This window comes from Myiozetetes cayanensis, unplaced genomic scaffold, assembly GCF_022539395.1.
Source record: "Myiozetetes cayanensis isolate MyiCay16 unplaced genomic scaffold, myiCay2020 scf23, whole genome shotgun sequence".
In the NCBI taxonomy this organism is placed as follows: Eukaryota; Metazoa; Chordata; class Aves; order Passeriformes; family Tyrannidae; genus Myiozetetes; species Myiozetetes cayanensis.
Window position 1 is genome coordinate 5,029,244 of NW_026087445.1, and position 242,200 is coordinate 5,271,443.

Consider the following 242,200-nt stretch of genomic DNA (forward strand, 5'->3'; position numbering starts at 1 on the left):
CAGTTCGTGCTACCCAGTACTCCTGTTCACAGCTCAGAGCGAGCTGGGGGTGGTGGGGGAAAGGAATAACAAAAAACTGCAACAGATTTTGAGCTGTCTGTTTTGCTTCAAACAGCAGCGTTTTAGTTATAATGATTATAAGGAGGATTTCACAGATGTCCATCAAATGGAATCCATGCAAAAATACCTACCTGGACATACCCAGAAACTGGAACCACCACGTTGAGGGGTGAATTTGCCTCACTGTGCCAGTGAAGATGCCCAAGGAAATGCTCTGAACACATCACAAGTGTGCAGGTAAGAACACTGAAGGAAGGGAAATAAACTGCTCCATCTGTGTGGGTAACACCATTGCAGGGCATACGTGGGCTGTCAATGCTATTTTTTTCCTCTCAGCAAATTTCCCAGTAAATCTCGAAAAACAAGCTGAAGAAACTCAGTGTAGACTGTGGACAAAAGTCTTTGAGCATCTGTGCAGCCATTCTGATTATTTATGTTGAAGGAATCTGGAGAAAAAACACTGTAGCTAGCTGCTCCTTGTTAGAGGTCACCACAAAAAGAAGAGTGAAGATTATCAAAGGCTCAAATAATGATGTCACCTTCCTTCCTGGATCACAGCTGATGCTCAGGGAACTTCAGACCATCAGGATCTTTGTAACACTCTTTGAGGAACCATAAGAAGAAAATTGTTCTTTTCTCAGAGGTTGCTGTAACCTGAAGTTCACCAACTGCAATACAGAGAAAGATTGCCCAGTCACATCACTGCAATCACCTCACACAATTTACCAGCTGTACTAATAACCCTCAAAGGCCATGACCAGCCTCACCTGGGGCTTATCCCCATATCTGTGGGCCCAGGAGCTCTAAATTCAGCCCAGGACCATCATTCCTTGCTGAATAAGGGAGAAGTGCTTGCCTCTAACCTGCTTGAGTCCTTCATGCCTGGGGAGTCTTTGGGCCTGATCTTCACTCACAGGTTGACTCCTGAGCTTTGTCACAGTGCACTCTGGGCAGGTATTTTGCTCTGAGCGAGCCAACTCCAGAAGTAATCATTTATATTATGCTGTTCTTCTGGAAAGCTAAAATCAAATGAATAGTTTGCTTTGAAAAGTGTTTGTGAAAGATTACTGAAAATGCAGTATGTCAACAGCTGATATTGAAGACTGAGGGGGAAAAAACAGGGTTTATGTTACCAGTTAAGGAGCTGGTACAGCACTAAGGCTCATGAATGACTTCTTTGCAGGTATTTCTTTCTGTGTTACCTGGTTTTACTTTTCTGTGACATTCATGCTTAGTTCTTGGGAAATGTGGTCCTTGAGGGGATAGAAGGGGGTCCTTGGTCTAACTGACTGTGATCTTAAAGGGCAAAAGTGGACAGGAGGGGTGGGGGGGGGAGGTAACAGGATGCTCTCCAGGTAGACAAAAAAAAAAAAGGAATAATAACGTGCAGAAACATTTGCAAATTTCACATGATCGATATTAGCGTGAAACTGGAAGATGCACAGAACGTGTTCCTGCTTCCCTGCCCTGCGGAGATGTTTGTAAGCAAATGAGATCAGTGTCTGCCTGCAGCGTCACCCCCCCAACAACTCATTAATCCCGTGAAGTCTGAACGCTTCTGCAGCAATTGCAGTAGCTCAGCCCAGACGCTGAACGCGACTGTTGAGACAGCGAGGCTTGGATTTTCTGAAGCTTTAGAAACCTGCACCTCCCGCTGATGAAAAAGCGAACTGCAGGCACTCGGAATCACTCCCAGAGCCTTCCATTTTCTCTCCTGCCACAAACTGAGTTGCAAGGATGTTAGCAGTAAATGTGCCTTTTGATTCTGTAATACCTCCTACCTGTGACTTATGCAGCAGATATAGGAGGAAAAACAACTATGTGATCGTTCCTCATGGGACGTACTGGAAAACTGCAATGTCTGTGGAATTAAAAGGAATTTTATAAACTGGAATGAATAGGAAAAATCTATTTCTTTCTACCTTGGTAGAAAAAACCGATGATATGAGCAAATAAAAACAAGGAGGATGAAAGATTCTTCCCCCACCCAAGGTGCTATAATTATTTCTGAATGTACTTTAAAAATGCATGTGGGCAAGCATATGTGTGCTTCTATGTATGGCTATCAACATAAGGACAGTTGTGTATGCTGATTTTGTCACCTCATGCAAATAGAACTCCCAGTTTAGTTAGCACAATTAGAAATAGACATTTGAGTGCTGGATTCTGTCCTTCATTCCTTGCCCTTGCAAAAATAACACATTTAGTTCTCAGAGAAAAAAAATAGGCAGAAACATGGAATACAATCATCTTATGATTCTTTAACTTACCTGCAAACTGTTCCTGTTGACTCCAGGTAGAGCTGTGAATGTTCAGAACAACGTGAAGGAGTGGACACTTCTGGCCCTTTGGGTTCCTAAAAATGTTTATAAACACAGGTAAGAATTTAAATTGAATGTTTACAAGGAGAGGTTGGAAGCTCCACACAGACTCAGGTTTAAGGCTTGTCATTGTCTGTATTAATATCAAATTGCCAAAACTTAAAAATCTTAAATAAAATTAGCCACTTGAATTTCCATGACTATGTAAAGTTGCCTATAGAGATAGAAACCATTTAAGTATCGATTTTATAATTTCTTAATTGCTCCTATACCAGCAATTGTACCATAGTAACATCATTGATCTCTTGTGGTATATCAGTTGCTCAGAGACGAGATGTTAATTTCTAATGTTTTTATTTATTGCAAAAGCTATTTGAAAGAAAAGCAGCCTGTCATTTTTGATTTTCAAAGCTTTCCTTTGTAGAATAACATAGTGAAATGCCTTCTTCTGTTCTGAAACAGGAAATTTGCTGAACTAGTCTGTAAATTCCCCAAAAAGAGGTAAAAGAAGGTAAATTCAGTGTATGAGACACTGGGACAGTTTTATCATTAGAGTGACTCCACAGGAGCCAGAATATACACAAGGAAAGAAATAAGCTGAATGTTATAGTCCATTAGAAGTGGGATCTGAAAATGGATGTGAGTTGAAATTAATATTTTAAGAGCAGCAAGACTGAGTTCTCTGTGCTTTTCACATCCAGTAAGATGCCACAAAATAGCTCCTGGCAGATATTTTACCTTGTGAAACTGAAAAATCCCTGATAGAAGCTGATTGTCCATGTGGCAAAAATGGATATAAAAAGCTGTATCTTTATCTCCTGTGGCCTGTCCTGCCTATCAAGAAATACCAGGGGTAGGTTTCTAGAACAATACTACAAAGAGTGGGTGCAAACATCCCTTAGTGCAGAGATCATTTTGGTTTGAAATGTTGTGTGTGAATCCAGCCTTCCTCCAGATAAAACAGACAGTAATTCCAGTAACTAATATCAGCTGTTGGGAGCAAGTCTGGTGAAACTTGGCCCACTCTTTCAATAGACAGGCCCCAAAACCTGGAGAAAAAAAAGTACTTTCAAGCTCCATATGCTTTTTCTCCGAGAAGTTTGGGAGGCTTAAATATATTATGGTGAGAACTAGTTATATCCTGGTGAAATGGATGAGTAATAACTCCATCCTTGCAGATTGCAGAGGAAATTGTGGGCACCGCAGTATGTTGGTGCTGTCAGAGGCACTGAGAAACACTTGGATTTTCAAAGGCAATGTGGCTTCACCAAGGGTTGCAAAAGCCAAAATTAAAACACACAACTGCACAGCGCAGTCATGTGCTGGAAATTAGAAGTCTCTGGTTATCTGCATGCCTCATCTGGTCCCTGGGGCAAATTTATATGGCCCAGCAAAAACTTAGCTATATAATACAATCCAGCTCCTGAATTAAAAGCATTCATATGGTCTGTCCTCTTATCTGCCAAGAAATTTCATAACCCTGATCCAATCAGACAGAGGTGCAGTGCAGGTTGCCTTGGAGTTATGATCTACAGCTCCGCTGATGACAGTCTCTGTATTGCAGGACACTTCCTGGATCATTCTCTAACCTGGAACTTCCAATTCTTCTCCTGTTTCATTCATTCCCATAGTCAATAAGGCACGGTGTTTGTGTAGCCACCCCCAAGCCTCGAGGATACCTGGGTTGTTGCTGAGTGATAGTGTCTGGTCTGCATTGTGGCTCTGTGTTTTTAGGGTTCTGTGTATTCTCATGTTATGACCTGTATTTACCACTGCACAGTGAGTTGCTTAATAATTGAAATGGAGATGTTTCATGCAGGAAAAAAAACAAAAGGGAGATGGGAGGTCAAGGTGTGTGTACCAATGCTCAGTGGGCACTGACAGTACCCTTTGGCTGTCAACTTATGACATGCTGGTTTGCTGCCTGTAGTGAAAGAAGGGATCCTAACCCAATTTTCTGCAGTTATCCTACATCTCTGTGACTTTCAAACTGAACAGTGTGATTAGCTGAATCTGGAACCTTCTCTCCTGGATTCTGGTAGGTGTGATGTTCATGTCTGGCACATAAAGGCAACTCTGAAGATCAATCTTTGAGTTGTAGGTTGATGAAACAGGACATCTGTGCTTCCCACAGCCCTAATCCTGACTTGTGTTGTGCAGGCACAGAACTAAATTCATGTCTGGATTTGTGTTCAGTGCAGTAGACCTCTGCATTGTTCATAAATCCAAAAAGGTTGTTTATTTAATGATTTGTATGCAGGAACTCAGAGAGGAAAGCCCAGGCTGTGAGGAGAGCCTCTAGACTATGTCAGAACATAACATCTAATGGTAAAGAAACCACACACTTAATTACCTGCATGTTTCAATTATGTGATGCTTTGTAGATTTCCAAATGTCACACATATATGGAACACAAGAACTTCAGTTATAGACACCGATTGCAGATTAACATTTATCTGTGTGAGAATTCTATCTTTCCCAGGTCTGGCTCATATTATATGGACTGGGATCATAGGATTAACCAGCCAGGCCAGTGGCTGCTCTAACAGCACCATTACAGGGGCAGAGGATCAACTATGCAAAATGATTTGAAGGAGACTCCATGCCTGTTTTCTGCTCCGTGTGTGTGTTCCCTGGGATGACATTTAAGCTTTCATGCTTAACAGGAGAGCATTTTCTTTGTGTGCAGACAGCTGTGACCTGGTAAAGGACTCTGGGCACGAACAGGGCCCGTCATTGATTAATATGGATGGTCATCTCCAAATTGATTATTGTAAAATCAGGATGGTATAAAAAGGCCCAAAGGAAAAATCAACATATGCTGCTGCATTGAAAATTATTAATGCTAACTGTATATCACCAGTAACTGTCTGTGTTCAGCTTACAATGCTTTCAGCTAAAAATCAATTCCAAGGCCTTTCATGAATCAAGTAGTCTTTATTGGCATGAATAATTAGACTATAAAGTAAATTATTTCAGGATGGATTCTCTGGAATAGCAGAGAGCAGAAACACATCTTTACCCTTGTGAGGTTTAGTATAAGAAGAAATGACAGTCACAGTACATTTTCATACAGAGGCTGTGTGTACTGAACATCCTTAAAATTTATTTTCTTATGGAAAACAGGTGCTGCAGGAAAGGTTTTGCTGCAACCACCACACCCCCCCAAAAAGAAAAAAAGGACCTGTTACAAAAGTCATCTCAGCCTCCAGCACAAAACAATATTGCAAAAGTAAGTCCTCGTTTGTTTTCTTCCAGGTTCTCATGGCAGGTTTGCCAAGACGTGACCACAGCGAATGGCCAGAGGTTGCGTTAGGTTTTTTCCATCTCCTTGGCGAGATGGTTCCCAAAGGTTCCCCTGGACTATTTTAAAAAGCACAAAGAGGAGAAAGCCCACGCTGTTGGATGCCATCTGCTCCCCCTCTGCAGCCGTTTATTCCGCTCCCTGCCCAGCCCTGGGCAGATGGTGTCCATCCCCTCCCAGCCCTCCCGAGGGACAGAGGACCTCACTCCCGCCTCTGTGCGGGGAATGAGGAATGGAGGTGCCGCGGGCAGGGGCGACCTGAGCGGGGGCTCCGGGGGCGATCCCCAGCCCCTCGGGGGCGGCCGGGTCCTGCAGCCCTGCCCAAGGCGCTGCCTCCCGCCTGGGCTGGGCCGGGGAGCGGGGCCGGGCAGGTGGCTCTTGTTCCCGGCGGGAAGATGGAGGCGGCGGGCGGGGAGCGCTGATCGCCGCGGGCTGCGCCGTGAGTGCGGGGCGGGGAGGCGAAGGCAACGGGCTGCGGGTCCCGGCACGGCCCCGCCGCGGGGAGCGGGCGCCGCGGGCAGGGGAGGGTGGGAGCAGGTTTTGGGAGGTGGGGTTTGGAAACCTCCTCCACAGGCTGCCGCTTGCGATGACCCCGGGGGGAAGGAGGAGGAGGCGGCAGGGGGGGCTCGGCTCAGTGAATGAATGGGCGGCAGCGGCGGCGGCGGCTCCCCTGCTCAATGGCTGCTGGGCTGATACGCGCCAGCCCCGCAGCCGGTGCCTCCCTCGCCCTCCCGTGTTTTGTCTCAGGCTCGCCCCGCTCGGGGCTCCCCAGACATGTTCAACCAGCAGCAGTTCCAGCAGCAGCTGCTGCAGCTCCAGCACCTCCTCCAGCAGCAGCAGCAGCACCACCACCCCCCGGCGCAGCAGGGAGGCCGGTAAGCGCCGCTACGCGAGGCCGGGGATCCGCGGCCTGTCCCGGGGGACCGCTCTCCTCCGCCTCCCTGCCTCGGCGGGGCGGGTGCGGGGCTGCCCTCCCCCGGCGGGGAAGGCGACAAAGGGAGGCGGGCGGGGTGCGGGCCTGATCGGGGCAGAGGCGGGGGGCTGGCGGCAGCGAGGGGTCGCGGCGTGGGAGCGATGGAGGGAGGGAGGGCGGGAGGCGGCCCGTGTGGGGTCCCGCCGTGTCCCCTCAGCCCTCCGGGGATCCCTGCCCGCTGCGGCCCCGCCGAGGAGTCCCCGAGACCCGCGGGGTGACCCGGGCAGAGCCGGTGGGTGGCTGGGTGGATGCTCCGGGCCGAGCGTCGCCCCTCGGGGCGGGCAGGGCAGGGCAGCCGGGGCTCGGGGAAAACGCCTTCTCCTGCAGAAACCCAGCAGAGCCACCCTCGGTAGACGCGAGCACTTTATTATTTTATTGTTGAACTTAAGCTGTTTATTTGTTTATTTGTTTTCTTTCTGTGCTGGCCTGGGTGAGGCGATGGAACTTATTTCTGCAGTGGCACCGGCGCTGAGGCTGTGGCTGAGCGCGGTGGGGCAGGGAGGGGATGGAGAAAATTGTGTTTTGTTTGTGAAGAGAAATGACATCTGCCAGAAAATAACCACGGTTCTACAAAAAAAAAAAAAAAAAAGGCAAAATGTAAAACAAGTTAGAGAGGAACAGATGTCCCTGATGAGCTGAGATTTGTAGAACCAACACAAATTCTCTGAAATAACGCATTTATTTGCACTTACTGTTACCTTTAATTAAGCCTTATGCTCTGTAAATTTAAAGCAATAGGGTGTGAATTTAATAATATACTTAGTTTGTTATTTAAGAATTTATTATATTACTTTATCCTTATAAGGCATTTGTCTCTGAGGTCAATGTGGGAATTTTCCTGTTTTGCTAGAAATATGAACCTCCAAATCTTTTTACCATTTTCATATGTCTTATACAATAAACAAAGCTGCTCTTAAAATGCCAGTAAGGGGCTGACTGCTAGAGAGCACGGCTGCATCTTGCACCTTTGAAAGTACGATTTTTGTGGTATAAATATCTCAGCTCTGAGACTGGAACAATCTAGAGCAGCAAATGTGAAGATGAGCTGCTGTGAATTCTTTTAAGAGGGTTGGGGTTTTTTTGTCAGGGTGGATATTTCGATCCGTGTTTGTGCCTCTTTTCAGCCCTGACAGATTTAGCTGTGTCAGCAGTCGTGCTTAGAGGTGGGCCTGACCTTGCAATCGCTTAAATAAGTGCCTGCCGGTTTCTTCAGACTTTTCTCTCACGTCTGCTCCACCCTCCTTAGAACCGGAGAGTTCTTCTCTGCTCGCTTCTTCCTCCTCGTGTTTTAAATATGAAGGCCGTGCTTTATTTTTCCATCTGGTTCTCGCAGTTAGGGGGCACCATTGACAGTTCTGACCTGTCTGGCTCCGTGTGGGAGGTGTTGATTTTGGGAAAATGTGCTTTAAGCTACTGAGAAAACTCCCTGTTTTTTAGGGCTTCTTTTTTGTTGTCCTGTTAAATGTAGCTGCTGATCTAGATCACTCATTTCTCCTGACGAGTGCTGCATAATTCTGTAGAACTGCAGTCAGCTCCTGGGCTTTTTTTATGCTGCTTTAGAGGCTTCATGTGGGCTTGGTGCTAAGGAGTTGTCTCTGACCTCAAATTCTTTGATAGACAATCTGTCAGCTTGGAAATTCCAGGAGAGTGGAAGAAAGAGGATACAGTGCCACTGCACAGTGTCTCTTCACGCATGTATATGGGCATTTCAGCTGCTTGCTCCTCTCTTTTAGGGTTGTTAGGTGCCTGGAATCAGAGGGGGGCAGTTTTTATTGGGCTCTCACGATTTATGCCTTCTTTTCCAGGGGTTTGCCGCCGCCGCAACAGCAACAGATGCTGAGCTTACGGGCAACAAATCAGCCCTCGCTGCTCAATGCCAATCCTATGCTTCAGCGGGCCTTACTCATGCAGCAGATGCAAGGTACTGTCGTTATGGGAAACGCTTACTGGAGTTATTTAATCATCCTCGTGGACTCAGACCACAGCATGGCTATTTCCTGCTGAACCAGGGCACTTCTTGCACTTGGCAGTTCCATTTGTTGCCTTTCTCCCCCTCTTTAAATTTGTCCCTAGTCCACATCACGGAGGGTTCTTCTGTGGCCAAACTATTTACAGCTGGGAATAGCATTAGAAGGTATCAGGTTAGATACTAAACACGTACCTTCCCTCTTAAGACTTGATGGAACAAGTATTTTGTCATCAATATATTTAGATAAAATGCTGAAGTTTTTGTTATTTGTCTTTCTTGGTTAGAAGGTTAAAGCAGTTTATTTCATTATCTTTTCCACATGCACTAACCTTGTTTGCAGTAGATGTTTGCAGCAGATGTTTGCAGTCTTGGTCCAAACTTGGTGGAGTACAAACAAATAAAGTATATTGTGGTGAAAAACGGTTCGGGCTTCAATTTTCTTGTGGAATTTTGATTCACTGAAATGACTGTCATTTCTCTGGTGAATAATATCACTGTTCTCCCCTCACTGTGTTTCCACAAGTGGATTTTTCTTTGGTTTTTGCCATATGTGTTTTCAAAACAAATCTATGAAGGTGCCTTTATAATAGCATTGCTAATGTAAAGATAATAGGAATAAAGCTATGTTATTATTTTTTGCTCATGACTTAACCTGACAGCTCTTTTCAGTGCAGCAAATCAGTACCTGGGACAGTTTTCAGGTGCCTGGTCTAGATTAATGCCTGCAATTTCTATCTTGCCTGTGAATCATGCCCAGATGTGAAGACAAAAGATTTATTCTGCATGTCGCTAACTCTCCTTTTGTTCTCTCTTGCCCATTTAAAGAGAGGGCTCTCTAGTGACTCCAGTGGCTCTCCACAGATCTCTCTCAGGTTGTAGGGAAAGTGGCAGTGAGAAAGGACAAGCCAAACGCTGAAGATTGGAGTGTATCTATTGTTGGTAGGGGAAAGTCTGACTCCAGTCAGCCTCACTCCTTGCAGATATGTTTGATGTCAGCATGGGCTGGCCTTTTCCATGAAGCAAAATCTTTTCTTGGGAAATTGTATTTAAATAGTGTGCTGAGAACCTGAGGCCAATTAGATAGAGCAGGATAAGGTATGTTAATGAACACTTCTAAGTGTGCTTTGTCTTAGCATTTTTCCTTTTCTTTTCACCTCTGCATGCCAGAGTTGTGACTTCTCTTTCACTAACCTACACCAGGTAGCCATGGGTAACATACAGTATGATTGCCAATGTCTTAATGTGGCCCTTCTTAGGGATCTGAATATTTTTGGTCATTCAGGTTTTGGTTACATGTAAGAATATCTGATGCTGTAGCATTTCTGTCCCTGGGAAACATCAGCATAAATAATTCAGTGGCTGTGTGTGGCTTCAGCAGTGGGAATAGGAAAAGATAAATACTTCAAGTTGAAATGGATGTGTGGTTCTTTAGAGGTACCAAAGCGAGAGCAGAAGATGATTTCTTGGCTTATAGATTTTTTTTTTTTTAATATAGCTATGTCCTTTTGCAGTAAGGGATTATTTATGGGAAGTAATAATAGATTAGATTACTTTAGAAGACAAACATGGGGACTGCTTCCTATTGTGTTGCAGGCTTTTAAGAAAAAGCTTGGGGTTTTTTTGGGTGCCTGTCTCCAGACTTTGCTGCCCGTTTTCGACAGCTGCTAAAAAGCTGGAGTATTCACTAATTCAAGTGAGAGAGAAAAAACAGCAGCTGAAGTGCAGGTTCCCACAATGATGGACAGCTCCTGAGGGTGCAGCTGAAGCATCTGGGCCCTTCCACTCCCTCACTCCTGAAATGGGGATGGTAAGGACTGTCTTCGTAAGGAATTGTTGAGACTTAGTTAATAGCCTGTGGATGCTGAAAAGAGCTGTTCAGAAAGCAGAGCATTATAATTGGAAATGGCAGAGTCTCGGGTGTCAGAGTCGAGGTTGACACGTTGAGTGTGCATGACAACCAGGTGGCAGGGAGGACTGTGGGATCTTTCATTTGAAAAGTCCAGTGTTGTTTTAAATGAAACACTGTTCCTTGCTTCTGCTAAACAGCATCCCTGCTACAGTGTGAGCTGTCAGCTGCAGAAACGGGGAGTGAATTTTCCTGTTTTTTACAGAGAGTTTTTGCCAAATGAGCCCTTGTTTGTTGCAGGCGTTAGTGTGCTCAGATCAGATAATTGCTGTAATGATCTTAGCCTGCAGTGACAATTATAATTAAATAGCCTGATCCATAGTAATGGTTGCTATCACATCAAATCATTGTGTGTGCTGAAAAGGGTAGAGCACAGAGCACCCATACAGTGCCCAGCAGAGGACAGGGCAGAGGAGCCCTTCCCCTCTCTGCCTGCTGCTTGTACAGGTGGAATATTTTCCCTTTGCCCAGCTCAGGGTGGTGACACGCTCTGTGTTTGCCTCTGTAGGAAACCTGCGTGGATTTAACATGACAGCGCCAGCACTGCAGCAGTTCTTCCCTCAGGCTACCAGACATTCCCTCCTGGGACCACCACCTGTTGGGGTCTCCTTAAAGCCAACTCGCCTGGGCTTCCCCAGCCTTCCCTTCCAGCGGCAGAACCGGACCTTCCGCAAGGTGGGCTTGTGGTTTGCAACCGCTGGAGAGATCCGCGCTCCTTTTGTACTCGCAGCTGTTGACATTGTTGTGGGCGGAGTACAAAGGAGAGGGGAGAGAGCCTTACAAAGAAAGTGATGTTTTGCACCGTGCTGCTGACACAGGAATGCAGAAATGATTCCATCCCGAAGGCTTTCGTGGTCCATATTTACATTCATGATGCAAAGGGTTCGTGTCACCACTTGCCCAAGAGAGAGAATTCCTCGTAGCAGAACTGTTTAAACCTGAGATATAAAAGGAGCCTTTAGAAGTACCAGCTTCAAAGTAATTACAACAGAAGAAATCCTGGCTGAGTGCTTTGCTCTTCTAAAGCAGTTTGTTGTTCCCAAATGACCTGCTCCTACCAGGGGCATTCTGCCTCTTTGGGCTGTTTTCCTTCTTTTTAAAGTCAGGCTCATATTTGTTCTTGTGGATTTTGTAAAATCCGCAATTTTTTTTTGTTTTGTAAAAACCTTTTTCACTTTCCACCATTAAGACCTCTTTTGTATCCTGAAAATCGTTCTTGGGTTAATTGACTGCTACTTTCCTCCTCTTAGATTAGCTTTTGCATATTTCATCCCCTTCTGTCAAAAAGATGTGGTGGATAAGGTGTGCTTCCATTCTTGGACCGTCCTTTCTCCAGGGTCAAAAGACTAGGGATTATTTTGGATTACTCTTTTCCTTTCCCATGCACCTCTTGCCAGAATCCCTCTAACGTGATCCTGCTCTTTACAAGCAGCTGGATCTCCTGCAGCAGCTGCTTAAGGCACTGGGGAGATGTCCTGGGCTGCCTGTGGAGCTGAAGTGCCTCGCTCTGTCTGACCATGTAAACTTGCCTAAAGCAGGGCAGTCTTTGTAAACCATCTATTCCTTTCCATTTCCACGTATTGGAATTCCTGTTCCTGCTCCACAGGAAAACTCTGGTGCTTTGGGCAGGGTGTGTTAAGGACCAAGAGCTGCCAGTGACTCTCTGTCCATTGCAGGACTTCCAGAGGGTCCCTGACAGGAAGCGGGAACTGGATCCTGGTTCTTCGTCTCAGACACAAGGTGATGAGAAAATGGAAATCCCAGAGGGAATGCAAGCAGGGTCAGAGCAGAACAATTCCTCACCATCCACAGGTAAGGAGGAGCCTGTAGGAAAATAAGTGCTTGTAGATGCTATAAACTTCTCTTGACTAGTCCTGCAGCAAAGGCTGGAGATGATTTTAGGCTTGGTCAGCTACATTTCTTTCTAATTGTAAATACTTAAGCTGCCTGTGATAGCCCTCTGCTATGTGCTTCATGTACCACTCTTACCTGGATATTTTTGATTTTTTAATGAGCCTGCCTCATCTCTCTTGCATGGAAGCCTCTCAGAAGTCACTTTGGCAGCAAAGCCCGTTTAAGATGGGGGGGGGGGAAGAAAACTGGTTTGAAATTAGAGCTTTTGCTCATTGCCTTACCCATGTTGAACTCAGCATCTCATGCAGCCAAACACATAAAGCAGAACCAGTTACAACGAGCATGCTGAGGAAAAGATGAGTTGAAAGAGTCCTCGTGCTCCAGTTGTCAGAACAGAAACTGCTGGCACTGAATGTCTCAAATGTCGGATGCAACCCAGATGTGGGAATGTGATTTCTGACTGGAGAGTGCCCAATCTAAAACTGCAGGCATATGATGAGGTGGTGACCAGTGTATATACAGTGGTGAAAAGTACCTGATTAAGTGGTTGCTGTCAGGTAGATGTGCCACCTTGGCTTGTATTAATGTTCCCATAATCAGGGCTCTTGTCACTTATATACAGGACTGAGAGCCACTTAGTGGACATAAACATAAATTTCTTTTGTTTTGACAACACCTCACACTGTGCCATTGCAATTAAAAACATCTGAGGTCGTTATCTAACCTTGTCAGTGCAGTTCTCAAATTCAGAATAAGGGAGTGTTCAGAATTATTTGCTCTAACAGAGCCTTATGGCTTTTGCCATTCAGTTATGGAACGTGCTCAAGGTGGCATGGTCTGCTTTGCTAAGGACATCTCCTTCTGTGTTCCTGCAGAGCCAAGAACTCCAACAGAGTCCGTGTTGAACACTGAGCCTGCAGCGAAAAGACTGAAGAGGTATTTATTGAATGGGGTATTAAGATAGCTCCTGAGCTTAGAATTATTGTCTGATTTTATTTTCTGATAATTAGGACTGGACTGATGTGTAGCATATGAGAGGTATTTCAGATGCTTGTGAACACTTCAGAAAATGTCATGATGCTTGCTGAGTCTTGTCAGGTCTCTGCAAGGGGTGACCCAACTATGGGAATGAAAAATCAGAGATGCAGCTCATCTAAATGTGCAACAAAGCAGAGTTTGCTCGTCTGTTCTCCTGCCAGGATCCTTGTAAGAAGCAGAGATGTTCTTTTCTATTCTGGTATATTTCTTTAATTTTCTTCCCTAAATGTCAAAAATCAAAATGAGCAGAGAGGGAAAGCTTTGGAACATGTTAGGTTACAGTAGGTGTAGGAGAGGGTAGTTTATTTTGAGGAATGATAGAGGGAATCAATACTCCCTAGTATCCAAGCCTGTCTCCATGGGTGCTGAGTTCCGTATCCCTTCTGCAAAGATTGTCTTCCCAGTACCTCTGTCTGCTGGGTAAAAATAGCCCAAGGCAATCCTATTATCCCCAGGGATGTGCCGCAGGCAGGCACGCCGGCCATGCCCGGCACTCCCTGCATCCCGAGGGTGCAGGAGGGACAGGCAGGGCTGCATTGCCATCTAGTGGGATGTGCCATCTGCACCGGGGCTGCTCCTCTCCCAGAGCTGTCACCCTTAGCTGGTGCGGAGGGAGAAGAGGAGGGAGCGAATACAGATTTCTGGAGGCATTGATTTGAGAATTCTCCAACATATGTTAACGACGATGAGTCAGGACTCCTGGGTCCTCTTATCTTCCCTGTTAGCAATTCACCGCCTGCTTTTGGACAAGTTTCTTCACCTCGCTGTTTCCCATCTGTAGATTAGAGATTAATGGATAGCTTTGGGGAGAATATTCCAGGATTACATGAGCAAGGTAATATCCAAACATCAAAGTAAAACATTAGAGAGTGATAAATATTGTGTGTGCAGGGACCACCGTGAATTATGGACTCTGATTAGCAAGAAAGTGAATAAATTCAATTAAAGCTAGGTCGAATACATTTGAGTGTGTGCTTTGTTAATCTGTTTGCCAAAGCTAATTTAATTTTAATTACATTAATATTTAGCAGGGTATTAATCAAAGTCCTGTTACATGCACTGAAAAAAAGAATCAAGTCTGAGGAATGACAGCTCTCAGTGCAGCAAGCCTGCTATTAGGAAAATCCTTTCCTAAGCAGCAGTTAGGGACTGCCAGATTTGATGCATATATTATGGCTGGTATTTACCTAGAATAGATCATTCCTTAGATTTTTTTTTTTTTTAAGTGTTTCTTTTAACTTCCAATGAAAGATGATGGATATCTGAAAAAAATGGTCTACTGTTCTCACACTGCCCTTCACAGGTGACAAGGGCATTCTCCCCATCCATGTCATAAACTTGTTTCACGCTTCATTGTTCCATTTCCTTTAGCCAGGCATACCAGCCTCCTTCTTCATTTCAGGTTTTTCCCACTTCTGCCTTTGCTCCTTTGTACCATCTGCATACCTGGAACAACATCCTCATTCCAGTGCAGACAGCATTCGTCATCTTCCAACCCTCCTTGAACACCCACTTCTAGCATGGCATGACAAGTATCCACAGAACACCATTCCCTCCTTCGATCATGCTCGTGGTGGCTTCTGCTCCCTTAGATTGCTCCTTGCATTTGCAGTTCAGGCTGCAAACCCCTCGCCCCGAGTGCTGGCACCATCTGTGTGTGTGGTACAGTTAGCGTTGAGCCTGCTGGCCTCACTTGACAAATAATGTTAATGCCAGCCCCTCCTGTTGGATTTGTGTTTGCACTGCCCAAACCCTGCTGCGTATTTATAGCCGTGTAACCCAGTTACACTAGCACGGATCAATCTGATAATTTACATGGGGGCGGGGGGCGGTGTTTGGGTAACGGGATGCGGTACCTGCCTCTTGCTTGTGCAGAAGGTGCTGCTCCCTGTTGGCAGAAGGACACCAGCAGGTGGGAATCCGAGCTGCCCTCAGAGCAGATAGTCAAGCCACGGTGAAAAGTGTTAGTCCTCCTGGAAAAATGGGGGAAGGAGAAAGAGGCTGCAAAGTACACTTTGTGCCCTCTGGAAGTCAAACATTCGTTGTCAGCAGTCCCCTCGGGAGCTTTTGCTCTCCTTAGCAGATCACCAGTACCAAATAAAACAAAGCAAGGTCCTTTTGATTTCCATCTTGTACAGTTTTTGCTTCCCCCACAAGCAGAACTGTAGGGGCTCTGGAATGCAACATGAGTGGTATGATTAGAGCAGGCAGTTATGGTGAAATCCCTGTAAGGCACCACAGAAAACTCCTTCAGTTCTGTTCCTTCATGCACAGAGCAGCCAGGAGCACGGTCCAGGTCACCAGTCATGACAGGACTGAGCTCTCAGAGCTCTCATTAAAAATATTTCTTGTATGAACCTCTTTCCCTGCAGTCTTCTTGCAGGAGAGGGCTGTTAACCAAAAAACCAGTCGTAACCTTCTTGTCCAGATTATTTGGCAACTGTTTCTGAATCTGTTCTAGAACACCCACTCTTCATTGTTTTTATTTATTTATTTCTGCCAAGTTCTTGCCTGAAATACCACTTCCAGTAGCTTATTGATTTGGGGGCTTAGGGGAGAGTGTGGTGGCTTAGACCCAGCCCATGCCTTGGTGTATCTTCTGAATCTCTCGTCTGTACCATGGCAAATAAGGTTATTTTCTTGATATCCTTGAAGTGTGACTGAGGACTCTGCGTTAGAGGATGCCACAGACAGCAAGAAAGCAGGAGCCTCGAGTGCCCACATGAAAGCTGATGGTGAGTTGCTGAACCCTGTCCTTTGTACTTGTAGGGCTCTTCTTGCTGGAACTGCCTCTGTAGATCCCATGGGTCTCATCAGAAATGTCCCTCCTCCGGTCATACAGGATGGGGAAAGGAGGATTAAAATCTAGGAACCAAATCCAAATCTTGCCCCTCAAAATATGTTACCTGCCAAATGCAAATGATGGGAAATTTCCCTCTCTAATAAGGGATTTCTTTGGAGAAAGGTTTGTGAGCTGGCTGATGGCCAACAGCACTGTGAGGAAAGCTCCCTGACTTCACTCACCTGCTGCTTTGTTTTTTCTACTGTTGCTGCTCTGACTTAAGGCAGCTAAAAGGACTCTCCTTTCTTAGGTGCAGACAGTGCAAAGGAGTACACGGCTGAAGATCCCTCTAGAGAGAGGAAATTCTCCGAGGAACCGAAGGCTCCTGAGGTGAGCAGACACCGCTCCACGCAGGGGTGGTGCAGAACATACAACCTCCCCCTCCATCCTGGAGAAGCCCGTTGCCACTGGGAACCAGCTGGCACCCACGTCTGGAGCTCTGTCTCCTCCTGTAAGCTGTTGTCCCTGGCAATAAGGCATAATATGTCTGCAATTAGTGCACAGTCTGCTCTGACTTGCTGCTTTTGTACCTCTGCTGGCCTGTTCCTCACCTGCTGCTGGCTGTGGATAGGGGGCTCGTTAAGATTTCAGTATTCATCTGGAAAAACGGCAAGTTGAAAGAGTTACTTAAAAATATATGTGTGGAGGGCCATGGCTAAATCCATCTTTCATGTTGCTGAAGAGCAGGTGTAAAAAAATTCAGGTGATGGTGTTAAAGATGCAACCTGAGAGTCTTCTGCATGAAATACGTGGCCCATGTGCTGGATGTTAAACCAGGACCTTATCCTGTGAGCAGACCAAAGATTTAACCTCAGATGTGAATCAGACTTCCATAATTGGGGGTGTTTGTTGATGTGATCAAATGTATCATCCTGCCCATGCCCGAGTTCCTGACTCCATCAGGTCTTGTCCTGAGTTGCCTTTAGTTTTGCAGTGGAGAAACATGAGCTGATTATGTCCCTTACCAAGAATTGTTTGTAGTTCCAGCCCCCAGAGACTGGGTCATACAGTGACTGCAGAGGCTGCAGAAACATCTATCTGTGCTAATAGTCCTGGTGCTGTGACACAGCGATCACTGATCTAACAGCTTTGGGAGGAGGAGTGTTATGAGAGTCCTTCTGATCAGCCCCATGTGGGTTCAAGCTTAAACGCATTTTCCTAAAGGGTAGAGAGCTATGGTGACATACCAAAAGCAGGTGTAACTTTTAGTGTCTTCTTCTGAGAGATTGGACTTGATCTTGACTCCTTCTTTTGGCAGGTGTTGAGCTCTGGAGGTTCACTGAAGGTGACTATTCAGCAGAGCAGTGAGAGCAGAGCTATCAGTACAACAGCTCTGAAACCAGGGCACTGGGCCTGTGAGGTGGGCACAGCTGATCCCAACCCCGAATCAGTCCTTAAATTCTACTGTTACATCTGCAAGACCAACTGCTGCAGTCAGCAGGTAAAAATGCACAGGTCTGACAGGGATCTGGGTGGTCAGGAGATGGGAATTGGGTGGCTGGCTGCCATGGGGAGGTGCAACAGGAGACTTGTTAGCAAGGGCTCATGCTTCAGGAACAAGGAACATAAAAAATGATGACAAGCATGCAGATAAAATAAACCTCTCCTGAGAGCTGGCAAGCATCCTGCTAGAGAGAGAATGTGGGTGGATCCACAGGCAGCCATGCTCTTAAGCTTTTATACCATTTCATTGTTAAACAGCAGTCAAAAGAAAGGAAAGAATAGCTCATACCCATTATTTTCTGTATACTGAATACATTTAAATGGATTTTTCTCCTCACCTCTCTTTCAGAATTTCCAGTCCCACATGGCTGGAATTCAGCACCAGCAGCGACTTGGGGAGATTCAGCACATGAGTAATGTTTGTTTTGTTTCACTACTGCCCATGGTGAAGCAGCAGAAGGTGCTAGCAGAAAAAGATGGGTAAGTGTTGGTCTGCACTAGCAGAAAAAGATGGGTAAGTGTTGGTCTGCACTAGAAAACTATCTGAACGTGGCCCTGCATGGGTTCTAAAATCCCTCACTGCACGAGGGTGCCCCTGAGTTCTAGGTGAGGTATGAAATCCCTCTGGTTTCGGGGCTAACTCCTTCAGACAACTATCCTGCTGAAGGATACCAGAGGTGACTTTGACCTGTGTAGTTTTTAATACAGTAGATCAGGTTGGAGACTTGTTTTGTCTGGTGTGTTTCTGTCAGCACAAGGGGTGGGAAGGGAAGAAGATAAATCCAAGGCCGTAAAGACAGGAATGGTGGGGAAAACAATGCCAAGGACAGATTGCAAACTGCAGTATTGCATGGAGAATGTGAAAAGGTGTGACTTAGAGCTCTGTCTGTTGTCACTTCAGAGACAGCCAGCAGCGTTGGTGTAACACGTGCCAGGTGCACTTCACGGGGGATCTCATCAAACATCGCAGGACACAGGAACACAAGGTAACAGCCACAGCCCGGGTTTCATCTCTGCACTGACCTTTGTGGGGATGGAGTGGAAGTGTTTAGCAGCTCCTGCTTCCCAAGCAGCAAAGGAAAAGTGATTGGAGCTTAGAGATGCCAGTAACATCCTCCCTAAAGGCACTGCTGTGTTACCTCCTACCTCTGGTCACTGGCATTGCTGGAGCTTCCAGCTGTCATGACATGTCAGTGTGGCCTGAAGCACCTCTAGTGTGTAATTGACTTTTGTCAGTAAATATGGTTTATCATATTCACCTAATCAATTGAATAGTGGGCAGCCTTTTCAAGCTAAAATTTAGGCATGTTGGCATATTTATTGGCTTCTAGGGGAGAAATTGTAGGACACACTTAGTTTTGCTCTGCATGCTTTCCATCTTTTTGGTGGATAAGACTTAGGGAGTCCTTCCTGCTGAAAACACCATTGTCTTTGTGATCTCCCTGGTTTAGATGCAGGGCTGACTTCATTTCACTTAAGATTCACCTGCATTCCTCCAAAGTAGTGCCTCTTGACTCATGGAACTGTGCCTCTTTCCTCAGCTGGCCAAACGCTCGCTTCGTCCTTTCTGCACTGTCTGCAGCCGCCACTTCAAGACCCCTCGCAAGTTCGTGGAGCACATGAAGTCCCCTGAGCACAAACAGAAAGCCAAAGAGGTAACACTGCCTGGGTGGAGAGCTGGGCAGGTCTGGGGGCTGCTACCCTCACTATTGCAGGGCTGAAAGGAATATGTGCAATTCTTCCAGCCCTGATTTAATTTTCACCTTTTGCTGGACTTCAGTTGTTAGAGCTTAAAAGCAACTGAGGGGAAAAGGGACAAGGATTTAGATGTGTCGTGAATCGAGATCACTTTGTGCCCCTCTTGCAGTCCCTTCTGCTCCTCAAATGCCAGTCTGTCCAGGGGTTGGGCTCTTCCATGGCTGAGTCGATCCAATCTTTCTTTTCCATGCCTGACAGGTGAGGCTGGGAGAGAAGGAGTTGGGAGGCCCAGAAGATTCAGAGGAGTTGATCACTGTGGATGCTGTTGGCTGTTTTGAAGATGATGATGAGGAAGAGGAGGAGGAGGAGGGGGGAGCTGGTGAGGAGGAAGACCCTGATGTAGTGCTGATGGAGAATGAGGATTCTGCTGCCAAGCAGGTAAGCCATGCAAAAGGAGAAAGAATGGCCTATCTGGGAATCTGCTGTGGGATCCTGTGACTTAGTTGGTCTTGGCTGGTTGAGCTCAGGCTTTCAAGAGTCTGGTGGACTTTGCACTCTACAGCAGGAAGGTGAGGGCTCTGGGGTTCTTCCAGAGCACAGAATGATGCAAAAGAGAATCAGGCACTATGTGTGGCATGCAGGAGGGGGTTCTGCTGTGCTGTGCAGCTCCTGCTGCTGTCATCAAACATTACCTTGTTGTTGAGGAGCACAAGCAGACATTGGCATAGTCTCTTTGAATGGCCCAGCAGCAGCTGGGGCTCATAGCAAACATATGTGTGGAGGTTTATCTCAATAAATATTTTCCCAGTTACCAAGAAGGAGGGACATGGCTGAGCTACTTCAGGCTTGGAGTGCAAAGGGTAATTTTTAACCCTTGTAGTGAAGTGGCCTGCTGACATTGGGGTTTGCATCTGGCCCTGACCAGATGCTGTGCAACTCTCTCTCTGGTATGTTAATCCTCTTGTTCTGCTCCTGAGCTTACCAGAAAAATGCAAGAGCCCAGGAAGGGAATTGCCATAGATACAGGAGGCACTAATGTTCTTTTGGTTTCCAGACTGGGCTGAAGGAAGTGTCTTTGGAGGATTACGAAGGAAGTGAGAAGTATTGTCCAGACACAGCCTATGGTAAGCAAGCAGAGTTAAGCACAAAGGCCCACAGAGCCTTCTCTGGCCACATGCTATTTCTGCAAGAGAGGATGGTCTCTACTTACTGATATAATGACTTCTTGGGCCGTGGTGCTCCAGCAGCTGCACTGGACTGGTGCAGGTCACTGCTGCCTGGAGAAGAGACCAAACATTGCTTTATTATTGTGTGATAAAACATAAGGATGTGATTGATGTTTGTCAGCTGCCTTTTGCTTTGAAGAAGAAAGGATGAGAGCCAGATACTTTTCTAAGGTAGGACATGGAACAAGTAGGGCAGGAGTACTGAAGAAAGTAGGTAGCAAATGAGGGATGCTCTGGAAAGATGGAGTCGGAAAGCATATTGATTGGAATGCTTTCCAACAGAAATGCAGCTTGCACAGAGATACTGAGCAGCACTGACAGTATCAAACTCTCTGCTAGAGCCCAAACTGTGCATGTCTCCTCTGCTTCAGACACCCCACGCTGCACCCAGCAGTTCCTCAGCTGTGCTGCTGCCCTGGTGGGCAGTGGTGCCTCCAGATGGCTGTGTCTGGTCCCCACCCTGTAAGTGACTGACTTCAAACCTCCAGCCTCACCGGTGTTGTGAGGAGGGCAGCTCTGCAGAGGCTGGTTTGTGCCCAAGGAGAGCTCTGTTTACACCAATCTCCCATATCGCTGTAACCTTCCACTATCGTGTGGCAGATGGAATAATGATTCATGCTGTGAATGTTCTCTGCGTGTTCCTCTTGCGTGCCTGCTGTCTTCTGCTTGGTTTGATCCCATTACATTGGATCACATGTTCTCTGTAGTTTTCCATTGTATTCTTTTCTCCCTTTTTCCCCCCTTAACGCTCTGTGTAGTTTCTTTGCTCTGGCAGCCAGATTTCTCTCTGAATATCAACCCCAGCCATTCCATGGTAAGACGAGATATTCAGCAAGTCATCTTGCAAATCCCCTGATTAACAGAAGCAAAGCTTTCCACTTTTCCTTTTCTCCCCCCACTCCCCTTCCCCCTTTTAACATGCTTTCATTATTTGAGTTCCATTCAATGTGATCTGTGATTTCCCTTCCCCTCCCGTTTCGCAGGCCTGGATTTTCTGGTCCCCGTCGCAGGTTACCTCTGCAGGCTGTGTCACAAATTCTACCATAGCGACTCCGCTGCCCGGCTCGCACACTGCAAGTCCCTGATGCATTTTGAGAACTTTCAGGTCAGACCCTTTGGCGATTGCATGGCCTGGCATTTGTTCCCCCCGTGCGTGTCTCTCCAGCGAATCCGCCCCGTTAGCTGTCCTGTCTCCAGCTCATTCCCATCATCCTCGGTGTCCACTGTGCCATAGTTCTCTCCTGCTGTGCTCTGTGTTTGTCTCCCATCACCCCTGTAGATCTAAACCAGTCCAGTCCTGCTTCCCAGCTACTGCTGCTGTCATCTTGTTGCCCGTTTCTGGCTGGGAATCTTCCTCAGAGTGTCTGCTCTGTTTGCTGAACCTGTGGAGTCTGTTGTTCAGTCTAGGCCTCTTCTGTTAGACCAGAGACAGATGGGTCAAGGTGGGTAAGAACAAGGGACAGAGGCTGTTCTTGTAAAGAAAGCTGGTGCATCTTCTCCTGTGATCCTGCAGGAACAGCTCCTTTAGCCAAAATTGTGGGTGTAATTCATCCATGAAGAGGCCTGGTAAAATGAGATCCTCAGCCTTACAAGTCTGGAAATGTAACATTACAGACCATGAGATGGAATCTACAAGCTGTGGGAGTCCCTTTGTCCCCAGGGTCAGCCTGCAAGAGGAAGTCTGTCTGTCTGTCTGTATGTCTGCTACCCTCTCCTAGAAACTCCTTAGCACAAAGCTCTGCCAACTGATGCTGTTCCTTTGCTTTTCTGGCTCCACCTAAAGAAGCCCTATTGCCCCTTGCTGCTTTTGTATCTAAAGCTTTTCCTACTGGGCTGGCCTGGAATCTGCCTCCATCGTTCTGTCCTTGTTGACTTGCCAGGGGGTGAGGGGCCTGGATTAGTACCTTGTGGAGGGTACACAGGGCTTGCACAGTCTCTGCCCTCTCCTGTGACCACTGCCTGGGCCCTGCCTGTGTGGGAGAGCAGTATTTGCTGACCTTGGCAAAGAAAGAGGCTCCCACACTGCCTTTGTCCTCTGCCTGCACCCACACTGCTCCCAAAAGCTGCTGGTTTTCCCTACAAGCTTTTTTAATAGTGTCTAAGAAAACCCCAAACACACACACCCATCCCTGAACCCCCAAAACTTCATGTTTTTCTTCTAGTCTTCAGACAGAAGAAACTATTCTTAGTCAGCCCTCACTGCCTCCAGCAAGAGGTGGGGTGCTGCAGAAGCCAGCACTTAGAGCAGTGAATTTGGGATGGCAGGAGACCACAGCTGTTCCTTCATGGTTGCTCATCCTCTCCCACTCCTGCAGCTAGTCATTTCAGGAGTGAAGGAATCAGCCTTGAAGTTTTCCTGGCTTGTTTTAGAGCAGCTTTAGAGCAGCAGTCACTTATGTCACTCTTTTGGCCCACTTAGAGCTGAAATCAGATGCTCTTCAAATGGATGCCAGAGTGACCTGGAGGAATTTTTTATGAGAAGAGTTTAACCTTAAATATCTGCAACCAGATAACTATTACTCTTGGCTGCCTGGGTGCCTCAGAGTTGTCGCAGTCTGAGTTAAATCTTTGTCACTGTTGTTGTATATTGGGGTATTCTCAGCAGAGTAGCTTAGCAGAGGGTTTCAAAGCAAAGAATTGTCTGCTGTTGGGGCAGTTCACAGCATCACTGAACATGAATTTGCATGCTTGTACCTGCTTTAGGTTGGGGTACAGCGTTGACTCAACTGATCCAGTTCCAGTGCAATGTGATATTGTGCATTTCCCACCATTTGAGGGCAGAGAAAGAACAAGCCTGCAGTGATAAAGTGGATTACAGTGTAAAGCTGCCTGTCTGATGGGCTGTAATTCCACTTTGCAGACTGGTGAAAGCCACTGGGCTCAAAATTGTTTCTTTAAACTGTCAGGTGTAATGGCCTGTGCCAGTTCAAGGAGCCCTTCAGGAGGCAGCTGGAAGGGAGTTGATTGTGGAGGGAACTGCTGTGGAAAAGAAGGAGCTTTGGTTTGTTCCTTTAGCTCCAGCTCTGGGTGTTAAAGACCAGGTTCCTGCTGTGTGTTAGCCAGAGAGAGTTGCTGTTTTCCTGAAATCTGGTCTAGAAGTGGCTAGTAGCCATTTTAATCTCTTTACAGACCTCTACTGGTTCATCATGATAGCGAGTGCAAATAAGTAATTTTACTGATGATATGTTACCTTTTATTCTGTGGAAAACCTCAGTGCCTTGTAACAAGATATTCTTGATATCTCAGTCTTCCTGTCTACAGTTCCACTGACTGTGCAGATTGCATCAACAGAGTGAAGAAATATTAAGCTTTCAACTTAAGTCTTGCTTTGGCTGATAAACATTAAATCTCACCTGTAGCTGAGGGTGGTGCAGAGCCTCATGTGCCCAGGGTACCTGTCCTGGCAGTAGCTGAAGCAGGAGCTGACACTTGCAGTGTTACATCTACAAAGTCCTGAGTCTGACTGAGGATTAACAGTTGCCAGAACATGATTTTTGTCTCGGGAGCCGCAGGCCTGCCATGCACTCGCTCAGCATTAAGTAATGTGAGAAGGACTTCAGTTTTTAATATCACCACTTTTCCTCACAGGAGCTGACCTTTCTGTGTTGAAAGCCTCAGCAGCCAGGCCAGGAGCTGCCGAGACCGGTCGTGCCCCTGCCACTCACCACTGTTTTTGTACAGGTGTTCCTGGAGCAGCTGCTGCTTTGCTGCAGTGACGGGAGCTGAGCTGGCCTCCCCTCTCACCTTGGTTTGTTTGTGTTTGCAGAGATACAAGGCAGCGAGGCATCGTGCCACAACTGCCTACCCCGAGGCTCCTTTGCCTTCCCAGGGCTCCAGCTCCCAATTGCTGGATGATCCAAAACAGCCTCTTGCTACAACAGCACGTACCGGCGAGAAGATGAATGACGATCGTGGGATTGACAAGGAGGGTGCGGAGCTGTCAGCCCTGCAAGAACAAACTCCAAGGTCTCTGGAGGGTAAGGGTGAGCTGGCCACCTCTGGGGCAGAGGGCTAGAGCCTGGCCAGCGTGACTGACCATGTGTGTGGTGTCGTGGTTGTAGAAGAAAATCTACAGGAAGAGAGCGAGTCCACTGCCACTAGTGCCGCCCGCGCGTTCCCCCAGGAGAGCCGCGCCACGGGGGAGCTGCTGGGACACCAGGAGGAAGCCAACACAGCCAGGCAGAGGGAAGGCACGGATGACCACCAGGATCCAGGGAGTGGAGGAGGGTTGGGACAGAATGAGGCAGCAGATGCAGGCCAGGAGGCAGAGCCTTCCTCCCTCGCCAAAGGTGAGACAGCCGGTCTCGCCTCTGGGTGCAGACGCTCTTCTAGGCGCAAACCCAGATAGAGTGGCCTTAAAGGAGAGCCCTTTACATATGATATTTGCTGGAAATGTTTATTTTCTGAGTCTTTTAATAGAGCGAAACCTTCAACTTTACTGCTGTTTTTATTTTAAGAATAAATAAGCCTGGCTTTAGCGTGTCTAATACAGGATGGTGTTGGTTATTACTTGTACAGTTGGGATACAGCATTTAATTCTGTGGAAGGACTGAGGCTTGGACTGTTGAACCTGAAGGAAGATGGTAATGGGATTTCCATAGGGGGCAAAGTTCATGGAGTAGATGGATTCAGACTTAAGAATTCTTTGTAGTCCCTGTCATTTCCTTTCCAGGCAGAGAAGTTTCTCTCTTGGGAGGCTGTTATGTTCAGCTTTGCTTCTCAGAACACTTTCCTTTCAAAGACACACTCTTGGACAAGCACTGCGTCCTAAGCTAGGCAAGAATGTGCACCTTGGTCCTTTCTTAGTACTACAAGGCCTAACTAGTCTGTTCTCATAGTGGAGACTCTCAGGAACAAATTTTGTTTCAAACTGATTTTAATAAAACAGATTTCTTATAAATAACCTCTTTAACTTTCAAAAAAAAAAACTCCTTTAACATTACAGAAGTAGAACAGTAAGACTTGCTTCAAAGTGCTGGCCCCAGGCCATCCTGACAAGATCACAAGTTAGACCAGACAGCTCATGCCTTGTCAGAATGTCCAGGGAGGGCTCTGCTCACATCCCAGAGCAGGCAGGCCCCTGTCTCTGCTCTCTGGAGCTGCTGCTGTGGTGGGGACTAACCAGGTTGCTCTGCCTCTCTCCACGCTGGAGTCTGGAACAGCTGGAGAAGCGGGGCAGCTCTCAGTTATAACAGCAAAAACATCCCCCTGGTAGGTGGGCTTATCTGCTTGGCAGGGAATGGAAGCATCCACTGGTTTGGGACCATGTGCCAGTATTTGGTCCATCAGAGTTAATGTGACTGAGGGACAAGTTGTGGTTTCAAGGCAGGAGCTGGCCTAGGGCCTCCCTCCCCAAAGCTGTCACCAGAGTTACATTTGGGACAAGCCTGGAGTCAGGACAGCCCCTGCCTACTGTGCTTTCTCTGAGGGAAGAGGCAAAAGCCATAACACTCCTTGCTGGGATTTAACAGTACAAGAGAGCAAAGATCACTTCTCCTCTTTGTGAAGAGGGCCTGCTTGTGAACTACCTGCATGGCAACCAGCTTTAACCAGGTGTGAGTGCCAGGGAGCAGAAAGAACCAGCTCTACAGCCACCCATGTGCTTTGCACCTCTCACAGCTAAAGGAAAACAGAACATGGAGGTGAAGGGCAGGACACAACCACGGGAAGGAACAAGTAACAGGCACGAGGCACCTCTTCTATTCAAGTTTTACATTAAACTGGTGAGCAGTAAAAGTCCCTCAGCAAGCCCAGCTGAGAGCCTGTGGTCAGACACTACTAGGCAGAAGGCTGGGGGCCCTGTCCATCAGCTCCCATGTTCAGCTGCTCGTTCTGCTGCTGGAACTCCAGCCGGGCCTGGCGGTTGGACTCCAGCAGCTCCTTCAGGCAGGTGTGCAGATAATCATTCTTCTCCTCCAGGTGATCCAAGCAGGAGTTGATCTGGTCCAGCATGGAGTTTATTGCTGCATATTCTGAAAGGAAGGGAAATGAGAGGCTGAGCAGTGTAAGTGCTGTCACTGCAGGCAGGGAGAGCTCTGGCACAACACGCCCACAGCGTTTGGGCTGTGCCTTACCTGGCCCTGGGTGGGTGAAGCAAATACAACTGAACCCTGCATGGATTGTGCTCCCTGATCCATCCAACACAGCCAGGGGGAGGCTGCAGCACTGCTAACAAGGTCTAAGGTGAGGTACCTGGGCTGGCCAAAGCCACTGTGGGCACACCTGCCTGCCCTGGATCCCACACACCAACAGCTGACCACGGGCTCATTGCTGACAGCACCACAGAAATGCCAAGGACAAGTCAGCCTTTTTACCTGCCTTTGGCATCGTCTTTCCTGATGCTGCAGGCTTTTTGGGAGCATGTCACAGTGTTTATTGTTTATCTGTGAAAGGCTCCCAGGCTGGGATGTGCTTCACCAAGGGCTGGGCTGGGGTCAGGATGACAGAAACCTGGCTGTGGCAGCAGCAGGGATGACCCAAAGGTGCTGGTAGTGGCACTGAAACTTCCAAAGGGAGGTAAATGTGGGGCACCAAGTTCAACCTCAGGATTTTCACGCACCATTAATGCTCTGGGTACTTCAGATTAAACCCAGATCATTGACAGTTCCTTATTCACAGCATTAGTTTCAAGTGCAGTACAAGGGTTATTTCACAGTGTTAACACTGTTAATCAGCTGAAGAGTGCTGTGCTGCTGCACCAAACACCTGCTTTTGCATCGCTCCAAGCAACATTCACACAATCCTAAAGAATAACAAACTGAAAAACCAGACAAGACAAAACCTCTGCTGGGGTTACTCAGGAACCCCAGGGGGTTCCAGGGACCCCACCTGGAGCCATCCCATGTTCCCTCCTGAAGCCACAGGGGCTGGGTGAGTGGAGGGAGGCTGTTGTGGAGCTGTGACCCGTGGGCACGGAATGTTTCTTTGAAAGGAGTGCTTGTGTTTCAGGAAAATTCTGGATCAGTGCTGGAAATCAGCTGCCAACTCTCATTAGCTGATTATAAATAATAAGCCAGCAGGCACTTGGAACAGTACAACCCAACAGAAATTAAACTGTTGATTTCTGCCCTTCATTTTTCACGTGTCACGTTAGGCTGGTACCTTTCATGTTTGTATTTATTGCATCAGGTATTGATGGGCATTTTCAGAAGTAATTCTGATGGAGTAATTTTTTTTTTGCATTCTATTGGGTACTGAATTCAGCTGACGTTGTAGAGGAAGATTATTACTTCTATTTTTACCTACTGATTAAAAGTTCCCTGGTGCACCAGCACACCGGGCCCAGGCCCTGCCATTCCCAGCAGCTCTGAAAGAACTGTGAATATTTAAACATCACAGTCATTTGCAATATTAATAGCTAAGGAAAAGTTTCATTATAAAAAAGTAATTGTCCTCCTTTTCTTACAACACTTTGAAGCTGTTCACAGAGTGTTACAGCCTTAATTCTTTGGATAACTGTGCGTGTTGCATTTAAGCTTGTTTATAAAAGTTTGGCCTCACATTTCCAAAGCAATCCCACAAACACAGGCTTTCTAAAAAGGTGCCAATTAGCAGTATTTTCCAAACCCTGCTTCAGGTGTGTGAGAATGTCCATGAGTCAGAGCTCTACTTCAGTGGGATGCACCACGTTCATTGAAATGGTGAGCACATCCCAAGCAGACACAGTAGCTACTTGTGACAAGGGATATTCCTCAGCTTGGCTAGAAGTCTGTAATCACAGCAGGAGCCCGATTTTCTCAGTGCCTAAAGCCCAAGCAAAGGCCATATCATTTGTGCAGCTTTGGGAAATGAAAAAATTTAACCATTTAAAAATAAGCTGTAAAAAGACTGTCTTCCATTAGTTTGAAGCTGGGTGGATTTTTGTGGAAACATAACCACATTCCCTAATGAAAACACTGACAAGGGGTGTGGCAATTGCATTAACTCCTCTGTATTCTTACAATGACAGCTGACAAAAATAAGGTTTCTATTTGAGCTCAAGGAAGTGTTCTACAGCTGCAGCCCCCTCTGACCAGCTACTGCACAGAAATCAGCTGATCACAAGCTGAACAACCTAATTAGACTTGATGTAAATCGAATTTAGTGACTTTCTCTGTCACAGCCAATGTGTCTCTGAGCTCTTCAGAAAGTGTGAAACGTTTATCACTCTGATGATGCAAAGCAGTGACGACTCTTGGGGTGTTTCAGGGCAGAAATGATCCTTCTGTCACTGCAGGTATGATCCCAGAGAACTCTGAAATCCACCTGTGTGGGCCAATTTCCACATCTGGAAACTGAACGATGTTTTAGGAAACAGCAGAACCCAACTCTTCACCTCCTTCAACAGAAAGGTAGCAAAGTGCTTACTGTGAAAGAGTTCCAGATTTAAGAGTGACCTCTATGTCTGCATTACAGTTCTGCTCTGGTCTTACTTCCTCCATCAGCTGGTTCTAACTGGATAGGGCAGCATCAGAAACTTCTGATGTAGAAACACTCCAAAGTGGAATTTACCAAGCTATCTGCATTAAATTCCCTTTTTCCACGCATGACTACTTCTCCCACATCTGCCCACACGACCTGCCCAGTGCTCTCCCAGCCTGAACATCCTCTTTCTCCTTGAACACCCGCGCAGCAGCAAAGCCACAGAATCACCTTTGCACAAGAAAAAGAAAACCACCACCACCTCAGGGGCAGCACGGAAGAGCTCGGGGCCCCACGGCTGCACACGAATCCAACCCCGCAGCCCCTCGCTGCTGCGCAGGGGGCACACCCCGGGCATGAGGCACCGCTCCCAACAGGACACCTGGGCACACCTGAGCACACCTGGGCGTACCCGCGCTCTGCCACCCGCAGCCCACGGGGCCGGGCCAGGCCAGACGGTGCCCCGCTGGGGCTCCCCAGCGTGGCGGCGGCCCCGCTCGGCCCCGCTCACGCACCTTCCTCCCCGAAGGAGTCCCCGCCGTCCCCGTCCTCGTCGTCGGGGCCGCTGCCCGCCACGTGCGGGTCCCCGTTGGGCCCGGCCATCCCGCCGCGCCCGCGCCTCGGCGCCGCCCGCACGGCGCGCCCCGGGCGCGCGCAGGGCCCGCGGCCAATGGCAGGGCGCGGCGCCGCGCGCGTGACGCCGGCCGGCGGCGCGGTAAAGCCTGTGGTTAGCGGCGCGCGGCGCGGATAGGGAGCTGCGCGGGCGGGCGCGGGGAGCAGCGCTGGGCAGCGGGGTGGGCAGCGCCGCGCACCACGTTCCTCGGGGATTTTCCCCAAAAATCCCAGTGCTACCTGTCTCTTTGTCCCTCCCCCGATGTCCTCAGCCCCCCGCAGGTTTCCCCACTTAGAGGCCGCGGTCAGCACCCGGCGTTTCTTTCGCAGGACAAGGGATGCTCCATGGATAGACCTGCATCCTGCCCGTGCGGGACCATCCCGCGGGTGCTGGGGCAGTCCCAGCGACGGCTTTGCTGCTTCGCCCGCTGAGCGGCTTGAACCACCCCCAGGTCACCTTCAGGATGCTTTTCCCTGAAGGAACAAGCACAGTTCGCTTTGTCCTTGCCTGCCTTTGGCCCAGAATCAGCAGCACCTCAGTCAGCTTGAGAAGGTCTCATGGCTGCGTGGTGTTTTCATCCCCGGGAGAGATGTCACCGGGATGAAAATAACCCGCAATTAAAGGATTGGTTTGAGCAGCGCTTCTGAGATCAAGGACTCCATTATTAAGTAGGTATTTGGGACAAAGATGAAATAAAAGGTTATGTTCTCATTTAACATCACAGGCACCTCTCCTTTCTGTGGGATAACCCCAGTGCGCTGATGGGTTGGGCCTGTGTTGCACCCTAAGTAGGGGAACTGAATATTAGTGAAGTTAATGGATGTAACCGCTGTTAATAAAACAGATGATGACTTTCCACACGGGTGTGGGCTCACACTGTGCGTGTGTGCCGGTCAGAAGCTGCAGCCCCACGGCTCAGGACATGCTCCCAGAGAATCACAGCCTGGCTCAGGTTGGAAGGGACCACAGGGGGTCACCTGGTCCCACCTCCCTGCCCAAGCAGCATCATCCCAGAGCACACAGCAAAGACACATCCAGACAGGTCTGGAATATCCCAGTGACAGAGACTCCACACCCTCTCTCGTCCCTGTTCCAGTGCTCTGTCACTGCACAGTGAAATTTTTCCTCATATGGAGGTAGAACTTTCTGTGCATGAGTTTCTGCTTCTTGCCTTGTCCTTGAGGTTGGCACCGAGCAGAACCCTGTCCACCTTCTCCGTGCCCCTCTTTAGATATTTATACACATTATTGTGGTCTCTTCTTAAGGCTGAAGAGACACAACTCCCTCAGCCTCTCCGCTAATTATTTTATTTTCACTTCGGGCTTTGGTGCGTTGTCAGATATGATAACTGCGGGAGCACGGGGCCGTGTGGGGTGTCCTGTGAGGGGTGTGCCCCTGTGGGGTGACCTACGTGCGGTGTCCCCGTGTGGTGTGTCCTTGTGTGGGGTGTTCCCTGTGAGGTGCGTGGGGTGTTCCCTGTATGGGGTGTCCTGTGTGAGGCGTTCCCCCTCAGAAGGACACGGTGCCACCGTGCCCGTGTCCGTACCCGCCACACCGCGGGCGGGGCCGCCCTGGCCGGGGCGGGGCGGGCGCTCTCTGCCCGCCCTCAGCCGAAGATGGCGGGTGCGGGCCGTGCCTGGCGGGCCGGAGCGCTGCTGCTGCCGCCGGCCTGGCGGCTGCGGGCCCCGGGACGAGCCTTCGGCGCCGCGGCGGGACGGGCAGGCGGCGGCGGGCGGCTGGTGCTGGGCGCTGCCTTCGCGCTGGGCGGCGGTGCCGGGCTGTGCCTGGCGGCGCGGCAGCGCCTGCGGGAGCACTCGGCCGCTGAGGTAACGCCGGAGCCGGCTCCGCTTAACCCTCCCCGAGCCCTGCGAGATCCTCTGCGGACTGCGGTTCGGAGAGGGCCGTAGCGGTTCATCCCGGTTTGAGTGAGGAAAGAGCTTAAAATTGTGTAAGGGCGGCCCTGGCAGCGCATTCCTTGAGCTGGAGGAGAGGCTGTCAGCGAGGGCCTGCTGGGGATGTGCAGCAGCTTTGTCTCTTGTTGCCTTTTCGCAGCGCTGAGGGTTGTGTAAGCTGATAAACTGTAGGTGAGAAGCACAGTGGGGTGGCCGCAGTTGTTTTATAACGTGTGAGGAATGACTGGCACGGCCTGGCAGGTTGCTGAGGTGTAGCAGCGTTGGGAAACATCCCTTAGGTGATGTCCCGCTGTCCTGGGCTCTCCCACCTTGTCCCAGTTGTTGGTTAATCCTGGGAATCCGATCTTGGGCAGGCACGTGTTTAAAATCAACAGCAAACTCTGCACTCCCCACCCCGTGGCCTCAACAGAGGGTGTTGTGAGGGAAGGATTGGCTTGTAAGGGCTTTCTTTGTATCTGTTTAAATACTGTTACAAATGGTTGGGGTTTTTTCCATAGAATTCTTTTCTACAGATGAGAAACCATAGAGGGATAAAGTGTCTGGATTTAACTTCTGTTTTTTCCGGCTGTGAATAGGAGTTTGCAGCAGGTTAAATGGATGTTTAGAGAAACAGTTATTTGGTCCTAATGGGTAGTGATTATTTGTGATGCCACTTAAAGAAAGCATCTGATAACCAAGATGCTCTGATGATCATATATTGAAACTGAATGTTAGTGGCTGTGACTTCATGACAAAAATAAGGGTGGAAGGAAGGTAATGTATTTTTGGTTGAAAATGGAACCTTCTTGTCCCTTTCTTCCCCAGCTGCCTTCAGGGAGCCTGCAGCTCACTCTCTACCAGTACAAAACATGTCCTTTCTGCAGCAAAGTCCGAGCTTTTCTTGATTATCATGGCCTGCCCTATGAAATTGTGGAAGTGAATCCAATAATGAGGAGAGAGATCAAATTCTCTTCCTACAGAAAGGTGCCCATCCTGCTTGCCAACACTGGGAGCCCTCTGGTAAGTCTTCCTGTCTTGAAAGCTTCATTTTCCCCCAAGCAGTAGTTTGAAGGCTGTTATGTCTGTGTGGTTTATCACATGCAGTGTGATCTTTAGATCATCCTTTATGCTCTCAAGAGCCAAAACGAGATCTCAAGAATACTGAAGAATCAATTTGGAGTTTTTTTTTAGTGTTAGTGTTGCTTTTCTTCCTTCCTGCCAAGAGCCTAAATCCAAACCCCACTAGTACTACATGTGTGCCCGGCCCTGAGGTCCTCTGTGGTCAGAATTAAAGCCAGATTTGAAATGATATTCTGAAACAATCACAGAAGAGATGTCTCAAGATGTGCAGGGATTCCTGTGGAAATGCTTGGGGAGGAAAGGCCCTGCAGGACTAACCTGGAGCCTCAGCATATAAGGGAAAAGATTGTGAAGAATTCCTTTTTCTATTTCGCCAGCTTCTTTTAAAAAGTTGTTTTCATTTTGTTTTTCAGCAACTGAACGACTCCTCGGTTATCATCAGTGCAATAAAGACCTATCTTATTTCCAGGTAGGAAAACAGGGTGATGAGAGATGAGTTCAGCCTGAAGGGCCTTGGTGAACTGGAGGTTTAGAAAACTAAAGCCTTAAATCTCTTACTGACCTTGGGCTCTGAAGCTCTGGGTGTTCGGCCCAGCTGACCTGAGCCTGGCTGTGACAAAGTGGATGGTGCCTGAATATGCTGTGTTGTGTGGACTGGAAAGCAAAGCCTTTCAGAAATACTTTTTCACCTGTGAGATTCTGTTTGCACAAAACCATCTTAAATATGGATTGTGTTAGTTCTGGAACTGAGCTTACAATTAGCCAGTTATTATATCTAAAAGTGAAATGGAATTGCTGTGCCTGTGGCCTGTTCTTTAGGTCCACTTGAGAACTGTAGGAAGCTCTATGCCTGCAAAAATTTCTGTTCTGACTCAAAGGTATATTCACTAATAATAGCTATTTGCAAGTAGCTGTCCCAGTCTCTTTTCAAAACTTTTTTCAGATAGAATCTGGAACCTTATGCACTTATTTTTAGAATAATACATTTTACAGTGTGTATCTTTCAATCTGTCCTTTGCTCTCGCCCCTTTTTTTGTAGCACAGTGCTAACTGTGTTTCTGTCCACAGAAGGAATAGCTTGGAAGAGATTGTGTCCTTTTATCCTCCTGTTAAAACCGTGACTGAGAAAGGCAAGGAGGTGATGGAGTATGAGAATAAATACTGGCTCATGCTGGATGAGAAGGAGACAAAGCGAGTTTATCCCGTCAAAGAAGTGAGAGTGTAAGTGCTCTTAAGTTTCTGGGCTCTCTTAAGTGGAATCACAGCCCCCTCCATACGTCCTCAGGGATGGTGTAGATGTAAAATCAATCCCACTGGGGCTGACAAGATCTGTCACGCCCCCATTAAAGCCTCAGTAGCTGGGGTGGGTTTGTGTGTTTGTTGGATAATTCAAAACAGTGCTGTTAGATGGCCTAGTTACCACCACCATGGTCACACTGGCCTTGAGCTGCTTACAGTTTTCTTCTTGGCCTTCCCTTTATGGCACAGGGGAATGCTACAGAAAGATAGTTTCCCCTTCTGCTTTACTTCTCATATTGGGAGGAGAATCTAGTGCTCTGTCTTAGTCTTAAATTTAGTTTGAGACTGCAGGAGCCTTGCCAACGGTAACGATGCTGAGTGCATTTCAGAGAGGTCACCAGAGCACCAGGCTGGCCAGGAGTGGCTAATGCCACTGTGATCCTGCCTCCTGTAGCCCTGCAATCTGCACCTCACTCGCTCTCTTTTGGCTGCTTACAGGGAAGAGATGAAGTGGAGAAAATGGGCAGATGATTGGCTTGTTCACCTCATCTCCCCCAACGTTTACCGAACGCCCAAAGAAGCCTTGGCGTCTTTTGACTACATTGTCCGGGAGGGGAAGTTTGGCACCTTGGAAGGTCTCTTTGCCAAGTACGTGGGGGCTGTTGCCATGTTCTTCGTGAGCAAGAGGCTGAAGAAAAGGTTGGTATCACTGAGCACCAGTTACACAAAAGAAGAAATAGCTCCTTAACCTCCTTAGCTGTGAACCCTGGCTGTCAAAAGGGCAGAACCTCAGGGTTTTAAGCTGAACCATTTAATCCCGTGTGAGTAACAGCTGTACTTCTTTAACTGGAGGTACTGGACCCCCCTACTCATCTGCTGTTTAGTTACTGACTGTCCCCTTCACTCTCAAGTACCTCCCTAACTACCGAGCAAAGACCAGCCCATAAGGGGAGAGATGATAAAAGCTTAAAGAAAGAAACCAACATGTCTTCAAACTGCTTCTTGTCCTTGTCCAGACACAACCTTCGAGACGATGTCCGAGAAGATTTGTACGAAGCAGTAAACGAGTGGGTAAAAGCTGTTGGCAAAAACCGACTGTTCATGGGTGGGAACCAGCCCAACCTCGCCGACCTGGTAAGGGGCTCATCCCTGCAGTTACTGTCACAAATCATCCTGCTGCCCCGCTGTGGGAAATGGTTAATACAAACACAGGCAGGGAAGTTGAGCTACATGACATACATTGTCCATGTCCTTTGTGCAGTAATACAGTTCCCATATGGAATTTTTGCCTATTGCTTTACACAGGACTGGATTTGTTGTTTTCCTCCGGAGAAATCTTTCTAAATATAGAACCTGCAGTTCCCACGTGCAGGTGGATGTTACTGATCAGGTGGAAACACAACAAAAGCAGGTCACAGCCAGGACACTGCTCTGGCTTGTGGATGCTGGTGATTAAACCTCACAGGTGTTACTTGTATTCTGAGCCATTTCCACTGCTCTTTCAGTGTTGCTCTAACATTTCTGCTCTGTCACAGGCTGTGTACGGGGTCCTCCGGGTCATGGAAGGGCTGGAAGCCTTTGATGACATGATGGCTCACACCAAGATCCAGCCTTGGTACCAGCGCATGGAAGAAGTCATTGAAAAATCTGCAGTTGCAATCTGATGCAGCTGCCTCCCTGAACTACTTGCATGGTGAAAACTTCAGCAGAAATGGCTTTTATTTTTAGAGTTGAAAGGACTGGTCACACCTAAAGACTGACACGAGGGCACAGAGACCACCCCGTTCAGAAAATCAAGTCGTAGTGAGAGAAGGGTCCAGCTGGGTCTCTGTAGAAGGATGGGGGCAGGTGGAAGGAAGGGATCTTGGATGCTGCTGAAAAGGAGAAGGTCTAAATTGAAGAATGCAGCAAATAGGCTTCTTTTAGGCACAAGCCATCCTTGGAGCAGTTTACTGTAAAAGCAAGATGCTCTTGGCTGGTGTTACAGCCATGTCAGATGTGGTAGGTCTGAGCAGCTTGTCTTCCACTACTCATCCATGTCATGTGAAGCGTTTTCCTGACTGACATACTGGATTCTAGTTTTCAAGTGACAATTTTTCCTGCAATAGAATCATGTAAGCCCAGTGCTGAGGGAACTGGAGGAATCCAGGGCACTGGGAAGGCCCCCTTCCCGTGACAGCAGCGATGCTGCACTCACAGGGTGTGTGCTGTCACTCTTCCATGTAAACGGTTCTCTCAGGACTGGACTCTGTACGGTCTGCAAGGATAAAGGTTGGCTTTATTCTGTGCCCTTTGTGAGAGCTGAGTTCTTACCTCACCCCTTACACCTGAAGAGCACACCCTATGCTGAAATCACTAATGAAGAGCAGGTATTGGAAAGACTTGTCTTGCATGAGATCTCTCTGGAGTACCACTGAAAATCAGTTTGTTCTTGTTTTAGGAGAAGAAGGATTAGGAGCCATCTGCATGGCCAAGGGATCTCCAGGTGTTTCTGCCGTGCAAGAGTAATAAAGGATTTGCTGTTGTAGCAATCGAATTAGGAACTGTCCCTGTGCAATATGAAGTCTACTGAGCTGTGCTGGGGAGAGTCAGAGAATGGTTTGGGTTGGAAGGCACCTTAAACACCATCTTGTTCCAATCCCCTGCCATGGGCAGGGACACCTTCCACTAGCCCAGGTTGCTCCAAGCCCCATCCAACCTGGCCTTGGACACTTCCAGGGATGGGGCAGCCACAGCTTCTCTGGACAACCTGGGCCAGGGCCTCCCCACCCTCACAGGGAAGAATTTCTTCCCAATAGCCCATCTAACCCTGCTCTCTGTCAGTGCAAACCCATTCCCCATTGTCCTGTCCCTCCATGCCCTTGTTAAAATTCCTCTGGAGCTGCAGAACCTGATGTTTGTCATAGTAAGAGAAAATGCAGGTTTGAATGTGAGCTGCACATCGCACAGCCCAAGACTTCAGTATCCTTAATTATCACCTTGATCGAGTTCTGTTTCTCCAGAAGAACGGGCAGGTTTCAGGGAATCTGATTTGTTGTGATATTTCAGGTGCAGCTGAAGGTGGTCTGCACAGTATGGGGTTGAGGGGTGCACCTTTATTTGGTATAACAATGGTGGTGAGAGAGGTTTGGGTTTTTTTGCTGAGTGTAGGACTAGTTCCAAATTCAGTTATGATGAGACATAGAGGGGAGAAAGAAAATGTTTACAGTAAAAACAGCTGTGGGACTGCTCCATGACTGTATTTCTCTAAACTATTCTGTATTGAAACTTGTGTTCCACAATATCAACAGACAACGTTGTTTTAAAAAATTATATTGAATGTGCATAGACAGGAGGTTGAGGAAACCTTTTATAATAATTTTGGTGTCTGTCTCTAAACCCAAGAGGGAAGAAGAGATTTTGATTTTGGATGAGGATCTGAAGCACCAGGGGCTCAGCTGCCGCTGCTTCTCGCTGTGCTGTGCTACATGACATCAGTCCTTGAGATGAATATCCATCATGCTAATATACTGATAATATTACATGAAATAAAGAAGGTTGTTGCAGGATTTTGTATCACATTTCATAGAATGCTAAGGGATTGGAAAGGACCCAATCCTGCCATGGGTAGGGACATCTCCCACTAGACCAGGTTACTCAAGGCCTTACCAACCTGGCTTTGAACACTGTCAGGGTTGGGGCATCCACAGCCTCCCTCAGCAATCTGTTCCAGTGTCTCAACACCCTCCCAGTAAAGACTTTCTTTCAATATCTAACATAAATTTTCCCTCTGTCCATTTGTGCCCATTACTCCCTGTCCTAACAGTTCCTGATGAAAAGTCCCTCCCTGACCTCCTTGTAGCCCCTTCAGATACTGGGAAGTTGCTGTGAGGTCTCCACACAACCTTCTCTTCTGCAGGCTGAGCAGCCCCAGCTCCAATCCTCTTAACTCCGTGGTCCCCTCCGGACTTGCTCCAGGAATTCCATGTTGGGGATGCACACACACCACAACCGTACCTTTAAGTCAGTAAAACTCATCTCGAAGGCAACGCGAAGAAAATCCCCTTAATAACCCAGTGTTTCCTCCCGTTTCCAGTCCTCGGCAGGGCCGCGGGGGTGAGCAGCCGTTCGGCACAACGCCGCGGCGGGGCCGGGGGTGTTCCCGGGGCCGCTGGGGCCGCTCGTGCGGCTCCGCGGGCGGTTACCGGGGGGGCGGTTACCGCCGCTCAGGCCCCTTCGAATCGCCCAATGGTGGAGCCGCGGGCGGCGCGGCGGCGGCGGCGGCCCGGGCCCTGCGGCCGCGCCTCCTGCCCCTGGTGCGGGCACCCGCCCCAGACCTCGCTCCATGGCCGCGCCGGCGCCTCCCGCCGCTCCCCCGCCGCCGACGGCGACCTGAGGTGGCTGCGGACCCCGCGCGGGGCCACCTGGTGAGCGCCGGGGGCGGGGGTCCCCTCTCCCCGTGGGTGTCCCCTCTCCCCGCGGGTGTTCCCTCAGGGAGCCCCGGGATTCATCCCTTCCCGCCCGCCTTGCGGGGGTCGCTCCCGCCCGGGAGGGGCTGCGGGAGCCATCGGGCTCCTGTAACGGCGGGCGGGGCGGGCGGGCGTTGGGAGCTGCCCCTGAGGCCTGTCCTGCCCTCAGAGCGCCCGCCCCGCGCCCCTGCCAGCCCGGGGGAGCCGCAGGTCCCTCGGGGAGCCTGCAGGGCCGGCAGGAGGAATTAAACTCCGGAGTGAGCCTGGTTGCCAGGCGGGCGCGGTGACAGCGTCTGGGTTTCGCTCGCGGTGATTCAAAAGCTCTGTCAGCGCTGGGCCTGCCGAGAGCTCAGCCCTTCCCTGGACAAAAAGAAAAGACGATTCAAACACCCGGCGGTGTTTGCAGTTGTTCATAGCTGGAGCCTGGGGAATCCTGTTCCTTCTGAAAGCTGTCGCTTCCTGTTCCTGAGTTAAGGGAAGTGCCGCTGTGTCCCTTACAAATTGCAGTTAGAATTTGGAGGTTTGTAACTGAGTAACGCCATCATGTAATGGTACAAAACATTTTCTTTGTTTAAACCAATTTTCATCATCAGTGCATGAGGCGTTAGAGCCTCAATCCTTCCCTCATCCCGTGTTTGTCAGAGGAAGCCAGGACGCACCAGCTTTTGCTCTTTGGGCTCATACATTTGATGTGTTTAAGCCTCTGTGTTGCCTTAAATCAAAAGGAAGAGGATGTTGAGAAATTGGTATCTTTTCCTCTTAGTCATTTTATTGTTTCTGTATCAGGTGTGTCTCATCCCTCAATGAGGAATCGACTACAACCTCTGGACCAAACACAGTGTCCAAAAAACTCAAAAGCTTGAGAGTGACCGTAAGTAACTTCACCTGGGCTGATAAAATCCTTTCTGCCAGAATCAGATTAGTGCTGCTGGTGGGTTTGTGTAAGATTTGCAATTGCATTATACCATTACATCAACTGAGGCATCAGGCTCCAAGATGATGACTTGAAGTTTGTGTCTCTAGGCTTTTCTGTGTTGTGTCAGGTGTTGGTTAAGGTGTTTTTCTGGAGATTAAAGAAATGCTGTGACCCAAAGGCTTGTAAGGATTTTTTTTTGCTTCAAAAAGACACTTAAGCACGTATGAAGGAGTTTACAGGTCCAGAGTTCTAGGATGGAGTGGTCTGATGGTTTCCTGTTGATTTTTTCCTAATTGTTAAATTTATTCTCCTCCCCCCTTTGAATTTCTCTTTGCAATCAGGTTTTGTTGGTTGTGGGAACCCTTGATTTGCTTGCTTGCTTTAAGACTTTGAATTCCAATGATTCTTATGGAGACCTGCTATTAATCCAGCTGTGTTTGCTCTTCAATAACCAGGTTAAAATGCTTGGAGCAGAGGAACTGTTTGTGTTATTCCTAGCTTTGCAGAAAAGTAGTGTGCAGTTCAAAATGGCAGATGCTACTGAAAGCAAGCTCAAATGTTAACCATTAGGCTGGCTGTTGTTCCTCCCTGGCACAGAGGGAAATGTTGTTATTTCCAGTTTCCTTATTCACAGGTGTCCCTTCATTGTATTTCCCTTTCCCGTTTGTGGGAGAAGAGCCATGAAGAACCGCTCCTCATCTCCCCCTTTGCACGTCCATGTGGATGAAAACACCCCTGTCCATGTCCATATTAAAAAGGGGCAGAAAAGCACACCTGCAAAATGCCAGGTAGGAGTGTGTACCTGGTTGGTTGTGAGGGCTGCAAAGAGGAAGGTGAATGGCCCTAGAAGCACCACAGAGTGTTCCAGGTCTGTTTTGCTGCTGTGTCAGAACTGTAAGACTTGAATTCATATCCAGTGGTGAATTTGCTGTGACACTTTTTCTATATTTGAGATGATTTCAGTGTGATAGAGAAGGTATTGTTACTTTCCATGTTGTTGTGAGGAGTGTTGTTTCCAATGTGATGTAGTTTGGAGGATGTTTGTTTTTCCTTTTATTTCCTGGATCTGTGTCCTGAGAATGTTATTTCTTTGGCTGTGTTCCTATTTTTTGTAGGAGAGGTAATACTTAGGCATTTCAAAAAGCATCTTGATTGTGTTCAAATAACTGTGCTTGGAAAAAGAGTCTGGATTCAAACCATCTTCTAGCATTAAGCACCTTCTCTGTCCACTGAGCTCTGCAGCAAAGGGAATTTTTTCCCATCCTTATCCACAGGAGGCAGAAAGCAGTACTGAAGCTGAGGTTCCATCTATCCCATGTCCTCCTTTGTAGCTGGGTATTTATGGAAAGTTGTTCTAACAAGGTGCTGGAAGTTGCTATCTCATTCTTCCTTATCTGCAGACATCCTGCTGAGTCCTCTATTTATTTTGTGTTTGTAGCTAGTGGCAAATTTCATAATGGGAAGAAGTGACAGTGAAATCTATGACTCCTGTTAATGCCTGTAGGGAATGTTTAGAATGCCTGATTTTTCTCTGAGGTTAGAATTGTGCAAAAACACTTTAATTTTGCTTCAATCAGAGCTACTCGAGTTCAATACAAATAAATGCCGGTCTAGCAGTCCACTGGGGAGTGGGGAAAACACTTCAGGGGCTTTCCATAACCAGTCACGGTGTCAACTGATACAGCTGCTCTTTGTGAGATAAATCTGGGATGGAGAAGGGATCTGCCAGGGATCTCTCATGTCCTACCTGCAGCCATACTCTCAGCTGAGTGACAGTAACCTTTCCTTCCTCCTGTGGCTGCTGCCTCATCTCACCTGATGCACCCCGTGAAACACTATTGATATTTTTATGTGAATGCTCTTTCATTTGGTTTTGCAGCACAAAAGACTGTGAGTTGTCCTTTAAAAGCCTGTAATTTATTTTATTTTCTCCTTCTTTAGCAAAAACAGAAACCGAGAAAAGGGGTGAAAACCAAGGCCCCGTGGATGCCCCCAGGCAAAGCACGTGCCCGTGACACCACCTTGAAATGGGAGGTACAGCTGGTTTGGCTCTTTAAAACAAACTTTCAGGTTCATCTGAGGTTGAGGAGAGCAGTTGTGTAGCGAGAGAGCTGGGCAGATCTGAAAGAAGGCTGTTGTCAGCCACCAGCTCTTTGAAGTGTCTTCTATAAATCTTTTTCACTTTTTAATATAGAAAAACTGGGAATTAATTACCAGCCTGTGGCCATATCACACCAGCCTTTCTGGCTCTAGAAACCAGACACATTTATTTCTTTGTTGTAATTTTCTCAGTGCCCTTCAGGTCTGATGTGGAGTCTCAGTGAGGGTCTGCTGGTCTCAGTCTCCTCAAGAGCACAGAGCATTTGTGGAGCATTGTGTAATATTTTCTTTCTCATGGCTCCATGGTTTTGCCTGTTGTATTCCTGGCACGTCTTAGATGAGGATTGGAGCTTTGATTAGTTTTTCTTCTTTCTTTGTTGTACTCCTTCTACATTCTTGACCTTTCCCACATGGAAATGGAAGAGCTGTTTACAAATGTTTTCTTTCCTTTACTACCCTCGCTGCAGCGATGCCACCTGCTCTTTGGTTTTGGCAAAGTTAGGTGTAGAGTACTATTTAAAATACCATCTTCACTAGTATTTATAATGTTAGACTGAAGAAATGATGCCCTTTATTTTCTGCCAGGAGTCCAGTCAACGCCTGGAGGTTACACCGGATTCTGAGAGGATGCAGTCGGTGCTGCGCCTCAGTGACCTCTCCACGGATGACGACGATGCCGGTTGCTGCAAAATGAACAAGTACGAAAAGAAGATAGACAGCCTGATGAACATGGTGGGAACGCTGAAGAAAGAGGTGAGGAGACAGGGTAAAGACCTGCTGACTTGGCTGTGCAGCTGATCCTTTGACAAGAGGAGGCTGGAGTTGAGTCTTGCTTCAGTGCAAGGCTCCCCAGGCTGTTGGTAGCTTGCTTTGAAACCAGAAATCCATCGGAATCGTTTAGAAGAGCTGAGCTGTCCTAGTGAGAAATGCCCCAAGCTGCACTATGAAACATTTTAAAACATTATTCATTTAATAATAACTGTGCTTTAGTTTCCAAATAATCTCTCTTTTGCCTAAACCCAAAATCTGCAAACTGGTCACTCCAGAAAGTGAAAAATATGATGTGTTGATGTTTTATTGTCGAAGAATCCCCTTATTCAACAAGATTCTTTTTTCTGATCCCTTTTCAAAATGTGCAACCCAGTGACGTGTTTTCCAGATAAACAGGCTCTTATGTACTTGTGCCACTTAAAAAATGGGTAGGAGATGTTCCCAGCTCTCCTAAGATGTGTCAAGGTGGGGGCAAACTGCATTTTTAGCTTTGAGGGTAGCAAATCTTGAGTTATTATTTTACTCAAAACTATGTGAAGTTCAAATCAGTGAACAAGAAATCCTAAGAATAGGATTTGAGTCAAGTAGATTCTTACATCAAGCATTTTCCATTTTATTTATGCTCCAGAGTTTAATGGAATTACATGCATGATTGTAAAACAAAACTCAATAGAACCATTAAGGTTGGAAAAGACCTCCAGGATCACTGAGGTCCAACCTTTTGACTGATCACACCTTGTCAGCCAGACCAGAGCACTCAGTGCCACATCCAGTTGCTCCTTGAACACCTCCAGGGATGGGGACTCCACCACCTCCCTGGGCAGCCCCTTCCAGTGCCTAACAGCTCTTTCAGTGAAGAAATTCCCTCTGATGTCCAACCTGACCCTCCCCTGGCACAGCTTGAGGCCATTTCCTCTTGCCCTGTCACTTGTTACCTGGACAATATACTTTTTTTTATATATACACTTCCCCTAAGTGAATTGAATCTCAGAGGTTCATTATTTGGGCTGTGGATTCTGTGTATCGCTTCAAAAGCACCTGCTTTGAGTTTTATGTCAATACCTTCAGGTCAAGCTGCAGAAAATGGAGGAACAGGAGCAGATGACGAAGCGTCTCCTGGAGGAGCAGAAGGAAGAACTGAACGAGGTCACCCAGGAGCTGGTGGAAACGGAGCACGAGAACACCCGGCTCAGGCGCAACATCGAGCGCATAAAGGAGGAGAAGGACCTGACTCTGTAAGAAAACTCCTTCTCTCACTGTTCCTGCCCTTGTGGCATTCACAGGGCACCTCCCTTTATTGACCCCCATGATCTGAGGCCATAGGTGCTGCTGAAGAACTGATGCACTGGGATTTTTTGAGAAGGGGAACTCCAGCTTGCAGTAGCTGCAGAGAAGGGATCTAGCATGAATTTTGGAATGGAAAAATCCACTCTGAGAGGAACCTGAGAGCAGTTGTCTGGTATGGCCTGTTGGAGGGTCATCCTAGCTCTGCAGTTTGTATTTTGGAGGTTGAGAGATTCTGTTTGAACCACTAGTAGAACAATAAATTTATAAACGTGGACCTGGAAACTAGAGGAGAATTTTTGACCTTTATGAAAATCTTACAGAGACAGGAGTGACAGATCCTGAGAGGACTGAACCATGGGGGTTTTTCTTGGTGACCTTGAAGGTCTGAAATTGTGACATTTTTGGACCTACTTTATATCTAAAGAATTAGGGAAGTTTGTGTCTCCAGAGGGACACTAGTGTTTTAAGAGAGTTAATTTTATTTTTTCCTTAAGAAAGATCACTTGGAAGTTAATACTGTGTGTTCCTTTTTCAGAAAACTCTGAATGCTTCTGAGATTACAAGCCCTGGCTAAAAACTCTGAGCTGTACATCATGGTGTGCTTTTCTGTTTCATGTTCAGCCCTTTGGAGTCTGATTTCTCGTGTGGCCCAGGTGCCCAGGAAAAGCACAGCATTGTGTTCTGGGTTTGGCAGAGTGTGCAGGCTTTGGTGTAAGCCTGATTTGTCCCCTCTAAATTCCTGTTTTGTGGCTGGGATCCTAGGAAGCTCCTGGTGTCTTCTTCCTGCCTTCTTTTAGAGCAGCTTCCACGCTGAAAGGGGGTAAATCTTAAGTAGTTCATGTTTAGAGCTTTTTTTCTCTGGGGGACTTTTATGAGCTTTAACCCAATCAACTGTGTATCAACAGTGGCTGGTACAGCTGCCAAAGCTCCTTGTTCCTCTGATGGCTGAATTCTCCTTGCAGGCTGCAGAAAGAGTGCTTGCAGCAGGAGAAGGAGTGTTTGATGTCCAAGCTGAGCGAAGCAGAAAGGGACGGAGCAGCCGCTGCCAGGCAGATCCACGCCCTGAAAAATACCATTGGGAGACTCAACATTGTAGGTGTCGTCTTTTTCTTGCCTTTACTACATTGTGCTGTTGTACAGTTGTCTTAGAAATGTAATGATGAAGCAAAATATAAAGGAAAGTGGAGGGATTTAACATCCTTGAGGTGTTTGCTAGTTTGGTTTGGAAGTGGGGTGTTTACTTGCAGCACCCTGGCTGTTGCACTGCTCCTACTGGTATTGGCTTAATACATTTATTCCATGTAAACACTTATTTTATTTCCCTTTGTTTTTGTGGGGTTTGTTTGTCTGGGGGGTTTAGGTTTTGGCTGTTTGTTTTGTTTGTTTATTTGTGGCTTTTTGTTGGTTTTTTCTCCAGGAGAAGCACATGAGCAGCACAGACATCAGTGCTCTGACGAGACAAAAGGAGCTGCTGCTCCAGAAATTGAGCACCTTTGAAGAAACCAACCGGACACTGCGAGAGCTGCTGGCAGAGCAGCAGAACCGGGAGGTGAGCACCTGGCTCCTCACAGGAGGCTCTGCTGTCTCTGGCTGAAAGGGAATTTGGAGTTTGAAAGCTTTTTAACTCTTTTTTTTTTTTTTTTTTTTTTCCCAGCCCTACTGTTGACCCTGTCAACCTATAAATGTGGAGTAGGGTTTTTTTTTGTTTGCTTTGTTCTTTATCATACTTGGTCTCCTGTGAGGATGTTAGAGCCTCTGAGTTTTTGTGTTAAAAGGTTCAGGTTCTGCTGTGTTGCCAACTCTGTCTCCTCTGGATCTGGCTCTATCTGCTGATCCTGCTGGTCTCAAAGTGGTTCTCCTACACTTGCATTGCCTGGAGAATGAGGGCTTGATGTGGCCTCAGCTAATGGATATTCAGAACTTTATTTTGGTAGGCTCTGAGAGCAATAACAGAGAAATTGTAAACAGTTCTGTGCTGCTTGTACAGAACTTCTCTATATTGCTTGTAAGAGCAATGCAGAAAGGAAATTGCTGTTCCTTCTGTGGTTTATATTCCATTTCAGCAAAAGCAGGCTGATGGTAACAGTTATCTCAGCCACCAGTGAGGCTGGATAAAAGGTCTGAATTCTTCCACATGACTTTCCCTGAGTAGTGGGAGAGTTCAGAAGAATCTCACATTGCCATCATGCTTTGTATTTTAACCTTTGATGAAGAGGAAAAGCTTTCTGACATGGATAATGACACATGAAATATTTAGCATATCTGATGCTTCTGGATATCTTCTAAGAATTACTGCTGCAACTGGGAGGAAGTGGTTGATTTACCCAATTCCATTTAAAGAATCTGCATAAAATTGTTTCAGTTAACCATTTTCCTCACGTGTTTATTCTGTAGAAAGATCACCAGAAGATCCTGGATCGGCAAGCAGTGCTGCTGAAAAGGCTGGCTGAGTCAGATGCAGAGAACATGGTAAGCAAACCACACTCTGGTTTTTTTTTCCTTTCTAATTATAAAACCATTCTTTTTCTTCTGTCAAATCTTACAGTAGTGCCATTTAGACCAATAAAAAATTATTTTAGCTTTGGTGATCATCAGAGCCACTACATTTCTCCTCTGATTAACAATCTGCATTTCAAATTGGATAGATTTTCACTGCCTTTGAAATATGGAGCTTAGAGTAGGGAAGGCTTTTTGTGTCAGCTTCTGTCACTGAATGAGTGAGTGACCCTGTGCCAGTTTTTGTTCATTTCTTTATCTCTGAACTGAGACAAGAATTTGTTTATCTATTGCCAGAAGTTATGAAACCTGCTGTGAGCCATTTGCAGTCTGTGGAATGTATATCCTGTCAGCTCCTTTCTTCCCTGGGTATCCTCTGCCCTGTTACACACACATTTGTGGATCCCTTTTGCTTCCTGCTTGAGGAGAATGCAGCCAGTTTTTCTGGGGATGAGGATGCTGTTGTTGTGGGTACCAGACAGTGCCATGGATCACAGGGTCGTGGGAAGGAGGCACTTACACCTCTTGCCTTCCACCTGCCATCCTAAATGTGTTTGTTACTGAACATCTGAATGGTGTTTTGTTTTCCCAGCAACTTCAAATGAAGCTTCAGGAGAAAGAGAAAGAAGTGGAAAGCCTCGCCCGTCAGATACAGGCAGAAAAGGTAGTTTCCTTTTTCTGTTTCTCCCTCTCTTCTCCACCTTCCAGTTCTGTAGAACCACAGACAATCCAAAATAGGGGATTGTGTTTGCAGACTTACTTTTTAAGAGATCAGATGACTAGCTTGCTTATAAAACTAGACAGACAGATGCCAACTCCCACACAGTTGTGGGCTCCTTACTCTGCTAAGACGACACCTGTCACAAGGATGGATATGAATTCCCTTTGGGCTTGGGCTGTAAATTGCCATTCTGTTTAAAGTCCTGTTGATTCCCAATGACAAATTCGGGTCTGTTCCTCTGGTTAGGAAGTAAAAGGGGAGTGCAATGGAAGAGATCAAATGTGAAGAATATTTTGCCCTAGAACGTATCTGCCAGGCCAGTCATTCCCATCTGGTGCAGAATAAATGGCTGCTCATTTGCTCCCCATTTGATTGGACTAGGAGAGCTGGGAGGGTCCCTTGAGGAAAGTGCAGGTGGCTGGGGATCATTCAGTGGAGAAATCTGACACTGTTGCAGGTTATGAAGCATTCCTTCTCTTAGCTATGTCTTGTTCCCTCTTCCCTAGGAGCAGGCAAGGAAAGTAGCTGAGCTCTCCAAAACTCTGGAGACTGTAAAAGCCCATTTTCAAGCCCAGCTGAGGAGCAAAGAAGCTGAGAACAACCGTCTGACCACACAGCTCCGGGTACGTCCCCCCTGCTCCCAGGGACTGGCAATTCATTTACTCTCCTGGGCTCAATTCACTCACCAGGGAAGGAGCACCAACATCTCACCGAGTCTGACTGACTGAAGTATTTACTGGCTGGTGATGTTTGTGCCACTAACACACGACATCATTTTCAAATGACATAAGAAAAGAGAAATCTTCTCATCTTCGAGGCATGAGGCAAAATCTTAGCCTTAAGGTCTATGTGCATTAATTAGATTTTCGTTGTCCTGAGTTAATTACTACGTAGGTATTTAAAAGGTGGCTTTGGTTTAGTCAAGTGTCAAGACAAATTGAAAACTATTTAATTTGCTTTCTGGGAAAAATGCTGTGCCATGAGTTTCAGTTTGATCACACTCATGCATGTTTTCTACAGCATTAACGAGGAGGAGAAAGTTCCTCTGGTTTATTTTGTTCAGAGTTTTATATTTAATGTATCTGTTGGCGTTGGGATGATGTTACGAGGAGCATAAATGTGTTAATGGTTTAGAGGGGCTTGAATCTGTTTTTAGTAATAGCTGCATAAAGCAACATTATTATCTGCAAACATTTCAGTTAATAAAAAGAGTGTTCTCAGGTAGATCTAAAGACTGTTAGACCAGTATTTATTTTGGTCAGGAGAGGAAATCAGTATTTTAGGGAGCAGCTTATGAAAGAAGGGCAGAGTCTTGTCATAAAAGGAAGACATCAAACTGCCATCTCTCAGCATTGGGACAGGATTGTGTAGGTGAAACCTGATTGCAGACACCTCCAGGCTGAAGGCTGGGGGTTTGTGCCTGGCTCTCACCACCATTCCTAGGAAATCAGTTGCTGCTTTGGCTTTACCGGTGCAATCTGCAGGCACAATCTGCAGGCACAAATCCACGTGGTGTGTTCTGTTCCCCCTGCAGAACCTGGAGCGCAACGAAGCTCAGCTTAAGGCAGATTTGGAACTTGCCATGGACCAGCTGAAAGAGCTGAGGCAGAAGGGAGATGGTGACAAGGAGGCCCTGAAGAAAGCTGTGCGTGCCCAGAAGGAGAGGGCGGAGCGCAGTGAGGAGTATGTGCAGAAACTCACTGCCCAGCTGACAGAAAAGGTACCTCTAAATCAGGGGCAGAGGCCTCCTTTCAGGTCATGCTTCTAAATTCTTGACTTCTGATAGCAGCCCTGGGGAGATTCTCTGCTTCCAGCTAATGAGATTTATTTCTGTCTTGACGCTTGGCCCATTTATGCCAAGTTTAGAACAAATCCAGCGTGCTCGGCTGTGCCTGCAAGTTAAGGACATCTCTGTGTGTTGCCTGCATATCCCACATCCAGGGAGGGTTTTTGTGCTCTTTTCCTCATGTGTTTCCCGTGTCTGACAGGACAACGCTCTTTCTGAGGCCCGGTCCAACCTGGAGTCCTGGAGGAATCACTGCAACAAAGCAATAAAGGACAAGGGTGACCTCGAAATGGAAATTGTTGGACTGAGAAGGTTAGAATAAAATCAGTGTGGGGAAAGAAGTGTGAGGGGGCATGAGCTCAAAGTTCAGGGGTAATTTCGTTGCATTCAATTGAGTAATAGCATTGAAATGAATAATTTAATGGGATGGCCTGTAAATAACCAAGCAAAACCAGCACTGCCTGAGGGCTAGAGCAGAGTTGGGAGAGGTGGAGAGAGAGATGTGATTTCTGCTGCTGACTTGCTACAGCAAAGGCAGACTCATTAAGGGTTTGCTGACCCTTAAAACTCTGTTCCTTTGCCATTTTGCAATACTTTGAAAGAATTAAGGTTATTTTTCTTCTGAGATCTGTTTGAGAAACTTGAATGGAAGACATTAAAAGAGATCAGCAGTATAGTTGATGCAAATTTTGCTGTGAAGGTAAATAAATGTGTTAGTGTCACTGCAGTACAGTTGTTGCTGCAGGAAAAAGTAGGTAGATGTGAGATGAGAGAGGTACCTCTTTATCCTGTGTATCTTTGAGACAATTCTTTGAGCTCCAGGGGGACAACTCCAGTTAATTTCTAGGAAATATAAAAAGATTGAGGTAGTAGAACAGCGTAATAGGAAATGTGCATACATGACTGGAGGAGGAAGATGATAGGGAAAATCCATGTTTCTGAAGCTAGTTTTCAAGGGTTAAGAGTCTTATTCTTGCCACTTAAGGATTCATTTTCTCTCTGTGTGGCAGCCGTGTTGCAGACTTGATGGAACAACTGGCAAAGATAGAGGAAAAAATGCGGGACGACAGACAAGCTTTGATGGATAAACTGCATCAACAGGCTGGAGAGGCCAATTCTTTGAGGAAGGAGAATGAAAGACTAAAGGTCAGTGACTCTGAGGGTTTGAAGATCTAATGCTGGGAGGAAAAGGAGGAGAAATTGTAACAGCTTGCTTGGCTGCTGAGGACAGAGTTGAATTGCACCCACTGTCCCTATTCGGTTTCCAACCAGTTTCACATAACCTGAGTACAGGGCAGGTGTGCTGGGAGGAGCCAGAGGAAGTGCCCAGTGTGGGAGATGTGGGTTCCTTCCACATTTTGGCCAGGAGAATCTGCAGTCCAAGTACTGTTTCTTCTAGCTGGGATCTTAAATCTTGTCCTTACATCTTTGTGCTGATGAGCAGGGAACAAAGAGAATGGTAATCTCCAGAACAGAGCAAGTGGCTGGCATGTTTCTCCTCTTTGTCCCTCACCACTGGTGATCTTGTGCATCACCTACATAATTTTCTTCTTGTATAGCTTGGAATTTATACAAATAATTTGTCCCTAATCCAAGTTGCACAGGTACTGGAAATGCAAAGGTTGCACATCACATCCATCTCAAACCCCTGTGCTCTGCTGATGTAAATTTGGCAATCCATTGAAGTCTGGAAAGTTTTGGCAATTTGAGTGGACAAAAGTCTTATTTTCTTAGTCTGGACAACATTAGACAGCTCATGTGGCAGGTACTGGAAAATGTTTGCTTTTTTTCAGGCTGCTCTTGCCCCAATGGAGGACAAGATGACCCAAGCAGAGATGGAAGTGGAGCAGCTCCAGAGCTCTATCAGGAATTACGAGGAGATGATTGAATCCTACAAAGCACAGGTGGGCTCGGCCTCAGAACCTGCAGCCCTTGCACAAAGGGGGTTTCTCCCTCCACTGGGGCTTATTTTGTAATGCCTTAACCATCCAAATCCAACAGTTTTAGTTACTCAAGGCATTTATATATAACATATAACTGTATGTATAATTGTATATAACCATATGTGACAGATAAAGTCTGGGGTTTTTTGAATGTGCAGGCACTGAAGGCCCGAGAGGAAGCGAATGAACTGGCAGCAAGACTGGAGAGGGCTGAGAAAGAGAAAAGGGCAATAAGGGACGAAATGAACCAGGAGCTTGAAATGGTAACTATTCCTCTAAAGTCATGTTACAGACATTCATGGATCTTGGGGTTCTGAATGTAGTGAAAACCAGCTGTGAATAGGAAATAAAAGGCTTATTTGCAGTTTGCCTTTTCCATTAGTTTTTCTCAGGATTTCTTCAATAACTTTTGTAGAATGAACATTCAGCAGCTTCTTTTTCACTGTATGGCATTCTTCAGACATGTTTTAATTATTCAGTGTGTCCTTTGCTGCAGAAATAGTGGTTTAAAACAGTGGACTGGGTAGGTTACACCACAGTCTGATGTGACACAGCTGGCTTCAAAGAAAGACCTTGTGTTGCTAGTTGAAGCCCAGGATCTAAAATACTCATTCTCACACCATCCATAGGGAATGCCAAATCCTAAGTGAAAGGAGTAGGAGAAGACCTTAGGCTTTGAACTGCATCACTGGCCAAATATCCACACAGTGTCATCGCTGTTGTGGACTAACAAAGCTTTGCTGATGTTGGGAAATTTTCTAGTCTTGACCTTAGGAACGTTGGAAAGTTCCTCATGTTTTCTTCTGTGCTTACAGACACGGAAGAAGTTCCAGAACCAGCTTGCTGAACTGGAGAAACTGCCTGAGCTCCTGAAGTACACAGAGACGCAGCTGGCCCAATGTCACGAGCAGCTCCAGAGTTACGAGAAGAAGAACACGGACCTGTGTGCCATGATTGCAGATCTCCGGCAGATGGTAAGGGACTGGCAGAAAGTGCCCATACCAGTGCAATCCTCAACTCTGAAACCGAGATGAATTTCTAATCACAGCAAGGTTCAGACTTCGGCTCTGTTCTCGTCTCTCTTTGAAAAGATTAAACGTGCACTGCAAAATAAAGGTGTGTGCCATGTCTCTGTGCAACAAGTTACGTGTCTTTGCTGGGAGCATTCCTTAAGATCTGAAAGGGTTCTCGTGCCCTGGTGCAGCGTCTTACTGGGATGTGAATAGCAGCAAGTGACAGCACTTGCTAATGCCAGCGCTTGCTTCTGTTACTTCCATCATCTTGTGAGCTTCTCCTCCCATAGTTTGCTGCTGATGGTGCTGTCCCAACCTCGTTTTCTCACTCTGGTTTCACGTGGTTTTCCCAGTCCCTGTTTGTTGTCCCCAGGAAGACTGGAGGTATTGCAGGGCAACTTCAGCCAGGGATGATTTCTGCAGCTGTGCCTCAAGACACAGCCCGTGATCTCTATCTGACCGCTTTAGTCTGCTTGATTTGGAATTATAAACCTTCCTGGTGTTTCTGGCTCTGATGCCTTTGTGGGCTGCTGGCATGTTTATGGCTGCTGTTCATCTCTGTGTGCTTAGCTGTGCTTGCAGGAATTTACAGGCCTGGCTTTTCTTTTGGAAGAGTTTTCCTATACCTTTCCAGACTTTAACTGGAAGCACCAGCAAAATGGATGTTTAGTGCTTTTCTGTTCAGTGTTCCTCTTCTGGAGCCCTCTAGAAATAATGAACTGAGCATGTTTCCTTCTGAGGGCTCGTATGTTCTAGGTGATTGGTCATGTGTGTGTAGTGACTACTCTGTGAAGTAATTAATTCCTGTAATTTTTAGATTGAGCTCCAGGGGGACAAAATGGAGATGACAAGAGAGAGATATCAGTCTGCCCAGGAGGAGAAAAAGCAACTCACCTTGAAGGTGGAGGAGCTAGAAAGGTTAGAAATATTAGGCTCTCTTGCATTTTTAACCTTTCATTTCCATTGTTTTTACAGGGGATTGAAACACCTTCAGTCTTGTTCTGGTTCCTCACATGCCTCCAGGATTCTGTGCATTTGCTTATCCCACAAGGATCTCTAATCAGTAGCTGTCCACTGAGAGTTATGTGTTTTTGCAGCAGCATGTGTTGTGAATGTTGTTAGACAGGATGATGGCTTAGAGAAGAGAAAGCAGCTCCTTGCCCAATCTAGCCTGGCAATTTTGAGGTTACTACATAGTACAGTATTTTGACCTGTGTTTATAAATTTCTTTTAGTGACAGTGTCTGAGAAAATGCAGGTATGTGGGTACTCTGCAGGTCCTTCAGTCTTAGAAATTTCCATTTGAGGACCGAAGAAGCGTTTCTTGAGGCTCTCACCTCTGTGTGGGGAATGGAATCTGTTACCAGAGGAGTCGGGACCTGACAAAAAGGCAGACTGAAACACACTCCATTTAAAATGAATAGGTTTCCTTCCCTTATTGTCTTAAACTAGAAAACTAGAGACCACGAGTGCCCAGAACATAGAATTCCTTCAGGTCATAGCAAAGCGGGAGGAGTCGATCCACCAGTGCCAGCTGCGCTTAGAGGAGAAGACCCGGGAGTGCAGCTCCTTGGCACGGCAGCTGGAGATGGCCATTGATGATGCCAAAAAACAAGTGAGTAGCTCCTCCTGTTTGGGAATTCACCAAGCTGCGAAAGGGGAACCAAAACCATTAGAATCCTCGTGTTCAGTGAGATACAAATAATGGGCTGGCGCTGTTTGTCAGCACTTAAAACGTTGAAAGATCGAACTCAGGTTTGCAACAGGAGAGAGAAAAGCACAAAGCTGAGCTGCTGCTTGTGTCAGTTAAACTTTACAGGGCTTTTGTGGGCAACGGGGTAGGAAAAAACACTCTTCCATAGCCAACCCTTTAACAGTTATTGTTGTATGTAGGTGGAACAAACTCGAGAACGAGCGATCTCGAGAGAGAGAGCAGCCCAGTGCAAGCTGTTGGATTTGGAGACCCAGCTGAGCAGGACTAAGACAGAGCTGAACCAGTTGCGTCGGAGCAAAGAGGATGTGAGTGACCTGGGGGGGATACTCTTGGTGTGCTGATGGTGTCCTGGCAGCCACTGGAGCCCATAAACCAATCCTCTGGATGGGCTGCAGAGGTCACGCAGAGCTGTGCCTGAATGTGATGTGCTGGTGTGCATGTCCGTCACAGATGTGTGACTGATTCAGGAGTGTGCAATAAGTGGTGGGCAAATGAGAGTACAATGATCTGAATGAACCTGATGTGAAGTTATGTGTGTGCAAGAGAAGAATCAGACCTCCCTTATGTTCAAAGCAGATTTGCACCAGGTATCGTGAACAGATTTCAACTTCGTTTTGGTTATCTGAGAGAGCATGCAATTTCTCTTTTAGAGGAAGGGATTTCCTCTAGAAGAATGCCTGGGAATCTTTTGTGATTCCTATTTACCCTGCTTGCTTGCTTGAGTTTTACTTGGAATTGTATTGGCTCATGGATCAGGTCATGCTGCTTTTTAATTCCCCATAACTACAGCTAACGAGTTTTAAAAGCCTGATTGATTAGCCACGTTTTCTCCTGGTTTTTATCAGCACGTTGCTGAATGGAGTTGGAAATGAGCAGAAGGAATTATAAATATCACAGCACCATCTATGGCAAGGCCATCTCCTGCTGTGCTGATTCTGGCTCTGCTCAGCACTCTGGGGGAGCGGTTTGAGGTGAGCAGGGTGGACGTGGCTGTGTCTCAGGCTGTGCTCCGTGCTCCCCTGTGCAGGCCCAGCGCCGCTACGAGAGCCGCCTCCAGGACCTGAGGGATCGGCTGGAGCAGTCGGAGAGCACCAACCGGAGCATGCAGAACTACGTGCACTTCCTCAAGTCTTCCTATGACAACGTTTTCAGGGAAGGGGCCGTGCTGAGCTTCCCTGGCCGCTCTCACTCTCCCCTCTGAGGGCAGCGCTCCCCTTGCACCTCTTTGGAGCACAGGAGGAACGTTGTTTCAAAGCCATATTGAGACAGAAATCAGGATGGTATTCCAGGGTCACTGTCAGAGGACTTTTTCCAAGCAGCACGAGACAATAAAATGGTGGTGGCACCTGCTCAAAACGTGGGGTATCAGCAATACTGGTTTGGCGTTGGAGGTTGGTGTTGCACCATAAACTGAGCCCCAAAACCAGGTGGTTTTGCAAAAGATGGAAAAGATCATTTTCATCCTGTAAGGATCTGATGCTTTCAGCTCTTGAAGCCTGTCAGAGATTTGTTGAGGCGTGTTAATTTTTATAAGAGCTCTTTTTGTGCTTCACTTTTTATTGGGTTTCTCTGTTGGGAAGATCATGTGGGGACGATGTGGGGAATTTTGTTTGTGGGGTTTTTTTAATCAGTTTTTTAAACTATTGAACACTGTATTGATACGTTGGATGATGGGCTGGTGGGAGAGGTTCCACCCACCAGAGGTGTGAAGCTGAAAATAACTGATGTGCCTGGGCTCCACACACACAAGACATTATCTCCTGCACAACCACAGTGTTTGTAACAGTTTTATACCAGAAATAATGATTTTGGTTTAGTTTTTTAAACTTGATTCTTATATACTCCCTGATGCTTACCTTTATTTCTGAGTGTGATGCTAATGTTGCTTTGCTCCTCTCACTCTGATTTTCTGATCCTGATTATCACAGAATCCCCCAGGACAGAGCCAAAACAATCTGAATTTGAAGGAGAGATTGTGGTTTTAACCTCAGTGTCTCTTCAGTTGGGGTCTTGGTGGGAATGCCGCTCAAGTTCAGGATGTGAACCCTAACTTGGTTTTAAGCCAGTTAAGGAGCAGCTGCAGATACTCAAATTTCATCAGATTCTCCTGAACCTTCTCCTGGAAAATCAGGTCTTTGGTGTGTCAAATCTCTAAAATCCACGTGCTCTCTAGTGCCCTGTTGTTTCCACTAAACGGTTCTTACGGGGACAAAAATAAACCTTGTGGGTTTTTTTCTCCCTTTCGTATCCTATTTATGTGCGATGTGATGTGGTCATTTGGCACTGTTTTGTCATAAGACTTTTCTAAATGAATCATTTTTTGGCGAGAACTGTAATTGTGTGTTTAACACTTCAAAAAATCCCAAAGGTGCTATGGTAAAACAATAAAGTAGATTTTAACTGGTTTAATAAGATTTTCACGGCGGGGGTTTGCTCTCTGTGCGATGCGTCTGGGTTCTGATTTTGGAAAAGCAAACGCATCCCTGGGTGCAGGCAAGTGAATTCCTAAGTGTTTCTGTGGTTCGCGGGTGGAGCCCTCTCCCTGCTCGTGAGATAAACAAAATAAGTGGGAAATCGGTGAATCTGGGGGTGTTTCCCGGTTCGTTCTCTGGGCTCGTCCCTCACGGGAGGCGCCGGGAGCGGGACTCGAACCCGCGGCTGCTGCACCGGGCGGGGCCCCGCCTGTCCGCCAGGGGGCGCCCGCCGTGCCTTCCCGCCCAGCACAAGGCCCGGAAGAGGCGGGGCGGGCCCGGCCGGGCCGTGAGGGGACCCAGGGCCGTGAGGGACCCCCGGGCCGGGCCACACACGCACCATGGAGTCGTGGCAGCTCCGCTTCGACACTCTGGAGGCTCTGCGCCTCTCCAGCAAGGGCCAGCTGAGCTACTGCCGCCACTGGCAGGAGGATGAGGTGAGGGCTTGAAACATCCCCGGGGCGCGCGGTCAGGGAGCGGGGCTGACCCGAGGGGGTTCAGGCGTCCTGAAGAGTAGGGGAGCTCGGGAAAAGTGTGGGGAGAACACCGTGAGAAAGGGGGTTAGTGGGGTGCTGAGGTGCGGTGATAAAGCGCCTGGTGGCGGTGCAGGTGTGCTCGCGGTGTGTTAAAGTTTTATTGCTGTCTCGGTGTGCTTCGCGCTCACGGGGTTTGTTTTCTCTCCAGGCTGCCTTGGAAGGGTGTGTGGCTCCCGTTGAACTCTCCCCGTACTGCGGCTGGGTCCTGGACAGCATCAGTGGGCAGGCAGCCCCAGAAATCACACCCTCCGGGACTTCCACGCCCAAACAATCCACGCCTCTCTCCAAACGGGCATCCGCGGACGGGGTCCCGCCTGGCAGCCACCGGAGCTCTTCACCACCCTCCTCCGCGGAGCCAAGTGAGACCAAGGTACCTCTCTGAGTGCAATCCATATGCTTATGGAGCAGCTGTGAGAAAAAACGTGCTGACTTGCTGCCGTAAATTGATTAAGGCTGGTTTGTGCTCCGTTTTATAAGGGAAAGATGCTTAGTTTTAACTTCTTTTAGCATTAAGAGAGAGTTTGAAGGCTCCTCCTGAAGAATGATTCAGAGTATAAACCCGTCTCGACTTCTTCCAGTGTAACATTTTTCCTGGGTGTTAGGACAACGTGGAGGGTTTGTCTAGGCTTTCCAGGTGAATGTCCTGATTGGCCTTTGTGAATGTCCTGGAGTCTCTTGGTATCTCTGCTTCCAGTCTCAGTGATTGGAAAAGTAATCATCCCAGCCTCATAAACATGCTGGAGGATACTCAAAATGGTGTGGCTGCACTACTGGGATACATAACTGCTCTAAAAATCATGCATTCCTTGACCCTTTTGTCTGTTTCTCAACAAATAATAGTTGTGGGGACTTGATTTATCTGTTTTCTCTGTGAGTTGTTGATCCTGTGCTTGGTCACTGACTTTGCTTTCACTGTGACCACGCAGGGAAATGATCATCTCAGTCCCCTGGGAGTGGATCAGGAAGTCTCTCCGGCAGTTCTCTCATCCAAAGTTGCAAAAGTCGAAGGCTGCATTCGGATGTATGAGGAGATACACAGGTTGAAAGCAAAGGTAAGTCAAGAAAGGCTGAGGGGGTGTGTGAGAATCCCAGCAGAGCTCCATTGCCAGGTGTATCAGTGCAGTAAGTTATCCTAAATGTTGGCCCACTGAGGGCAATTTAGTTTGGATTTTCCTGTGTTCAAATTCTGCAATTCTGGCCCCTCTGTAATGCAGGAGAGGCTGAGGCACAGGCAGGAGGAGCAGGAGCAGATGGTGAGGGCAGCCTATGCCCAGGCCAGCGAGCAGCTGAAGCGCTTCGATGAACTGCGGGAGCTGAAGCGGCATCAGGAGTTCCAAGAGTTGCAAGAAGTAATGGAGAAGAGGTGAGATTGGCTTGGCATCCTTGAAATAGTCTAGCATTTAATCAAAGTGAGGATTAGTTCTTGTGCCTGACAGTTCTGTGCTGGTCCCCTGTAGATGAAAATTTCACCTGCTGCTTGTCTTGCATTAACTGTCCTGTTACAGGTTGTCAGAGTAGATCTCTGGTTACCACTGAGGTTTCAGTGGTTAGAAAACGACAGTATTTGTGACAGTTAGAGTTCCTTTAGCTTATTTTAAGAGTAAATTGTTGTGTGTTTGTTCATATTTTCTCTGGTGCATATCTTGAATACAGTTTTTCTTTCTTCACTTGTCTCGTAGCTCAAAGGAAGCTCAGGGGCAGCAAGAGAAGCTGAAGGAAGAACACCGACACAGAGCAAAGGTCTGAGGCTTTTAAGCACTCTCTTTCATGCAAGACCATGACCACTGGGGCTGGGAACTGGAAAGACCAATCGATTTATCTGTATTTCCATGGCACCCTGGTGGGAGGATGGATTTCCTGGTGCTGACCTGGGCACCTGCTGCGGTGTGGAAATGCAGTAAAAGCATTTGTGTTGTAGGAGCAGGGAGACCCTGCAAGGCTGGAGTCAGGAAACCAGGAAAGAGCTGTAAAGCTGGGGTTCCTGAAATGTTTTGTGACCCTTGTGTCTCTTTCTCCCCAGATACTGAACCTCAAACTGCGTGAGGCGGAGCAGCAGAGGCAGCGCCAGGAAGAGCTGGAGCGGTTGCGCAAGGAAGAGGGGCAGGAAAGATTGCGCCGCCTTTACTCCATCCAGGAGGAGCTGCTGCAGCTCAACCAGCAGATTGATCCCAACTACAGGCACAAAGACTTGCCCAGAATCGACCTGTCTGCCTACAGCAATCGTGGCAACCAGATCTGTGGGCTGGTGTCAGGGCTCATCCGCTCCACGAGTGAGGTACAGGCTCTGCAGTCGTGCTTGACTTCGGTTGTTCCTTCGTAAACTTTCCTGCAGTTGTCTTCAAAAGCAGCTTGTCAGGAGGCCGTTGAATAAGATGTCACAGCAGTGTTTTTAGATTCACCCTATAAAGCATCTAATTTCAAAGGGGAGTTCTTTTCTGTGGCACTTCAGCTGTTCTCTTGAAAGTGGCTTATAAAAATGCATGAGGACTTCTGCAGGAGAAAGAGTCAATTAAATGACTCTAAAGTCTTGGTGCTGTAACGTTCCTTTTTGAGACAATGAAATGTTCAGTATTTAACAATTCATGAACCATCTTATGATTCTCCTGTACTCAAAAACCTTTTGCAGTAACTGGGTTTCCTTGACGTTTTTTCTCTCTGGGGTGGGATACAAACCTTAACAAATAAAACACTAATAAGGCCAATCCTTTGTTCCAGTTTGTCATAGCTGGCTTTCTGCAGAGGAAACTGTCAAGGCTTTTCACTGGAGTTCACTTGCATTTGTCCAAGTGTGTTAATAATTCTTGTTGTCCAAGACCTTAAGAGATCTCGTCACGGACTGACATTATTTACAAATATTCTGACCAACATTTTGTACCAATAAAGGAGATGGGCATGAAATGTGTAGTTGGCTCCCAGGTTATGTGAAGGCTGATGCTTCAAGGGCTCCTTGCTCTTGCAGTTGTTCCACAGACAGTGGTTAATGCTGTGTTCCCTCCTCTGGTTTTGCCAGAGAGGTTTCCCTACCCAAGCAGACGTGGCCAGCACTGAGCGAGCCCTGCAGGAGATGCGGGGGTTGATCTCCAGCATGCAGCAGGAAATCACTGCAGCCCTGGAAGAAAAAAGGAGGAAAGATGAAGAGGAAGAGAGACAAAAGCAGAAGGAATTAGAGAAGAAAGAGCAGATGAAGAGTCAGACTCCTGCCCCTGCGCAGCAGTCGGGGGGAAAGCAGCAGAAGGAAGGTTGGTGGGGCTTCTTTTTAATCTTTATTTCTTTGCCTCCTTTCCCTCTTTTCAGTCTTTTCCCATTGGGTTAAATAAGTGCTTTGAAATGTTTGTGTTGTGGAAACACACCTTCCCATAGCCTTTACTTTTAGCCCAACTGTCAGAGTGGGTGTAGGACTGCTGGCAGAAAACTCTTGAAACTGAACTGCTGCAGCATAAAATGACTGTGTTAGCTGGAGCAAAACCTCTTCTTTCTGGACAGTGTAGCATGTACTGGAAAATGTCTTCTTGTGAGTGTAGATGGCTCATGCATGATTGACAGAACATACAAGGCCAGGCCAATGAAATGACTCTTCTGGACAGTAAGTGAAGTCCAGGTATCCTAAGCTACTGAGCTGGAGAACTCCTCTATGGTTTGCAAACTTTTAGTTCATTTATGAGCATAACTTTCTAAAATAGGGGAAAAAAAAGCACTCATGCAGCTTTGCTCCTTGCATTATTCTAAAACAAGTTTTCTCACTAGAGGTTTAGGTCTTTCTTAGTCATTGTCTTTTTTGATTTTTTTTTTTTTAATTGCAGGACTTCAAGTTAAAACAGAGGAAAGTATCATGCAGTGGTACCAGCAGCTTCAAGATGCTGCTGAGCAGTGCGTTGCTAATTTCAGTGAAATTGGAAACTGCAAAAGCAACACTGAGGTAGGAACAAATTATTAATACTGTCAAAGAGAGATTATTTTAGTTTCAAGGGGAAAGAGGGTAGGACAGCTTTCATTTTAAAAAGAAAAAGTCTAATGTAGCAGCCTCTGTTACCAGTCTGCTCATCCAAACTATCCTAGTAATGTACTTGTCTGGAAAGGATTTTAAAGTTGTTTGTTCGTTCTGCAGGTGAAGAAGATAAAAACAAACCTGCAGAAAGCTGCTACAATCCCTGTGAGCCAGATCTCCAGCATATCAGGTCAGGAGAACGCCGAGAGCTCAATCCCACTGGAATTCCTTTTACCGTAAAGATTTTAGCAGGACACAGCATAGCCGGTGTTCCTGTAATCATCCCTGCAGCAGAGAGCTGGCCTGTGTGCAGTGCCAGTCTGTGCAGCAGCATTTACCTGTGTTTTGGAGGTCTCTTGCTTCCCTCAGAGTCATCTTGCTCCAGCAGGGTTAAGTTTGGTTAGTCAGGTGGAACAGAGGTGCTGTTGGAGATGCCTTTCAGGATGTGGGTCTGGTGTTTGGGAACTCGACGTGGTCTGAGTAAGACTCATCTGCTGTTTCCTAACCTTCTGTCTCCATCCCTTCCTTCTGGATCTGCAGGCTCTAAGCTGAGAGAGGTGTTTGACAAGATCAATAACCTGCTGTCTGGGAAGGCTGTTCAGACCGAAGGGCAGGCGGTGTCGGTGGCTCAGCATCCACAGGGGCTGGAGTTCGTTTATTACAAACTGGCAGAGAAATTTGTGGTGAGGAGATCTCTTGGTGGGGGTGGCCCAGGCAGGCAGTGCTCTGGGAGATGCTTTTAGACACTGAACTCTGTCAGCTGTGAAGAACAAAATCACTAGGTGTTTAGTTTGTGTGTAGTAAAAAAATGAAAGAACTCAGTTTCTCCCCCATCCCTTATTTTATCTCTTCTAGGAGAAAAAACTTCTCAGTTTCAGGCTTATATATTCTTATTTATTTTCATATTTTCATTAGCTTATATATTCTTATATATAGTCTTATATATTCTGAACTAGGTAGGTGCAGTGTTAGTGGAAAGCAGTTTGATAGTTAATTTATGATCCATCACAAAGCTGTATACAGGCTCAAACCCTTGGGTCTTGACAGAATTTTGGGGACAAAAAAACATTAAGGCTCGAGACAAACTTCAGTCCGTGCTGTGTTCTGCACCTCCCAAGAAATGAAGTGTCATAGTTTAAAGGAAGTTAGCAGTATTTTTCTCTTGTCTTTATTTCCTAAATTTGGGCTGTTTGAAGCTTTTATCCCTGCAGGGAAAATATATGCAAAAATCAGCCCATGGAGTAAAACTGTGGCTGAGTTGTTAACATTTGAGAAATGATTGTTTGGAGGGAGGATATCTGTGCAGGCTGCACTTTGGGCCTGTGTTTGCTAAGCCCTTTTTTCTCTCCTGAGCCAGAGTTTATTGTCATCCCTCTGTGGGAGCTCAGGACGTGGGGCTTCATCAGCTTTTCTATCCTTGGCTTCATAGCCATGGAAACATCGGGATCCTTTAGCAGAGATGAATTACAAAACCGAAAGGAATTTTTTTTTGCCTGAGAAATGACTTGAAAGGGTAGGGACTGACTTTCCCTTTTCCCCCCCTCCAGAAACACGGAGAAGGAGAAGTGTCTTTTCACAGGGATTCAGCCTTCCCGATTGCTGTGGTGCTCTCGGGAATCTGGGAATTGCACCCTCGAGTCGGAGACATCTTTTTAGCTCATCTGCACAAGAAGTGCCCATATGCTGTGCCATTTTACCCTGCCAGGAAAGAGGGGACTTCCATGGAGGAGTATCAGAGGTAAATTTATCCCTGGCCTTTGCAGTAATTCCTGGGTGGTTTTAGAGAATCCCTGCTCTCCGTGCAGTTGACTTGAAGGAAGCTGACAGCTGCAGGCACTCCAGTGAGTGTGTTTTGCTGTACTAATATTGGAATGTCTTCTCATACTTTAGGGTGCTTGGCTATGAAGTTCACGATTCTAAGGTGGAAGAACAAGATCATTTTCTCAAAAGGATGTCAGGAATGATTCGTCTCTACGCTGCCATCATTCAGCTCCGGTGGCCTTATGGAAACAAGCAGGGGGTATGTGGGTGGCATTATAATTAGAAGCCTGTTCCTATCCCAGGAGTCCATGAAAATGTTTTGTAGTGAAGGTGTGCTGAACTTGAACCAGCTCAGGATGTGTTTGAAGGGAGGTGGTCAAAATGAACAAAGCAATGCCAAGTTATTCGTTGACTTTAACTTCCTTTCTTTGTATTTTCACACCGATCAAATTTTACGTCAGGCTATTGTAAAATAACTTTATAAAGAAAAAAGTAAACCAGGAAACTGCCTGTGTTTGATAATAGTGTTTTGCAAGAGGCAGAGCAAGTGTTGAGTAGCTTCTTTGTTGCTTTATAGGCACATCCTCATGGTCTGAGCTATGGGTGGCGTTGGCTTGCACAGATGCTGAATCTGGAGCCTCTGGCAGATGTGACAGCTATGCTGCTCTTGGATTTTCTGGAGGTTAGTGGTGTGGATTACTACTGGTAGTTAAAAAGAGATCTAAATTGGTGGCATTTTAGGGATTGCTGAGGTGAGATTCAATATTTCCATGTTCTTGCAAAAAGAGCTTTGGAGCTGAATGATTTAAAAACTGGTGGTTTTATACACACAACTTTTCTTGTTGTATTTGATTCCATTTAGGGTTGCTGATATTTTAGAAAGAGTTGCATGGTCCTGTAAGAATCAGTTCTGCTAAGCACCTGGCATCAGTTTGCTCGTTGTAATGAGGTCCTGTGGCCCTTCCAGCCAAATTAGTTCATAAAACAGGATGGGTTTTTCAGGCTGAAAAGGTCAGAGCCTGATGGATGTTAATCTTATATCCTTCAATATAGACTGCTAAATAAGAGCCAGAATTAAAGGTAATTGTGGTAGCAGTAACTGCACTTAGAAGATTTGCTTGTTTGATTGTAGGTCTATTTCTTTACATGTCAGGATAAAATATGAAGTGGTTGACATGGAAGAGCTTCCTTGCAGTTCTGAAACCCAATTCTGTGAGCTGCTCTCTGTTCCTCTCTGCCCCCTAGGTTTGTGGCAGCGCTCTGGTGAAGCAGTACGGCATTCAGTTCTGGAAAACCATGTTCTTCATCCAGAAATCCTATATCCCAAGGTATGACAGCTGGGGTTAGGAATGTCAGGGCTTGCTCATTTAAATGACTCACCCATCTTTTCCAATCTCTGCCATCCACGCCCACACCCACCTGTGAATCAAACCCATCTTTCCCAGGGGATTCCAAACGTGCTGTTTGTTGTTTGTGCAGAATTGAAGCCGTGACCAGCGCTGGCCAGATGGGCTGTTTGTCACGTCTGAAGAGCTTTGTGCAGGTAAAGCAGTTTGGGGTTGGGTTCCTTTGTTTGTTTAGTTAGCAGATGTTTTGGTTTGGGGTTTTTATTTCCCTGCACTGGGCATGTGCATCGTTTGGATAGCAGGGCAGGCACTGCTTGCAGCACAGCTGATAGTCCAGCCCTGTCACTGTGATCTGAGCCATCCTTTGTAACCTTTAAATTGCTGAATTACCTTAATGATAGTCGTGATGTCAAACATCTTGCTACTTTCTTACCTCCCATCTGATTTTTCTCAGTGAAAATGTATTTTGGTTGTAAAGCAGGTTCAGTGAGAGGAGATGTACAGGTTGAGGAGGATTGTGCTGAGTCATTTCTGTCACAGCTCTCTTGCTTTTAGCAGTTGTCCTGATTAGATAGACAAGGAAGTGATTCTTTGAACCTCTCTCTGTAGTGTTTGTTCAGCACTGTGTTCTGCATATTTTTTACATAAAGCTTGCAGAACTGTAAAATACTTGATTGTTTAAATTGCTTTGTGAATGTTGGCTTAGATTATGATATTAAAGCATGACAGCTTTGGAGTTGGTACTTCCATCTCAAAATTAATTCTGGTAGATTTTATTAGCAGTGCTTTCAATGTGTGCAGTAAGAACCATCAAAATTCCTGAGAAGAGATGCCAAATTAAGATACACATTTATCCTTTATTATTTGCCTTTCTCCACTAGAAATGTCTACAGGAGAAGGAAATTCCACTCCCAAAGGGCATTCTGACACCTTCCTTTTGGAGAACGTAAATGGGTCTGTCTTTGCTGTCCCCTGGATGTCAGTGCTCTCAGACCTGGCTTCCTGTTCACACCCAAAGGCAAAATGTATTTTGGGCACAGAATCCTGGAATGGTTTGGTTTGGAAGGGACATTAAAGCTCATCTTCTTTCACCCCCCTGCATGAGAGGAAGATATTTTATCAACCTCTTAATTTTTAATTCTTGAGGATTTATGTTGTTGAAGATTGTTTTGCTGTAGACTTTCTATGCATTAGATTTTTATAAGTTCTTGTATAATAAATTATTGGCAATGAAAGACTTCTCCTTCATATGTTTAAACACGTGGAAGATGCTTTAAATACAGTGTCCTGATGGCTCCTGGACTTAAAAATTGCACAGTGCTGTTCTGTTCGTGGAAGTGAAAATACCTCACAGCTCTGTGAACTCTGGCAATATACTGTTTCGAGTTAAAAATGTTATTTTTACCAGATTGGGGGTTGTTTTTCCTAGAGGCACTGCAGTTTGAAGCTGTAGAAAACGGAGTTGAGGCCATAATGAGAAGCTGAATGTGATTTTTGTATAGCTCTTGAAATTTCTGATAGAAGGTTGTAATACGTCCTTTGGAATTCAGGCCTTTAAAACTGTAACCTTGGCTTTAAAATGGACTGATAATAAGTTAAATTTGTATTTGGTTCATGAATTTTGTAAACTTGACTCTTGAATTCTTAAGATGATCGTTACCTGTGATTGTTCTGGGAAACTGGAAATACCCTTCTGGTGTCCTTTTTTCCAGATAACAGAAGCAATGCAACTTTTTTTAATGTACTTGAAAATGTAAAGGGTTTTTTAATACTGAGTGGGGATGTTTTAATTATACATTGCATATCCACGATCATGGTGGGGACTCACTTTGCCAAGACATTAATTGGTCCTGTCTGTCAGAAACAATTGTCTGCCTGTGCCAAACCCAAGGAGGGATTTGATGATTTATATATGAAATACAACACTTTTCTTCTTTTCTGCTGACAGCTACTCGGGGTTTTTATCATTTGTGGCACTAATAAAAGTATATATTTTTCTAAACAAACATGGTATCCTTTTCCTGCCTCTGGATGCTCTTTACTTGTTTCAGGAATACTGACAAGAACTTCTAATTGAATAATGTGTGTGCTCCCAAAGAATCAATATTTATTTTTAGATGTAGCTTAGAGTTGCATCTGCTGCTTGAGCTGAACGTTTGCCTTGTTTTTGTCATTTTAGCAGGTTTGGATGTTGGCCAGCTGCTGTAATGAAGATGCAGTGCAAATGAGGTCATGTGTGTATATTCAGGGTATTTTTTCCATGCATATTTATATCAAATATGACAAAGGGGAGCATCTCAGATGTGGAGATGCTGTGCCTTGGGGCCGAGATGCATCAAAGTTGCTGTGAGTCAGACTCCTGCTTGGAGACAGGAGTTCCCATGGATGCAGTGGGATGTCAGCACGAGTGCCTGTGCTTCTCCAGTGAAGTGCTTCACTCCAAGAAAGTGTTATTAACTCACCCAGCCATCAAACCCACTCACCACTTCCAGCCTCGATAACGTTCTTGCTGCCTCGCCAGCCCTCTCAGCTCGAATTATTTAATTATTTTCGGGCAGAACTTTGACGTGTCTATTTTAAACATCAATTTAATGCTAAAGGCTCATTTTCCATTGAATTTATGCATCAGGTTTTCAGAAATAGCTTTCCCTTGACAAGCCTTTTGCTGCTGTGTCCTTGCCAGGCTGCTGGGTGACACTGCACGCTGCTTCAAGCAGCCACCATTAAAAAGATGGTTTTATCTATAGATCTGTAGATAGATAGAAATATAGAAAAATATATTTTTAAAGCTAACAAGTTACATATAAATAATGTAAAATAAAGAGGCTGCTGCTGTTTTAGTCTGTGCCGGTGGTGCACAGGTGACCTGCCTCCATCACTGGGGTGCAGAGCCTCGAAATCTCTGAGCCCCAAACCGCCCCTGGCTGCGGAGAAGGGGGCGGGGACTGCTCCGCCGCCACCCTGCGGGGGCATTTGAACCGATTCCCGGTGTTATTGTGTATTTTTGCGGTGCCCGAGGCGGGTCCTTGCAGGGGACCGAGAGGGACGCACGCCCTCGGCACCCGGCCCGCCGCTCGGCTCTGTCCGGAGCTGATCGGCCCTTTCCGGCTCTGATCGGCTCTTCCCGGAGCGCTTTCTTCGGCTCTCTGCGAACACCTCGTGTTTTCCCGGAACCCCTCGGCTCCCTCCGCTTTTCCCCGCCAGGGCGCGGCCTCGCCCCGCCCCGTTCCCGACTCTTTCCGAAGTCCTTCGGCTCTTTCCGCCGGCCGGGCAGGGCCGCTCTGCGGCGCTGACGTCACCTCCGGCCGCGCTATAAAAGGGCAGGCGCGGGCGGCGCGCGCGGTCCGTGGCGGAGGGCGCGGAGCTGACGGGAGGTTCCTGCGCACCCCCCGAGCCGGTGAGGGCTGAGGGCAGGGGCGGGCGGGGGCAGCGAGCGCAGCCCGCTCGGGCTCACCGAGCCCCGCACGCACCGCCCGGCACACACAGGTGTACGGGCGCGGCGGGCGAGGCTGAGGCCGCTCTCGGCCGCGGCTGCTGCCGGGCGGTGTTTTATGGCAGAGCCGGGCCGGGGCTCTGCCCGAGGGGGAGCGGAGCGCGGGGAAGGGCGGGGGTGGGCAGGGATTCCTTGGCTTCCAGGGAACCCTTTCCTTTCCAGGGAGCGGCCGCAGCCGCCCTGGGCAGCGCGACCCGCGGCTGGAATCCCATTCAGCGCCCCGGGCAGGGCTAAAGAGGCGGAAAATGCCGTCCCCGGCCGTGGCTCGCAGCCCCCGCCGCGCCCCCCGCGGGCACAGCCCAGCCTGCCCCGGGCAGCGAGCCCCGGGGATGGAGCCCCCGGCCCGGGAACCCTTGCACTGCAATGGCTTCCTGGGCAGCCCAGCCCTGTCCAAGGTCAGGGGATGGGCGAGGAGGAGGGAAGAGCGATGGAAGGGCCGGGGATGGTGCAGAGCCCGTTCCGCGGGGACCGGAGGGGTCTCCGGGCGGGGACAGAGCCGGGGGTGGCTCGGCAGAACCCCCCCAACCTCTGTTCCTTCCATAGATGTGTCACTGTGATATACAGGGCAAGGTCTACGGCTTCCTTCGTGAAAGAATCAGGACTTGTCCCTGCCCTGATAAATTATTTTTTAATATAATTTAAAATAAATCCAAATCAATTCTTTCTCATTTTGTTGCCCGTGTACACCCTGCCTGCTCATAACGATACAAATCTACATTGCTGGGTCATAAATATATGCCAATAGGGCAGTCGTTTGTCCTGCTATTGAAGGAAAAACAAGCATTTATCACTGTATATTTTTTCAGCGGGCTCACAGTGGCTGCTCAGGATTTTTTATATCATAAACCAGCTTCGTGCTCCAGTGGAAAATGTTCGTGACTCTTGAGCAGTCTTTCATACATATTTAAATAGGTTTTGAAGAGCAGTTGTCTGGAGATGGCAAATGAACACATCAGGGAAGGGGAAAAAAAAAAAGAATAAAGAAAAAACCAACCCCAAAAAAGCCAGCTCAGCCTGAAATGGTTCTGTATCTTTCTGGAAAACAAATAATCCATTTTCTTTTGGCATTTTGTCTCCAGTGAAGTGCCAGAAGATTCCGATGACTGTGTTCGCTGAAAGGCCTTGGTCAGGGATTCGGATTTGTTCAAAACAAATATTAAATCCCACTGTGGGATTTTTATGCATTTTAATGTAGCTTGTAATGAGTTCTTCCATGAAATCTTAATTTTTTTTTTATTTATAGATTGTGCAGAGAAAGTAAGGAACAAAAGGTTGGAAATGGGGTGTTTTTGGCTGCACTGTGTGCAGGATCTGCAGCTGTAATAATGGAATTGTTAAGCTGTGCAAAATACTTGAACCAAGATAACAGGTTACATTGTTCACAAGAAGTAATTTATTTCCATTCTTGTTGGGAAAAAAGAACCAAAACGTCCATATTGGCTGGATTGAAATAGAAATTTTATTTTAAAAATCAGGTTTACAGTTAATGCTTCTGTGAGACCTGTGGTTGATGAAGTTAGCGAACCTATTTCTGGTTTATTCTTTTAATAGCAGAGGCATCAACAGTAGCAAAAATGGTGAATATCAAAGACTTTCTTTTACACATTTTAAGCATTCTGTGCCCATTTTTCTCCTGCACAGCAGTGAGGTAGGAGAAGCATTAAACCTCTTGAGACACGGTTGTGCCTCATGGTGAGAAATTCCTATTTCTCAACTCTGACATTGATAACTGACCTCAGTCATTTAATGCAAATAACTCGGTATCTCTGCTGCCTGTTTTTGGTGGTTTTTGTTTTTTTTTTCCTATTTAATGTATTTATGAGGTTGTAATTATTTTATTCATAAATACATTGCTTTTTGGGGGCAACTCATCACTCTGCCTGTATGGGAGGAAATAATAGGAATTCCTCCCTTTTCCCTGCTGCATGTTTGTGCAGTGTGGGGGTTTGTTTTTTCCATTTGTCCCTGGAGTGAGTGCAGGCAGCAGAAAAATGGGGTGGAGCAGACTGCAGATGCCATGGATGGCCGGAGACTGGGCTGTGCTCCCGGGGCTGCCCCTGGATCAGATGGAATGGGAAGCTGCTGGATCCCTGCTGCAGAGCCAGGTGAAGCTGGACACGTGCCCAGCTCCAGCAGCACGAAGGCACACACGTTTGTGTGCTGCAGTTTTCCATGGAGGGATTGCAGCGTGTCCACGGGGATGTCGCAGGGTTAGGGGAGGCGAGGAATTGTCAGCAGAAAATCCCCTGGTTGGACACACGGAACAGCCACAACTCAAAAAACAGCTTTGTCACAACTGCTGCTTGGCCTTTTTCTTTGACTGTGGTAATTGAAAGTAAACACCTTAGTGGGTATTTATATTCCAAACCTCCTGATTGAATTTGTGTCTTTAAATTAAGCCATCACACTTAATTACGCTGTAGCAAGAACCGTCATTTGCCAAGTCCAGAGAACTTGCTTTACTTTCTGTTTTGACCTTCAGGTTGGGGTAGTTTTCTGTTTTGTCTACAGATAATTGGGAAGGTTAATACATAGCAAATTAATTAAGTTTTTCTGTTGCTCCTGTAACCTTTTTCTGCGTGGGGAGGTCTGTTCTTCTCAATGGCTTGGGTGACGTTAACACCAAATTGGTTTATGTGACAAGGAAGCAGAAGGGAAGTAATAAACAGGTACTGTGACAGAAAATGCATCTGGGGGAAAAAAAAATGAGCCATGTCCTTCTGCTGGTCATTGGCTGAACATTATCTCCATTTCCCCCTCCCTTTTAGACTCTGCATTCCTCCATCATGTTGTCATCCTTTCGTAAACTCAAAGTCCAGGTATTTCACATGATGCATGAAGTGCCCTCCACACTTGCCTGCCTTTATTGCAGTGACCTGTTTGTAACAAAACACTGGTTTGAGAGTTTGTTCGACACAGCAGGTGCTTTATCTGCACTTAGTGTGAGTCTGATCTGCCTTTCCTTTAATACTTTGAGTTGCCTAATTTCTGCCTGTGGTGCATGATGTGTGAACATTGCAGAGGTGTTACAGTTCAATGCAATCAGGTCTTCATGTGAGTTCATTTTCTAAAGAGCTTTTTGTTTTAAAAGGTACTTTTGAGCAGAATCTTTTCCTTTATAGCATCTGCCAGTCAACTGTGAGGAGATTTTACAGTGTAGAACATGGTGCATTCGAGGTTGGCTTTGGTTCCTGTCCATCCACTTGCCCAAATTTCTGACTCCTTGAATTGTTGTGGTGTAACTGTTTATACACTGGGATGTTTCCTTTTCAGGGCTGGTAAAATAAATAGGATGCACGGACCAGATTTCAACTGGGGAACACAAGCAACTATGTTTTATTTGGAAATGGTAGTGATGGAAATGTTTATACTGCAATTCAGAGGACAATGAGAAGATAACAAACGGGGGTGGAAAACGCTGGGGTTAATTATATAATCTTGTATTACCTGTAAACTCTGCTCTTCTGCAATGCAGTCAAGGTAATTTGCTTTCTCAGGAGTCTCAGCAGAGTGCAGTCCTTGCCAGCCCTGCATAGTTTTATCAAAGGTCTGTGGTGATACCAAAACAAAACAGAGCCAAAAAAAACCCCACTGTACATAAAGACACCAAATTCAAACGGGCGATTATTTGAATAGTGGGATTAAGATTTGAAGATTAAATGCCTAAAATTGAACAGGTCTTTAATTGTCTTCGTACTTCAAAAGTGCAAAATTGAGGCTGTGCTCAAACCCTCTAATCAGCCAAAATTGCTGTCTTTGATTGAAACAATTTACATTTCTTATTTCTTTTAACGCGCCGGTTTCTCGTGTCCCTGCAATACCTACTTGAGTTTTGGGGCATGTTTGAATTTTACCTGTGCTGTGGTGAGTCTGCAGGAATCTACAACATAAAGCAGCAACTTCAGCACATCTTGATTTTTTTATTTATTTTTGTTTTCTGTACTGCAGCACTTGACTGATTTTTTGTGGCTTGGAATCTGGGGAGATTTGGGGCTGTTCGTGACCTTCCTTTGATTTACCTGCAGTGCAAGGTGGACTTTCCCTAAACCAGGCAGTCGTGGTGGTTTTGTGTTTGAGACACACGTAGTGGCTCCTTCCCTGGTGTTTCCAGGGAGCTGTGAATGGGAGAAGTGAAAGCTGGGAAAAACGTTGGGTTTTTTTTTTTCCCCTCTGTCCTTTTGAAGGTTATTTCCACATCCGTTTCCCATTCATTTTTTTTTGCTGGAAGAAGAAAGATCAGCAATCTGTTCTTGATCTCCAAGAGGGGAGGAGCTGGTAGCAGTTAAATCTTCCTTGGACAGGATTGAGGGGGTGTGATATCGATGAACATGGAAAAAATGCATCGAGCTGCTCATGTGTTCGGACTCGGGAAGGAGGGATTGTTCTGATAGGGAAAATAGTCCTGTTACAGCTACTACTGAGCTCATAGGAACTGAACACAGGTGACAGAGCTCAGCTGAAATAAATACATGTAACATCAGGGCTTGTCTTAAGAGACAGTTACTATTTTACTATTCTTTAAGGCAGTGATTTTTATACATTGATCTCGGAGTGTTTTTCAAGCAAAGGAGTTGAAATTTTTAAGCTTCGTGTTGTTGCTTTTAAAAACACTCTCAAATCTTGTGCCCAGCGCTGAGTGCACTTTCCATTTGTGTTTTTAAATCCCTGAAAACGTGTTTGGGTAAGGGAAATGCTGACAGCTCTGCTGTGTGTCTGCCCTGGTGGCCCTGCTGTAATTCCTGCTGAACCCACCTCGGGATCTGTCCCCAGACGTGAATGGTGTTGCTGACATCAGCACTGTTGCACTGCAGTGCCTGTAAATACCTGCACTTGTGTGTTCCCATGCAAGTTTGATTGTATTGACTGGGGAAGGCAACTCATTGTAGATGAAAAAAAAACCCACCAGAACAGTAGAGTGAGAAGAAGCATTTCTGATTATTTTAGTCAGACATAAGGTGACCTGAAGTCAGTCTTAGAAGTGAGAAATTCAAATGCCGTGAGGACGTGGAGTTCAGAGCCACTCTCTGGGGCTGTGGGGAAGGCCAAGGTGGTTCTGGAAGGTTCTCCCTGCTCGACCTTATCATGAGGCCCAGGCAGCGCTGGGAGGGGCTGCAGTGACGCTCCTTATCTGTCACATCCCGCTGGTTTGAGTTACAAACACAAAGCCCCGTCCCGTGGGTGGGATTCCTGCGAGGGGCCATCGGAGATGCCTCAAACGGTGCCGTTGGGCCGAGGGAACATCTCAGAGGGGTGTTTGGTGTTCCAGGGGTGCTGCAGTCGGAGCCTGCATCGTTCTGCAGCATCCATGGCTTTGGAATTGCCAGCCCCTGGTGACTGCTGCTGGCTCTGGCAGCACAGACTCTGCTGACGTCGCTGGTGCTGCAGGAAGAACAGTCCATTATTGCTACCCCAAAGCACTTCTTGTACAATTGACTCGCTGGACTTACTGTAGTCACAAAAGGAGCCTTTCTTTTAACCAGTTCCAGCAAAAAGAGGAGCCAGATTGCCTGGCTCGCATGGTGAGAGGCAAACCAGCTCCCAGGCCGAATTACAGGTCCCCTGTTTGGTTTTTAATGACGTAAGAGTATTTTAAATGATAATTTAAATAATTCAAATAGTTGCCTAAATTAATAATTTAAAGTGATTTCAAGTCACTTTGTCTGGGGAGGTTATTTCTAATACTGAAATACAAGTTGAATTGCATTGTCCAGGCCATGACTGTGCAGTTGGAGGCTAACTAGGATTTAATTTTCTCCCAGCACTGCCCAAAACCAGGATCAGCAGAGACGGGTTCCAGCCGGGCAGTAAATTGGACCAACTGGCACCGTGTTATCCCTGAACACAGTGCACTTTAAAACAAGGGTTGTTGGGATTTTCAAACACAGCGTGACAGGGCAGGAAAGGAAGGTTTTTAGCAATAACTTCCTTTCCTGGAGGAAAAAGGTTGTTGAAAGAATTCTGGAACAAACAGCTGCTTTCCCAGGGAACCAGATCTGTGCTCGAGCCCGAGTTGTGTTCAGGGGTTTGAGCTTTTAATACTCAGTAATCAGGTGGAGATTTTGGTTCTGCTGCCAGAGGAAACCTGGTCCTCATTTATGTAACACAGCCTGCAGACACTGGGGTGGTTTTTTCTTTTTCCTTGCCCTCCTTTGACAATAACGAGGGGAAGAAAAAGCCAAGCTGAGTTTTCCTCCCTTCCCAGAAGTGCCGCAGTGCAGTCGGGGCTCGGAGTTCAAGAACTGCGGCCACGGCTGTTCCTGCCAGGGTGGGGACCTCGGGAGGGAGCTCAGGAATGTGAGCATTGGCCCCCATGTGTTCCTTTCTAGCAGTTGTTCCCTTTCCAAGTGCTTGGAAACCAAAGGGGAAGCGTGGCCGTGTGGATCGCTTCCCAACCTGGGGAGTTTTCCGGGCAGTTGTGCAAGACACTTGTCTGATTAAAGCATGCACTAACTCAGGAGTAAATAACATTTCATGGTGTGTTTTAACAGATTGCCCAGGTCTTTTAGGTTGCAATTCTAATCTGGGTTTCCTGTCTGTGATAGGATTGATGAGAAATATCCTGAACTTGATGGGTACAGAACTGATGATAAAAGCATCGAGTTATACATGTAAATACTTGTACATTGAGACATTAATTGCAAAGTTGTTCAAGCACAGAATTGTTGCAGCAACCTCTTGATTTGCAGAGTTAGTTGTCAAATAAGTGGGTAAATATCCAATTCCAATGACAGCAATAGTTCTACTTTTTAAATTTGCATTACAGTTCTATTCCAGTGCCCAGATCTCTTCTCTGGAAGTCAAATTACTTTTTTGAAAGTTTAGGAACTGAAAATGAAAGATTATCCCAATTTTAATAGAAAGGAGCTAAAGCAGAGCAGTAGTCAGGTCTTTGCTGCCTGTGGTAAGAATATTAGATTTTAGTATATAAAGCAGCATAGAAGGATTTTCCCTTGGAGGGAGATCAGTAGTTAAACAAATGGCCTTTGACTTGTCTAAAGTCAGATCTATGAACCTCTTACTGGCTTTTGAAAGGTTATGTGGAGAGTGGCAGGATGGGTTTGGAACTTTTTTTGAGAGATTAAAGAGGAGATGCATCAGAGATGTGTGTGTGTAAAATAGATATAGATACATGTGGGCCAGTTGTTCAAAGAACAGTAATATTCTTTCTATATCTTTTATTGAGTATTTTCAATAAAATATTTCCAGATTTTCTGTGTTGGATAAGAAATATTTTTATGTTTGTATCCACACATACATGTGCACAAACCCATGTTTTGAACACTTGTATCACACCACTCTTGCATGTTTGAGCCAACACGACCTTTCTCTGACTACAGCCATATTTATCCAAAATAAGTAGATGTTCAATGCTCTGTAAATATTCTTTTCCCTGTTATTCTAGAAGTGTGGTTTTATGTATTTATATGTATAATAATTATATTTTGTACACATGCCTGCACACACAGGGTAAGCCTGTAAGCGACCCACCTGACTTTAAAAGAGCAGCTTTTCTTGCATGGATCTCTTCCTGCCCTCCCCACGCTTCATGGGGCAAACATAACGTTAATTTTATTCTTTGCCCTTCAGAAAATGGATCCGAGCGGTGTCAAAGTGTTGGAAACGGCCGAGGACATCCAGGAGAGGCGGCAGCAGGTCCTGGACCGGTACCACAGGTTCAAGGAGCTCTCCTCTCTGAGGCGCCAGAAGCTCGAGGATTCCTATCGATTCCAGTTTTTCCAGCGGGATGCAGATGAGCTGGAGAAATGGATCCAGGAGAAACTGCAGATAGCATCTGATGAAAACTACAAAGACCCCAGCAATCTGCAGGCAAGTCCTCCTGCCATTTTCAGTTTCCTGTGCTATTAATTTTGGGGTGTTCCGGGTCAGCTGAGAACAAGCACAGAAATGAAACTTGAGCTGAGAGCAAAGTCAGATGGATGCAAACACCCATGACCTTGCAAATGCTCTTCAAAAGCCTGGTTTCTTTGCTGGTATAATTGGAATATTTTTAATAATGGATTAGATGCTGCATCAGCATAGAAAAAATTACTCCTTGTAGCGTAGCATAAACCCAGCTTTGTTTAATCCTAGAATTCGTTGGACACCTTCACTTTGTGAATTATTGGTTGTTGTTTCCACCAAAAAGAAAAGGATATTTGTAGAAAACAAGCTGGTGTGGGTGGAATTAGCTGAAGGGTTCTCAGGGCTTTGAACACTGGGGTGTAAAAGAGCAAACACAAGAATTAAATTGGGGTGAAACACATGATACAACTGACTTCAGCTGTGATGTGTTATTGTGTGCTGGTCAGCACTGAACATGCCTAAAATACACCAAAGATCCTGGTGCTGGGGAAGGTGGAGGAGGCTGTTCAAGTCTCAGTCACCTTCTTTGATGTTTTCCTTGTAGGGGAAGCTGCAGAAGCACCAGGCCTTCGAAGCTGAGGTGCAGGCCAATTCAGGAGCTATCATTAAACTGGATGAGACTGGAAATCAGATGATTAATGAAAGCCATTTTGCATCCGAAACCATCCGAGTGAGTTTTAAAACGTTTCCTTCCCCCCTCTGACAGGTTTTTCACGAAGCACTTTGTCCAGATGGCACAGAGAACTCCGTATTCCAAAATGCTTTTTAGAATTCTATGGAGAATTTGTATTTGTAAAGCTTAGAGGTGTTTTCCTCTCTCATGAGCACCCAACTCATGGCTTTTCTTAGATCCAGTTCTGAGGTGACTCAAAGATATATTTGAAAGCCATGAGGCAAATGATGAATTATAAATCAAATTTACAAAGCCTGATGTCAGGCATGTTGACCACTCATTTCTTCACTTATATTTAGCATTTTAATTTTCTGCAATAATAAGTAACACAAGCAACCAAACCAGTAGGCTTCAGCCATCCTAAGCTGTGTGCTCTGGCTCAGATCAGGTCTCTAATGGTCTTTGCCTTCTGGTTAAGTTGTACTGGCCACACATTCAAATCTGTTTAATTTGTGTTCTCACTTTAAATCTGCTGTTTCTGGGCCTCATTTCAGTATCAGTCATGACTGTGGGGGTTTTTTTCATGCAGTTGTTTAAAGTTGTTATTGAGAGCTTTTTCCTTCCTATGATCTCGATGAGAGCTGTTACAGCTTTCCCAGATGAGGACTCTTGTGATATTTTTGCAGTGATTATCAAACCTAATTGATAGGTTCATCGTTTCATCGTAACTAAGAAAAGCAGGGGTTTTTAATAGGTTATGTAGTAAAAAAACCCTGAAGTAGCACCTATTTTAGAAACCTCACTGTGACTGTCTAACCCTCACCACCAATAGTTTAAAAAGCCCAAAGCCGTGGTGTTGTCTGTGATGTCTGGGGTGATAACTTGCCTTTAATTCAGTCCTTCACGCCCTACCGGACGGCCCAGCGCCCGATAGTCACGGCCACCCAAGTGGGGTCCCACATGCGAGTAGGTGACACTTGTGACTGTGCTGTGACACCTGTGTGTGCAGTGTCCCCTCCCCCCTTGGCTGGCACTTTGCACTGTCCTTTGGGGCACTCTCCGAGCTCTTTCCTCCCTCTGAACCTCCTTAACTGAACTCGCTGAGTGGCTTCAGTGGAACCTCCGCCCGTCAGGTTCAAAAGCTTCTCTTGAATGACTTTCAAGTTTCAGGTCTGGTAGATGATGGGTGGAGCAGATACTTTCCTGTTTTGCAACTTGTGTGTGCCTGTGTGGGGGTGTGGGTTTAGTTTTTATTGTCTCTGAAATTTATAGCGGCTCCCAACAGTTTTGAAACGCTGAGTTCAGCCAGAGACTCAATATTAAAACTAATAATTATCCTGGGATGTCAGGATTGCAGTACTTAACAATGTTGGCTAAACAAATTAACTGATTGGTGTAAAGAAAAGTGGTTAAAATAGAGGAAAATGGCACAAATTCGACAACAAAATGTGTTGTCTTAGATAAAAATAAAGGAAGGTGAGATTCACTTATTGGGAATTGACTTCCCAAAAAAGAACGTTTGAAGGGGAGAGCAGCAAATTTTTGGTCTTACTTCATATTAGCATAGAATTTAAATCAAATTTTTATCTCATTGTTTACCTCATAGTTATGCTAACATAATTCATTAATTAATAAAAATGTAAATACTTAGTTTAGTAACTTTTAATTTTGTGTTATTGCAACACTTTTACATCATTTGAAAACTAATGACTGGAAGTAAAATTGCTGTGAGGTTTGTCCACCCTTTGCCTAAAGAAAGGTTTAGGTTGTACAACTTCAGAAAAAAAAAAATAAATCTACTGTTAAGGTCAGGAGGGGACTAAATTGAACCTTCTCAGGATTTGAATAACCACATCCTGCTGTTTTAGACTCGACTGCAGGAGCTGCACCGACTGTGGGAATTACTGATGGAAAAGATGAGAGAGAAGGGGGTCAAATTACTGCAGGCCCAGAAGCTGGTGCAGTTCCTCCGGGAATGTGAAGATGTCATGGACTGGATCAATGACAAGGTACATCATTGCCTGCCTTTACTGTGTCCTTGGTGGGCAGTCTGATGTGTTTGTGTGGAAAAATTTCTATCAGCAGAGTCATTGGAGGCCAGGTGATCACAGAGGGCTTGGAAAGGCACCTGTACACTTTTAGTTACTCACATTGCATCAGCAGTAGGTGTGCAAACTAATATTATTTCTCTGTATTAGAGTAAGAGGAAGCCTGTGTGTTGGAGAGCACAGTTAATGGGACCAATTCTTTGTCTTCTTTGAGGAGATTTGAATAAAATTTACTTTTCCTGTAGAGGAAATCTACAGCACGTAAAAGCAAATGTTACTTGAATAAATGTTCTGATTGACCTGTTAGAGAAAGGAGCCCACCCAAACACCCATCAGTCACTTAATGATGGGAATATCTTTGTGTGTACCTTGGAAGGACATGAACTGCAGCAGAACTGTTGGCTCTTGACTCTTTGAACCCTGAGCAAACAGACCACAAACCACACTATCAAGGGGAAAAGAAAGCCACATAATAATCACAGGGGTTTTCTTAATGATGGTTTGCTGGTTTGTGTCGCTGTGGGTTCAAACTGGGAACTCTCCCTAACTGTTTTGGAATATGACAGTGCACTTTTCATTCCAGAAATCTTGCAGCAGGAGCCTGCAGCAAATACCCATCAACAGGATGAAATGTGAATGAGTTCTGATCACTCTGTGTGCTGGGAATTTGTACTTGAAAAATTAATATGACCAAGGAAGATCTAAAAATAATTCCTTTAATGATCTTGCATATTCTCTGCAATGACTTATGAGTGTTGGGGTGGGGAATGGAGCTTTAAATCTGACTTTAATCACTTTGATTGTCTTTGACCTATTGAAAATTAGGACAGTTTGCTTCCTAATTTTCAGTAGTGATTTCCCATAGGATATGCTGAAATTAACATGTTTTTTTTTTTCCCAATGTGCTAGGAAGCAATAGTGACCTCAGAAGAGCTTGGACAGGACTTAGAGCACGTTGAGGTTCTGCAAAAGAAGTTTGAAGAGTTCCAGACAGACCTTGCAGCTCACGAGGAAAGAGTAAACGAAGTGAACCAGTTTGCTGGCAAACTTATCCAGGTAAAATGTGTGTGTGTTGACAATCTCTTGGCAAGTCAGGTATAACAGCAGGCTGGTTTGGCTGCAGCTTCCCCTTTCCCCTTGGGTTGGTGGCTGGGGATACTCCTGAAAATGTGGAGTGATTAGTAAGAGAAACTGTCGTGTTTGGGGTTAAATGTATTTACCTTGGACAGGCAGGTTTGATGTCTCCTCTGATACGACATCTGGGGCTTGATCATGGATGGAGACAGGGCAGGAAGTGTTGCATTCCAGGAAAAAAGAAAGATGCTGTTCACAACCCTCTTCCCACAGACTAATTAGTACATAGGGAAACCACTACAAGGGTATTGAATGTTGGCACAGGGAAATTTCAGGGAAATTATTGAATGGAGTGGTCATCTGGAAGGGACAGGAATTATAAATTGATCTCTTGAAAACCAGCGGCATTCCAAGGCTTTTGTCAATGGCTGTAAAACCACAAAACACGTGAAAACAACAACTGTCTTTGCTTGCCAGGAACAACACCCTGAAGAGGAACTGATTAAGTCCAAACAGGATGAAGTCAATGCAAGCTGGCAGCGTCTTAAGGGGCTTGCCCTCCAGAGGCAAGGGAAGCTCTTCGGGGCAGCTGAAGTTCAGCGCTTCAACAGGTACGGACTGGGATGTGCTGGAATCCTTGTGTGGCTGTTCAGTGGTGGAATCAGCTGCACACAGGATGAGAAGGGCTACTGTCTGTTAAGGTTCTGCTTTACTCTTCTGCATGACTTGTTGAATGAAGGCCTTGTTGTTCTGGAATTACTTTGGGATAATTATTGTGATGCAGCTTCTCAGCACTGGGCAGTTTGTTCATTCCTGCTAATGGCAGCTCTGCTTCCCTTTCCTCTGAGGGCTTTTTCACCCAGTTCTGCCCTAGATGAGCCTGAAAAGGGATGTATTTCTTGTCAGGTGGATGGCAGCCCAGTTGTTCTGGGGTTTTTTGAGCAATGTCTTTCTATCTTCATCTCCATCTACAGCATTTTGAGATTTGCTGTAATTAAGTCAAAGAAGGGTCTGGAGTGGGAAATGAACCTACTCAGTGATGGTGCTGTAATTCCTTGTTTGCATCTGGTGACGCCACTTGAAGAGTGGCCTGTTAATACTCTTCAAAGTTTCTCGAGATGTAAAAGTCCATTTCTTTTTGTTTTCTATAAAGTGTGTTTGTGGTTGGCTGCAGTGTTTATAAACGTGGTTTGTATGCCAGCACGTCTGGCACACGGACAGGAACACATCCTGCTTTCTTCCTTTTTCCATACGAGATAGACTGCTTTCAACTTGTGCTTTGTTTTGAAGGGATGTGGATGAAACAATCAGCTGGATTAAGGAGAAAGGGCAGTTGATGGCCTCAGATGATTTTGGCAGAGATTTGGCCAGTGTGCAGGCTTTGCTGCGCAAGCACGAGGGGCTGGAGAGAGATCTGGCGGCTCTGGAGGACAAGGTACCCTGAGACACATTTTACCTACAACTTAACCAAGTTACCTGCTTGTGGAGGGCTGGGAACTCACACTTTGTGCCTGGCTGCAGGTGAAGGCCCTGTGTACAGAAGCTGACCGTTTGCAGCAGTCTCACCCCATCAACGCTTCCCAAATCCAAGTGAAGCGGGAGGAGCTCATTGCCAACTGGGAGCAGATCCGCACGCTGGCAGCGGAGAGGCACGGCCGCCTCAACGACTCCTACAGGTGGGGCGTCCCAGCAGCACCCTGTTCCCTTCTGCTTGGGCACACCTCACAGAAGGCTTTTGGGAGAGGAAAGGGATGGTGTTTGCAAAATACTGGGGTGATTCTGGTGTTTTCAGAAACAGTTCACCAGATTATATTTTACGCCGACTTCTTGTAGTAAAATAAATATTTATGTGATAAAGAAATACCTGCAGCTCTTGGTCAACCTTTGGATGCGGATTCAGATATAGAAACAGACACTGTGGTGTTTTAAGACGTGGTTTTTTCCCCATCTGTGTTTTGAAGTATCTGACTACATTTTAGTGTTACTGGGGTTTTTTTTAAATACATTTACTACAAAGCTCACTATGGAGTCCTTCTGAGTCTCTCTGAAGTGTGATGTTTGATGGATTGTCCCAGACTAAGTGAAGTCCCTGTTTCTGTGATAGTTGCTTTGCTGGTGTTGGATTTCTCTTCATCCAGTCTTGTTTCTATACCAGCCTGGTTATCTGTGTTGAGAAACCTCATGACAAAGAAACCTCCACACATGGTGATGAGTTTACATCCTTTCTAAGGGTTTTGTTTTTCTGCCCTTGGTTTCCCTCCTGTGATGTGGGATTTATGGCAGTGGAGATCCACACAAATAATCTTTGCCTTTACCTTCCCTGCCGTAATCTCTTCAGATCAATTAACAGCAACTGTAGAAGGGAAACAGAAACTGATGCCTTGTGCTGATAAATGTTAAGCACGTGCCAAAGGCAACAACTGGAAGAATTTGAGAGATTGTTTGCTTGTTTTAAGGCTGAGGCTTGTGCAGTTGAAACTTTCTGCCAGTTCCCTCCTCCACAGGCAGTTATGGTTGTGACAGAAGCAGCCCTGTGGGTTATCTTGAAACACTCAGCTTGAGAACCATGTTTTGATTTCTGTTGTCTTCAGCTTGTAGTTGGGAATATTTGCTTTACCTTCAGTATAAGTTATATGCAAAACATGTCTTTAAGATATGGATTTAGAGCCCAGCACTTTCTTGACTTCAAAAGGCTTTTTTCATTGAAAGCTTATTTAGTTATTTAATATTCTGAGTGCATTTTGGTGGTGTTCTGTTTGCATCTCAGGAACAGCTTTCATGTTTGTAACCCTTCCTTTGGGATAAGGAGGGAGAAGCTAAGCCAGCAGATTATTCCTGACCGTTTTTTCCTTTGCTTTCCGAAGGCTGCAGCGATTCCTTGCGGATTTCCGAGACCTCACCAGCTGGGTGACTGAGATGAAGGCTCTGATAAATGCTGATGAACTCGCCAATGACGTGGCTGGAGCAGAAGCCCTTCTAGACAGACATCAGGAACATAAGGTAGAGTGGTGACACAGCCTGAGCCACAGCTGCTGGGGTTGGAGCTCTGCAGGGCTTGGCTCATGCAGCTCATGCAGCACTGTGTCCTGATTTCATATTTTTACTTTGTTCCTAGGTAGTAAATATGCACTGATTACTAAGTATTGAAGAATTTTATTATAATATTTTATAAAGAATAGACCTGATAGCAGCCAGTTGGTCTAACAGCTGTTTTGGTTCTCCATCAGGAGGAATTGCTGTAAGTGAGCAGAAAGAGTGCAGCTCAAATCAACCTTGAGTTTCATTTTAATTTAGGAATTTATGCCCACCTTATCTGCATTGTAAGATAATACATTTCTCTCTAGTTTTCAGGTTAAGGGTGATGTATTTAAAGCTAGTCAAATGTTCAGCATTCAGGAGACCAGACTGTTGTCTCTGTGTTATTTTCAATAGCAGTTTTTTCATATTCTGACACTCCATTTCAAGATAAATTTTGGTAACAGCCTATTCCCATCTCCTTTCATAGGGAGAAATTGATGCCCACGAAGACAGCTTCAAATCTGCTGATGAGTCTGGCCAGGCTCTGCTTGCTGCTGGCCACTACGCTTCTGATGAGGTGAAAGAAAAGGTGAGCTGAGAGCGAGGGCTCCTGGAAGAATTCTACCTTAATTTAAGAGAGATCTGTGTATTTACACAACATGTTGTTTTCATTGCAGTGTTAAGCACTTCTTTGAGTCACAGCTGTTCAGTTAAACAGCCTGTTAATGAAATTGTTGTGTGTTCCTCTCCCCTGTCCATCAGCTGACCATCCTGTCGGACGAAAGGGCTGCCCTGCTGGAGCTGTGGGAGCTGCGCAGGCAGCAGTACGAGCAGTGCATGGACCTGCAGCTCTTCTACAGGGACACTGAGCAGGTTGACAACTGGATGAGCAAGCAAGAAGTGAGTGCAAATCTTTGAACTCTCCAGATGTGGTCGATTTTAGTTTCTGGTTAATCTTCTGCACTCAAACAAAGCATCTCAAACAATTAACGAGTGGCAGCCTGAGATGCTGCAGTGACTGTTTCCATCTAATGCTGAAACTGTGAGATGGCTTTTTTGGGTGTTAACTCTTGTAAAATGCTGGTTGAATAAGAAAGTAAAGAGAATCACTCAGAACCTTTGGCTGTTAGAAACTTAAAGTGTACTCAGTCCCAGCATATCCATCCTTTACTTTTTGATAATAACAAATGGCAGGAAGCATCACTGGCTGTGCTTGAGTTCACTTAGAGCAGTTGAGCATGGAGACATAAAAATGTTTTTTGTTTCCTTATTTCAGGCCTTTCTGCTGAATGAAGACCTTGGTGATTCTCTGGACAGTGTGGAGGCTCTTCTAAAGAAGCACGAAGACTTTGAGAAATCCCTAAGTGCCCAAGAGGAGAAAATCACAGTAAGTCATTTACATTAGGTCATCACTCAATGGGCAAGAAGTAAAACAAGAGAATTTATTGCCTGGGGAGGAGACATTGCTGGAGGATGACGAGGATGGGGTTTGCTTTGCAGAACGACCCATTGTTATGTGGGATGTATTAGCTCTAAATAACATGTATTGTCTCTAAAATGGAAAACAGTAGAGAAGTTTGGAGAGGGCTCTATTGCTACCTCAGAGCTGGGTAACCTGGTGCTTGCTTAGCATACCAGCACGTGTGAGGGTGAAGATTTGTCAAAAACCTGCAACGTGGAAGATGATGGTACAGATAGAAAAGGGAGTGACAACAGCTCTCTTAACGGATTTCTGCCACTTTTACTGGGATACACTTTTGGGAATTGATGTACCAAGCAAACTTGCACCATTTCTGTTACACCAAATAAATGGAAACCTGTTTTCTCTTCAGGCATTAGATGAGTTTGCTACTAAGCTGATTCAGAACAACCACTATGCCATGGATGATGTCGCCACACGCAGAGATGCCGTGAGTACCCGAAACAGATTTGGGCTGTGGACTTTAATCACGTTCTGCTTTATTATTTCACATGGTGTGACTTCAATATAGGATAAGTCTGTGTAGCTCTCCCAAGAGGGTGGATACAGTGGTGGTTCTTACAAGCCTGAGGAATTTAAAACCCTTTTTCCTTTCTCTTTTTTTCAGCTGCTGAGCCGCCGGAACGCCCTCCACGAACGAGCCATGTACCGGCGCGCCCAGCTGGCCGACTCCTTCCACCTGCAGCAGTTCTTCCGAGACTCTGACGAGCTGAAGAGCTGGGTTAATGAAAAGATGAAAACTGCCACTGATGAGGCCTACAAGGTAAACACAGGGATGGAGGGTAGAATGTTTTTAAGGCTTAATGTAATCAGTCTAATTGAGGCAAATTGGTGTCAGCCAAAATGTTGCTGATAGTCCGTGATATTAACGGCAACAGGAGGAATGGTAATTTCCCCCTGACCCCAGGGGGGATTTTTCCATCCTACTGTAATCACGCTTATCTAGTAACTTAAGTGTTCTGATTTAAGGTATATTTCTTGCACCAAATTCTCTGGTGACACGTATATGAACGTAGTCTTAATTTTAACAATTCTTCAGCGACCTTCAGGTGCTGATTTTTGCATCGAAACATCCTATTTCTTTCTTCATCTCTAGGATCCATCCAACCTGCAAGGTAAAGTTCAGAAGCATCAGGCTTTTGAGGCAGAGCTGTCTGCTAACCAGAGCCGGATCGATGCCCTGGAGAAGGCGGGGCAGAAGCTGATCGATGTCAAACACTACGCGTCGGACGAAGTGGCTGCTCGCATGAACGAGGTCATCAGCTTGTGGAAGAAACTTCTGGAGGCCACAGAGCTCAAAGGTACCACTTGCTCTGGGGGTCATTTTCTAGAAAGTTTAGCCAGGGAGTGAGAGAAATGAGGCGGAAAACTGAAGTGATCTCGCCCTGTTTTGCTCTTGCCACTGTCTCTGTCAGGCATCAAACTGCGCGAGGCCAATCAGCAGCAGCAGTTCAATCGCAACGTGGAGGACATCGAGCTGTGGCTCTATGAAGTAGAAGGACACTTGGCTTCTGATGATTATGGAAAAGATCTTACTAATGTTCAGAATCTTCAGAAGAAACATGCCCTGCTGGAGGCAGATGTTGCTGCCCATCAGGTAAAGGAAAATAGTTTTTATATCTGCCCTTTCAGATCTGCTCACTCAGACCTTTGCCTGTCTGTATCTTTATAATTTTTGTAGCTTTGGGCTTTGCAGTTCTCTTACCAAAAGTAATTTTGAACTGAAACATAACTTGTAGGTCTCTAAGAATAAGATCTTCACGACTTTGATAAGAATAAGCTTTGTTTTTTGCTGTGAACACCCATTTAAAAGGTTGTACTCTGTGTAGGAAATAATTACCTCCTAAACTATCCACTTGTAGATAGCTTATTCTTGTTCAGTTTGTTTTCATGTAGGACATGGAGGGAGAACAGTTTTTAAATAAAGAACTTTACAGCAAATGATTCCTCTGAATTCATCTTTGCAAATGGACCGTTTGCAAACCATCTTTAGGGGAATTAAATCCACAGTAAGAAAGTCAACAAGATCTGGATTCCCACAACTGGAACGATCAGTTGTTACCAATTTGAAAAGCAGTTTGTGTCGAGGGCCACATCTGTAAAGTTAAAGCAATTTCATGCCAAATTGACAGATGAAACCTGCAAAGGTTCTCAGTCTCTGCAGCCCCTTTACAGCAGTGGGGCCATAATGCCCTGCTGGGTTCATTTTAGGATCGCATAGATGGCATCACCATCCAGGCCCGGCAGTTCCAGGAGGCCGGGCACTTCGATGCTGACAACATCAAGAAGAAACAAGAAGCTTTAGTGGCTCGTTACGAGGCTCTGAAGGATCCCATGGTGGCTCGGAAGCAGAAACTCGCCGATTCCCTTCGCCTGCAGCAGCTCTTCAGGGACATTGAGGATGAGGAGACCTGGATTAGGGAAAAGGAGCCCATTGCAGCTTCAACAAACAGAGGTTGGTCCATCCTACCATCACTTGTCTCTTTATTGAATATCCCTGGAAATTTCTGAACTATTTATTGTAATTAATATTGCAGATTTATTCTTTAACTGTTATGGTGCTTCTGCTATTCCAGTGGTTCAATTAGTTTTCCTAGTTCTGTGTCTTCACTGTGGTAGTTCTAACTCTGCAGGTTTGCCTTGCACTGGTTGCAGCTGCCTTGTAATTTTTGTTTGATCTGCTGACTCTGATTTAACTGCTTGATTATTTTTATATCTTTCAGGCAAGGACTTAATTGGTGTCCAGAATCTGCTCAAGAAGCACCAGGCTTTGCAGGCAGAAATTGCAGGCCACGAGCCCCGCATTAAAGCAGTCACACAGAAGGGAAATGCTATGGTGGAAGAGGGTATGTGTCAGCATTTTTGAACTCCCTGCCCAGTACTAATAAGAATTATTGCCTGTTTTTATCCACACAGTAGACAGGTATCTACTAGCACGATGAACTTCTAATCATTCTTTCACCTGAAAGTCAAAATAGGTTCCTTGATGGGAACCTGTCACAATTTTCACAGATCTCAATCTACTCTGGGTGAACACACATTTTGTGCCTGTTGTATTTAGTCTCTGTTTTTAAATCTATTAAAGTCTTCTATCAGAGATACATAATCATAATGTGAGAGAGGATCCTCCACAAGGACACAGTAGGAGTCATTCCTGCTTTTAAATAAATAGGCATCTTTATTTCTGACTGGGTGTTCTTACACCAAAATACAAAAAAGTGTTCCCTGTTTCTTGGATTCAGAGTGCAGATCTGAAACAGGATTTGTCTGCTGCCATTGGAAAGAGATGTCATCACTGAGTAGAAATGTTGTGATGTGTCTTGTTTTGTTCCTAATAATTCAAATATCCCAGTGCAGTTTGATTGACAGTGTTTTCCAGCCTGAGGCAAAAGGCCCAGCTCAGTTGTGCTTTCATCACTCAGAACAGGCTCCGTTGGTTTAAACTGCTTTAATTTCTGCAACTTTGAAGAAGTACAAGTATAACCTTTTGGTGTGTATCAATTTTACCTCCTGAAGTCCTTCAGCTCCCTCTCCTTCTGTTCCACAGGACACTTTGCAGCTGAGGATGTGAAAATCAAGCTGAATGAGCTGAACCAGAAGTGGGACTCGCTGAAAGCCAAAGCGTCGCAGCGGCGCCAGGACCTGGAGGATTCCCTGCAGGCTCAGCAGTATTTTGCTGATGCCAATGAGGCCGAATCCTGGATGAGGGAGAAGGAGCCCATTGTAGGCAGTACAGACTATGGGAAGGACGAAGACTCTGCTGAGGTATTTGAGATTGTTGTTATAATGAATTTTGCATAAACACAGCAAGGATTTGTCTAGTGCTTATAAAAACGAGCTCTGCTAATCTCAAGGTTCTTAACAAACAGGGCAGAAGATTCTTGCTTCAAGCTGATGTCAGAGTGACAGTTTTTCCTGTGTTTCAGTTGTTACTGCACGTGAAATTTTGCTGTACAGTGTATTAAACTAATTACAAGGAAATTTTACATCTCTATTCACTCTCTTACGGGGTTTTGTTTAAGTATAATGAGAATAATGTCAGCAAATTCCTCGTGTAACAAGCATTTCAGTATGAGCCTGGTTTTCAGTAGTTCATTAGTCTGGAAGTAATTTTTTTGTCTTTACTGGTGTCATCTGCAGTCAAACACTGCATCCCAGGCAGTGCTGACATTTCATCAGCATGAAGTGCAGTTTAAAGGCACACTTTCAAGCTTACCACTTATCCATGTGGAAATGGAGTTATTTCTGGTCAGAACAAAAGAATGTCGCTGAGATAAGGCAAAGGCAAAGCACCAGAAGCATTTGGGCCACTATCTCCCCAGTGAATAAATAGAAGTGATTATTCTCATGAGTGTCACAAGGTTGGCAGCTCTAAAAACCCCCCATTCCCTGCACAGGGAGCCAAAATATGTATTTTTAGGCAGGGTAGTGTTTGTAAAATGACAAGGTGTGCATGTTGTTTGTGTCATTTCCAGGCTCTTCTGAAGAAACACGAGGCTTTGATGTCTGATCTCTCTGCTTATGGCAGCAGCATCCAGGCACTGAGGGAACAGGCCCAGTCCTGCAGGGTAAGGAGAGATGCCAATCACATTGCTAAAATTCCTGGGTCAGCAAAAGGTAAAGACAAAGCATAACAACAGCTGTTGGGTTTGAGAGAGCTTATTGCAGGCTCTACTTGATTTTCTCAAAAAAAACTTAGCAGCCTGGTTGTAGAATAATGACAGACAGTTGTGTTGCTTTGGAATAAAACAGTATAATGTGGTGATTTTCAAGGTTTGAGCCCAGGCAGCATTTAAACTGAGTCTACCTGCATTTGTTTCAACAAGAATAACTTTAGGATACTACAGTAGCATTAACAAAGGCTGAGGTCTATCTTAGGGCAGTACACTGTAATAAACATGGAACAACTAATTTTTCTTGTGCTCCTTCTCTTTTTAGCAACAAGTTGCTCCCACAGATGATGAGACTGGAAAAGAGCTCGTTTTGGCACTCTATGATTACCAGGAGAAGAGTCCTCGAGAGGTGACAATGAAGAAGGGAGATATCCTCACTCTACTCAACAGCACCAACAAGGTGAGCTCTTCCCTGCTGCTTTGGGCCTGCCTGGCTCCCTTGGTGCTGCTTGTTCTGCAACAGTGTGCCTTGCTTTTGTTTGGTTTTTACTGAGAACGTTAAAAGAAGCTGAAGAATTGTCACATTCAGCCCATGTCCCCATTCAGCTGAGCCTCCCCAGTTCATTCCCATGACTCCTCTGCAGCTGCCAACTTCTCCAAGGCACATAAACAGCACAGGCTGTGGGGCACGTGTCTGTGAGGAAACTTAATTCCCTGCTGTGGAGGGATTTTTGGTGAGACGTGGGAGTAACAGCTCAGTGTCTTCAAGACACAGTTTGTGTGAAATGATCTCTATGAAGAGCAAACTGCTGGGAGCATCGTTGGCTTCCTCGAGTTAATTCCGTTGCTCTCTGTGCTTGGGGACAATCTCACAGGGAGGTTCCTTCTGGGTTTTTTCCCTGCCAGGACTGGTGGAAGGTTGAAGTCAATGACCGGCAGGGCTTTGTTCCCGCTGCCTACGTGAAGAAGCTGGACCCTGCCCAGTCTGCGTCCCGGGAGAACCTGCTGGAGGAGCAGGGCAGCATCGCCCTGCGCCAGGAGCAGATCGACAACCAGTAAGATCTGACTGATGAGATCAGACCCCACCAGCATTAGCTGGCTTGGCCTTTGCCTCCCAGATGCCAGAAGCTTAGGCTAATGCTGCTTACACTAAGAAAGGAGGGTTTCCTTTACCAGAGGCACCAGATTCAGTTGGTTTATCCTTACTCTAGATTTTCTCGTTGCTTTTCCCATTTTTAACTGTAAAACTCCTGACACCAGAGCTCAACTTACTGTCTGACTTGAGTATTTTATGTGTTCCTTTTGATGTTTTACCTAACTACTTAAACTTGTTTGTGAGTTTTTATATATGTCCTAAGCAGCTCTTGTATTTGTAGTTGTCACTTCTTAACGTGTGATCTGTTTTGAAAAGCTTTCTGAAATTTGGTTCCATGAAGTACAGTGCTCTCCCTATACAGGGCTGCCTCTGGAGGTGACCTCCTTAGGAGCTGGGATTACTTTGCTGCTGGCTCATTTTTTTTCCTGGAATGTGATGCCATTATTTGTTGCTGTTACAGGAGCTAAAATGTGTCCCCCTCTTCTTCTTTTTTTTTTTCCCCAACTTTTTTTCCCCTATTCTAAAAGAGCAACACACCCCATTGCAAACAGAAAGCTGTGAGGCTGCTTGGTAATGACCTCCTAAAAGCACATGGTAGTTGTAGATTAGTTCCAACCAGGGCTGTGGGTGATAGCTGAGAGCTCCTGGCTCATCTTATCAAACCACTTGGGAGCCAAAGCTGAAAGTTTTCTTGCATCCTCCCATCTGTTTGCACAGCTACACTGACGTTCTGGGTGAGAATTTCTTCCCACTCAGTTGTTTTGAGTCACCAGTTATTACAGTGACATACAATAATTATTAGCTTTAGCTCGAGAATGACAAAAAATAAAACCGCATGGAAAAAAACCACCAACCCACAACAAAAAAACTTCTACCAGTGCTGGAAAACTGTGGCACGCTGATCAGGACTTTAATAATTTCCTCCACGAGTTTCTCATGCTGCTTTTAATAACTAGAACAGGGTGCCTTATTTTAGAGCCAAGGAGAGGGGACCACCTTTTAGCTTCCAATCCATCAGGAAAGGAGGGGTCCTTATAGAGAGAGCCCTCCTGTACTGCTGAGGTTTCCTCACGTCCCTTGTCACTCCTGATTTGCTTTGTTTGCTTCTGGATGAGCCCTGATTTTTCTCCCATTTCAATGTGACCTCTTCCCCATCTCCTACCCCAGCCAAGCCCTGGCTGGAGCTTCTTCTGCTTCTGTTATTTTTGTTAACCTGACTAATTCTTGGCCTGCGTTTGCTGTGCTCCCTGTCTGTGCAGGACTCTCATAACTAAGGAGGTCGGCAGTGTTTCTCTGCGTATGAAACAGGTGGAAGAACTGTGAGTAGGATTAGCCCTTTCTAAACCCTGCTGTCTCCATCCTGTCACTGTTCATCCTCCCTTTTTTTTTTTTTTTTGTTCCTTCCTTTGGGAAAGCTGCTCCAAAGACACCTGGAGGAAGGGATTTTTCCTGCAGTGTGGGTTGGTTTAGATGAGTGTGGTGGTCTCATCTCCCTGGGCACCTCTCTGCTGCTGAATTGGTTTGTGGTTATTTTCTATCAGGCTGCTTTTGCTTTAGTGACATCTTCAGTGTTTTCTTTAAAAAGCATCTCTCTCCTTCTCTGAGGTGCAGATAGATATGTTATTTTGTTTATATATATATGAAATACATACACTGAGTGTTGCATCACATCTGAATGTCTTAAGAGCTTAGGAAGGGTGGGGCTGTCGTGGGTTATCATATAAAGTAACATTCATGCTGGGGAGTCAAACAGCATTAGTTTGTTTATATAGGCTTATTAATTTAATTTCACCATTTACTTGAATTTCCAATTTGTGTTGATGTCTCCTGAAAAAAAAATATCGAGTTTGTATTATGGTGTTGGAAGCTGCTGGGAAATCCAAAGCAAAAGTGTTCACTGGCTGTGCCTGACTGTCTTTTCATAGAGAAGGTATTTACTGAGAATTAAAAATGAAAGTTTTCTGTAAATCTCTCGGGTGTTGCAAAGCAACTCTGAGGTCAGATCTGCTTCTAAGGGAGTTTTGCCCCAGATCCTCTATGAGCTTTGCAAGTATTTAATACCTAAACTCTATGCTGAGGCAAACATCTGCAGTCAGGGCAGGCTTCAGAACAATTTCCTCAAGTCAGGGCAGAAAATTTCTATTCAAACCTACTATGAGAGATTTTTTTGTTCCATTCTATCCGCTCTGAAACCACAAAGTCCCTGTTTCCATGGAGGGAGAGCTGATTATCAGTTGGATGTCCAGCCATTACAGCCCAGGATCCTGAGGATTTTCCTCAGCAGGCTTTGTCATCTCTGAGCTCTTGGTCAGGGAGATGCTCCAGCTCTGAGCTCCTCCAGCTGGGAGCTGTAAATGCTCCGTGTTTGTCCCAGTGCTGCAAGGTGGGAGGTGAAAACATCCCCATGGGAGGGCCCTGCAGGTGTCTCAGCAGTGTCTTGTATTATTTGATTTAATGACATCAGAAGGGATTTCTTCGTGGCTTAATGATGAGAATTCATTGCTGCTGTTGAGCACTGTAGGAGACCAATGTGCAAAGTGATTCAGGACATGAAAAACCCACCCAGATGCAGCTAAAACATCCCATCTGCTGGGAGACTTGAAATAAGGTCACAGTAAGAATGAGTCTTAAAGGCTGTGGCTTTTCTGAATGCAGGTTTTTTTAAAGACAGGCATTTTGCATTGCTAGAGAGGTCTGGTTCAGTGTCAATGACTGCAAAACTGCTGTTGGCTTTTTCAGCAATAGCTTGGAAAAGGTCTTGTAGGACCATCTGTGTGTAGTTGGTTACAAAGAACCAAATAGGAGACATCAATTTTCTTGTGGTTTTAAATAACTGTGGCTGGTCTTTTGAGGTTTAATCACCTGTTCAGACCAATTTAAAAATTTTAGAGGTTTCCCTTTGCATTTAGTCTAACTTAAATGAGGAGTAATATCACTTATATTGGGAATTCCACAGAAACAAAAAGTGTATGTGAACTGAGTTTCATGGATTTCCCAGTGTTATCAAAGATACAACACTTTGTTTAAACATTCAGTTATCAAAGATAGACACCTTGTTTAAACATTCAGCAGATCTGGCACTGGAAAATGGCTACTTAAGACATTTATGTCCAAGAGCTGGGAGGCTGGTGGGTGTTAATAACCTGATGGCAAACTTACTGTACTCTGGGAAAATAATACCTCTTGGAAAGTAAGAGCCTGTGGAGTCATCCCTGCACTGTGTGGTGGTGTGGTTGCAGAACCTCCCCTGAGCTGAGCTGTGATGTGGGTTTCATTTCCCAGTGAGGTGTTGCATGGGGCAGATCTCATTTCCCAGTGAGGTGTTGCATGGGGCAGATCTCATTTCCCAGTGAGGTGTTGCATGGGGCAGATCTTATTTCCCAGTGAGGTGTTGCATGGGGCAGATCTCATTTCCCAGTGAGGTGTTGCATGGGGCAGATCTTATTTCCCAGTGAGGTGTTGCATGTGGCAGATCTCATTTTCCAGTGAGGTGTTGCATGGGGCAGATCTCATTTTGGTGTGCTGTCCATGTGGAGGAGAAACACGCACGGTCTGCGCTTCCCTGAGCACGCACGAGCAGCTCCTTCTGTAGCACAGCTTGAGGGATCTCCCCCATCTTTGGGGCCACTTGGGAAACCCCCCTGATCCTCCTCAGGTCAGCCTGACTGTGCCTCTCTTCCCTCTGCTGCTCGTTGCAGGTACCACTCCCTGCTGGAGCTGGGGGAGAAGCGGAAGGGGATGTTGGAGAAGAGCTGCAAGAAGTTCATGCTGTTCCGGGAGGCCAACGAGCTGCAGCAGTGGATCAATGAGAAGGAGGCAGCTCTCACCAGTGAGGAGGTGGGGGCTGACCTGGAGCAGGTGGAGGTGCTGCAGAAGAAATTCGATGATTTCCAGAAGGTGTGTTGTAAATTAAAATGCGGGTGTTAGTTTGGGCCTTTTCCCTTCAGGCTTTCTGATCGTGTGTCCATGGCAGGTTTTCATAATTCAGGAAGAAAAGTGGCTTTGATGGGGAATAAAAAGGTATATAGGATTTATTTCATTTTGTGAGGATAGAGAGAATCTCACATTCAAGTGTTGCTTCAGCCTTCCCAGCTCCCAGAGAGCTGGAACTCTTTCAACACATTCCAATATCGAATCTGCCAAGCTTTGGAGGAATTTCAGTTTGTGTGAAGCATGACCTTGAGTTAAGCTACTTCCCTTCCTTTCTCTTGAAAAGAAAGATGCATTTTTGTTTCCATCTGTGGAGTTTTTTTCCCCAAGATATGGAAAAAAAAGTGCTGGTAGGCTTTCAGGTTTGGGGGTTTTCTCCCAAGGTTTGCAGTGCTTTTTTTCCTCTGTGTGAGTTGTGAATGAATTGCTTGAGCAGATGAATTTGTTTTGTCCACTTTGCTAAGATACTGATCACTGAACTGCAAAGATGCCTGACCTTAAACATTGGGAAAGACAGTGATTAACAGTTCTGTGGATGTTCTCATGTGTAGAGCTTGAAAGTTGGCTGACAAACAGTTTGTGCCAACTTAGTGAAAGAGGTGAAAAGACAAGCAGCAGTTACTGGATTTGGGTTCTTCTAAAAGAAGCTAATGGTTGCAATTAAAATGTCACCTGTTAAAATTGACATGCCAGCTCTCCAGTGCTATTTTCAGCCAGGTTTTCTGTCTGGGCTGCAGAAAGCTCTCTGGGAATGTTTGACTGGAAGCATTTCAGTGTCGCAGTGCAATCACTTCTGAAGTTTGTCTTTTAGCTAATTCAGGCATTAACATGAATTTCATCTTCACCTTGGCCACGTTGTGTATCTGGAAATCAGGAGTGGATTCCACTCCTGACTGTCCACTGATTCATGGACAACTCCGGGAGTGTTTCTTTCCCCCACTGACGCCTGGCAGGGGCAGCTGGGATGGATCCCCTGGCACAGGCGCTCATCCCGTGGGAATTGTGAGGGTTCTGTGTGCTCAGTCCCTGCTGTCTCACCCTGGGCTCTCCTGCTGAGCCAGCTGGGTCCTCCTGTCTGCCCTGGGTCAGTGTTAATGCTCTTGGTCTTCCCTCCCTGGGCAGGATCTGAAGGCGAACGAGTCCCGTCTGAAGGACATCAACAAGGTTGCCAAGGACCTGGAGTCGGAGGGGCTGATGGCAGATGAAGTGCAAGCAGTACAGCAACAGGTCCTCTTTTTCTCTGACTTAATCTGATCTAGAGAAGCAAAAAAAAAAGGCCCTTTTTTGTGTTTTCTTTGCCTGGCATTGCAAGGTTGAGGCTGTTGCTTTTTGCTCCCTGGTATGATGTCAGTGATGTTCTAACCAGAGATACCTCATGCCTGTTCTGTAGTGTGGCCATCACAAAAAGACTCTTAAAATTATATTGGGGTTTTTTTTGGAATGGAAAGTCTTTACAACAATATTCAAACTCATGAAGAAGCCATGCATTTACTTCTCTTCAAGTAAATTTGAAATTCAGCCTTTTATTTATTTGCAGGAAAAATTATGAGGGAAAAGAGAAAGAAAATAGAGCTCAGCTTAGAGTGGAGGGGGTTTATGAGTTTTGCTTTTTTTAGTAATATACCGATTTTTTTCCTAGCTTTTTATATATTTGTGCTGTTCTGTACTCATTCTATCCCCTGCTAACAGAGTATTTAAGCAAGTTGTTTATTTTCTGGGCTCTGAGATGATGTGTAGATGGTCAAACAGTCACATTCCCATTCCTGCTGCACATTCAGGTTGTGTGAGCACTTTTTGACTCAACAACATGCTGGTAATTAATTAGTAGAAAGATAGAAGCGCATCTGCTGTCTGTCCTTTTCAAAAACAAGGGAAAATGTTCTTTCTGTTAGAAAATAACAAGTTGTTTCTGTTTGTCTTTCCTCCTTTGCAGGAAGTCTATGGGATGATGCCCAGGGTGAGTGTTAACTCTGAGGGGGATGGTGTGACAATTGGTAACAGGTTTGGGATGTACAAGTGGAAGTTCAGCCATGATTGTGGTTCATTCCCCTGCTGGAATTCACACCTTAAATGGACACACAAAGATTATCTTATCTTTGATCCCTTTATTTCCTCACATTTCCCTTTTATTTCCTTGCCCCCCATCACAAATCTAAGCAAGCAGGATAAGCCAAACTGATACAAATGCAAGTGGGTAAAAATGCATTTACTCTGTGAAGGGTTGAACATGGAGAATCTTTCAAAGATTTTTTTTTTTTTAAATATATTCTGACAGTTTTAGATTCTGTTTCGTATTTAAAGCTGTTTCTTCACATTTTCAAACAGGATGAAACTGATTCTAAGACAGCCTCTCCCTGGAAGGTAGGTGTCATCACTTGGCAGCAACAACAGGAAAATAACCCAAAAACTACAGCACCTCATCTTTTTTTGGCCCTTAGACTTCTGTGCCATAGACATTTTCAAGCCTGCTTTTACCTCCCTGCTGCAAAACTGGTTTGCTTTGAGCTTGTGCTCTCAAGACTGATTCCAGTTTTTATACCAACATTTTTAGGTACTGCATGGCCACTGGTTCTGAAATAATCCCCCCTGTTCACTTTGCATGAGTTCTTTTCTTTCTGCTTGCTACATCAGGAAGGTTTGCATTCCTGGCAGTCCCAGCCATTTCTGTCAATATTCCTTTAGTAAGGAATAAGCTGTGTTTGTCTTCCATTAATCATCTCCAGCCCATTCTCTGCCTCTCTCCATTCACCAGGGGCTTACAATGGAATTGCTGTCACCTGCTGATGCACAAAAACACCTCAAATATTTCTTTTACATCATCCAACGTTGTGCTTTTCCCTGGTATTTCATTCCCATGTTTTATATTTAACATCCGCCCTCTTCAACCTTTATAAAGCTGCTTGTACATCTTCCAAACTGTGTGAATGTGGGAAAGCCAGAGCAGTGGGCAATGTTCTGAGAGCACTGTGGGAAATGCAGCCATTCCCAAAATCTCAGTAAGAACTGCTGCTTTGCAAAGGAATTTTTTGCACATATTCTAAATGTGGACATTGAATTTTAAGAGTCTCATAGTAACTTAACGAACTGTGACTAAGAGAGTTGGGTTTTTTTAATTCATTTATTGAATGTTGAGTTTAAATTTTCCTCTTCATTGTCCTTAAGACTGTTGGTTTGCTTCAGTTTACACAAGTACTCAGTTTTAAATTTGAAACTATTCTTACTCTGCTCTCTAATACCTTAGGCATTGCAACCAATTATTCTTAATTGCTTTTGTAATTTACTTACATTGACTTTCAAATTATTTTTTTTTTAATTTGATTTTTGAGGAGTTTTCCCTCAGTCTGATTTTGGCTCTGGTTGCTCAGAGTTGACTCTAATGCTGTGTTGTTTTCTTTCTGCCCTTCCCCCCAAGTCTGCACGTTTGATGGTACACACTGTGGCAACCTTCAACTCAATCAAGGTAATTATACAACATTTCCTGAGCTGCTTTAAAAGCTGAGAAGGTTTTTTACTCTCCTTTTCCGCAATCTTTCTTTCATTCAGCTTCACAAACCCTTTTGAATCAACTTCCAGAAAGAACCACTGGCATAAACAGCTTTTTATTGTCGGGTTACATCAATATCTCACTTATATACATCGAATAACTTGGTTTTACATCTCAGGAGAAACGCTTAAATCATTAAATTAGGCTGTCTGAATTAGTGCACTCTGCTGGAAGGAAGCAGAACGTGGTAACCTCCACCTGCAGTGCAAGGCCAGCCTTGACATCCCTGTCCTGTTCCTCAGGAGCTGAACGAGCGCTGGAGGTCCCTGCAGCAGCTGGCAGAGGAGAGGAGCCAGTTGTTGGGCAGTGCCCACGAGGTGCAGAGATTCCACAGGTGAGGTGTTTGATCATATTTAGTCCTGACTCAGTCAAATGCCTTTGAGTGTTAAGAGCTCTAAAATATAGTGGGGCTTGTTCTTTGTATTTTACTTGGGGAAAAAAAAAGACTTTTTAACATTGGAAACGTGGAATTGCTGTGGGCATGGGAAATCTGGACTAGTCTCTTGTTTTCCAAGGTTCACTTGTGTCATTTTGGGAAATACTTAATAGAGCATTAACTACAGGAGCTTCTCTAGACATTGGCAACCTGCAGGTATCAGAGCTCCTGGCATGATCTCTGTTTTAATGCTCTTTTGCCTTCCCTCCCTTCAAACCAGAGATGCTGATGAAACCAAAGAATGGATAGAGGAGAAGAATCAAGCATTAAACACAGACAACTATGGGCATGACCTGGCCAGTGTTCAGGCCCTGCAGCGAAAGCACGAGGGCTTTGAGAGAGACCTGGCAGCTCTGGGAGACAAGGTGAGATCTGGGAGGAGGACAAGCCCAAAAGCTTTTCTTTTTCTCCAGCAGAAATGGTTGAACTACAGCAAAGTTTCTCTCTGCCTTCATTATTTCCTTTCCTCTAATTCCAGGTGAATTCTCTTGGGGAAACCGCCCAGCGTCTGATCCAGTCCCACCCTGAATCTGCTGAAGATCTGCAGGAGAAATGCACTGAGCTGAACCAGGCCTGGAACAGCCTGGGCAAACGTGCTGACCAGCGCAAGGAGAAGCTGGGAGATTCTCATGACCTGCAGCGATTCCTCAGTGACTTCAGGTAAAAATGATCTTTCCCCCCCCCCCAGTTTCCTGGTGTATTGTTAGTGAGGTATATGTGGTTTATTGTTCCACAGGAACGTTTCTTGGAGGGGGGAGGTGCAGAAAAGGACCGTTTTCCCTGTTCTGACTTATTTCAGTGGAGGGATGGAAAAATTCCCAATTACTGTGTGTTCACAGGGACCTCATGTCTTGGATCAACGGAATCCGGGGCCTGGTCTCCTCAGATGAACTTGCAAAGGATGTGACTGGAGCTGAAGCCTTACTGGAAAGGCACCAGGTATCGTGAACATCAACAAATGCTTCTTTTTGGGACACTTTCCAATCAGAGTTCCTAAAATAGATAATTTCCAGCTCTGCCATCTGCTCATTGACCAAGGCACCTCTGCCCCTTGCAGGAGCACCGCACGGAAATAGATGCAAGGGCCGGCACTTTCCAGGCGTTTGAACAGTTTGGACAACAACTCCTGGCCCATGGGCACTATGCCAGCCCAGAGATCAAGGAAAAACTGGATACTCTGGACCAGGAACGGACAGACCTGGAGAAGGCCTGGGTGCAGCGCAGAATGATGCTGGACCAGTGCCTGGAGCTGCAGGTGTGTGCTGCAGTTGGGAAAGGGAAGATAACCCCTCGCTCCATGAGCAGGTTTATTCTCTCCTGGTGCTGAGCAGTGCTCTTGGTCTGTCTCGCTCACGCTCCGGAGTTTTCTCTTCCCAGCTGTTCCATCGGGACTGTGAACAGGCTGAGAACTGGATGGCTGCCCGGGAGGCTTTCCTGAACACAGAGGATAAAGGAGACTCCTTGGACAGTGTGGAGGCCCTCATCAAAAAACATGAAGATTTTGATAAAGCAATCAATGTCCAGGTGAGTAAGGGGAAAAGAGTTGAGTTTTTCTGATGTGGATCATCAACAAAATGAGTTCTTACCATGTGTGGCTTCTAAAGTTCAGCTCCAGCTATTCAGCCATGTGGGATCTGCTGCAGAAGTTTAGAAGCAGTTTATGCAGATCAGGATGTATTTTATTGCCTACAGGCAGTGTAGAAATAGTGGCAAATACTTGTGTAAATCTTTCACTGAGTCAACATTATATTGTTACTTTGTTTTACAACAGAAAGAAAGGTGTATTTCTAGTCTCTTGTAATAGAAACCTGGGGGAATTATACTAAGTCCAAAAGATACTTTTTTCCCAAATGCCCCAGGTGAAAGGTGTTCTGAAGTTGAACTCTGCAGTCCTGTGGATGACAGACTTCCTTCAGAGACATTTGCAATACTGCATATTTGAAGGAAAAAAAAAAAAAAAAGCCTTATTCTGTTGCAAACCCTGCTCATCACTTGATCTTAAGGAGCCCCAGTCGTGATTTGTGGCTTGTGTGTTTAACAGGAAGAGAAGATCGCTGTGCTGCAGTCCTTCGCCGACCAGCTGATCGCGGCCGATCATTACGCCAAGGGCGTCATCGCCAACCGGCGCAACGAGGTCCTGGACAGGTCAGTGCTGCCCTGGCAGGTGGGATTGGCCCCTGGCTGGAAGGAAATGCTGCTTGGTGACCCTCTGTAGCGGTGGAAGGCGATGCCAGGGGTGGTTTTAGCGTTTCCTTCCTATATATTGAATTTCTGCAGGTGGCTCCGTCTGAAAGCTCAGATGATCGAGAAGAGGTCGAAGCTGGGAGAGTCTCAGACGCTCCAGCAGTTCAGTCGGGACGTGGATGAAATAGAAGCCTGGATCAGTGAGAAGCTCCAAACTGCAAGTGATGAGTCCTACAAGGATCCCACAAACATCCAGGTGAATGTGGTTCTGGGCTCAATAACCAAAGTACAAGTTTTAACTTGGCAAAGCCTTCCCTGGTCTGAAAATCCACGCTCAGGAATTCTTGTTCACAGCTAACAGTGGTACATCATGTTGGACACAGTCTCCTTTTAACAAGGAGAAAATGAAACTTATATTATACATGAAAGGAGACCCAAAATAGAACTGACTTGGTAATTATTCATGTGTGTAATTAATTATTCATGCATATAATTAATAAGATATGTGGTATCTGCAGCAGCAAGTTTCCTAAAGAAACCCAGAGAAACCCAAGTAGCTGTTCTGTCTCTCTCTCCCAGCATCTAGAGAATAAAATAAGGAAATGGAGTCCTTGGGTCTCATCTCCATCTTGCTATAAAATGTGAAGTCTTGTTTATTTTTCAGTATTAAGGAATAAAGTTACCTCTTATGTTTTAACTAATAGTTTATGAAGTAGTATGAATGAACTGAACTACTTCTCTCAATCTGTTTTATAGCTTTCCAAACTGCTGGTAAGTAGTTTGGACTAGCCCTGGTATGTGAATTTATTTCCTTTGCATTTCTGTGTGAGCCCAAGCTCTGGTCGCTGCTCCATCCATCAGTTCATGCAATCTCCTTGTTCTCTGTTAGTTCTGGAGCTCCATCCAGGTTCAGCTGTCGATCCTGTGTTGCGGGTGTGGCTTTTTTGTTAATGCCTACTCAGCATCATTTATTTATGTATTTGTTTTGCAGGTGTTCTGCATGATCTGTTGAATTTGTGGTGTGGTAGGGATGTCAGTTTGGGCTTTTTTTAAGAGTTAGCCCATAGGAAAATGGGATTCTATCCTCCTTTTTCTGAGGTTTGGCTGTTGGGCCTCTCATTGATCATCACTGGGCATGATTTAACACATGACATAATGCCAGTGCTGTTGGCTTGTGTTTGTACAACTGAATGCTGAAGGTGGAGGATTCAATAATTGACAGACCTACATGGCTGAATTCTTGCAGCAATAGCACAGAAAGGAATCACACAGAAAGAACACTCCAGAAAGAAATGTGTACCAGATGGAAAGCTGACAGCACTTGGAAGAATTCAAGAAGTGGAGTAAAATGAGGATATATGGAAGGACAAGCCAGAACAAAGAAAGGGGAAGCTGATGAGTAGGAAAGGAAAGAATCACTTGTCACTTTAGGCTGTGGTACATTAAATTGCTATTACTTTTAGCTGGAAAAAAAAAAAAAAGGAATTTTATATTAAACTAGAAAGGCTTGTCTGGGATTGGTTGTCATGGTAATTATATGGAGATGTGCAATTGGCAGCTTTTAAATTGAATTTTTCCAGGTTGGTAGATGTAGCTTTGAAGGATGTGTTTTTGTAACCTTCAGCCTTTGGGATTTGCAGTTCCCAAAATGAAGCAGTTCATGCAGAATTTCTCATGCCAACGCTCTAGTATTTCCCCTCTTTTATTTTTAATCTAACATTTCCTTTCATTCCATTCTCTCAGGGCATTCTCTATCCATGTCCAACGTTCCTCACATTTCCAGTTTATACTTGCAAATTCTGTCCTGTCACTTTTGTGCTCTTGTCCTAGTCCTGGTGGGTGGATGGATTTGTGAGAGCTGCACACTCCCTCCCACACCAAGGCTCCTGTTGTTCTCATGGTGCTCTCAACTTGGCAGAGAAAGATTTTTAGCAGATAACTCAGTTATGCTTTTATAGAGGTTTTTGGCTGTTAATTCCTTATTTATATATATATAAATATAGTGGTAGTGTATGACTCTGACTAATATCAAAACTGCAGAAAGCAGAGGCTGGAGCAGTGATTTCTCTAAACTACCTGTAGATTAGGAAGGGAAATAGAAACTTGGGCAGTTACCAGAGGAGCAGAAAGGATGATCTGCTGCGCTCAGGGGATGTGGAACTGCTGCTTTTCCAAGGGATGCACTGAAAATGAGGAAGCTCTGCTGCAGCACCAGCTCAGCTCAGCACAGGCCATGTCCCCCAGGCACCTGTGAGTGCAGGAGGTGTTCCCTGAGTGCTGTGGATCAGCTCCCCCAGAGCTCTGATGGGTCACTCAGAGTAAATATCCCCACCGAGAGGGAACTTCCTCAGCCCAGCCTGTGTGCAACCCTCTTGACAGCTGAGCCCATGAGAACAACTGAGGAGCCCTTGGCTGGTCCCTGACGGTTTGGCTTTGTCCTTGCAGAGCAAACACCAGAAGCACCAGGCCTTCGAGGCCGAGCTCCACGCCAACGCCGACCGCATCCGCGGCGTCATCGACATGGGCAACTCCCTCATCGACAGGGGCGCCTGTGCCGGCAGCGAGGACGCCGTGAAGGTGGGAACAACGAGTCTCCCTTAGCTTTTCCATGCAGGGTTTGGATAACTGAGGGAGGAGAGGGTCCCTCTGAAACAAATCTTATTTATTGAGGCTTTTTTTATTTACGTGCTTCTTTGCGGTGTTGATTTATCCTTTCCATTTTCCCCCAGGCACGTCTGGCTGCCCTGGCTGACCAGTGGCAGTTCCTGGTGCAGAAATCAGCAGAGAAGAGTCAGAAGCTGAAAGAAGCAAATAAACAACAGAACTTCAATACTGGAATCAAGGACTTTGACTTTTGGCTTTCAGAGGTAATTAAGATGGGAATTAATTACTTGCAAGACTCGTTTTTCTAATTTTTTATTCCCTTTGCTGATGTTGGAGTTTGTGGATCACTGTCTACCTTTGAGCAAGTCTAGGTTTATTTTTTTTTTTTTTTAAATCTTTATTACTAATAAAAATCTTGTGGATGTGCCCATGTTATTAAACTGTAAGGTGAAAAGAAGCAAATTTGCATGGAAAGTTTTAGGTATTAAAAAGATGACGAAGCAAAGGTTTATCCACACTGTAGAAAATCGAGAATTTGCACAGTTTAAAAGCATTATAATTTCAAGGAGTTTGTGAAAACACAATTTGTTCTCCATTCCTGTTTTCCTTCTCCATCTCCAGGTGGAGGCTTTGTTGGCATCTGAAGACTATGGGAAGGACTTGGCATCCGTTAACAACCTTCTGAAAAAACACCAGTTACTGGAAGCTGATATATCTGCTCATGAGGTATTGCTTTCTCTTTCAGTTTTGGGAGATAAATCATAAATTCTGTGGATATTTGATACCTGCTGCAGTCCCAGACTGATTATGGAAAGCTGACTGTGCAGTCAGGGTCTGATCTGTATCCTGACACACCAGCACAGAAATGAGATCCAAGCCATTCCCTCTCTCTCTCCCCCACCTGTCCAGGACCGGCTGAAGGACCTGAACAGTCAGGCTGACAGTCTGATGACCAGCAGTGCTTTTGACACTTCCCAAGTGAAGGATAAACGGGAGACCATCAACGGGCGCTTCCAGAGGATCAAGGGCATGGCAGCCGCGCGCCGGGCCCGGCTCAACGAGTCGCACCGGCTGCACCAGTTCTTCCGCGACATGGACGACGAGGAGTCCTGGATCAAGTGGGTGTCCTGCAACTTCCAGGCTTGGGGGCACCTTCTTCCTGCCAGGGACACTCACAGCCTGTAGGGTGGCTTTGCAGCTGCCTTTCCACACGTGTGGGTCTCTACAACAAATCACCTTTTGCTCCCGTTCCAGGAGTACCCAAGTCTGGCTGGTTACCTACAGTTTTCTTTGGTCACATCCCAATAAGCAGAAAAAGTAACACTATTTAGACTCAAACAACTGACATTTGACTCTAGTCTCCTTAGGAAAGATCCTACCGAGAATTCAAACCCTTTCTCAGTTTCAAATACTTCTTTAGTTCTGTCCAGTTGGGGTAATTAAGCAAATCTCTTTGCATGTCGGTGTTAGTACCTTGGGAGGAGGGAAAGAAATGAGCTGAGAGAAATCATTCCAACTGGAGCACTTCTTTTAAAACAAACAACCAAAAAATTGGGCAACAGCAGGTAAACTTTACAAAGAGCCATCTATATTTTTAAAAAGAAAACAGTCCAGAGAAATTCTGTCCTTCAGAGATGAGTTACAGACCCTTTGTCACCTCCTTTCTTTCCACCACGTGATATCCTGACTGTACTAATAACTCACATGTACATGAGTTTTTACAGCCAGGATTTTTATGCTGTGTCAAGCAGTTCCTCATCTGAAGTTTGGGGGTTTTTTTTTGGTCAGGTTTGACATTCAGAAGTAATTTTCAAATGTTACCTTTCTCTGTTGTCTCTTGAATTTAGAGAGAAGAAGCTGTTGGTCAGCTCAGAGGATTATGGCAGAGACCTGACTGGGGTGCAGAACCTGAGGAAGAAACACAAGCGTTTGGAAGCAGAATTGGCTGCCCATGAACCAGCTATCCAGGTAAATCCCTCTCCTTGACAGGTGTAAGCTGCTCTGTAAGCAGCACCTCTTCTGCTTGTGGCAGAGATAAAACCACAGTGGGTTTGCTGGAACCCAGAAATAAATATGAGGAGAGCAGGTGACGTTTTGTTAACTCTGTGTTTCTCTGCAGGGCGTTCTGGACACGGGCAAGAAGCTTTCAGATGACAACACGATTGGAAAGGAGGAGATCCAGCAGAGACTGGCTCAGTTTGTGGATCACTGGAAGGAGTTAAAACAGTTGGCAGCTGCTAGGTATGAATGTCTGTAAAATTCAGTGTTAATTAAAACAGTTACGTAATGACCAGATCTACTGAATTTCAGAGGTTTAGGGTATGGGTCACATATTGCTGATAAAAGACTCAAAAAGACTATTGAAAATATTCATCAGTAGAAACATGAGTCTCTGTTTGAGACGTATGATGTGTTTAGCCTTTTCTTGCACCAGTTGGAAACCACAGACTTGAAATCAACTGGCTTTAATCCACTACCAGGAGGTTTTTCTGAACAAAAAAACCATCTCTCTGTTGGGAGATGGTTCCCTTCAGCCCTTTGGCAGCTGCAGGCTTTGTGGGCCAGGGAATTCCTGGAGCTGCAGTCATGGCTGCTGCTGGAGGAGAGAAGTGGGAATGACTGTGCTTGGGGTTTCAGACTCTGCACGTTGTTTTCATCTTACCTAAAAGCCATCAAGCAACACTGATGAGTTTTCCCTCCCCCACCCAGGGGTCAGCGTCTGGAGGAGTCTCTGGAGTACCAGCAGTTCGTAGCAAATGTTGAGGAGGAAGAAGCCTGGATCAATGAGAAAATGACCTTGGTGGCCAGTGAGGACTATGGGGACACACTTGCTGCCATCCAGGTATGGAGGAAGCTGTCAGCACTTGGTTGTTACTGTTATTGTTGGTCAGAGCATAACAAACCTCTGAGCTGGAAAGAGTTAAAGAAGAGCTCATTGTTGGCTCCTTTTGAAGACCTACATTGTAAAGACCATAAATGCTAGCTGATCAAGAACAGTCACTTCTTAATAAATGGTGAGAAAGGATTTTTACCAGTGCCTGTGTCTTGTGTTTGCAGGGCTTGCTGAAGAAGCACGAGGCGTTCGAGACTGACTTCACTGTGCACAAGGACAGAGTGAACGACGTCTGTGCTAACGGGGAGGATCTCATTAAAAAGGTGAGCACAAACTGCGAAAGGGAAACCTTCAAAGGCTCCCCAGCACATCTCCATGTCACAGCAGACTTGCTTTTCTCTGTCATCTCTTTGAAAAGAGCTCTTAGTCATTTTTTTTGCAGCTCAATAAGCTGTGGGTGTTTTGCTTTCAAAGCTGTTTCTCAGACAGAAGCTCTCAGCTGAAGTCCTTGCTCTGTCACCAATGTCCTGGATGCCTCAGGTGACCTGAACATCATAAGGGATGCTTTTTTTTTCCCCCCCTGTCATGTAGAACAATCACCACGAGGCAAACATCACTGCCAAGATGAAGGGGCTCAGAGGAAAGGTGTCAGATCTGGAGAAAGCAGCAGCTCAGAGGAAAGCCAAACTGGATGAGAACTCGGCCTTCCTCCAGTTCAACTGGAAAGCAGATGTGGTGGAGTCGTGGATAGGTATGTTCTGTACTGGAGCAGAGTCTTTAGTCACAAACAAACTGTAATGCTCCTTCACTTCCAGACATCTCCAGGAGCCCCTCACTTGCTGTTGTAACAAGCAGACCTAAACCCAGAGCAATCAGCAGCGCTGTTCCTGATCCATTCTTTTGTGGCAACCTGATTTGGAATAGAGGGAATGTTTAAGAGGGAGAAATGACATTTTTACAAAATCTTTTTAATTTCCCAGGTGAGAAGGAAAACAGCCTGAAGACAGATGACTATGGACGTGACCTCTCCTCGGTGCAAACCCTGCTCACCAAACAGGTCAGTGCTGCTGCTGCTGCCACCCTGTGAGCAATGGAGACATCAGGGGAACTCCTCTACAGTACCCGAGAATATACACAGGATATCGAAAAGCCGAAATAAAATTACATTCCAAAACACATTTTTGTTCTTTTAATGCTCCAGGAAACTTTTGATGCTGGCCTTCAGGCTTTCCAGCAGGAGGGAATTGCAAACATCACTGCTCTGAAGGACCAGCTGCTGGCAGCCAAGCACATCCAGTCCAAGGCCATCGAGGCCCGGCACGCTTCCCTGATGAAACGCTGGAATCAGCTGCTTGCTAACTCTGCTGCCAGGAAAAAGAAACTCCTGGAGGCTCAGGAGCATTTCAGAAAGGTGAGTGGCCAAGCAGGGGGCTACAAAATGTAACTGTGCACTTTATATAAAACAGGCACTTGCAACTTGTGTAGCTCGTTCGTGCTTTTGGAACCAAGGATTTTCAACTGATGAGATCCTGGAGGTTTAACATAAGAACTCTGGAGATGCTTGCAAGAAATAATCAAGGCAGAGTGTCACTGGTGCACGCTGAACACTTGCATTTCTGCATAACTGGATCGTTTCTCTTCCCCAGGTTGAGGATCTGTTCCTGACCTTCGCAAAGAAGGCGTCTGCCTTCAACAGCTGGTTCGAGAACGCCGAGGAGGACCTGACGGATCCCGTGCGCTGCAACTCCCTGGAGGAGATCAAAGCCCTGAGGGAAGCTCACGATGCTTTCAGGTCCTCCCTCAGTTCTGCCCAGGCTGATTTCAACCAGCTGGCAGAGCTGGACCGGCAGATCAAGAGCTTCCGTGTGGCCTCCAACCCCTACACCTGGTTCACCATGGAGGCTCTTGAAGAAACCTGGAGGAACCTGCAGAAAATCATCAAGGCAAGTCAGAGGGGAAAGGCTTTTCATAGTTTATGACCTTTCAGTTATCCCTGGAAGTCATCCTGCAAGGTAATCGGTCCAGGGGTTTGTCACTGTAGTACAGGTGAAAATATCTCAGAATTCATGAGCAAAGAAACATCACCGTTAACTGTAAACCTGTGCAGTTGTCACTTGTTTTCATGGTTCTCCACGTGTGGCCTTTCCAAAGGCAAAGCACACGTATCTCACTTCCTGACTGGAAAATAACTTGTCTAAATATCCAGGACACGGAGCACTCCATCGTGCTTTGAGCCTCAGACCCGTGCTGGGATGGAGCTCTCAGTTTTTGCTTGGTATTACAGGATGAGGGCAATCCTGTTATTTCTCTGGTTGAAATCACTTTTGTTCATCCCTCAGGAACGGGAATTGGAGCTGCAGAAGGAGCAGCGAAGGCAGGAAGAGAACGATAAACTGCGCCAGGAATTTGCCCAGCATGCCAATGCCTTCCATCAGTGGATCCAGGAGACCAGGTATGGTTTGTCTTTCCAGGAGCTGCCCTTAGAGCATTCCTCAGCTAGTATTTGTGTCCATCCTACATCTCTTTGGACTGTCTTAAGTTGTAAATATCTTCTGCTGAAAAACAGCTCCCTGGGATTTGTTCATCTCCTGCAGCTGGGATTTGAGGGAGGTCCCGTTGGCTACAGGAAAGCCTTGAAACTTTAAAAAACGTTCCTGCTTCTGAATTCATTTTCCTGCAGTAATGTCAGGTCTCTGGTTATTCCTGACTTAGCTGCAGCACAGCTGGGCAGCACAGAGAGCTCCAAGGAGACTCTGAAGAGCCAACAGCATTTCTGTTAATGCCCATTTTGTATTGACTGGGAATCTCAATGGAGAAGCTGTGAAAAAAGCTTAAAACTTTGTAATCACTTCCCTGAGGTGTTTAATAATAACCTTCTGTAAGGAGAGGGAGTCCAGATTTAAGGACTGTTAGAAATGCAAAGTCTCCAGGTCGAGCACTGCAGGTGCCCCTGCTCAGTCAGCGCTGTCAGCAGCTCTGACAGGCTCTGGCTGAGGGTTGGAGGAGGTGAGTTGTGTTTCATGTGACCCTGTGATTCTCTGTCTCTGTGTGTTCACAAATAGTTCTGTATGTGCCTTCATGAAATAATGAAACATAAATATGATTTTTAACTTTCTGATGTTTGCTTCCCACCCAAATCTCTGTCCCTCTCTTACTGTCTTGTCTCTGTCCTGCTGCCTGATGTTTGGATCTTCACATTCCACAGGACTTACCTGCTAGATGGGTTAGTATTGAATTTTATATCTTCCAAGTTTTGCTGATGTGTTCTGTGCTCTGTATGTTTCCCTCTGTCATTCCATGGCTTGGGAAAGCTGCGCTGAAACCCCTTTGATTTGAAAAGAGCATCCTGTGGCTGAGGTGCACAGGCCCAGGAAAGGAGATTTTGGGGTAGTTAAGTATAAACCAGTAGAAACACAACAATTTCCTCATCAGAAGTAGAAGAAATTACAATGGGCAGCCTCTGGGACACCGTGGAAGGTCCTGGCTTTTGTTCTTCCTTTCTCTGAGGGCTTGCACAGGAAAGTGTCCTTAATATGATAAGAAACGTTAGCAGAATATTGACTGTTGTGGTAAGGAGAAGGGAAGAGTCTTATGAAGAGGCTTTACTGAAATTATCTATCTTAAAACTCTGGTGTTTGCAAACACAAATTGCCCACTTTTAATCTGCTGCAGAACCATGGCCCACACACATCAAAGCCTTGACTGAAGAAAACAAACCTTCCACCATCAACCCATGGACTTGCTGGGGTTTGCCAGCGCTTTGGGGGTTTTAAGCCCACCCTGTGCCCATGGGAACAGTTCCCAGTGGGGATGTGTGCTGGTCGTTTGTCTGGCAGTGAAAAGGAAATAATAAGATCTTTACATGTGGCCAGATCCAAACCCTCAGAGCTCCTGCAGCAGGACAAGCCTCAGCACAAAGGGAGCTTTGTGATAAGCCCTGATGTAAAATGCCAACAAACAGTGCCTGGGCCGGGGCAGAGGCTGGAGGAGGCCGGGCCTTGCTCCTGAAGGGAAGGCTTTTCCTTAGAAAAGGGTGGAATCTTCACTGCTTATTCCACCAGATAAAAACCCTGTGCCCCGTTTGGGTTGTCCAGTTAATGGAGCTGAGCACATTTTCCTGGAACGGACGCTGAATTCCCTGCTCCTTTGTCCGGTGGTGTTGTCGATTAGTTCTGGTATCCAGGAACGAGCGAACAGAAAGGACCCATTTACTCAGAGATGCAGGGTCAGAGTTGGAGATCCTCATGCCAGGCTCTTTTGTTGAACAAATTACCAGAGGGCTGCTGATATGCCAGGCAGGATTTGTCCCTAATTCTGCGTGAATGGATTAAAACCCACGGATTTAGTTCCAAGAGGCATTGGCTGTGCTTAGCCTGGCTTGGCAAGAGGGAAGGCAGAGCTTCAGAGAAGCTCCAGAGGAGCTGCCCTGCACAGCCCTTGCTTTGCAGCTGCTTGTGTGCACCCAGCACTGCCTGGAACGGGAAAGGGAGAAACAATCATTTGGAGTTTAGGAATTAAAGTGCCTTTAAAGAATCTGTAGGTGTGTTAACTGCAGAACTTCAGTCTGTCTCTTAGTGAGACTCACTTTTTTGTGACTTACATGAAAATAATAACAGATTGTTTTTGTGTATATGCAACCAGCATTTGAGTAATTTCCTCTCATTAAGAACTTGCTTGTGTTTGCTGCAAGGCAGTGCTGGCTTGGAGTGTGGCTCCAGTGCAGTGGCCGTGTTTTGGTGTGTTCTTTCCTCTGTTCTTCCTTTCTTCCTTTTTGGAATTCACTTGGTTTCTTTCCTTTGACTAGCATAGCATATCGTCGCGTCATTCGTGTCTATCAGTATGAAGTTGGGGATGATCTATCTGGAAGGTTTTTTTTTCCTCTTATTTTCTTACCTCACTTTGGTTTTCGAACGCACTCTTTTAATTCCAAGGCTCGCTTTCCTTCCAACTAACTCTCACGGCTTAGAGATGCTTGGAGGTTTGATTTCCCCTGGTGATTCTTTCCATGGTTGGTTCCCAAGCTTCCCGCTTGGGGCTCTGGGCGTGCGCTTCACCTCTTGACGTGCGTTGAGTCTGAGCCTTAACCCTGTGGTGAGAAACACCCCACCTTTGGTGCCTCTCCATTGCTACAACAGCGACCCAGCGCTTGGAATCCCCTTCTCGAGCAGCTCAAAAGCGTGGGGGAGGAGATATTCCAGTGAGGATGAAAACCTGGGTTTAGTGACTGAAATACCAGAGATTCGGGTTTTAGGAACTTTAAATACCACAGAGTCAGAGGGGGACACAACAACCCACCTGCACAGTGCCCAGAGCCACTGTCCACGGGCAGGGCGTTCAGTGTGAGCTCTCACCGTACGTGTTGGAAGGACAGAGATTCCCAAACACGGCTGCCTGAAGATTGCTTGGGATCCTGGGAGGGGGGGGAAAAGCAGCATCCAGAGACTGTCCATAGCTAGGAGATCCTGGAGAGACCCTGGCCACAGTGGTGACCTGCATGTTCAGTGGCAATCCCTGAGCAGAGTGGCTGTGCCTCAGCTGCTCCGGGTGCAGCGTGGAGAGGTGGGGTGGGAAAGGCACCTTTTCCACCAGGCACTGCTGAGCAGCAGAGGTCTGGAGCTCTCTGCAGGGATTACACCACGTCTAAGATTACTTTTCAACCAAACCAGTAGTTCTCACCATCTTTATTTTACCCCCATATTCCCCCCTGTAACACAGCTTTGTAGAGCTCCTGTACCTGAGTGAAAAATCCAGCCCATCTCAGACTCACCTGCAGTTGGGGTGTGTGTGTGCTGGGCACGGGGAGTGGGGTGGGACTGCACTAAGTTCTAATTCTGTGAAGTCCAGTAAAGCTGGTGCTTTGAGTCTGGCATGAAGTGTGGCTGCTGATCACGTTGCCTTTCAAATGGGGCTAGAAATTAACTATATATAGCAATAAAAATCAGAGAAGACGTTGCATGTGTCAGTACAAAATAGGATGAGTCAGAATAAACAAACCACCAAAACAGCCTTGAAATACCTAGAGGAGAACAAATACTGCTGAAAGGATTTTTCATTTCAAGGAAGGACTGTTAATTTCAAGCCCCACATGCCATTTTTTATGGGAGAAGGGCGTCCCCTCACTGTGGTTCTGTGTTTAGGTCGTGTATGGTGGAGGAGTCTGGAACGCTGGAGTCGCAGCTGGAAGCCACTAAAGTAAGAAATGGGCACCTCTGGCTAAAACAGCATTCCCAGCTGGCTTGGGAACACAGGGTGGGAAGGGAAATGTGTGTAATGAGATGGTAAAATCTTAATTGATTTTAGACATTTTGAGTACCAGAGAGACCTCTGGGATTATCTGTTTACATATCTGGTATCTGCTGACATCACAAGCTGTTAAACAATGCTGATGTAGTTTCCCTTTTTGTTCCTTTTTCCTAAAGGAGCAGGGTAGGGCACAGAGGATACAGTGTTTTCAGCACCTTTCCTAATAAGAGGGTTTTTAATCTTTAGAACTGCTTTGCAAGCCCTGTTGGTTTCCAATAGCACGAAGGGGAACATCATTGTTGTCAATCTTATTTTACAAATCCCAGTGTATGCACATAAAGCCTCAGCAGAGAAAGAAGAGTCTAATCTCTAACCCTTCCTCCCCTGCCAGCCTGTGGTCTGGCTTGTTAAGGTGGATTTTTTTGGTGCTCCATGATTTGTCTCCACTTCCTCCTCACAGCGTAAGCACCAGGAGATCCGAGCCATGAGAAGCCAGCTGAAGAAGATCGAGGACCTTGGGGCAGCCATGGAAGAGGCACTTATCTTGGACAACAAATACACAGAGCACAGCACTGTGGGGCTGGCACAGCAGTGGGACCAGCTGGACCAGCTGGGCATGAGGATGCAGCACAACCTGGAACAGCAGATCCAAGCTCGGTACTGCCCAGCCCACACGGGGATCAGAGGGTCTAACCTGGGGTGGGGGTGGACAGGACACACACGACACACAGCTCTGTGTCTGCAGCCACACCTTGAGTGGTCTGGGCACGAGTGTCCTGTGCTCAGGCTGAGGGGCTGCAGGGAGCTTGTACATCCCTGAGGAGGATGAAGGTACAGTTTGGGAACAGCTCCTGTTGGCCGTGAGCAGTGGCGAGATCTCAGTTGAATGATTTATTCTTTGGAACTCTGCAAGTTCCATTACAAGTGTTCCCATCACATGTAAGGGTGGTTGGCTCCCTCGTCCTCCCTGGGTGGTGCAGCTGCTGGCTGGGGGCAGAGGGACTCAGAGTTCCACAGCTCAGCAATTGGTCACCAGCTTTGCTGCTTCCCTTCCAGGAACACCACTGGAGTCACCGAGGAGGCCCTGAAGGAGTTCAGCATGATGTTCAAGTGAGTTGCAGGGAACACATGGGAGATATTTCTGGGACATGGATGGCTCCTGTTTGCAGGAGTCTCTGATAGATCCACTGTGGCTCGTTTGTTGTTTGCCCTGCTCTGTGCTGTCTGATCTCTGCCAGAGGGCAACAGCCCCCAGCCCCTGCTGCTGGGGGGGCCACTGCAGAGCCTCTCCTGGGGGCACTGCTGTAGGAACTGAGAGTGCCAATGCATTCCAGCTGGGAATACAGCCATTTCTAGGATGCTTTTTAAGCAAATAGGGGGATAGGTGTTACCTGTTCCAGTTCTCTGCCCACTTTAACAGCTATCAGGACTCAGCAATTGCCACTTACAAATGTGGGCTCTGTGTTCATGTTTTTAGGCACTTTGACAAGGACAAATCTGGACGTCTCAATCACCAGGAGTTTAAGTCCTGCTTGCGCTCTCTCGGCTACGACCTGCCCATGGTGGAGGAAGGAGAGCCAGACCCCGAGTTCGAGTCTATTCTCGACACTGTAGATCCCAACAGGTACGTGGGTTGGACCTTTCTGTACTGCAGAAGTGTGTGTCAGTGTTGGCTGGAAGGTCCCTCACAGGCTGAGAGCTGAGGCTGCTTCTGCTGGGGAGAGGCTGTGGTTGTTTTCACAACTCCTGTGAAAGTCTGACACTGGTGAAGAACAAACGGACTTGAGAAAGTGATCTGGTGATGAATCACCTGTGTCAAGACTTCCACTCCTCCCAGAGCAGTTCCAGCCTCTCTCCTGAGGGCCTGGAAGTGCTGAGCTCTGGGTGCTGATGCTGTGTTTTGCTGGCAGGGATGGCCACGTGTCCCTGCAGGAGTACATGGCCTTCATGATCAGCCGGGAGACCGAGAACGTGAAATCCAGCGAGGAGATCGAGAGCGCCTTCCGCGCCCTCAGCTCCGAGGGGAAGCCCTACGTGACCAAGGAGGAGCTCTACCAGGTCAGTGCTGCTTGTGACCCCCTGGGGAGGAACACCCAGAGCTTTCTGTTGATGGACTGTGAACAAAGCCCAGCACTAATGGCTTGGAGGTTCATGTCACTGGGGCTGAGTCAGTTCTGACCCTGCCAGGGGATTCTCTGCAGCAAACACAGAAATTGCTGCAATAGCCCCACGTAGTTGCTTTCTTGGCTCTACAGAGCAAGAGGAAAAGCTTTAACTGACAAAGAACTGCTCAGGTTGAGTAAAACAAGAGCTATTCAAAGCCTTGGGAAGGGAGTGCACTGTCCTCAGAAGCCAAAGCTTCCCTTTCATCATTTGGGAGACTAGAGAGAGATGTTTCTCCAGACAGTGATTCAAAGGAGAAACTTCAGCCTAAGCTTAGAAAGTAGGAACACCTCCTCCCTCTCACTGCCCTGCCAAGACAGCAAGTTCTTCCTGTCTGAATCCCACCAGCTAGCAGGGAAGTAAAGAGGTTGCAGTGCTTCCTCGTGTCTGTCACCTGTGCTGTCTTCTCTTCGGTGGGAAGGCTCTGGTCAGGTGTTCCAGCCCTTCACCAGTGCCAGCAGCCAGAGCATTTCCATGCTGGGAGTAGCTGTGCTGCTCTGGTTTGTGCCCAGGGCATGGGAGAGCTGCCTGGAACTGTCCCATCAGCAGCCCCAGAGCCCATCTGACCCCTGTGCTGTGTCTCTTGCAGAACCTGACCCGGGAACAGGCCGATTACTGCATCTCTCACATGAAGCCCTACATGGATGGCAAGGGCAGGGAACTGCCTTCTGCCTACGACTACATAGAATTTACACGTTCACTCTTCGTGAATTGATCTGAAACACTAGACCCAGAAGATGCAAAGGACATGCTCACGTTTGCTGACTGTAGCTCTGCATGTGTCTCTCTCTCTTTGTGCTCTACAATAATCGATGTTACTTTATGATGTAACCTTAAAGTGCTTAGCTTAAAACTCTTAGGGAAAAGAAACATGTTGCAGTGTGCTTCAATAAAAGTTACTGGTCGAACCACATCATCCGGTGTTTAATGGTGAAATGCAAATTTAACTGTTACATGGGTGCAGCTCCAGCTGGGGGTTACCTGTGTTTTCCAGCACTGGAATAGGTGAGTGGGGAGCTGTTCTGGAGTCAGGGCAGGAACAAGCTTGGTGCAGCTGCTGTGCTGCTGCCTCAGTCCGTGCTCTCGCTCGCCAGCTGCTCCAGGTGATTCATTTCCCGTGGTCCCTGCTCGGTGAAGTCTGAGCTCAGCTGCCACACTTTGACTGTTCCAGCAGCATCCCCTGCTGCCAGGAGCTGTGTCTGTTTGCTGTTAAATTCCAGGCAGTACACGGGGCAGTGGCTCAGGGCCTGCTTCAGGGACACCGTGGGCTGCTGTGTGCTCCTCGCCAGGTCGAACAGGAGCAGCTCTCCTGCAACACAGACACTCATTGCAGCTCTGGGGCAAAGGACACTGGATTGAACAGGTGAGTACCTGCTTAGTCTGGGAAGGAGTTATTTTTAACCTGTTCCCCCTGCTGATGGTGTCTAGGCTGTGACAGCTGACATCACTGCAAGACAGCACAGATCTATTCTGCTGTCAGAAACCTGAAACCAGCTTGGCGAATTCTGTGAGATTTCCATTCTTTTAACTCAAAAATGGTTGGGCAATTTTCTGAGAAAAATGTTCTTGTTTCAAACTGATAGTTCTGGAACTAAATGTCAAAAGGGAGCTGGAAATATGTTTCAGTCATATTCTTGCCATGCTCTATCCCTGTGAATGACCATGGCAACAGATGTAAAGGTATTGTCAGAAGTGAAAAATAACTGTGACTGGTTGCCCTGGTTGCTAAAGTTCCAAATTGCTCCATTGTACTAATTACACAGTGCAAACAATGGACACTGCTCTCTGCTTGTGGGATCTGCTGATCAGTACAACTGACTTGTACTAATTAACACCCAGCACACTCGTAATTTGATGCCCAGGAGGAGGCACCTGCAGGTACTTGCCTTCCCCAGACGCAGCTGCAAAGACCAGGGGTCGGACTGGAGACCAGCGCACACAGAACAGGTACTTCTGTGACACCTGCACAGCAAGGAGGGGCTGTGGCTGCAGCATGGAGTGCAAGTGAACTTGGCCATCAGTCCCACAGCTCAGAAAGAGGTTCCTGGGGGAGGGAGGAAGCAAGAAACAGCGTTTTATTGCTAAAGATGTGGAACAAAAATCAGCCAAGGAGCGTGACCTCGGACAATGTTCCTGCTTTGTAAAGGTCTGAGTGTGTTTCCTAAAGCAGTGACTGCCAAGCTGTGCCCTGGGCTGGAGAGATGCAGCTTTGTTACTGCCCTCAATTAAACTTAATGAGGGCTTGTGTTGACCAGTGAGAGCTGCTGGTGGGTTGTGGCCCAGGGATGCCTGAGAACTGCTGATCTAGAGCTGGGCATTGTTCGAGCTGGGTTTGTCTCATGCAAATTAAATGCAAACCTGGGCTGTCAGCATGTTTCATGCTTGGGGCCTCTGTGGATGGTGGGTGAACTGCTGGCAGAGATGGGAGCTTCTCATTTAAATTCTGGCTGCAGTTACTATTGAGATTTCTGATGTCAGAAAATCTTACGGATTAAGCAACATACTTAGTGATGTGCCCAAGTAAAGGACTCGCAGCTCCTTGTCTTTAAACTGATTTACAGTTGTAACAACTGGGATGATCTAAGGAAGGTGTTGATGTTGCTCACGTGCCCACACAGCATTAGTGGGCAGCTTCACCAGTGCCAGGGGACGTTGTTTCTACTGTAACCAAGGTTCACAATGCCAGGTGACACTCTTGTTGAACTTGTACACACCCCCCCAGGGGCTATTTGGGAAAGGTGTGTTCAGAGCCAGGGTCGCTGTGCCCAACACGCAGCACTTGCCTGTGGAAGGGCGAGCAGCTCACGGAGTACACGGGCCCGGCGTGGGGCGAGAAGGCAAATTCCACCGGCGCCCTGAGGGGAACGGAGCTGCCCCAGGCAGGGAGAGCCGGAGTCTGGGCTGCAGTGGAGCACCTCAGGGAATAGCCCCCCTCCACACCCACCACAAACACGTGGGGATCGAAGGGGGAGAAGGACAGCGAGGTCACCCCCACGGCTCCCTCTGCCCAGGCCAACTGGGAGAAAAGACAAGAGACAGAGCTGGTGTGAGCGCTGGGGCTCCAGGGAAAGGCAGATGCGGTCGGAGCAGCTCAGCACAGCCTGCCAGGGATCCAGGGCACTGCTCAACCTTTAACTCCTGCTGCATCCTACAGAGGGATTCATGTGAATTAATATTAGAAGCAAGTTCCCTTCTCCATTCCAGCAGCTTCTCCTTAGAGCATGGCAAAACCTCAGCTGCTGCCAGTCTTCCAAGAGTGATTTCAGTGTGGGAAAGGAGATGGGGATCAAGGGTTAGTGTGTGTGTGTGTGTGTGTGTGTGTGTGTTCAGAAGTTTTTCCTGGTCCTTCTCATGTGCAAGGTGAGCTCTGACACTCGGGCTCCAGGGTTTAGAGGGATTTTGAGGGATCAGCTCTTTGAGCTGCTGAACTCACCTTCTTCAGCCGAGCGCTGCGAGGGATCTGCTGAGCCACCACGGCAAATCCATCGGCCAAGACCAGCTGCCCATTGCGCTCCTCCCTCCACACCAGGATCTTCCCATCGGTGGACACGGTCAGCAGCTGGGAGTGGTGGTTGTGCTTGGGGTCAGGTAACCAGTGAACCTGTTCCAAATGCCACCAGCTCAGGTGGGGGATTGTCACAACTGTCCAGCCCACGCTTGGCTGCCGGCAGTGCCTGGACCTGCCAGGATGACCTGGGAGCAGAGCCAGGCTGCAGCCACAGAGCCTGGTACCAAAGCAGCACTGGCACAGACACAGATGTGAGGAGAGAAATGCACCCAGGTGTTCAGGGCTGAATTCTCTAGGGCAGTTTCTATGGTTCGCTGCCCTCGCTTTTGGGATGGGGCATTTACGGCACTTTCACCCAGCTGCAAACAGCGACGTTTTCCTCCCTTTCAGATGAGGAAATACAGATTGGTCCCAGAAGGACAAAATTTTTAGGAAGTCAGACTGAATAACATGCTTGTAAATCCCCTTAGAGCATGGGGCTTTAGGCTTCCACCCAAGGATCTACTTGTGTTTTTAAACTATAACAAGTATTGTTGGCTGCATCAGCATTAATTAATGGTTACACATGAATGGACCTGCTCTTCAATTATGTTGGACAGGGAGAAGTTATTTTTTACAGGTGTCTGTTCAGGAGCTGAACTTGGGGGAAAATAGCCAGCAAAAGAGACTGTAACTGCTGAAATGCAGCAGCTTGGCTATGGATAGGAAGCAAAAAGGGATGACAGAGCTGTGGCAACACTCACCTCCCCAGCACTGCCTGCTGTCTCTGGTCTCTCTTACCTGATAGATTGGGTCAGTGTGGGTGTCATCTGTCATCCCTGTCCTCCAGATCACAGGGTCTCCTGTCCTGCTGGTGTCCCACACCACCAGCTCCCCATTGAAAAGGCCACCTGAAAGGACAGAGATAAAACATTTCAGGCCTGGTGGCTCAGAGCAAACCCACAAATGGAGCTGTGGTGGGAACAGACCTGGCAGCTCCAAAGGTTGGGCAGCTCTGGACAGGGCACAGTCGGCCCTGGTGTAAGAGAACATTGTTCTGCTGAAATAAGTATGTTCTTCCCTTCCACCCAGGGCTGGCTTTCCCTCTGTCATCTCTCTGAGGAGATGATATAAAGGCAGAAGTCACTGAAGACGCAGCAAGTCCCAGTTCAGAGGTAACAGTGCATTTAGCGAGGTTGGGGAGCGTCAGTTCCTCATCTGAAGAGCTGCAACGCTGTTCCCTCTGCAGGAAAGCTGAGGCTGAGCTCAGAGCCAGAAACCAAAGGATCCAGGCTGCAGGAAACAAGGATGTGTTTCAGGCACCAGGTAAGGGCAACCCACCTGCTATCAGTGAGGGCTGGGAGGGGTGGAAAGCCAGGCACATGGCAGAGCTGGGGGTAACCAGCACCACATCAGGGTCCTGTGGATTCAACCCTCTTCTGTCCAGATTCCAGGTGCAAACGTAGGATCTTTCTCCTCTCCAGTCCCCATCATCCAACCTGAAAAAGGGAGAGCCACGTCTTGCCCTGTCCAGCAGAGCTCTGGGATGCCCTGTGGGTCATTTCCATGTGCTGCTCTGGGGCCTGAAGGGAAACTGAGGTGAAGGGATCACGAGGGGATGGAACTTCCCTGTGGGCTGGTTTATACAGTGTGTGCCAGGGTTCACATCTGTGCTCACACAACAAAGTGCCAGCCAGTAAATCTGGGGTATGATTCCCCATTCCCAGGCCTACTCACCATGCAAACAATGGGAACAATCAAAAGGGTGCATATGGAAAGTTCAGGGAAGGGAACTCTGCTGAGGGTACCCACAGACACAGAAACCACATTCCCATCTGCAAACAGCTGTAGACTGGGAGAGCAGAAGGAGACACCAACATACAGGTTTGCCCTGTTTTACTCTTCCCTACACATTCCCTCATGGATACCCGTTTTGCTGGGGTTTTGAATCAAAGCAAATGGGAGCAGAAGGAAACAAGAGTAAGGGCAGCAGCAGGGCCCAGGAAGGGGAGGCTGTACAGACATTGTTGAATTACATGAATGTTTTGTCCAAGCCTCATTTCAGGAAGCCCTGAATGTCAGTGCATGTCTGTGGCACTGGGCAGGAACAGGTGCCAGCTTCATCCAGGGTGCTCAGAGACCACGTGAAACACCCCAATCTCAGGGAAGATAAAGCACAAACCTCACCTATAGCTCTTGGCATCTGCTCTTTACATTTCCTCTCCCAACAGAATCTACCTAGAAACAGTAAGATCATGTATCCATTTTCAGGGCAGGGGGAAAGGTAGAAGAAATAGGAGACATAATTTTGTTACTTTGAAGGTGAATTATTTATATACGTGTTAGTTTATTACCGACAAGGGAAAGCAAACACATCTAGACCTGAGGTCAGCCTGAGGTGTCCCATCAGCCTCAGCTGCACTCCCACCCCACCCGGATACTCACCGGCCGTAGGAACACGCGATGACAGATCCCGTGGCATTCCATGAGACACCGGTGACCTGCAGCTTATCACGCTGAGCCCATGGGAATGACAGAGTATGCAAACACAACACCTGGGAGAGACCAAAGCCAAGCACTGAAGCAGCAATCCCTGAACACAGAGACAGGAGCTCTGTGCCCACCCCTGACGGGATCGTGTCGTTACAGCCCGAGCTTCCCTCTGTCCCGGGATGGATGTGAAAATGTTGTTGAATTCCTGCTGGGAAACAAAGCCCCAGCACAACCCCACCAAACCAACTGTCACTCCATCACTGCCTGTCTCAGACTGCACAGCTCTGGAAGGCTGTGCCTCAGGATTCACAGCACCCCCCACGTGTGAGTCTGGCACTTGCTGAGCAGTTTGAAAACACCAGTCCCAGTGTGTGCTGTCTGATACAAAGTGCCTCCACTCCTGAGCACTGTGCACTAAACAAACAGAGTCTAAGTAGGAAGAGCTGCCAAATCATTGACTGCAACTGTTCCTAGAGCCCTGCTAGTCTGGAGTGCTCTAAAGGCACTGAAGAGAAGCCTGCACTGACTGCAGACTTCCTTCTCACACCACTCTGCAACTTGGTCACCAGCAGGAAGAACAGTTTCACCATCAAGCAGAAAGGTGGAAACCCCGCCCCCTAAACTAATCCAACTCATAATGTTTAATTATTAGAACCTGGCAAGAACAATCACAGCAACCAGGAATAGAACTTATGAGTCAGAGCCACTGCAACCAGTCCTGCTTGGGCAATGACAAGGCTTTGAGTTCTGCCACTTACTGTTTCATTCTGATCTGCCCACTTCACTTCAAAGCCATCAAAGGCACGGCTTTCCCAGTTTTTATTTAGCTCTTTGATAACAGTGTCCTCCACTCTCTGAAGGAATGACAGAAGGCCAGTGTAATCTACTTGGACTTGCTGCTGGAAGTCCTGGAGAAAATCTTTGCCCTGTTCCGTCTGCACCGCGGCGTCCCGGCCTGTGTGAGACTGTGTTGCAGCTTCTGCTGTGGAAATTCTCCCAGTCTGGCAGCTTTTCTGGTAAAAGAAGACAGACAGTCTCTAATCCAAACAGAAAAACAAGTGTTGCACGAAGCGTTCAAAGCACCTTCTGGCGTTTCATAGAGACTTCCCAGCCCATCTGCACAGCTCCGGCTCGTGGCTAAGCACAGGTGAGTCGGTACCTGTGCAGGGAATGTCTTTGCGACCCAGCTGATGCGAGGCAGAGGTGCCCGAATGCCAGCCAGGTTCGGGCCGTGCTCTAAAGCCCGGAACGGGGAGAGCTGGAGAAGGCAGCGAGCTGCGGAGGCAGCAGCGAACACCGCTCAGGTGGCAGCGCCGCGTTAAGAGCGCTGGAACCGCTCGGCGCAGCTGCGGGGGTGTTTCTTTGCCAGTTCGCGTACGGGGCCGAGTCAGTGAAGGGCTGGAAGGGGCAGAGCCGGCGGGCACAACACCGGCCCGCAGCGCCCGCTCCCCGCGGGGCAGGGCTCGGGCCCGGGAAGGGCGCTGCGCGGGGCCACGGAGGAGCACGGAGGGGGCACGGCGGGGCAGGATCTCGGAAGGCCCGGAAAGGCGCGGCCCGGCCCGGCGGTCCAAGAGCGCCGAGCGGGGCCGCCCCGGGGGTCTCTCACCGCCTCGCAGCGCGCGCTCCGGGCGCTCCTCCACAGCGACTGCACATCGGCTCCGGGCGCCGCCAGGTCGGTGAACATGGCGAGGCCGGGGGGGTCCCGGGGGTTTGGGGGTCGCGGCCCGTCCCGCTCCCACCGCCCGCTCCGCCGGTTCCCATGGAAACGGGAGAGGCGCGGTGACGTCACCCGAGCGCCGAGCCCGCCGGGCCGCGGGCGGTAAAGTGAGGCGGGCGGGGCCATGTTGGGAGCGGGCACTGAGGGCTGTGCAGGGCGGGCGGCGGCTCCGGGCGGGAGAGGGGCGCGGGCTGTCCCCGCCACTGTTCCTGAGGCCGGAGGTCCGGCTGGGGTTTCTCTTCTCCCCTCTGGCCGCCCCCGCCGTACCCTCGCTGGGGCCCGGCCGGTCCCGCCGCTCCGCCTGGGCACGAGGGGCAGCACAGGCGGGAGGGCGCGGGGGCTGCCAGGAGTTAAGATGGCGGCGGGGAGGGGGCGACAAAGCTGAGGAGGAATTGTCGCTAATTCCAGACACGCGGGCGAATTCCCGCTCTGGATGGAGTGTCGCCGAGTGTTTGCCGAGGGAGGGGGGCCGGGCCGGGGAGCCGGCTCCGAACGCGTAAAGCCCGGGGTGTGCTCGGACTCGTTGCTTTGCTCGTGTTGGTTTTGATGAGGGAATTGTGGTGATTTGTGCTGAGGGGGAATCACTGAGGGACCGAGCTCCTGGAATCACTGAGGGATCGAGTGCCTCCCGACCGCTGGGCAGGTCTGGGAGTGTCCCTGGTACTGGCACAGCTGGATAACAGCTGGATAACACCTGTGCCGCTCCTGTCGCAGGGACAGGGACTTGTGTCCTGCTTCCTTAGGTAATTATTCCCAACAGATAGCACTGTGCCTAGAGTTTTTTTTCAATCTGCAGCTCCATTGGAACCCCTCGGTGATGAATGCAGGGGCTAAATTTAGCGCTGGCATAAGCAGGCACAGATGCACCAACTTCGGGGAGTTATTCCGGCTGTTGCTGGGAAGGAGCCTGGCCTGGGTGTGGGAATCGAGAGTGGGAGCTGAGCAGTGAGTTCTCCTCTGGAGCACATGTGAATCCATTTATGTCAGAACCAATGCAACGGCTCTTCTGAGGAATCTAAAATATTTCACAATTAATGGTGAAATAAGACTCCCTAAAATTCGTGGTAAAGAACTATTACACCCGTTTTACAGACAGTGGAACTGGAGCAGAAAGAGGTTCAGTGGCACCTCCTTCAAAAGCAAAGAAAAAGCTCCAGTGGAACTGAATCCTTCAGAATTTCCAATCCTGGCTGTGTATTCACTGTGATTCTTCCCCTGGGTGGTGTGAACCTTCAGGATACCCCACAGAACAGCCAAGAACAAAAATGCACCCCTGGCTTGGACTGATGGCTTTTTCAGCCCTGTCATCTCTCTCTGATTTGATTGAGTTGATCTGAACTTCCAGAGTTCAAGTTTGGCATCTCCAGCAGCAACCGTTTTTTTTTTTTTTGTCTGGTCACAGGTCAGGATATGAATTACAGAACTTAATGACAAGTTACACTCTGCTGTCCTTTCTACCAATTTAAGGGCAAGTGAAACATCTCAAAAACACAGTTCTAGAACTCTGGATTTCCAACCAGGTGTCTGTAGCTGTGGGTTTGAGTCAACTTTATTATCTTTATTTCTCATTCAGCTTTCTGTTTCCACCTTTTTTAAAATATCAATTTAACAGAAGAGCTTTAAAAAACACGAAGATTGGAAACAATGTCCTGGTTTTGTCACAGCAGGACTGCAGTGACTTCCCTGGAGAAAATATTTGAGGTTCTGCCTCAGCTTTTTCATTCAAAAATTCAACTGCTGTATCCTAAACTAGTGCTGTGCTGCCTGAAAAAGGCTGAATTTTTAAGAGATCAGCTTAAAGATGCAAGACAGTGACAAGACAATCTGCCCCTTCATGAGTGGAATAAATATATTTTCAAATTCAACAACTCTATTAAAAAACCAAGCATTGCTGGATGAGGTTTTTCCACTGCAAATAGTTAAATTCAGGAAGTAGTGGGATTTTTAAAGTTTATGTTGAATAACTGATACTAAATATTTGAACCCAGTAGCAGAGTGGGGGTTTTAAAGAGGTTCTTAATGTTTAAGATTTATCCTCTATAAATAGATCATCTTAAGTCATCATTAAATTATCTTAAATTGGTATGATTGGAACTGCCAAGGCATATTACTGTTTAGAAGAGGAGTAAATATTACAAGTGTGAATTAATATACAGGGTGCCTCAACATAAAAATGCTAAACACAAACTGCAGTTCAAACACTTCAAATGACTTGTCAGAGGGAACTTAAGGAGAAAAGTTTGGGGGCTTTTCTGAGATGGCAAAGAGATAAGAAAACTGGAATTTGAGTACCAAACAGACCAAAAATAAATCAACATTTTTTTTTTCAGCCAGTAATATGCAAAGTTACTGCACATGTAGAACGTGTTCCCTGGAAGGTGGTGCATGTCTGGGCTTTCTTCTTCCCTGAGGATGAGAAAGGAGCAAACAGCTGCAGACAATGCCTGTTCTAAGGAACCCCTTTGATCCTTCTTTATTCCACTTTCTCTGGAGTTTCAATATATCAAAGGTATTTCGAGAAATCTTACGTTGCTTTTCCTTTCTGGCCTGGCAGTATCAGATGCAGGGATGGTTTTGTTTTCACTCCATGCTGGAAATAAGGCAAAATCAGGGATAATTGGGGAAGGGCTGTTCCAGGTCTCTCTGAAGTGGCAGTTTTTCCTACAGGGCTGATTTGTGCTCTTTCCTCTCTGTCTTTCAGGAGACAAAGTGTAGGAAGTTTTTCACTTCCACATAATGGAGCAAATCATCAGAAAGCAACAAGAGAAGGTTGAGGTAAAGGGAGAACAGGGAGGGAAGAAGCACTGGGGGGAACAGCATCAAAAAAGGACTGAGCTGTAAGAACAAGCTGCACTCTGGGGTCTGATCACTGTGACCTGAGCAATACAGACACTCTGAGCTGCATCTCAGTAGAAATTCCCCCACTAGTGGGTGCAGTGGCTGCCCTGGATTTGTGATAAATGAAACTATGTGATGGTTCTGTTCAGAGGAACAGAACTTTGACATATTCTCCTTTATTCAGAACAAACCACAGCCAAACAATAAAACTCTCCAAGCAACAGCAAGGCTTTTTGTTCCATAGAATTGTCACCCCAGGCCCTGCTTGTCTCCCCAGCTTGTGTAACCAGCAAGGCCTAACTCTGTTCCCTGGTTGTTCCTTTCCCACCCGTGACAGGGTGACAGATTTGGTCTGGCTGAGGTCTGGGTACTGAACTATTGCAAAGGATGGAATGTGGAGTTTGAACTGGCTTTGTGCTGATACTTTGTGCTTGTTATTTGGATATGGACAATATCTGATCAGTAACTGCCATATTTGGCTTTTGTTGGAGTTGTGATGTTAAAATCCACCACACCTGAAGGCAGGAAAGGTCCCCCCAGCTGTCAGTGTTGAGCACAATGTCTGTGCAGCCCAGCAGGTGCTCAGTACCTTGCTGAGGGTTCAGGCCCTCATGTGGACTTGAGGTGTTCCCTCCAGCTCTGTGACTCCCCCAGCTATTTATTCCTGGTCCATCCTAACGGGCTCGTGCATTTTCTCTAATTCCAGACCTCCTTTTTCCTGTTTCCACCCCAAAAATGTCCCTGAAAATGCTGTGCCCTTTTTACTTTGAAAACCTGTTTCTCCCTCTCATCAGAAAACATGTTGCCTCATTTCTGAAGTCCTGTTACACAGGGACATGAGGCATTATCCAAAGAATCCATCTCCGTTAAAATCATGGATCTGCTGTGCTCTGCAGAATTACACTCAGGGACTCCCTGGAAAACACGGGGGCAGTTCCTTGCCCTGTGCCGGGATTGTTTATCCCACGTTCCTTCCTCCATGATTAGCAATCAGACAAAGGTTTCGGTGGAGGGTAAGCAGAACAGGAAGAAGCTGGGAGAAGGTTTTGTGGCAGGTGGCAGCAATCACCCCCACAGGGGCACAGAGGCACTGCCAGCGGGGTTGGAAGCGCAGCGGGGCTGGCACGGGGCCGAGTGCGGGATTGTCCAAGGAGGCATCTGTGAAAGGCTCAGGATCCCCAGTCCTGGCTGGCATGGGGCTCTGAACTGGGGGCAGGGGGAGCCTCTGCCTTAGGGCTGGCACTGGGGGATTGGCAGCCTCTCTCCTGTCTGGGCTCAGCAGCCTCCAGTCCCTGCTGGGCTCGGAGCAGCACGTCCAGCATCTCATCCCAGACAGAAAGGTACAATCTGCTGTGCCACTCCTAAAAGGGACCTGACCCTTTGCAGTGCTGAAAACACCCAGATCCCTTAAATTAATCCCATTTTCAGTAACCATGCAGGACTAAAAATCAGTTCTCTCTTCTGTACATCGTTCATCAGCTCGTACTGTCTCCACTATCTCAAACAGCTACTGGAACTTTTAATTGCTCTGTCTGAAGCAGCTGGTTCTCTCAGGAGGCACTGTGGACAGGTATTGCTCATCTGAATAGAACTGCTCTCCTTTGCAGAAGTGTTGGCTCAAAAAAGGACATTCAGAAATGAGTAGTTACACCCCACTTGGGACCATCAGATCTGTGCTTATGTAAAGCAAGCAAGCAGAATTTGCATGATAGCTCTTGATTGCTCTTCAGAAATCTGTATGTTTGTTTGATTTCAAGCATGCTACTCTCATTTCTTAAACATTATTTCTGTGAACGCTGAGTGATTAGTAAATACATCAGAGCTTTGCTGGGGTACAGGGATGTAATGGAAGAGTGGAGAATAAAATAATGCTCCTACCATGATGTCAGCTAATACAGCGAGAAAGAGATTTGCGAGGACTCCTTTTCCTGGTCTAAATTTCACCTCCATTTAGAGAATTTGCATATTGCCACATTAGCTAGACCAGCAAAATCACTTAGTGTGAAAGCCACTTTCTGAAATGGCAAATAAAAATAGCTCCTTTTGATTGGTTTGTTATCCCAAGTACAAGGGAGATCCCAGAGGGTCCTGGAGCATATTATACAAACACAGAGCTAACTTCCCAACATCATGCACTGCAGGGAGATCATCACCTTCTCCAAAGCACGTGGCAGATGAAGAGGAGCAGAAATACCTTGTACAGACAAATTGGATGTGTCAGTGTGAGTGTTTCAACTGCTGCCGAAAATGCCGAGTGATTTGTAAGGATCACTTGCCTTTTATCTTGTGGCAGTGACAGGCTGGGACTCACAAATCACGGAAGGAACCACCAATGCAGCCCATTTCGGTGACTTTTTTCTTCACTAGATATGTGTTCCTAACACAAGAACTCCTCTCAGTCCCACTTTTTTTTTAAAAAAAAAAGAGTGAAAACATGACAAAACAGGGCTTGAGCTGCATGACTGTGGCTCTCTGTGGAGGAGTGGAAAAGACAATTGCCCCAGTTACATGCTGGGTTTGGAACTCCGTGCAGCCTAAGCCTATTGAAATATATATTTGGGAGCGGGAGTGGAGGGGAGGGAGGATGCTCTGGAATGAGGCCTGGAGCTGGAATGCTGTCCCAGGAGGAGGAGGGAGAGCCATTAACTGCCTGCAATCCCCCAATTTAAAAAAAGGCCCGGAAACATTTTAATGCCAGATTATGGGACACCTTTCAGTCCTGGGTTTTATTTTTTTTTTTTTCTTTTGTCTTTAGTTTTCCATCTAGATGACTGAAACTTTTCCTATTTGTGCCCCCAGCTGTGCAAGCTGGGCTGGCTAAAGGCATTTTTATTTTTCTCTACTCCAGCCTGACAAAGTCCTACTTATGCAACAGCTTCTACCTTTAATAACAGTAATATAACTGCATCAGAACTAAAAAAAAAACACCCAGATTTCTTAGCACCGAGGCCTGAGAGAACTTGCTGCTGTGCTGCGATCTGACAGGAGGCAATTTATAAGGAATTAACTCTGACAGTCACTTCACACAGCTGATTTTCAAAGATCTAGGCACTAAAGATGTGTTAATGAGGGTACTGAGGCTTCATAATTAATTATATTAGCATGTCTTTGTTACTCCCTACAACAGGAGTGCCTGGTTGACATTTCAATGGGAGGCTGGTGGTGTTCTTTGGGATTATTATCCAGGAGTGCAGTTCCACCTTAGCTCCCAGAGGGGAACCCGCATGGAAATGCCGCTGTGAATTGCAAGGGCCTTTGGATCTCAGGAAAAGCCCCTGAAGGAGACTCTGCTGGAAGCTGAATGGATGTCAGGAAGATTTCTCTAGGCTGGAATCTCTCTTCAGATATGGACTCTCCTCCCCCTTCATTTCTGCCTTCCCTTCCTTCCCTCCCCCCTTCCTTCCCAACCCACGAGGCTCAAGAGCAGCAACATCCAGCTCTTGGTGAATGTTTAGTTGCAATCCCTTAAAGGAGGGAACGCTGACCTGAACGAAACAGAGAACAAAGTAACCTGAAAACAGGGAATATTTTCACAGGCTTGAGTTTTCAGTGCAATAAAGCCAGAGCTGCCAGAAGGAGTCCCAGAAGTGGTGAGTCAGATCATAGATGGACGGCTGTGGTGGGAGGGAAATGATCTCGACTTTGTTTTATCCCACCCCACCCCCCCCTCAGAAAGGCAGATGAAATTATTTTCCAGTCATAACCCTGTGAAAACAAACACGGGGTTTAAAGGTTATTTCCTTTGTGTGTTTCTGAGAGACTTTGTTTTGACTCTGAAAATGGGAAGGATGACAATTTGTCAACGATCTCAAATTCTGCTCTGGAAGTTTTTCCAGGATCACCTGAGGTGGCAGAGCTGCTGTTTTGTTTATTGATATATTCCACTTGCTTGTGTTAATTTAAAACAAAACTTACCAAAAAAATTGCTGTTGTTTTCACACCAGTTGCAGTTAGAACCTTGTCATGGTTGGGCTCAGTTAAGGGCAGCTGGACAAACACCTCGAAGTGAGATTTGTGCAATGTGTTCCTCACTCCTTCATCCCTCCCTTCAAGGGACCCTCTTTCTGATGACATTGTTCATGCACCTGCACCAGGGACCCAGCTCAGAGTACTGGTCTAAGTTAAAATAAATGGGGTTTATGGGGACTATTTCTGATTGCAATCAATTTAACCTGGGGCTGCACCAAGCAAAAAAAAAAGCACAATGCAGGGACAATGTGAAGGGGAAGAGGATGGGAGTGTGTGGTGGGGAATGCATAAGTAGGAATTTCTACCACAAAACAGATGTCAAATGATGTCCTGAGAGACTCTGCATTCCTCCATGCCAGAGCCACCTCTTTGCTCTATAAGCAGGTAACACCTTGCAGGATTGGGGACTCCAGGGCTGTTGGAATACCAGCAGATAGTGACAGGTCCTACAGACTGACACAATCAACCAAATTCCACTCCTCCTGCAGCCCAGCTTGGAGCCCTGTCCTGTTCCTGAGTTCTGTCCCCAGCTCTAATGAGCAATAACTGAATAACTCCGGCATTCCGTTCATCTACCAGGAGAAGAATTACTTTCCTCACAGAGCTTCTTGTATTTAACTAGGTTGTTTTAATGAGCTTTGACATTCTCAGATGAAAAGAACAATGTGTACAATGTCTTATTACAGCCAAACCTGTATATGACAGATTCCTACATGTTTTCCTGTCTTTTGTCTCACCTTTCCTGTCACCACACTCCTACACGGGCCTCGAGACACGCTGCAGATGTTTGAGTAATGCCAACTTCAAACCCCAGAATTGTCATTAACATCCTCACTCCTCACTCAGCACTGTTGTGTTTATTTTCATCTGCTGCTTTTTGGATAGAGACAGGGGTTACTCCCCCTGAGAGTTCAAATATCAATAGTGCTCTGCATCACAAGGGAAGTTTTTAATGATTCCCACAAAAGCCGCTGCCACTTGGTAAGAAGACAATGGATGAAATACTCGGAGTGTAAAATTTGAGTCTCTGCTGCTATTCCTGAGGGACCAAATCTAGAAGTGTTACTCAACTTTGCTTAGGATTCAGCAAGAGTTTTCCTGCTGCAGGACTGAGGAGATGATAAATAAGAGTTTGGAGAATTGGCCAGATTTAAAATCCTGGAAAGCAAACATTTAGAAATTGTCTCTGTAGAAATGTTGGCTCCCTTTTGATTTCCCTGTGAGTGGAGAAGAGGGGAGGGATCTCCTGTAAATCTCCTTGCAGGAGAACCCACAGCAGCACAAAGTATAGCTTTTCCTGGTCCTAAAACTTCATTCAGCATTCATTTCAATTTTTCCTACTGTCATTTCCATGCTTTTTTATCCATATCTATTGTGTGTCCTTAGGAATCCTCTCTAGCACGGGAGCTTCTGAGGGGAAATTCAGCCTTTCTTCAGACAGAGCATCCCTGAAGGGAACTGAGGAGCTAATTCCCTTGGGAATTATTGCAGGGCCTTCTACACAGAAATTTGGTTGGCTCAAGTATTCCAGAATAACTCCCAGTATAAATCCTGCAGTATTCCAGTTTGAAAGTGTATTTATTTGTGATTGATCGTTCTATCTGGGAATGCTTCTTGTCAGTGCTCAGTTTTTCTAATGAGAGCTTTCATTACACAAAGCATCTGTAGCAAAATAAAGCCTCAGATGGAGACACAAACCCAACCACAACATATCCCATTTAATCACCAGCTGATTTCAAATAAACACCTTGTTTTTCAAACATTTTTTGTGAACTTGTAGCTCCACTGAGCTTGGTTGAAGTCTTCTATTGCCTCACTGCAGGATGGATTGGCTCTAATAACAAAATTCACAGCTGTACACCTTAAATATGAACAAAACATCCTTAAGCACCCACAGAGCTTATGTCTCATGTTCAGAAGGGGCTCAGGTTTCACAGCCTTTCTGTTTCATTTAAGGTTTTTCGGGATATTTTGCCTGCCTCTTTGCCTCTGGTACCTGGGAATGAGCACATGACCATCCATCTCTTCAGGGATTCCAAGCAGGTGCTCTGGTAAGTTAAAAATGTTGCTGCAGGAGAAAGTAAAAATCAGGTTTAGCAACTCTGTCTAATGGGAATTTCAGCAAAAAGAAACCCAAACCCTGATCTAAACAGGATCACTGGCTTTACTCAGCTCCACACTGTCAGTCAGTGCCTGCTGTCAGTGCCCCTGACCTGCTGTCCTGCTCCAAGGCATTTACCAGCCCCGAAATATTTTCATCCCAGGGTTTAAACTGCAACAACTGGGGGGACACGTGGCAGATTCTTCTGTCGTTATCTCACCAGTCAGTTCTAACGGGAGTGCTCACTGGCAAGGTCTGTGCCTCGGTCCGTGCCTCGTGGAGATGAATAAGCAGTCGCAGGGGAGGTATTTGCCTGGTTAATGGCTGGGCCAGCCTGGCTGGAGGGCCGGGGAGCAGTTGGTTGCATTTCAGGGGTGGTGAAATGATCCTTGGTTTGTATTTCCCTACTACAATCTCCATAAAGGCTGTGAGATTCTTTGGGATGGAAGGAGGGAAAGCTGTGAGTTGCTACTAATTATATCAACTTGCACGATTTTCTATCTGCCCGTTCTGCACCGCAGAAACACTTGGGAGGAAATGTGCTCTTTCTTCCACACGTCCCTGCCTTGGATTTGAGAAGATTTAGCACATTTTCTGATTTCATTTGCCAAATTGGGGGGTTTGTGTTTAAAATTTACAGCTGACTTGGAATCCCAGGAATTAAGCCTGATTGCCAATCATGTCTCTGTCTTGTAGTAACACCTAACCGAGGAAAGAAACAGTGGGAGATCTGAACTTTCACCTCCAGGAGCAAATATAAGATTTCCTTTACAAAGAAGTTTTGTTATCAGGTGCTGCCAAAACCCTCCCAGTTTTATTCATTAGCCTGACAAAGTCAGGGCAGGCTGTGAAGATGTAATTTTTGTGTTGTGATTTGTGAGCGCTCGGTGCTCAGGCACTGCACGGGGAAGATGCCACAGTTCTGCAGCTTGAACTGTGCAACCTGAAGGTCAAACACAAGCCAGAATCCTGACTCTGGAATATGGAATATGAGGAATGAGCTGTTTATAGGCAGCACAGCTCCTTGGACAGGGCAGTTCAGGGGAAAATGTTACTGCTCTCTTATGTTTGATGTAATCAGAGTAGTTGATAAAGGTCCTACAAGAAGATGAGAAAAGAAGGGAGAAAATCCAGGCTGTTAAAGCAACAGTGGCTGGACAGGGGGAGGGCAGGGATGCAGAACTGGAGGAGATGTAGTGATGTTCACATAACTCTTCTAACAGGAAGAGAACTGAGGAAGAGTTAGGACAAAAGGTGTTTTAGGAAGCTGGGAACAGCACATCACAAAAAAATCAGAAACTATGTGAAAGGACACCTCTCCCTTTCCCCAAAACTGAACCCTCTGCTTTGTCTTTTCACATGAAAACACAGGTTTGTATTTTGTGTCTAAAATAAAAAAAAGTGTTTATTTTAATGTTTTATTTATATTAATAATTATGTATATTGGTCTTTTATTATTTATATATATTTACATTCTTTTAAATATATATCATTGATATGCACTTTTTTCTTTATAATAGCTAGTTTTAGGGCACTATAAACAGATACTGGAAATGGGTTTTTAACAGTACAGCAGTTAAAATTAATGATTATTTGACTTTGGATACATCAGTGGATCACCTTAATCATGTACTTCAGGAATACCTGGTAATTTATAGACTAAACAAGGGATTCTAGTAGGGAGCTGGCAGATACTTCAAACTTTGCACCTTTATTTCCAATTATAGACCTTCAAAGGCTGAATCTAGAGAAGGACAATATAACAGTAAATTACAGGTGAGAAAAGAGGGAAAAGAAACCCCAAGGAAATAAACCTGCACAGTCAAGAGACCCAAGGGAAACAGGAGGATAAAACCAAGTCCCACACATGAGCTTACCTTGTCTGAACGGGCAGATATCCATTGGAATGATGCTGGGAGGTGCAGGTGGACTGTGAAAGGAATCCCCTTGCTGTGAAGGGCTTCAGGAAGGCCTTGGGACGCCCCTCTTGGGAAGGATGTGATAATCTTGCATTTACAAAGCTGGGGTGCTTTGCTTCCCTTTTGTGACCAGTGGTGGTCATTGGTGTGTGTGGAAGCAGAGCACCAAGGGATGGCAGCTCCTCTCTGCTGCTCTTTGCCCAGGGAAGCACAGCCCAAAGCCTGGCCACGTGGCAGTGGAAGCAAGGACAGAGCTGGTGGGAAGGGACAGCTGGGAATACAAAAGGAAAAAGACAGTTGGGATTTGGAAGCAACAGGTGGGAGCGGGAATCCGAAAACTGTAGTCAAGACCCCTGAGGAGGCAGGAACTAATCCAGGCCTTGTTGAGTCATTGTGAGGGCAATTTGAAGAGGCAAAAGAGGAAACGAGGAGGGAGAACGGGCTAAAGTGTGCCTGGGAAGCAAATACAAATGGCAAATTCCCACTTCCTCGAAGCTGTACTTGTTTCTCAGCCCGATCTGTGTCATAACACTCATCTGTGAGCAACGTGGTGCTGATTTCAACAGAAAAGAGTGGCTTGGCTGTTCCTTTAAGAGCAAACCCGGGTGAGCCGTGGCTGTGAAGCTGCACTGAGCTCTTCCACGACAGGTGGACAGGAAAGGGACAAAAAGGGTTATTTAAAGTGCTGCTGCTCTGGGGGCAGTGGCAGGTGCTGGCAGGCGGCTCCGTGACCTTCTGGAGCTGTGCCCCCCCAGGGACGGGCTGGGTGTGACCGACAGGGCTCGGGGCCCTCAACCAAGTTATTTATATGGGCTTGTTTAGTCTCGAGGAGGTGCCAGGGGTACCTCATCACCCCCCACAACTACCTGAGAGGAGGTTGTAGTGAGGTGGGGGCCGGTTTCTTCTGCTGTGCCTTCAGTGAGAGGAAAGAAGAAATGGCCACAAGCTGAGACAGGGGAGATTCAGATCAGATATTAGAACAATATTTTCACTGTTCAGGTGGCCAGGCATTGGAATGGGTTGCCCAGGGAGGTGGTGGAGTCACTGTGGCTGAAGGTGTTGGATGTGGTGCTGAGTGATGGGATTACAGAGGCAGCACTGGGTGCATGGTTGGACTGGGTGATCCCAAAGGTCTCTCCACACCTTGGTGATTCTGTAAATGCTTTAGGACGCATCCCAGCTGAAGGAGGCAGCGCAGGGAGATGGGGATCATCCGGTGGCACCAGCGGCTCTGGGGCTGCCTCAGGTGGTGGGACAGCGTGGCACTGGAGCCCTTAGGGACCATTTGGGACCGTTTGGACACTGGTGCCCCCGATCGCCACTGTGCCCCTCGTCCTGCCCCGTGCCGGGCCGTGTGGGGGGGAGGCCGTGAGGGGACTGGGAGGAGAGGGGTGACACCCCCGGGGCGTCGCGCGCGGCGCCTCAGCCGGGGCGCGCGGGCACGTGCAGCGCGCGCATGCGTGAACCCTCCCGCGCGCGCCGTCCTCTGTGTCTCCGCGCCGAGGCCGCGCCCCCCACCGCCCCTCCCCGCCAATCAGCGCGCGGCTCCGGGCCCACAGCGGGGGCGTGGCCTCCCCGCGGCTGCGCGCGCGCCGGGCCCGCCCCGCCCTCCCGGGCGCGGGGTGTGGAGAGGCCGCTCCGCGCCTGCGCAGCGCGGCGCCCGCGGCACAGCGCGCCCCGGGGCGGGGGGCTCGGCGCGCACGCGCGCTGCGGCCGCCGTGGCCCGGCGCTGGGGCGGGGGGGGTGGCCGCGCATGCGCGCCGCGTGCCCGCCCCTCGGCAGCAGCAGAGGAGGAGGCGGCGGCGGCGGCTCCGGGCGAGCAGCGCGAGGGCAGCGAGAGGCGCCGCTGCCGCCCCGGTATCGGCAGCACCGCGCGGAGGAGGCGGGAGCGCCCCGGCGGCGGAGGGACCCGAGCGGCGGCGGCGGTAGCAGCGGCGGCGGCGGCAGCAGCAGCAGCAGCAGCAGCAGGAGGAGTCAGCGCCCGGCTCCCCCCTCCCCCGCGCACCCCCGTCGCAACCCCCTCCCTCCCGCCCTCCGAGCTCCGCAGCCTCCAACATGTCGGCGCCGGCGGCCAAAGTCAGTAAGAAGGAGCTGAACTCCAACCACGATGGGGCCGACGAGACCTCAGGTGAGGCCGCGCCGGGGGCGGGACGGGAATGGCGGCAGCCGGCGCGGCCTCCGCCTCGCGCCCGACCGCCATTTTCCCCCGCCGCACGGGCCGCGGCCGCGCCGGGGGCGGGCGGAGCGCGGGCCGGGCCGGGCGGATGTGCAGGCCCGGCGGCGGCGGGAGGAGGCCATGTTACAGCGCCCTTTTGTCTGCGCCGCCGGCCCGGCCGCCCTCCCCGCGGGGCCGGGCGGGGGGCGCTGCGGCTCGGCCCGAGCGGCGGGACCCCCTCCCCGCGCCGCCCCTCGCGGAGCGGCGTCCGCGGAGCCTCATTGTGCTGCCGCTCCGCCGCCGCCATGATGCGCCGCCGCGGCCGCGTGGTGCCGCGGGGCCGGGACGCGCGGGGCCGGGGCCGCCCCACGTGCGCCCGCGGGTTCGGGAGGCCGCGCTCGCCGCGGCGCTGCCCGCGCTGCCGCCCCACGTGCGTCCCGCGGCGGGCACGGGCACGGCCCCCCCGGGCGCTGCTCATTCATCGCCCGCGCGGCGGGGAAACAGCGCTCCGGAACCCCAACCTGCGGCCGGGGGAACGGCCCGGTACAAAATACCTGCGAGCGGCCGCTTTTGAGGCGTTTTTGTTTGTAACCCTCCTCCCGAACGTCCTTTTTGCCGTGGGGAAGGTGGCGTGTGCCCGGACACGCCGTTCCTATTGAGAGCGCGGTCCTCTCTAAATTATTTCGCGTTCCCTCGATTGTGTCGGTCGTAGTGAACGCGGCTTACGACGCTTAAATTAAATTGCTACTCGTGTGTCACGGTTGACTTTTAAATCAAGTTGGCTTGTAAAAGTGTGGAGGGGGACGTGAGCTGTGGTTTCTGGGGGTGAACTCACTTTGAGGGCCGCTTTGTCAAACTTTCCTGCGCTTCAGCTCCCTGCGAGGCTGAAGCTTTGAAGTCCTGTAAGACTTATGACATTTAGTAGAAATCCCGGGGTGCTTTTACAGTAGATCACTAGAAAAGGTCTCGAAGAGAAGCCCCAGGTGATTTGTCAGGCTTGAGAACGAAGGGATGTTGACACATTTTCGTTTGTTTTTCAGAAAAAGAGCAACAGGAAGCAATTGAACACATTGATGAAGTACAGAATGAAATAGACAGGTAAATGTTATCAAACTTTTCAAACCTTGGAGCCCAAATTGAAGTGTAACTGTCAAAGTGAAAATATTGAGTAAACTAAGTGCTCGGTAGTGCTCTCTCTGTTTGAACTCTGCCAAGACATACGTGTGTTCTGACTTGATTAGAGGCTTAAAAAACCACAAAGAAGTGTCCTGGTTTCTTGCTTAATTGTGTAGAATTAAAAAGGTAGAACTCGAGTTTAAAATTTTCAATTAATTGTGGTAGTTCTGATAACAGCAAAGTATTTTGTCTTGGGGCTTTGGGTTAACGTGTGTGTTATTTGGCAAAAGCATTTCCTTGTTTGCAAGCAGAACCAAGAACTTGGTTGAGAAGTCGGCTTTTATTATATATTTTTATTATAATATCTGTGTGCTTGTAGAATAACTTATAGAAAATGTCCCTGAAATGTTAGTTTTGTATGTCAGAGCTCTCTGGGCTGTGGGGCTTTGCCTGGTACTGCAGGTGCTTGCTGGGGCTCTGACATGTGAAGCTGTTGCAGTGTCAGGGCTTTGCCTTTTCACAACAACAATCACACGTTATGTCTTCAGATTTTACTTGCACGGGGTGTAAAGTTGCTTTGCTGTGGCTTCCTTGCCTGCCCAGAAGTGACAGAGAGCAGGTGATGGTATTATGTCTTCTCCATCTGCAGGTCTTTTGCAAACAAAATGTTTAAGGGTTAAAACACTGCTTGGCTTTGCATAAATTAAGCTCCATCCCAGCAAAACACTCAGTGTGTTGGGAAGGTTCCATTGAGACCAGGGAGGTTCTTCTGGCAGGGTGTTTAATGGTGGTTCCAGCTTTGGGCCTGGGGTTTTTTTGGGATATTCCATGGGTTAGATAGGGCAGCCTGATCTCATCAGACCCATCCAGCTCTTGGTTCGGTACTGATGGTGTGTCCTGAACTGCTGTGGTTAACGTGGCTCCTTGTGTTCCAGACTGAATGAACAAGCCAGTGAGGAAATTTTGAAAGTAGAACAGAAATACAACAAACTCCGCCAACCATTCTTCCAGAAGAGGTCAGAGTTGATCGCCAAAATCCCAAATTTCTGGGTAACAACATTTGTCAACCACCCACAAGGTATATTCTTAATAGCCCTCCTTTTTTTCCCCTGTAAATTCAGTGTTTGCTTGCTTGTTACACGGGGCTCTTGAAGCTCTGAGGGTCCTGCACAGTTGTCACTGGTCATACCAAAAACTTCCTTTCTGTCCTAGGTTGCCTTTTTATAAGCTCTTTATTTCTAGCACTTGTTGACAAAAGAACTTCTTGTTTACTAACATACTTTAATCCTAAAATGCATGCGTTTTAAATGGCAAATTCCCCACTTTACTCAGTGCATCAGGCCCTTAAAGTAAAAATTAAAAATAAGATTCTAGTTTGTTTGGGTGTTTTTAATTGGAAGGGAGCTCCTTGGGGCTCTTGACAACAAACTTTCTGCAAAACAAGTTTGCAGACTCTTTAGATTGGGCAAACAACAGGCATGAAAATCTGTGTCAGAGAAGGGTGGATGGATGTTTGCTGCTCTTTAACACTAAACTGCAGCAAGCAGATGTGATGTGTTCACCTCAGCAAGTGCAAACAGTCTGGTGGCTGCTAACTGGAATTAAAGGGGCTGTAAGGAGTTGCTTTGGACAGATGTGTTGCTTTTAAGATTATCTTGCTATCAGTTCCTTGTATTTTGCCTGCCTGGTGTCCATCCCATGGCTTTGTTAATGTGGGATCCCTGGTTCTGTCTCAGTATCTGCACTGCTGGGGGAAGAAGATGAGGAAGCACTGCATTACTTGACCAGAGTGGAGGTGACAGAATTTGAAGACATCAAATCAGGTTACAGAATAGATTTTGTAAGTACTTTAAATGATTCCTTCACTTGTTATTTTACTGGGGGTTTTTTTGATGTCTTTTGCATGTTGGGCTCTGGTTTGTAACTTAATCTCTTCAGTTGCCCGTTCAGTGCCAGCTTTGACCTGGCCTGTGTTGCCCCTCTGTGGGTTCTAACTCCCTGCTTTCCACTCTGCAGTATTTTGATGAGAATCCCTACTTTGAAAATAAAGTTCTCTCCAAAGAGTTTCACCTCAACGAAAGCGGAGACCCTTCTTCAAAATCAACTGAGATCAAATGGAAATCTGGGAAGGTATGGAGAGCATCTGGGAGAGCTGATTGCTGCTGTGGGATGGAATTGCTTTAATCACCTTCCTTTGGCTTTTCCCCTTTGCACTGAAGCTGCCTTGTCCTCCTTTCCTCCCCTCTCACCCCCCTTGGCACTTCTGTCCACACCCAGCTCTTGGCTGTCCTGCAGGGTTTGGAATACCCCAATTCTGTGGAGATCTGTAGGGGATTCTCTTGCTCAGTTAAACACCACCAGGAAAAGTGGAAGTATGACCAGGTGGAGGCATTACCAAGCACAGTAGTTTGTCTCTTCCTTGGGCAGCATCTAGACTGTTGTTTTCTTAAAATAATATTAAGTAAGGAATTCTGAGGACAGATGTTCAGGAGATCAGATGGTGGGGTGTGATTTGGTTTTATTTTTATTTGCTCCACTTCATTTCCAGACACCACATCTTTGTAGCAGTTGCAGCCACACAATAATGTGGGCATACCTGTCATCCAGGCGGCATATCAAACATAATTTATTATTATTTATTATTTATTATTACTTTGTTTCTGTAAAAGTTGGAAGCACTTTCATGTTACCCTGAAGATTTGGAACTGAGTATTTAAAAGTAGAACTGAGGGTTGCAGTTAAGTTGCTGTTGCTTTGTCACCCTCAGACCAAGGAGAAAACTTGATCTATTTTCACTGAGAACTAGAACTTTTCCTCTTCTACAAGAACTTATTGTCCTGTACAAACTGGTCAAGTGATCCTTACAACAGACCACAAAAATCAGTGGGGATTCTGATATTGTTCTTCATTAAACTGTCCAAACCTATAAATGTGATTGTCAAGAAAACAAATACTGAAAGTTTGGAGTTACTGTATGATCAAAGAAATAATTTATTTAAATAGTGAATAGTAATTTTTAGAGTTGGCAAAGAGATTGTTGCAAACTTACTACACTTCCAGAGCTCACATGTTCTTGTGACCGTGTGTGAGTGGTTTGTGTGGTTGGTTTTTTTCCCCACTTACTACAAAGAATGTCTTGAAGACTTCAAAGCAGAAAATGTTAGGCTAAGAAGGCCCAGACAGGTCTTTATCTCAGGTTAAATACAGAGCTTGGAGGTGTGCAGATTGTTTCTTGAATTGGGTGTATTTAGTAGTCCTAGCATCCATGTGCAATTACAGCTATTCTGAGTAGCTGCTGTGAGACCTTTTAAATTCATTAAATACTTGTCATACTTTTGCTTCCTTGGGGTAGGGAAGCATAAATGTGAGATTCTGGGAATTTTCAGTGTTTCTGTGGAAGTCATTGAAAGAAACAGGCAGGTTTGCTGTTCCCTCACGTTCGTGACAAATGCACCATTTTCTGGGAGCTGTTTGGGGTTCCAAATGTTTCTTAAAGACTTACCCTGAATAAAGAGAAGTGACTTATTGTGGGTGTTTAGACAAGTAGGCTTCTAAAAATAAAAATAAAAAGCCACGAAAAGACAACTTCAGTGAACTTCTTAACTTGCTTTTCAGGACCTGACAAAACGTTCAAGCCAGACACAGAACAAAGCCAGTAGGAAGAGGCAGCATGAAGAGCCAGAAAGCTTCTTCACCTGGTTCACTGACCACTCTGATGCAGGGGCTGATGAATTAGGAGAAGTCATCAAGGATGACATCTGGCCCAACCCATTACAGTACTACCTGGTAGGTGCAGCCCCGGGCAGGGAAAGGGGGCCCAAAGCAGCCCTGGGAGAGCGAGAGGGGATTTGATCGCTGGGGTTGATGTTGCAAATGTGCCTTTAAAGGTTCCTGACATGGACGATGAAGAAGGGGAGGGAGAGGAGGATGACGATGATGATGAAGAGGAGGAAGGATTAGAGGATATTGATGAAGAAGGAGACGAAGATGAGGGGGAGGAAGATGAAGATGATGATGAGGGAGAGGAAGGAGAGGTGAGTAACCTTGCCCTTCATGCCATCTGCCCCTGGTGTATGAGGGATCTTGTGAGAATGCCAGGCTGTTGTCAGCAAGGTGAAATAGCTCTTTTTTTGAGCTTCAGGGTGTCTGGAGGGGAGAAACAGAGCTGTCACTATTTGTGGAGTGCTTTCAGTGTAGCAATAAGGATTGTTTGTGTATTTGAGAAACATCGTGTAAATACGGAGTTGTAGTGAATTTCTGAGGGAGGTGCTCCAGAAGAACGAGGATGTAACAAAATTCTTAGTAAATTAGTGAACATTCTAGCAGTGTTTTACACATAAATAGCTGTTGTTGATGCCTCCAGTCATCCTCCCACTTGTTGGTTTATTTCTGCTTATGGCCAGCTCAGCTAAGACTCTGTCGGGTTCAGGAATTAGAAGTTTCCTTAAGTAGCAAGTGGGATTCCAGGATCAGCATCCAGGGTGTTGGGAACTGAAAACATTTTTGTTTCTCATAACTGGGTGTGGTGTGTCTGCCTGTGAGCAGCACAAACTGCTTGTGCTGAGAGGAGATCTGCTCTGGGCTCTGTTTTGTAACCTTGAATTTGGCACGTGAAAGTTGGAGCATTTCACAGTTTAAAATGAGGGAGGGGAAAAAAGATGACCCCTTCACTTTCCAAATGCGAAACTCATGTCAATGGTTGTAGTGATTCTAAGTCAGGTTGTAAAACAACTCTGATCACTCACTGCATTTGCTATCTGAAGTTCAGTGATGTAGATTGTTTTAATTGTTGCTTCTCTTTCAACAGGAGGATGAAGGAGAAGATGACTAATTGAACACTGATGGATTCCAAACCCCCTTTTTACCTTTTTAATTTTTCTCCAGTCCCTGGGAGCAAGTTGCTGTCTTTTATTTCTTGTGCTCAGTCGCCTTGTTCTCTTGAGGTCTCTTTTTATCTCCTCTCCACCCATGGTTCACCATTTCTTTTTTGGGGGAAATACCTTGAGCAGAACACAGTGGAAAAAAAAGAATCTACCGGTTTCTGTTTCAAGTTCATTTTTATCCCTTTCTGTCTCGAAACAAAAAACAAACAAACAACAACAACAACAAAAAAACTGTTTATGGAATCAACACACCATGTTCTGTGGGAAAAAAGAAAACCTTCTGCTCCCTTCACTCTGCTGGAAGCTGAAGAGTGCTAGGCCCCTGTGTAGTAGTGCATAGAATCTAGCTTTTTTCCTTCTTTCTCTGTATATTGGGCTCAGAGATTACACTGTGTCTCTATGTGAATATGGACAGTTAGCATTTACCAACATGTATCTGTCTACTTTCTCTTGTTTAAAAAAAAGAAAAAAAAACCTACAAAAAAATAATAAATAAAAATAAAACATAAAAACGGGGTGGGGGGGTGGTTATAGAAGGTCAGCCGGGGGTGGGTTTCAGATGTTTGGGTGGGTTTAAGTGGGCATTTTGACAACATGGCTTCTTCTCCTTTGGCATGTTTAATTGTGATGTTTAACAAACATCCTTGCAGTTTAAGATGACACTTTTAAAATAAAATCTTCTCCTAATGATGACTTTGAGCCCTGCCACTTGATGGAGAATCAGCAGAACCTGTAGGATTTTATTTGGAATTGACATTCTCTATTGTAATTTTGTTCTTGTTTATTTTTAAATTTTTTTTTTTTCCTTTTTTTTTTTTTTTTTTTTTTTTCACTGGAAAGGAAAGAAAGATGCTCAGTTTTAAACGTTAAAGTGTACAAGTTGCTTTGTTACAATAAAACTAAATGTGTACACAAAGGGGCTGGTTGGTCTTCACTGAAAGGAACCGTTTTTAATAATCCTGTTTAGAATTTTAGTAGTTTTTAGGCACTTGTGGGGGCATTTTTGGTCAGTATTTCTGTAGTGCAGTGCAGCCTTCTGCTTGTGTGTGGACTGATAATCAGCAGCTGGCACGAAAATACCGTGCAAGCTCAGAATAAAAAGACCAAGGGGGTCTTACTGTAAGATTTGGGTGGTTTTATACGTCCTTTAGGTTGAAAATAAATCTTAAGTGTGAGCTAATTTGGGCTATTTCAAAGAGCAGGATTCTTGGTGAAGCTCCTGTATAAAAAATTGCCACTTCCCTGCTTTCTTCCCTTGGTAGCAGCATTTTGTGTGTGCTTTAGATACACTCATTTGAGGAGACCTGTAAAAATTTCACATAGAGGTTGTTGGTACTGGTGTTCCACAAAGTGTAATGGAAGTTGTTTTAACGTGCTGTGCTTTTGAAATATTTCCCAAAAAAAAGTTGTATCAGCTCATCTGAAATTCAAACAGCTCTTGGGATGTGTAGAAAAGACTTGTCTTCTGGGAAGACTTTGCTGTGATGTGCTCTTGATTCCTTTTCCTCACAGAAATTTGCCCGGTTTGGATGCTTAAAAAACACACTTGGCAGGACACGATCGATCCCTGGTGGAGACAAATAATGTGTGAGGGAAAACACTCTGGGAGTGGGTGGTCCATCCAGCCTGGACTGCAGCCAGGTGTCAGGGACAATGCCACGTCCAGAAATAAGACAACCATGTACTTTATTCCATCTCAACCTAAACCTCTGCCCCAACCCTGCTTGCAGAGCAAAGTAGTGTTTGACCAGTACTGCTTTCAGAGGGAAGGCACAAAACCTATAAAGTCCTATAAATTTTAGATCTTTTCCATTTAATTGCTTTTTGTTGTCACGTTGAAAATGGCTTCCTGCTGTTGCAAAGGGTCGAGGTGCTGTTACTTGCCACGATGCCTCATTACTTAGTTTTTATGTCGTTTCTCAAGGAAAATAATCATTTTGCTAGTCTTGGATGCTTGGGGAAAAACATTGTGCTGTTGTTGTTCCACTGGCAGAAAACCTTGAAAAACTGTTCTGAAAGTAATCAAGGCTTTAGGCTTTGTAAAGTCAAGTACCAGGAAAAAAGAAATGAGAAGTCTGGATAATTAAATGCTACTGAGAAAATTTTTTCTTGCACGTTCTTTAGGATTTTACAGGGTGCCAAAATACTCCTGCTGCTGCACTGATAATACTGAATTTCCTGTGAAACTTAAGGGTTTACTCCTGGGAATGGCTAAAGAGTAAACTAAGATGGTAGAAGAATAAACCATGTTAGTTAAACATTATCTTAATTATTTTTTTTTTTTAGCAATGGAAATGAGTAGGGATTAACACATTTCTCTGCAGTGCTGAAGAAATACTACAGCTGGCCATCGTTTGCTCTGAGTGTTCATGTCTAATTTTGGCTGAATATGTGTAATGGGTGTCCATTTCTTACTTGATTTATTTTATATGCATATAAAGAGCTCTTAAAAGTAGACATCTACCTTGCATAATAATGGGAGATTCATTCTTATTAAATATCTATCATTAATTCCCCCTGCTTGAGCTCTCACATCCAGTTAATCCTGCCCAGTGAAATTTGTCACAGGTGGATGCTGACTTGAGGCTTCGTGGTCTGAATTTGCTAGGGTTAGAACGTGGAGTTGGCAGCAGTTTAATAACTGTGCTGGGGCTGTATGACTTGACTGGCTCAAAGGTTATTTTTAATTTTGAAGTTTTAATTGCCATAAAATGGAATCTTTTCGTCTGTAATTTCTAGTGCCAAAGGAAACAAATACATCTGTGTGTGTGTGTAAATATAGTTAGAAAAGTTTGAGTTTTTTAAACAGATTATCTGTGTACTTATTCATACTTGTCAACATAGTTTCTGTCCCTGTAAACAAGCATTATCTGAATCGATTTCTCAGTCATTTATGACATTTGAATCTGTAAGCTCTTTGTACCACACTAAACCAGGTGCATAGGGATAGTACTCTGTTTATTGGATACTGTTCCTGAAGTTTGAAGCCATGCCTTTTTTTTTTTTTTAAGAGACTGAAACCAGTGAAATAATTTCTCTGCTGTACCTTCAAGCTCTCCTTCTGTTTGAAGGAATTAAAATACGTTTAACTGTTATTCGAAGTTACCATTTCTAAGAGTCTTTTTCAATAGAATCAGTTATTAGTCCCCCACTCAGGATCATCTTCCACGGGTGAGGTGGGCAGTGGCCACGACGTGGTTCTCCTTCCTGGAGAAGAGAGGGGAGGTCACAAGTGACTCTGGTACCAGACTCCTGCTTGCTCCGGGGAGCAGATTTATGCTTAATCTCTTGTCCTCCCTCTCCTGGATTACAAATGGAAACTTCTAAGGCGTTTTTCCTCGATCCTCACCTTCTCGCAGTGCCTGGACTCGCGTGCAGTGCCCTCTCTCGGGTTTAGTGGAGGACGGGGCTGCCACTTCAGCATCGGGGCCCCCTGAACCCCCGGCCCCGCTCCGGGAGCCCCCAAAGAGGCCGCACAGCTCCATCCCGGGATGGAAACCGCGACCCCCCTTCCCCCGCGCCGCTCCCACGCTGTCCCTTCCCGGCTCCCCGGGAGCATCCCCAGCACCAGGGGCTGCTGCCCTGCGGGATCCTGGAAGGGCTGGACAGGCACAAATCCCGGCTGTGACTCATCTTCCCGTGGCACGGGGGTTGCCCAGAGGGCAGGAACTGCTGATCCCACGGCCCGGCCGCCTCTATCCGCAGGATATGTGGGACACGGCATGCCGGGGGTGGGCTGGGATAACGGGGGCCAGGGACACTGGGGACAGGGCCCCCCGGCCTCCGGGATCACCCTGGAGAGCGCCAGCCCTGGCCCTCCAGGCTGGGGAGCTCCCTGGCCTGCCGCCCTGCCCTCACTCTGCCTCCCTGGAGGGTCCCAGAGCAGGAGGAAAGAGGGGGAAGCCCCTTTGTGAACCCCGAGTGGGCAAAGAGCCCCTGCAGCCGCTGCCCCCCAAACCTTTCCAGTGATGGAGCCAAAGCCAGCCCTGACCCCGCCTGCTGGGACAGACTGGCTCTGTGAGGGTGTGGAAGTGTCCCTGCTCCTCTGGAACTCCGTCCACATGTACCAGTCTGACTTTCAGTATTTCCACTGAATGAACAGTCCAATTAAAATAATTCCTTAAACACTGACCAGAGCCTGGACCATGTTACAAATAGTAACAGGTTGCAGAAGGCTTTATAATAAAGTGCGCTTGCTTTATTAACAGCAGGAGCATATCCAAAGGTTTAATAGAAGTTAAGGTTCTATTAATTCAACTTAGTTAAGCTGGATCTGAATTTTACTTTACATTTTTATTTTCGTGTGATTTCCTTTTATTAATTATTCAGTTGTAAATCTCTCACAAAACGCTTAGGCTAGAGAAACTGTTGTAATTAAGTAAAAGGAAAACATTTCTGTTTATTAGTACATTTCTAAATTTGTACGTGGGAACACTATCACCTCCAGATGCCTTCTGACTCACAGCTGTGCACAATCCGGGACTGAAGAGCGCATTAGTGTGGTAATAATATTATGTAATACTACTGAGGAGGGTCTTTAACACCTGAAAGCAGTAAGTATCTTTTTAATTTGTTTTAAGCACCGACTCGGTTCTGTGTGATGGGATGGCAGTACAGCAGCACCGGTGGTTTTTCACTCACGAGAGCTGAGGGATTGCTGCCTACCCAAAGCACTCAGGTTATTTATTCACTCAAATATTCGGCCGAACCTCCAAATCCTGCATTTCGAAGGGCAGTTCTGCACGGGAAAAAGTTCCCCACAGCCCAGCACCGCGGCGGGGATCACCCCAAGGAGGGGATCCAGGGATCCTGGCCCGAGGGGAGCCGCAGTTCGCTTGTTCCCCTGCGAACAAACGCCGGCCGCGAGTCCGTTTGGAGAACTAAAACTGGAAACCACCCGCTGGCCGCAGCACAAAGAGGGGCACCCGCAGGGGTTTCTCCCAGCGGGGCCGGGCGGGGGATGTGTCCCTGCGCATCCCCGTCGCCTCCCCCTGGCACGGACCCACGGTCCCGGTGCCACCGCGGGCACTGACCCCTCCAGCCCCCATCCAGCCCCTCCTTCCCCTCGGGGCGGTGTCCGGTACCTCACTCCCCGCAGCGTCCTCGCTCCTTCCCGCCGCCACACGGGCCCTCGGCCGCGCGTTTCCCCTGAGGGCGGGCGGAGGCGGCGGCACCACCTCAGCCGGGGGCGGGAGCGGCGGCTGCCCCGGGGCCGTGTGGGGAAGGGCGGCTCCCGCTCCCGGGCTCCCGTTCCCGCTCCCCAGGGCCGCCCGCCGGCGGCTCCCCCGGGCCCGCCCCGCGAGAGGGCGCTGGCGGCGGCCCCGGGACCGCCGAGTTTGAAAAGTGCCGGTCCGGGCGGTCCGGGAGGAGCAATGGCGGCAATGGCGACCCCGCAGGTGAGCACTGAGGGCTCGGGGGCGGCGGCGGGGCGAGCCCCGCCTTGGGAGAGGGGAGTCTCCGCGACCTTCGGGTGCCTGTGCCCTTCAGGGGTCCTTCTATTCATCCCCTCGCGCCGGGGAAGCACCGCTCCCTGCTCCGCCCTTTGGGGATCCCTCCATCCATCCCCCCGCCGGGAAGCACCGCGCCCCGCTCCGTGCGGACCCTCCTCGGAGGGGGCTGCAGTGAGGGGCTTCCCACCGCGGGGAGGTGGGAGAGGGTGTGGGAAGCGAGCGGGATCCCCTAAAAACATCCCTCTTCGCCTCCGGGAAATGGGGTTCGGGCCAAGTCGGTGCCCGCTGAGGGGAACTCGGCGTCGGGGAGGTGTGGGAGGGCGAGGCGGCTGCTGGGGCTGGCGCGGGGCCGGGAGGGCAGCCGGGCTCCCTCCTGGGAAAACAGTCGTGTCTGGAACGAGCTCCCCGGAGAGGGGGAGATGCCCTGCCCTCCTGCCTTGAGGAGAAAGCTTCAAACCTAATGTGGGAAAGAAGGGACGGAGACACGGGCACAAAGAGCGCTGGCTGCCGCCCCACAGGGTGCTCCCCATCCCGGTGCCTCCTGCGCTCGCTGCTTCCCAGCCTCGCCCTTGGAGCTGGGAAGGCTCCGGGCAGGACCACAAGTGCCTTTTTCCAGAGTTAGCCGTGGCTTTTTGTCGTAAGCGGGGAATCTGACTGGAAGCCACTGGATGCAGGGCTCATCCCTAAGGCGCAAAGTTGCCGTGAAAGATGGGATTTGGGACGTGCTAGAAACACGCGTGGACTGCAGGAAGGATGGCGTGCTAGCTTATTAAATCAAATTATAAATCAGCTTCTGTGATAGTGGTGAAAGTGTAAGGGCCAGGTCTGCTCTGGGCTTTGTGCAGGTGAAGCTTGTTTCCAAGGATCTAATGGATGGGATGGGATGGGATGGGATAGGATTTTACTGGCTGCAATCCAGAGGATTATGTGCAACTCAGATACTGCTGAAATTTTTGCTATGAGGAAGTAGTCTGGACACTTGGGTAAGACACGAGCCTGGCGGAAGCCCTGGGTGAGCTCTGGCAGCCTCACTGCGAGTGCCAAAAGAGAGCTAATTTCAGCTTGTTTGGGTATTTCTCTACAAGCTGTAAATGTGTTTCAGGATTGTGTTGCAGACTGACCTTCCCAGGGATCCCAAGAGCAGCTGCAGCACGGGCTGTGGCAGTGTCCTGACACCCCACCGAAATCCCTGAGCCAGAATGTAAAACCAAATGCAAATTCACCTTTCCCATCCTCCTCAATAATAGAATATTTAATCTTCCTGGTGTGAATGATGTCAATGTTGTGGCTCTCTCTCATACACAGAGGGGAAGAAGGATCCAGTAAAACATATCATGCTTACAATCTATTTAGCAAGTCAGCATGGTGCATTAACTGATATTCAGATTAGCTTTTGGCAGAGAGTGATGTGGAGGAAAAATTAAGAACTGCCCAGACTGTACCTGTTCTCTGAACCAATATCCAGGTCTCCCTGTTGAGCACCTTTGCTCTGAGTGGATCCAGGGGGGGATTTGCTTACATCCATTTGCATACTTTGGATAGAAGATAAGTTTGTGTGCTTTTATTAATTATTTAAATGAGAATTGCAACCAACAAACTCTTTTTAGTCACTTGCTGCAGAGTGGATAAAGATCCTTTTGATTTTCCAACTTAGAGCTGGTAAAGGTTGCCTGTGACTCAGGAACTCCATGATTCAAGTTCTTCCTCACGAAACTTTGGATGTTTTTCAAAGCTCTGGCTTAGTTCCTGGCTTTACTAATTGGGCGAGAACTTCCTGGAATCAGGATGTTAATCTGAACCTTTTTGTTTTGTTACCAATCTGAACAACTCCTATTTTGGCTATTGTGGCCCAAACTTGGGTTTAGGCCAACTTTTAAAATAGATTTTTTTTTTTTGCCTTTTTCTTTTTGCTATTAGACTGATCGAGGGTGTTTGGTTGGGTCTTTGGTTAAAGGATTGTTTCTGGCCTAGGTTTTGGATGCACAGCACACTCTCAAAGTGCAGTATTGTGCAGGAGTAACAGAAACCCGGTGTGGTTTGTTGTTGGAAATGTGGTCAACCTATTAGAGGGTGTGAAAGGCAGTCGGGGTTCCTGAGTGCCGTGTTCAGTCACTGATGTGCTGGGGGACATGAACTCAGTTACTTTAGTGGGGCCTGACCATTCCTTTGGCATTTGAGCACCAAGTGTGAGTCATTAATGTGAAGTTATTAATGTATTCATTGCTTTGAATGCCTTAAAGCCCCTTTTCCTGGTGAAGGGAGAAGCACAAGCTCTGGCTGGGATCTGTTTTGGTGTTGGGTGGCATCCTCAGGGGTGCTTTAAAGCAGCTCCTGTCTGAGTCCAGTGGTTTTTTTGGGCAGTGAGATAAAACCTCTGCTCTGCCCAAACTAGGCATGTCCAGGGTGTGGGACAGAGCAGCTCTGCCCAGAACTGTTCCTCAGCCACGTTTCACTGCAACAAGTGCTGTTGGAAATGATGGAAAGCAACAGAACAAGTGTGAATGTTACTAATGCAACCCATAATAATAATGTTAAAGTGGCCTTTAGAGAATAGAGACTGAGACACCACTCTGCTCACCTTTTTAGGTACAGCAGACAGTCAGACTGACTCTTTTGCTTGTTCATTTGTAGAAACAGCTGTAGGGTTTACATTTTTCTTCTCCAGGGCTCATAGCTGAGAGTTAACACATGCTTGGGTCGTTCCTAAAAGCTCCATCAGATTATCTGAGATTTGTCTTTGAGCAGTCAGCATCAAGGCATAACCAGATAAAAATCTATATCTGCAACATCATACTGGTAAAAGTTAATGTTGATCAGAACAAGAGCAAATATTGGCTGGGCCTCGATACTTGAAGAACAAAGACGTGTGCAGACATTAAATAACGAGCAGACAAGTCAGATGAAGGCTTTAATCTGTTATGGTTTAAAACCAAATTGAGGTGTGGTAAGGTCAAAGTTGTGTCCTGTCCTCTGCAATTGAAATGTAAGTCTGGTCTGCCTGAAAATTTGATGAAAAGATTGGCTTCAGAATTTCTGAATGAAACAAAGGAGTGGAATCTTACGAGGGTATGGCTGTGCCATAAAAATGGAGCGTGTTCCCCCTGAAATCCTCTTGCCCAACACTCTCTGGCTGCAGGGCAGCTGCCTCTTGCAGCTGGACAACGGTGGGAACTTAATGGATCCGAGCTTCCAGCAGAAACTGGAGGGGGAGAAGGAGCTGCTTCGCAGGGCGATCCAGAAAGAGCTGAAGATCAAAGAGGGAGCAGAAAACCTGCGCAAAGCCACGACGGACAGGAAGAACCTCGTCCACATCGAGCACGTGCTGAAATCTTCCAACAGGAAACTGGAGCAGCTGCACTGGGAACTGCAGGAGCTCAATGCAAGGATTGTAATAACAGACAAACAGGAGAGTAAGACAGGTAGGTCTTGGGGCACGACTGACAGGAAAATTCCCTTGTGGTGCTGCACTGGTTATAGATATGGAATTGATACATTTTGCTGCTGGCTCACAAGTACTGGCAGCTTTCTGTGTTGTTTTTTAACTGATGAAATGATCTGTGGAGTAAAAAGTTGAGAATGGGGCTATCAGGGTGAAAGAGGCAATGTGAGAGATCAGTGCAAGGAGAAAACCAGCTGAGAGTGTTGGGTGTGGGCAATATTTAGGAGTGGGCTGGAGGTGGAATTGGAGAGGTTTGAATAGAGTTTCTGGCAGTTGAATGTCCAAGTATCAGGATGAATGAATCTAAAACTGGAGGAGTGCTTGTTAGGACAGGTTAATTGATAAATTAAGAAATAATTACAGATATGAGCTTGAGCTTCATTTGAAACAGTGTTTTAAATCACTTTTGTAGACAAGACCTTTTTGTACCTTGTTTTGTGGACTAACTTCCCTTTACAGAGTCACCCATCTATAACCCAGTGAAATGAAACAAGAGAAGATGACTAATGGTATTGATTGTGTTGTTTGTGCAGATGGATCTGCATCTCCAGATCCTTGTCTCTGGGAAAGAAACCCAGACCCCATGGCAAGGAAGGTTGAAGCTCTGAAAAAGCAGCTGCATGTTGAAATGAAAGTGAAACAAGGAGCTGAGAACATGATCCAAATGTATTCAACATCCAAGGTAAGCAGGAATGATCAGCCATGTTGGAACATGGATTCCTGGATCAAAATTCAGTCACTGACTTGAGGAAAGGAAGTTGACAAAGCATTGGGACTGCACACTGAGTTGGTGTGATGTTTGGATATCACTGGCTTGTTTAGGATAAAGCACAGTGAGTGACATCTCTTTATGTGAGAAAAGTTTTCAGAAGTTTACTGGGTTCACATTCATCCCACTTTCTGAGTTTGGCATAATCGTATTTAAATGTCAGAGGATAATTAAAAAACTCTAAAATCCAGGCTTATTTAGAAGGTTAATTCAGTAAGACCAGCAGTGTGGAGGGTTGTGATATTTTTGTTTGTTCAAAACCTCTGCTCCCAGAGCACCGTAAGTGCCATTAACCAGGGAACAACAAGCCTCAATGACTGCAGGGTTTGGTATTAACTGGACATGTCCTTGACCCGTCCTTTCCCTCTGCAAATGGAGATGGTGATCTCAGTCCTTGACCCTCAGCGGTGCCTCCTTTACATAACCACTCCTGTATTCCAGCCCAGGGTCATTTGTCACCCTTCTTGCAAGTGCCACCTCTCCCTCATAAGCGAGAACATCGTTGTAACCCGTCTTTAATGATCGGGGGTCTCTCTCTGGGTCTGCTTTCCCCTGGCAGGAGCGGAAGCTCCTGGCGACTGCTCAGCAGATGCTTCAGGACAGCAAGACCAAGATCGAGATAATCCGCATGCACATCGTGAAAGTGTCCCAGGCAGCGGGAGGGATGGAGGATGCCGTGGATCCAGCAGGTAAAGTGCTGATGCAGCCCAGAGCAGATGCAGCCAAAGCTGTAAGATCCACAGTACTCAGTGGATTTTCATCCTTGCCATGTTCCATCTGGCCAGTGAGGATGGGGAGCACCATCAGTGCTTTGGAGCTGCGGATCGAGGAGCTGAGGCACCACCTGCGCATCGAAGCTGCTGTGGCTGAGGGGGCAAAAAATGTGCTGAAGATCCTCGGGGGCAGTCGGGTCCAGGACCGCAAGTTCCTGGCCGAGGTAAGTGGGTGCTGCTCGGGCCTTCTTGGGTGGTTTCATGCCTGCACATGAGTGATTGAGCATGCATGGAGGTAACCAGGTTACTGATTTAGGAAGTTCCTGTCTCTCTGTGAGGACTGACTGATTGGGATCACCTTCCCTTCTAGGGATAGCATTCCTTTCTTTGGTGAATTTTCTCAGGAACTTTAGAAATGACATTGATGGGGAGCTCAAAATCTATGGGAAAATATTTCATCTTCGTTCCTTTATTAGCAAGATGTTGTCCTGTTGTGTTTTTTTGAAGCTTACTTGAGTTCATAAAGGATTTGCAGTACCTTAACTGGGGCTGTACATTGAGAATTCCTGCCTGTTTCCTGTTCCACTCTCCACTGGTAGGCCCAGGGTCGTTTGCAAGAGTCCTCTCAGAAGATTGACCTGCTGCGCCTGTCCTTGGAGCGGCAGCTCAGTGAGCTCTCTCCTGATCACCCAAAGAGAGCCCTCATCAAACAGGACCTGGTAAACACCTCGGCCCTGGGAGCCAGGCATGGCAGCATCCAACCCACCCCAGTCATCAAACCCACAGCCCTCACAGGTATGGGAATCCTGCATGGCCTGTTGCTGTGAGAGGGAAAAACAAGTTGTATTTCTTTCTCATTGTTGTAATGCCTCTTGTTATATGGATATTGGATTTTCTAGAAATTTGACTGCCTGGCCCCTCTAGTCCAGGCAGAGCTTTCTGATCATGTGGATTTGCAGTCTATTAATCCTGAGTCAATTTGAACAATTAACCAAGAAAACCATCAATCTGAGAAATTCTTGGTGAGGACAGGCTGACTAGAATCACTTTACATAATAATGTTCCTTACTCTCCTAAAATTCCTCAGGAACACTGGAAGTGAGACTGATGGGGTGTCAGGATCTGTTGGAAAACGTTCCAGGACGTTCCCGAATGACGAGTTCCTCTCCCATCTGTGGCAGCCCAAGTGATTTGAGGTCCCTTTCCCGGGCACGAGTTGGGCTGGGCATCCACGGCCGTGGTGTCACAGGGAAGTACCTGCGGAGTGACGAGCCATGTAGTGAGTAGGGGGTTCACTGTCGACCTGTGAGGGGCACGTGGGAGCAAGGGGGCTTCTCATCATGGTTCTGGCTTAGCCTGGTATAGGTGTTGTTATAAAACACCTGATTTCTGCAAAATTAATGGAGAGAATGTATTGCATCACACCTGCTTCCAGCACTGTCCTAGGAATTACATTGGGTTGGGATGTTCACCTTCAGCGTGCAGGTTTGCTTTGGTTAAAGTTACAGGCCGTGTTTTCTCCTTTGTCCAGATGAGGTCCTTGCTGTGCTCAAAGTGGACAACAAAGTGGTTGGCCAAACAAACTGGGGCCCAGTTAACAACCAGGCCTGGGACCAGAGCTTTGTCATTGAGCTGGACCGGGTGAGTCTGCCCCAGATCCTTGGGCTGTGTTTGTTTTCCCATTTCCCCTTACCTGATTTGTTTGTTTAGCTGGATCCAACCCTGTATTGCTGCTGTCCCCATGTCCTTTGATGTGCCAGTTATCTCAGCCTTCCCCTGCAGGCACAGCATCTCTGCCAGCCCTTCAGCCTGAGCAGCATCTGTTGTCCTTCTCTCCTTATCTGAGCAGTTTTATTTCATCTTATCAGCAAAGTGGCTCTCAGGGATTTCTAAATGGGAGAGCCAAGACAGCAACCTCCAAGATGGTCTGTAGCTAAGATCTGAAAACATCAAAAGCAGGGAAGAGAAGGACTAAAGACATTTTTTTACACATATTTTTTTAATAGATTTTTTTTTTCTTTTACAACAGCACGTGTGTGCCGTTTCCAGAGCGTGGGGCAGGATGTAACTCTTGGGCTGTTGTTTGTTTTTCTCCCCCCATCCCCCCAGTCTCGTGAGCTGGAAATTGCAGTGTACTGGAGGGACTGGAGAGAGCTCTGTGCCGTGAAGTTCTTACGTTTGGATGATTTCCTGGATAACGAACGTCACGGGATGTGCCTCTCGCTCGAGCCCCAGGGGATGCTTTTTGCAGAGGTATAAATGTAAGCTTTGTTTCTTCTTCAGAGAGCTCTGCCTGCTTAGGGTGCCTGCCCTGAAAGCAGTTGTTCAACCCAGAGTACAAGGAATGGAAGGAGCAGCAATCCAGAAGGGTAGAATGACTCCTGACATCCCTCTGCACCAATAGCCCACCTAAGAATAAGAAACAACACGATAGAATAGGTGTCCATGTGCTGCTTCACTGTAATTATGTGTGTGTGCTGTGAAATCCATTGGTTTTTATTTGCTTTCATTATGAATCATCAGTGACACTTTAATTAAACATATGGCTTAATGGTCAGGATTGAATCACACACTGGAGAATCAGAGATCCAAATTCCCTCTGGCTACGCTTATTTTATCATCTTTCTGAGGCTAATAATGCTTTAAAGTACCAGCAGTGAAGAGATCAGCTACATAATCCCTTAAAAGCCACTGTACTTTCTCCTTTGTGTTGTGATGAAAGTTCCTGTGGTTATCTTTCCAAAGTAGGATCTGGACCTCATGTACCAAAATTTGCCTCCTCTCCCCTGCCTTCTTGGGTTTTTTTGTGGTAGTTTTGTGATGGTTGGTTTTGTTATTTTTGTGGTTTATTTCTGTGCCATGAACTACTGTGCTTGTTACCCTCCAAATGGGTGTGTTCTTTATGCATGGCTTTGCAAATTGGAGAAATTTTGTTTGGGGATAGGAATTAGTCTTAATTCTAGGAGTTTTCTACATTTTCCTGGTAGCAGAGAATTTTAACATCTAAACCCACAGTTGAAGTAACAGCTGTTCAGAGCCTGAAGCCAGAATAGCACAGTCTGGAGTCTATGGGAGTGACTCCTAACTTACCAAACAGATAGAAATGGACAGCCTGATGAGGGAACAGGCATGTGGGAAAGTTTGGGTTTGCAGTTTAAATGAAGCACCCTGACAAATCCCTGTGGCTTCTCTGACAGGTGATGTTCTGCAACCCTGTCATCGAGAGGAAGCCAAAACTGCAGCGACAGAAGCGCATTTTCCCCAAGCAGAAAGGTGAGGGGCTGGACAGCCCAGTGCTCGCTGTCTGGGCTACCTTTGTGGGTAACCCACGGGTGTGTGGGTGAAAACTGTAATGACATGAGACTGTAATTTATGTGTTGTCATCTCACCGGTGTTTTGACTCTGACTCCTCCAGGGAAGGAATTTCTCCGAGCTCCTCAGATGAACATGAATGTTGCTGCCTGGGGTCGCCTGATGATGAGTTTCCTCCCTCCCTGCAGTTCCATCAGCACTCTGAGTCCCCCACTCCACGATCCCTCTCAGACAGACTTTTCTCCAGTTTCCCCACAAAGTCCTGCAGATTCAGTGTCCAAACTGAGCAGGTAAGTTGTGTTCTGAGCGTTGCTGGATGACACTCTGGAATGGGTGTGGGGTAGATGTTAAAATTCTGTTACATCTTACTAAGGTGGAAGAAGACACTGATGAGAAAAATGTATCTGTCTACACAAAAAGATGTAAAGGAAAGAAAATTCCACTCATTAAATGTCTTTACCAGTGCAGTGACTGATCTAGGCAAGGTCACCATGTGATTGTTGTGATAAAAATGCACATGTACTCCAACCACTGGCATAGTGTAGCACTCAGAAGGGACAGAGCTGAGCTTTTAAATGTGCTGTAGAAGAAAGTTCCCCCAAAATAAATTTGAATTGTTGGAGTTAACTTTTAGAGAATCAGTCATTCTCTAAAGAGATCATTCCCACTGATAAACAAGACCTAGAAAAGAAAAACACTCAAGTCAACTACTGTGTCACTACTAAAATCAAGGTTTCATAGAAATTCTTGATCATACTGACTTATTTCTACACACCTGTGTTTCCTTGGTTTTATAGTATCAGAAAGCCAGTGTTGGAATGTGAGTCTAACCAACTTTTAATTAGTTTAGGAGACTGTTGATACTTCATAGGCTTTAGGTGTGACTCAGGGAGTCCTGTTGTCCAGTGACTTGGACTGAACACAGCAAAAGTGGCACAAAGGTGTCTGTGTACAATACCCATCCCTAAGGCAGAATCTGCTTCAATTCTGTCTCACAAATGCAGTGACTTCCCTGTGGCTAAGCTCACCTTTGCTGAGGAAGCACCACCCAAGCCTCCACGCCTTTTCCTGATGGCAAACTCCAAGGAATCAGCACCATCTCCTGCAGATTCCCCGGTAATCACAGGGGCTGATTGGGAAATTTGACTTTGTTGGTTGGTGTCCTTTCAAAACCTGGTCCTTCTTATTTGTTCATTACTGCAGAACTTCACTGTACTTTAGGCAATGAGCTGGCTGATCTCCAGGGATTCAGAATCCAGGGAGCTATTTTGGAGTGGAGTCTCCACAAAGAGTTGCACTTCTCTTTCTTTCTCTTTTCTTTCCCTTTATAAAAAAAAAATTATAATTTGCTTTTCTTAAGAGAAGCAAAATGGAGGTAGGTCAGCACTGGGAGTCCAGGGCAAGAGTACAGAACAAATGACTGCCCAGAGAAAGCAGGAAAGGAGGGCCAGCAGGCTTTTAGGAGCAGATGAAGTTCTTTGTCATTAGAAAAATGGGCAAAACCAAGGGCAGCTCTGCTTTTCTGATGGGAAGGAGCAGGAAAACTGCTTTGAGTAGTACAGTGGTTAATGCCCTGTGTTCTGCCACGTCTCACCCTTTCTCATTTGGCTTGGTGATAGATACATTCTTTGATCATTGTGACTCTTTTGACGTGACAGGCCTTTTTTCTAGGAAGGAAATGTTCTACCCTAGACTTTTAAAAGTGTTTATTTTAAAAGGTTTGACCCTATAAAAAACCACTGTCCATGGGAATAGCTTTATGTGCCCACAGACAATCTGTTTTCATGCTGCTTCCCCCTTGGCAGAGGTGATGACTTGGCCGTGGTTATGCCGGATCTTCACAGAGGAGAAAATCTGGATGTGGGTGTTCAGGTCAGATTCCAGAGGATGACCCCCTGTATTTTTCTTTCTCTTCCCAGTGCCTGAAGAGGCTGCATGTTGAGGAGAAGTCCTGCAGCTCTGCTGGAACAGGATTTCCAATCCCAGTGTCTCCAAGGTAACTGTGGACAGCACGGGCTGCCTTGGATCACAGGTTAAAGAGTCCCTGGGCTGAAATTTTTTAGCATGCAGTCTGAAATTCTGCTCAAGGTGTGCTTTGGTTTCTTAGCAGCAGATTCTTAGTGCTAAGTGCAGACAATGCCATGAAAGCTCTTCATTCCACTCACTGGAGGAGTATGGAGTGTCTGTTGCCTTTTAAAGATGATCCTGGACTAAAGCATTTAGGGTATAGGTCGTTATTTATAAAAAAACTTATTTCCTAGCAATTCTGTAGCCTGAGGTTCCTTATGGCTGACATTACATTCTAAAGCATCTCTTTATTCAGGTACTTTTTCCCAGCAACACATTATGTCTGTTGTCTCAGTGTGTTTTATTTGCAGTTCCTGTTTGAGAACTTCCTTTCTCCTGTGCCCTTGTCCCACCAGCACTGTGCACGTGCTCATGTCTGATCACCACAGTTGCTGCTGAGCCTGCTGAAAGGAGTGCAGGAGAAATTAAATTTTACCACCCCAAGGATGGGGGTGGAGGGGAACTAATCCTGTTATGGGAAGTGACAGAGAGAGCAGCCTTGGAGAGTCAGGATTGTTCCTCCTGTTGCCAGTACAGATGGAAGTGCTCCCTGCCACTGGGAGCACTTCCCTTACTTTAAGGTTCCTATTTTCAGTGGCAGAACAGCAGCAGCCCTTAGTTGTCAGGGTTTCAGCTTAGGTGAGGAGTGGTTGGCACAGCTGTTTGCTTTCCCTTTTGCTGAAGAGAGCTCCTTCCCCTAACACAAACACACACTCCTTTGTTATCTGCTCCTGCATCTCTGGGGGTTGTCTCAGCAACTCTTGTGTTTGTCTGCAGGAAAAGGACAGTTGAGCTGCAGGATTTCCACTGCATCGCCGTGCTGGGCCGTGGCCACTTTGGGAAGGTAGCACAGAAGGCCCCTGTGGAGCAGGGCAGGGGAGCTGTGGTTGGGAAGATGGGGGCTGTGGTTGGGAAGATGGGGGCTGTGGTTGGGAAGATGGGGGGCTGTGGTTGGGAAGATGGGGCTCTGCTTTGGGGTCTGAACAGAGACGTGGCAGTACAGGAGAGATTTGCAGCAATGCAGACACAGAACAAACCCAGCCCAGCCACACAAGCAGCTGAAAACTGTTGTTAACAGTCAAAGCTCCTGAAGATTTGTGGCTTCAAAGCCTGGAGAAAACTGTCCTGGGAGTGCTAAGTCATTTCATAAAGCACAACCATTGCCATTTCTTTCATTATAGCATGAGGATCAGTCGTGGAATAGCTCCATTCCCAAAATCTGTGTGCCTGTTTGCTGGGAGAGCTCCAGAAGCACTGGGCCAGCTGTGAGGACATAACTTACACTGACATCCTTCTGCACTGCTGCAGCTCAAGGAGCACAGCTCTGCTTTTGGAGTTCCTTGAGCTGGGTTTTGAGAATGACTGTCTGGAATGGATGGAAATAGTTTGTGTCGAGGGGAGTCGAAGTAATCCAGTAAGAAAAGAAGAGATTTGTTTGAAGTACAGCTCTCCTGTTGTTTTCCAGGTACTGCTGGCCCAGTACAAGGCAACTGGGAAGCTGTATGCCATCAAAGCCTTGAAGAAAAAAGACATTATCAGGAGAGATGAGATTGATAGGTGAGCTTTGTTTGGAGATGGTGCTATTGCCAGAGGCTACATTAACACATCTGTAATCAACATTAACACATCTGTAATCAAGTGTTAGTATGATGTGTAGTGCCCATGGCACTATGAAGGTTAAATGCAACCCTAAGTCTCGGATAACTAAAATCAGGAATAAGGAAACTTATAATGGGGTCTGACTTCTGTAAGAGTGACACCTGAAGAACACTCTAAAAGCCAAGGTTTGCAAGTATATAAAAGAAATATTTGCACTGGCCCTCACTTTTTATTTCTCTGACTTAAGGTGTAAAGATTTTCTCCTTCATCCTGTCTTGCTCCAAACAGTCTTTTTTACCTGCCAAGTTTTAACACGGAGGTTTTTGTTCTTTGAATCCTGGCAGCTTGAACTGTGAGAAGAGAATATTTGAAGTGGTCAATTCTTCTGATCACCCGTTCCTTGTGAACATGTTTGCATGTTTCCAGACACCTCACCACGCCTGTTTTGTGATGGAATACACTCCAGGGGGGGATCTGATGATGCGCATCCACGAGGATGTCTTTCCGGAGCATATGGCGCAGTGAGTTAGAATTACTCAACTCTCCAGGCACTATAAATTTTGAACTTGAATCTCATCTATGTTTCCTGATAACTATTTCTGTCTTTTAGGTTTTATACAGCCTGTGTAGTCTTGGGGCTGCAGTTCTTGCATGAGAAGAAAATTGTTTATAGGTAATGCAGCAGAGACTCAAGTACAAGTTTGGCAACTTGGAAGTTGGTTTCTCCTGGGGCTGTGTCTGGAGCTCACTGTTTTGCTGGGGTTTCTAATCTTTCTGTCTGTCTTTATTTCCTCCACTGCCTGTTGCTATCAGCATGTTCATCGTGCTCTCACAGTAAAGAAAGTCACCTAGAAGCAGTTCATCTGGCATGCTGCAGGTGATTAATCCTCTGTGACATGTCAATACATTCTGGGGGGCACCTGTAAGTTCCTGCTTTCCTTTTCACTGTGGTAGTCAAGTAATTTGTCATGCTGTTGTGGGAGGCCTTTGCCAGATGAATTAGCCCCACTCAGCTCCAAGCTGCTTTGTGAGCCTTTTGTTCAGAGGAAAATATCAATAAATTAAGGGGAATCTTCCAAACAATGCATGATTTAAATCAAATGGAGACTTCACTCAATTTAGTTTTTATTGTCTTTATTAACACCTTCTGCCTCTTGCAAAAAAAAATGTTGGATGGCAATCCTGAGACTTCAGCCACTGTTTTCTTTCATCTCCTTTGCCTGCAGGGACCTGAAATTGGATAATCTCCTTTTAGATGCTGAAGGATTTGTGAAGATTGCAGATTTTGGACTGTGTAAGGAAGGTGAGGGACTGGAGAAGCTGAAACGGAGCCATGAGGATTAGTTTAGGATCTGGGCTGCAGTAGGTGGATGTGTGTAACTTGTGTTAATTCCCATTTTAAAAATTAAAACAAAAACCAAAAAAAACCAACAAACCAAGCAGCAAAAAAACCCTCACCTATCTGGCCATGATGAACTTGGGAAGAGTACTTTGTCCTTTAATCTTCAGGAAACCAGTGAAGGCTTTTAAATTGTGCTTGTTTGTTCAAAGGAGCCAGAATATGGCACACTATAAAATGTGTACATGAGTAAATGAGCAGTGGAATCTGCAGGAGGTTTTCTTGGGTTTGCTGTTTATTGAAGCACTGTCTGTATATTTGGTTTTTGGAGCTGTTGGGGGCCTCAGGTTTCCCACTTCCTCCCTGGCATTTACAAGCCTTGATGAGAACCCTTGCCCAGGTGACAACATCAGGTGCCAAACTGCAGCTGTCAGAAGGTGAGGCTGCCTGTGCTCCATTCAGTTATGTGTGCTGGCTTTTCCAAGTGTCCTTTTTCCTCCAGGAATAGGTTTTGGAGACAGGACAAACACCTTCTGTGGCACCCCCGAATTCCTGGCTCCGGAAGTGCTGACGGACATCTCGTACACACGGGCAGTGGACTGGTGGGGACTGGGTGTGCTCATTTATGAGATGCTTGTTGGGGAGGTAAGGCCACTTTTCCTCAGGGAATCTCACTAACCAGGCTTGGGGACCTGACCACTTGAGAGAAAATGTAGCCACTTACTACTTCAGTTACATTTTTCTCACTCATTTCACTTGCCAAACGTTAATTAATCCAGCAACTCCCTGCTATTCTCATCCCTATTTAATAGTGAGGAGTGGTTGGGGTGGTATTTGTATTAAATAACAGAATGTCCCAATTGCAGTCACCATTCCCTGGAGATGACGAGGAGGAGGTCTTTGACAGCATTGTCAATGATGAAGTCCGGTATCCACGATTCCTGTCAGCTGAGGCACTTGCTATAATCCGGAAGGTAATGGGCTTGCTGGGTTTCTGGGAGCCTGAGGAATTGTGAGTGGATCCAGAGGGACTCAATTAGGACTGGATACATCTGTGTGTGTAATCTGGAGCTGCCTACACAGACTGAGGAAACATTGAACATTTACACATATTTTTCCTTTCCATCTCTTTACATAAGTGCAGTTCTGTGTAAGGATGACTAAGCAGGCTGCTCACTGTTCCTGCTAAGTGTGACATGGAGAAGTGTTGATTCAAGGGCAGGAATGTCAGAGCCCTGCAGTGGAGAGGGCTGGAGTCAGGGTTTGAATGTGACCCTTTAGTCACAGGTGCACAATTAAACTGAGATGCTTCACGCAGTTTATAGCAGGTATCTTATTGCTGTTGGCAAGTTGTTTACAAGGAACTGGGTCTGAGCTATTCCTGGCAGATGACCTTGGTGCAAAGTGAAAATGAGAAGATACTGAGGGATCAGTCCATCCCTTCTTTTGTTTTTCTCTCTGGAACATTATTTCTGTCCATCCTTGGTCCCGCTGTTTAACTTTGAACCCGTATTTCTGCAGCTGCTTCGGAAATGTCCAGAGCGCAGACTGGGAGCAGGGGAGAAGGATGCAGAAGAGATTAAAATCCAGCCCTTTTTTAAGGTAGGAACTCGCTTTATTTCCTTCTCCATCATTTTTTGTGTCTGAGCTGAGAGTGATTTGCTCGCTGTTGGTATTGAGACATATTTCCATTAGTTACCAGTGAGATCTTAGTGATAGTTTCTGTTGTACCTCATTGCTCCATTCAGGAATGTGTTTTAATTCACATTTGAAATGACATCCCTCATGTGTTTTCTGGCATCTGTAAGCTGCCAGAGCCCCTTTGTTATTTCTGATTGTGCTCCTTCTATGTACAAATACACCCAACTTCAGAGACATCAACAAATCCTCCTTTCTAAATGAAGCTGCAGCATCAAAGCAGCTGTTTAGCGATGACGGTCATTGCCAGTCAGTCTATTCGATGGCAGCTGCATTTCTCAACCCACCTTGTTCCCTTCCTTCTCTCCCAGGGAATTGATTGGGATGCCCTGCTTGCCAGGAGACTGAAGCCCCCCTTTGTGCCCACACTGAGAGATCCAACAGACATCAGCAACTTTGACGAGGAGTTCACCTCCCAGAAGCCCATCCTCACTCCCCCCGAGGAGGTCGCTCTCCTCACCCGCAAGGAGCAGACTGTCTTCAAGGACTTTGACTTTGTTTCCAGACACCTTTTAGATGTGTGATTCCTGTGCCACACAAAACGTGAACAGGTTGTTACCACCTGGAGAGGACTTGGCATGGGCAGTGGAAAAGTCAACAGGATCCATGAACAGGTAGTGCTGACGGCCCCAGGAGGAGGTGCCCTGCGAGCTGGGTTAACCTGCTGGGGGTGTGCCAGCCTCATTTGTTGGAGGGACACTGGATGTCAGTTATCTTTAAGGAATAATTCATGTTTGACCAGATGGATCTTCTGCTGTCACTGAATGTAGATGGAAATTTGGAATTAAGGGTGCACTCAAATCATCTCTGCAGCCCAGGTTGCTCTTTGAAAAAAGCCTAAGTGAGTAGTGTGGCTTTTTGATGTTGTAGAGTAGCAGGGGAATGGCCACTTCTCACCTATTTTCTAGAGAAGAGATGCAGCATTTCCTCCTGGTAATGATTTTATGCCATTTCCCACTCATAAATATGTGTATGCCAGGCAAGGAGTGGATTTTAACATAACCAAGACAATGATGTTTGATAATGATCCAAGTGATTTATCTTAAGGAAAATTAGTCTCTTTCTACTTCATTAAGGATGCCAAATCTTAGCCATTGTTTTTAATGATATAAAACCCCCCAGCTTTGCACGTTTTTCCTTTTTTGAAAATAAAGATATCCTTCCTTATAATAAATGTTCAGCTTTTCATCTCCTTTGTGTTAGCTGAATGTTTCAGATTAGGGCTAACCACAATCTGCTCACCAGGCAGGATTTTATTTTGCTCTGTAAATGTCAACAGTAATATTTTCTTTCTTCCTTCTCGCTCAGGTTGTCTGAGTACACATTGCATGGTGTCATCAGCTGGCACATACCAATGACAGCAGTCAGGTTGTCTTTGCACACATTTTATCAGTGTGTAAATCCTGTATCTTTTCTGGGGACAGCTAAGTAATGACAGTGTTGATACTGGAAAAACAGCAAGTTAAAGATGATTTCATTTGCCCGGCAAAATAATTTTACTTAATAAGATACATTTTCATCTCTTAAATTCATAATGTTACCTTGTTGAACAAAAAAGGAAGGGTCTCTAGAGCTGATGCAAACAGGGACAGTCACTGCTCTTACAGTTTCTCTTTAGCAGATGTAGACAGGAGAGGGACTAAGGGAGCTGTGCTGACCTGGAGATAAAGGATCCAGGGAACTGGCCTTGTTAAACCAGGACTGCTCCAAATGCCTCAGAATTCAACAAGGTAAGAGCCACATTGGTGCAAAACTGAACCTGCATTTCCTGTTTTCAGAGCCAAGTGGAACTGCTGCTGAAAACTCCCTCCTGCAAAGGTCCTTTCAGCCTCCTGCTCAGCCTGGCAGGACACTGGTCCCTATGGAGCAGGGGAGATGTTCTCCTCGCTCTTGTTTGAGTGGTAACAGTTGGCTGTTGGCCCCTCTGGTGTGTTTTGTGGCTTTTCTTAAGGTCAAGGCCACTGTGAAGTGGGGATGTGGCACAGGGGATTGTTAGCACAGGTGAAACCTGGAACTTGGGTTCAAAGAGAGAGGCATAAAGAATTAAAAAAAAAAGCATATTTAATATTTTATTTTATAATTTAGAGTAAAAAAAAAAAAAGGTAAATTAACATCCCAGTGCTTTTTAAAAATATTTACCAAACAGAGCAAAACTGTGCTTTGAGCTGTAGAACCTGCTGACAAATTTCTACTTGACTGATACCTGAAGAACCAGAAAAGATGATCCAGGCTGTAGCAGGCACCACAGTGACACAAACCAACCACAGAATCCATTCTGGATGGTATTGCAGTGTCCCAAAAACAATCCTTAGTGGTTTTATATCCCTCTCATAAGAGCTTCTACCCTGAACAAACCAGACTGGGCAGGGATCACACACTCTGGACTTGGTCAAAAAAGGGATCTTGTGCTGTTTTCAATCTGCTTTTGGACTGTCATGCTGTGGTAGTGACTGCACTGTCCTTTCATGAGTGTTCATTAACTTTAAACCCCAAGTGCATCCTCCTGGCTTGCCAGATGTGCTCCTGAGCTGCTCTCACTTCCTGAGCCAAGGCAATTAAGGCACAGAATAATTTTAACTAATGTTTTGTTGTGGTGTTTTTTGGTGTGGTGGTTTTTTTTTCTTGTTTTTTAACAGGAAAGGGTCAGGTCTAAAACTGACACCACAGCCTTCTCCGTTTTTAAAGCTGAAGTTGCCCATCCCAAACTTCCTTTTAGTACCCCATGGAAAACTGAACTATTTCAATGGAAAACAAGTGCACTTGCTGCTGTCAGCAGCCCTCATCTCATCCACCAGCATCTGGCAGCTTTCCTCTTGCACTGGAATTGTACTCTTTTATTAAAATCTCACTAGTGTGTTGAGGTAGTAGTAGTTTTACCAATATCTCAGTAGCCAAGCATTACTTTTCTGTCCAAAGGAAAGTAGATAGTGTCATTCTTTGCTGACTTGATTCAAAATAGCCTGTGAATTGTTAGCAGCAGCATCAACTTAAAAAGCTGTGAGGAAGCTGCTCAGGGCATCACAAAGTACAGGCTAATTATCTCATAAGCTGAATTGGGTGTCTTACAGCTGTTTCTCATGCACTTAACAGTGTTAAGCCTCAAAGCTTTGTGGAAAGCATTAACTTGAGGCATGTGGATGAAGTGAAATTTGCTTTTGGCTGTCTAAATATTTACTCAAGTATTTCTGTTCCGTGCCCAATCCTACTGACAAAAGGCACTGCAGTTCTCCCAGTCAGAACTAGGCTGAAGAAAGGCCACAGGAATTACAGTGATCCTGGCTGGTTTTGTCTGTAATTGCTGCTTTTCCCTAGCAGCAAAACGAGAGGGAGACCTCAGGGAAGAGAATTCTTCAGGAGATGTGGATGCAGTTAAGAAAAGGAAGTAAGTTTAGAGAGATACCTTTCCTCGGACCAGAAATCAGCTCTGCTGACCTTGCCCTTCCCAGAACCAGTGTCTCATCTTTAACAGTGTTATTTGTATATTAAAAATAACCCTGGCTATCCCTGAAAAGTACTTTGCAGGGTGAGCAGGTTGTGGAGCAGGTTGCACAGTCCATGATGTGTTAAAGTTCAGTGCGAGGAAGCAGCAGCAATTACACGAGCAAAGCTCTGCCCAGCAACCTGCAGGTGTGCTGGTACTCCTGGCACTACACAGGCTCGCTGTTCCTGTGAAAATAGATTTGCTCCCACGCAGTGAGGTGGCGTGAGCAGAAGAATCTCCAGAGGTTGAGGATTATGCCCTGGTCAAAGGGATTCTCCCGCTCGGAGTGGCGCAGGTAGGAGATGCGGTGGTGGGACATGAACTCCCAGGTCGTGGTGTTGCAGGAGATCAGGTACAGGTGGGACACGAGCAGCAGCAGGACCACAATGGTGAATGTGGCTATCAGGAAGAAGGACAGGAGGAGGAAAATGTTGTGCTGCAGCCATTCCCAGGACTGTTGAAAGGAGAGGCCTGACCTTTCAATTCAAAGAGAAATAAATCTGTGGTTAAAGGAGCAGAACTAGTTCCTTAAACCTGATGGCACATTTAAGTTTGATTTGTAACTAGTGAGCTGCTGATAATCCTCTACTACAGAGTTCATATACTGTAAAGTCCTGAGAGACTGCACCTGTAGGGATTGGAATCTAAGAAGTTCAGAAATGCTGGGTCCCCTGACAGCTGAGAGACAATGGCCTTGAGTGAACTCCTCTCCTGAACAGCTGGAACCCTGATGGAGTTTCCAGCACTTGGACTTGTAAACAAAGATCAGTAACTGAAGCAAAATGAACCATGAAACCTAAATTATCAGATTCTGCTCAAGATTAGGGGGCTCCAGGATGCAAAAGACGGTGAAGATCCAAAGCCAGGCCAGTGTTCTACACCAACCCCTGCGTGTGGGCCTCGAGGAGCACCACAACTTTCAGCCATCTCAGAGGTCCAAACTCCACCTCCCACCCTTACCAAGCAACGTGGCCTCCCCACAGCAGAACCACAAGCTGCACACCCAGGTAGGCCATGAAGAGGGGGTGGTTCCTTTCTCCCACACAGTTCTCAAGCCAGGGGCAGTGGTGGTCGTAGCGCCGCACGCAGTGCTGGCACAGCTGGCAGTGCCTGGCTCTCATGGGCTGCTGCAAAACAGACACAATCAGTCAGAAAAAGAAAAAAAACTCACTGGCAGCAGTCCAGTGCTGTCCCACTCCCTGCTTGGTGGAACAGAACAAAACTCCTCCTCCACAGCAATCCTGTCTCTAAAGCACTCCAGGGCGAGACAACAGCACATCAGCACTGCTGAGAACAGCTCCAGGGGGTCACGATTCCCCTGGAACACACCCAGATGGGTGGGATCCAAACTAAGTGGCTCTCCCACATTACTTCTATCTACACATCTTTATTACCTACATATTTATAGGAAGTCCAGTGTGCCATGGAGGGAGACAGAGCCAATGAGTCCCTTCAGGAAAGCACGAGCACAGTGTTGAGGTGAGAAACAAGGACCACTGCTGTTGACCAGAGTAGGCAGGGATGGGATGTTTTTAAGGGATGCACAGAGGAGGGAAGTGTCTCTGCTTCTGTGTGAGTACAAGACACTTGCACAGGAAAGCAGCTCAAAGAACAAGAACAGAAAAATGAAAGACCTGGCTGAGAAAAGTAGTGATTCCTAAGATTTGTGCCCCGAAGCACAGAAATGCTTCGCCAGCTTTTCCTCCTGAAATAAGCTCCCTTCTCCTGGTAGATATTCTTTAGGAATTTATGGAAGCTGGGATAATGCTTAATTTTATTAAACTGATAAGGATCACTCTGAAGACAGGCTTTAGGCAAACTGTTTTAAGAGCTAATTAAATTGCTCTAATTTCTCCTTCATGCTGTCTTTCACCATCCAGGCCAATGTTCTGTTGTTTTAAGACCTCCAAACAAGCTCTCAGTGATGATCAGTTCACACAGGGCATGTTCAACTGCTCTTCTGACTATCAAGGTATGTTTAAAATAACCTTCTTGACAGTGGTTGACATGGCAGTAAGAATGTGGAATACAATTTTTCTATGGCAAAAGAAGCTGCTTGTTTCTACAAGCCAGCAGGGACTTCCAGCCTTGGAAAACCGGCCTTTGTGCCAACGTCCATCACTACTGCACGTGTAGCTGCACAATCTGCCCAGCCTCCTCTGAGCAGCACTGATGGAGCTGAAAACCACCACCAGCAGCAGCTGAACTGTCAAATCCCTCATCCCATCCCGTTCCAGCACGTTCTGGATGCCCACCTTCACCAGGCAGTAACCACAGCGCCGCAGCTTCACCTCGCCCGTGGCCTGGGGCATCACCAGGCTTTGTCCTTCAGCCTCCCCTGCCTGCAAAGAGAGACAGAGAGGTTTGTGTGGTGCTGTCTTGGCATGACTGAGCTGTGTTACTGCACCCTTTTACTCAACAGTTACACAGTGCTGGTTATCTCTGTCATTAGGAAAGTTAAACAAAATAATTCCTCAGAATTCCTAGAGAAGCTGCAGTTGTGGTACAGCGAGAGAGAACGGGCTCCTGTGACCGTGCAAAGAATGTTTGCACAGAGGCAGAAATTTCAGTCCACAGAAATAACTGTGGACGAGACACACTTTAGGACAAAAGCAAGATTTCACTTCCAAACACAGTAGTGATGTCTTTTCAGTACAAGCAGTGCTACTTATTCATCCCCAGCTGCCCTCACAGTAATGATGGAGGACGAAGATTGCTCATGCTTTTGTCCTGCACTGTCTGGAAGGCAACGAACCTCGGGCAGACTATCAGTTACTGGAACTTTGCATCTCCACTTATCTCGCTGTAACTTGTTCGTGTGTGTGTCCTCTGAGAGAGCAACCAATCCATAAACAGCTCAATAAACAGGGCTGCAGAGAGCACTGTCTGCCAAGCCTGCCCTTCAATTTAGGTTTTTGTGCACTTGTACCGCTTAGCAGCAGTTAGAATAAAATAGGTCATGTATACATTCCACAGGGCACTGCAGCCTCTGCTGGAAGAGAGGACTTGGGCTCAAATGGCACAGTCACTTGTAAAGTCGGAGTGCTGTGAAAGGCACATTTAAAGTCTGACCCCTATTGCTGTTGTTACAGAATACAAATGTGAGGCAGTCTGGTCTCATCTCCAGTGGCCTGCGCTTGTTTCCTTCGTGCCAGCAGAACTATTTCACACTGTTCTTATCTTGCCGAGTGGAAAAACAAGAGAAGCCTGTGGACTTTATAGCCTCACCACTTTGTTCATTTATGAAGGGATTTACCTTTGCTTCCTCTTCAGGCTTAACAAAACCCGGATCCATGAGAGACACCTTGAAGTACAGCAGGACGGAGCACAGAACCAGCAGGACGAAGCTGAGCGGCCGCAGCAGCTCCCCGCGCTCCTCTTGCTCGCGCAGATCTGAAAGGTACCCAAAAAAGAAACAGAGCAGCAGCTCCTTGTGAAGCGTCCGGGATGTTTCCCTCTGGCCTTAGCAAAGGGATCCCGCACCTGCGGGGAGAACCGGGGCGGGGTGAGCGGGGAGAGGCTGAGAAGGGGCTCCCCACACCCTCCCCTGCCCTGGGGGCACCCCCGGGGTGCAGGGCCCGCACAGCCCCGCACCGATCCCCGTCCCCGGTACCCCCGGGGCGGAGCGGCCCCGGCCCGGCCCCGCCTCACCCGTGCGGTGCAGGAGGAGCCCGAGCGTCAGGGCCGCGCTGAGGGCCGTGTGTGCCGCCCGCACCCAGCGCCCGCCGGGACCCATGGAGGCTCCGCCGCTGCCCCGCCGGCCCGGAAGGGACCGGGCGGGGCCGGAGGGGGCAGGGGCAGGGACAGGGGCAGGGCTGGCAGGGGCAGGGCCGCGCGCAGCGCCCGGGCGGCCAGGGCGGCCCGACGCGGGACTCACTTCCGCTCCTGGCGAGCTCCGTTGCCCTCAGGCTCCGCTGCCCCGTGGAACCGGGCTCTCCTCCCCACCGCTCCCGGTTTTTCCCGCTGCAGCCCGCGGGCCCGTCCTCCCCCACACAGCGCTCTGCGGGCCGGCCCAGCGCCCCGGGGCCTTTCCCCGGGGCAGGTGTCGGTGGGGGTTGGACCAGAGATCCTAACTCTGTGATTCTGTGACTCGGTGTTTTCCCTCAGCCCTTTCCCGCTCCGAGCCCGGGCTCTCGCTGGCGCTGCCGGGCTGTGCCAGCGGGTGTGGGGAGCGCGGGGCTGGGCACGGCGCTCGGCACCTCCGATACAGCCGCGCTCAGTGCCGGGTGTGCAGGGAGCGATGGAAGGGTTGGCAGAGATGGGGCAGGCAGCGGGTGCCCTTCGAAGGCTGCTCGAGGTGGTGCCTGAGGTGCTTGCACCGCGTGAACTCCGGTCTTGCCAGTGTGGTTATTCCGAGTGTTCATCTCCATCCCCCGGGAGGAGGCACCGAGGCCGTGCCTGGCTGGACGCGGTTACAGCGCCCCGCGAACCAAACGGAGCCTGCAGAATGCCCGACATAACCTGTGCTCTGGCCGGGGATGTTCTGCACTGAGGAGGCTCCCGGCTGAGCGAGGGCACTGCCCGCAGAGGGAAGCAGGTGTGTTTAGAGAATGGCCCTTTTCAGCTGAAATAGGCAGCTAAAAGCAGTTGAATTGCAGACCAGATGTCTCTGGCTAACAATAAAAAAGCTATGTTGACTATAGCTTAGATGTACATATTTACACTTGGAGTGTCTGTCTGTTTAGGGCAGATGAATCTCATCACAGGGCTGCAATAGTTCCCAAATCAGTGCTTTTTCTTTACACTACTTTCAGTTTTAACACAAATAAACCCTGTGCTTTTGTTACCTTCCTTCTCAGTGAAAATTTGGAAAGAAAAAGCCTATTCTTTCTAAATTTACCCTCCAGCACCTTAAAAGTAGCTGATTCCTCGATATTGTTTGCCCATAAATTCGTTATTTTGGTCTCTTTAAGTGAGTCAGTGGCCACCTGCTGATTCCAGGAAAGCACCTGGCTGTGTGGGTCACTTCAATGGTTTACCTGAGACAGCTGGGTTGAAATGTCAATAAAAATCATAGACAGAATTTTTAACAATCGTTCAAACCCTTTTGCTTTCATTTTTTTTATTCTAGGTAAATGCAAAACCTACAGCTATCCTCCCTCAGACACCTCACAGACTGTACTGGTGCTTCAAAAAAAGGTGGGTAGTGTCTTTCCTTCCTTGCAGAGAGGTGTAAATTTTAAAGCTTAATGAGAAGGCAATGTGAGTAGTAACAACATTATCCACTTGAAAGTAGAAACATGTTGATGTTCTAGAATAATCTGTCTTAAGGAGTGATTAAAATAATTTGGTGCACGTTACTCTTTTTATCTCCTCCTTCAGCTGTGAAACCTGTCTTGCAGAGATCAAAGCTCATCTCTGCCTCACGGGTTTCAGCCTCAGTGAGTGGCTGGAATTAGGGCTCAGTTACAGGAAGTCTCTATTAGCAGGTTTCTGAGTGGAGAATTTAGGTTCTTATGGCATTCCAGCTAGGAATTCCACGCTGCTGGAAGCCTAAGGTATCTCTCTGTCCTCTTCCAACAGAGCACACTTTCAGAGGCAGTTCAGGTTCACATCATTCCTCCTCCCTCTGTTCACCCCGAGTCGGATCCTTTAGAGACTCCACAACCCCTGAATTAACCAGAGCTGAGCCCTTGCAGGACCAGGGTCTTAAGAAGAAAGTCATGCTGGCCTCAAAGCAGATTGAGTGGCTTAAGAGAGAGGCTTTTCTGAAGTGCTCAGCTTCTGCCCACTTACAAAGCCTGGGCTGTGGAGAGCGAGCTGCAGATCTGTTATGGAGTTCAGAGCAATCTGTACACTCAAATATTGTCCTGATTTTTTTTATTCCCCTCTCACACAATTTCCTAACAATACTCCCTTCCTCCACATCTCTTTTCTGTTGACAAACAGTATTGTATCCCTTGGAGTGATGAAAGGCAAAGCCACTGAACTGCACCATCAACACATGGCAGTTCCTTTCACTTGGGATGAAATATTTGACAGCAAATGGCCCAGTAATGCACCTCAATAAACCCCATCCCCAGAGCAAAGGAAGAAGACACTGTTGAGCACTAGGTTTAATACACAGCGGGTATCCAAAGGATACAACAGAAAAGTTAATTCATTCAGAATTGTAAGGAAGCAGCAGTTGTGCATTTTGATTTTTTTTTTTTTGCTGGGTTTCACCATGTACAAACATTTGAACTGGGCCCCACATCAGGCAGGTCCATGGACAGAGGAAAAGCTCGTTCTAAAGGAGGGGATTTTCTTTCAGCAAAACAAGGAGATACAGATTTGGTTAGCCTAAAAACTTCTTTAAAAACAAGAGAAGAGTTACAGGGATAGAATCAGTGACAACTATATGAAATCAAAACAAAGTCTGCTAAAGCAGAAGTGTTTCAGTTCAGCAGGAAATCTCCCTCAACCTTTATTTAAGTGCTGTCTTCTCCTCCAGCCCACGTGTTCCTTTTCATCCATCCCTATTGCCCTCTGTGCTTCATCCACATGGTTGTCGTGGAGACCAGCTCTTTCCCTACTTTTAATTCTCTTTTCCTAGCACAAGCTGCCCTCTGACACCTGAGCTGTGGCAGGCTCCTCCCTGAACAGGCTTAAGGAAATGTCTTTCCTATGGATACTGCCCTGACTGCAGTGCCCCTGGAGCTCCTGTCCCACTGGTAATTAATTGCCTTCTTCAGGTGATGAGAGGGACTCAGCTCACAGCTCCAAGACTTTTCTTCCCACTCATCCTTTGCAGAGAGCAGTGACAGCAGCAGAAGAAGCCCAGCCAAGGTGACAAGCTGGGTAGGATTTAGTGCTGAAGAGAAACATTTCAGTTGGAAGGTGCAGGGAAACAGCAGCCATGGTGCAGATGAGTTATCTGCAGTGCTCTGATTGCCACAAATATCAGTGCTAAACTCTCCTGGCTTGGTCTAGATGAGAAGGTCTGGTGCTGATGGGTGTTAGGCATCACACAAGGAGATGCCAGTCCTTACAAGCAATTCCTCCCACAGATCTTGTCAAATGGAAGCACTTGTGGGAAGTTGCCCAGCACTGCCTGCTGAGCCAGGGGCCACTGAAGGACAGGGCAGCCTCCAGCCAGGGAGGAAACTCCAGGCAGAGGGATCCTTTGTTGGCACAGTCTGTGCTGGGAGCTGCTGAGTTGTGTTTGTGCTCTGCTTGCCAAGCTTTGCAATCCTGAAGGAAATGTAGAGGTGAAATCATGAAGAAGAGTCTGGGTGGGCCAACAGCTACTGAGCACAAGGAGCACCTCTGCCATGTTTACTCATCCTGAACTGGGTTTTCACTTGACAGTTCTGGTGACAACCCTGTTCTGCTTTTCTGAGCAGGACTGGTGAATGGCTCTATCGTTCTGGGTGGAGTTAAAGTCTCCTGGTTCATTCCTTTGATCCAGCATTTCAGGGTCTGACTTCCCCTTTTACATTAGACCTTCACAAATAAATCAGCCACTTTACCCTCCCCTCCTTGCAGAACGCTGATATGATACCTGCAGGCAGCTCTCCTGCTCTGTCCTCAGCTCTGGATCTATGGCATTAACTCTGTCTCCAAAAAGTGCTTTCAGGTCACTCCTGTTGTTTCAGGTAGGGAAACCGTGCTACAAACTCCTTTCACACTTCCAATTCCAGAATTCCTGGATTGTGCTCAGGTGTTCAGAGGATACCTTCCTCTCTTTTGCTCCTTACTGAAGGGGAAATTTTATTTCTCAGCTCACAAATTCTTGGCTTGAAGACACAGAAGCTTGTAGGCAAAGCTTACATGACTCTAACAGGGATGATACTTCTTTTATCGTGCTGTCTCAGGAATTTACCTTGCTGTGGCCCGACTCAAAGTCTGATGTGTAGCTTGCTGTAAGTGCCCTGTTGTAGTTCCCCCTTCCCCTGGGATCAGTGACAGATTTCAGCTCAGACTGAGCTTTTCTGGCAGCCTGGCCTGACTCCGTTGATCTCCTGGTTGCTGGGAATTTGCAATCATTTCATGCTGGTTCAGGTACAGCTTGTTGAGGGGCTGTGAGCAGTGAGGACAGAGGTTTACAGGAGGAAACAAAGCTTTGGTGCAGCTTGGAGCTTGTTAGTTTGGGATGCAGCAGTAACAGCTGAACTTGGGGGGGCACTGGTTTGGAAAACCCAAACCTTTGGGGTCTTGAGGCAGATGGAACCAAGTCACAGGTTGTTCATTAGCCTTGATGTCGTTGTGCCAAAATCCCAGAGAAAAGGCTGACTGCTTGGCTTGGATGGCAATGCAGGGCTGAGCTCTGCTCCAGCTGACATGGGAGTTCCACTGTTGCTCTGGGGACAGGGGTTTCTGATACCTCTCCCTCTGTGCCGTGTCCCCTTCTGCTCCACTCCCTCCTTGCCAACACAGTCAGAATCCTCAGTGCTTTTTGTCAGGTGAGTCAAGTTTTTAGTGGGGGGAGCTTTCACTACACGGGCATTGGGAAGGAAGCAAAGCTGGTGGGTGGCACTGTCAAGTGAAACAGCTTCAGGACAGCAGCACCAAATGGAATTAAAGAGCAAAACCTGACTGCCCTAACACACCCAGGCTGCCTGGCAGGATTGGCAGCCCCTCTTAGTTTTGCATCTAGAAGGAAGATCAGCAAAGGTTACACAGAAAACATACCTTGAAATAAAGCTTCCCCATCTCAAAGCTTTAGAGACACAAATTCTCGGGGAACAGGAATAAGAGAGAGAAAAATACATTTTAAACGACTGCAAAAAAGTATAATTTGTCAAGTTTTGCAAATCTTACGAAAACAATTTGAAAGTGACACAAAAATATATATAAGTTTGAAAAATACTTTAAAGAAAAAAGTACAGATCTCACAATACCAAAACAAATGACTTATGGTTAAAAAGAGGAAAAAAAAAAAAAAAAAGACATTGAATAACACCATATTGGCAGAAAAAGTAAACCTGTCCAGGCAGCTGTGTTCTGTCAGTTAAAGTGTCAGTTTGTGGATCAAGGATCTGTCTCTAACGTGCTCACAAGGACAACATGAACTCTGAGCATTAGCAGAACCTCATAGCAGCGAGTCAATCTGAGAGCAAACGTGTCCGAGGGGAGAGAGCAGCGAGTTACTGTGCTCAGAGGCCTGAAATGTCCCACCTCACGTGCCTGTGGGCTCCTCTCCTGCTACCAGGCATAAGATCTTCCCTAAGTCCCTTCTAAGGGCAGATTTGTGACTTGTCACAGGGCTGTGGTGAGCAGTGGGCTCTGAGCAGGAGCTGCACGCTGTGCTTTGAGTGTCTGGCTGGGAGAACCTTTGGGTTCTGGAGCCCTTACAGGTCTGGAGTGTTAGAGGGGAAGCCCAGCTGGGTGGGACTCTCCTCTCACCTGCATCTCAAACTGCAGCAGAGCTGCTGAGGGCAGTGGGGCTGCACTGGGAGGTGCTGCTGGAGTCAGACAGCGGTGCTTTGGGGCTTTCTGCTTCCGAGCAGAGGGTGGAACTAGAGGGGCTATTTCATGGGATTGCCCTGCAAAGGGTGCAGGGAGACTCCCCCCTCTGAGGAAGGGACCTCAGCACCTCCAGCTCCAGCAGCTGTGCTGCAGGGAGAGTCCTGTGAAGGGGGATAGCTGTGCCACTGAGCACAGCTTGTGCTGATGCAGACTGAGGAAGGGCAGAGCAGCTCCAGGCCATTCCTGGGACTTGCATCAGGGTACAACTGCTCTGGACCAGGGCCTGGGAGAGTTTATTATGCAGAGAAACACTCTGGCTTTGTAGCCCTTCCCCACCAAAGAAACACAACTAAAGGGTGGTGAAGGTCTGGAATGAAGATGTGTAGCCCTTTGTGAACAAACCTGGTGCCTCCCTCTGAGAGAAAAGCTCTGTGTAGCCAAGAATGTGTAACTGGTTTTACTGGTCATCCCTGACCTTCTGAGGGTGCACTGCCAATGGGGAGGACAAAACAGACCTCTTGATTTAACTGGGAATGTTTTACTTCTGGATGACCCACATACAGTTAGCAGTGCTTCCATTAATGTGAGGTTCTATAAAAAACCCTTAAGGGAGTGAATTAACTTAAAAGATCTTTCTTCTCGATTTTCTCCTTTTATAAATAATCACTAAAAGGTCAGTTCTTTTGGTCTGTCTCTCTGGTATTGTGTCCCCCATCCTTTCTGACCAAATAAAATAACTCATCCCTGCCTGCAGCCCCACTGAGCAGCCAGTGCTGATTCAGGACTGGTGTTCTTGCAGACATTACAGGACCTCATGCAGTACAGCAAAAAGGGAATTCTCTAAAAAGTGGGAAATAAACATGTCACACTAGTGATCACACAACTAGGTCTTCAAGCTCATGGTCATTTGAGGCTCTCGGTGTGGTCTAAAATCAAAAGGTTAAAAGATACATAATGTAGTTGTTGTCTTTGTTTTTTTGTTTTCTTTTTTATACAGAAATCATACACACGGAACTTCAACCTGAAACTTCATAACAAAAAAAGTCCACTAAGTTAAGGAAAGCATTTTGTTGTGCAAAAAGTCCCTCCCCCCTCCTCTGTTCACCTTCATCTACTGAGGGTCTCACACACACACATAAAGTTTCCTTCCAACGGGCGAGTTGGTAAGAAAGAGTCCTCCCTATGTACAGTGAGTTAGAGAGAAGCTGGATACAGTGCTGGCAAGAGGCACTGGGGGAGTGCCTCTATCTGGAAGTGTCCATGTTCTCCTCCTTAAAGTTACTGCAGTGCTCTATAACTTTCCTATGGATAAAACAAGGATAAGGAGAGAGGCTTTAGTGTAAAGCTCATTGCACCCAGTTGTGAGACAGTGAGGTAAGAACTGTCCCACTTTATCCTGTTTGTGTCAAAACCACTAAACTCCACAACAGTTTGGAATGTGAAGCCACAGTAGTGCACGTTCATTCACCACCCCCCTAACCCAAATCCTCAGACACCTCTGAATCCCAGCAGGAATCACGTGCACACAAACGTCTGTCACTCACTGTGCTGTCACCTGGGCCATGAACACACACTGTGTAACTGTGACTGTCCCCTGCAGGCTGCAGTCCCCTCCAGCACTCAGTGACCCTTCAGCTGTGGGAACACCTGCTGCCCACCCACCAGGGATGTGTTCCCAGCCCATCCCTACCTCTTACTCATCCTGCAGGTATGGAATTACAGCTCTCGCTCTGCCAGTGACCAAGGACTGCAGGTGACTTTAAAACCCTGAAAGGACTCCAAAAGAAGGTCCCAAGAACTGGAGGAGCTCACAAAGGTGATGGACTCTCTCTCTACCTTTTGAAAAATGCTCTCATTTTAACTGTGCAGTCAGTAGTTGTAGTGACAGACCAGGATGACTCTGGAGACAGGGAGCCCCCACACGCGTGGGGACAGTGATGACTGCAGACTGTTGGCCTAAGAGCTGCAATTGGTCATTTGGCTCCCTTGGTCAACAAGCCAGGTCTGTAACCAATGTCCCTGACAGTGATCTGTGTGCAATGCCCACCTACAAACACCTCTAGTCCTCTGTTTTCATCCTCTTTTTCCCGTGTTCACTTCATACCCCTTGCACACATCAATGCAGGCCTTGCTTTGGCAGCCTCGCTTGATGTGGAGGAATCAAAACTAGAGCTAAACTGGATGTTTGTGACAGTGCTCTGATGTCCTACCGGGCCATTTCCTTGGTCTCTTGCCGTGCTGAGGCCATTTTGATCATGTCCTTCAGGAGGGGGATGCCACCTTCTTTGATCAGCAGTGGGCAGTACTTGTCAGCTGCAGAGAAAAGAATGGAACAGGTCCTTGTGAGCCCTCACAAGAGGGGTATGAAGGGGGGCAGGAGGGCAAGGAGAAGGATCAAAAACAGTGAGGGAATTTCCTAAGCACCAAGTCTCATTGTTTTTGTTTGGCTGTGCTGCCTGGACACTCCTGCATCATTCAGAAAAGGTTTTCTCTCCCTACGTGGCTTAACTGGGAAGACTTTTTCTGCTGACAGCCTCAGAGCCACCCCCTCAAGTTCTACAGTGCAAGGGATGTGATTTCAGAAAGGGCACTTACGGTAGACAGAGACCAGGTTATAGAGTGCCCAGGTGGCCCAGTGCTGGCTGACTGGGGAGATTCCTTGGGGAAGAAGTCGGAGGATTGGTTCAAATGACCTGCACGGAAATATCACAGAAATTGTTAAAAATCCGACAGCAGCTTCTTCCAGCAGCTTTGCCACTCACAGCAACACGAACTCTGCTCACAGGTGTCACAGCAGTAAATCCACTGGCACGCCAAAGATTCTGGCACCAAGGCTGTGTCCCAGGGCAGTGCTGGCAGGATTACAGGCCCCACCACTTCAGCACAGACACTGCCCAGATAAATAGCTATGAGGAGGGTGACTGAGCCCCAGAACTGACTTCCATCCTCCATCAGTCATTTCCTCACAAAGCTGAAACAGCAGCACTGATCAATCTGTAGAGGGGACAAAGCCAAGCTCCACCCAGGCACAGCTGGCTGCACACGTGCAAGGGTTGATGTGTTTCTTCTGACAACAATAACGTGTCTATACTGTGGAACAGGCACTGGAATGCCAGTTCTGGATCCCTGCCCAGCACTAAGGGAATACTGAGTACCTGATACCCTCTTACAGGAAGGGTTTTGGGACGATCCCAGCAGTTGTATTAACGTGTGAAGGGATTTCTGGGAACTGTGTCTAAATGTGCCCCAGAGAGTGAAAGCTACAGCACATGACTTTGGGAAGCAAACAGGCTTAAAGAGCTGCAAAGGACAGCAGTCTCAGAGCAAGATCCTTAGGCAGTCCCAGACAGATCATGGGATTCCTGAGCTGCTCAACTTCACCAGAAACATGCAGGAGAAATTCTGTCGGATCCCAAACTTCTCCCACAGGAATTGCCAGGTAAGGTGTCTAATTTCAGCAGCTTGTGTAACATATTTCAAAGGAAGATGTAAAACCCTCACTAAAGAATATCCCTGAGGATGTTCCTCCCTCACTTTGAACAGAGCCTCCCTTCTCTCTGTTAGTGTTGGCTTCCTGTGACAATCCTGGCTCCTGGGTGAAACTTTTCCTCCTCCTCACCTGTAATTGATATTTCTCCTGGAGTTGATATCCCAGCTCTGGATGGCTGCCCACATCCTCTTCACAACTTCCTCTCGGTGGGGCTCGCAGATCCCCCAAGCCTCTGGCCCATCGAACATGATATGGGAGAGCACTCCACAGGCGTTATAGGACACCTCAATCCCATCAGCTTTGCTCTCCAGCAGGTTGCTGCCAAGGGAGATGAGATCACTTAGAGCTGCTGAAGCAGCAAAGCTTTAGGAGTCTGCAGGCCCAGCTGATGAGCCAGGCTCTCACCTGAACACACTGATGAACTGCGAGGTCATGAGCTGCGGGCGGAGCTCCTTCACCTCTGCCACGTTGCCCAGGAGGCCCAGCATGTTGCGGTGCAGCTCCTGTTTCTCTGGGAATTCCTGGATGAGCAAAGGACAGGATTATACACAGGTAGGGCCACAGTGATGCCAAGAACAAGCAACCCTGAGGGAAGGCTGTACAGCACATCTAGAAAGGCTGAGAATTTTTGGGAAGTTGGGAATGGCTCCTTAGCAGGAGCTAAATGGGATCTTGAAAGCTAAAGGTACATGTGAAGTGGGAGAGTTGAGAGCAGGGCCCTCTGTTCACTGCTGCCCTGCTCAGGGGAACTGAGCAGAGCTGGGGAAAGAGGAAGATGTGTTGAGCTCCTCTGTCCTACTGCAAGGGTGTGAGAAGGAAGAACACAGACAAGCTGTTACTTTTCTGTTTGTGCAATGCAGGAAGCACTGCTTGGAGAGGAGCAGGGCCAGGGATCCTGCCCAGGCACCCCCACCTCCCCTGCTCGTTCAGCCTCTCCCCAGAGCCAATCCCACTTACTTTCAAGCACTCCAAGAACAGTTTCATGCCGCTGTAGTTAAGGAACATCTCACAGTTATCTGGGGTCTCGTCAGTGATGTTCCACAGGGCACTCCAGGAGAACTCCATCACCTGATCACACTAGAGAGTCAAAGAAGGGACAGAATCAGAGCTTCTCCAATGTGGAGGACTGATGCAGACCAACCACTTGTTTCCTCCCTGGCATCACCCCAGATGGCTCCAGAGGTAAGAAAACCTTGTTATTCACTTTCAACTTGTCAGTAAGTGGGTTTTTTTGTTTAATATTTTTGCTTCCCTGGCACATTCCCCTGCCCTCAGCCTGGGACAAGAAATTCTGCAGCGTCAGCTGAGATGTCTTGTGTTTGTTAGAGAAGCTGAGCTGGCACTCTGGGCTGATCTCCAGGCCTAAGTCAGACTGAAGAGAAAATACTCTGTGTTTTTTGGGGAAACACTCACCGTTTTATCAGCCAACTTCTTCTGAATCAGCTTTAGCATTGTCTGTGGGCAAAGGAATGGGAAGAAACAGTTCAGAAATCATGGAGCTAAAACTTAACTGCTGTGGTACTGCAGTGGCCAATTTTCAGGCATACTCAGTTTTGATCCTTTGTGGAGAACCTACTTGGTACCTCTTTCTTTAACCCACTGGGACTGGGTTATGTGCAAAGTTGCAGGTATTTACAGAGCTGAACTATGCCAGTCCCTGAACTGCTGAATTTGTGGCTGAGTCAGTTTTGATCTGTATGAGAAAGTCTGGGATGTGGCATAACTGCCCCAGAGCACTGGCCTCTGCAGCTCTGGGAAAAGCTGAGGGATGTGGCTTGGCATGAGTTGGGAAGCTGATGCAAACTTGGGGAGAAAGAGAAGGAGCGAGTCACAAGGTGGTACCAGCTGTGGAAATGCCACGATGTGGTGAGGAGGTACAGCCTGTACAAGGTCACGGTGCTTCCCTGGCCTCCCAGCCAGCCTGTCTCTGGGATCATGACTTCCAGTGCTGGGAAGCAACTAAAGGGGGCTCCAGGAAGGGTTAGCACTGCTGGGACACTGCTTCCCTCCTGTGATACTGAGGTTGGATCACAGCTGGCTGCATTTGGTGGGTGGCTGCAAGGGAAGTGTGCTGGGCTGGGTTAAGGGTAAGCAGACACCCTGGGACCATACCAACCATGACAAACCCCATCTTGCCCACAGCTTCTTTGTGGTCGTTGTCCACCTGGCAGACCAGGGCGTTGCAGAGGTGCACAGCGATGCGCTGGATGGACTCGTCCTGCCGGCTCTGGTTGAGGATGTTGAGCAGCAGCTCGTTGACCCTCCGGTACTGGAACTCCAGCTCCTCGGGAATGCTGAAGTTACACAGTGTCAGGCAGCAGTTCCGCTGCACCTGGGCCAAAAGGAGGCAAACGCTGGGCCAGGTGGCTACAAAACCACAGGCCCCATCACTTCATGTTTCTGTTCTGCTTTGTACTGGAACCACCTTCTTGCCTCACTGCAACTACTAAAATTTCCATTACCCTTCTATTTAGTGCTGTGCTTTAGCCACGCTCTGTCAGTACCATCTCTCTCTCTGTCACTCCAGTCTCACATGGCCACACAGTTATCCAGGGCCCACTGCTTTCCAAGCCAATTCCTTCCTGCCTGCAAGCTCAGCTGGCTTCCAGTCCAGAGATTTGGGATGTTTCTTTCCATGGACTCGATATCCCCAATGCCTGCAACCATCTGACACCACAGTGAATGCACAACCTTTGGCCACTATCCATGGAAAAAAAGGAGCCTTGCCATCATCACTTTCTCCCCCTTTTTCTGGAGAATATCACAGGGATAAGGAACACCCTGCATGTAATTTCCATCACTGAGTGAAGGCAAGGAGCAGACCTGGGCAATCCCTTCTCTGCCTTGACTCATTCCCTGGAGGCTGAGGAGACCCAGCTGCTGACAGCAGGCTAAAGAGACAGGATGAGGGAAGGAGGGAGCTGAAGGAGCCTGGTGTGCTCTTACTGTGACCTCCTGGTAGGACTCCATGCCGTTGAGCACCACCTGGATGACCTGGCGCCGCAGCTTCACGCTCTGCTCCATGCGGTACTCGGAGTTGGTCAGGTAGAACAGCGCCGCGCTGCCCGTCACCTGGATGTTTTTGTCATCCTTGTGGCACTTGAGGGCTGTGATCACCAGCTGTGGAGAAGCAACGTGGAGCTTGAGTGCCACTGACAGGCTGTGGAGTCTTGGAGTGACTGTTAAACGCCCGCGAGGAACGCGCGGCCCGGGTGTTGCGGGAACACGCTTACGAAATGAAGGGGAACCAGTTCCACTGCACTGCTGGAACTTTCTCCAGAATGGTTTCCCAGGGTGAAAAAAAGACTGGGACCAGAAAATTTCCCTTGTGAGGGAGAGGCAAAGGCTCACCTGTAGGGCTCTCAGCAGCTGGCTGCAGCGCTCGATGCGGGCAATGTCGAACAGGAGGTTGATGGCGCGGGACGTGATCTCCGGCCGGTGCTCCGTGTAAGCCTCGATGGCATTCAGGACTTGCTCTTCGTTCTTGTCTCCACTCACCTGGCACAGGGGAACAAAAACAGTCAGGGAGGAAATTACAGAGGAGGAGGAGGCAGATTTCCTGCATTATCAACTAGGTACTGAAAGGTCAGAGCTCAGTTGTCACAACTCCCCTCTACTGGCAGCCAGTAATTTTCACATTCTTTCAGCTCCTACCAGGCTCCCACTGCCCACATTCCTGCAGCCCCCTTACCTTGTAGGCTGGAATATGTGTCAGGCGGCAGAGGGACGTTTCAAAAAGGCCCAGGAACTGGAGTGGCCGTTTGAGCCCCCTGAAGGGAGCAATGCTGCTCTTTGCTGGCTCAATGCTGGGGGGAAAGAACAAGAGATCGCTCATGTTGGTACCGTGTTTGTTCAGGTGTCAGCCCTCCATTCACCCTGTACTGCCTCCTGACCAGAGTGATGATGGCTACACTTCACTTCACACCAGCCTGCTGCTCCTGAACTTAACTCTAGTTCATCCCAGGTGATCCTGAGTGATGGGTGAAGGTGTTGAACAGAACTGAATAGCAGTAAGAAGAATCCATGCAGACAGAATGCAGCTTTCCCAGGTAGAATTTGTCCTGGGAATTCACTGGTTGGAGTGAACACTTCCTCTTAAAGGGCTGTGGAATTCACTGTGGATCCAAAGGATTTGCAAACTGGGCTGCATGTCATCTGACAGACTAAATCTGCTTCTGGGAGCAAGCAGGAACACTGATTGTGCTGCCGTGTTCCTTATTGACCAAGAGCCAGTGCATTTGCACCAGCTCTGGAGGAAAGGAGCCACTACTGTCCCACTTATTTGCTTCTGTTCAGTAAGTGCTTCATAGGAGGGCAGAGTTTTTGGCTGAGCTGGAAAACCAAACCTCTGGCTATGCCTCTCCCAGGATTTGCAAGGGTTGATCTGCCCAGTACCCAGGTCAAATCTGAAAAATGGCCTTTAGATTCCAAGCTGCTAAAACATTGAGCCCTCCTGTGAGTACACTGACTCAGTGTGTAAATGTTCTGTCTCAAGAGAGCCTGGATTTCACTGAGGGTAAGAATGTTCTGTGTAGGAAGTATGTACAGAGCTTTGGAGTCCTTGCAGAAATAATCCTGCAGGAGATCCCTGGGAGAATGTGTGTGGAAAAGAAGTGAAATCCTTCAGAGCTGTATGGCAGGCAGATGGGATGATTTCTTTATTACTCTTACAAGTCCTTACATGTGTTGCATACAGCAACAGCAGCTGATTCTCACACCAGTCCTCACTGGCAGGGGAAACTGGGAAGAGCTGTATCCTGCTTTTCAGTATCAGACCTACAGAATTTGGGAACTCAAAAGAGGGAACTGCTCTCAAAGCAGACCTCAATAACTGCTGTCCCCATACCTTGTCTGGCCCATCTTCTCCTCCATGCTGGGGATGGTGCAGTTCTCCAGCATGGTGTGCCCTGAGATGTCGAGCGAGCTGAGGTTCACCAGGTTCTCCACAAACAGGTTCAGAACCCGCCGGGTCAGCTTGAACTTGTAATAACTGGACAGATGGTCTCGGGAGATATCCAAGTGCCTGCAGGTGACAGAGAGCATCTCAGAGCCTGGAGAGCATCAGCTGGGGCTTCTGCCTCTCTACCAGAGGAAAAGGACAAGCAAATGTGGTTAATATTTATTATTATTTCCTTCCCAGGGTACAGGAATGTGGCTCTGTAGGCTCTGGCAGCAGCAGGCCCTGTGTGTAACCAAAGCACACAGATAGCTGGTAGAGGTGTCCCTGGAAAGGAGAACAGTGAATCATCTGGCCACACAGCACAAAGCAAATGGCTCCAGGCTCAGGAACTGCCTTTCCCAAGCTCCATCACAGCAGCCACCTGAGCATTTCTGCCTGGAGATTAAGATGCACAGAGGATCTTTGCATCCCCAGACGCATATCTTGCCTCATCTCGCAAATTAAGTTACACAAGGTTTTGTCTGCTTCCCCCATCTTCTAATTTTTCCACCTCAGGCTAATACTCTGTCCTGACTTCTTTCAGGTGTTTAAACACTTAAGCTTTGGGGAAATCCTGCTGCTGTGGGAGTGGTGGGACAAACAGACCCACGTGGTGTGCAGGTGGGGTCCCTTACAGGGCAGGGGATAAGATCCTTGAGAGAGACTTTTCTAAACTTCCTGAAACTGGAGACAGCATCCCACTCACAAAAGTGCCTTCTACCTGTTGCAGACCAGGTTTCATTGCAAGTCACTAGAAGTTAAAGTACTTAGATTTAGAAAATGTTATCCAGGATGTTCCCTGGGACTCCAGAGTGTATGTTAATGTGCCTGAAGTCAAGGGAGATGATGCTAAAGCCATTGCAAAGTAGCCTTCCTATGAATAGTACAGCCTTTCTCCTTGGTTTGGGAAGTCCTGGATTCCTTTCCCAACACCACTGTGAGGTTTGAATAGCAATTGTCTCAGCTCTGGTTCAGGAAGTTGTTTCATTGTCAACACTCTCGGGTCAGAAGCACTCATTTGTTGACACTGCTTGTTCCCTTGGTTGCCCCATCCATGCACAGGGGGCTTCCATGGAGCACAGCCAGGAGGCAGCCTGAGCTCAGAGCCTTTCCTAGTTCTATTGCAGAGCCAGGTTTAAACTTTGTAAATCCCTGCCTGATGAATGGTTTGGAGGGCTGAGTTTCTGCTAAGTGGTGTCTTTTTACAAGTGAAATTCAGGCTGGCTTTAGACCTGTCAGATATGTGCAGTGTCAATGAGTGAGCCTGTTCACAAGGAAGGTTCATAACCTGAACCCAGCAGGTTATAAGTTAGAGGCACCCAGAGATGCCTCTCTGTTAGCAGGCACGTAGATCATTCCTAAGAGACCTTTTCCTGTCAGTGGGAAAAGGAGAGAGAAGGGAGAACAGATCTGACCTGAGCTTGCGAAGCTGTGCGATCACTTGGATGTGCTCCTCTGAAAGGTCCATGTTGTAAAGCACTAAGGAAACCAGAGTGTCCTTCCACTGGGTGAGGAATCCCACGTCACTGAGCTGGATCCCAGAGAGATCCAGAGCTGCCAGGGAGGCCAGAGGCCGCAGCAGGGTCTCCACGTTCACCCCCTCGATCAGGCGGCCCAGGTTCAGGAAGCGCAGGCGGCTGAAGCCTTCGAAGGTAAAGTCCTTGACCAAGACCTGGCGGGTGGGGTTCACCAGACAGTCATCCTCACACCCCCCGGGGTTCTCCTCCTCGTAGAAGATATTGCAGCAGCCAAAGAGGCTCAGGGAGATCAGTGTGTGGCTGAAGCTCACCAAGGTTTGCAGGCTCTTGGCTGTCAGCTTCTCACAGTTAGTCAGGTAGAGCTCAACGAGGTCCTGGGAAAAGGGAAATCAAGGGTAGAGATACTTAAAGTAAAGTGCCCGCCCTGTTTGCTCCACATCTCCCACTGGGACAGCCTGACACCACATATCACCAGTGTCCCCATCCCATTCCCTGCAGTGGCTCTGGGAGCTGAGAAGGGGAGAAGCTGATGTTATTCCTGAAGTGAAGGATGGAGCCTTAGGAATCTGTGTGTCTGGGATTCCAGCTGTGCCCAGGCAGCTATGCTGGGACTTGACAGCTGTCAATGCAACAGCACCTGCTTCCTGATGGCCTCCAGGTCCTGGTCCTGCACGATCTGTTCCCGCAGGTGGATCCGAGCCAGCCTGGTGCTCCGCGGGTCTGAGAACAGGGTGAAGAAGCTTTCATGGGGCTCGAAGATGCTGTCTGTCTTCACCAGCTCCACGTACCTGTGTGGGGCAATGGCATTAGCAGAGCATGGCAGAGGCTCAGCTACAGCTCTGGCACCTGCACTGGTGACACGGGAACGTGACACCGACCCCCCTCAATCACCCAGCTCAGCCTCTGGGGTCGAGGGGCTGACCCGCTGCCTCTCCTGGCACTGAGCTAATCCTCAGGGAAACCTCGGGCAAGGCTCTGTGTGTGTGAGAGCAAACTGGATTCTGGCAAGCACAGACTCCAGGAATTTTCTCCCTGGCTGTTTAAACTTAGTAATTTGATTTTTTTTTAATTTTTTCAGACAATTAGCTGGCCGGAGTTCTCTGCCAGACTTTGTGGGCACAAGTTCAGCCAAGAGAGACGGTGACAGCCAAATGATATAAATCCCTGGAAACAGGTTGCTTTGTAAAGCTATGGGAGCAGCAGCTTTAAAATTTAACATCTGTTAGCACTTTGCACTCTTTATTTCTCTGCTTGGAAAGAGAGCTGTGAAGCTTCAGTGGTGGGAAAGGGGAAGGCTCCTTTGTTGCTTACTGACTGTGAAGCACTGAGTGTTTCACTCTGGGTTTACCCTTTTGATTTCCATTTTAACAGGACTTTGTTCAGCTCTATCTGACTAACTTGGAAAGGCTGATATCCACAGAAATTAGAGTGCTATATAGCACTGCAACAACCCTGGGAACACTTCCTCCTGAAGTGAATGCAATCCCTTATTGCCAAGATGAAGATCAACTGGAAAAACAGCCCCATGGTTTCTTCCCCTTTCATTCTTTTTAGGAGAACTACACACCCCATTCCCTGAGCTCCCAGCTCCTCAAAGCCAGGCCCCAAACGTACTCGTTGACGAGTTTGTCGCAGATCTCGCTGGGCAGGAAGATGTCGGGGTGCAGCCGCAGCGTTTCGTTGTCCAGGAGGTAGCAGAGGGTCCCCTCCAGGTTGCGAAGGCAGAAGTCGGTGCACAGGGTCATCAGCGACTCGGGGCTGTCGGATGCCATCCTGGGGGGAGTTGTGGGAAGGGCAAGAGCAGGAGGAAGCTTCTGATTCAGGAGATCTTTTCCTCAGCTGAAGTTCCGGGATGGATTTACAGGGACATGGGGCCAGCTGGAAGCAGAGGGGAGAAGAGATGCTTTGAGAAAGGCACAAATCCAAGCGTCCCGACCCAGCAGGATGTTGGGAGTTGTGTTTACAGCCCCAGACCTCAAAAGACCCGCAGCAGTTTGGCCTCTCTGGCAGAGGGACTGTCATTCCTCGGTATCCCCACCCCCAGGGATGAGTTAATGTGAAATACGTTTGGAAAGGAGGCTGCCCAGCCAAATGTTTCCTCCTGGCAGGTTATCTGGTGACACAGGACGTCAGAAGGGGAAGTGGCAGAAGCCACATTGCTTGGTTTCCTTCAGAGTGGGTTGGATAAACCAGCAGGACATTTGCTGCCCGGATAATCCTCTGTGTGGCCCCGGTGGGATCAGGTGACCCCGCATCTCCTGCCTGTCATTCTGTTCGCCACCACTGCAAGGCAAGTTCCCTTTTCAAGCTGAATGTTTCCCTGTAGTGCCAAGGCAGAAGCTTCGTGAAAGTCCTTGATCTAGACTGTGAAGTGGATCAGAAGCCAGAGGGAAACACATGGACTGGTCTGGGATCCCTCTGAGTGCAGTGTAAGGCAACGTTTATGCACGTGCTGGGCACCTCCACTGGGGGAAGATATCCCAGTCTGTTTTCTTGTTTGACAAAATCTGACAGCTCTGGTACCATGATTTGCTCACTGAAGCCCTGAGGTGTTTAGCACAAATCTTAACTTGAACACCAGCAATGACATTTCACTTTCAAAGGGTCACATCAGGCTAGAAGCAATCCTAACGTGAACTTCTCTAAACACCTCCAGGCACAAAAATATTGTTGAAATGTTTATTTCTGACGTCAAACCTGTGTCTTACCCATCAGTCTGTCCCTGCTGGCAGCAAGAACACCAGCACTGTGGAGGCAGTTGCTGTTCTCTGTGCCCCAACTGAGCAGCCACTGCTGGGGAAGTTGTTGCAAAATGTCCTTGCCCATATTGCATTTCTGATCTTTATGCTGCAGCTGCAAAGATCAGGACACTTCTCTGTGTCTCCCTAAAGCCTCTGCTGCTCTCCCTTTCCTGCACTCCTGCAGTAGCAGTACAAGACAGAAGAGTTTAAGTCCCTTTCCAGGCTCCCTCTGATCCCTCCCTGTCCTGCAGGAGGCATTTCCATGCAAACATGAAGGCAGCACAAGTTGGAACTCAAACCTCTTTTTTAACTTCCTCCTGCCTTTCATTAATTCCTTCTGTGTGTTCTGACCTACAACGTTTAGCAGGTTTTCCAGGGGGGGATCTCAGGTTCTGGCTCAGAAAGATAAAACCTCTCCAAGCAAAAAAAACAGACCCCAAACCTCAGCAATCACAAAAATTGTACTTTAAACTCTCCCCACTCAGGATGTTAAAGGCGTAACCTACTCTTCTGTGTCACCAAGCCTTGAGCTGGGGTCACAGGGACACAAAACTTTGACTTCTCAATAGTGCCGTGACAGCTCAGAGACCTCTGAGGTGCATGAAGATGGAGGGGCTGCAGTTTTCAATCACAAGGAGCTCCATCATGCACAGCTCTCTCCTCTGTAGCCAAATCAGGAGAGAGGTCAATGCTGACAGGGGCCACTGAGTGCAGAGTATCTCCTCCCTGGCTGGGAGGCCCTGGCCAGGGGGATGCAGGTGGGAGGCAGCTGCCCTGTCCCTGCTTTGCAGATGAATCAGCCTCACCTCCAGAGCGAGTCCCTCTCGTGGATTTTGCCTCGAGCCTGAGAGAATCTTTCCAGAAAGGCAAGATCAACAGGAAGATCCGAACCAGTCGGGAAGCACGTTCTGCTGTCCCTACCAGTTCCCCCGTGCCATCAGACAGGAGGTCCCTGCAGCCAGTGTTCTTCCACTGTTTACTACCGACGGCCAGAGAACTCGAAAACAAATTCCCATTGACAATCCATTGTCACGTGCAGCTGGAAACGGCCAGTGCTTGGGACTTGTCCAAGCAGCTCAGAGCACCAGAGGGCAAGGACTGCCTTCCTGTGGCTCTGCCCAGCCTCTCCCTCTCTGCTGAGACCAGCACAATGCAGCTGGTTGATCCCAGCCCAGGAGAAATCAGCTGCCCTTTAACTTCTGAGCTCCCCGTGATCCACCGACACAATCCCAGACAGAAGCTCGACAGAAAGAGGAGTGGTTAAGCTGTCCCAGGGAAATAAGACCAAAGAAAAGCTTTCATCCTCATGATTTATTATGGATATCTGAGCAGCTGCTGTGACCTTTAGTCCAGGACATGACACAAGCTGGGCTCTCCCTCCTCACTTGGACCCAAGAGGTGACACGTGGGCAGCTGCCCTGATCAATATTGTCTCCAGTTATAACCCTGGGGTGTGATACAAAGAGACAAACGGGAGATGCTGATAAATGACTAACATTTGGCTGATTGTTATCCTCAAGCAGCTTTCCACAGGATCAAGCTGCCCGGTGACAGCCACCAGCGCCTTCCAAGGATGGGCAACAATGGGCTTTGGAAGAATCAAAGACAGACAAGTGAAAGGTGCTGAAAATTCAAGAGCACCAACTGCAAAGTGAGCAGAACTACAGTGCCAATACTTATTTCTCTGACAGATTTGCCTCCATCTCAGTGCATGAAGGAATCGAGTCCCTCAGAGCTGCAGGAGCAGGCACACAAAAGCCACTTCCATGGGCACACAAAAGCCATTTCCATGGGCACACAAAAGCCATTTCCATGGGCACACAGCCCCCTCCCACCATCCACAGGCCCAAAAGCAGCCCCAGCACAGGCAGCTCCACTCACCCCACCAGCAGTCTCTGCAAACACTGCCTATCTGCAGGCTGCACCTGAACGGTGACAGCGTCCCAGGCTGCCCTGGCACGTGAGCCCCTGGCACTCCTGGGGCTGCCGGTGCCAAGATCCTCTCCCCTGGACTCCAGACCGATCCTCTCTCCCAGCCTCTCTCCAAGCAGTGCCCGGAGCCAAGCCTGACTCACCCTGGCTCCGTGCCAACCACAGAACGTTTACGCTGCTGCTGCTGCTACAGAAATAACTGGCAAAGCTGACTTTCCCAGCACCAGGGACCCGTCCAAGGAGAGGGCAAACCCTGTGCACTGACGTGAGTGATTGCAGCGGCTCCAGAATAACGAATGTCACATAAATGCAGAGTTTGGCACGGGTTACGCTGCGAGGGGAAAGTGCACTGTCACTTTCGCTGGCGTCCTGCAGCTGCAAATCACCGGGACTGTGTTAATGGACGGGCCGGGGATCTCGTGTGGGGAAACCCCATCCTGCTCACACCGCGGGAAGAGAAGCAGGAGGAGATCGAACTGTTCTGTAACCCAGCACAGCCTGCAATTCCCGAACTTGTCAGCCTGCCACGACCGACACCGTAAATGAGACAGCTCGGGGAACGCGTTGATCTTTGTATCTGCCCGCAGCAAAGATGTTCCTTCGGCTCCCTGAATTGCATCATGGATTTCCACCCCCTAAGTCACCTTCCCAAGGGGACACCCGGGAGCCCCCGCTCACGGCTCCCTGGGCACGGGGGCTCCGCCGGCCCGCGATGGGCTCTGACAGCCCTGCGAGCGCTCGCAGCAGCCGCGGGTAGGGCTGGCCCCGAGCCCGAGCCCTGCCGAGCCCCCGACACGGGGCAAGACACAGAGGTCACCTCGGGGGCTGCGCCGGCGCTGCCTCCGCGGCCCGGGGCGCTGCCCGCCGGGGCCCGGCAGTCCCGGGGAGGGGACGGGGCAGCGCCGGGGGGCTCCGCGCGGTGCTGCGGGGGCGGCGGATCCTCCCCCCGGCCGGGCGGGCGGGCCCGGTGGCCGCGGGCCGGGCCGGGCCGGGTCCGGGCGGCACTCACCTGGCGCCATGGGGGGCTGGTGCCGCTGCCCGGGGCGGGCTCCGCGTCCTGCTCGGCCCCGCTCCCCCCGTGCGGCCTCCGCTGTCAACAAACCCGCCGTCACTTCCTCCCGCCGCGCCGGAAGCGCCGCCGCCTCCCCCGGAAACGCCGGCCCGGCCGGAACGCCCGCGCCGCGGGGGGACCCGCCGGGGACGGCAGCGACGCCGTGACGTCACGCGGCCGTGACGTCACGCTGCCAAAGGCGCTGGCGTCACTGCACGGGGCGGGGCGGGGCCTCCCCGGGGCCGGGCCCGGGGGTTCCCGCTGAGGGTCCCATCGCGCCCCCCTCACTGAGGGGCGCCATTGCCGCGCGCCGCGCTCACGGCTCACATCGGCACCGGCCCGGAGCGCAACCGCCCCGGGGGTCCCTCAGTGCTTGGCGGGGACCGGCAGGCCCTGCTGGCGCTCGGTACCTGTGGGGGTGTCCCCCAGCCCCGGCGGGTGCGGGGACACGGGACCGAGCTCACGGGGCCCCGGGAGCGCCCTGAGGGGGGGGAGGCGGGGCTTGGAGCCACACCCACACCGGGGGCTGGGCTTGGGGAGCCGAGAAGGGCCTGGGCGTGGGCGGGGCTTAGAGGAGATGGAGCGGGGTTTAGCGCACAGGGAGGGGCTGAAGGCGGGGAGCAGGCGGGGCTCGGTGCTGAGTGGGCGGGGCGTGGATGAGGCGGGGATTGTGGTCACGCCCACTCCGAGGGGCGGGGTCAGCGCTCAGCAAAGGCGCCCTGAGGCGGGCGGGGCGGGGCTTAGCGCGTTGTGGGCGGGGCCTCGCTCCCTGTGGGCCCCCGGGGCGGGGTCGCGGGCGGGGCCGGTCCCGTTACACCCCCGGGCCCCGTTTCCAGCCGGAGCCTTTTTGCAGCGCGCGGGGAGGGTGCCCCGGGACCGCCATGTCGCGGCTGCACCAGAGCAGGTCGGTGTCGGTGTCCCTGTCCGTGTCCGTGCCGGGGCTGGGCTTCCTCCCCTCCCTTCCCTGCTGGGGGAGGCTCTGGGAAGTCGCGGCTCTGGGGGGTCGGGGTCTCTGGGGGCTCTGGCCGTGCCCATCGCAGCCCGCAGTGACGCGCGCGGCTCCGCTCCCCTCAGGATCGCGGACTTCCAGGAGGTGCTCGGCGAACCCACGGTGGCCCTGGCCAAGCTCCGCGAGCTCTGCTTCAGCGGTGAGTGCCCCCGGGGAGGGCTGGGCGGGGGGCTGGGGCTCGGCGGCGGCCCCGGGGTGGTGCGGTCTCCCCGTGGACACACCTGGATAACCCCGGGGTGGTGCGGTCTCCCCGCGGACACACCTGGATAACCCCGGTGGTGGTCTCCCGCGGACACACCTGGATAACCCCGGGGTGGTGCGGTCTCCCCGCGGACACACCTGGATAACCCCGGGGTGGTGCGGTCTCCCCGCGGACACACCTGGATAACCCCGGGGTGGTGCGGTCTCCCCGCGGACACACCTGGATAACCCCGGGGTGGTGCGGTCTCCCCGCGGACACACCTGGATAACCCCGGGCAGCGCCCCTGGCGAAGCCTCGGGGGCAGAAGCGCCCCCGGGACGGGCTAACGTGGCTGTCTCTCTGCCTGGTGTCCGCAGGAATCCCCTTCGATGGTGGGCTGCGCTGCCTCTGCTGGAAGGTGGGTTTTGCCAAGGGTGCTTTTGTTTCTTGGGGTTGGTGAAAGGCACGTGGTGGTTTTTTGGGTGCTTGAAATCGTAAACAAACAATCAGGCGATCCAGAGCTTTAAAAGCCACTCAAAGTCAGCAGGAATTCGGGGAGATCAGCACTTTGCATGTGAGCAGAGCCTCAGTTTTAAGCTGGGAGAGCATTTTGGTTGGGTTGGCTATTGATCAGTCCTGCAAATAGGTCTGTGTTGGGAACCAGTCCCTGAAATACTCCTGGCAAAGTGCGTGGCTTTCTGGAGAAAGCTCCCAGTGTTTTCAGAGAGCCACTTCTCAGCCCTGTGTTTGGTTGGCTCATCCTACAGGTGTAACAGCTCATTTAACACTAATTCATGTGCCTCTGTCCCCTGTGCAGATACTCCTGAACTACCTCCCTTTAGAGAAAGCCTTATGGAGCTCTTTGCTGAAGAAACAGAGGTGAGGACATTAGTAATTTGTCCCTTTATTCTTAATGATGCCTGCAGAGAAGGAGAATAGTCCTTAAATAATTAAGTACCTTCGTAAAACGGATTGTTCCTGTGTGGAATGTGCTGTTCTCTCAGCTGCCTGGTGGATTGACCCCTTCAGCTGAACTCAGCTGAGGAGAAAGAGCAGGATGGGACAGAGAGATCTGTCTGTGAGCTCACCTTCACCTTATCTTCCACATCACAAATTCCTCTTCTCTTCCTTAAGGGATCTCTATTCCCAGTTCCTGAAGGAGATGATTATCCAGCCTGGGATTGCCAAAGCCAACCTGGGTGTTTCAAGGGAAGACGTGACCTTAGAAGATCACGTGAGTGTTGTTAAGCTGTCGTGCTGCAGAAAATTCCTCACAGCTCTCAGCTGTTGTTCCGGAGTCTGGACCCCTGGGCTGCTCCTGGCTCTGTTCCCGCTGTTGTTCCCGGTGCCAGCAGGAGAGAAAGTTCCCAGGTGCCAGCACTTGTGTCTTGGGAGCCTTCGGAGTAAATTACTGGCAAAGCACCAATAGCTCTGGAAAGGGCTGTTTCCAGCTGTGCTCCCCCAGTTTCAGGCTCCCTGCCCAGGCTGGGGGTCTCCCAGGGAAAGGGAGAGGCTCCCAAGAGGCAAAGAGAGGCTCTCCTGGGAAGTCAGGTCCTTGGGTGGCCTCAGAACAGGTTAATCCGAGCAGAGGACAGAAAAGAGGCAGGAAAGTCAAGCTGGGCTGTGTGGTGGAAGGCAGGAGACTCACTTATTCTAGTAGTGCTGCTGGCTTTTTTTTTTTTTTAAATGGACTATTTCCTCCATCCTGTGGCTTTTTGCTTCTCTGCAAGCGCTGTTAGGAGTGTTTATGTGGGAGGAGGGGATGGAGTAACCGATCAGAAGAGACTGTAAAATGATCCAGCTGCCTCCATGACCACCCTGAACGTTCACTCCTCTCAGTGACCTGCCCTTCTGCTCCCTGGAGCCTTGGTGGTGTAAAACTGGTGTGTCTGCAAAACCACACAGCCAGGTCACAGTGATCTTTGAATCCCTTGGAATGTTGCTTTTGTTGTCTTGGTTAGATGTTAACTTCGTGTGGATCTTGGTGTGGGGAGGGGGAGTTAAGTTTATCACGTTAAGAAACTGGTCAGATACAGGACAGGTTGTTCATGGAATGTGTATTTCCTTTTTCCTGGGCACAGGGGTGGTGCTTAATCAGCCTTCTCAGAGCTGAGATAGAAGGGGATACTTGTAGCTCGTAACCAGAACACCAAAGTGCTGGGTGGGTGGGTAATTCTTACCCCAAGTCCAAAACCCATCTCCATTGTACAGGGTTGGAGCTGCAATCAGGAATCTCATTGACATGAGACAGGATACCTGGGAACAAAACCATGGAGACAGGTGGAAAAAGCATTGAAAATACGAGGAAAAAAAACATGACTCTGACATGCTAGGACTGTGCTGGTGCTTTGTGGCAGAGGGACAGCAAAAAAGGATTTTGATACCTGGGAAACACTCCTGTTCTGTTCCTGTTGTTTCTCCCTTCAGCCCCTCAATCCCAATCCAGACAGTCGATGGAACACCTACTTCAAGGATAACGAGGTGCTTCTGCAGATAGACAAAGATGTCAGGTGCGTGGGGCACGAGTTTCTGATCCCCAGGGGTTCTGGTAACGCAGCGCACTTTGAAAACCGAGTTTAATATTAAACCAGGCGTGGGGCACGTCCTTCCTCCCTGTGCCTGACTTCCTTCTGTGTGCATCCCAGGAGGCTGTACCCCGACATGGCGTTTTTCCAGCGCCCCACGGACTATCCCTGCCTCCTGATCCTGGACCCCCAGAACGAGTTCGAGACGCTGCGCCGGCGGGTGGAACAGACCACGCTCAAGTCGCAGACAGTGGCGCGGAACCGCAGTGGGGTCACCAACGTGAGCCTGGGGCTGTCCTGGGGCAGGAAGGGGAAGGGTGTTCCTTCAGCTGTTCTCTCTTTCTGCTTGTGCAGTGACATTAAGGAAATAACCCAGCAGATACTGAGCATGTGGTAGAACCGGTCGATGTGCCTGACGGACAGCAGGGACTTAGAGCTGTGTTTAATTTTAAGGGTTGGTTTTTGGAGTCACAAGGTGACATGTGCCCTCCTGTGTAGAAACAAAACACTGAAGAGTTAATTTACCGTGAATTTATCGTGAGTTTATGTAGTCACTGAGCACTGGAGCTCAGAAAGCTGCAATTAGGAGAAGAGCTGGGTATCTGCTGCAATGTGGGTTGTCCCTTCCCTCTTTCCCAAGTGTCACAGCACATGTGCTGTTGGGGAAGGTGGTTTCTGCCCCAACAGATCAATACCTTCCCTCATACTACTGCCAGAGTAGAACTGCTGTGGTTCCTTGCTGTGTGGGATCACGTGGTGCAATGATTCAGGGAAACTGCTGCACAGGCTGATTCATTCCTCAGGGACAGCAGTACTGGGACTCCACTGCCCGTGTGCTTCCCCTTTCTCTTGGTACAAACTGCCCAAATCCTCTGGGGGCCTGTGTGTGTTTAAAGCCAAGCTTGGCACATGTACTCAGTGACCTGTGCCTGCTGGCTGTCCTGATCCAGCTGTGCTTTTGGCCTTGTTTTCCAGGTGAGCTCCCCTCTTAAATCCACCCCCAGTTCTCTGAGCGAGTACGAGGTGCTGCCCAACGGCTGCGAAGCTCACTGGGAGGTGGTGGAGAGGATCCTGTTCATCTATGCCAAGCTAAATCCTGGCATAGCCTACGTCCAGGGCATGAATGAGATCGTGGGGCCCCTCTACTACACCTTTGCTACAGACCCCAACAGCGAGTGGAAAGGTGAGGGACTCCTTTCCACGGGGGGTTCTCTGCATGGCACGAGGAGTTTTGGGGATCAGAGCAAATTGGTAGGAGCTGAAGGGGCTGGGAGTGGTGAGGACATGGGAACTGAGGATTTCTGAGGGGTTTTTGTTTGTTGTCCTTGGATCTGAGTTGCACTGAATCCTTTTAGAAGGGTTTTGCTCATCCTTATATATGCATGGTAAGAAAGGAATGGGATGGGAGCACTTTGCCTGTCGCTTCTCCTTTGTGGAAGCTCTGGGGTGTGTGCTGGTGGCTGATGTTCCTGGGCACAGATAACTGGTTTGTGACCTGATGTCATGGAGACCTCGTGTTGCACACAGGGTCTGTATCTGCAGTGGCTCTGTAGACATTTCTAGTTAAAAAACAAAGAAAAAAAATTGTTGTTGAGCTTGTGCCAGACCAAACAAGCCAAGATCTGGTGGGATCCACTCCTGGAATCCAATACAGCAATGAGATTATGGAGCAGGACCAGTTCTAAAGCTGTGTTCCTGTGTCAGTGGTGCTTCCTCTCTTCCCCCATGGCTTGACTTTCTCTCCCCAGAACATGCTGAAGCAGACACCTTTTTCTGCTTTACCAATCTGATGGCTGAAATTCGGGACAACTTCATCAAGAGCCTGGATGATTCTCAGTGTGGTATCACCTACAAGATGGAGAAGGTGTACTCCACCCTGAAGGAGAAAGATGTGGAGCTGTATCTGAAGCTGGTGAGGAGCCAGGTGTTTCTCTGGGCCTGGGGTGGGATGAGGGGAGTGGAGCTTAGCAGTGAATGTCAGTTTTGTTAAACTGTGCTTGAAGAGAACAGAGAGGGGATAAGAAGGCTTTGCCTGTGGGGCATAGACACTTTTTATCTGTGAGCTGAAACAGCCTCTCCTTGGAGTGAGCCCAGGGTGAGCTGACACAGCAAAGCTTCCTCCTCTGCCTGGCTCTGGAAGCAAACAAGGGTTGTTGCACAGCTTCCAGCTGGGAGTCCTAAGGGACTTGGCCGTGATCCTTGGTCACCTGTGTTGAGCTGGAGCCTTTATTCTCTTGTAGTTATCAGGCAAAACATGGGTTTGCTGCAGAGTTGTTCAGAATTTGAGGCTGCAGAGCAAAAAACACCTCCCCTTCCATGCACACACTTGTATTGCCACTGGCTGCCTTGACAGCACTGACTTAAACTGCAAGGAGATCATTCCAAAGGAAAAGTGAAATCCAATGAGCTGGACAATCCCACCCAGACAGTTCTACCATTCTCCTTCATGCCAAAGGTCTGTGAGTGCCTTGGGTTTGCAGAGTTTTGTCCAACATGTAGAAGGCAGCTTTTGTTACAAACAGCACAGTGACAACCCGCAGTGCTGGCTGGTGGCTGATGCAGTGGGGAGAAAAAAAACTGCTCAGTGTTTGGCTGACAGGAAATGGTCTTGGCCATGCAGCAGCTGGTCCTTGAGAATGTCAGCAGGATCCTGAACTTGTTTGACCTTGATTTAAAGTTATGGTCCCTTGGATTTAACATCAGAAAACAGGAAAGCTTCAGGGTGGAAGTGCTTACAGCACGTTTAACTCACCATCAGTGTGAACTCCCCTCCATCTTCGTTTCTCTTTTTGAATAGTAAACCTTTTGATAAATACAGGGCTTCTGGGAAGGAGAGGAAATCCTGACAAACAGTGCCTCTGCTAGCAGGGGAGGGCTGCAGCTTTGCAGATAAAACGCTGTTCAAATGGGAACTTTACAATTCCTTGGCAGGTTTAACGGAACTAACACGAGCAGTGCCGTTAGGGAGAAAAGCTTCCTTTGCTCCATGGACAGAGGAGGATCTTCTGGCTCTGCTGTAGATGTGGAGCGTGGCTGCACTGAAAATCCCTCAGTCTGGAGAGTCTCCAGAGGAGGCAGAGAGTTTGCTGATGCTGCAGGAAGAGGGGCTGGGAGCTTAGAGCAGGGAGGAGACAGGGCTGGAGACACAGGGTGCATCTCTTGCCTGTAGGGAGCTGGCCAGGAGCAGGTATTCACTCTTTGCCTGGTGCCTGTCTGACAGCAAGAGCAGAACATCAAACCCCAGTTCTTTGCCTTCCGCTGGCTGACGCTGCTCTTGTCCCAAGAGTTCCTGCTGCCAGACGTGATCCGCATCTGGGACTCCCTCTTCGCCGACGACAAACGCTTCGACTTCCTGCTGCTCGTCTGCTGTGCCATGCTGACGTAAGTGCACAGGGAGCCCTCCTGTCCTCCTCTTTCCCTCCTTTCCCTAAATCCACTGAGTCCTCTGTAGGTGTGGATTAAAGCATCTGGTGAGTAGTTACAGTCACTGTTCACACGGGTAGTGAAAGTGTTTCCAAAACCTCTGTAAGGGCACAGCGTAGTCTGTCGGCTTTTAAAGTTCCTCTGGAAGGAGTCAAAAGCAGCTGGAATAATTTCCATCTTTCAGACTCATCCGGGACCAGTTGCTGGAAGGAGACTTCACTCTGAACATGAGGCTGCTGCAGGTAAGGATTAAATATAGTGGGCATAGGGAGCAGTTTGAAAAGTCCTAAAATAGTACCATGAGAGAGGAGGGTGGTACATGAGAGGGTAGGAGGGTATGCCTGGCTCAAGAGAAGCACCACACTTCTGATGTCTGCATGCAGGAAGATCTGCAGGGATCCTACAGCACACTCAATAATGAAAAGGGGAATCTTTTTCTTGTGTACCCATTCTAGCCTCCAGAGAATTATCATAGACTGGAGGTTTCTAATGTTTGTTTGGTCTGCAAAAACATTGAATAATTTTGAGCTAAAAACCCCTTTGTAACACTTAAATTTTTTGACCAGAGGGTTTTGTTTAGTTCTGAGATCTGTGAGTGCCTGAGGCTGGAAACGCCTGCACTGCACAGTTGGGTGTCTCAGGCTCTGCCAGTTCCTGCTTTGGGCTGTGCAAGATACTGGCTTTGATAAGGCTCTCTGGCATGAGGGAGCCCTGGGGCAGCCCAGCTTACTGTGCCCTTGGAGGACAAAGTAAAAGGGCAACAAACCTCCTTGAGGGGTGTTGAGGTTTGATGGGTTACAAACCAGGGAACTGCAGCTGTTGGGGGAGTAACTGAACCTGGCAGGGTGTTACTGTAGGCCAAGAATGTTGCTGTTGAGGTTTGCTCTGCTGGAGTGAAACAGTCTGGACCAGGAGTGCTGGCTGGGCACTGAAATCCCTTTGTTTCTTTGCCACAGGATTATCCTATCTCTGATGTTCATCTGATTCTGAAGAAGGCAAAGGAACTTCAGGATTCCAAATAGTCCATGGGCCTAACACAAGGTGTCAGAGGAGCTGTGGCAGTGGATCCCAGGAGATGCCCCCATGGAGTGTGGTGCACTAAAGCTCCTCGTGGTCCCTGCAGGACTTCAGGTTTTGTTTGGGCTGCTGGCCACTTTGAAGACTTCCCTCTACTCTATTTATTAGGTCAAGGACTGACTACTTCCCCATCTACTTGGGTCCTGCACTCCAGATTTTTCCAAGTCTCAAATGCCTCTTTGCTGCCAAAAGCAGTTCTTTGTATCTTTTTTTTTTAATGACTTTAAGTTTGGAGAGAAAGAAACCTTCTGTCTGCACATCCCTGAAGGGGTGGACTCCTGGATCGTGGAAGTAACACTTGGAGTAACTTCTGATGGGAAAGGACAGACTGAGTCCAGGGAATTTTGGTGGGTGAACATGGAAGGATCTTCCTCCTGTGAACAGAATGTATTCCAGTGAAGTCACACATCCTGCCATTCAAGTAACTTCTGGGTTGTCCTCCCTCGTGTCTGCACTCAGCCATCCCTGGGGTGTGTGAAGAGGAAGATGGAATCAGTTTCTGGTGATTGGACCCCTTTGCCTGGGAAAAGGACTTGGGAAGCTGAGATGGGAGGACACAGCTGGTGGCTTTGTGCACTCCAACTGCCTGAATCCAGAACCGCCTTATCCACGAGGTCTCCCTGAAATCAGGACCGGTGGTTTGAATCCCTGAGTGGAGTTCTGAGTCAAGCCTTACCACACAGCCTTAGAGCAGGATTGTGGCTGCAGGGGGCCCTCAGGCTGCTTTCCTGGCTCTGAACTGGAGCATATCCAGCTACAATCAGGATCCTGAAACACAAGAAACACACACCTGATCATGTGCAATGAGGACAGAAAGACACATGTGTCGTTGCAGGCCCAGCACTGGGGTTTGCTGCCTCAGTGGCTCACATGACACTACCCTGCATTGAGCTCTGGTCACACTAACCTTGGTATTGTCTCAAAGTACTTCTTGCCAGGAAGAGATGTGGTACAGTTCTGACCTTCAATGAGAGTCCTTTCCTGGCACAATCCAGCAGCTACACAAGAACCTGTCATTAGTGACTGCTGGGGCTGATCCACTGCTGTGTGCTGGTCCTGTTGGAGCCAGCCCTGAGTTGGACCCTCATTCCTCCTGAGACAAACCTGCTGCACTTCAGATACGGTCGAGCAGGCTCGGGTGAGCATGGACTGAGACAAACTCCAGAGGGAACTGCTGACCTGCCCCAGTGTCGAGCTGAGCAGAAACCCTGAGCCTCAGAGGGAGACAGTGCCAGCACCCAGGTGCTTGGGTGGTGCAGGAGCTCTTTGTTGAACACTAATCCAGCGTGCTTTTCCCTTTCTTCCTGTGCTGTGCTGGCTCTCCTCTGCGTGGCTCTTTGACACTGCAGTCTGTGGTATTTATGGGTATTAATTTGTTAAAGGTCAGTCTTTGTAAGACCCTCTTAAGCTGCTGCTGGCCTGGAGTCGCCCTGGCAGGAGGGATGTGGGCAGCCTTCAGCTTTTCTTACTGGTGTCGTTCCCTTCACTGAGGGCCAGTTCTTCACAGGCCGCTGTAAATCTCACAAAGGTGTGTGGGGAGACTGCAGGACAGGTTGGTGCATGTTCCTGTGTTCTTGTTGGCAATCCCAAGCAATCTCTGCCTCTTCAGAAGATGCTCGAGTCCCACAGGTGCAGCCAGGTGTTGCTGCTGTGTTGCAAGAGCAACTGAAGGTTTAAAGCAATCTGTAATTAATACCAGTGGCAACACTATCCCTCTCTACTGCAATCTTTTCTAGAGGGTACAGTTTTCCTCCAAGAAAAATGGGACAGGTAGAGCAGGACAGCTCTGTAATGTCTGCTCTAGTCACTGGATGGATGTTGTTCTTCCTGAGCTGTTCCAGGTGGTCCCATGGGCTCAGCTCTCGGGGTCCCTGCCCTAGGGATGTTGTTGGCCAGACCTTGTGTGGCCAAACAGCCAACTGGGAGGTTCTCTCCAAGCATAGAACCAGAGGGTTCACGCTCTGTGGCAGAACTGGACCTTCTCCAAACACTTCTGCCTCAGAACTGCTTTAAATGCTGCTGCAGCCCTCCCATTCCATGTACAAGCTCTGCTCTCACTCCCTGGATATCTGGCCTGGGCTGTTCACTTTGAGTCCCCCTGGCAAGTGCAGGGGTTCCCTTATGCTGGATTTTCTCACTGGTAATGGGACCATCCATGAGGTTTCCTGCTCTTGAACAGCTGGAAGTCTCCTTAAAGCAACCTTGAGGAAGCAGCAGGCGAATCAGGATTACTTGGAGGTGAACTTTGCACACTTTCAGAGTAGCTTTGTGCCCTGGGGATGAGCTGCCTGGGCAGGAGCTGGGCTGGAGCGTTGCACACACTGGGGGAAGGCCCAGGGGACGTGCAGGTGGCTGTTGGGTGCAGGTGTCTCGCTGTCTTCTCCCTTCCTTGGTGTCCAAGGGCTCGTGTTATGGCACCTTCCCTTGAGGGGCGACAGTAAATGCCTCAGAAAGGAGTCTGCAGTGGTTTAAAGGGATGTGATGAGAGCTTTGGCTGCTGGAAGGGTTCTCTGGGATGAATTTTGTAGCCTTATCCAGACTATGACTGCTAAATGGATTGAGTTTTTTGGGGAGAGCTTGGAACATCTTTGATAAACCCAGACAGGATTGGTTCCCACATAAAAAGCTGCTTTATATTCCTCCTTTTTCCCCCTCTTGTGTGGTAGGACTTCTGTCCTGCTGTTGAAAGTTGACTTTTCAGTGACTGGGGACATTCATTTCTTTACTCCAACACTTTCTCCTTTCTTTAAGAGCAAGACTGAGGGGAGGGAAAAAAGTCTAATTATCAGCTTTTGAATCTCCTCATGAATCCCTTGGCTTCATTCCTCAGAGGCTTTTGGTGATTTTTGTTGTTGAGATGAGATGATACTTAAATAGTGGTTCCTTTCTTGTGTGACCGAGTAACAGCTACTGCAGCCTTGGGATGTTTCCACCTCTGCTTTCTTTCAATCTTGACCTGCTGAGGCTGGAGTTCTTTGGGGTGGGAAGTGTGGACAGGACACTGTGCTGGATGTGGAGAGAGATGAGCCTTCCCTGGGGGAGGGACAGGTCTGCTCTACCTGCACCTCTCTGGAATTCAGCAAACTCTGTGGCTTCCTCAATCAGGTAGAAGCAAGAGGGTACTGGAGATCAAGTTGGTGTTGGTGGTCACTTAAAAGACTGATTTGTGTGACCTAGACTAGAATTATTCACATTTGGCAGTGAGTAGAATGAAGGCCAGAAGTTGCTTTAGGGGGCTGGGGTGTTTGGGAAAGCAGAGACTTTTCCCTTAAGGAATGTCAGTCTTTGTTTTAGCTGTTTAGGGCACTCCTCTAAAACGCCCTTTCCCCAAGGAAAGGAACAGATAACACTTTTTTTTCACCTTGCTTGGAAAGAATTGCCAGAACAGTGTGTAGTGAACATTTCATCACTCTAAAACTCCTTCTTTTATGCTTCTTTTTAAACACCATTTTTATAACGCTTCCTTAACCAAACGGGGGGACTTCGTGCAAACCTGTCCCGGTGCTGTGACCGGAGTTTGGGCTGCGGTGTCCATAGTGTGAGAGCGGCTGGGCCGGGCCGTCCGAGCCTTGGGGCCGGAGCCATCTCCTCCTTCGCGGGGTGGTTTTGCTTTCCCTTCCCAAGGAACCGCGGGAGCGGTGCCTTTTCCCCGGGAACACCCGCGGGCGCTCTGGGCCGCGGTGTGAGCGCGGGTCCCGCCCTTCGCTGACCGCTGTTCTGTGTCCCGCTCCCCGTCCCGCGCCGTCATTCCCGGTAAAGCCGTTCCCGGTAAATCCTTTCCCGCTCCCGTCCCGGGATCGCGGTGTCCGCGCTGTCCCCGCGCCGTGCGCGCCTGCCTTAAAGCGGCGATGGCGCCGCCGATTCGCGGCCTCCCCCGGCGCAGCCTTGGCCGCTTTAAGGGCCGGGGGCGGTCCCCACCGGCACGGCCATGCTGCGGGCGCGCTGGGCGCTGCCGTTCGCGGTGGGCGCGGGGCTGGGGGCGGCCCTGGCCCCCCGGGACCGCCGGGATGCCCGCGATCCGCGGGGCGAGGCGGCCGAGGGGCTGCTGGCCCGCCTGCCCGTGCTGCCCGCCGTGGCCGCGGCCTCGGCCGGCCCGCCGGCCCCGCCGGGCTCGGGGCGCACCGAGCTCAGCAAGTACGGGCTGCCCGGGCTGGCGCAGCTGCGGAGCCGCGAGTCCTACGTGCTGTGCTACGACCCGCGGAGCCGCAGCGCGCTCTGGGTCATCGAGCAGCTCAACCGCGACACGCTGAGCGGCGCCTCGGACCGCGCCGCCTGCGACTTCCAGGAGGACGACTCGGTGCACGAGTATCACCGCGCCACCAACGCCGACTACCGCGGCAGCGGCTTCGACCGCGGGCACCTGGCGGCGGCCGCCAACCACAAGTGGAGCCAGAAGGCCATGCGGGACACGTTCTACCTGAGCAACATCGCTCCGCAGGTACGGTCCGGAGCTGCCCCGCCCGAGGGCAGACGAGATAAACCACCTGGGAGCCGCTCTGTGTTTGTCCCGCTGTGTTTGACCCCTCCGGGCAGAGAGGGGGCAAAGTCATCCAGAGGTGTTTCCTGCTGAGTTTAACAACTGCAAACGCACCCGCATGTGCCTCCCGAGCCGTGAGAGACCCCGTTCAGAGCAGTTAAACACCCGGACAGACACTTGCAAAAGTTGTGGGCTGAGCGATGGGTCCTGTCCTGGGTGTGCAAACCAGGACCTCGCCGTGCGCGGCTTTCCCAAAGCAAAGGTGGTGGTGGAGATTCAGGATTTTATGATCTCTTCTGGAAAGTGCCTGGGGCACTGTGAGATGTGTTAACAGAAAAGGCAGGTGTGTTACTCTGAACAGTGAGGAAATACCCCAGCAACTCACCACTGATTGTGTTTCTAGAATCCTCACTTAAACCAGAATGCCTGGAATAACCTTGAGAAGTACTGCAGGAGCTTGGCAAAGCACAACAGGAATGTCTACGTCTGCACAGGCCCCCTCTTCCTGCCCAGGTAAACACGAGGGCTGAGCTGGGATGGCACCCGAAGGGTGCATCCTGCTGGGAAAGGAAAACGGGATGAGGTGCTCCTGCCTGCTCAGTAGGTGAGGCCAGCTGTGCACAGAGGTTCTGTGGTACTTTCTTAGGATCAGGATGTAGATTGTGTATTTCCCATCCAGTTGATTATTTCATGAGTAAGGGTGGGTTTCTTAAGCTATAGTATAACTAAATTGCTTTTGATTGCAGTCCTTAACAATTTAGTAATTACTAGATGATTAGATTAACAGATTGGACTGCAGACCCCATCCCTGCAGAATAAAGCTTCCAGGTTTTATTTCATGGACTAGCACTCCACTTAAGGGCACGACTTTATTTGCAAAGATCTTCACTTAGTGCTGAACAGCAGCTGGCTCATGCTGAGATCTCTTCAGCAGCAGGAAAGAGCTTGGAAAGGCTGTTCCAGAGAGCCAGCAGGGAGAGGGCTTGGGAGGAGCAGACCCAGTGCCCAGCTCAGCCTCTCTGTGTCACGAAGCCTCTGCTGCCGTGGGGTGGGGGCTCACTTGGGGTGTTGGAGAGCTGAGGGGATGGAGGTGGCACCAGATTGGGAGATGATAACCTGGGATGTTGCTGTTGGTGCAGGATGGAGGGCGATGGGAAGATGTATGTCAAGTACCAGGTGATTGGGAAGAACAACGTGGCCGTCCCCACCCACTTCTTCAAGGTGCTCATCTTGGAAAAGGAGAGCGGGGAGATCGAGCTGCGCTCGTACGTGATGCCCAACAGCCCCGTGGATGAGAAGATCCCCCTGGAACGGTTCCTGGTCCCCATCGAGAGCATCGAGAGAGCCTCGGGGCTGCTCTTTGTCCCAAACATCCTGAGGAGAACGAGTAACTTGAAAGCCATCACAGCTGGGAGCAAGAGTTGAACCCTGACTAAGTAAATCGAGGTATCCCCGGGAAGGGACTGACAGCAGTGACCCACAGAATCAGTTCCTTGTGCAATTTTAAATGTGGGGGGAATCAAACTAATGCTTCTCTCTACCCCTTGTCCTCTTTTGTGGAAGTGAAACGCAAACACAACACACAGCAGGTCTCCAGGGGGGTCCTGCAAAGACTCCTGGGCACCTGACACTGTAGCAGCTCTGTAGACTAGAATTTGTCCTAACCCACTGCTCCCCTGGAGTTGTGTGAGCTCATTAAGGCACAGAGGGAAGTTACTAACTTTTGCTGTTTATCAGGGAAGGAGGGGAAGCAAGATGGGTGCAGTGGGAGGAGAGGAGGAATTCCTGCCTTCCTGTGGCCAAAGGATTGTGTGATTGTTTTCTTCCAGGAGATGGTTTTAGCAGTAAAGCTTTGACCACCCACGGTATTGGTTGTTTCTTATCTGCTCTCACCAAAGCTCTGAATATCTCAGCAGGAGGAGGGGAGGACAGAGCCAACTTTTCCAGCTGCTTTCCTGTCTGAGCTCACGGTAGGCAGAGCTTAAGGCATCACAGATGGAGCCAAACTGTAACAAGCTGATGTGTTCTAGTGCTGAGGCCCAACTGAAGCTCCAGCCCTTCCTGCTGTTGGGAAGGATGAAGCCTTGGAGTTGAAGGGGGGCTGGGGAAGTCAGGCTAAGGCAAGAACAGCTTCTTGGCACAAGGATTAAGCTTTGACTTCCTTTCAGTCCGAAAGCCACGTGGCTCCAGAGTCACTGAGCGTGCAGTGCCCTCCTCTACATGAAGTCACACCTGGATTTGAGGCAGCTGAGGTTCCATACTGCTTTATTCCCACCTCAGATGTCAGAATTGCTGAGACCCAGGCTGCTGCCAGGGCCATGCAGGCAGGAGGGCACAGCCTTGCTCCCTGCAGCAGCTGAATTCTTGGCTGGGCAGTGCTGCCAGCTTTGGTCACGCTGAGCCTCAGCCCCGCCAGGCGCTCGGAGTGACCTGCCCAGCACCCCCTGTTCGAGGAGCCACCTCCTGAGTCCTCAGTGCCTGCCAAGGTCAGTGGTTTCCCTTCCCCTCAGCTGTCCCTGGTGCCTTCACAGCCTCTTGGATGTGGGGTCTGAGCGCAGACAGGGAGATCAGCAGCGCTTCCTGGAACAGAGCAGAGTCAGAGCTGCTGTGAGAGCACCAGGCAAAGCAGCTGCTCCCCGAGGGTCACTGTGGGGAGCCACACGTGTCACTGCCACAGGCAGGAACCCAGCCCTGCCCTGGGCACACCCTGCACCGTCAGCCCCCACCTCTGTGCGGATGGTCCTGCTGCCCTGGCCCGGGCAGGTGTTCAGATAGAAGTCAAACAAGGCGCTTGGGTCGGTGACCTCCAGGTTTGGATCCACATCAACCCCGGCTTCCAAGCCTTCAAGGCCTCCGAACACGATAAGGGCGTGCCTGGGGAGAGCACAGGGACAGGGTGAGGGGGCAGAATCTGCAAGAAGCAGGTTCCTTCCTTTTATTCAGGTGTCTGGGTCTGCTTTCCTGTGTGCTGCTGAGGCAGGGAGCTGTGTCCCCTGCTGGTGGTGCCCAGTGCAGCTGCCTCCCCACCAAAAGCCCCACAGCACTTGGCCAATGTGACAGTCCCTGCTGCCAACTGCAGGAAAACAGGAAAGGAATTGGCCTTGAGCTGGGGTGCTTCCCCAGCTTCCAGAGAAATGAGCCTTGGTGTAAAAGGGAACAGCAGAGCACAGGAGGGAGCCTGTGGGGAAGTCCTGCACTTGGATCTAGGGGCATTCCAGCCTGGGATGACCCCAAGGCTGCAGTGCAGCTCTGCTGCCTGCACCAGCCTCGCTGGGGGCTCTGAGAGGGGCCAAGCAGGTGGGACACGAACCTGAAGGAGGGGAGGGTGACCTGGTCCACGGGGCTGCCCCGCTCTGAGGTCCCAATGGAGAGATCGTAGCCTTCCTTGAACGGGCACTCGGAAAACACAGCACCTGGGAGCACAGTCTGGGTTATTGCTGCAGTGCCCTCCCCGTGTGCCTTCTGGGCAAGGTGAACAAGTGCCACTGCTGCATCAGGAGACAGAAGAACGATTCCTCCTTCCCACATCATTCCCTTGCTCTAGGAACCTCCCCCACCCTTCTCAACAGCAGCACCTCCTCCTCAAAGCTCATAACACTAAGGGGTGCAGTCAACCAGAACTCAGGAGGAGGATTTTTAGGGTTCTTAAGCTCAGATGTCACTGCTGGCTCTGGTGGGAATGAGTGGGATGTCGTTATCATGGAAACGGAGGAGGAGAGCACCAGCTCATCTCCTGCTGCCGTGCAGCCATCTGGAGCAACGGTGAGTGCAGATGCAGGGCAGACTCCTGGGGGTGACTGGCCCCTAAATTTGGCTGCCAGATGGCTGCTAACTGCCTGTGTAAGCTGCCTTTAGGACAAGAGATTTCTATGAGAGTGATATTAATGTTTAGCCAGTAGGCCTGAAATTGGTGGGCGAGCCCAGGCAGAGCCGTGACGGGGAGCAGGGACTCCCTGTCCATACTCACTGAGGCAGGAGGCCAGGCGGACGCTGTACCCCCAGTACAGCCCTGACACCGTGCGCGGGTGCTGCGAGGACACCACGGTGCCTTTGTGCACTTTGGCTTCTGCAAGGGAAGCAAAGAGATGATCAACCCCTGCCATCTGCTGAGACCTGAGCAGCAGTTTCTCCTGGGGCAGGGCACTGAGTTGGTGTACAGCCTGATCCTCCCTTTCTCCAGAACGTGAAAAGGGATTCTGGGAATTCTGCGAGCTCTGGAAAGCGTGCAGGTGTGTTTGGGGTGCTCACTGTTGGTCAAAGAGCTGGTGGTTCTTCCCAGTTACCAAGGGAGGCATGGTGAGGGTGTTACTAAACTGTGTGTGAAGGGAAGGTGTGGAACTGTCAGACACCTTCAGACCTATGATATGGAAGGAGCAGCTCCTGCAGGTCTGAGGTTTAGAGCTGTGGATTACCTGGATTCTGGGGCTCCTCCAGGCGCACGGTGACTCTCAGACCGGGGTTCAGCTGCTTGTCAATCTGCACCTCCTGCAGTGACAGTCACCATCATTGTCAGGCATTCTGGAAGTACTGGGGAAGGTGGGGAAGGAAGGGAACCCTCTGAGGGTTCCAGCCTGGAGCTGGAATGAGGAGCTCTGCCTGTGGCTCGAGGGCTTGGGCATCAGTCTGAGACTTATTTTGCTGCTCAAAGGTTCAGCTGCAGCAGCAAAGCAAAAATGGGCTGGAATGGGCAGGGCCTTCCAGGGGCTTGGGAAGCCACAAACATTGGAGAGCCAGAAGGGAAAAGACAGCAAAAGCTTTAACCCCCCTGTGGCCTTCAGAAAGCCAGCAGTGCCCACCCTGCCTGCTTCAGATCTGCCAGAGAGACAAGGGGCGTTGTTTTTGGGATCTGTGGGTAACAGACCTACCTTCCTCATCCCACAGTTAACAAAAGAACCTCTGCCTGGCTTCGAGGGCCGGTCCAGCACGACGCCCTCCCGGTATTCCGAGTCCTCATCCACCCGCATGTGGTGGGGGCTGTCCAGGGGGTTGAGGAGCCCTGGAACAGCACAGAGGGAAGAGCTGCTGACAGGACAGTGTAAGTGCTCTCCTGCCCCCTCCCTCCTTTCAGTGTCCCAGAGCACCTCCCTGGCTCGGTGAATTGGGAACAGTCCCTGAGATCTGTGTGCCCCACCCAGAAGGAGCTCAGGAGGGACAGGGACAGCTGGATCGTTACCTGCAAACTGCAGATCCTCGTGTTTCGGAAAAAAGATTTTCCTCAAGTACCTGTTACCAGAGAAGGCTGAAATGTGAAAAGGTGTTTTTATGGAATCCAAGCCTCGATTCCAACCCTGTCCCGAGTGAGAGGAGCTGAGTACAGAGAAAAGCAGGCTCATCTTCTTCAAATCCCTGATCTACCTCTAAGGTATCGTGCAGGTTGTGTCCTGCATTCACTGCTCCTCTTTCAGTTAAACTCCTGAAGCAGACCAGTGAAACAATTAGATCCTGTGTTCCTGCATAATTACATGATACAATCAGAATCTGCCTCCTGCTCCCACAGCCTCTGGTGTGAGGTACCCAAGCAGTTGGATCTCATGGACAGTCTGACCGTGGTGGACTTACTGAGGGCACTCCAAGTACTGCAGGACCCGAGCCAGCTGCACACAAGCCTTGCCTTTCTTCCCAATTCCTTTAAAGTCCCCTTCCACGCTCCTGAAAGGAAAAGAAAGCAGCTGGAGGACTCAGTCTGAGGTTGGTCAGATCTCCAGAAGATCAAGCTTTGCTTCTTAATCTGAAAATAGCAGCACAGCCCTTCTCTCCACCACTTGTGAAAGAGCTGCTCATCTTTGGAACTCTCTCCATAAGCCAGGTATCTTTTTCAGTTTTGTTTTTTGATCTTTTTGTACTGACACAACCTGGCACTTGGATGCCACTGACTGGATGCTCAGAATTGCAGGGCTTGGCCAGTCAGCACAAGGGCAGGTCCAGGTAAAAAGCTGAAGGACAGGAATTATTCTTCTAAAGGGATGTAGGAATGTCCTGTCCCTCACAGCAAGGTTTAAGAGCACAGGAGAGCTCGACCTCCTCCTGCTTTGTCATCCCCGTGCTGGGATGAAACAATCCTGGTTGCCAGGGCTGTCCAGTCAAAATCTTTTCCCAGTGGTAGAGGGGTCCCTGTAAGCCTGGCATTTGAGGGAGGTCCAAACACTTGCATGAGGTGCACGCAGTTCCCTCCTGGCCTCAGCTTTGTAAAAGGCTGAAGGAACTGAAAGCTGAGAGGAAACACTTTGTGTAGAACAAGATGGTCCCTCCTTCATAGAATCACAGGATGGTTTGGGTTGGAAGGGACCTTAAAGCCTGTTCCACGCCCCTGCCATGGGCAGGGACACCTTCCACCAGCCCAGGTTGCTCCAAGCCCCGTCCAACCTGGCCTTGGACACTTCCAGGGCTGGGGCAGCCCCAGCTTCTCTGGGCAACCTGTGCCAGGGCCTGCCCACCCTCACAGGGAAGAATTTCTTCCTAAAGCCCCATCTAAATGTGCTCTCTCTCAGTGTCCCCCTTACTTCACGTCCTCTCCCTGCTCATCGAACACCACGATCTCGTCCACGCCGAAGATGGCGCAGGCGCGGCCGATCTGCCCCGCCAGGTACGTGCGCAGCTCCGGGGACTGCGCGTTGTTCAGGATGGAGCCCGGCAGGGCCACGCTCAGCGTGTGGTGACGGCCTGGGGGCACAGAGAGAGCCGTGAGAGAGAATCCCGGCTCGGGGAGCAGAGCCACGGCCCCACAGCTGATGCAGCGCATCGCAGCTACTGTGGGGGGAGAAACGCCCTCTGTTTCTCACATTTAATCCCAGATTGTCTCTTAAGAAGGGCCTCTGGTGCGGTGCTTGCTGTTCGTGCCTGTTTGGGCACGTGGGCTGATCCCCACTGGATCTATGAAGTGTCACCTTCCCTGTCCCTGACTGGCTTTTAACAGCCCAGTTCTCCCAGCTTTCGCCACCCACGTGTCCCCACCGGGTCGCAGCGGCATCACCTCTGTCTTCCTTCTGCTCCTCCTTCTTTTTGGCCTCCTGTTCTGCCAGCTCCCGCACCCGCTGTTTCTCCAGCTTCTTCAGCAGCTTCATCTCCTTCCACTTCTTCTTCTCCGCTTTCCCTGGGGCGGGGAACAACGCCTGGCCTTAAACACCGATTTCACCCTCCCGCAGCCCCCACGTGTGCCCGGCCTTGCTTACTCTCCTCCTTCCAGCGCCGCCAGTCCACCTTCCTGTCCTCGACCTGCAGGGAACGGAGCGCGTTACCCCTCAGGGTCGTCCCCGGGACCCCCCCCATCCTCGGGGTCCCCCCTTTCCCCCGGACACCCCTGTTCGCGGGACACCCCCGTTCCCGGGGTCCCCCCTGTTCCCTTGGACACCTCCGTTCCTGGGGTCCGCCCCATCCCCTGGACACCCCCATTCCCGGGGTCCCCCCCGTCCTTGGGACATCCCCATTCCCGGGGTCCCCCCGCCCCACCTGCGCTCCCCGGGGCCGCTTCCCCACGGTGCCCACGGTGTCCGCCATCTTTCCCGCGCTCCCGGTCACGCCCCCCGCGCTGTGATTGGTCGGAGGGCGCCGGCACCGCCCCCGGGAGGCGGAGCCCCGGTGTCAGTTGGGTCGTGCTTTAGCGCCCCGCGCGGGTGCGAAGCTGAGCCGGGACCGCCGCGTTCTGCGGGCGGATGGGTGACCCGAGAACCGCTTCTGTGGCTGGTCAGAGTTTCACCTCCGTGCTCGTTCAGTGAGTGACGTTTCACACAGAGGAAGTCCAGTTCACGAATAGAAACGTTCTGGGTGGTTGGGAGCGAACGTTCCTCGGGATTGCAGCTGTTCCTTGAGGTTTCTTCTCGTTTTTTTCTTTTCGAACGTGCGCCACCTGTGGATCTCTTGAGATGGGGTTTTCTGGAGAGTTCATTCCCAAAATAATAATGATTAAAAGCTGGCTATAGCCACTGGCAGGGTCTAGGGGAGTGTAGGTAAAATTTAGGCAGCCACAGCTGTATCTCTTTGCACAAGCACTGCTTGTGTGTTGGCCAATGTGTAGATGCCCCCTGCCCCTTGCAGGTTGGGCCATGGCCTAGAACAAGAGCTCCCACGTGTGGGAGTGTTGCAATTAATCTTCATGTTAATAATCTAATCTCACAGTTCTTTCTCTCTTTCAGCAGTTGCAGCTCTCCCCATGTTTGGTAGGTAAATGGGTGCTAAAGGGCTTTCAGCAGCACCCACCCAGGCAGGTAAGCAAGGTGAGCCTGGCATGTGCCACCAGTGAGAGCAGGTTTGTTTGCCTCCCTTCCTCTGCTCCATGCAGCACTGGCTCCCAGGGGATCGGTCCCACCAGCTGCATCCCAGTATGGAAAACCTGTGGAGCTGCTCCCTGCCAGCCTGGGTGGGACGAGCAGCCACCATCACAGGACACAGGACAGGTGTTGGTCTCTCCAGGAGAGCCGTGTCAGCCCTACAGTCAGCACAGAGACACTGACTCTTCCATGACTGCAGGAGTTCCACTTTAATAATTTAACTGCTACAAACACTCATGGCACAGTCTGGTGCACGTAACTCCTGCGTGGTTGATGATGATGATGATGTTTTACGTTCTTATCCAGGCTGAAATCAAGACTGATGCAAGAATTCCCACTCAGAGGCTGCTGATGTCACCCCACCAGCCCAGTGGGTGGGAGGCTGTGGGGGCACCAGCAGCAGGAGCAGCCTGAGGCCACAGTGCCCATCCATGTGCTCTGATCAAAGGCCTAAAGGTTTGGTTCTGCACCCTGGACGATGCTGCCAAGCCCTGACAGTGCCCAGAGTAGCCTGGGGGTGCACAGGGAAGGTTTGGCAATAGCCATGACATCGATAAAAGCTGTTTCCTGGGGGAAACCGGTTACGGATTCTGCGGTCACCACATCCCAGAACTGATCAGCAAAGTCTTTAAACGTAAGAAGAAACGTCAAATACTGTCAGTGCACACCAAGTTACTGTGACTGTCTCACAGTGGCTGAAAGTGTTCCCAGATCCTGGGCCTGGCAAACCTCACCCCCATTTGTCTGACAGAAAATGGCTGAAAGCACAGAAGTAAGAAGGTATCAAAGTTTGTGGACGGGTAAAGAAGAGGAAGAAGAGCAGTCAGGGCAGGTGAGGACCAAGGGGATTCTGGTTGTCTCTCCGGTGCACTCAGGAACTGGTTTTCTCCTTTTTCCACTTTTGCAATATGTCATTTGCTGCCTTCAGTGTAGCTTCCTCCTAAACAAATACCACAGGTTTGGTCAGTGGCTTCCAGCCAAATCCCATTTTCCCTCAGTGCACTCACCATTCATACAAAAATCATGTTCTCCTTCCTGAAGGTGGCAAATGCTCTGTGTTCAGTGTGAGACAGGCACAGCCACCTCTGGGCAGGCCTGGCCAGTGGGCAGCTAAACACACACCCAGAGACTCCCTGCCTTGACCAAGAAATGTAGGATGCTGATGGGGCCAAGCTTAGGATGGCCCTGCACACCTGCTGCCCCTGGCTGGGCTCACATGGCTGGAGGAGGGGCTGTTCCAACTGGAATGCCATGCTCCAGGGTCTATTCCCACTCTGCATTTCTTCTGGGCATTTATCTGGTTAAACCAGCCCTGGCTGTTACTCCCAACCCCCCCTTCCTCGGTGCTGTCTCGTGGCTCACCTTTGCGAAGCAGAACCGGATGAAATTGGTGTAGTTGTTCTTGTGGGCCTCGCTGTAGAACGCGGAGAGCGGGATGGCAGCAAGGCCCTGGGGAGAAGGAAGCACATGGAGCTGAGTTTCCTGCTCTGGGGCTGCCCTGCCCCAGCGTGGGTGAAGCTCTCCACTCCAGATCCCCCCTGCCAGGAGCTGCCAGGCCAGCAGTGGTGTCGTGCTGTGGCTCCCACTGGTGCAGCCAGCGGGGAGGGCACAAACCCACCCAGGGCAAGTGCAGCAGGAAGGGCCATTCACAGTTACCTTGTTCTTCATCATCCACTTTGTAAATCTGTAGTCATAGGGCTCATCCGAGTTGGGGACCTCGGGGACATCAGATTCTGCAGGACAAGCACAGCAGGACGGGGGCTGGGGCGGCTACCAGGTACCCCAAACCCACATCCTTGGAGCTTGGATGGGGGATGCACTGTCCATCCCTGCTTTGGTGGTGCTTTAGGCAGGTTCCTGCCCCTGCCAGGGGTATCCTCTGAGCTGCCCCCACACTCAGCCCCCCTGGGCAGCAGACTGACTCACTGAACTCGGAGATGTCGGCCACCAGGAAGTAGGTGCCCTCGGGGACGACGGGTTTCATCCCCACAGCGACCAGGCTCTGGATCAGCAAGTCTCTCTTCTGCTGTAGCGCCCTGGGCAGTTGGACAAAGTAGCTCTCTGGTTTGCCAAAGAGTGCGAGCTCCCTCTGGAAACCCTGAGCCACGGCCTCCTGCAAGGAGAGAGCAGCCAGTGCCCAGTGGGAAGATGGCCTAGGCTTGTTCAGGAACTGAAGTCTTTGCTCTGATACAATTCACAGGTGATTAGGGAACTCTGCCTCCAGCCCCTCCAAATGGCCCCTTAGATTTGTCAATGCAAGGTAAGGAATAAACCCCAGGCAGGCTGGACTCTCCCCTTTCTCCCAAAATGGGGCAACTACAGAGAGAGGGGAAGGAGCCCCTCCAGGGCACCACAAATAACTCATCCTGTGCCTTTCAGGTCAGCCATGGCCAAAAGGACCACATCCTGCTCCTGCTTCAGGAACATCAGGGCCAGCTGCAGGGAGCTGCCTTACCTGGGCAATGGTGGCACAGTGGTACACTGAGTTCTGGTGCACGGTGCGCAGGTGCCGCAGCAGCCTGTCAGGTCCCACAGTCCAGCCCACCTGCAGCCAGGAGAGGAGGAGGAAGGTGGTAAGTCCCTGGGAACCTGCTCAGGCACCCCTTTATTTGCCTGTGCTGGTTTCATTGTATTTTCCAGACAGAGCTCTCCTAAAGCAGCTCTGGTGCTTCCAGACCTCGAGGCTCAAAGCTGAGCGTGCGGCCGTGCTGTGGCAAAGGGACAGGGATGGGCACACCATGAGGTGCCACATGGGGCATTCACCTTCCATCCAGTGGCACTGAAGGTCTTCCCAGCACTCCCGATGATCACCGTGCGATCCCACATCCCTGGCAAGCTGGCTGGCAATGAAAGGAGAGGAAGCCCCGGGGCAGAGCTCAGTGTGCTCATTCCTGGCAGCTCTTTGCCCACCATAACCCATCGTGATCTTTTGTGTGTTCACAGCACATCTTTCACCTGGATGAGCCTCAAGGCAGCCAGGTTTCTCAAGAGCATCTCTTTTTAATTAAATATTTTCATGCTCGTGTGCCCAGCCCCAGGGGCTCCTGGAGATGCCAAGCACCATCACCCTGCATCAGGGTGATTGCATGTGACTGCAACCAGAAGAACAGGCCTCTGAAATCGTGTTGAAATGGATTTCCCAAAACCAGAGACACTCAGAAAGCTGTGGCTTTACAAAGCATGGGATAAACCCCTCAGTTTCACTGGAGCCAAAGGGCTCTTGGCTCTGAAATCAGGGCTGAGATTGGAGTGCAAAACACCTCCAGCGAGGACTCATGGCTAGTACAGCTGTGCATGCAAGGCAGCCTGTGGGATCTCCAGGGGACCCCAGTGACATCACCACTGCCCAGCCAGGCCCGCTCCGCACCGATCCGGGTGTTCTCCCTCCCGTCGTAGACCAGCCACTCGTACACCTCGTCACTGATGCACAGCACGTCGTGCTTCACGCACAGCTCTGCAATGACCTCCAGCTCCCCACGGCTGAACACCTGCAGAGGGAAGGGAGGGGGGCAGGGATGCAGCAGGAGCATTTCCGAGCCTGTCCCTGCCTGTCCATGAAGGCTGAGCACCCTGACAGCACCATCTCCCAGGTCAGGGAGGCAGGAGCTGGCAGGCCTAACAGGGCAAAGCCACTGCTGGGACAAAAGACGAGGCTTAAAAACACCAGAAGAGCGAGCACAGCACGTGGTGCCTTCAGAAAACCCGTTTTCCTTGTGTGCAAGGAAGGTTGAGTCACTGCTGCACTGCAAACGTGGCTGGGGGAGCTGCAGCACCCCAGCAGCTCCCAGGGCCACTCACAGCACGGCCAGAGGTGTTACCTTGCCCAGAGGGTTGTTGGGTGAGTTCAGGACGATGGCTTTTGTCCTTTCACTGAATTTAGAAGCCAGTTCAGCTGGGTCCAGTTGCCAGTCTGCACTAGACATCAATTTTCCATCTTTTGGAGCTTTCTAGAGAGAACAGAAGGGAATCTTGGTTTGCTTTCCTACCTGTGCATTTTGCTTACCACTTTCCTCCTCACTCACTCTGCTGTGACTCTTCCCCCTCCACCCACTCACCGGTCTCAGCGGGACAAACACGGGTGTCCCACCAGCCATTTTCACCATTGGCTCATAGCAGTCAAAGAAGGGCTCAATGATGATCACCTGGAAGAAAGGGACATGTCAGCACCCTCCTGGCCGTGCAGACCTTCCCTGATGGGTGCAGAGAGCAACGGGAGGGATATTTTAATCTCTGAATTTCTGTAATTGAGAATCTGCAGTGCCTCTGGGCAGTGTCAGGGAAGAAAACCACCACTCAGGGCAAAAAGGGTTGTTTTGCCTTATTCTGAAATGAGACTGTGCCCTGCAGCAGATAATTTTTTTCCCTTGGAAGTTCAGAAACTGGAGAATGGAGCTAAAACTGTCTCTGCTTTGGAAAAGGACAATGAAAACCGGCCTGCAGCTCATGGCAGACCCACAGCCAGCAAGGGCTCTCCTGGGGGAATGCTGCCAGTGCAACAAGCCCAAATCTTGGGTTACCTCATCACCTTCATCCACGAAAGCCTGGAAGCAGCAGAAAAGGGCCTGGTATGCCCCCACAGTCACCATCACATTGGTCATGGGGTCCAGCTCTCGTCCAAGCACCTTCTCAAACAACTGGGCTAGGGCTGTCACCAGAGGGGGGTGTCCCTGGGGGGCGAAAGGAGGGTGGGAATTTGGTTGCAGAACCCTTGGAAGGGGCCTGGGCAGCCAAACACCCCTTGAGGCCTCTCCCAGCCGGGCTGCTTCAAACACCCTGGTAAAGCAGGGAGTTACAGCCCTGGAGCAGGGGGCTTGGGGCGAGGCTGGATGTGTGTTTGGCCCCGAGCTTGGCCCTGTTTACTGCTGCCTGGGGAGGCCTGAAGCAGGCAGGGCTGAGGGGCAGGGAGGGGGTGCTGCTGAGGAGGGGTCTGTGACGCACGAAGGCCCGGGTGTACTGGTGCAGCATGTGGTTCCCCCCGCCGAGGGCTCGCTTCAGTGCCTCCTGCAGGAACTCCGGTGCAGGGAAGTCAGGGAAGCCCTGGCCCAGGTTCACCTTGGAATAGGTAGCAGCCAGTTTCACAAACTCCACCCTAGAGAGAACAGAGGGGAGAGAAAAGCACTTACAGAGGGTCTGGGCAGCATGCTGGCACCAGCTCTGCCTGCAGCATCCCTTTGGAAGGGAGCGGGGTTGGGGTCCCTCCTGCAGGGCCATCCCACTGCTCACAGGTGGGTAGGGCCGAGCACAGGTCCTTTCAGACCTGCTGCAATTAAACCAAGGACAAGGCACTACTGCACTGGGGGGTGGCTTTAATTTATTCTCTCAGGAAACAGCTCCTGTGCTGTCTGGTTTGTGGTCATGGCCGAAGCCACTCAGACACATTCAGGACAGGAGGCTTCCAAGCTCATACCAGCTCTGCAAAATTTAGCAACCATACATCATGAAGGCCTCTGCAGAGGGCAAGGCAGGCTGAACTTGCTGCTTGTCCCAAACAAGAGCAAGTCTGTAGTCATCAGCAGTCTGTAGGTTGTTTCAATCTCTTCCTCAAGCTTTCCCAATCCCTGTGCTGTGCCTGGCGGGACTGGGGATGGCATCTGCAGCAGCCCTTCCCCTGCCTCTCTGCTTGCAGTGCCCCAGGGTGGGCTTGAAGCAGATGCCAGGCTACAGCCAGCGTGCTGCAACTTGGCTCAGGTCTGGGTGCCCCTGGCACCACTGGGGTGGATGGGTCAGAGGGAGGGTGATGGTCCAGCCTTTCTGCCCTCAGGATGGTGCAAAACACCTGACACAGCACAGAGTGAGAGCCAGGGTAAACCAGATACTCTCTTAACTCACCAGATATTCTTATCTATTCCCTCCAGCCTCCGGGCTTGAACTGGCCTTGACATTTTTGCCTGCAAAGGGAGAGAGAGAAAGGGAGTTTGAAGCTTTCACTTGCCAATGGGTCCAGGCACAAATGGGCTGTGGCTCCCCAGGTGTGTTTTTCCCAACAGAAGGTGTGTCCTTTACTTATTGCTCCATGGGCTGTTGCTGACTGATCATAGAGCAGTAATGCTGTTGCAGTGGTTTCTGTTTTCATTTACAAGTTTCTACAAGAACTGGGAAAATAGGTGAACAAAAGAAGTGTTTGTACACTCACTGGGGAGCTGGCACAGCCTTAAACCTCATTATCAGTTGGGATAAATCATGGGGTCAAATGAGCTCAGCCAAGCTGTAACAGCCAGGCCAAGGACCCCAGATCTGAGGTTTTGCCTTCCATAACCTCTCCTGTCTTTCATTGGAGGGATCTCCTTACTCTCCACAAGCCACAAATTACCCCCTTTTCCTAGAATTACAAACTTTTTTATTCCACCCTGCTCTATAAATCAGCAGAAGTTGTTACTCCTTCATCCTGCTGAAGTGTTTGTTGAAGGGACTTGCCCTAGATCCTAGAAAATACGCTGGGATTTGTATTTAAGGTTCATGTCAAAACCAAGAGAGAGCACAGCACACAGGTCAGTCTGGGGCACAGAGACCCCGAGGTCCTGTGTGCCTGACTGGTGTGCAATTTCCATGTCCATTGTGGCTCAGGGGAGTGGGAAGAAAGACAGTAGGAAGCAGTGAGTGCAAAATCCTCCTTCCAGCTGGGTAAGCACAGTGGGAGAAGTCAGATGGGTTTGATGGGGAATTTATCACGAGGATGAAGAAAAGCGGCAGAGGCAGAATTTTGTAACTCAGTGGTGCAGGGAAAAGGTACCCAGACAGGCAAGGGACTGGAAACTGGGAATAAATGATGCTCATCACACCAAGAAGAGCTGGGGGCACAAGGAGGGCAGCCCTGAAGCAACGAGCCAAGAAAACTGTTGTCACCACAGCAAGTAAAATATATTTGATCCAGGACGAGGAGGGAGCGTGAAAGCAGCTGGGATGCAGAGCTGGGATGTGAGGGGGTCTGTGCTCTGCCCTGTCAGGATGGGGGGGGGGATTCCAGGTCAGCCCCCTCCCCAGCTTTAGCTGCAGAGCAAACTCCTCACTTACCTGCTCCCCTCCGCTGTTCCCACAGGGCTGCACCAGAATTTGGGAAGTGCCCCAGGGATATTTTGTGCTGAGGTCCTTAGATTCTTCTGCAGGTTTAGCCCTCACTGGGGATCTCTGCAAACACCCTGCTGAGGAGCCCTGTGTTTCAGAGGGCACAGGGTGGACTCTGCTCACTGTGGGGCCAGGCAGGCAGCCAAGGGCGAGCAGAAGTCGCTGGGTCTAAGGCAGCTTCTCTCCTCTGCCCCAGCCCCAGCTTTGCCCCTTCTGCACAAGCTGTTATGGTCACAAGACCTTGTGCCTGAGCTGATCTGGGTAAGAGTAGAAGGATTTGTGGCTTGGGAAGTAAAAAGCAGCAGAGGGGAGATATTAACAGCTCCAGTGCTGATCTCTTGAGGTGGGGCTGCTGCTGGTCAGCGGTCAGAGAATTTACCAGATCAGCAAGCCTTGAAATTCCCAGTTCTGAGGAAAGGCCTTGCCTGCTCCAGCCCTTTCAGGTGGTTTCCCATCAGGCTGTAGAACAACATAGGCTTGGGGCCACGCAGCTCCCAAATCTGTCTCAGCCTGTTCTGCTCCCCAAACTGAATGATGTGTTTCTCTAGTGCATTTTGCCTGGCAGCCACACAGGAGAGCTGAGTGCACGTGCAGGAGACCTGACATCCACCGCCTTCCACCACCAATTCCCTGCCATGTGACTCCCTTGCTCTGCACGTTGGGATCTCCGAGCGGGATGCTGATGTTTCCCAAGTACTTTGCCACCCAAGAGGTTTTAGTGGAGACCATCAGACAAGGCAGCCCCACAAAGAATGTGTGAAGGACATTCTCTTGCTTATGAGATGTCACCTTTAAACAGGCTCCCTGGAAATAAGGGGGTACAGAGATTGCACCAGGGGGGCTTTCCCTGATGAGCCCTCTCTGCTCTCGCTGCCAAGGTGAACTGCTGGGCAGTGAGCTCCCCTGGGCTCCTCACCACTGCAGCCTGAGCCAGGAGCAGGCTGCCAGCCAGGGACATCCCACTGGGCATTCCATACCTCTCTGGAGCACAAGCTATATCCAGCACTGCTCTTCCTCTCCAGCAAGAAGTGACGCAGGGACGGTCCCGCTCTCCTGAGCATTCCACAGCTCCTGCTGTCCCCCTGCTGCAGGCACGGACCTGCAATTGCCCAGACACAAAGGAGAGGGGGAGACAATCACTCCACAGCTGAGCAAGCACTCTGTACCTGGGGATGAGGCAGGTCCAGACCCAAAGCTGTGGCTGTTCTGCCACAGAAAGGACAAGGCAAAACGAGGTGCTCTGTGTGTTGTCACTGCAATGGCAAACAGTGCTGGGGCTGTACTTTGTGCCCATGGCACACCAAATCAGGATCACAAGGGCAATCATGACTTCTGCCTCCTCTCTCAGCCAGTCCAGACTTCCCTCACTTTCCTCTGCACCGAGGGGAGTGGAATGGATATCAGTGAGAGGGCATCCTCTGGGAATTTGGTATTCAGTGAAACCCTTTGGCTTCATCGATCCCAGCTATCTCTGGCCTCTGCCCTTCATTCCCTACAGCACCTCCACCTTCCTCACCAGTGGGGCTGTGCCTTGGCAGGGCTGTTTGGACACCCTGCCTGCCCCTTGGGGCTGGGCAAACCTGCTCCATACAAACCCATCTCAAGTTTATTTAGGTACTTGAGATAAAAGCAGTGAGTCTGGAGGATGCATGCACTTTTATTTTAATCAGCCACGGATTAATTTACCCAACTGTCAAAAAAATTAATTAAAACAGGTTTGAAGCTGGCCAGCCCACAGACAAGTTCTCAGTATTCCTGGGTGCACTTTCCATCCTTACGTGCAGGATGTGAGTCCTCACTGTTTGCATTTTGTGTTATTTCTATGAAAAGTGCAAAAGCAGCCACCAGCAGAGACCAGCGGGGTTTGACATCTCTTTGCCAGGTGGGAAAAACCAACACAATTTATGGAAAAATGGGAAGCCGGAGCATCACATTGCTCAGGACTGTGAAATCTCCCCCTCGTCCCTGTGTGAAGCACAGCTGCTCACTGGGGACAGGAGATGTGGGGGGACACTGCTTTGGGGTGCAAAGCAAATGAGTCCTGTAAAGAGGTGACAAAATTAAAGTCTGGCAGTAAAAAAACCCAGGCTTTTAACAGGTTGCAGAAAGCCATGGAGCTGGTGGGAGAGCTGGGCACGAGGCTCTGGCACAGGGCTGGAGGCAGTGCCAGGGTCAGGACAGCGCACGGTGAGGATTCTGGAGGTGACAACTGGAAGGTCACCGCAGGGACTGGCCACTCAGCACCTCCTGCCCTCCAGCCCACGGCCACCAGCCGTCTCCTCCATCCCAGTGCTCCCTAAACCCTCCGAGGCTGCCCTGGGGAGCACCCGGCAGGCTTTGGGGATAAAGGATCCCCCTGAGCGCGGGGTGCAGGAGCTCGGCAAGCGCAGCAGCAACGCCGGCAAGCGCCAACACGGAGGGACAAAGCAGCTGCCAGGGGGACAAGGGGGGGCAAAACCAACTTACATCAAGCTGGGCTGCGCTGGTTCACGCTGGGAAAGCCCGTCCCAGCCGCCCAGGCTGCCCTGGCACACATGGTGCCCTCTCCTCCTCCTCGAAACGCTTCATCTGCGCCCGGGACTTCCTGGGAGGAGCCGCGGAGGCTGCGGGAAGGCAGGATCGAGCTACGGCACTGATGGGGGGAAGCGTACCGGGGAAAAGGAGGGCTCGGGTGGCTCTCTGGATCACCGGGGTGAAGGGGGAGAGAGAGGGCTTTTGGAGGCTCAGAACCAGCGCTGCCAGAGGATTTTGGCTGCCTGGAAAAATATCCCGGTGTGTTGTTCAGATGGAAGCTCACGCCGGTGTAACTACGCGGGATAATTTTTGTGGTGGGGCAGTAGTTACTTCAGCGTGGCAATGGCAGAGAATTTCCCTTTGAGTGTTGAAAAAAGAATTTTTAAGCCAGTCAGACCCTCTCAACAATTTAATCCTGCAGATTTAGTATTTATTAGGGAAGGGGGTGGATCACAGGCAGAGAAAGCAAAAGCATAAGTGTAAAGTTCATCGGAAAATAATGACCTACTGTCACAACACAACCTAAAGCAGATCCTGCAGCATCCCCCGAGCCCTGGGCTGTGGATGGGCAGGGATAGCAACCTCAGAGGGGGATTTCACTGCAGGGATGCAGGAGCTGAACTCTCCATCGGTATTTGAGAGGCAACAGTTGCTGCACTGGGATGTAGAGAGCAAATTGTCCCCTCTTAGCTTCCCTCTTTTGTGACAAGGTTTTACCTGCCCCGATGAATCAGGCAATGTCATTCTCCTTGAGTGAGTAATTTCTGTCTCCCTTTCACAGGAGGAAAAAGTGAGCCACGGGGAAAGGAAGCAGCTCCATCCTCTGTGGCAAAGGTTCCCAACCCTGACCTGCCATCTGAGGCACCCCTGAGGTGACTAAGCAGGAGGGAATGTCTGGGCGGGCAGATGCAAACTCTTTGTTTTCTAAACTTCTGTCCGAAACCAACAGATGGAAGGAAAAGTGTAAGAGTGTAGAGAGCACATCCTGAGCCATCCAATCGCTCAGTGGTTTTTTTTTTTTCCCTGTGGTTTCTTTGCCCCCTTCTCTGCCAGACTTGTGCCTTCCCTGGTTGTCGTGAGCTGAGCTTGTTTGATTAGATAAATTAGCAAAAAGCCAACTGGGCTGAAAAGCTGCCAGTTTTCTGTCGGGTCTGTGAGCTGAGCTGGCTCAGGGCAGGGTGGGAGTGAGGGTGAAAGACGCTGCAAGGAAGCAGAAATGTGGGCAAGGACCAGAGTGGGAAGAAGGGATGGACAGGAGCAAGGGGCCCTTCTCTGGCAGGGTTTGGCCTTTATATTGGTTTGACGGTATCATGTAACTTCACCTTAATTTCCTCTTGAGATTCAGCAGAAATTGCTTGACACTGTGCACGAGGTCAGCAATGTAAAGGACACATCTGACCCTATACTTTGTACTGTAAGACTCCTGGAAAATTAGGACCCTCTTGAGGTAATTTTAATCTAACAAGTGCATCTAGACATGAACAATTCTTCTTAATTATTTTTTATTTTAATTTAGTTATTGCCCTGGGCCCTGGCAAGTGAGATCACAGCTCCTCTGGTACAGCTCCTGCGCCTGTGGCTACAGGAGGTTGCCAATATCTATAATATTCTTAGAAAGCCACAGATATACTTATTATAAAAATATTATATACTTCTTTTAGTGGTGTAAATATTACTGTGGTCACTGGTGTATACGAGTCAAAACTGGCTGCACTTAACCCCTCAGAACTGCCACTTGTACACTAATGAAATCACAATGAGCGCCTTTGAACCATCCCTTATGAGTTCAAAAAGAAATTATGCGCCCCGTGTCCTTCATTGAGTCAGGCGAATAAAAACAACCGCCAGTGAATCACTTTTTTTTTCAGGCACCAAAAACAAATCAGGGCGGTTGAAGGCGCTCCCTTGGTGCCCCTTTAAGAGCCGCCATTTTGCGCTCTGCCCTGCACCAAGATGGCGCCGCCGCCTTCACTCCCGCCCCCCCCGCCGCTATGGAGCGCGCCCTGCACAAAGATGGCGCCCGCCCGCGCCGTCGTGCCCGCCCGCAAGATGGCGGCGCCCCCCTCGCCCTGTGTGGTGGCGGGACGGGGCGATGGCGGCCGTGCGGGGGGAGGGTGAGGTCAGATCCGGGGCGGGGCGGCTGCGGGCAGGGCGGACAAAAGGCGGCCGCGGAGCGGCGTACGGGAGGGTGGGGGCTGCGGTCAGGTGGGTGCGGTGCGAGCCCCTCGCAGCCGGGTGCGGGCAGGTGGGTGCGGCGGGTCCCCTCACGGTGCGGGTGGGCTGTGGGGATGGTCCCGCCGTGGGGCGGCCGTGAGGGGACGGGGGACCGCGTGTCGGGGGCGGCTGAGGGGGCTCGGGGCGGCGGCAGCGCCAGGTGGGGCCGGGCGGGGGAGGATTTGCTGAGTAATTCGGCGGCGATTCGCTGCCCCCGGTCCCGCCGTCCCTGCCCCGCGCCGGCGGGGACAGGGGGGGTCCTCGCCGCGCCTGAGGGGCGAGGCAGAGCCGCGGGGTGCGGGGGGTCCCCCCGATCCCCGGCAACGAGGGGAGTCCTGGTTTTTTACCCGCTGTTCGTTACCTGCGGACGGAAGCGCGTTGGGGTTTATTTATATCTCCCAGAGGGTGTTTTTTCTGTGTCCGGAAAGCCGGGGTGGTGCGGCGGGGCTGGTGCCGGGCTGGGGCTGCTGCCCAGTGCCGGAGAGGGGGAGAAGGTCAGAGAGTCCTCCCGGCGCTGCCTTTGCGGCACCGTGGGATGGGTAAAACGGAACAGCTTTGATTTCTGAGGTGTTGCTTCAAAACCTGTCAGCCCCAATAGCAGCTTGGCGATCAGGAGAATCCTCACCGTTGTGTTTTTTGGATTTTCTTCTGTTGATGTCTCCTCTTTTTCGTTTCTCCCCGTTGTTGACAAAATGCTCTCGGCTGTTCTGCAGTCCTCTCCTGCACGGCTGGGAGGATGGATGCTTGAGAGATCCCTCCGAGGATCTGCTCCCTTCCCTGTTTTCCCATGCCCTGTGCTGACATGCAGGAAGCAAGGGGAAAAAAAAAAAAAAGCTGTTGTAATTTTTGTTGATGGTGCTAAACTGCTGCCACTTCAGAAAGATACATGTTAGTAGATATGGGCTGAGAGAGAAGGGGACAGTTGCTTGAATCTGGAGTGGTTAGGAAAGTAATCTAGACTTTCAGATGCTTGTGATGGTAACGTTTAAAATATGTCAGGCTTTTCAGATTAGAAAAGAGGAGTAAAGTCATCCTTTTTCCCATTTAAAAATAATTTGTTCTTACAGGAGGTTGGTCTGTCTCTGCCCATTTAGGCTTGGTTATGATATTAATATTCAGCATCTCCTTTGGCTGGGTCTGCAGCACCTGCTTGTGGTAATATCTGTTGGAATAACATGCTGGAGATTCCTTCCTGCAAAAAGTTTTACTTGGCTCCTTGTGTTCTTGCCATCTGGGTATCAGCGTGTCTCTTTTTGGTTCCCTCTGGGTTGTTCATTGCTCCTTAGGTATCCTTTACCAATTAGATGTCCTTTACCAAGCTTTTCCATGAGGGGGTCCCTCTGTGAACTCCATCCCCTCCTCTCTGCTGATGGTCTCTGTTTCATTGCAGGGAAGCTGTTCCCATGGCTTGTGGGGAGTGCAGCGCTTCAGCACTCGCTCAGGATCGAGCACACACGGACGTCATCCCCTTCCAGCACAGAGAACTGACGTGCAGATAGCAGAACCCAGCAAGGTGAGGGCTCTGAGCCAGCTCTGAGGGGTAAAGCACCCCCAAAAATGACCAGGTTCTTACTTAAACACAGATGCAAAGCACAGGGCATGGATGAAAGAATAAACAGAGCCAGGAGGAGGGGTGGTTGGTCAGAGGGTGATATGGGGAGAGTGATGGTGTTTAATTGTGGTGGTGCTAATTAAATTCTGCGAGCCCTTAGCTTGAAGATGAAAAAGGAACTGAGTGTTGTCCAGATAATATAACTGTTCTATAGTCACCCATAAACTAACTCCTGGCCACGTAAACCCTGACTTCTCACTGCACTTACCAGTAAATACTCAAAGGCTCTCCAGGAAATGTTTTGGTGACTGCTGCCCGAAAGGAATGTGGCTGAGAAATAGGAAGAACTGTTGGGGTTGGTTGGTTGGTGCCCTTCTGTTTCCTGTGGGGTGATTTGTCCTGCTGGATAGGCATCTCCAGGCAGCTTTTCCCTGTGAACTCTTGGCGCTTGTGTGGGTGTCAATTGAGCAATGACAGAAACTAGTTGCAAGAAACTCCTTCCCCTCCTTGGTTCTGCACTAGGACAGTGAGGAAAGGGATTGCAGAATTCTGTGCTTGTTCAGGATGGGAAATTGTGTCCAGTGTTCTGAGCAGGGATTTGCAGTGACTTGATTCCGGAATAGAAGTACCCCTAAGGCTTGTCTGATGTTCTGGCAGTTCACTGCTTTAGTTGAGGTATTTTTGTACTGATCCTCTCATGGCATTTGGAAACCCTTTTAATTCATGTGGGTCAAAGACAACGTGCATAAATATTTCCTTAAAGCATGCCAGAAGCCATGTGTTAAAAGCTGATGTTGCCCTGTTTGAAATGGGAGTGCCTGAAGCCTTCCAGCCATGACTTGTTAAAGCTGGTTACATTCTGGTAACTGCTGCAGGCAGTCGGGCCTTTGGGGGTCCCTTGTGCTATTTTTTTCTTGTTTTGTTTTAAATAACCAGTGGAGGTCACATGTATCAAGTTATTGCTGTGTGATTAGAGCAGGCTTATTAGGAGCCTTCGTGTAATTCTCCCACATTCTAAAGGATTTTGTTCAGCAGAGTACTGAAAAGGGAAGTGAAACTCATTTCTGGTGTTAAATGGAGCTTAACTGGTATCTGGGAAAGTAGAGGTGCAATGTCAGGTGAGTGGTGGTGAGGCACAGAGGAGAAGGGTTTTTTAGGATTTTTGTGGGGGGCACATTGTTTTGGTAGTGGTTAAAATTTGAAGTATTCAGCTGCAGTGTGGTGAGTCTCCTTTGGGCATTTTTTGGAATGTTTTTAAGAGCAGCCTCAGTTTGACATATGCACACTAATACTGAGCAGGCATTCAGCAGTCCACATGCTTTAAAGGGCATCTCTTGAGTGCCTCCAAACAGCTTTCTCCCTAAACTGTTGATGTGGTGCATGTGTCTTGTATTGCAACTGGAAATCCAGTTCATGTAGCTGGGTTATATCTGCCCCTCCTGCTGCTGTCAAACAGCTTTGGAAAATAAGAGCTATTCAGTCCTGACCTCCCTGCTGACATAACAGTGCTGCCTTCACCTTGTGTACTAAGCATTGTTAACATCTGCTGCAAAATTGCCTTGGCAATTCACAAAGCTCCTCTTGTGACAGATTCTCAAGCTGCTTCTCGAGCTCCAGCCTGTTTTTGTGCCCAGCAGAGATGGGTACTGGGCTAGTTAACAGGTCCTCCTTCAGAGCCATGATTTTATCAGGTCCTTTGGGGATGAAAGGTGGGGTGGTCTGTGCTTCTTTAGTTGATTGATGCAGTTGGCAAATGTTCTGAGCTGGAATTCAGTCACGGTTTTGGAGCTTGTGGTCCTGAGGGCAAGGCTTAGAGGGTGTGGGAAATATGTGAATAGGTACTTGCTGCTCTTTGCTCGGACTGGTGATGGTTGATGTCTTAATTATCTTGCTTTGCTCTTTTCTGTGCCTTCTTTCATCCTGACTGGCTCATCTCTTTGAGCTTGAAAACAGCTGTGGCAACACCCATGGGTTTGTGCATGTTGTGACAGTCTGTCAACAATGCATTATATTATCCTTGCTTAAAAGATTTTACTCACTTTGAATTCAGTGTCTGGATTTCTTAATCTGGTTTTGGTTATGTCAAAGCTCTGCTCTGTCCACTATTTCTGCCTTGAGCTGAGAACAGCTGGTTCCTCCCCTTGTGTGGCTCCCAGTGCTGAATTTAAGTGCTGAAGAGCCCCTTCCTGCAGCTCCTGAGGTGGTTGAAGCTGCTCCAGTTGTTACATGTTAATGCTGGGGCTGTCTGGTTTCTTAAGGAGTTACAGAATTAATTCAATCACCTGCACTAGGCAGCACAAGCGAGTGTTTCATTGTGTCCTGTTGGAAGAAGCCAGTTGTACTTTTCCAAGACAGCTCCAATGCCCTGTCCTTGAAGCATCTTTGTTATGGCAAAGAAAATTAATTTTGGATAGGAAGCCTGTGGCCATGTGCATTCATAATTTATAAGCTGACACAGCCTTTTTTCCTCTGGTTTACATCAGTGTTGCAAGTCATCTGATGGCACTTAAATTTACAACACTGGCACACAGTCCCTGCCCCGAGTGTCAGTGATGCTGGTAACTGCAGACTGTGCTCAGTTCTGTGAGCTGGGGCAAAATGCTGTCAGAAAGCACAAAATGTGCCAGGCCAGGCCAGGCCAGGTCTCCAGCATGGATTGTCCTGGTGGTGCAGATGTTCTTCCCTGTACTTGTCAGGACATGCTGGGGTGGTAAACAGGAGCTGCTGCACTAGACTTAAGAATGTCAGTCTTGCATCTGACAGGAAGAGTCAACTAATGGGTAGCTGTAAAGATGATGAAGTGCCATTCATGTTGTAGGTGGATTATTGCTTTTCACGAGCTTCACAGAGACAGTGTGACCCAGTGGGTTCACCTCATCTTGCTGTGTCTTGTGGCTTGGGTGGGGCAGAATTTTGTGTGAAAGCCACCTTACCCTGCTCTCAGCCTGGGGTTCAATGCCTGTTCCACTGAGTGAAGAGTGTAAGTTCTTGCAGCTGCTGTTCCACCACTCTGCTGGTCTAAATGGTAAATGACCCTTCAAACTTGACACAGAATCACAGAATGGTTTGGGTTGAAAAAGACCTTAAAGAACTTCTGGTGACCACGTTCACTTCTCTGCCTCGGGAGATGTTTTGTTCCTCAGAAGGGATTTATTTTTTTAATACAGAAGAGGCCTGATACAGGGAGAACAGTGGATTGTTCAGGGCTTTGGCATCTGGCTTCACTGTTTTTTCTTTCTAAACAGCAAAGGACAAAATAACTTGACTTGTTCCATCTCACATCTTGGGCTTTTCCCATTGATCACGTGGCTGTCCTTGTTCTTGGAAGGTTTTCTGAGGGGTGCCTGAAAGCAGCTCTGTTTCAGACTCCTTACTTTTTTTCCCCTCTTAATTCTGGACTTAATAAACGTGGGGGAGGAGACACGTAAATTCCCAGTCCCATTTCTGCCCACGAAAGCTCTTGCATTTCCTAATTTTTCGAACAAAGAGCTCTGTGTCATGCCCTTCTTTAGGATTTCAGGTGGCAGCATGCTGGAGAGGGAAACTGCTCCATTGTAAACTTACTGTAACGTGTTGGAGCTCGTCAGTAATCAGGGCTGTAGTTTTAAGAGCATCAGAGGTTTTCTGTCCTTTATCTACCTCTGATTCTGTCAGCACCTGAACAAGTCCCTCTTTGTCTGGGCTTCTGAAAGGTAAGAAGTTCCTCAGCAGTGCTTGACTTCTGCTTTGCAGTCCACAATCTTAGAGTGAAAACCACGGGGAATTATGATTATCTGTAGTGGAAAAAAAAAGTTGCAAGGTCCAGCATAAAATGCATCCACACCTGCTTACCTAGAACTGTATTATGAGACTGCCTCACTTGAAAGCTGCACTCCACTAAAGGTGAGGAGGATTTCTGATTTCAGGGAAGTAAGGGTGGAAATTAAATTCTTGTGCAGGTCCTGAGATCTTGCATGTAGTGCCCTTTGTCCAGTAGCTTTGTTAGTAACAGAATGGCCAACAGCAAGGAGGAGGAAAGAGGAGGCTGGGTGAGGTATTCAGCAGTGATGAGTCAAGCTGACAAACTGGCCAGTGAAACACAACAGTGATGTTGTTTCTGTTCCCTCTGTCCCGAGCTGGATGTGCTGGCCGGTGGCTGCAGGCAGGGATTTGAAGCACTGCTCAGCCAGGTGCCTGTTGACAATAAGTCAGTCTCAAGTTTTTTTAGATTAGGTGGTTTTGGCTAGAGGAATTGTCCAAATTGGAGAACAGTTGCTCTGTTAATAGCTGTGGTTTGTGGAAAGCATTCATGCCCTCAGTGAGGTGCACGCTGCTTTATAGGTTTAGTCTTGTCTCTGCCTGGTTTTGCTGTGTAGGTGTGGTGTGCTCAGAATGTGCCTGTTATTCTGACATGAGTGATTATCTTTCTCCTCCAGGTGTGTCTGGTAAAACACAGGATTAGTCCTTGGTGATGCTCATGGTTGGCTGAAGGCCGGGTAGGTTTGGCAGGCTGGTTATGTAAGTCTGAAACTGCTGTTCCCTGTCTGGGATCAGCCTGTTCAGCACTGGGGAAGCTGGAGGCCCATGGCCCAGCAGGCTGAGGCAGGGATGATCCCTGGTGGGATGCAAACCTGAATCCAGGTGAATTTGCAGACACTGAAGGGGTATGTAGTAGCTAAACATGGAATGTGTCAGTATTTCAGGAGCATATTTGTCTAGGTTGGATTGATCCTGCTGCAGTTGACAGAGATGCGTTGATTTACCAGCTTATGCAAGTTTAGTGAAATCAGCTTGTCCTTAAACTCGAGTAAAGCACTCTTTCAGAATCTCAGTATCAGTGCTTTCCATGGGGCAGAGGTAACTCTGCCAAAACTGCTCTGACACTGAACTTGCTTTGCTGTGGCTGTTCCTGTCCATGAAGTCAGTCCCTCAGTCCAGGTGTTCTTGCTCAGCCTTTGGTGAGGCTGCATGACAGGAGGGACTTGGCAAATAAAGCTTCTTCTCAGTGAACACTTTGCTGCTGACAAAGCAGCCTGGAGTGCAACTCCTGGAAGGAGCAGAAGCTTGAAATCCACTGTCTGCCTGCTGGTCCTGCAGAGCTTGGTCTGGTCTTGGTCACAAGGCAGGGAACTTTATTTCTGGCCAGCTGCCTTCATGCAAGGATTGCTCCCAGTCTCATGCAGGAATAATATCCTCCATGGAAAATCCTGTCTTGGTGTAGAACTTCCAAGAACTTCTAGTTCCATAGGAAATCTGGGTGAGGAGGGATGTGACTTTGCCATCTACTTTCTCAAGTTTTGATGGGTACTTTCCCTTTTAGTGCAGATGCTGGGAATCAGGTTGGATAAGAGGCAGCAAATTCCAGCTTCTGTAAAGGTGGCCCCTCGTTTTATTGTTCCTCTCTGAGACTTGAATGGGGTCTCCACTGCTGCCAGGAGGAGTGGGGACTTGCTGTGAATGTCCTTTTCTTCCTCCAGTGACCCTGTCATTGTTACTGGAAGGCAGGATTTCCTGCTCCACCCTGTGGGGGTTTAATTGCTGACACTGAGCTGTAATAGATTCTCATGGGACACTCAGGGTTTTTTTTTTAGCTGTTTTGTAGGTGCACAATGTAAAGGGGGATTTCCTAGCCCATGTAGCTGGTAAGCAGGATTATGGAGCCAGCTGTGCTAATTTCTTGTTGGTTTCCTTCCTACCTATCCTGAGATACAAATCAAAAGTGAGCACAAAGGTCTTGTGAGGAAAAAAATTAGACATTTTCTGGCTTGAGCAAAACTAGTAAACCCAGTAAGGAGTTGTTCAAATGGAGAACACTTCTCACAGGTACAGGTACTGGAACAGGTACTGCTATTTTGTTGATCAAAATTCACGTAGAGTTTCCCCAATCTGTCTTTTGTGAGGGGTTAATGCAGTATTGGACCTGGAGAAACATAAGGAGAAACACTACTTGAGGAATGCCTGTCATCTGTCAATCTCCCACCTCTTGCAACCTTCCCCAGTAGCACTGAGTCAAAGCTGTCAGGAGACCATTTACCAATATAAACAGCAAACCAGGGAGTACAGTTCTGTATTCAGCATCTCCAGGGAATGTGGTGCTTTTGGAGTCCCTGTTTCTCTTTGCAGTTCTGGGCTGAAAGTTCATTTTAAATCAAAACTTGAATTCTGCCAAAGCAGGGGGTGTGGGCACCCCCTTGTCACAGGAAGCTTTGTCCCACCCAGGGGTATCAACCCTGCAGGCCCCCAGGGCTTGTTGGACTGGTTGTACACATGAAATCTGGTGGCTTGGGGAAACACAACTGAATTTTGGCTCTTCCTCCTTTACACTTGAATTCATGGGAGTTTTGAAGTGCCTGACAGATCAGTGCTTGTTCTCCTCCTGAACTCTGCTAGAAAGTACGAGGTGATATTACTGCTTTTTCATCATCGTTAGAATGAGTTACAAATACTGCACATTCTTTTGTGTTACCTTCAAATTGGGGAATTCTGTGAGCTCAGTTATCCATGGATCAGTCAGTTATCCATGGATCAGTCAGTTATCCATGGATCAGTCAGTTATCCATGGATCAGTCAGGCTTCCGGGCTTTCTGTGAGTTGTTGAAGAGCACGCTCAGAGTTTCATCTGGAAGTTGGAAGGACAGAACATGCACTGCCACAAAGCCTCCGCTTCCCAGAACCTTTTGCTTTCCTTTGTGACACTTAAATCCCAGCTGAGATGAACTCTAGGTGGGAATGGCTGGTCAGGGAAGAGGATTCTTCGAAGTATGTTCCCCCCTTCCTCTGTTTCTGAAGTAAATGAGACAAAAAAACAGCTGTTACAGGGTTTCAGGACTGAATCTATCAGAGGGCAAGTAACTAATCTTTCCCTAGAGAATTACTCAAAGGGAGGAAGCCAAAACTGCTTCCATGGAAAGAAAAGTCATGATATTGGGCAATGTTTGCTTTATGAATGTGATGATGGGTTGCATCAGTTAAGTGGTTCTGGGAAATACAGTTGTATTGTATGTAGGTCTTTTTCCTTGCCCCTGCAGTTTGAGAACCACACAGAGACAGGATTTTTATGTGAAAGCAAACAACATGAGTAACAAACTCATGACAGCTAATCTCTGTGTGTGGATTTTATCCCTTCTAACAGTGCTGGCAAACTCCTTCATCCCTGAAATAGAATCCCCGGATAAAACAGTAAATTTCCAAATACTGGTCAATCAAGGGAATGTGAAATCTGCTCTGTGAGCTTCCTTTAAGTGTGAATGTTTTGCTTCACAAACTGCTAATGATAAACACCAGTTGTGAGGTTTTGTGACAGTTCATCTGTCAGGGAAGACTGAAATGAACTTCCCAGCCTCAGCTGTGGCAAGTGACTCACAGGAAGCCTCATTTATTTGTCTCCCAGTGAAATTGTGTCTTGGCTAATTCCAGTCTTGCTGTGCCAGCGCTTAACAGGAGCGTTGTGATGGCCCCTTGTGAAGCAGAACAAAACAGTTTGAGCTGTCTCTGGTTTCCCTTCAGGTGAGCCATGATTCCAGTCACCGAGCTGCGCTACTTCGCCGACACTCAGCCGGCCTATCGCATCCTGAAGCCGTGGTGGGACGTGTTCACGGACTACATCTCCATCGTGATGCTCATGATCGCCGTGTTCGGGGGGACGCTGCAGGTCACCCAGGACAAAATGATCTGTTTGCCCTGTAAGTGGGTTACCAAAGACTCTTGCAATGACTCCGTGAGGGGATGGACAGCGGCAACCCCGGAGCGTAGCTACTTTAACACTAGTCTGGTTCCCTCTGCGGACACGGGGCCCACGGGGATCCGGTACGACCTGGACCGGCACCAGTACAACTACGTGGACGCGGTGTGCTACGAGAACCGCCTCCACTGGTTTGCCAAGTATTTTCCTTATCTAGTGCTGCTACACACCCTCATCTTTCTGGCTTGTAGCAACTTCTGGTTTAAGTTCCCAAGGACCAGCTCCAAGCTGGAGCATTTTGTGTCTATTTTGCTGAAATGTTTTGACTCTCCCTGGACAACGAGAGCGTTATCTGAGACGGTGGTGGAAGAGAGCGACACCAAACCGGCGTTTGGGAAAATGAATGGCTCCATGGACAAGAAATCCTCCACGGTCAGCGAGGATGTGGAAGCCACTGTTCCCATGCTGCAGAGAACCAAGTCTCGAATTGAGCAAGGCATTGTGGACCGCTCTGAGACCGGTGTGTTGGACAAAAAGGAAGGGGAACAGGCCAAAGCGCTCTTTGAGAAGGTGAAGAAGTTCCGCACTCACGTGGAAGAGGGAGATATAGTTTATCGCCTGTACATGAGGCAGACCATCATCAAAGTCATCAAGTTCATTCTGATCATTTGCTACACCGTGTACTACGTCAACAACATCACCTTCGATGTGGACTGTAAGGTGGACATTGAGAGCCTGACTGGCTACAGGATGTACCGCTGTGCTCACCCTCTGGCCACTCTCTTCAAAATCCTGGCCTCTTTCTACATCAGCCTGGTGATTTTCTACGGGCTGATCTGCATGTACACGCTGTGGTGGATGCTGAGGCGGTCGCTCAAGAAATACTCCTTCGAGTCCATCCGGGAGGAGAGCAGTTACAGTGACATTCCTGATGTGAAAAATGACTTTGCTTTCATGCTCCACCTGATCGATCAGTACGACCCCCTCTACTCCAAGCGCTTTGCTGTCTTTCTGTCCGAGGTGAGTGAGAACAAACTGCGGCAGCTGAACCTCAACAACGAGTGGACTCTGGAGAAACTGCGCCAGAGGATCACCAAAAACTCTCAGGATAAGCTGGAATTGCATCTTTTCATGTTGAGTGGCATTCCTGACACGGTCTTTGACCTCATTGAGTTGGAGGTCTTGAAGCTGGAGCTTATCCCTGATGTCACTATTCCCCCAAGCATTGCTCAGCTCACCAGCCTTAAGGAACTGTGGCTCTACCACACAGCTGCCAAAATTGAGGCTCCAGCCCTTGCCTTCTTGAGGGAGAACTTGAAATCTCTCCACATCAAGTTCACGGACATCAAGGAGATTCCTCTTTGGATTTATAGCCTGAAGACACTCGAGGAGCTTCATCTGACGGGGAATTTGAGCGCTGAAAACAACCGGTACATCGTGATAGATGGACTGAGGGAGCTGAAGAGGCTGAAGGTGTTGAGGATGAAGAGTAACCTCACCAAGCTGCCCCAGGTGGTGACAGATGTTGGTGTGCACCTTCAGAAGCTTTCCATCAACAACGAGGGCACCAAGCTCATTGTCCTCAACAGCCTTAAGAAGATGGTCAACCTGACAGAGCTGGAGCTGATCCGGTGTGACCTGGAACGCATTCCCCACTCCATCTTTAGCCTCCACAATCTGCAGGAGATAGACCTGAAGGACAATAACCTAAAGACCATCGAGGAAATCATCAGCTTCCAGCACTTGCATCGTCTCACTTGCCTTAAGCTGTGGTACAACCACATTGCCTACATCCCCATGCAGATAGGCAACCTGACCAACCTGGAGCGCCTTTACCTGAACCGCAACAAGATCGAGAAGATCCCCACCCAGCTCTTCTACTGCCGCAAACTGCGGTACCTGGATCTCAGCCACAACAACCTGACTTTCATCCCACCAGATGTTGGGCTTCTTCAAAACCTGCAGAACCTGGCTGTGACAGCCAACAGGGTAAGTGGGCACAGAGCTGAGCTCCTGGGTGTGTAAATAACGCTGGCACTCGTGTTATCTGGGTGGTTAAACCTTCCAGAGCGGTCTGCGGGTACTGCTGGCACTGCCTTTGTTTCTGTCTGCGGGGTTTATCTAAGGCAAAACATTGCAGATAACTCCTGGCTAAGCCTGTCTTCCAAGAGCCCTTGTTCTGTAGCATTTCCTCTCTTAACAGTGAGGCTCCTTCCAAGTAACAGTTGGAGGCTGTTTTGGAAATCCTGCCTGCAGTTGGAAGTTTGTCCTCTCTTGACTGACATCTGTTTTGGGCTTAAAGTGGAGATCTGAGAAACGAGTCAATCTAAAACCTGTGTACTTCAGGTGTTTACATACACTGTGGCAGCAGCCATCTAGGGTGTGCATGGCTTACAGCCTTGCTTGGAGTACTTTTTGCATTTCCAGGGAATGCTCCACAGTTTGGTCTTGTAAGTGAGAAGCTGGATATGGGCAGAGTTGGGAAAAATGGTTCTTAAGCTCTCACTTTTAGGATGGATTGTCTCCTTCCACACAAGAGTACTTCTGGAGGGAGCAAAGCATCTTCTGCAGTGTCCTGGCTCAGGGCAGGGGGAGCTAAACCAGGTTTATCAACTGGCAGTCAGATGGAAAAGTGTGAACTGTGGAAATTCCTTGACTTTCAGAGGGGAGAAAATATGATGGCACCTTGCTGTGGTTTTTCCCATGTGTTTCCAGATGGGTGAAGTCTAAGCCTTACATTTCAGTCTCAGTGCAGGGGAGATTACAGGGAATGACCAAATGTGCCCAATTACCATAAACTGTTTCTTGGCTTGTGTTGGAGGGTGTTTTATTTGCTTAAAGCAAACTGGACCCATGTGTTTTTTTCTGAATCTTTGTTCCTTTGTTTGGGACTAAGAAGATTTCATTTACCATGTCTGACAAAGTTGAAGCTTTCATTCATTCCATCTGCAAATTCCTGGGACGCTTTTTCTCTTGGAGTTTATTATCACCCAAACAGAGCTAATTAGGTGCTTCTGGGTTCTTCTGGGATCCAGCAGAATTGTCCTGGAGCAGTGCTGGTTTCCACTGTCATACACCAAGGCCCTTAATGCTGTTGGCAAGATGCAGTCCTGACTGAGCACTGCCAGATTGCCTGTGAGACACACAGAGCAGCTCAAGTGTGCTTTGGCTTTTCACAGAAGTGCTCTCCAGTCAAGTACTTAATTGCTGCTGCAGTTCAGTTTTACACAGCGTTCCTAAAACTCCAGCCACGGTTTGGGGTTGGTGCCTGAAAGTTTGGGTCTGTGCTGTGCCTCTGCAGAGGGGCAGCAGATGAGGAGTTCAGCAATCCCAGCTGAACAGCTGCTCCCTCAGCTTTCCCAGCACTGGATCTGTTTGTGTGGGTGGCTGAAGCTCTGGTGAACTTCGTGGTTTGTTGCTGGTCAGAGCTCAGATGATTCTGTACCAGTTGTTTCCTGGCAGCCCTCCAGGCACAGCACAGGGTTAATCTGCAGTGCATCCTCTGCAGTTCAGGGGTGGAGCGTTTCTTGGATGAGAGGAGTTGGAGGCAGCTCCATTTTCTGCAGCACAGGGTGGCACCACCCAGTCCTGACAAAAACATGCACCAGGAAGGCTGGAGCAGCCTTGGCTCGGGTGTGTTTGGAAACAAAAGGTGGTGAGGACCCAGTGGAACAGCCAACCTGTTTGTGTCCTCTGCAGGTGCCTGGGCAAGGCCAGAATTGCCCTGGGGCTCTGACAGCCTGGTTACTCCCAGTAAACAGCAAGGAACACAAGGACTGATAGCCTGGCAATTCCCAAGGCCTGGAATTATTTAACTGTGAGCTCAGCAGTCTCAGTAAATAGAGACTTCTGGAGTTGGCTGGTACAACTGTCCCATTCTGGAAAGCAAGGCTGTTACAGCACATTGCTTCCTTCCTAAACCAATACTTGTCCCTTAAATAACACTATTCTTTTCCAGAGCCTGTGATCATTTGATTGCATGTTGCTGTTTGCAAAACACTCCAGTACCAGTGACAATGACTGCATTGAACTGTCTCTAATTGGTCTGGTCTCATCTTGGCTTTTCCTTAGGCTCCCCCTCATTCAGAATGGATTACAGGCTAATTTAGCCATGAATGATATCATGCATAGTTTGAGTTTTAAAAAGGTCATGTTTGCATTTAAAGGCAAATGATAGCCTCCAACTGAGACTTTGAATTACGGGGAGGATCTTGAATTGCTGTGTTTAGTCCCTAGCCTAGTGTTTGTTAAGCCTTAGCCATGGTGCTTTCCTAGGAATTCTCTGGGAGGACTGGACTATTAAAAGGATTTGCTAAAAATAAGCCTTATTAAATCAGTGATTCCTGGTTACCTGAAGGTGGTGGGGGGAAAGCTACCAGCTGGTGGCTTCATTTTGCTGTTGTTGTTGCATTTTGGCACTGTCAAAACCCCCCAGGATTTGAGGCCTAGGAAATCTCTGCAACATTTCCCAGCTCTCCAGAGATGATGACAGAATAGTCCCAGTTCTCAAGGCCTGGAGGTTGTACCCAGGTAGCCTCTCCCAGCCGAACTGGAGGTCCTGACTAAATCCAGTCTTTGATGTTCAATATTAAAACCAATTGTGCAATGGCTGCTTAAAGCAAAGGGGCTATGATCCAATGACAGAATAAAGGATTTGGGATGGAAAGGATGGAAGGATATGATGGCTTAGGTCAGTTGTGAGCAGGTTGCTGGTCCTCTAACCCTGTCCTGGGGATCTCTTGTGACTGGAAGATGAGTGCATAGAAATGTCTGAAGGAAGAGTCCATAGAATCATGGGATGGTGGCTTTTACTTTGGGAACAGACCTTAGGATGGAAAGCAGGAGCTTATTAAGGGAGAAATGGATGATTGAAAACATTTACTCCTTAAACCTCGAAGCATCACGTGGGCCCGCCGGTCCCTTACCGTGTCCGTGTTTGCCGCAGACCTTGCCCCTGACTGATTTCTTTCTTCCAGATTGAGAGTCTCCCACCAGAGCTGTTCCAGTGCAGGAAGCTGAGGACCTTGCACCTGGGCAACAACGTGCTGCAGTCACTGCCCTCCCGGGTGGGGGAGCTGACGAACCTGTCGCAGATCGAGCTGCGAGGGAACCGCCTGGAGTGCCTGCCCGTGGAGCTGGGGGAGTGCCCGCTGCTCAAACGCAGCGGGCTCGTGGTGGAGGAGGACCTGTTCAACACCCTGCCCTTGGAGGTCAAGGAGAGGCTCTGGAGGGCAGACAAAGAGCAAGCCTGAAGCCCTGGGAAAAGGGAAAAGCCTCTGACCGACTCGAAGGAAGCAAAAGGCCATTCCAGCCCCCCTTTTCCCCAGATGCTCCCCTTTCTCCACTCCGATCACTACCAGACTGGCCAAGGAGTCCTTGACAAACGTGACTCATTCACAGTCAGCTTCTTGCCTCAGATGCAGGATGGGGGAAGCTTGGGATCAGGCTGAGGATCAAGACAGATTAATCAGCCTCTGAGCAAGGGCCAGTAGGAGTTAGAGGTGTTGCTGTTCTTCTGGACAGGAACTGGGGTGAGGTGGATGGTGCTGGTGAGAAAAAAATGACCTTTGAATGGAGGAGAAAAGGAATGTGGGGATTGCTGCATTGCTCCAAATAGGGCTTATATGTACCAGGGACTGAGAGTCCAGTGTCCTGCAAGCAGAGACCAAGAGCCAGGAAACCTCTTGAACTGTTCCCCTCTGACTCAGATCCAGTCAGGGAGGCCCCCAGTGGGGTGGGATGGGACACAAACAGCTGATTTGACCTGGGTGCTGGCATTGGGATTTGGGGGATAAACATCTCACAGCTACTTGAATGCAGGATTTTTTTTTTAAACTAATTATCTTTCCCCTTTGCACTCTACACCTTTTTCCTCTGCCCCTGGAGAAGGAACCAAACTATCTGCTCCCTTAAGATTGCACTACTTTAATGGTTTCAAGTCACTTGTGCTGATGAGTAGATCACGCAGCATCCTCCTCCAGCTGATGTGCTGGAGGCACTAACTGACAATTCCAGAGCTTTAGCCTGTTCTGAAGTGGATGGTTACAGTGCAAGTGAGAGATGAGCTGGATGAAGAGCAATTGGACTATCTAATCTACTGTCCCACAAGCATCGAGTTGCTTCAGGATCTGGCTTTTAGTTTTCAAGCAACTTTTTAATTGCTGGTATTTTGTTGCATATCGAGTATTAACATACAACTGGCCAGTGTGTCAGGGCTCTCCTGGGCTTGGAGAGGAAACTCAGGTTTCCTCTGCACCTCTTGTCCCCCATCTCGACTTCCCCTACAATCAAGTTGTTGGATGAAGTCTCTGCCGGTGTTTTCCATGGATGCAGAGCTGCTTGGTTGTTGTTCTCCTCCCTCTAACAGCTGTCAGTTCCTGTTACACCCCCTGACCTAAATAACAGGTTAATGCTGGTTGAACCTGGTGCTGGAAAAGAAACCTTTCCTCCTGTTTCTTCCCCTTTGCATTCCCTCAGTGTTAAGGAGGAGAATGAGAATCCTCTGTGGACTGAGCTCTTCTGGCTCCCTGGAACAGAACAGCCTTTATTGGAACAAGTCTGACCTGTTTGGTATTCTTTGACAAAAAGCTCTCAGCCTCCTGGCCTGGCAGAGGCAGAAAATGTGTGATAGCTCCTGGTAATCGTGTCCTTAAGGTGGGTGGACAGGGTGTGCCTCCGGTACTCCGAGATCTGCGCTTTCCCATCGGGAGGAAGAGGAAGCTCCTGGGCCTACAGGTCCTGGTTGTCACATTCTGCAGCAGCCCAGCAGGTTGGCTGTGAGGTGAAGTGCTGCAAGCTGAGGCATGAGAAGTTTGGAGGCCTCCCATGGGTGCAGAGGGGGAAGCTGCATCCAAAGTGATCCCTGGCGAGCTGCCAGCGAGTGCCCTGCCTTAGGGAATTGTGGTGATCCCTGGATGTTGGGGCAGTCAGGCACACCGTGGCTTTCTTCATCAGATGTAAGATATGAATGATATATATATATATATCCTAAATATGCTGAAACCATGAACAATGTTAACTGGACTCTGGATTTGTTGATGTTCAGACGCTTAAATAAAGCTACGTTAAAATCAGGAGATCTGTTTATAAAAACTGCTTTTAAGAAAAATGTAAATTTTGCTTCCCTTAGTCCATTCATTATGAGAAGTTTAAACAGTCCAGAGGATAATATAATTAAATCTCCATCTGGGAGGCAAGGTACTGTAAAAGCTTTTCTGGCTTCTAATAGGGTTAGTGTCTTGAAATTGTGTTAGAGTTGGGGCCACTGCTGAAAGGGTGGGGAAGGACTGATGCTGATTGGATTGGATTGGATTGGGATTTGCACGAGCATTTTGGATCACACAAACTGTTAGGTGGGCTTATGCTTCTTGAGTAAAGCTGCAGTAATGCTGTTTTCCAGTCAGTTCCCTATGGTGGATGTGGGAGCTGTTTGGATGGTGAAGGAAACTGCTTTTTTCCCCCCTTACTCCGTACCAGAAGGTAGTGATGGAGAGTAATGGCACTGCCTGGAACTTGAACTCTGTTTGCTATCCAAGGCCACTGGGAACTGCTTTATTACACGTGTATTTTAGACTAGGCAGGGCTGAAAGGGCAAAGCACTTCCCAGGAATTTCACCTGGCTCCCAGGAGCAGAGGGATTTCTCCTGGAGGTCTGGACAGCAGAGGAGTGCTTTGACTCTTGATTGCAGCTGTGGTCTTAGTTACCCAAAAGTTACCCAAACTCAGCTTTGCCCAGCTGAGTTAGAAGTTTCTCTGAGCAGCTCCTGGAAGTGCTGCAGTGCTCCTAGAAGCTTGCAAGGCTCCAGACCTACTGTAGATCCCAGACTGCCCTGGGCTGAGCTCTGAGATGGGCCAGTATTGATCATGCATTAAAACAACAGCTTTGTGCTGCTCCTGCAATATTCCAACCTTAACTTTTTTGGTTATGCCTGCCAGGGCTTGAGAAACACCTGTGTGGCAAAATTGGGATGAGCAATCTGGTGACAGTTTGTGCCATAAACAGGGGTGGCACAAATGCATTGCCACTCTGAAAGAGCAATATGTGTTATTTACTCCTGGTCTGTGCTGCTCGGTCTCCCTTCAATACCTACAGATTCCAGAGTATCTCTTGTATGATGAGGTGGAAAAAGCTTTAAAACTTCCAAGGACAGGGTCTAGACCGTGATGGACTGAGGGACTGCTGCAAAACTTGTCTGGATTGCTCAGTCTGTGAGGGATGAGCTCACATCAGCAATCCCTCCTCACTTGCAGGTATTCAGTCAGTGAATATTCCCTGTTTTCCCTGAAGTTTCCATCAAACTGAAGTTCAGGGCATTTGTTTCTGACTCTGGGTGTTCACAAAAAGCAGTCAGTGGCCTGGCCAGTGTCTTGTTCTCCTGACAGGCTTTTCAAAGCACTCTGGTAGTAGCAAACCAGATTATTTATTAGCTGCTCAACCACACAGCAACTTGAATTAAACCCACCTGTTTCCTTAATAGCACTTCTGAGCTGATCTTGAAGATCCCAGACAGGCTCATGCCGTGTCAGCACCCAAGGTTTGTAACCTGCACTTTACCTTCCCTGCTAAATAACCCAAAAAGTGAGGCATTGCAACTAATTGTGTTGAACCAGCTGAAAAGCAAGGAATACCAAACCTATGAATTGTGTTAAATCGTGCTGTACTCTGACCCTCTGCACTGGAATGTGAGCTGAAGTTGTCCTGTGTTTCAGATGCTTCCCGATTTTGTTATTTGATCCCCGGTTAAATCAGCAGCTGGAAGTGATTTACTGTGCCAGTCTGAGTGGATAAATAGCTGTTACAGGTATCTTTCATGATGTGCTGTTGTTGGTATTAATTGTCACTTCCTGATAATATCCTACCTCATTTTTTATTTTTTTCTTATTACCATTTATATGCTCCATTTAGCTCACTCCATTTTAATTAAAGTTCTTGGTGTTCATTACCATAAATAGTATTAAGTGGCTTTCTGTTGCTGAACCACACTGAAGTCCTCTCTTTTTTTTTTTTTTCCCCTATTTAACAATTAACTCTAGGAATTTTGAGAACAATAGCACATCCTTTACAGAGGATGAGCTGTGTGGAAAAAAGTTCCAAATATTATTGATTCCCCAGCTGTGACATTGTTTCCTCTCCTTACCTTTTCTCTGCTTTGGAGTGGTTTGAGTTCTTTGCATTTTTAAAACATTTTTAGTCTTCCTTCAGGGGAGGAGTAACTTTTTCCCCCTCATGAGTAGCTGTGCCTTCTCTAGAGATCTCTTAATGAAAGGTCTCCCCAGGGGCAGCTGCTCCCTCGGGTGTGTTCCCTTGGAATTTTTTTTTTCTTTCAGCCATGGAGAGATTTCTTGATTTCTGGTGTGATTTCTCGCTGCCAAACAATGTCATCATCCTGTCAGTCATCTGCTCTGAAAGCTGCCCCAAGGTAAGGCCGTGGGGATGCTGAACAGTCAAATTATTCCATTTTAACCCCGCTCTTTGGCCACACGGTGGATTGGGGAGTTTTCCAGAGCAAGTGCCAAAACTGAGTGAGTTTTCAGTGCTGCCCGTGCTCTGACAGTGCAGGAAGCGCAGCTGGAAGAGGGCAGGAATACTGTGTGCCCCCCTCCAGGAGGTGGGTTAATACTCCACTGCTTTGGCAGCGTGAAATCCTCCAGAAATCTCTCCAAAATCCTCTTTCAAAAGTAGCTGCGCTTGAATTGCTGGACCCCAACAGCAAAGGGTTGAACTTGGTGTGAATTCACACAAAGGCTTAATTTAGGATTCCTGGAGTTTCCATCCCTCCCTCCCTCCCTCCCTCCCTTTCCTTTCAAGGAGTTTTACTGAACAATAGGGGAATTTTTCTAGAGGAGACTTATTGAGAAGGGGGCTACTGAGCCTGACTCATCTTTCCAGCTGCCAAACTGCAGTCAGACCCCACTCATGGCTTACCCATGGCTCACCCCCCTGGTGGAAATGCAGCAGCAGGGCTGTGGTTTGGCATCTGAGACCTGCAACTCGGGCTAACATTTCAGAATCGTGACATTCACTCTGTATCTGGGATTGTTGGGGCAGCAGAGCAGCAGCCCCTTCCCTAGGGGCACTGGAGCTGCTCTTGTTGGCTCTGAAAGAGTTGTGTGACTGGACACTCGAAACAGAATAAAAGTTGGAAGTTTTCATTTGCATTTTCCCTCCTCTGTCTGCTTTCTTTGACGTTTCCTGGGTGTAAAAGCCTTCTGTCCTCTTGCTTTTCAGAGGTTAAAAATTCCAGCTCTTGTGTAGGATTATTGGGTTGTTTTATCGAGTTCCTTGTGGATTGTAACAATCCTTTGTGAATTAAGCAGAGGTACAGAGAAAGAGAGGCCTGGGCTGCATTATGGGTTTCACCATCACTTCAACAAGTGCCTGAAACAGTTTCTGTTCTGAATTTAAGGCTGCTGGAGGATTGTCTGCACAGGTGGGTTTTCAAACTGCATATTTGGCTCTCCTTCCTGTAGGAAAGGGATAGGGGGTGAAGGCAGTGGAAAAAGCTGCCTGTTGCCACAAGAATTGTCTTCAGAAAACTGCTGCTAACAAGTTATTTCAGCTGCTGCCCACCCCACACACTCCTTAGCTGGAAATGCTGGCAGATGGTGCCTTGCCCCAGTTCATGATGTGCACCCAGAAGCAGCCTGGGACTTGCAAAGACCATGTGAGTTTCTGTGCAGCTCTTTTATTGTGTAAAAAGGTGTTTCTCTTGTGTTTTGCCTTTCCCTCAATTCCTTTGTCCCTGACTCCTTGACCGCAGTGACCTTGGCCCCACTGGAGTGACAGAAAACGTGAGCAGGTGCCATCAAAAACCTCCTGTTTATTGGATTCCTACAGGACTTCAGTACAGGAATGGGGAAAGAACTGATCTGTCCTTGTTGGAAAAAGACTTTAATCATGACAGTTCCAAATTTTCTGTGTAGCTCACTGAAAAGCATAAAGAGGCAGCTGGAACTATATTGGGTTTATTCCAGTAAAATCCTCCAGCCTTGCTACAACCATCAGCTTTTTACCTTGCTGATTCTTGGCTTTACCTGTTGATGAGAATTCTCTTGATGGAAAATCACTGCATTTCTGAGGCTTGAATTTGCCAATAGAGGGAAAACAACTGTTTGAATATCTGTGACATTTTAACTACTAATATCCTGAGTTTAAATGTAGATATTCATGATGGTTGTTGTGCCTCATTTGCTCCTTGTTTCTCATTAAATATCACTTGTTGCTGAGCCTATCAAAGACACTGGGAGAGGTGAAGAGATCCAGTGGAATTTTTTCCTCCTTGATAACCTTGGCAGTAGCAGCAGCTTTGGTGGGAATGCTGAGCTGGCTCTGGAGAACTGGCTTGGCTCCAAATGGTCTCAGTAGGATCTTTTATTGAGGGGGAAATTAAAAATAATCGTGCCAGTCCAAAAGGCATTTGAAACACTTGAGCTGTACCTTTCCTCCAGACATGCAGGGATGGGCTCTGCCAGCCTCCAGTGGAGTTTGCCAGGAGTTTTCTTGCAGAGCTGGCAGGAGAAAATCGTAATAGTCTGCAAAAAGAGCTCTTGAAGGGGAGAAAGGGAAGGAAAAGGGGCCATTTCCCATGTTTGTCTTGAGTACTTTCAACATTCCTATTTAAACTTAGCAGGAGAGAAGGATTTCCAGAGGTGGCATCCTTGACTCTTTACAGGCACTGTGTGGCTGGAATGGTTTTCCTCTTGCTGAAAAGGCATTTTTGAGGCTCAAAATGGGGGCATGGCTGGAGTGGCAAAGACCTGGAGGGCTCCAAAGGGCAGACCCCGATGGAAGCTTCCAGAGCAGGGATGAGCTGCCTGTCCCGCGTGCCGTGATCCGCCCTTTCTGCCGCTCCAAACAATCCCTGGAACAGGAAAACTGTGGTTTGCCCTCCTGGCGTGACCCAAAGCGGCCTCTGAGCTCACCGTGTGTGCGTAAGGTGGGGAGTGGAGCCGGTGACGTGAGAAACGGCTGGAAAAAACCCCGTCTGGGAATGTGAGGTGCGTGACACGACAATGACGGGGGTGACACGGAGAGAGGGACTGAGGAGTGGCACGGGAGTGTTTTCCCGGAGCGTTTCTGCAGGATTGCTGCCTCCCAGGGAGGGGTGGGGTGGGTCACAGGATCAGCTTCCAGGAAACAGCTACAGCAGGTTGTGGGGTTTTTCCCCCACTGGTTACACATCATCTGTTCCATCAGTTGGTGAGAAGCTGTTCAGAGGAAGGAGAAACTACTTAAATATTTCTTTTGAACTTTTCAACACTGGAGGCTGATTATCACCCACCCCCCCTTC

The 242,200-nt window shown here is 48.3% G+C and overlaps 17 protein-coding genes and 2 long non-coding RNA genes across 33 annotated transcripts; 13 read left to right on the top strand and 6 right to left on the bottom strand.

Moving 5' to 3' along the window:
- Window positions 1-2,012: 2,012 nt before the first annotated feature.
- CIZ1 (CDKN1A interacting zinc finger protein 1) lies at window positions 2,013-25,123 on the top strand. Its single transcript, XM_050319895.1, has 19 exons — window positions 2,013-2,052; window positions 2,357-2,438; window positions 5,508-5,613; window positions 6,433-6,560; window positions 8,464-8,579; window positions 11,042-11,208; window positions 12,210-12,345; window positions 13,263-13,323; window positions 16,081-16,160; window positions 16,518-16,597; window positions 17,526-17,708; window positions 18,060-18,190; window positions 18,612-18,696; window positions 19,252-19,365; window positions 19,667-19,846; window positions 20,463-20,532; window positions 21,618-21,739; window positions 24,401-24,611; window positions 24,696-25,123. Exons 1-19 carry the CDS (start codon window positions 2,028-2,030, stop codon window positions 24,980-24,982), a joined length of 2,364 nt encoding a protein of 787 aa, XP_050175852.1. The 5' UTR covers window positions 2,013-2,027; the 3' UTR covers window positions 24,983-25,123.
- BBLN (bublin coiled coil protein) lies at window positions 25,063-29,678 on the bottom strand. Its single transcript, XM_050319896.1, has 2 exons — window positions 29,550-29,678; window positions 25,063-26,606 (listed from the first exon to the last, which is right to left on the bottom strand). Exons 1-2 carry the CDS (start codon window positions 29,635-29,637, stop codon window positions 26,413-26,415), a joined length of 282 nt encoding a protein of 93 aa, XP_050175853.1. The 5' UTR covers window positions 29,638-29,678; the 3' UTR covers window positions 25,063-26,412.
- A 1,584-nt stretch (window positions 29,679-31,262) lies between these two features.
- Window positions 31,263-37,406, top strand: PTGES2 (prostaglandin E synthase 2). The gene is made up of 7 exons (XM_050320111.1): window positions 31,263-31,473; window positions 32,365-32,559; window positions 33,033-33,088; window positions 33,688-33,840; window positions 34,357-34,557; window positions 34,875-34,992; window positions 35,394-37,406. Exons 1-7 carry the CDS (start codon window positions 31,264-31,266, stop codon window positions 35,520-35,522), a joined length of 1,062 nt encoding a protein of 353 aa, XP_050176068.1. The 5' UTR covers window position 31,263; the 3' UTR covers window positions 35,523-37,406.
- A 679-nt stretch (window positions 37,407-38,085) lies between these two features.
- Window positions 38,086-55,466, top strand: ODF2 (outer dense fiber of sperm tails 2). Of its 4 annotated transcripts, none has more exons than XM_050320041.1 (20): window positions 38,086-38,264; window positions 39,093-39,177; window positions 41,164-41,256; window positions 41,908-42,075; window positions 43,162-43,328; window positions 44,343-44,472; window positions 44,798-44,929; window positions 45,775-45,849; window positions 46,469-46,540; window positions 47,104-47,220; window positions 48,132-48,317; window positions 48,586-48,695; window positions 49,394-49,529; window positions 50,177-50,287; window positions 50,485-50,589; window positions 51,142-51,300; window positions 52,157-52,257; window positions 52,791-52,953; window positions 53,232-53,357; window positions 54,080-55,466. In XM_050320041.1, exons 1-20 carry the CDS (start codon window positions 38,086-38,088, stop codon window positions 54,251-54,253), a joined length of 2,589 nt encoding a protein of 862 aa, XP_050175998.1. In that variant the 3' UTR covers window positions 54,254-55,466. The 4 variants fall into 4 exon arrangements, with proteins under 4 accessions (XP_050175998.1, XP_050176000.1, XP_050175999.1 ...); XM_050320043.1 differs by having other exon boundaries at window positions 38,222-38,264; window positions 39,093-40,010; XM_050320042.1 differs by lacking the exon at window positions 38,086-38,264 and adding an exon at window positions 39,857-40,010 and having other exon boundaries at window positions 38,561-39,177.
- Window positions 55,467-55,793: 327 nt separating this feature from the next.
- GLE1 (GLE1 RNA export mediator) lies at window positions 55,794-65,157 on the top strand. The gene is made up of 16 exons (XM_050320097.1): window positions 55,794-55,960; window positions 56,208-56,429; window positions 56,986-57,111; window positions 57,274-57,422; window positions 57,739-57,799; window positions 58,080-58,334; window positions 59,070-59,298; window positions 59,860-59,975; window positions 60,165-60,234; window positions 60,585-60,727; window positions 61,592-61,782; window positions 61,935-62,064; window positions 62,383-62,487; window positions 63,051-63,133; window positions 63,285-63,348; window positions 64,033-65,157. The coding sequence occupies exons 1-16, from the start codon at window positions 55,865-55,867 to the stop codon at window positions 64,099-64,101; spliced, it is 2,109 nt and encodes a 702-aa protein (XP_050176054.1). The 5' UTR covers window positions 55,794-55,864; the 3' UTR covers window positions 64,102-65,157.
- A 1,258-nt stretch (window positions 65,158-66,415) lies between these two features.
- On the top strand, window positions 66,416-113,299 carry SPTAN1 (spectrin alpha, non-erythrocytic 1). Of its 5 annotated transcripts, XM_050320259.1 has the most exons (58): window positions 66,416-66,548; window positions 74,232-74,471; window positions 75,052-75,177; window positions 76,989-77,129; window positions 78,078-78,224; window positions 78,720-78,853; window positions 79,533-79,677; window positions 79,764-79,918; window positions 81,107-81,242; window positions 81,748-81,849; window positions 82,023-82,160; window positions 82,537-82,647; window positions 83,093-83,170; window positions 83,348-83,503; window positions 83,837-84,041; window positions 84,156-84,337; window positions 84,952-85,195; window positions 85,464-85,586; window positions 86,288-86,505; window positions 87,216-87,308; window positions 87,679-87,813; window positions 88,260-88,408; window positions 89,709-89,768; window positions 92,148-92,346; window positions 93,502-93,606; window positions 94,313-94,336; window positions 94,705-94,740; window positions 95,792-95,839; window positions 96,166-96,257; window positions 96,580-96,724; window positions 96,838-97,019; window positions 97,199-97,298; window positions 97,417-97,614; window positions 97,737-97,883; window positions 98,401-98,504; window positions 98,637-98,799; window positions 99,300-99,314; window positions 100,989-101,120; window positions 101,273-101,410; window positions 101,769-101,873; window positions 102,057-102,265; window positions 102,995-103,115; window positions 103,267-103,388; window positions 103,857-103,989; window positions 104,205-104,303; window positions 104,572-104,731; window positions 104,961-105,037; window positions 105,182-105,391; window positions 105,627-105,923; window positions 106,320-106,432; window positions 107,186-107,203; window positions 108,785-108,847; window positions 110,118-110,172; window positions 110,684-110,880; window positions 111,280-111,333; window positions 111,701-111,847; window positions 112,134-112,281; window positions 112,976-113,299. In XM_050320259.1, exons 2-58 carry the CDS (start codon window positions 74,235-74,237, stop codon window positions 113,099-113,101), a joined length of 7,497 nt encoding a protein of 2,498 aa, XP_050176216.1. In that variant the 5' UTR covers window positions 66,416-66,548; window positions 74,232-74,234; the 3' UTR covers window positions 113,102-113,299. The 5 variants fall into 5 exon arrangements, with proteins under 5 accessions (XP_050176216.1, XP_050176212.1, XP_050176213.1 ...); XM_050320255.1 differs by lacking the exon at window positions 108,785-108,847; XM_050320256.1 differs by lacking the exons at window positions 99,300-99,314; window positions 108,785-108,847.
- DYNC2I2 (dynein 2 intermediate chain 2) lies at window positions 113,165-120,209 on the bottom strand. The gene is made up of 9 exons (XM_050320260.1): window positions 119,973-120,209; window positions 119,125-119,379; window positions 118,319-118,428; window positions 117,215-117,372; window positions 116,675-116,784; window positions 115,820-115,987; window positions 115,170-115,402; window positions 114,273-114,430; window positions 113,165-113,695 (listed from the first exon to the last, which is right to left on the bottom strand). Exons 1-9 carry the CDS (start codon window positions 120,207-120,209, stop codon window positions 113,457-113,459), a joined length of 1,668 nt encoding a protein of 555 aa, XP_050176217.1. The 3' UTR covers window positions 113,165-113,456.
- Window positions 119,736-130,411, top strand: LOC126642533 (uncharacterized). 2 transcript variants are annotated; one of them, XR_007629466.1, is made up of 5 exons: window positions 119,736-120,038; window positions 122,414-122,592; window positions 122,785-126,511; window positions 128,847-128,941; window positions 129,688-130,411. It is a non-coding gene; the product is annotated as an uncharacterized LOC126642533 (long non-coding RNA). The 2 variants fall into 2 exon arrangements; XR_007629467.1 differs by having other exon boundaries at window positions 130,215-130,411.
- Window positions 130,412-132,656: 2,245 nt separating this feature from the next.
- On the top strand, window positions 132,657-139,980 carry SET (SET nuclear proto-oncogene). Its single transcript, XM_050320055.1, is given in 9 exon segments — window positions 132,657-132,901; window positions 132,904-133,038; window positions 134,106-134,163; window positions 135,117-135,259; window positions 135,918-136,021; window positions 136,198-136,311; window positions 137,797-137,967; window positions 138,069-138,215; window positions 138,989-139,980. Coding segments are annotated over 9 exon segments (1,134 nt in total). The 5' UTR covers window positions 132,657-132,663; the 3' UTR covers window positions 139,013-139,980.
- Window positions 139,981-144,309: 4,329 nt separating this feature from the next.
- On the top strand, window positions 144,310-161,443 carry PKN3 (protein kinase N3). The gene is made up of 22 exons (XM_050320182.1): window positions 144,310-144,460; window positions 147,651-147,933; window positions 148,487-148,635; window positions 149,282-149,411; window positions 149,508-149,659; window positions 150,035-150,230; window positions 150,523-150,714; window positions 150,967-151,076; window positions 151,545-151,688; window positions 152,633-152,708; window positions 152,851-153,037; window positions 153,752-153,863; window positions 154,667-154,743; window positions 155,592-155,658; window positions 156,280-156,371; window positions 156,758-156,934; window positions 157,024-157,086; window positions 157,640-157,716; window positions 158,255-158,397; window positions 158,619-158,726; window positions 159,274-159,354; window positions 159,762-161,443. The coding sequence occupies exons 1-22, from the start codon at window positions 144,437-144,439 to the stop codon at window positions 159,972-159,974; spliced, it is 2,853 nt and encodes a 950-aa protein (XP_050176139.1). The 5' UTR covers window positions 144,310-144,436; the 3' UTR covers window positions 159,975-161,443.
- A 50-nt stretch (window positions 161,444-161,493) lies between these two features.
- Window positions 161,494-166,691, bottom strand: ZDHHC12 (zinc finger DHHC-type palmitoyltransferase 12). Of its 2 annotated transcripts, none has more exons than XM_050320196.1 (5): window positions 166,583-166,691; window positions 166,188-166,324; window positions 165,187-165,273; window positions 163,892-164,055; window positions 161,494-163,407 (listed from the first exon to the last, which is right to left on the bottom strand). In XM_050320196.1, exons 1-5 carry the CDS (start codon window positions 166,665-166,667, stop codon window positions 163,098-163,100), a joined length of 783 nt encoding a protein of 260 aa, XP_050176153.1. In that variant the 5' UTR covers window positions 166,668-166,691; the 3' UTR covers window positions 161,494-163,097. The 2 variants fall into 2 exon arrangements, with proteins under 2 accessions (XP_050176153.1, XP_050176152.1); XM_050320195.1 differs by having other exon boundaries at window positions 163,892-164,058.
- On the top strand, window positions 163,402-168,065 carry LOC126642510 (uncharacterized). Its single transcript, XR_007629457.1, has 4 exons — window positions 163,402-163,938; window positions 164,812-164,903; window positions 166,205-166,331; window positions 168,003-168,065. It is a non-coding gene; the product is annotated as an uncharacterized LOC126642510 (long non-coding RNA).
- Window positions 168,066-168,972: 907 nt separating this feature from the next.
- Window positions 168,973-188,077, bottom strand: ZER1 (zyg-11 related cell cycle regulator). 2 transcript variants are annotated; one of them, XM_050320186.1, is made up of 17 exons: window positions 187,911-188,077; window positions 183,843-184,106; window positions 182,866-183,016; window positions 182,166-182,602; window positions 180,658-180,834; window positions 179,503-179,617; window positions 179,163-179,309; window positions 178,758-178,931; window positions 177,928-178,143; window positions 177,225-177,266; window positions 176,769-176,888; window positions 176,217-176,332; window positions 175,941-176,129; window positions 174,917-175,014; window positions 174,532-174,634; window positions 173,535-173,623; window positions 168,973-171,375 (listed from the first exon to the last, which is right to left on the bottom strand). In XM_050320186.1, exons 2-16 carry the CDS (start codon window positions 183,998-184,000, stop codon window positions 173,566-173,568), a joined length of 2,301 nt encoding a protein of 766 aa, XP_050176143.1. In that variant the 5' UTR covers window positions 184,001-184,106; window positions 187,911-188,077; the 3' UTR covers window positions 168,973-171,375; window positions 173,535-173,565. The 2 variants fall into 2 exon arrangements, with proteins under 2 accessions (XP_050176143.1, XP_050176142.1); XM_050320185.1 differs by having other exon boundaries at window positions 168,973-173,623.
- A 700-nt stretch (window positions 188,078-188,777) lies between these two features.
- On the top strand, window positions 188,778-199,046 carry TBC1D13 (TBC1 domain family member 13). The gene is made up of 12 exons (XM_050320191.1): window positions 188,778-188,856; window positions 189,027-189,100; window positions 189,520-189,560; window positions 189,960-190,021; window positions 190,277-190,376; window positions 191,570-191,652; window positions 191,788-191,947; window positions 192,643-192,850; window positions 193,416-193,579; window positions 194,888-195,048; window positions 195,275-195,332; window positions 196,047-199,046. The coding sequence occupies exons 1-12, from the start codon at window positions 188,834-188,836 to the stop codon at window positions 196,110-196,112; spliced, it is 1,200 nt and encodes a 399-aa protein (XP_050176148.1). The 5' UTR covers window positions 188,778-188,833; the 3' UTR covers window positions 196,113-199,046.
- Window positions 199,047-199,960: 914 nt separating this feature from the next.
- On the top strand, window positions 199,961-202,512 carry ENDOG (endonuclease G). The gene is made up of 3 exons (XM_050320194.1): window positions 199,961-200,605; window positions 201,048-201,157; window positions 201,784-202,512. The coding sequence occupies exons 1-3, from the start codon at window positions 200,096-200,098 to the stop codon at window positions 202,067-202,069; spliced, it is 906 nt and encodes a 301-aa protein (XP_050176151.1). The 5' UTR covers window positions 199,961-200,095; the 3' UTR covers window positions 202,070-202,512.
- A 380-nt stretch (window positions 202,513-202,892) lies between these two features.
- Window positions 202,893-208,176, bottom strand: SPOUT1 (SPOUT domain containing methyltransferase 1). Its single transcript, XM_050320192.1, has 12 exons — window positions 208,091-208,176; window positions 207,814-207,856; window positions 207,615-207,734; window positions 207,145-207,304; window positions 206,204-206,293; window positions 205,818-205,867; window positions 205,510-205,640; window positions 205,057-205,129; window positions 204,612-204,710; window positions 203,955-204,057; window positions 203,371-203,518; window positions 202,893-203,224 (listed from the first exon to the last, which is right to left on the bottom strand). Exons 1-12 carry the CDS (start codon window positions 208,136-208,138, stop codon window positions 203,132-203,134), a joined length of 1,158 nt encoding a protein of 385 aa, XP_050176149.1. The 5' UTR covers window positions 208,139-208,176; the 3' UTR covers window positions 202,893-203,131.
- A 922-nt stretch (window positions 208,177-209,098) lies between these two features.
- Window positions 209,099-221,484, bottom strand: KYAT1 (kynurenine aminotransferase 1). 4 transcript variants are annotated; one of them, XM_050320189.1, is made up of 14 exons: window positions 221,324-221,484; window positions 216,948-217,069; window positions 214,738-214,796; window positions 213,847-213,997; window positions 213,426-213,575; window positions 212,964-213,050; window positions 212,727-212,855; window positions 212,276-212,396; window positions 211,672-211,748; window positions 211,364-211,453; window positions 210,835-211,021; window positions 210,565-210,641; window positions 210,271-210,357; window positions 209,099-209,848 (listed from the first exon to the last, which is right to left on the bottom strand). In XM_050320189.1, exons 2-14 carry the CDS (start codon window positions 217,029-217,031, stop codon window positions 209,780-209,782), a joined length of 1,368 nt encoding a protein of 455 aa, XP_050176146.1. In that variant the 5' UTR covers window positions 217,032-217,069; window positions 221,324-221,484; the 3' UTR covers window positions 209,099-209,779. The 4 variants fall into 4 exon arrangements, with proteins under 4 accessions (XP_050176146.1, XP_050176147.1, XP_050176144.1 ...); XM_050320190.1 differs by having other exon boundaries at window positions 213,961-213,997; window positions 221,060-221,484; XM_050320187.1 differs by having other exon boundaries at window positions 221,060-221,484.
- LOC126642548 (uncharacterized) lies at window positions 217,296-219,459 on the top strand. The gene is made up of 3 exons (XM_050320299.1): window positions 217,296-217,321; window positions 218,037-218,742; window positions 219,266-219,459. Exons 1-3 carry the CDS (start codon window positions 217,296-217,298, stop codon window positions 219,353-219,355), a joined length of 822 nt encoding a protein of 273 aa, XP_050176256.1. The 3' UTR covers window positions 219,356-219,459.
- On the top strand, window positions 220,634-240,068 carry LRRC8A (leucine rich repeat containing 8 VRAC subunit A). Of its 2 annotated transcripts, none has more exons than XM_050320184.1 (4): window positions 220,634-220,689; window positions 222,089-222,211; window positions 229,736-231,899; window positions 234,887-240,068. In XM_050320184.1, the coding sequence occupies exons 3-4, from the start codon at window positions 229,743-229,745 to the stop codon at window positions 235,160-235,162; spliced, it is 2,433 nt and encodes an 810-aa protein (XP_050176141.1). In that variant the 5' UTR covers window positions 220,634-220,689; window positions 222,089-222,211; window positions 229,736-229,742; the 3' UTR covers window positions 235,163-240,068. The 2 variants fall into 2 exon arrangements, with proteins under 2 accessions (XP_050176141.1, XP_050176140.1); XM_050320183.1 differs by having other exon boundaries at window positions 220,679-220,729.
- Window positions 240,069-242,200: the final 2,132 nt, after the last annotated feature.

Coding starts and splice junctions, on each gene's coding strand:
- CIZ1 (XM_050319895.1), top strand. CDS start 2,028: ATGAAAGATTCTTCCCCCACCCAAG. Junction 17,709..18,059: donor CCAACTGCTGCAGTCAGCAG/GTAAAAATGCAC, acceptor CCTCTCTTTCAG/AATTTCCAGTCCCACATGGC. Junction 19,366..19,666: donor ACAAACAGAAAGCCAAAGAG/GTAACACTGCCT, acceptor CATGCCTGACAG/GTGAGGCTGGGAGAGAAGGA.
- BBLN (XM_050319896.1), bottom strand. CDS start 29,637: ATGGCCGGGCCCAACGGGGACCCGCACGTGGCGGGCAGCGGCCCCGAC. Junction 26,607..29,549: donor GGACTCCTTCGGGGAGGAAG/GTGCGTGAGCGG, acceptor CCTTCCTTTCAG/AATATGCAGCAATAAACTCC.
- PTGES2 (XM_050320111.1), top strand. CDS start 31,264: ATGGCGGGTGCGGGCCGTGCCTGGCGGGCCGGAGCGCTGCTGCTGCCG. Junction 31,474..32,364: donor GGGAGCACTCGGCCGCTGAG/GTAACGCCGGAG, acceptor TTTCTTCCCCAG/CTGCCTTCAGGGAGCCTGCA. Junction 32,560..33,032: donor CCAACACTGGGAGCCCTCTG/GTAAGTCTTCCT, acceptor TTTGTTTTTCAG/CAACTGAACGACTCCTCGGT.
- ODF2 (XM_050320041.1), top strand. CDS start 38,086: ATGGTGGAGCCGCGGGCGGCGCGGCGGCGGCGGCGGCCCGGGCCCTGC. Junction 39,178..41,163: donor TCAAAAGCTTGAGAGTGACC/GTAAGTAACTTC, acceptor CTCCTTCTTTAG/CAAAAACAGAAACCGAGAAA. Junction 53,358..54,079: donor TGCGTCGGAGCAAAGAGGAT/GTGAGTGACCTG, acceptor TCCCCTGTGCAG/GCCCAGCGCCGCTACGAGAG.
- GLE1 (XM_050320097.1), top strand. CDS start 55,865: ATGGAGTCGTGGCAGCTCCGCTTCGACACTCTGGAGGCTCTGCGCCTC. Junction 57,423..57,738: donor CAAGAAGTAATGGAGAAGAG/GTGAGATTGGCT, acceptor CTTGTCTCGTAG/CTCAAAGGAAGCTCAGGGGC. Junction 63,349..64,032: donor GTCTGAAGAGCTTTGTGCAG/GTAAAGCAGTTT, acceptor TTTCTCCACTAG/AAATGTCTACAGGAGAAGGA.
- SPTAN1 (XM_050320259.1), top strand. CDS start 74,235: ATGGATCCGAGCGGTGTCAAAGTGTTGGAAACGGCCGAGGACATCCAG. Junction 97,020..97,198: donor CGATTCCTCAGTGACTTCAG/GTAAAAATGATC, acceptor GTGTGTTCACAG/GGACCTCATGTCTTGGATCA. Junction 111,848..112,133: donor GACACTGTAGATCCCAACAG/GTACGTGGGTTG, acceptor TTTTGCTGGCAG/GGATGGCCACGTGTCCCTGC.
- DYNC2I2 (XM_050320260.1), bottom strand. CDS start 120,209: ATGGCCCCGCCCGCCTCACTTTACCGCCCGCGGCCCGGCGGGCTCGGC. Junction 118,429..119,124: donor GGGCAGATCAGAATGAAACA/GTAAGTGGCAGA, acceptor GGTCTCTCCCAG/GTGTTGTGTTTGCATACTCT. Junction 113,696..114,272: donor TGCAGCTGCGTCTGGGGAAG/GCAAGTACCTGC, acceptor TCTGTGTTGCAG/GAGAGCTGCTCCTGTTCGAC.
- PKN3 (XM_050320182.1), top strand. CDS start 144,437: ATGGCGGCAATGGCGACCCCGCAG. Junction 150,715..150,966: donor GCGGAGTGACGAGCCATGTA/GTGAGTAGGGGG, acceptor TCCTTTGTCCAG/ATGAGGTCCTTGCTGTGCTC. Junction 154,744..155,591: donor CCAATCCCAGTGTCTCCAAG/GTAACTGTGGAC, acceptor GTTTGTCTGCAG/GAAAAGGACAGTTGAGCTGC.
- ZDHHC12 (XM_050320195.1), bottom strand. CDS start 166,667: ATGGGTCCCGGCGGGCGCTGGGTGCGGGCGGCACACACGGCCCTCAGC. Junction 166,325..166,582: donor GCTCCTCCTGCACCGCACGG/GTGAGGCGGGGC, acceptor GGTACCTTTCAG/ATCTGCGCGAGCAAGAGGAG. Junction 165,274..166,187: donor AGCCTGAAGAGGAAGCAAAG/GTAAATCCCTTC, acceptor CTCTCTTTGCAG/GCAGGGGAGGCTGAAGGACA.
- ZER1 (XM_050320186.1), bottom strand. CDS start 184,000: ATGGCATCCGACAGCCCCGAGTCGCTGATGACCCTGTGCACCGACTTC. Junction 179,310..179,502: donor CACATATTCCAGCCTACAAG/GTAAGGGGGCTG, acceptor CCCCTGTGCCAG/GTGAGTGGAGACAAGAACGA. Junction 178,932..179,162: donor AGCTGCTGAGAGCCCTACAG/GTGAGCCTTTGC, acceptor GCTTCTCCACAG/CTGGTGATCACAGCCCTCAA.
- TBC1D13 (XM_050320191.1), top strand. CDS start 188,834: ATGTCGCGGCTGCACCAGAGCAG. Junction 189,101..189,519: donor CCGCGAGCTCTGCTTCAGCG/GTGAGTGCCCCC, acceptor TGGTGTCCGCAG/GAATCCCCTTCGATGGTGGG. Junction 192,851..193,415: donor CCCCAACAGCGAGTGGAAAG/GTGAGGGACTCC, acceptor TTCTCTCCCCAG/AACATGCTGAAGCAGACACC.
- ENDOG (XM_050320194.1), top strand. CDS start 200,096: ATGCTGCGGGCGCGCTGGGCGCTGCCGTTCGCGGTGGGCGCGGGGCTG. Junction 200,606..201,047: donor TGAGCAACATCGCTCCGCAG/GTACGGTCCGGA, acceptor TTGTGTTTCTAG/AATCCTCACTTAAACCAGAA. Junction 201,158..201,783: donor GGCCCCCTCTTCCTGCCCAG/GTAAACACGAGG, acceptor CTGTTGGTGCAG/GATGGAGGGCGATGGGAAGA.
- SPOUT1 (XM_050320192.1), bottom strand. CDS start 208,138: ATGGCGGACACCGTGGGCACCGTGGGGAAGCGGCCCCGGGGAGCGCAG. Junction 206,294..207,144: donor GAGCAGGGAGAGGACGTGAA/GTAAGGGGGACA, acceptor TTTTCCTTTCAG/GAGCGTGGAAGGGGACTTTA. Junction 204,058..204,611: donor CCGCCTGGCCTCCTGCCTCA/GTGAGTATGGAC, acceptor CTGTGCTCCCAG/GTGCTGTGTTTTCCGAGTGC.
- KYAT1 (XM_050320189.1), bottom strand. CDS start 217,031: ATGCTCAGGAGAGCGGGACCGTCCCTGCGTCACTTCTTGCTGGAGAGG. Junction 212,856..212,963: donor TGTTTGTCCCGCTGAGACCG/GTGAGTGGGTGG, acceptor TGTTCTCTCTAG/AAAGCTCCAAAAGATGGAAA. Junction 211,022..211,363: donor ACTGTGCCACCATTGCCCAG/GTAAGGCAGCTC, acceptor CTCTCCTTGCAG/GAGGCCGTGGCTCAGGGTTT.
- LOC126642548 (XM_050320299.1), top strand. CDS start 217,296: ATGACTTCTGCCTCCTCTCTCAGCCA. Junction 217,322..218,036: donor TCTGCCTCCTCTCTCAGCCA/GTCCAGACTTCC, acceptor ACAAAATTAAAG/TCTGGCAGTAAAAAAACCCA. Junction 218,743..219,265: donor CTGCCTGGAAAAATATCCCG/GTGTGTTGTTCA, acceptor TCCCTTTCACAG/GAGGAAAAAGTGAGCCACGG.
- LRRC8A (XM_050320184.1), top strand. CDS start 229,743: ATGATTCCAGTCACCGAGCTGCGCTACTTCGCCGACACTCAGCCGGCC. Junction 231,900..234,886: donor TGGCTGTGACAGCCAACAGG/GTAAGTGGGCAC, acceptor TCTTTCTTCCAG/ATTGAGAGTCTCCCACCAGA.